General features: G+C 40.7%; 8 protein-coding genes across 22 annotated transcripts; 4 read left to right on the top strand and 4 right to left on the bottom strand.

Annotated features, from left to right (window-relative positions):
* Positions 1-10,902: 10,902 nt before the first annotated feature.
* On the bottom strand, positions 10,903-58,075 carry LOC122658108 (trimethylguanosine synthase-like). 6 transcript variants are annotated; one of them, XR_006332419.1, is made up of 7 exons: positions 57,988-58,075; positions 57,605-57,857; positions 56,761-56,896; positions 33,922-34,013; positions 15,112-15,235; positions 11,527-11,644; positions 10,903-11,052 (listed from the first exon to the last, which is right to left on the bottom strand). XR_006332419.1 is itself a non-coding variant. In XM_043853001.1 (7 exons), exons 1-6 carry the CDS (start codon positions 58,034-58,036, stop codon positions 11,544-11,546), a joined length of 741 nt encoding a protein of 246 aa, XP_043708936.1. In that variant the 5' UTR covers positions 58,037-58,075; the 3' UTR covers positions 10,903-11,052; positions 11,527-11,543. The 6 variants fall into 6 exon arrangements, 4 of the variants coding, with proteins under 4 accessions (XP_043708936.1, XP_043708935.1, XP_043708934.1 ...); XM_043853001.1 differs by having other exon boundaries at positions 11,527-11,630; XR_006332420.1 differs by lacking the exon at positions 10,903-11,052 and adding an exon at positions 11,332-11,350 and having other exon boundaries at positions 11,524-11,644.
* Positions 58,076-69,599: 11,524 nt separating this feature from the next.
* On the top strand, positions 69,600-179,389 carry LOC122658107 (lysine--tRNA ligase, chloroplastic/mitochondrial). 2 transcript variants are annotated; one of them, XM_043852997.1, is made up of 14 exons: positions 69,600-69,875; positions 70,096-70,311; positions 79,961-80,072; positions 87,911-87,956; positions 98,779-98,836; positions 114,238-114,306; positions 114,656-114,763; positions 138,531-138,623; positions 138,772-138,876; positions 140,565-140,771; positions 146,103-146,197; positions 176,223-176,313; positions 178,428-178,601; positions 178,760-179,389. In XM_043852997.1, the coding sequence occupies exons 1-14, from the start codon at positions 69,645-69,647 to the stop codon at positions 178,850-178,852; spliced, it is 1,698 nt and encodes a 565-aa protein (XP_043708932.1). In that variant the 5' UTR covers positions 69,600-69,644; the 3' UTR covers positions 178,853-179,389. The 2 variants fall into 2 exon arrangements, with proteins under 2 accessions (XP_043708932.1, XP_043708931.1); XM_043852996.1 differs by having other exon boundaries at positions 87,848-87,956.
* Positions 179,390-184,857: 5,468 nt separating this feature from the next.
* Positions 184,858-191,049, bottom strand: LOC122658109. Of its 2 annotated transcripts, XM_043853003.1 has the most exons (3): positions 191,033-191,049; positions 188,024-188,033; positions 184,858-185,210 (listed from the first exon to the last, which is right to left on the bottom strand). In XM_043853003.1, the coding sequence occupies exon 3, from the start codon at positions 185,177-185,179 to the stop codon at positions 184,883-184,885; it is 297 nt and encodes a 98-aa protein (XP_043708938.1). In that variant the 5' UTR covers positions 185,180-185,210; positions 188,024-188,033; positions 191,033-191,049; the 3' UTR covers positions 184,858-184,882. The 2 variants fall into 2 exon arrangements, with proteins under 2 accessions (XP_043708938.1, XP_043708939.1); XM_043853004.1 differs by lacking the exons at positions 188,024-188,033; positions 191,033-191,049 and adding an exon at positions 187,266-187,413.
* A 1,491-nt stretch (positions 191,050-192,540) lies between these two features.
* On the bottom strand, positions 192,541-193,527 carry LOC122659117. Its single transcript, XM_043854265.1, has one exon. The coding sequence runs from the start codon at positions 193,525-193,527 to the stop codon at positions 192,541-192,543; it is 987 nt and encodes a 328-aa protein (XP_043710200.1).
* Positions 193,528-195,166: 1,639 nt separating this feature from the next.
* Positions 195,167-197,707, bottom strand: LOC122659116. The gene is made up of 2 exons (XM_043854264.1): positions 197,351-197,707; positions 195,167-195,487 (listed from the first exon to the last, which is right to left on the bottom strand). Exons 1-2 carry the CDS (start codon positions 197,705-197,707, stop codon positions 195,167-195,169), a joined length of 678 nt encoding a protein of 225 aa, XP_043710199.1.
* Positions 197,708-200,377: 2,670 nt separating this feature from the next.
* Positions 200,378-207,086, top strand: LOC122660175 (zinc finger CCCH domain-containing protein 18). Of its 2 annotated transcripts, none has more exons than XM_043855367.1 (4): positions 200,378-200,567; positions 201,190-201,498; positions 205,379-205,439; positions 205,818-207,086. In XM_043855367.1, the coding sequence occupies exons 1-4, from the start codon at positions 200,442-200,444 to the stop codon at positions 206,807-206,809; spliced, it is 1,488 nt and encodes a 495-aa protein (XP_043711302.1). In that variant the 5' UTR covers positions 200,378-200,441; the 3' UTR covers positions 206,810-207,086. The 2 variants fall into 2 exon arrangements, with proteins under 2 accessions (XP_043711302.1, XP_043711303.1); XM_043855368.1 differs by having other exon boundaries at positions 200,414-200,567; positions 201,219-201,498.
* Positions 207,087-215,277: 8,191 nt separating this feature from the next.
* On the top strand, positions 215,278-277,253 carry LOC122660178 (dynamin-related protein 3A-like). Of its 5 annotated transcripts, XM_043855373.1 has the most exons (21): positions 215,279-215,733; positions 215,885-216,167; positions 216,329-216,357; positions 216,455-216,556; positions 221,909-221,977; positions 222,081-222,140; positions 257,457-257,570; positions 258,213-258,261; positions 259,480-259,589; positions 260,494-260,586; positions 260,704-260,796; positions 260,948-261,085; positions 264,607-264,723; positions 264,858-264,956; positions 266,306-266,348; positions 271,230-271,378; positions 271,479-271,625; positions 271,734-271,786; positions 272,026-272,125; positions 272,543-272,723; positions 277,244-277,253. In XM_043855373.1, exons 1-20 carry the CDS (start codon positions 215,350-215,352, stop codon positions 272,690-272,692), a joined length of 2,382 nt encoding a protein of 793 aa, XP_043711308.1. In that variant the 5' UTR covers positions 215,279-215,349; the 3' UTR covers positions 272,693-272,723; positions 277,244-277,253. The 5 variants fall into 5 exon arrangements, 4 of the variants coding, with proteins under 4 accessions (XP_043711308.1, XP_043711309.1, XP_043711307.1 ...); XR_006332642.1 differs by lacking the exons at positions 272,543-272,723; positions 277,244-277,253 and adding an exon at positions 272,243-272,529 and having other exon boundaries at positions 215,278-215,733; positions 272,026-272,210; XM_043855374.1 differs by lacking the exon at positions 277,244-277,253 and having other exon boundaries at positions 264,607-264,693; positions 272,543-272,920.
* Positions 275,492-281,323, top strand: LOC122660180 (serine incorporator 3-like). Of its 3 annotated transcripts, none has more exons than XM_043855379.1 (7): positions 275,492-275,577; positions 275,700-275,898; positions 277,612-277,851; positions 278,710-278,821; positions 278,915-279,089; positions 280,545-280,790; positions 280,891-281,323. In XM_043855379.1, the coding sequence occupies exons 2-7, from the start codon at positions 275,715-275,717 to the stop codon at positions 281,149-281,151; spliced, it is 1,218 nt and encodes a 405-aa protein (XP_043711314.1). In that variant the 5' UTR covers positions 275,492-275,577; positions 275,700-275,714; the 3' UTR covers positions 281,152-281,323. The 3 variants fall into 3 exon arrangements, with proteins under 3 accessions (XP_043711314.1, XP_043711313.1, XP_043711312.1); XM_043855378.1 differs by having other exon boundaries at positions 280,862-280,895; XM_043855377.1 differs by having other exon boundaries at positions 275,504-275,577; positions 275,689-275,898; positions 280,862-280,895.
* The last annotated feature ends 7,035 nt before the right edge of the window (positions 281,324-288,358 follow it).

The following is a 288,358-nucleotide window of genomic DNA, read 5'->3' as shown; positions in this document are numbered from 1 at the left end:
TGGTCATTGGTCTTACAAGCAATCGCCTCAATCCATTTGGACACATAGTCCACAAAGAAGTAATATGTACAGGTTACCAAAAGAGTTAGGGAAAGGCCCCATGAAATCAATACCCCATACATCAAACACCTCAACCACGAATTGGGTTGAGGGGTATCATATTTCTCTTAGTAAGACGCCTAAGGATTGGCATGAAGAACATGCCCGCAATAAGTAAAAGCGTCTTTAAACAGACTAGGCCAATAAAATCCACATGTAAAACTTTGGTCGCAGCTTATTAGGCCCAAAATGGCCTCCACAAGCCTGATCATGGCAAAAAGATAAGACAGATTGTTGCTCATGATCGGGACACATCTCCGGATTACTTAATCCGGCGGTCTTAAAAAGATAAGGATCATCCCAAAAGAAATACTTAACTTGTGAAAAGAAACGATTCTTATCTTGGGTGGACCAATGTGCGGTGTCACACCATAACAGATAATTAACAATGTCAAGAAACCAAGGTTCACTAGACACGCCATCGATACTCATCGGAAAATTCTCGTTGGAGAATCAACATCAAGGAATTAGGCGCCGGGATAGACGGTCGCAATCAAATTTTCACACCCTTTCTTATCCCTAATTTCAAGATCAAATTCTTGTAACAAAAGGACCCACCTAATGAGGCGAGCCTTGGCATCTTTCTCACGCACAAGATATTTGATAGCGCATAGTCAAGTATAAACAATCACATGTGATCCAACCAAGTAGGGCCTAAACTTCTCTAAAGCAAACACAACATAAAAATTCTTTCTCGGTGGTGGTATAATTAAGTTGTGCATCATTAAGAGTCCTACTTGCATAATAAATCACATGGGGCAATTTATTGATTCTTTGCCCAAGAACAGCCCCTATAGCAAAATCGGAGGCATCACACATAAGTTCAAATGAAACTGTCCAAATTGAAGCTTGAATAATGGGGGTGAAGTCAATGCTCTTTTCAATTGCTCAAAACTATCATGACACTCAAGAGAAATCAAATGGGCAGTCCTTTGCCAAAAGAGAGGTGAGAGGTCTAGCTATCCGGCTAAAGTCCTTGATGAATCTTCTATAAAAACCTCGCATGGCCAAGAAAAGATCGAATGTCCTTCACACTCTTGGGTGGTGGTAAATTGGCTATAAGGTCTACCTTAGATCTATCAACCTTGATCCCTTCTTTGGACACAATGTGACCAAGAACTATACCTTGTTTTACCATGAAGTGGCACTTCTCCCAATTCAGACCAAGTTCTTTTCTATGCATCTTTTAAGAACCAAAGAGAGATGATGCAAGCAATTAGAAAAAGTAGAGCCATGAATAGAAAAATCATCCATAAACACCTCTAGGAAGTGCTCTACCATATCGAAAAGATACTCATCATGCACCTTTGGAATGTAGAGGGGCATTGCAAAGCCCAAAAGGCATACGCCGTAAGCAAAGGTTCCATAAGGGCATGTGAAAGTGGTCTTGTGTTGGTCCTCTAGAGCAATAGGAATTTGGTTATAGCCTGCATAACCATCAAGAAAACAATAATATTCATGGCCACTAGTCTCTCTAACATCCGATCAATAAAAGGTAAGGGAAGTGGTCCTTCCAAGTTGCCGCATTCAATTTCCTATAGTCAATGCACACTCTCCATCCCGTGTGGATACGGGTTGGAATCAACTCATTATTAGCATTCTCAACTACAGTGACTCCTCCTTTCTTAGGCACAACCCGCACAGACTCACCCATTGGCTATCGAAATAGGATAAATGATGACATGATCCAAGCATTTTAGGATCTCTTTCTTGATTGCCTCTTTCATCACAGGATTAGCCCTCCTTTGGGGTTCCCTAGAAGGTGTGGAACTCTCCATCGATGTATATGATGTTGAACAATGGAGGAGCTAATACCTTTGATGTCGACATGGTCCAACCTATGGCTTCCTTATTATCCTTTAGAAGCTTAATCAACTCTTCTTCCCGAATAGAAGTCAAATCGGAAGCAATAATAACAGGAAGAGTATGATCATGTCCTAAGAAGACATACTTGAGGTTGGAGGGCAATTCCTTCAACTCTAATGTGGGGGGCTCAATAATAGAGGATTTGGGAATGAAAGTGGATAGGGGTCCAAGGGGCTCCAAAGGTTGTTGGATGCTCCAGACCTCAGATAAGGGAGTATCATCAACACCCTCCAATTCTTGCATACATTCTTGAAATCCCGAATCAAAATCAATCTCAAAGAACGTATCAATATCATCGGGAAATCCTTGAAGCATATGCACCTCTTCATCCATGTCGTCTGCTTGCCCAACCTAAACACATTGAAGTCAATGTAAGTATTGCCAAAAGATAATTTCATGAGACCATTCCTGCAATTGATTAAAGCATTACTGGTAGCTAGGAATGGTCTATCCAATATGATTGGGATTTGGTCCTTGAAGTTGGCAAGGGTTGGGTATCTAAAACAATAAAATCTACAGAAAAATAAATTCCCCAACCTTCAACAGACATCCTCAATCATTCCCTTAGGAACTTTAACCGACGATCTGCAAGTTGAAGAGTAATTTTGGTCGGTTTCAGTTCTCCCAATCCCAGTTGTTGGTAGACATGAAAGGGTAAGAGGTTCACACTTGCACCAAGGTCCAATAAGGCATGGTCAATAGTAGTATGGCCTATAGTGCAAGAGATGGTGGGGCTTCCCGGATCCTTATGCTTGGCTGCTACTGGTCGTGAGATTAGAGAACTAATGTTAGCAGCCAAGAATGCCTTTTGGGCACATTGGTGGTCCGCTTTTGGTGCATAAGTCTTTGAGGACTTTAGCATAAGCAGGGGATCCGGGCAATAGCATCCAACAAGGGGATATTCACTTGAACCTGTTTGAACACATCCAATATCTTCTCCACGTAGGAGACTTCTTGCTAACCAACCTATTTGGGAAAGGGGCGGTGGGGTATAAATTCTTTCAAGGTTGGTCTTTTTAACTTTCTCAACAGAATGCTCTTTGGTTTTCTCAACCAAATCATCTCGGTATATCTTTAGGTTCATCGACGAACCTGAAATAGTAGGCACTTCAATGGCCTCTTCGTAAGGGGAGAGTCAACAGAGTATGAGATGATAAAGACCGAGGTGCACTAGCCGTTGATACTCACGGCCACTCCTTAAAGCATAAACAACATTTACCTGTCTAGAGGGCCCTTGGTGCTGTTGGCCTTGTGCAACATTGGTTGGAGGAGCTTGGGTACCTTGTCGAATATGAACCTGATGCCTAGGATTTGGCTCAGTGGCTAGGTACATTCCCTGTTTCCCTCTCATGCGAGATTATGACAAGTCGGGTGAGTTGTTTTTCCATGTTATTGTGGCTTGTCATGAGAAGAGCTATCTTGTTGTCCATCTCATTCGCCTTGTTGCCTCTCCTATATTGGTAAACCCCGGGGGTTGCTGATAAGGTGCAAGGAGAGGAGGCCTAGCAGAATTAATAGAAGGTCCTAGATGAGGACGAGGGGAAAGGGGTTAGGAGACATTCCTTGGCTTTGTGGTGCATAGTTGGTCCTTTGGGCACCAACCTGGCCTTGATGGTTAAAGTTGGATGGGCCTGCTTGGTTCCCTTGATTCCATGAGAAATTGGGGTGATTTCTCCATCCTGGATTGTAAGTATTGCTATATGGGTTATTTTGGTAGAGAGCACTTACATTCTCGTCTTGGAATTGCCCACCAAGGTGTTGGGGCATTCCTCGAAAGGTGTCCAGGGGTTTGGCACCAATCGCATACCGACACATGGTTGACTGATTGACGGATTAACTGGTATAGACTCTTTAAGAACTATGGACTCCAACCATTTTATGAGGCTATCAAGTTTGGCCTCCTTGGCGGCATACCCTCAATGAGATACCCCTTAGTGGTCCTTTCACCTCTTGGGAAGATTCCCATTCCCTAGTCTTATCACCAAGTTGGTTAAGAATGTCCATGCATCATTCTCCTCGAAAAAAGAAGTAAAGCCTGCTTGGACACATAGACTCTACAAGTTGCTTGGTCTCGATAATCAATACCCTCATAAATAATTTGGCATAGCGCCATAAGTCAAAACCATGGTGAGGGCATTCTAAGAGGAGGTCCTTGAATCTTTCCATGAATTTAGAAAAGGACTCATGTGGTTTCTCGCCTGAACTGGAGGATGTCACTTTTAAGCTTATTGGTCTTGTGAAGAGGGAAGAATTTTCTCAAAAAGACAATGGTGAACTCATCCCATGTATTAATGGAGTTTGTTGGCATCCATAGAGCCACTTCTTGGCCTGGTCTTTCAGGGCAAAGGGTATAAACCTGAGCCTAACCGCATCATCACAAATTGACCTTAATTAGAACACAGACCTCCTCAAATTCCCTAAGGAAGAGATATGCATCCTCATTAGCCATCCCATGGAAATGGGGTAGCATGCTAATGAAGTTGGTCTTGAGTTCATAGTTATTCCCTGTAACAACAAAGCACTAATGCATGAGGGTCATGCAGCCACTGGTGGGGTAAAACCTATCCTTAAGAGTCTTGGGTTGTTGGTCACCCATGGTCAAAGGTGGTAGAGAAGGTGGTCTTCTAATAAGACGATTACTTGAATCACGAGTCCACACCTTAGCCACCGAAATAGATATGAGGTCTCCTTTAGAAAAATTAAAGAAAAATAACACTTAAAAAAAAAAAAAAAAAACTAGAAACAAGAGGGACCCCAAGGTAGATAGTGCATTTCTATCCTTAAAAATCGAAACAATGGTTCAAAAGTCGTAAGGATGCCATATAGGTTGACAGCAAGGGAACCCGTATAGTCTTCTATAGCCACCTACGTGCGACTCCAATATAGATTCTCGATGTAGAATGGAGGTCTACTATACGTTTATGTTTCCAACACTCTCACTATGTCGCTTCTATCAAGAGTGGTCACCTCCAAAGATAAGTCACATGTCAATCCACCCAACCAAGTCAAGATGTAGCGTCATAGGTAACTTAATCCTATGAGGGACACCAAAAGATGGAGGGTTGAAGCATATGAAGGACTTTAGATTGGGCGCACACTATTTGAAACAGAAGAGAAACAAGAAGAGGTTTTCAAAAACTATTTTTTTTTTTTTTCAAAAAAAAGAAGAGAAAATAATAAACTAAAACACTTCGAACTACTTAAAAATCAGATAAATAAAATGGACAATAATCTCCCGAAAACGGCGCAAAAACTTGTTTGAGTTAAAATAAAACCGCAAGCGTACGGGTCAATCGTAGCTACGGTCGAACACGAGGAGATATACGCCACTCTATTTAACTAACTTAAAAGTAATGCAAAATGAACCAAATTAAAGTGCTAAATTAAACTAATTAAACTAACGAAAATCAATGCATCCTAACTCATAAGCATCTAACAAAATTAAGGGATTAAATCGGCGTCCTAACACATGAGCATCTAACCTATCGAACTAAAGCGAATTGAAAGGAATAAAAATACAGCCACACATACTAACCACATAAAAAGAAATAAGGGAATAAAAATGCATCCATAAACCACAACCATATAAAATTAAAATAAAAGAAATAGAGGGGGAAGAAGAAGAAGATAGAGAGAGATAGAGGAGATGGAGAATGAGATTGAGAGTTTAGATAGTAAAACCTGGATGTGCTTGCATGAATGTAAATGAAAAGCTTGAATACTTGCATAAACTTACCATGGCCTCCTCTTCTAAATCTTCAAGTCTTGTCATCAACTTAAGAACTTAGACTAGAAGGCTTAAAACCTAAACTAGAATTAAGAAATTACAACCCAATTGAAGACTTAAATTGAAATTAAAGCATAAACTAAACCTATTATAAGCATTAACTAAAATTTATAAAAGCAAACTAGAACTTAGAAAAGCCAAAAATCACAAATTAGAAGGAGAAGAAGAGAAGAAATTTCACTAAGTGAATGAGCAAATTTTTACAAGAGAGGTAGGGGGTATTTATAGGTGGAAGAGAGGAGAAGAGAGAAGATGGAAGTGTAGGAGAAATATTCCCTAAGAAAAGAGAATATTCTCTTCTCTTTCCTCTTTACAATGCCTTGAATCCTAAGAAAAAGAAAAAAATAGAAAGAAGAAGAAGAGAAGATTGTTTACATAGAGCTTCTATTTCTAGAAAAATAAACTTCCAATTTTAACAAGTCTTCCTTTTCTTTGTAGATATCTTTTCCAAGCAATAAAATCAAAGCATCTTTGATTTTTCAACCTTCCATAGATGAGAAAATATAAATCTATCCCAAGTAGAATTTGAAGTGCCCTTGAGAAGTTGGAGGAGAGAGAGAGTAAGGGTGATGACTAGGATTCCTTCAAGAATAAATAAAATACCCATTCTGTCCTTCAAAAACGTGGAGCATGGGGTGCTTATATAGGTCTCACCATTGTGTTCCTTGCGAAAAATCACACAAAATAGACCTAAATTTCATCCAATTCGGAGTTGGGAGCCCAAGATATCTCAAGTTGAAGTTGGACTGTCCGAGCCTTCCAAATAGAATCTTTCGGGTACAGTAATGTAACTTCTGATAATTTCATTAAGGCCTCTAAAATCCGAACTTCCGTTTCACTTTGTCCCCATCCGACTGTCAATTATTATAAATAAACCCCTGCAGACCATTTTCACGCGTCGTTTAAAACGGCCATAACTTCTTCGTTTCAACTCGGAATTAAGTGCCGTTTGAACCATTGCGAAGCTGACTCGATGGGCTATGCATCCATTTACACTTCTAAAAAGCTTAAAAACATCTCCTTAGCATCATCTCCTTCATTTTCACAAGAATTCACCTAAACCCTGAAAAGCACAAGAAAGCACCGAGTAACTCTGTCCAATGTGGTAAAATGTATAATTTATGCCCTAAAATTTCACACATAAATGTGCTCATCAGCCATCACTAATCAAGAAGGTAGGAGCATAAGATTGCAAATTTGCATATTAAGTTGAAGTAGCCTGAAAATAATCCAAGCAGCCAGAGCTTTTACCTCCTAGTAGGCTCACCCTTAGCCAGGTTTTGTGGCATGAATAGAGCTTCATGCTAGATCTAACTAAATTTGAGAAATATATATTAGTGTTGTAGAGTGTAACATACTAGAACAAAACCAAACCAAAAAGCTTAGAACAATTTGTAACATGTGCAAGTTGCTCAATCCAAATCCTAGTTGGGTAATGTAGGCTTGGTTGCTTAATAAAAGTAATAAAAAAAAAAAAAGATTAGGCTTGATCAAACCTGACTTTGAAGCATAGTTTTCAAAATTGGATCAAATCGGTGGTCAAACTGGAAACAACCTCTTCTGTTCAGTCTAAAGTCCAAGTTTATAGCATGCATAAACTTGTTGAGTATGGTTGGTCTAAGAAAAATTTAGGAACTGAAAAAATAATGCTGCCCATGTACAATAGAAGAACAAATTTAAAAAACATTACTCCATTTGAAGATCCTTTAAAGGAAAAGTAAAGGTATCTTCTTCCTTTATTGTTTATATTAGTATCTAAATCACTCTGGCAAATTTGTGCAAAGGTGGAGCAAGGTGGGTGTAAGATAGTTATGGCATTTTATTTTAGTATTGGAGATTTCTTGCTTAAGTGAACATTAACATTGATCTTTCTTTGTTTTCTAACAAGACAATGTAGACATCCCCGTCAAACCCATATTTTCCATCATCTACAACAAGACCCATATATATAGCGCTTCATTTTGTGTGTGTGTGTGTGTCACTATGCCTAGTGAAATATAGCGCTTCATTATTTACCACTTGGTAGTACATGTGTTAGTCCATGTGATAAAGGATTCCATATACATCTCAATGGCCAAATTTTAGCCCAAAGTAAACAAGGAAAGTTGGTCAAACTTTGATTCTAATAAAATTACCAAAATGCCATCAAATGAAGATGAATATAAAATCCAAAAGGACATCTTTGTGATTTTGACTACTTAATCTACTCATTTTAACCTGAAACTGTACCAATAAAATGCTTGCTTGGTCCTCTACCACATGGACTAACCCATGTACTGCCATGTGGTAAATAGTGAAGTGTTATACTTCACTAGGCAAAGTGACTATGGGAGAGGGGTGACGTCGGAGGAAAAGGGAGGGGTTATTTAAGAATGGGAGGGGGATCGTTGCTAGGCTGCATAGCCCCTATGCCAACATGGGAGCCAATGAGAGTGCTCAAGGGGCATTTAACAGGGATTTTGATCCCATGGGTTTTTTTATGTAATACACTACTTTTATGGGCCTAAAATATGGGTAAATAGGTTACATACGAGATTATTTACTTAGTTTTATTTTTATGTAATTAGTGGTCATGTGACTACATAAGTGATTATGTGACTTGATTAAATGGTCATGTGACAACTTAAGTGGTCATGTGACTATTTAAGTTGGACTGGATTAGGATTCTATAAGTTCAACCATGTTTGAGTCTATTTTCTTTGATATTTCATTTCCTAGTCAGTTTAGCTTACCTAATAGCTTAAGGATTGGGTTAGGCCTTTCTTTTTTAGTGTATGAGTATATTTTTGAGTCTTTTATATAAGGTTCTAAGGGAGGCAAGTATTGAAGACGAATTTTAATATTAATGAAAAGTTTTTGCTGTTTTTCTTCTCCATTGAAGATTTTTGTCTTGTGTTTGACCAAGCCTAGTGGGATCAATGTTTGATCTGATTGATACCTTACGGTGGGAAGTCCGGGTGATTCGTTGGTGGGATTGGTGTTTGATCCAATCGACACCTTGCAGTGTGAAGCCCAGGTGGTTCTTTTGAAACTCTATATTCATGTTCTAGTTCAAGATTGAATTTTTATTCAAGAATCTCATTCAACCAAGCTGTTGTCCATGAAATTCTGCAACTATAGTAAGTTAAAATCATCCCCAACCCTTACCCTTCTTCTAACCATCCATACATCCAAACCCTAGATTTTCCCCTTTTGTTTTCACTATTCCCAAGACTTAAATTCTGTCCAGACCAAACCAACCAGCCAAATCACACCAAACTTTGATTGAATTCTCCTCTCATACTAGGGAAAACTCGATCCAGGTTGCTCCATCATCTGACCATCATAAACCCTAAAAATCAATCTTTTCCTATTTTTTACAACCCGAAATCCTAACCCTAACCGGCCTAGACTTGTTAAAACTTAACAAGACCTTCACTGATAGACTCCCCTACCTCAACTTGACATAACCACACATCAAACCCTAACCCTAATCTCAAATTTTCACCTATTTTAACCAAGCTGAATTGCCGAGTTCATAGCAAACACTGCTTACTAGCTTCTAGTTGGTCTCCTACCAATCTAGAACTACATTAATGGTACCTCGCAAACTCCGATTGAGAGGGGAGGAATGTCTCGGGGGCATCACACCCCAACCCAGAATTCTGCCCTTGGCTAGTGGCGTTGAAATAAAACAGGATATCAGTGCAGCTCAGGTAAAGGATTCTTCTACAGCAGGGGATTTACTTTGCAACGGATGATTGAAGTACAGGGACCAGATCAAAGTGATTTGAGGGCAATCAGGCCTACTCATGTCCTGACTGCTGCTGGCATTACCGGTAGGCCTAATGTAGATTGGTGCAAATCCACCGAGATAATCAGAGCCAATGTTGTTGGTACCTTAAAATACTCTAGCTGATGTGTGCAAGGCTCATTGCATTCTGCTCCTAAATTTTGCAAGTGGCTGCATATTTGAATATGACAAGATGCATCCAGAGGGAAGTGGAATTGGATTCAAAAAAGATGAAAAACACAATTTTACTGGCTCTTTCTATGTGAAAAACCAAATCCAGGTAATCCAGGTTGGAATCTCTTCTATTATCGTTCTACTACTTCTGTTCTATTAGTTTCAATTGAGCTCATTGATCAGTGCTCGCAATTTGTAAATATATTTCTCAACAGATTGAAGATCTACTGAGCACTTACAAGAATGTATGCACCGTACCTGTATGACAATTGTAAACATTCCGAATTGAGATGGCGAAGAAAAATCAGACCACAGAATATGGAATTTTACAAATTAGCCATAGTGAAATCCATCAGGAGCAGCAGGTATAGGTTAAAAAAAGGGGGTGTCAAGTTCTTCAAGTAGCTGAGAGGGGGATCCTTTGGTCACAGCTCTCTGTTTCTTTCTTCGACATTTTTTTTCTATAGACTTCTTTTCTCTCCTTGATTTTATTTAATAGTTAGTATAGAGGGTTGGTTTAGGAATAAAACAAAATTTTACATGACAAATGCCCAAATCTGCAGACATTGCCTCAGTTGAATGAAACATGCCCAAATGTGCCTGTTGCCAACCAATTAATAGCATCATTGTGCACATTATGAGACATTACCTCATCACAAAGCACGAAATCCCATTGAGAACCAAAATATAGAAGGCAAATACTGCAAAGAAATAGAGTTCAGAGAGAAATCTGACTATCAGATCTTAGGAAGTAGTAACTTATGGTAATATATTTTGCAAATTTGCATTCACACTCAGTTCCCCCCGAAAGGAGATATATCATATCAAAAAATTGGGTCCAAAAAGCAACTGCTATGGAAGAGCGCTCTATCTCACCATAAACTTTTCGGGTCAGCATTGCTTTTTCAAAAAAGAACAAATTCAAAGAACCAGCTCAATTTATCTGTACATGGGTGTGGTATCCGAGTACACCAGGTAGACACACATTGCAAACTCAATGTGGGTTTTACAAGACAGCGACAAAGATCGTCCCAGGAAAGGAGGAATGATCTGGACTGTTAAGCCAACCATACAGCTGACAGTACGGCAAGCTACTACAAACTATATGCAAGCGTGCACCAGAGGACTCTTGAATTCAGCCAATACTTTGTGGACTATTGTCCAGATCTTTCATACTAAGGCAGTAAATCAGATGGTTAATATCAGTTGACAACCCAAGCCTAAATTTTGCCCAGCTCTATCAGACACCTTAATGGCAAGTCAAAACACCATGAGATATATGAACTATGAAGAACCCATTGAAACAGCGGTTTTCATCATCTCACCCTGTTTTCAGGAAGCAACTCTTCCAACTCTGTCAGTTGACAAACTCAAAGTTTGGAGACGCACACAAACAATATTAGAGGAGCTTCCATGTCCTGCATATATACAATAACAGTTAAATAGCATATGTATCGATAGAAGATATGTGAGGCATGGACATCTCAGGGAATTTGTCCCTGCATAGCTGCATCTGTACATAAAGATACAGGAAAGCCACGAAGCAAAAGCAAGTTGCATTTCTGCACGGTTTAGACCTTTTTCCACAAGATGGGAGTTCCAATCATCTCCAAAGCTTAAGCCTTTCATCTCCGGAATAGGGTGGAAGATACCTTCAGAAATTCTTCTAATAAACTCCTTCAAACTACCAAAAAGACAGGAGAAGATAAGAAAAATATTACATGAGGACACATTTTCTGGTAAAAAGGGATGGGTACATTTGATTCGCATTTTTTTTTATGATTTTTAATTCAATTCACATATTTGGCAAACAATTAATACTTACAACGTTGAAACTCTACAAAATTAAGAAACATCAAGCTTCCCAAATGCAGTACCACCAAAGTAAGCAGTTGTCCCCTTTAAATTGCATTGTACATAATTCGCTTCAATCTGCATGTGTAAATCTGTAAGGATTAGAGCAGGCAGCTTATATTTAGACTCCATTTGATAACACTTTGTGGGAGTGATTCTACTGATTTTGTATTCTGGGATTAGTGGGTTGATTCTATTGTTAACCTGTTTGCTTTTTTCTGAGCATTTTCTGGTGTAAGAAACATTAAAAACTTTTGATAGATGTGTATCAACTTTTTTTTTTCTCGACATGTGTCACCATATCAAATCATTAACTTTTTTTTTCGGTGAATAAATATATTACCTACCCTAGGAGAGGGCAAGGAGAAAAAAGGGGGAGAACTATACAAGAGAAGAGAGGAAAAAGAGGGGGGGGGGGGGAACAAGAGCAAACAACCCAACCTATGCAGAGGTGGAAGTCTGTAAAAGTGACAAATCAAGATCCCAGGAGACAACAATATGCATGTTCCTTGGGGTATCCGAAAGGTGACAGCGGCGAGTGAAACTGAGCTTGGAAGAGACGTCAAAAGAGATGGTTTTCCAAATCAGATCAAAGGATCGAGAGTTGGAAGTCCATCTCCTGAGGTTCCGCTCCATCCAAGAATGATAAATAGCAGCACCAAAAACCAGTTTTCCAATAGTGTCACAGATAGAGGTCCCAAAAAAGGTCATGTCCAACCAGAGCCATTCTCGATCAAAGGCCAGGGGTCTCCTACGGCGGAGCCAGATTATGGAGAGGGCTTTTGTCCAGATGGTGGAGGTAAAAGGGCAAGCAAAGAAGAGGGGGGGAAATCAAATCATTAACTTAATATGACTCTTTGTTTTAGAAGCCATGGCTCACGGTTCTAACCCTGATATGGAGTCTCCAAAGTGGGCAAAGAATGAAGTAGATACTTTTGTAGTGTTAATGTTAGATGAGGTCAAGCAAGGGAACAAGACAACCACCACTTTCAATAAGGCGGGATGGAACATTAAAACCCAGCTTGAGGCCAAAACTGGTCGTACTTTTATAAATGTTACGGCTCCGTAACAAAATGAGGGCTGATTATAGCAGTTTCAAAAAGCTATTGGAAACGTCGGGCTTTGGTTGGAATGTTGGGATTAGGACTTGCACTGTTGAGGATGATGGTGTCTGGGATAGGCACATTAAGGTAATATTTACACTATTGAAGGTTAATGGTATCTTATTCTTTAATGTTGTAACTTTGGGAAAATCTAAAAATCTATTTCTAACATTAACCGCTTGATATATATTTTCAGGCAAACCCAAGCTGGTCAAAATTAGAAGAAATTGACTACCCCAGTGGCCAGAACTTCAAATGATATATGGCGATTCGAATGCATGTGGGGATCATGTAATTGGGAACATTGAGGATTTTCCCATCATGGATGAAGAGATTGAACAGGATGTTGAACAATCTCTTCCAAAAACTCCTTTTAATAGAGATTTGGCAGGATTTGATGGTGAGGAGGCAAAAGACAATACTTGACAGGACCCCAACTGCTATTAGAAAGAGGAGTAGGACCTCAGATATCGCAATGGACATCAAGGATATGGTTGATGTATTCCGAGCCAGATTGGACAGGTAAAATAGTACCTCTGCCACATCTCCATCCCCTCGATCCGTGAGTACAGAACAGAGCCTGACTTAGTGTATTAAAGTGTAGGATGAAATGCCAGAGGTCGGGAAAGAATTGTATATGAAGGCAGTCCAACGGATGATGGATAACCCTCAATGGGGAGAGGCCTTCATTGCTTCTCCCCCCCCCCCCTAAAAGGAAAATGTGGCTTCTGAAGACATTGGAGGGATTATGCGGTTGTTCCAGCTTTTATACTTTACATGCTAGTGAACTAATATGGATTTTATATTTAACTATGGATGGCTGTAGTTTTGGGTGTTTTGAAACCCTTATGGATGTTTATCATATGTTTTACTATTCATTATGGATGACTGTTGTAGTTGGATGTTTATAACAAGTAGATGTTTTGAACACTTATGGATGTTTCTCTTAGGTTTTACAATTCATTATGGATGACTGTACTAGTTGGACTTTTATAACACTTGTTGATGTTTATCTTGTTTTGAATATAGATGAATGTTAGAGTGATTATGCTTATAATATTAGGTTTTAGATGTGCAGCAGTAATGGCGAGTGATCATAGTATCCCATCTGAACAGTTGAATCAGAAAATAATGGACACATCTAGTGAGGATGAAGAAGATCAGTGGTCTTTACTACAACTTATAATCATACAATATATTTCTGAAACTATCCATACTAGAGAGCCATCTAGGGATGCAAGTCTGACAGGGCTGAATGGGTACATGAGATTTTGACTGGGCATGCAGACGGATGCTACAATGAATTTTGGATGAGCGACATGTTATCATAATATTATGTAATCTAATGAAACATCGTGAATGGTTGCAAGATAGTCATTATATTAGGGTAGAAGAAACAATAACAATGCCCATCTTTACAATTCGAGGGAAGGATGGAAATAGAGCAACTGTAGAAAGATTCCAGCACTCAAGGAAACTGTTAGTCGGTTTTTTGGAATAGTGTTGAAGGCTTTTTTGAAACTGGCGAAGGAAATTATCATAGCACCATCTTTCAATAGAACCCCAGATGAGATCACTACAAACCCCAAATATTTCCAATTATTTTAATTGAAATGTCATACAGTCGTACTTATTTCATATTCTATAAGTTGACACGTGGCCAACATTATTGGCGCATTGGTTCTTGTATGATGCAATGCAATCCACAACTGTTATTGGCATTGCTGTAATTCTAGTGTGTAGTGCCAATAATGATAATGGCATTTTTTTAATTTTTTGGTGTTAACCTGATATCAAAATGCCATCTTCATAGTTATTTGATATACAAGTTAAAACGTGGCCAGCATTGTTGGTCTACTAGTTCTTTTATGCTGCAATGGAAACCAGAAGTGATAATGGCATTTTCGTAATTATCTGGTGCAGTAACAGAAATGATTCCGTAAAGTGCCTTCCAAATGTTGATTCTGATCTTATTCTGTTTCAGAATCGCTTCCAACATCGGGTTATCAAACGCCAATTCTACTCCCACAGATCACACTCACGAATCAGGAAAAATCATTTCCACCTCAGGATCACTCTTGCAAAGCGGGATTGTTAACAAACGGAGCCTCAGTGAGATAGAATGTGACACAATGATCTGGACAGTCAGGAATTGAATAGAGAAATAATTTGATGTAGAACACAAACATATCGGTGAAAGGAAGAGACATGCCCCCACCAAAACACAAACACAGTAAGAAAAAATAAAACCAGAGGAAGTATATGCAATGTAATAAGGAAATTTATAATTATATATAAATGATTTATGGTGAACTGACCATCTTATAACACAATACCTGGAAGGGAAACAGTGAAAGCATTCTCCCCTCCCCCCCCCCCCCCGCCCAAATAAAAAAGAAAAGAAAAAAACAAACACCTTTTAACCATGTAGTGATCCATCAGGCAAAAGGTCATACCTCAATATTTAAAGGAGGGGAAGATAACCAAGAAAGTTCTTCAACTTGTTGCAAGTCAACATTTCGAGGCAAGAACATGATAATATTAGGTGTTATTTTTTGAGCTACTTGAAAGATTGAATACCTGGAAATACACTGTAATTAGTTTTTAGAAATAACAAAACACACACTAATCTCATGTCATACAATTTAAGAAAATCAATTTCAATTTTGCAATGAACTTTACATTAAGCGTACCCTGGTGTAACAGCACTCATTTTAGACATCATCTACACTATCCAAACTTGGCCTAGTGATGCAGCTCAAAATGAAAATGCAAAATAGGATAGAAAATGATGAAGAGCTTTATTCCGAAATGAGGAACAGGTACAGGAGAAGGTTCAGAGAGGACCATATAACTCTGGGTCTCTTAGGGACTCTCACACAAGTATGAGACTCACTCACCAGTGACATGGTTCGTAATCTCGGGATCAGATTGGTCAAATCGCCTGGATCAGATTGGTATCAACTGAGGCCGATCCCGAATATTGACAGATCCGATACTGATCCATTGGTACGACCCAAGGGTAAAAAAGGAATAAAAATCAATTTTTATTATAAAAAAAAAAGGGGACAATTGTGTCCGATTCGGACCGATTCAGTTTGATCTGGATCAGTATCGGCCGAGACCAATCCCAATCCGATTTCCGATACCTTAAACCATCATCCACTTACTTTTATTACTGTTGAAATATGTGTTTATAGGGGCAGATAAGTCTTTTTCCTTTATTTATTTTAGTCTTTCATTGTATCGATATATGTAGGGGCAGTTCTGTCCTTAAGAGTATTTTTCTTATTTTGTTATTAAAATCTCCTTGGCTGACCTGCAATAGAACATTCAGTTCTACCGCACGTCCCTTCTTCCATTGGGGTTTGCGTGGATTCCTTCTCTTCCTCTTCTCTTCTTTCTTCTTCTTCTACCACTGGTCTGATTAACTATTTTCTGATATTATAACATGGTATCAAAGCACTCTTAATCAGATTGGAGTTTCCCCTCGATTTTCTGCTGATCTCTTCTTCTCGATTTCCCCTTGTGGTGTGCAGCCGCCATAGCTGCTTCTACTATGGTTTAATTCCACTCCTATCAATAATTAATGGAGTGATTTTATTACTATCTACCTGCTACTAGTTGATGATTGGATGTCTACATCAACCACAATCAATGTTGCAAGAATCGATCTCCAGAGCAAACCCTGACACCTATCGATCTCATATGGGAAGCTGGTTGTTGAAGCTGTGTTCAGTTATGAAGTTCTGTGTTTTTTTGAACTATTTATGATGGTTGATTGCTACTGCAGTGTACTATTTTTGCTGCATATTTGAAAGCCCTACTTTTCTTCTCCAAAGCCCTGCCATCGAATTTTTCTTGTTGGCTGGCTGCCTCTGGTTGTGTGTTGCTGGTTAGTTACTGTTGGCTGACTGGCTTCTCTGCTGCTGACTGCACTTTTTTTTATTCTTTGAAGGTTGGTTTATTGCTGCTATTCCATTCTGTTTCTTCCAAGTCGATTGCTGCCCCATGGCTTAGCTTGTCCCCATTATCGATTCTTGAAGTGAGGGTTCTACTATGGCTGATTCGAAGACTCCCCATGATACTGTCAATGTTCAGATCACCTCCATCAAACTGAAGGGTAATTCCAACTATTTGCTTTGGGCACAAGCTGTCCGTGTCTACATTATAGCTGAGGACAAACTTAGCTACATCACTTCTGATCCTCCTCCAACAGATTCTAAGGATTACAGTACCTGGATGAAGGAGAATGCTATTGTCTTGATTTGGTTATGGAACAACATGGAGCCGGATATTACTGCCAATGTCATGTTCCACACCACTACCAAGGGAGTTAGGGATGACCTAAAGGAGACGTACTCTCAAGAGAAGAGTCTGACCCGTATCTTTGACCTTTATGAGAAGTTATTCCAATTTCAGCAATCCGAATAATCTCTTTAGGAGTATTACAGTACTTTTAAGGGCATGATGGAAGAACTAAATATGTTCCAGCCGCTTACTACTGATATTGAGAAGTTGAAGACCCAAAGAAATGAGTTTTCTGTATCCAAGTTCTTGGCTGGTTTGAATCCTAGTTTGAAGAATGTCAAAGGGCATTTACTTGCTGGTGAATCTGTCCCTACTTTGAATGACACCTACTCTAGGCTGCAGCGCATTGTTTCCCCTAGTTCCAAACCCGACACCACTCCCAAGGAAAATTCTGCTTTTACCACTACTAGAGGCTGTGGTTCAGAGGGAGGATGAGGATTTGGTGGTCGTGGTTCTGGTGGACAGCAAATTGACAAGGCTGCCCAACTGTGTTCTTATTGTGGGAAGACTAATCATACTGTTGATACTTGCTGGTCCAAACATGGGAAGCCTGAATGGGCTCAAAACTTGGCCAATCATGCGACTCCTGAAGATGGATCTGATTTTGTTACACCTAACGACACTAAATCTGGTTCAGCCGTGGGAGATTCATCCACTAACCTTCGTGATGAGATGCAGCAGCTGATGCACCGTATCAAGAGTCTTGAGACATCCACTTCCACTTCTGGTTCATCCACCTCTGTTGCTACATTGGCCCATGCAGGTACACCTGCTGCCTTCCTTTCCACTACTTCCACACCTTGGATCATAGATTCGGGGGCTTCCGCTCACATGACTGGTAAGTCTTCCATTTTTAGTTCTATTTCATCCAACTCTCACACTCCTCCTGTTACTGTGGCCAATGGTTCCTCCACGCCTATTACTGGGCATGGCACTATTTGTCTTAATTCTAACCTCCCTTTCCTCTGTGTTACATGTTTCTCAATTTCCATTAAGTCTTCTTTCCATTAGTCAACTTACTAAACACTTGAACTGCTCAGTAACTTTCTTCCCTTCTTACTGTATTTTTCAAGATCTTTACACGAGGAAGACGATTGGTGGAGGGTCTGAGAAAGATGGATCATATTATTTGAATGGTGCTGCTCCGTCTGCTTCAGCTGCCGCTGCTACTATTGGTGGAGAGTCCCCTTTTCGATGGCACTGTAGGCTAGGACATTTGTCTTTGTCTAGATTAAAGATTTTCTTTTTGCAGTTCAAGTCTTTAGATAGGTTAGAGTGTGAGGGTTGCGAGTTGGGTAAGCATCATCGTGCTACTTATCCATCTCGTTCTATGCCCCGTAGTCCGTCCTTATTTTCTTTAGTACATAGCAATGTGTGGGGTCCTTGTCATGCAAGTAATAGACATGGTTTTCGTTATTTTGTCACTTTTGTGGATGACCATTCCCGAACTACATGGTTGTATCTTTTGAAGGACCGGTCTGAATTTTTACATGTATTTCAAAGTTTTTGCAATGAAATACAGACCCCGTTTAATACTTCTATTAAGATTTTTCGGTCTGATAATGCGTCGGAATTTGTACAAACTGGGATATCTTCTTTTTGTGTTGCTAACGGAATGATTCATCAAACTAGTAGTTCCTACAATCCTCAACAAAATGGGGTAGTGGAATGGAAAAATAAGCATTTACTTGAGGTTGCCCGGGCACTCATGCTGCATATGCAAGTGCCCCAACATTTTTGGTATGATGCAGTTCTTACTGCTTGTTTTTTTATTAACCGTATGCCTTCGTCTATCCTTGCCGATAAATTTCCTTTTTCGATTTTCTTCTCTGGTGTTTCGATTTTCAGCCTGTCTCCTCGAGTTTTTGGGTGTGTCTGCTTTGTTCATAACCTTCATCTTCCTGGTGATAAATTGGACCCTCGGTCAACCAAGTACATATTTTTGGGTTATTCTCGGACTCAAAAGGGGTATAGGTATTATGACCCTCTGACTCGAAGGCAATTTGTTAGTGCGAATGTAACCTTCTTTGAAGGTACATCTTATTTTTCTGATCAACCTACCGTTCCTAGTGATCCGTTAGTGGTGTCTTGACCCGTCTCCCATTCCTACTGTTGTCCCCATATCCACTTCTCCACTACAGGTGTATCGGCGCAAGAGGCACATTGAACAAGTCCATACAGATAATACTGGTCCCTCTACATCGCTTCCTGTACCATCCTCAACCTTTGGTGGAGATCCCAGCTTACCTGCTCTTCTTGACATAACAGCTGATCCGGATCCTGATGACTTACCTATTGCTACTCGGAAAGGTAAACGCTCATGTACTCAAAAATCTTTAGTTGGCTATCCCATTGAGCATTTTGTTTCTGTATCTCATCTTCCATCCTGCCATCTTAGTCTTGCTACTTCTTTGTCCACTTATACCCTTCCTCGCACCCACACTGAGGCTCTTGCTATCCCTGCTTGGAAGCAAGCCATGGATGTGGAAATGGATGCCTTATTGCCTAGCCATACGTGGGAGTTGGTGGATTTACCTCCTAGTAAAGACCTGGTAAAGTGTCGGTGGGTGTACACTATTAAGTATCATTCTGATGGGTCTATTGAGCAGCTAAAAGCTCGCCTTGTTGCTAAGGGATACACCTAGACCTATGGTGTTGATTATTTTGAGACTTTCTCTCCTGTGGCTAGGCTGAATTCTGTTCGCCTCATTATTTCTTTGGCTGTAAATTTTGATTGACCTTTGTACCAGTTGGACATTAAAAATGCTTTTCTTTATGGTGACTTACTCGAAGAGATCTATATAGAGCAACCACCCGGGTATGTTGCTCAAGGGGAGAATAGTGAACGTGTGTGTAGACTGCACAAGGCCATTTATTGGCTGAAACATTCTCCCTGAGCGTGGTTCGAGAAGTTTAGTTCCATTGTAACTGGTTTTGGTTTTTCTTAGTGCTTCTCAGACCATTACATATTTGTTCACCGCCAAGGAGAGAAATTGGTTGTTCTTGTTGTTTATTTTGATGACATCATTGTGTCGGGAAATGATGAGAGAGGGATCAAGGAGGTGAAGAATTATTTGCAGCAGCCTTTTCAGACAAAAGATTTGGGCCAGCTTCACTACTTCCTTGGGATTAAGGTTATCAGAAGTAAAAAGGAATCAGCCTGTCCCAAAGAAAGTATGCATTAGATCTCTTGACTGAAACTGGTATGCTTGTTGCAAAACCAGTTGATATTCCTATGGATCCTAATCACAAGTTTGGCTCTGATGATGGTGAGGGTCTTAAGGACTTTCACTCCTACAGAAGCTTAGTTGGAAAGTTGTTATATTTGACTGTCACTAGACCAGACATAACTTATGTTGTTGGGGTCCTCAGCCAGTTCATGCAATCCCCTTGTAAGTCTCATTGGGATGCAGCCATTTGGGTTCTTCGGTACTTGAAGGGAGCCCCTGGGAAGGGGTTGATTGATCGCCCAAATAAACATAGGGAGCTTGTTGCCTACTCATATGCAGATTGGGCAGGTTCAACTAGTGACCGTCCATCTACTACAGGTTATTGTACATTTGTTGGAGGAAACCTGGCTAGGTGGCGAAGCAAGAAACAGATCACTGTTGCCAGATCCAGTGCTGAAGCAGAGTATAGAGCTATGGCCCATACCACTGCGGAGTTGATGTGGATTAGATCTCTCTCCTTCTTGAGATGGAGTTTCCAGTTCCAACCCCTATGAAGATGTTTTGTGACAACCAGGCAGCCATCTATATTGCTAGTTATCCGGTCCTTCATGAGAGGACCAAGCATATAGAGGTGGATTGTCACTTTGTTCGCAGCACCGTCTTGAAGAAATTGGTTGAGAAACCATTTGTCACTTCATCTGATCAAATTGCTAATGTGTTCACCAAATCCTTGTTTGCTCCTGGTTTTCATTCTTGTTGTAACAAGCTAAGCATGGGAGATATATATGCTCCAGCTTGAGGGGGAGTGTTGAAATACGTGTTTATAGGGGCAGATAAGACTTTTTCCTTTATTTATTTTAGTCTTTCATTGTATCGGTTTATGTAGGGGCAGTTCTGTCCAGTATTTTTCTTATTTTGCTATTAATATATCCTTGGCTGACCTGCAATAGAACATTCAATTCTACCGCAGGTCCCTTCCTCCATTGGGGCTTGCGTGGATTCCTTCTCTTCCTCTTCTCTTCTTTCTTCCTCTTCTACCTCTGGTCAGATTAACTATTTTTCTGATATTATAACAATTACAAATAAATAAGAAGAGGGAAAAGAGCCGTTGGAGGGAGAGAAAAGTGGAGTGCTGAGCAATACATGTTCATGGCATCATGCTGACTTCATCATTCTCCCCTACTTGGAAAAACGCGTCCTCAAGTTTGAAATGGTCATCATTTTCCTAAGCGCCAAAGCCGGTAATCCTTCCGCTGCACTTCGTCAAACACTAGAGGTTTACTCCAGTCTACCAAAGCAGCGAAATGATCCTTAACAACCTTCTCCGTTGTCAAGTTCGTTTCTTGAATTTTGGATTGATTCTGGAACCTGCTCACTACAAGAATCAGAATTTTCTCTTGTACCAAGTTGATGCAGCTCAAAATGAAAATGCAAAATAAGATATAAAACAAAGAAGAGTTTTATTGCAAAATTTGCAATCAAGGTCAAGATCAGGATCAAAGCGGACCACTTAACTCAAGCGTTAGAGAAGACCACATAACAGTATAACACTAGGTCTCTTGGGGACTCACTCACCACAAGAGGACCTCAAACTCACATGGGTTCACGGCAGGGGAAGGAAACGAGCCATTCGAAAAGAACCATTGGTATAGAGTCATTGGAAAAGAGAAGTTGGAATAGAGCCGTTGGAAAAGAACCATTGAAATAGAGTTGTTGGAGAGGGGGATAGAAAAGTGGAGTCATGAGCAATAAACGCTCATGACATCATGCTGACTTCATCACCTAGGCAAGGCAATCAACTCTGTCAAATCTGTAACTGCTTGGGGTTGATTATCTCTGCCTGGATACTGGCTCAGGCATGGAAATCGGCTAAATGTGGACCCAGACATAATCAAGGGGCTTGGGACAAAGCTCTGTCCACCTATTAGGCCTCTGGATGTAGAAATTAGTTGTTTTTAGGCCAATCACCATTAACTCTCTCTTTTATTATGCCTTCCATAAGTCTTGTCACATGGCAAATGGTCCTGGGTCACTGGGGTAAGCAAAAGGTGCTCCCTCTTACTTTCATAGTGCACATGTTATGTAGATCACATCCCTTGTAAGAAGAATATTCAGATTTGGGTTAGGTTCAGTTTTTTTCGTCAAGTTGAACCCGCTGTTCAATAAGTTAGGCCCAATTTTAAGTTCCCAATGGGTTATTTGGGTCATGGGCTAAGTATTTTTGAGTATTCTATTGTAACGGACCCATTCTATAAACCCAAATATTAGGGATTTAAGGCCTATACGGGAGAGTGTGGACCTCAACGCAACAGTAAGGTTGCTCCATTGAGACATAGACCCCGTAGTGGTGGCGGGAGTGATGCAAATAAGTTACCAAGAGGGTTTATTTTCTTGGAAATAAGCCTTGAGTTGGGTTATGTATATGTTGGGCCTTTGATCCCATGGGTTTTCAATGTAATAGGTAGCTTTTATGGACCTAAAATATGGGTAATTAGGTTGCATACGGGATTAGTCTTTATACTTAGTTTATTTTCATGTTTTAGTGTATTAAATTGAACCGGTCCAAAACTTGTTTGAAGTTTGAACCGATGGTTCAATTTAAGTGATTTTAATAGTTTTTCTTTCAAGTGTTTAGTTGGGCTGGATTAAGACTCTATTTTGAGTCTATTTTAGTTTCCTAGTCAGTTTAAGTTACACAATAGGTTAAGGATTGGGTTAGGCCTTTCCTTTTTAGTGTAGGAGTCTATTTTTGAGTCTTTTATATAAGGTTGTAAGGGGGGCAAGTATTGAACAGGAATTTTGATATTAATGAAAAGCTTTTACTGCTCTTCTTCTCCATTGAAGATTTTTGTCTTGTGTTTGATCAAGGCTGGTGGGATCGGTGTTTGATCTGATTGACACCTTGCGGTGGGAAGCCCGGGTGGTTCGTTGGTGGGATTGGCGTTTGATCCAATTGACACCTTGAGGTGTGAAGTCCAGGTGATTCTTTTGAAGCTCTCCGTCAAATTCTAGATAAAGATTCAATTTTTATTCAAGTTTCTCAATCAAACAAGCTGCTGCCAAGGGAATTCTGCAACAACAATGAGTTTGATTCATCCCAAATCTAACCTTCTTCTTCTAATCCTCTAAACCACCAAACCTAACATCCCCTCCATCTTTGAACATCATTCCAATAACACAAATTCTGCCAGACCAAACCAGCCATCAAAATACCCCCATATTTGAATCGAATTTCCCTCTCACCCTAAGGAGAACTCGATCCAAAACCTGCCCTAATTTCCCATTCTAAACCCTAGATTCCACCATTATTCCCTTTTCAAAAACCCAAAACACTAACCCTAAACTGCTGCAATTCCATTCCAGCTCACTTCCAACCATTAAACCTTAACAAGACCTTCACTGATAGACTCCCCTACATCAACTTGACCTAACCCTACCATCAAACCTAGGTCCCATCAAACTCTAACCCTAATTTCACAATTTTTACCTATTTTGACCAAGCCAAATTACCCAGTTCATAGCAGATTCTGGTTGATTGGCTCCTAGTTTGACTTTTCAAATCTAGGATTACATTAGGGATCCTCGTGCACTGTGTATGCCCTTTTTTTAAGACCTATACGGGATTAAGTAGTCAGTTTCTATTTTCTTAGTTTCAAATTCTATGTAATGGGATTTGGCAATTGTTCAATTGAATGTTTCTCTTCAGTGGCGATGCTGAGAGTAGCCTTTTGGTGAAGCAAATGCAAAACAAGGTGGTGAATCCTTGGTTTGGGACTGGTGGTGAAGCCTTTCCCACACACTTGGTGAAGCCTATGATCATATCCCCTTCTTCCCTTTTCTTTTCTTCTACTTCTTTATTGTTTTTGCAGAGTTTTCCAGCAAGCTTCCTCATCCAACTGAGACCTATTTTGGGTGAATTCTGATCTCTATTTTGTGTTTCACTGTTATATCTACCTTTACTTTTGTTCCTCACATAATATTCTGCAGGTTTTATCTAAGTTTACTGCCATATGATTTATGTTATGTCTGTTAGTAAACCAGAACTTTGTAATCAGATCAGAGCATGGAGAGAAAGAAGAAGAGAAGAAAGAAAAAGAGAAGAGAAAAGAGATGTCGCAAGTCTCAAGAGAAGAGAGAACCTGCGGAAAGAATTACTTAGTCTGCCGCAGGTCTGCTCCCTTATATAAATATAATAGAATGAAAAAGAATAGGAAAGGACAAGTATGCCCTTAAATAATAAAACCAACTAAGGACAGAAATAAACATAAACCAAAGACTGATTTGCCCCTATGATAACAAATCTCAACACTCCCCCTCAAGCTGGAGCATATAAATCACCCATGCTCAGCTTTTTACAACACGACCGAAACCCAAGAGCAAACAAGGACTTTGTGAACACATCAGCAACCTGATCAGATGAAGAGACAAAAAGAGTCTCAACAAGTTTCTTCAAGACGGCGCTCCGAACAAAGTGACAATCCACCTCTATATGTTTGGTCCTCTCATGAAAGACTGGATTACTAGCAATATAAATGGCTGCCTGGTTGTCACAAAACATCTTCATAGGGGTTGGAACAGGAAACCCCATCTCAAGAAGGAGAGACCTAATCCACATCAACTCGGCAGTATTATGAGCCATCGCCCTATACTCCGCTTCAGCACTGGACCTGGCAATAGTGGTTTGTTTCTTGCTTCGCCACTTAACCAGGTTCCCTCCAACAAAGGTATAATACTCTGTAGTAGACTGACGATCACTAGATGAACCTGCCCAATCTGCATCAGAATAGGCAACAAGCTCCATATGTCTATTTGGACAATAAATCAGTCCCTTCCTAGGGGCTCCCTTCAAGTACCGAAGAACCTGAACTTCTGCATCCCAATGAGACTTACATGGGGATTGCATAAACCGGCTGAGAACCCCAACAGCATAGGATATATCTGGCCTAGTGACTGTCAAATATAGCAACTTTCCAATCAGACTTCGGTAGGCATGTACATCCTCAGGACCGTCACCATCATCAGAGCCAAACTTGTGATTAGAATCCATAGGAATGTCCACCGGCTTTACGGCAAGTATACTAGTTTCGGTCAGGAGATCTAAAACATATTTCCTTTGGGACAGGCTGATTCCCTTTTTACTTTGGATAACCTCAATCCCAAGGAAGTAGTGAAGCTGACCCAAATCTTTGGTTTGAAAGTGCTGCTGTAGGTAACTTTTCACCTCCTTGATCCCACTCTCATCATTTCCTGACACAATTATATCATCAACATAAACCACCAACTTCTCTCCTTGGCGGTGAACAAACACAGAATGGTCTGAGAAGCACTAAGTAAAACCACAATCAGTCATAACATAGAACTAAACTTTTCGAACCATGCTCAGGGGGACTGTTTCAGCCCATAAATAGCCTTGTGTAACCTGCACACACGTCTACTATTCTCCCCCTGAGCAACATACCCCGGAGGTTGCTCCATATAAACCACTTCAAGCAAGTCACCATAAATGAAAGCACTTTTTATGTCCAGCTGGTATAAAGGCCAATCAAAATTCACAGCAAGTGAGATAATAAGACGAACAAAGTTCAGTCTAGCCACAGGAGAGAAGGTCTCAAAGTAGTCAGCACCATAGGTCTGGGTGTACCCCTCAGCAACCAGAAGGGCTTTAAGCTGCTTAACAAACCCATCAGAATGATACTTAATAGTGTACACCCACCGACACTTAACCAGATCTTTACCAGGAGGCAAATCCACCAACTCCCATGCATGTTGAGTCAGCAAGGCATCCATTTCCACATCCATGGCATTCTTCCAAGCAGGGATAGTAAGAGCCTCAATGTGAGTGCAAGGCACAGTATAAGAAGATAAGGCAGTAGCAAGGCTATGAGGACAAGATGGAAGATGGGACAAGGAGACAAACTTCTCAATTGGATAGGCAACTAAAGACTTTTGAGTACATGAACGTTTACCTTTCCGAGTGGCAATTGGTAGGTCATCAAGATCCAGATCAGCTGGAAGGGCAAAAGAAGTAGGTAAGGTTGGATCTCCACCAGAGGTTGAGGAAGGTACAGGAAGCGATGCAGAAGGGCCAGTCGGATCTGAATGGAGCTGCCCAAAGTGCCTCTTGTGCTAGTACACCTGTAGTGGAGTAGACAAAGGAATAATGGCGAGAATAGGAGGAGAGTCAGCCACAGCTAATGGGTCACTAGACACGGTAGGCTGATCCGAAAAATAGGATGTACCTTCAAAGAAGGTGACATCAGCACTGACAAATTGTTTCCTAGTAAGCGGGTCATAACACCTATATCCCTTATGGGTCCTAAAGTAACCCAAGAAGTTACACTTGGTTGACCGAGGGTCCAATTTATCACCATGGAGATGGTGATTATGAACAAAACAAACAGAGAAAGGTAACTTGTCACCAAGACCAAATAAAGGCATTTGGTTAATCAAAAAACAAGCAGTAAGAATTGCATCACACCAAAAATGTTTTGGCACTTGCATGTGCAACATGAGGGCCTGGGCAACTTCAAGTAAGTGCCTATTTTTTCTCTCCGCTACTCCATTTTGTTGAGGAGTATAGGAGCAACTAGTTTGATGAATTATTCCATTAGCAACACAAAAAGAGGATATCTCAGATTGAACAAATTTCAAAGCATTATCAGACCGAAAGACCTTGATAGAAGCATTAAACTGATTTTTTATTTCATTGCAAACATTCGGAAACACAGTAAAAAATTCTGATCTATCCTTTAAAAGGTACAGCCAAGTAGTTCTGGAATAATCATCCACAAAAGTCACAAAATAACGAAAACTATGTCTACTACTTGCCCGACAAGGACCCCATACATTTGAATGCACTAATGAAAATAAAGAAGTACTACGGGACAAAGGACGAGAGGGATAAGTAGCACGATGATGCTTACCCAACTCGCAGCCTCACACTCTAATTTATTCAAAGTCTTAAACGGAGGAAAAACAATCTTTAACCTAGATAAAGATAAATGGTCTAGCCTACAATTCCATCTAAAAGGGGACTCTCCACCAACAGTAGTAGCCGCAGCCGAAGCAGAAGGGGCAGCACCACTCAGATTACATAGCCCATCTCGTTCACACCCTCCACCAATCGTCTTCCTCGTGTGAAGATCCTGAAAAAACACAGTAAGAAGGGAAAAATGTCACAGAACAATTCAGATTCTTGGTAAGTTGACTCACAAAAAGAAGGCTTAAAGGAAATTAGGGAACATGTAAAATGGAGGAAAGGGAAATATTAGAATTAAGACAAACAGTACTATGACCGGTAACGGGTGTGGAAGAACCGTTGGCCACAATACTAGGAGGGGTATGGGAATCAGATGAAATACAACTAAAAATTAATGACTTACCAGTCATATGAGCGGAAGCCCCTGAATCAATGATCCAGGGTGTGGAAGTGGAAAAGAAAGCAGCAGGTGTACCTGTATGAGCCAGTGTGGCAGCGGTAGTGGATGCCCCAGTAGTGGAAGTGGATGACTCTAGACTCTTGATACGATGCATTAGGTGTTGCATCTCATCACGGAGGTTGACAGAAGACTCTCCCACGGTCTAACCAGCCTTAGCATCATTAGGAGTAACAAGATCAGTACCATCTTCTGGAGCTGCATGATTAGCCAAGTTTTGAGCCCATTCAGATTTCCCATGTTTGGACCAACAAGTATCAATAGTGTGATTTGTCTTCCCACAATAAGAGCATAACCGGGCTGCTTTATCACCATGCTGCCCACCAGAATTTCGACCACCAAAACCACATCCTCCCCCTAAACCACAGCTTCTACCATGGCCTCTAGTAGTAGTAGTAGTAAAAGCTGAATTCTCCTTAGGATTGGTTTCAGGCTTGGAACTAGGAGATACGATGCGTTGGAGTCGAGAGAAGGTGTCATTCAATGTGGGGACAGATTCACCAACAAGAAGATGTCCCTTTACGGCTTTGAGGCTAGGATTCAACCCAGCCAGAAATTTAAAGACAAAAAATTCATTTCCTTGGGCCTTCAACTTCTCAATATCGGTGGTAAGTGGCTGGAAAACATTGAGTTCTTCAACCATGCCCTTAAAGGCACTGTAATAATCCTGGAGGGATTTGTCTGACTGATGAAACTGAAATAACTTTTCATAGAGCTCGAAAATCCGGGCCATACTCTTCTCTTGAGAGTATGTTTCCTTGAGGTCATCCCACACCCCCTTAGCCGTGGCGTGGAACATGACATTGGCAGCACTATCTGGCTCCATGCTGTCCCATAACCAAATAAGAATAATAGCATTGTCCATATTCTAGTTGCTATAGTCCTTGGAATCAGGTTCTGGAGGAGGAGAGATAACGTAGCTAAGATGTAAACCCGGACAGCTTGTGCCCACAATAAGTATTTAGAATTCCCCTTCAACTTGATAGAGGTAATCTGAACATTGACATTGTCAGAAGTCTCCGAATCAGCCATAGTAAATATCCTTCACAAATCGATGAGAGCGGGCACCCAGGACAGCAACCGATTGTGAAGTAGAAGATAAGAATTCAGCAGCAACAACCAACACCAACCAACACCAGCTACTGATAGAAGGGAGATGTATACTCTTCAATAAGGGAAGTAGCACCAACCAGCAGCAAGTTCACACCAGAAAAACACCAGCCCAAAAATCGATTCCAAGGTTGTAGAAGAAATCAATCTCAGGTTTCCAGAGAGAAGGCCAAAAACTTTTAATGAGGTAGCAAAGGCAGCCAATCCAGAGTGCAAAGACCACACGAAGGAATAAAGTTGATGAGAAAGAAGGCCAGAATCGTAGAACTCCAAGAAAACAGCTTCCCAGTGAAAGTCGATATTTGTCAGGGTTTTGTCTCTGACATCGATTTCAGTAATCTTCAATAATGGTTGGTGTAAAACTCCAAATAGCCATGTACAGTAGATAAATAGAACAGAAAATCACTCCATTAATTGTTAAAAGGAGTAGATTTAATCCAGAGGTAGAACAGCTATAGGTTGCTGCACACCACAAGAAAAAATCGCAAAAGAGAGATCAGAAGAGAAACTTGGGCAATACTCTAATCTGATTAAAAGAGCTCTGATACCATGTTAGTAAACCAGAACTTTGTAATCAGATCAGAGCATGGAGAGAAAGAAGAAAAGAAGAAAGAAAAAGAGAAGAGAAAAGAGATGTCGCAAGTCTCAAGAGAAGAGAGAACCTGCAGACAGAATTAGTTAGTCTGCCGCAGGTCTGCTCCCTTATATAAATATAATAGAATGAGAAAAAATAGGAAAGGACAAGAATGTCCTTACATAATAAAACCAACTAAGGACAGAAATAAACATAAATCAAAGACTGATTTGCCCCTATGATAACAAATCTCAATAATGTCTATTCTGAGTTGCAGAACTTCAGACATGCAATGGTCCCAAATTTTAGCATGTTATCCCTCTTCCTTCTCTACATTCGATCCTAGTTTGGTGTTCATCCAAGCAACCGATTTTTTTCTGGTTTCTCATAGGTTTGTTACTGTTGGCTTTGTTTCAGCCTAGCTTACCTCATCATTTGGTATCAAAGTTATGGCCAGCAGTAAATTAAGTCCCTCTGAGATGGCCTACACACAAAATGTCCTTAATCAACTTCTTGGGAGTTGAGGCAACTGGATAAACGATTAGCTCAAATTCAGCAAAATTGGGGCATACCAAAATTACCCTCTACTTTACATACTGATCTCAACTTTATACCACCATAGGAAAATAGGAGAGCATCAATCAAAGAATAGGAACCTAAAGTCAAAGCTGAAGTTTGTTAATTATTGTAACACAATATAGGGGGTTTTCCTTTCTATCATGACTTGGTGTCTTGGAGTCCTAGTGAGTTTAGGAGTTGTTTCTAAGTTAGTCTTTTTGAGTTGTAACTAGTTTCTATTTCTGCTTCCTATTACAAATAGGAGTCTGTTGCTATATACTCTTTCCAAAAAAGGATAAAGGCTTTGGGGGGGGGGGGGGACTGCTAGTATCAACTATTTTTCTGTAGTCAAACCCCCCTTCTCTGCCATCTCATCTCTTCTCTTTTGTTTACTGATTTTACCATTCAGACACTGTTACAAAGTTGAAGTGAAATTCCAACACCTGGTGATGACAAGGAAGAGACAATGCTTGATGTTCCTAGTTCCTACTACGGAGGCCTACATTGAAGAAGTTGAAGCAAACAAGGTTAAGACAGTTGACGGTGAGGTCGTGACTAAGGAACTCGACAATACAGTTGAAATGGAGATTGACGAAGCTGTTCTAAAGACTCTTAGGAATGCACCCTTCACAACTGAGATTGATCCGGGGATAGAACATGTTGAGTTCGTGATTCCACCCAAGGTTTTCGAGGACAGGAACCCACGTCCCGAGGACTACATCCCTAAATACCATGAATGGCTGGAATACTTTTATGGACTGGAGCTGGACGTGCACCACATGCAATTGATCTCTGAACTTACCAAAACTCGAAGTCGAGTCTTTTCAAGCCAGGGGAGAGTTGATGCATATCACATACCTTGGAAGAAGAATTTTCGGAGTTGGGTTTGGTACAGTTTTTTGATCAAGTTGAACCCGCAGTTTAATAGTCAGGCCCAAATTTAAGTTCCCAATGGATTATATGGGTCATTGGCTAACTAATTTTGAGCTTTCTATTGTAACGGACCCATTCTATAAATCCAAATATTAGTGATTTAAGGTCTATATGGGATTAAGTACTTAGTTTCTAATTCCATGTAATGAGAATTTAGGCTATTGTTCAATTGAATGTTTCTCTTCAGTGGCAATGTTGAGAGTAGCCTTGTGGTGAAGCAAGTGCAAACCAAGGTGGTGAATCCTTGGTTTGGAACTGGTGGCGAAGCCTTTCCCGCAGTGGTGGTGAAGCCTATAATCATATCCCCTTCTTCCCTTCTTCTTTTTCCCTTTTCTTTTCTTCTTTACTGTTCTGCAGAGTTTTCCAGCAAGCCTTCCTCATCCAACCGATACCTATTTTGGATGACTTCTGATCTCTATTTTGTGTTTCATACTTTCACTGCTATATCTACCTTTGCTTTTGTTCCTCACATAATATTCTTCAGGTTTTATCTAAGTTTACTGGCATACGATTTCTGTTATGTCTATTCTGAGTTGCAGAACTTCAGACATTCAAATCTCTCTAACCAGAGGTTAAAAGGTCCCAAATTTTAGTATGTTATTCCTGTCTTCCTTATCTGCATTTGATCCAAGTTTGGTGTTCATCCAAGCAACCGATTTTTTCTGGTTCACTGCAATTCTGGTTTCTCATAGATTTGGTAGTGTTGGCTTTGTTTCAGCCTAGCTTACCTCATCAGCATGTGGTATCTATCTATTGATGTAGTTTAGATAACAAGAAAACCAGCAGCAAACCAGACCATCAAACTGGACCAAGAATGGACTAATATGTGTACTTTTGAGTGTCCAATTGATTGTATGGGCCATTGGCTTTATATTTTGGGTTTATTATTGTAATGGGCAGATTCTATAAGCTCAAATATTAGGGATTTAAGCCTTATACGGGATTAAGTAGTTAGCTTTAATTTTGTAATGTTGTAGAATAGGTTTCTATTTTGAAGAAGACTTAATTTGTAAAGGATTCACCCTACCATACATAGGGGGTTTCCTATTTTGCTTGTTTCCATGAAGTTATAAATGAAGGGTAGGGGATCAAACCCACTACCATTGATTTGAGAAAAAAGATTAGCCTTGAGCTTATGAGTTCTGTAAGCGATGGAGCATGATTTTGTGGAATTCAAAACTGCTATACTGTGGGATGCAGTAGAGAAACCTTAGTGGGATGCCAAGGTTGGAGTTGATGGGACTCCTTCTCCATTGTTAGGTGAGAGGCCTAACATACTGATGTAGATCGAAGCACAAAGAAGAAAATAGCACAAATAAAATTCAAGAGAAGTTACTGTTCACGAGAACAGTACCACGAGTTACTGTTCACATGAATAGTGATGCAAGCCCACCTTGACAGCTGGCTTAGAGGAGGATTGTTGAGATTCTTTTCACTCTTCTAATTTCTATTTTCAAATTTAGAAAGAATATTTCATTGCAATAGAGTCTTGGATAGTTTCTAATTTCAGATTTAGAAAGTAGGCTTAGCTTTTATTTAGAAGATCCAACTTAGTTTCTATTCTTATGCAATATTTAGTTTCTAAATATTAGTTTCTAATTATGTTAAGTTTCTATTTCTTTTGTTACATGAGGAGCAAGTTATTGCTGCCTATTTATATGTAAGGCTTTTAGAAGCCAAAGGAGACGATTTGAATAGTTGAATGAAAAAATATTGCTTTGAAGCAAAAGATTCTCTTGTCCAGTGGCTGTGACATGAAGGGCTGGGAGAGCCAAAATCCTAGGGCTAATAGGAGCCTGGTTGTGAGAGCCGAATCCTCTATACCCCTTTCTTCTCTTCTTCTTCTTTTCCCTTTTATGTTCTCCATATGTAACAGAAAAATAGCAATAAAAAAAAAAAGCTGAAGTTTTTAATTTGTCCTTTTCATTGTATCGATCCTGCTGCAATCGATCTCACGCTGGTTTCCCTGGTTCGAGGTCGACTTTGCATTACATATCTTTTATCTTCTTTCCCTTCTTCTATTAAAGACCTGGATTTCTACAGCCAATTATTATCAGCCCATTGTGTCACTGTTTTGTTGGCAGTTTACTGCCTGGTTTCGAGTGCTGTTACAACACTGATAACCGTCCCTACTTCTATTTTTACAGCAAGTTACTAATTCTGATTCCCTTAATATTTCAGTACTGCTTGGTTACTAAATCTGTTATGTGCTTCTGAATTGGTTCTCAATTGCCATTCCTTGATTTAGTTACTAACTTCCGGTAAAATCTCAGTTCCTTATTTTGAACCTTTTCCATTACATTCTAATTTCTGGTTCTAGTTTCTATTTTTGGTACTCTATTGCTTTCTACTTTTGTTACTTTTTAAATATCGTTTCTAATTTCAACAACTGCTAAATCTGAGTTACTATTTTGGGAGTTCCTATTTCTGGTAGTTGCTAAATTCTGGTTTCTACTTTGAGTGCCTAAGCTCAGCTATTCTGGATTGATATGAGGTTTTCTAATGCTTAAAGTATTCACTACCATTTAAATGATTGAAAATGACCCCAAACATAACAAAACATTTTTGTATCTTTATGTTTCCGTGTGTCAAAAAATGCAACATGAATATCTGAAGTCAGAAGAATTTACCAGAACCATTTTGGTACCACTTTAACCCCACATCTAAAATTCTACGAATAAATAATAGGTGAATAATTTTTTATAGACAGAAGAACACTAATTTTTTTAATATAAAAAAGCTACATTACAAAACCCAAGACATGAGAATATCTTAAGACTCAGAGAGCAAATAAAACAAACCTGAGGCAGACTCAAAACAATCACACATCTATTGGATGCCATATGAATGGGCAATTCATTTGGGAAGATTCGATATGAGGCCTCCTTATGCTATGAACAAACCTCATCCAAGATATAACAGTGGCTGAATCACCCTCCACTATTAAATTGTGAAAACCATCCTCAAAGCATATTTCAACCGCATTCTCAGATAATAAGACTCTTTCTTATCACCACAATTTTACTTCAGCAGACCGATGGTTAAATATTTAATCCATCAGTCCCAATGCAATAAATAATTCAATAGGAGGAAGTACATTTTTTTTGCTGCTGAGCAGAGGAAATGCTTTTTATTACAATCAAAGAGAATGAATAAATGCACACCATAACATACCCATCTTTTGGCTTGAGCAGATCAAGGGTAAAATTCTTAATGGTTCTGTAAGCTGGGCCTCCCCATGGTGGTGAGAGAAACACCACGTCTCCCTAATGAAATTCAAACAAATAAGATAAGAGAAAAAGTGGGCATTCTTTATGTTTCAAGGCTGCAGCATCATCCATCACATAGGCATAACTTAAAAATATGAACTCTCAAATCATCATTCAGTACAGCACAAATAAAGTTATCGTTTTAATCATCAAAAAATAAATAAAGTCATCATTTTTGCACCAAAAATATTTCAAAAGTACAAGACATAACTAAAAGTATCCTTCAGTTTTATACAATATATAGCTCCATTAACATCAACACTATAGACCATGGCCTATTTATGACACTAATGTAGTTAACCTGATAGCAGGACTTTGCCACAATTCTTTTTGCGGCATACCCAGAACCTATAACCCGTACTTGCAATAGAAGAGAGAGAGAGAGAGAGAGAAAAGAAAGAATGGAAGAAGAGAAGGATGAGGAAGTAGGAGATGAGACTGCAAGAGAGCAGAATTGTTACTCTAGCAGTCCTTGCTACCACTATTATATAATAACCAAAAGAGTTACATCTAAACATGGAAAGTGATTCCTTGTACAGCTAGCTAGAGAAAATAAAATAGAAGTCCAACTCTAACTAGGAAATAGATATCTAGCCTAACAACGAAATAAGACAAAATAAAGCTAAGAGACAATATCCAGCCACGATAGGGACACTCCCTCCATCGTGGTATACATCAAACACCCCACGACATATATCTTTAACACTCCCCCTCAAGCTGGAGTATACATATCAAAGGCTCCAGCTTGAAGAACAGATATTAAAAGCCGCATCAGTCTTGAGCATAAACAGTAGTGGTAGATGCCAGTGAGCACAGAGAGAACTTCATTCAGGTAGCAATATCCACTCAAGCATCAACAGCATCAGTAGATACCTGGGATCAATCGTAAATAAGGAGGGTGACATAGAAGACGATGTCGCCCAGAGGATTAAAGTAGGGTGGATGAAAGGGAGAAGTGTGTCCGGATTTTTGTGTGATCGGCGTATTCCTTTAAAACTTAGAAGGAAATTTTTGAAAAGACTGACATCAGACCAGCTATGATGTATAGTGCAGAATGCTGGACTGTGAAGAAGTGTCATATAAAAAAAACTTGGCATTGCAGCATAGTTGTCAAGGCTTCGCCTAGGCGTCCAGGCGGATTTCTAGGTGCCTAGACAGCTGCCACCTTATTGTAGGGCACCTTGCACTGGTTTAATTGGTATTGAACCAGGTTCTGGCACTTATTTATGCCAAATATCATTTAAGTAAATGTTTTTATTCATTTACTTAAGATATTATTCATAAATAAGCAAATACCCCCTATTTGAATCCAATAAAAATAGTTAAAAAATCAAATTCCAAAAGAATAAAATGTCAACCCCCTTAGTTCAAGAACAAAAACTCGATTTTTGGCAATAGGTGAAATTTTCAACTTTCTAATATTGGGGTTTATCTCAAATCTAAAAATTCATATATCTTAGCATGCTAAAACAATGCTAAAAACCAAAAGTGCGGTAAAATATCCATTTGTTTTGATATTTAAAAAAATATTTTCATTCAAAGCAATTTTGATAGCATTCGTGCACACCAAATAAAGTTTGACCGGAACAGAACTCCTTCAATATAAATCAGATTTAAACAATCTTAGATTTGTTGGAAAGCTGGCTTTATGCTCTACCTAATACGAAAAGTTTCATGTAAAAATAAATCATTTGATCAATCAAATTTCTTAGAGAACAAAAACATTTCTCTAAATCGAGAGCAGGTTAATTACTTATTGATAAAATTATATTATCTAAGAACAGTATAAACCAAATGTGAGACTAGGTATGCCAGAAAATGACCAATTCCAAGAACATATAAACAAAATATATGTTTTGATTGTTTCAAACTTCCAATAGCTTGCATCTTCAATTCTGTTGTCTTCTATTTCTATGTTGATTTTTTATAACTTGATGTGGCTTAATATTGATTTTTGATGACTTGCTGTGCCTTAATGTTGATTTTTGATGACTTGATGTGGCTTAATGTTGATTTTTGATGATATAAGGTACATATTGTAGCATACTAAACAATGCTAGAAAAGAGGGGAAATAAAAATATAACACTTGGTCACCTAAGCGCTTAAGCACCCCTCCACCGCCTTGGGTCACCTTGCCGCCTTGACAACTATGCGTTGCAGAGATGAAGATGTTGAGATGGATGTGTGGGAAAACTAGGAAGGTTAAAGTAAGGAATGACTATATTAGAGTTGGGCTGGGAGTAGCTCCAATCCATGATATACTTAGAAGGAGTCACTTGAGGTGGCATGGCCATGTTCAACAGAGGCCTTCGGATGCCCCGGTCCTAAGGAGCGACCTGATTCAGATTGCGGGAACCAAAAGAGCTAGTGGCAGGCCTAAGATAACCATAGGAAAAGTGATGAAGAAGGCATGGTTAGCTTAGACCTCGCTCCCTCTATGACTTCAAACAGAGCTGATTGGACAGCGAAGATCGATGTGGCCAACCCCTTTTAGTTGGTCTTTGTTGTTGGGACGTTGTTGTTGTATTACATGCCTCTCTCGAGGACAAGAGCGGAATGTGGAGCAGCTATGATGCGGTTTGTAGCTAAGTTAGGTCAATGCCCTAGAGTTTGTGTCTTTGTTGTGATCTCCTCCTTCTACTTCTTATTACTAATTTTTTGTTTCTACTGGGATCCATGTAGCCGACCCCATTTAGTTGGGATAAGGCTGAGTTGTTGTTGAGCAAAAATAAGCGGTAGTGCATATCAACCACAATCCACAATATCATAGCAGCAATAGCAATATCAAAGGCACTTCTCAAAGAAGAACAGTAATAGTAATCTTCTAAAAAATAGATAAAAAATGCAGTATCCAACAGCTACATCATAAGCCCTTCATAATGAAGGCAAATAGTAAGTACTAATCAACTCAAACAAAGACAGATAAAAGTGCAGCTCCAATGGCTACACATAAGCCCTTCTCAAGGAAAGCACTCCAACTAAGTAATTAACAGGGTAACAATGATGTGATTAGCAAAGATCACATAATTGAAGGTCTAATTAGTAATGATCAGATTCACTCATTGAGCCCCAAACAAAGGTCTCAAATAAAAAATTCCACTAATAAATAGGCAATATAGTTTAGTGCGAACCAAGTAGCAACATTAGGTTGTTAGGGATCAGATAGCATCAGGTTGAAGTAAACCAAATAAAAATGTATTGTTGTTGAATACCATCTTCACAGATAAAATTGTTGTTGAGGACACAAACAAATAAATAATAATAATCTTCAACTGATGACTTGAGCAGATAAGAATAACAATCTTCAATCTCCCCCTCACGTTAATGTAGCCTAGGTGAAATAAATCTCACGTAGGATCAGGTTCTGTCTTAGGGCTGGCCAAATGGACAGATTAGGGTTACTAGGGCAGAAGTTAGGGTTAGGAATGGGAGATTGAGTTAGGGTTTATTGGATAATGGTCTGCAGGTTTTTAGGAGTCTATTAGTATAGGATCTAACTAGGTTTAAATAAGAAATAGAAATTCAGAATATTAGGGTTAGGGTTTTGGGTTTTAGGACTAAAGAGGATAAAGGGATCTAGGGTTTCTAGAGGGAATCAGGCCAAGAGCTTCTGGCCGAGTGTCACAGAGGTAGGGAATAGGGCTCGGCTGAAGTATGGGATGATTTGGATGGCTGGTTAGGTCTAGGCAGGTTTAGGGTTGTTGGGGTGTAATGGAGAAGATAGGAAATTAGGGTTTAGTTGTTGAGATGAAGGCTGCAGGTTAGGTCGAGTGGAAGGTCTGCTGTGAGGGATCTGTGGTTAGAAGTTTAATGAAAACTGATGGTCAGATCTATAGTTACGAAGGAATCCTAGTTAAAATAGGAGTTGCAGATTTAATGGGGTTGAGGGTTATGGAAATTGATAGAGGATGTAGGGCTGGGTTAGGGAAGAAGAAGGAACTAATTAATTGCAGAATTCTGTAACAGCTTTACTTGTAATAGAAGAACTTCAATGGCAGCAACTTGAAGAGCTTGATTGAAGAAGAAGAAGAACCTCCCGATCTGCGAGATGCAAGGAGTCGCTGGATTTCTCCAACCCTAGCCCTTGATATAACTCACAAGGGGTCTTGATATGACACACAAGACAGAGAAGCAGCAGTAGTCATGGCGGCAGCAGCAAGAAGAAGCAAAATTTCAAACATAATAGGTGGGGGAGCCTCCCACGATTCTACTATTTATAATAATAAAGGGGGGCCAAAAGGCCTTACAAATAATCAATCTAAAGCAATCCTAATCAGATTAGGAGTAGGGATTCCTAATCTGAATCCTAATTATAAAACATAGACTAGACTTATACTCTAAATAGGAGTATAAGTGTAAACAACTAAAACAAATAAAATAAAATACTAATCCCTCTAAAATCGTGGAGGGGAACTAAGAAGATAAACCATGAAAAAGACTGTCTTAACCCTAGGCTAAAAGAACAAACAAATAAAAAGGCTCCAACGAAAAATCAAAGAACAGCCAAATTAATCATGGTGGATCTGTGGTTAGAAGTTTAATGAAAACTGATGGTCAGATCTGTAGTTACGAAGGAATCCTAGTTATAATAGGAGTTGCAGATTTAATGGGGTTGAGGGTTATGGAAATTGATAGAGGATGTAGGGCTGGGTTAGGGAATAAGAAGGAACTAATTAATTGCAGAATTTAGTAACAGCTTACTTGTAATAGAAGAACTTCAATGGCAGCAACTTGAAGAGCTTGATTGAAGAAGAAGAAGAACCTCCCGATCTGCGAGATGCAAGGAGTCGCTGGATTTCTCCAACCCTAGCCCTTGATATAACTCACAAGGGGTCTTGATATGACACACAAGACAAAGAAGCAAGCAGCACGTCATGGCGGCAAAGAAGAAGAAACAAAATTTCAAACATCATAGGTGGGGAGCCTCCCACGATTCTACTATTTATAATAATAAAGGGGGCCTAAAGGCCTTACAAATAATCAATCTAAAGCAATCCTAATCAGATTAGGAGTTGGGATTCCTAATCTGAATCCTAATTATAAAACATAGAATAGACTTATACTCTAAATAGGAGTATAAGTGTAAACAACTAAAACAAATAAAATAAAATACTAATCCCTCTAAAATTGTGGAGGGGAACTAAGAAGATAAACCATGAAAAAGACTGTTTTAACCGTAGGCTAAAAGAACAAACAAATAAAAAGGCTCCAACGAAAAATCAAAGAACAGCCAAATTAATCATGGTTTCGGCTTCTGCATCAACTCTCCCCGACTTAGAAACATTCATCTTCGATGAATGGGTGAAATCCATGCAACGCTCTGGCAACTTGGGGCTGAGCTTGTTGACTTCATGAATGGGAGTCCACGTACCATGCTTGTGTGAAGAAACTTGTCCACGAACCTTGTGATGAGGAGGAGGAAGTAACATGTGGGCAGCAGCTTCAACACTTCCCTGGCATAATTCTGTTGAAGTTATAACAGTGGGAATATGGTCTTCAAGTCGTGGGGCCTTCTCTTTGAAGAACCAAGGGGGCATCACAAAATCAATGTGTTCAACCTCCATAGGGTCTTCAATATTTATAACCTTCTCATTCAGCCCCACCTCTTCAAGAATAGCAACTTGTTTGATACTGTCTCCCTGTGAAATGTTCCCAATTACATTGTCACAATCAACCACATCATCCATGAGAACTGGAGCAATTGTATGGACACCTTGAGCACCACCATCTAGATCTTCAAGGTGACGGTCTAAGTCTTCATCACTATCAGGGGGTAGTGCATATATGCCATGCTCATCGTGCTCTTCAGAGGTTTCCTCTGCCTTGGCAGTCACATTAACATGTCTATGCTTTTGTGGGCAATCTTTGGCATAGTGCCCAAGTTCATTGCAATGGAAACACTTGTGGGGTTCATTGCTGTCCATGGGAGCTTTACCTTTATAATCAGCACGTGGAGGACGGGAAGAACTACTAGCGGAGTAGCCTGATCGAGTAGGACCAGCAATAGAATTTCCAGCTCGATTGTGACTAGTGGTAGTAGACTTGAATGCTGAAAAAGTTTTGACAGTACCCTCAGTGGAAGAATCAAATCCTCTATTCCCAACCAATAATTCTTCAGCCTTCAATGCCTTCTCAAAACAATCCTTGACGTCCAGAACATCCACAACGCCAATAGCCCTGAGGATGTCAGATCTCAATCCCAACCACAATCGGGACAACATCTGAGTACCACTTTCTATTGTGTCAGTGCGAGAGGAGAGAGAGTCAAACTTTTGTATGTACTCGGATACAGTCATGTTCCCTTGACAAAGGGAGTTGAATTGATCTTGCATCTGAGCGGTGTAGTGTCTTGGTAAGTACTTCTCTTTCAAATCATACTTCATATCCTCCCAGTTGGTAGGTGCTTTACCTTCATGTTCCATGTCCCGCTCTGCCTTGCGCCACCATTCTCGAGCAGAACCAATTAGTTTAGTGCACGCCAGTCTCATCTTTCGGTCTTTAGGCAAATCATACCAGTCAAAGTAGTCATCTAGGGCAGCAAGCCAGTCATAGAATTTTTGTGGATCACCATGCCCATCATACTCTTTCAATTCTAGCTTGACCTTCTGTGTATCGAACCGCCGGTTAGAAGCTTCATCTCCAGTGAAGTAGGACCTCAAATATTCCTCAAAGTTAGGTCTTCGAGGTGCTTCAGTAGTTCTGTCCCTGTCTTCTCTGTAGTCATCTCTGTCATACCTACGTCGATCCCTGTAGTCTCGGTCATGTCTAGACTGATCTCTGTGGTCCCTGTGACGTCTGGGATGACCTCTATGATATTCATCCCTTCCCAGAGTTCCATGTACTTCAGAATGAACTTGGAATCTGTTTTCCTCTACATATAGAGGGTTGCTTACAAGAGGCACAGCTTGCCTTTGTTCTATTGTTGTCATTCGATCACCAAGAGCTTGCTGGTCTGTGGAAATCTTCTGCAGCATAGTCATGATTGCAGCAAGGGAATCGGGTGGGGGTGGTTGTGTGGGGTCCACAGCAGGGTTGCCATGTTCTTCCATGGCCCTGATACCAATTTAATGTAGCCTAGGTGAAATAAATCTCACGTAGGACCAGGTTCTGTCTTAGGGCTGGCCGAATGGACAGATTAGGGTTACTAGGGCAGAAGTTAGGGTTAGGAATGGGAGATTGAGTTAGGGTTTAGGAGTCTATTAGTATAGGATCTAACTAGGTTTAAATAAGAAATAGAAATTCAGAATATTAGGGTTAGGGTTTTGGGTTTTAGGACTAAAGAGGATAAAGGGATCTAGGGTTTCTAGAGGGAATCAGGCCAAGAGCTTCTGGCCGAGTGTCACAGAGGTAGGGAATAGGGTTCGGCTGAAGTATGGGATGATTTGGATGGCTGGTTAGGTCTAGGCAGGTTTAGGGTTGTTGGGGTGTAATGGAGAAGAGAGGAAATTAGGGTTTAGTTGCTGAGATGAAGGCTGCAGGTTAGGTCGAGTGGAAGGTCTGCTGTGAGGGATCTGTGGTTAGAAGTTTAATGAAAACTGATGGTCAGATCTATAGTTACGAAGGAATCCTAGTTAAAATAGGAGTTGCAGATTTAATGGGGTTGAGGGTTATGGAAATTGATAGAGGATGTAGTGCTGGGTTAGGGAATAAGAAGGAACTAATTAATTGCAGAATTCTGTAACAGCTTTACTTGTAATAGAAGAACTTCAATGGCAGCAACTTGAAGAGCTTGATTGAAGAAGAAGAAGAACCTCCCGATCTGCGAGATGCAAGGAGTCGCTGGATTTCTCCAACCCTAGCCCTTGATATAACTCACAAGGGGTCTTGATATGACACACAAGACAGAGAAGCAGCAGCAGTCATGGCGGCAGCAGCAAGAAGAAACAAAATTTCAAACATACTAGGTGGGGGAGCCTCCCACGATTCTACTATTTATAATAATAAAGGGGGGCCAAAAGGCCTTACAAATAATCAATCTAAAGCAATCCTAATCAGATTAGGAGTTGGGATTCCTAATCAGAATCCTAATTATAAAACATAGAATAGACTTATACTCTAAATAGGAGTATAAGTGTAAACAACTAAAACAAATAAAATAAAATACTAATCCCTCTAAAATCGTGGAGGGGAACTAAGAAGATAAAACATGAAAAAGACTGTTTTAATCCTAGGCTAAAAGAACAAACAAATAAAAAAGCTCCAACGAAAAATCAAAGAACAGCCAAATTAATCATGGTGGATCTGTGGTTAGAAGTTTAATGAAAACTGATGATCAGATCTGTAGTTACGAAGGAATCCTAGTTAAAATAGGAGTTGCAGATTTAATGGGGTTGAGGGTTATGGAAATTGATAGAGGATGTAGGGCTGGGTTAGGGAATAAGAAGGAACTAATTAATTACAGAATTCTGTAACAGCTTACTTGTAATGGAAGAACTTCAATGGCAGCAACTTGAAGAGCTTGATTGAAGAAGAAGAAGAACCTCCCGATCTGCGAGATGCAAGGAGTCGCTGGATTTCTCCAACCCTAGCCCTTGATATAACTCACAAGGGGTCTTGATATGACACACAAGACAAAGAAGCAAGCAGAGTCATGGCGGCAAGAAGAAGAAGAAACAAAATTTCAAACATAATAGGTGGGGAGCCTCCCACGATTCTACTATTTATAATAATAAAGGCCAAAAGGCCTTACAAATAATCAATCTAAAGCAATCCTAATCAGATTAGGAGTTGGGATTCCTAATCTGAATCCTAATTATAAAACATAGAATAGACTTATACTCTAAATAGGAGTATAAGTGTAAACAACTAAAACAAATAAAATAAAATACTAATCCCTCAAAAATCGTGGAGGGGAACTAAGAAGATAAACCATGAAAAAGACTGTTTTAAGAGTCTAAAACGCCATGGTCGCCTTCTCGTCGGGTGTTACCCCTACCTTGTAAGTGTGTTTCTTCATCATGTCTGGGATCAGTGAATCGACAGAGGGTGTTTAGAGCCATGGCTCTGTTAAGAATAGGAGTTTAAGGGGTATTCTTGTACATAACCCCATGTGTTTTATGTTTCTTCTGTTATTTGTATAAGGCCAGGGGCCCCTGTGTAATTTATTATTCTTTTCAATATAAGCATGTTTGTCTCTAGTTTGAGACACAACAGATTAACACAAATCGAGATTACTCTTCTCCTCTCCTCTCTTCTTCTCCTTTTCCTTCCTCTCTAAAACTGAACATGGTATCAGAGCTTATTGTTCCTGGAGTTTGAAGAGGTTAGAAGGGAGTTTAGTAGGCTAAGAGTTGGGTTCTCCTCTTGGTTGCTGCTGGTGTTTGTACTCAAACCTAAGGTTCTTCACAGACCTGGTTCTCCCTTGTTTCTAACCCAAATGGAGAGCAATCAGGTGCTTTAGTTTCGTTTGGAGGCCTCATTTCTTCCCATTGTGTTATCTCAAGCCATCTGGAAGCATTCAAGGGACAGGAGTGAATCTCGGCCAGGGCTGTTCTGCCTGTTTTTCCGCCAGCCAGAGTTTGTGATTGGCCATTGCTCTTCAATAGAGCTTTGTTTGGCAGTTTTTTTGGTAAGGAAGGTTATTTCTTTTCACTTCGCTGCTGTTTGATGCTTGTGTGAAGTTCTACAAGTCATTTCAAGTGTTTTTGGCCTAGTTTTCCTCTGTTTTTTTCTGTTGCTTCTTGGGAACCAACTGTTCTTGCTTGAGGTGTTGTTGGTTGTTTCTCCCAAGTGTTTTTTCTGTTTGCTTTGAAGCCACCATGGGTGAAAAGACTGTTGAGACATCTGAACTCCCCACTGGTGCAGCAGCCTTGCCTATTACCCCTTCATATGAGAATCCAAATGTTCAGCTTCCCATTGTCAAGCTTAACAATAATAATTACTTGGATTGGTCACGGTCAATGAAACTCATTCTTCGGAGTAGGGGGAAGTTGGGATATATATCTGGGAGCTTTAAAGCCCCTTCCTCTGCTGATCCAGGTTACTCCAAATGGGAAACTGAGAACTCCCTTGTGATGACTTGGCTCATTTTTTCAATGAAGCCGGAGATTGGACGAAGGTTTATGAGCAAGGAGACAGCCAAAGATATTAAGGATAGTGTTGCTCGTATTTTTGATAGAGTGGGGGACTCTACAAAGGTTTATCAACTTCTCCAACAGATTGTTAGCCTGCGCCAGGGTGACAAAAGTATCTCTGAGTACTATAGCCTTGTTGTGGGACTTTGGGAGGAGTATAATCACTACAGAGATCTCCAGCTGTGTCCTGTTGATGAGTCTAAAGTGCATCAGTTGTTTGAGAAGGAGAGGGTCCTGTTCCTTCTTGGTGGTCTTAACTCTGAGTTCGAACCCATAAGGGTACAGATACTTGGTCAACCAAGTCTTCCCTCCCTGGAGGAGGTGTGTGGTTATTTACAGAGTGAGGAGACCCGTAGAAGTGCTATGGAGACCACTCCTACTGTTGAGCGTTCTGCTCTTGTTTCATCCACTCCACAGGACCGTCCTCCCTTCACTAAGGGGGCTGGTAAAGGCCAATTCTCCTGTGACTATTGTGGCAAGTCTGGGCATAAGAAGGAGTTTTGTTGGGATCTTCATGGGAAACCATCCTCTACTACATCTGGAGGACAGAAAGGACCGAAGAAGAATGGGCCTAAAGCCCATGTTGGGGTTCATGAGTCTGATTCATCCTCCCTCTCCAAAGAAGACATAGCAGCTTTTCGTCGGATTGTAGCACACTTGGATGGATCCTCCTCTACTGCTGCCACTACTTCCACTGCTCTACAGGCCTCTACCTCTTCTGCCCCCACTCCCTGGGTCATTGACTCGGGGTCCACAGATCACATGACTGGTAGGTCTCAGCTTTTTAATTCCTACTCTGTTTGTTCAGGAAAAGATAAGGTAAAAATTGTTGATGGTTCCCTTTCTTCCATCTCGGGTAAGGGAGATGTCCAAGTCACTCCACTTATCCCTTTGAAGTCTATCTTTCATTTTCCCCACTTTGCTACTAATCTTCTTTCTGTTAGCCAATTGACTAAATCTTTGAACTACTTTGTCACCTTTTTTCCTACCCATTGTCTGTTTCAGGATTTGGTGACGAAGAGGGTGATTGGCAATGGACGTGAGGCTGATGGATTATATGTTCTGGACACTTGTGCTTCCCCTGTGATGACAACTCAATCTTATGTGTGTGGGCAACATGGCGGACATGCATAGGAGGCTATTTTGCTTTGGCATCAGCGTTTGGGACATCCTTCTTTTTCTGTTATGCGAAAATGTTGCCACATTTATTTACCTCTTTTCCTGTCAATCATGTTTTTCATTGTGAACCTTGTCTTTTTACAAAAAGTTGTAAGACAGTTTATCCATCTTCTAGTAATAGATCTAATTCACCTTTTCACATTGTTCATACTGATGTTTGGGGTCCTTCCCCTGTTACTTCTTTACGTGGCTTCCGCTACTTTGTCTACTTTATTGATGACTTCTCTCGAGTTACTTGGGTTTATCTCTTGAAACAAAAGAGTGATGTCTATGCTGCGTTTCAAAACTTTTATGAGTTGGTGTATACTCAGTTTCAAACTCGTATTCAGATTGTCCGTTCTGATAAAGGTGGAGAGTATATGTATGGTTGTTTGGAGTCCTTTTTATCTGATCATGGTATTATCCACCAGGTGGCTTGTGTTGATACCCCTCAACAAAATGGGGTGGCTGAAACAAAAAACCGCCACCGGCTGGAAGTAGCCCGGTCTCTTTGGTTTACAATGCATGTTCCAAAAACCTTTTGGTCCGACGCCTTACTCACTGCGGTCTTTCTTATCAATCATATGCCCTCCAATGTCTTGAACTTCAGGGTACCTCTTGGGATCTTACCCTCACTTTCTTCTTCTTTCTCCCTTCCCCCACGGGTCTTTGGTTGCATATGCTATGTCCATATTAGCAAATCTGCCCGCACTAAATTGGATCCTAAGTCCTTGAAGTGCCTCTTTCTTGGGTATTCCTCTACCTCTAAAGGATACACCTGTTATCACCCTCCTACCCGTCGGTGGCTTATCTCCAAAGATGTTTCTTTTTTTGAAAACATTCCCTTTTTTCAGTCACCTCTTCAGGGGGAGTGTCATGGTAGTAAGGTTGAAGAGGCTCCTGAGTTTGTATCCTTTCCTTCCTCCTCTCTCGTTCCTATTTCCCCATTTCAGATTGACAAGGGAAAGAAAAGTTTTGAGGATACTATTGTTGTGGATACTGTTGTTGAGGGGGAGTCTCCGAGTGCACAGGTGAACAGAGAACAGGGGGAACTACTTGTGTATACAAAGGACAATAGAAATCCTCCATCATGGCTTCCTATAAAGAAGACCTGCCAAAATCCTCCTTCATCTTCTCATCCTGAGCCTCCATCCATTGAGACAGGTATACCTTCCTCTACCCCTCCATCCTCAAACTTAGATCTTCCTATTGCTCACCGCAAAGGAACTCGAGCTTGTACTAATCCCATTGCCAAGTTTGTCTCCTATGATTCTATCTCCCCTACAGGTGTTGCCTTCACAGTGGCTATCTCCTCCACCTCTATTCCTAAGAGTGTAGTAGAGGCCATGGCTGATCCAAAATGGAGAGAAGCAATGACTACCGAGATGGTGGCCCTTGAGAAGAACCACACTTGGGATCTTGTTGAACTCCCAAAGGGGAGAGTTCCGGTTGGATGCAGATGGGTATTCACAGTCAAGTTCAAGTCTGATGGTACTGTAGAGAGATATAAGGCAAGGCTGGTTGCTAAGGGCTATACCCAGGTGTATGGCATTGATTATCAGGAAACCTTTGCTCCAATGGCCAAGCATAACTCCATTCGGGTACTCCTCTCAATGGCTGCAAATCTTGATTGGCCATTATACCAGCTTGATGTAAAGAATGCTTTCTTACATGGTGACTTAGAAGAAGAAGTCTACATGCATTCTCCTCCTGGGTTCAAACATCCTAGTGGCAATGGAAAAGTATGTCATCTTAGGAAGGCTCTTTATGGCCTTAAACAATCTCTTAAGGCTTGGTTTGAGAGGTTTAGACAAGCTATCCTACAGAATGGATACACCCAAAGTCAAGGCGATCACACTTTGTTTATAAAAAGGAAGGGCAGCACTATCACAGCTCTTATTGTATATGTTGATGACATTGTGGTCACGGGAAACAGCGAGGCTGAAATCTCAAAGCTTAAACTTTACTTGGCTCGGCAATTTGAGATCAAGGATCTTGGTCCATTGAAGTATTTTCTGGGGATTGAAGTTTCAAGATCCAAGCAAGGGATCAATGTTTGTCAGAGAAAGTTTGTCCTTGATCTACTTACAGAGACATGGTACTTAGGGTGTAAGCCAGCCTCCTCCCCTATTGATCAGAATCACAAACTAGGAGAAGATTGTGGTGAATCTCTTGTAGATGCTGAAAAACATCAGAGATTAGAAGGCAAGCTAATCTATCTTTCCCTTACCCGACCTGACATAGCCTATGCTGACAGCGTGGTAAGTCAGTTTATACATGCACCAAAAATGGGACATCTTGATGCAATTTATAGAATCCTCAAATATTTAAAGTCATGCCCTGGAAAAGGTCTTCTCTTTTCTAGGAATGGTCACTTGAGGACTGAAGCATACACTGATGCTAATTGGGCTGGATCTATTTCTGATCGAAGATCCACTTCAGGATACTGTACTTTTGTTGGTGGAAATTTGGTTACTTGGCGAAATAAGAAGCAACCTGTGGTGGCTAGATCAAGCGCTGAGGCAGAATTTAGAGCCATGGCTCATGGAGTGTGTGAAATCTTGTGGCTGAAGAGACTTGTTCAAGAATTGGGATTTGAGACTGTTAAACCTATGAGTTTATATTGTGACAACAAGGCAGCCATAAGTATTGCCCACAACCCAGTGCAATATGACAGGACTAAGCATGTTGAGGTTGATAGACATTTTATTAAGGAAAAGATTGAGTCAAAGACCATCTGCACCCCTTTTGTGAAGACAAATGAACAAGTGGTCGACATCTTCACCAAAGGACTTAGCACTCATCATTTTGACTGTTTATTGAACAAGTTGGGTATGTATGACATATACCACCCAGCTTGAGGGGGAGTGTTAAGAATAGGAGTTTAAGGGGTATTCTTGTACATAATCCCATGTGTTTTATGTTTCTTCTGTTATTTGTATAAGGCCAGGGGCCCCTGTGTAATTTATTATTCTTTAAGCATGTTTGTCTCTAGTTTGAGACACAACAGATTAACACAAATCGAGATTACTCTTCTCCTCTCCTCTCTTCTTCTCCGTTTCCTTCCTCTCTAAAACTGAACAGGCTCATGGAGTATGTGAACTTCTATGGTTGAGAAGGCTAGTCCAAGAGTTGGGGTTTGATACCGAGGCACCCATACATCTCTATTGTGATAACAAGGCTACATTAGCATAGCTCATAATCCTGTGCACCATGACAGGACGAAACACATAGAGGTGGATAGAAATTTCATCAAGGGGAAGATTGACTCTGGCTACATATGCACCCATTTTGTAAGGACTGGTGATCAGTGGACAGTTATCTTCACAAAGGGGCTCATTCATCATCACTTTAGTACCCTGTTGTGCAAGCGGGGAATGTATAACATTTATTCTCCAGCTTTAGGGGGAGTGTTAGAGTTATGTATTAAAGGTACTTTGGGAACTAGTTTATTTACGTATTGTCTTAATTAATTGTATGTCTTTTTTTTACTTTTCACCTCCCTGGGGATTTGTATGTAATTCCATATATTATATTAGTGAAGTAATATAGGTTTGGTAGAGTCGTAGAGATCATTTCTCTAACACACAACATTCCATTATCATCTCCCTTCATCTTCTCTTCTCCTTCTTCTTCAACCTTCTACTCTCATCTCTCTCATTGTTCTCTTACAATCTCTAACTTCCAACTTGCATGATTTTCAAGACACAGATGGTAGTTTTTCTTGCTTTGTTTTTCAAGTGTTCCAAAGTTATCAACTGGTGGATTCATTTTGAAGGCCAAAGTGGGAGGGTAGAAAATTGACAATGTCATACCTACATGAAGCCAATCCAAATTTTAAGTCTTTTAAAGGTAAACCTTGACAATTGCTCATCAAGACACCTAATTTGAAGAAAATAGATAGCATAGTTGTCATAGAGTCAAGAATCTAGGCGGTGGCCAGGCGCCTAGGCAACTAAGGCGTGCAGCATATTCCAAATGGGCTTCAGATGTAAAATCTGATCATTTTTAAGATGTAAATTTGAGGGGGGTTTATATGCAAACCTGAAATTCTTATTTCTTTTACTTGTGAATATGAGGGGTAATGTATGAAAATAAAAAAATATCTTCATTAAAGCTATAATTTAACAAATGAAACCCATTTGATCTTCTTCCCCTTTAATGTTGACAGCGGAAGAGGTGGTAGGTGCAGCTGTTAGAGTTATTAAACTTTATGTCCTAGGGGTACTTTAGGAACTGGACCTTATCTAGTTCCCTTATTATGTAATTTCTTCTTTTTCTTCTTTTTACCTTTTACCTCCCTAGGGAGGTTGGATGTAATATGTTAAGAGTTGTTATTTGGGTAATATAGGTGTGGAAAGAATAATCTCTAACACAACAATTACAACCGAAATAGTTTCTTCTTTCTCCTTGTCTCCTTCTTCCTCTCCTCTCTTCCTCTTCCTCCTCCAACTTCTTCTCCTCTTCTTACCTACTTTCCTAACCTAAAATCTAACTTGGTATCAGAGCTTTAGGTTTGAGAGTTGCATCAATCCTCTTGCTTCTATTCTTTTCCCTCTCTTTGGAACCCTAGCACACAAGGGATTCCAAGGAAGGGGCTCTCATGTAAACAACTTGCTGGAATAGCATGAGATAGGTTATATACATCCTATTTAAGAGATGGAAGATATCTTTTGAGCTTTCTTGAAGCTCTAGTGAAAGTTTTGAAGCTCATCTAGCTGCAGCCAGATTTCCACCAGTTGCAGGTTGCAGTCCCAGTTTCATCTCCATTTCGGCATGGGTTTAGTTGTTGGAGCAGCTCACTACGACCGTACAAGGGTCCTACTTCAGCCTCTAGTGTTCTCTATTGATGGATGAGGCTCTTCTTTGAGCATAACTCAGTGTCGTGGTGTCTCTTTTCTGCCCACGTAAACCCGATAATGCTGCCCTTCTCTTGTTCTTGCATTTGGGGTACATTGGGCCTCTTTTTGACTGAGGGGTGAGTATGAATACCTGTATTTGACATCTTGGAGCTTGTGTAAGCTGTTTTTACTCCTTGGAGGAAGCTTTGTCTAGCTGGTACTTGTTTTCTTCCTTGCTGCAATTTCTGTTTTTGTGTTGGAATCCTCTATTTGGGTTGAGTGTGTACTCCCCACTTGCTGTTGGAAATCTGATTTATGGTTAAGTATTGTTTCCCATACAATATGGTTGATTCGGGTACATCTGGACTTGGTCCGGTTGATTCACAGCCCACTCTAGCTGCCCCTCAGTTGGTTTATAAGAGCACACATACACAGATTTCCTTTGTGAAGCTTGATGGCACTAACTACTTGGACTGGTCACACTCTGTGAAGCTTTCCCTTAGGAGCAAAGGGAAACTTGGGTACATTACTGGTACTATTAAAGCTCCAGAGCCTGGTTCACCTACCTATGACAAATGGGAGACCGAAAACTCTACAGTCATGACATGGTTAATTTTCTCCATGACATCCAAGATTGGGAGAAGGTTTATAAGAAAAGACACTGCCAAAGCAATCTGGGACAGTGTCTCCCAAACTTTTGATACAATGGGTGACTCTGCCAAGGTCTATCAGCTTCAACAAAAAATTAACTCAATGAGGCAGGGTGACAGGACCATTTCTGCATACTACAATGCTTTTCTTGGTCTTTTGGAGGAGTGCGACCACTACAGGGATCTTCACTTGACCAACCCAGAGGAGCGTGTATCAAACTCTTGAAAAGGAGCGTGTCTTCACTTTACTTGGTGGTCTGAACCCTGACTATGAGCCAATCAGGCTCCAGATTTTAGGTCGGTCTCCCCTTCCATCTCTTAGTGAGGTCTGTAGTTACTTACAGAGTGAGGAGACTCGGCATGTTGCTATGGAACCAACACCAGCATCATCTCTTGAGAGGTCAGCTCTCAATTCTAGTTCTTTCCGAGACACCCGTGGAGGTGGTAGAGGCCAAGGGCCTAACCGTGAGGAAGACAAAGCAGTGGAGAGAGTTGGTGCCAGTGGAGTTGGGAGAGACAGGTTTAAATGTGATCATTGTGGGAGAACTGGACACACCAAGGATAGGTGTTGGTCTCTTCATGGTCGTCCTCCTGGCACACGAGGTCATGGTAGCCGTAGAGGGGGAGCTAGAGCACACTTTGTGATGACTGAGGCAGATGCTACACAGGATGACTCCACTTTGGCAGATGTAGTGTTTCGCAGGGTTATGTCACAGCTGAGTACATCTCCTGCACCCACCGTGGCCAGCTCTTCTTCATCCTCAGCTTTGCAGGTCTCCACCGCCGCTTCCACTACAACCCAGTCTTGGGTCATTGACTCTGGTGCCACTGACCACATGACTGGTGCGTCCCATTATTATGATTCCTATACCATTTGCTCTGGTAAGGATAAGGTTAGTGTAGCTGATGGCTCCCTTTCCTCCATATCTGGTAAGGGTAGTATTCTTGTTACATCATCTATTTCCCTTACTTCCATTCTTCATGTCCCTAACCTTACACTTAATCTTTTATCTGTGAGTCACGTGACTAAATCTCTGAACTGTTGTGTAAAATTTTTTCCTTCTCACTATCTTTTTCAAGATTTGGTGACGAAGAGGATTATTGGTAGTGGACGTGAGCAGCAATGCCTTTACCTTTTTTACCCTTTTTTGCCCACAGCTCAGTCCTATATGTGTGGACGTAATGATAGTAGTTCTGTGGAGTCTATTATGTTATGGCATCGTCGTCTTGGCCATCCATCTTTTGTTGTAATGAGGAAACAGTTGCCTCACTTATTTTCTTCTATTACTTCTTCTCATGTTTTTCACTTTTTCAATGTGAACCATGTATGTTTGCCAAACACTATTGTTCTTCTCATCCATATCATGGTAATAGAATTGTTGCTCCTTTCCATATTGTGCATACTGATGTTTGGGGACCTTCCCCAACTATCTCTTTATTTGGATATTGTTACTTTGTGTCATTTGTTGATGATTTTTCTCGCGCTACTTGGACTGTTCTTATGAAACATAAAAGTGATGTTTGTGATGCATTTCAGAATTTTTATCAGATGATTCTTACTCAGTTTGATACTCGTATCAAAATTGTTCAGTCTGATAAAGGAGGAGAATACATGTTTGGTGGCCTCCAAGCCTTCTTCACTAATAATGGCATTATCCATCAGCTCGCGTGTGTTGACACACCCCAACAAAATGGGCTTGCTGAGAGGAAAAATCATCATTTATTAAAGGTCACCCGTAGTCTCTTGTTTGGCATGCATGTTCCCAAGACCTTCTGGTCTGAAGCTCTTCTCACTGCTTCCTTTCTCCTTAATCGCATGCCTACCAAACTTCTTGATTTCAAATCTCCCTTAGAAATCTTATCTCCACAGGTTTCTACTTTCTCTCTTCCTCCTAAAGTCTTTGGTTGTGTTTGTTACGTGCATGTTAACAAATCACATCGTACTAAACTTGATCCCAAAGCTCTGAAGTGTCTCTTTCTTGGGTACTCTTCTACTACCAAAGGTTACAAGTCCTATCACCCATCTTCTCGCAGGTACTTCACCTTCAAAGATGTGACTTTCCTTGAGTCTGTCCCTTTCTTTGCACCATCTCAGCATCCTCTTCAAGAGGAGAATTGTGGAAGTGAATAGGCTGCTGATTTCCTTCATTATCCTCTACCTATCTCTCCCTTTATGCTTGACATTGGAAAGCACAGGGCTGTGGATGTGAATACAGATTTGGTTGTTGACAGTGGTCCTGGTCTGGTAAGGAGAAGGATTACCACATTAAATACATGAAAGGTGAAAACTAACATAATGAAGGAAAGAAGACCTACCAAGAGTCCTCTTTGGATCCAGATCCACATCCTGAGATTCATTCTCCTCAATCAAGTGATATCCCTTCTCCTCCATCTGATTTAAACCTTCCTATTGCTGTTAAAAAGGGGAAAAAAGCTTATACTAATCCTATAGCCCAGTTTATCTCCTATGATGCTCTTTCTCCTACAGGTCTTGCCTTTATTGCTGCTCTCTCTATAGCTTCTATTCCCATGAATGTTACTGATGCTATGTCTGACCCAAAGTGGAGACAAGCTATGTCTAAGGAGATGGTGGCTCTAGAAAAGAATGGTACTTGGCATTTGATGGATCTTCCCAAGGGACGTGTCCCAGTTGCATGCAGATGGGTCTATACAATCAAGTATAAATCTGATGGTACTGTTGAGAGATACAAAGCAAGGTTGGTAGCCAAGGGGTACAGTCAAGTCTATGGGATTGACTATCAGGAGACATTTGCACCTGTGGCTAAGCACAACTCTATAAGAGTTCTTTTATCTTTGACTGCCAATAAAGATTGGCCATTATATCAGTTAGATGTAAAGAGTGCCTTTCTCCATGGTGCCTTAGAAGAGGAAGTGTACATGCAACCCCCACCAGGCTTCAAAATAGCTTTAGCTGAAGGGAAGGTGTGTCTCCTCAAGAAGGCACTATAAGGACTCAAACAGTCACCAAAGGCATGGTTTGAGCGCTTCCGACAGGCTATTCTGAGGAATGGATATTCCCAAAGTCAAGCTAACCACACTCTCTTTACCAAGCGAGGCAATGGTACCATCACAGCCCTCATTGTCTATGTTGATGATTTTGTAGTCACTGGAGATGATATGGCTGAAATAAATAAACTGAAAAACTACTTGGTTGAACAGTTTGAAATCAAAGATCTGGGTCCCTTGAAGTATTTCTTAGGTATTAAAGTATCAAGGACCAAGAGAGGAATCAACATATGTCAACGAAATCTTGTGCTTGATTTGCTGACAGAAACAGGGATATTAGGTTGCAAACCGGCAAATTCTCCTATTGAGCAAAATCACAAACTAGGAGAAGATTGTGGTCCTTCTCTTGTTGATGCGGGAAAGTACCAGAGGCTAGTTGGGAAGCTTATTTACTTTTCTATAACACGCCCATATATTTCCTATGCAGTGGGAGTAGTAAGCCAATTTGTTCATGCCCCCAAGAGTGGCCATTTAGATGTTGTGTATCGTATTCTTAGATATTTGAAGTCATACCCAGGGAAAGAACTGTTGTATGCCAGGCACAACCACCTGAGAGTGGAAGGTTTTACTAATGCTGATTGGGCTGGATCCATCATAGATAGGAGGTCTACCTCCGGCTATTGTACCTTTGTGGGAGGTAACTTGGTTACATGGAGAAGCAAAAAACAGCCGGTTGTAGCTAGATCCAATGCCGAGGCAGAATTTAGAGTTATGGCTCATGGAGTGTGTGAACTCATATGGTTAAAAGGAGTAGTTCAGGAACTGGGGTTTGACACTGAAGGCCCTATGAGACTCTACTGTGACAACAAGGCTGCCATCAGTATTGCCCACAATCCAGTACAACATGACAGAACCAAGCACATTGAAGTTGATCAACACTTCATCAAGGAGAAGGAGACTCTGGCTGCATTTGTACTCCTTTTGTAAAGACTAGTGATCAACTGGCAGACATCTTCACCAAGGCACTTGCCTCTCTTCAGTTTAGTACTCTCCTGTGCAAGCTGGGAATGCATGACATTTATTCTCCAGCTTGAGGGGGAGTGTTAGAGTTATTAGACTTTATGTCCTAGGGCTACTTTAGGAACTGGACCTTATCTAGTTCCCTTATTATGTAATTTCTTCTTTTTCTTCTTTTTACCTTTTACCTCCCTAGGGAGGTTGGATGTAATATGTTAAGAGTTGTTATTTGGGTAATATAGGTGTGGAGAGAATAATCGCTAACACAACAATTACAACCGAAATAGTTTCTCTTCTTTCTCCTTGTCTCCTTCTTCCTCTCCTCTCTTCCTCTTCCTCCTCCAACTTCTTCTTCTCTTCTTACCTACTTTCCTAACCTAAAATCTAACTGCAGCATCAGTTCCTGTTACGTACTGTAAATATCCATCCCAAAAGCTCAAACTATTGAGTGGAGGGACTCACAGGTATATGAGAGAACGAAAGGCATCAGGCCGAGGTGGGACTATTCTCCCAACACCTACCACCTCCTCCTATAGAGGACAGTGGTGGCAGTGGCTGCTGCTGACCTTTATGGCGGTAGTGGCAGCTGCTACTGCTTCTTCGCCCTACTTTTCTTCTTATTTCTCCATGAGTCCATTCTTTCTCTGGTTTTCTCCTCATCCCCCCTTCTTCTTGTTTCCCCCATTTCCTCCCCCTTATACTAATTTTTTTCTTTCTTTTTTTCCCCTTATTTTTCTGTCCAGGCGCCTTGAACAATATGGAGACCGGTCGCTAAATGTTCAAGAACCGCCTTGTCGCCTAAGCGACACCTTGACAACTATGATATTAGTAAGATGGCCAAAGTCTTAAAACCCCTCAGCATCAAATACTCAAACAAGATGGAGGTACTTAATCTTCTAAAATATCAAAGCATTTGAAGTACTTCAATGTCCTTTAGTGATTGTAAATACTAATATTTTAACAATAAACAGATGCTTTACTTATGTAACCAAGTGGGTTAAAAGCCTGTGCTTGCAAAGAAGAAAAGAAGAAACCTAAAGTTGATTAGGATTGTGAAAGCACACATGGAAATGGAATAGAATAGACTTGGGATATTAGCACTGATATTGATCTAAAGTATGAACGTCATTTACAAATTGCAGGTAAGGAAGTATTGTCCACAGCAGAAGGACCAACTAACTTCTACTATAATCTACTCTGATGCAATTTTCTTTACTTGGTACGTGGAATCAAGGTTTAAATAGACCCATTAAATGATAAAATATAATTCCATCAAGACTAAGTTTAGAAAACCAACACGGCAACACCACAACAATTCAACACTATGCTTTTACAACTAGATAACGCTACTCTGCAGGACAATAAGATGTCAAAGTCTCAAAAGATACCTATGTTACTATGCCCAAATATCTCCATCTGCTTTTTTGAAAAGTCTAAATATATTAAGGCCCCATTTGACATTAAGTGGGGTAAAGTAAAATGTTAAAACCTTTTCATTGATATACTGAAATGTAAAAGAAATAGAAAAGAAAATTTTAAATGGGGTGTTTGGTTGGAAGTAAAGTTGAGACGGTGATACAAACATGTGAGAACCAAAAAATAGAGACAGTAAGAGTAGAAATTTTTCAACTGTAATTCTGCATAAACTGAATAAAAATCATTTTAAGTAAACATTACCCACAAGGAAAAAAATATGTGAGGCCCACAAAATTTGCATTACAGCCAACACATGGAAATTGGTTTTCAATCTGAAATATATTGATTTTGTTCAACTTTTAGATATGAAGATTCACTCACTCTCATTTGTGTGTCTTTTTCTTGACAATGAAAATATTATAAACTTCACATCCATCCATGAGCCTAAATGAATAGAAATACAAACTAATTACTCCTAACCAAAGGAAAACTTAACCTAATCTACCCTTGTGGTACTTCATAGCTCCTAGTTTCAGTTTAAAACTTAGGAAGTAATTATCAGTTCAGAAGAAAAAAGTTCCACTAGAATACACGACAAAAAAGATAAGCAACTAAACATACCTTCAGAGATGTAGCAAGTTTGAAAAAATCTCCAACTATAAAATCAATGTAATCTTCAACTCCATAAACCTTTGCATTATTAGAAGCTAATTGAACCTTTCTAGGATCAATATCAATAGCAACAACATGGTAACCCCTGAAAGAACAAACATGAAAGTTAAGCAAGTTCTACAGCTTCAGGAATCTTCTTTACAGTTCGAGAAACCTAGGATGGAACAAAAATGCCATGATATCACAATCAAGGAAGCAGAGAAAACAAATAAGAGGGGGTAAAAAAAGACCATCCCCGTGCATGAGGCTGTCTCTACTGTAGGGGTCTGGGAGGGCCAAACATATACGCAGCCTTACCCCCAGGTTCGCAGGAGAGGCTGTTTCCGAGTTTTGAACCCATAACTAACAGGTTGTGATCGCGCAACTTAACCGTTGCGCCAAAGCTCGCCCACTAGAGAAGAAAATAAGAGAAATTACTTATTAATTAGTGAAAGCTGATTACCACTTCTTATCTGCTTTATCACACACATAGCACTTCACAAACAATAAAGTGCATACTATATAACTTAACCACCTATTTACCTTTTTCATCATCTTTTTATTACAGTTTACAAAAAATTCTAGGAAAAAAATGAATGAAATAACAAATCCCCTCAAGAAAATGATGATAAGGATCAGATGTATAAACTTTCTGTTTTTTCTAGAATCAAATTCATATTTTCTCTCATCATCGATGGGAAAGAATGCAAATCGAATGGTTCATCTTAAACCACTAATATGTTGACTTGGGATATGAACTGGCCTAAAATTTGAAACTAGCTCTTCTCTGATTCAAATTACTTGGTCAACTCACATTCTCGCAAATTGAATTGCATTGCCACCAACCCCTGTGAAACAGTCGATCACGACTCCGATCACGACTCCTCCACCACACCTCTGAGCATGACTGATTGCAATCTTCTCCGGAGTCACCGAAAACCACCCTTCTTCGTCCATTTTAATGCCCTCGTCGTACCTCGAGAAGAGACTATACCGTTGAAGCCAATACTTCCTAACAAGTGGACTAATTGGTTCTTCTTTGAAGGGCTCTTCTGGGATAGCTTTAATTGAAACATGCAGATAATTAAATAGTAAGATACAAAAATTGTTGAATCAAACGAGACGAATCACTGGCTCTGCCTCTGAACATAGCTCTTGTATGATTCGTCTTAAACCCATTTAGGAGTTCGTTCATACCTCTCTGCTTGCTGCGCTTCCGTTTCTTAGAACGAGCACTCCGAGCCATTGCGATCAAGGAATCAAAATCCACCACATACACATTCTCTCTCTCTCTCTCTCTCTCTCTCTCTCTCTCTCTCTCTCTTTCTTTCTTCAACCTGTGCGTAGCTGTAAACTCTGAAATGAGAAATCTGGAAAATGAAAATACTGAGTTTCCCGCGGGTTTGTGATGGGGTCTGGTTGGATAACTACACATCAGACTGGTTTCTACTGGCCTTTTATATCTGCCACTTGGCAGTTTGAAACTTGCACGGGCACGTGCAGTGCGCTGCCCCGGCAGCCAGGCACTAGGGTGAGCGAAATGACCACTGCACTCCTGGGAATTTCTGCCTTTCCATGGAGGCACGGCAGTCATTTCACTCGCCCCTGTGCCTAGGCGCAAGGCAGCGCACCGCATGCACCTAGATAGCGTTCTTTCTCCCAAAAATATATTACCAAAACCCCAAAAAAATGTTGGGGGGAGAATATACAAGGGGGAAAGGAGGGGAGGGGGAACCAAAACAGAGTCGAGCCCTACAAGGGAGGGTCAGGGGACTGAAGCAAGGTAGCTAGTATTTTCCATGAAACAACAATACGTCTGTTCCTTGGGGTGTCGCAAACTAAATGATGAGATAATTAGTGGAACTTAGAGTTGACAACTAAGTAGATGGTTTTTCAAACCATGTCAAAAGAACGAGAGTTGGAGGTCTATCTACGGAGATTTTGTTCCATCTACAGGTGGGAGATGGTGGCTCCGAAAACAGGCTTCCCTGCAATATCACATATGGTGTCTCCCGAGAAGGTCATGTCTAACCAAAGCCATTCCCTAAAAGGAGAGAGGTCTTCTGGGACAAGGCCAACAACTGGCTAAAGCTTTTTTCTAGATAAAGGCGAAGAAGGGGCAGGAGAAGAAAATGTGGTCAATGTCCTCCAAACCATTCCAACAAATAACACAGGCATGGGGAATATGGATCTATCTATAGATGAGAAAGGACTGAGTGAGGATGCAATGGGATAGGGCTCTCCAGACCCTGAAGCTATGGCGGGGAATGTGACCCTTGAACCAGACAAACTTGTGCCAAAAGGGTGGGGTGGTCTCGAATTCGGATTAGGTCCCAAGCGGAGGAGGAGTAAAGAGGCCATTAAGGGAGGGGAGCTAAGTCACACAGCCAGAGGGAGGGAGAGGGAGGCCCAAATTGAGGTGAGGGCAGGATGGCTAAGGAGGGCAGTTCCACGAACCATGAGAGACGATGGAGGCAATAGTGGAGTATTTATCAATGCCAGAGGAGTAGACCTCTTGAGCACCAACCACAGAGATGAGAACACCCAGAGGGTGTCACTGATCAATTTTTATGTAGAGCTCTCTCTCTCTCTCTCTTCCAATCAAGATAGGTTGTGTCCAAGTTCACCTATTTGTAAAGTTTCTGCCCAAGGCACGACAGAGTTTTGAAAGTCTATCAACTAAGGCTTTGTTTGGTTGCAACGAAAAAAACAATCCATTAACAAGTCAAGAGAGAGATAGAGAGAGGAGGGTATGTAAAGTGGTTTATGTCAACCGGGTTTCAAGTAGGTTCTATTGGAGTGGGAGAGGGAGAAAGAAAGAGAGATGGTTTCCAGTTGTTTAATGGTTCAAAAGCTCAAGTCAAATGCAGAATAGTGGATCTACAACCTCCAAGAAGATTCTAAAGATGATCCCAAGCTCTCTCCCGCCAAATTCCATCACTCTATGGTATTGGGTATCATTGGCGAGGGGAGATGGTCTGGGTACTATCTGCTATCTCTTAGTTAGGTCAAAGGCAATCATAAATTTTCATCTCAATGTCATTCCATGGAAAATAGGGAAACATAAAAATTAATTAAGGTTTGTTTGATTACAAATTAACAAACCCATATCTTTGACATCCCATGATAAAAGGAAACCATCCCACACCATAATGCGCAACGGAAAGAGATCAATTATGGTTTTCTTTCGCATGTTATGAATATTAAAAATAATTATAAAATTAATCACAAAAGATTGAATGGATTTGAAAGCCTGAAGAGCCTCGAGTGTTGCTCTTCCTCCAGATAGTGGTTCTTCCTCCAACGAGCATACCATGTAAGATGTTCTTGAACCTTCTTTGGTGTAGCCAATGTTCTCCAAGACAATCCAAAGTAAATTGGGCCAAGGGGAAGAGCCAGACTAAATTCGCCAGGCTTGCTCTCCTTGAATGAATAAATATATATATATATAATGCCCAACTTTAGTCCTAGTGAAAGTCTCTCTCTCTCTCTCTCTCTCTCTCTCAAATTGACTTGAAACGCAAATGTCCAATCCTAGTGTGTTTCGAATTGGTTAAGAAGCAGAATCTTAAAGCGGTAAATAACTAATCATTTAATTTGAATGGATAATTAAATAGTTGCACCATATCTATTAAATTAAAACAATCAATTATTAATTAGCAAATTCAAAGAATACCCTTTCATAATAACACTTAATTATGTACCAACCCTCCACTAATCAACATTGTCATTATGGAATCTAGGTCATGTAATTAAATATTGTCAAACCCCATTCCATATTATATGTCCATATTTGAGTGTTTGTGTATGTGATTGGAATCCGCAATACACGATCAAACATCTTTTTAATCAAAACATACATATATTCTATTATTTTATGTGAATAAAGTTTTGCAAACCATTTCTAAAATGACACTGGATCCAGATTCTCATCTGACCATCTACAGACAATCTCACTTTGTTGTTACCCAATTGGACATCGGAGACCTTGTTGAGTGATTCTTTCACTCACAAAATGTTCGCACATTCCAAAACATCGGCTTTGGTTCTCTAAACCCCGGTCATTGACGAACCAAAGAATGCATCCACATTCTACAATGACAAGATCCTCTTAGGTATTGGATCTCAGTGACACATGTCTGTCTATCCCTTACTGACATTTTTTTTAACCCGAAAATTATCTGAGACCCGGGCTAGCCCCTAAGATTTTATTAATACTCAAATCATTTAGCTAAACAAATACAAGGGGGGGGGGGGGAGGGGGACATACCCACCTTACCCCAACCTGAAAGAACAAAGTCAATCTCTCACTCTCAACAGAGCACCTTACAACCCTACAAAGCCCCATAAGCAAAACAAAACTATCTTCGCACAACTGGCAGACCACCCACATCCTCTCTGGTGATTTGTCTAAGACGACTAGGAAGGCCGATAGGAGAATTGAAAAAGAAATTAGAAGCCGATTCACATGCATAGTTCGCCAACCAATCCGCCGCCCTATTGCCTTCTCTGAAGGTAAAAGATATTATTGGGTGGAGAGCTTCAACAAGGAGAATAATTTCTTGGAACCAATACCACCCCTTCCAAATATTGTTTTTATGATAGTGCATAGCACCACAAAGGCAGAATATGAATTCACATGAAAATTCGAAAGACCCATTGCCACGCAAAGCTTTCAGCCATCCCTCAAAGCTCTAAACTCCACAATGGAATTAGTATACTCGCCGTAGAAGTTGACGAAGGCAGCCAAGACATGACCATTAACGTCACAAATAATTCCTCCTCCTCCCCCTAAATCGGGATTCCCTTTACATGCCCATCAACGTTAAGTTTTACAGCATTGAACAGAGGGAACCAATAAACTGCAATGGGAGGTTTGCTACTGATTGGAGGATGCAGGACATTAAGAACCTGAATAAGAAGAGCTTCTTTAGCCGAAGTGAGTTTTTGAAAGAGCCATAGTATGGAATTTCCCTCACCCATTTTTTGATCACCTCTACTATAAAGCTAGCGGACCGGGCTCGCTCCCCATGCATCTTGTTATTCCTCTCCTTACATAGCTCCTAAATAATAAGCCAATGATCACTCCACACAGGTCCTTCCTCCTTGCATGATCTTGCCAGAAAGAAATCCTACTTCTTACCTCTTTTGCAGGGACCATCTCCACCTCAAAAAGTCTTGAAAAGTAATCCTACACCTTAGAAGCCATTGTACCTGCCACTAAACAATGAGAAGTAGTTTTGTTACCAAAAAAAGACAATGAGAAGTAATTTCACAAGCAGGTCTAGCACAACAATGGCATTTCAACACTAGAGGGATGCCCAAAGCCCTCAGAGCCTCATCAGTAGGGATGCCACCATTCATAATCTGTCAGGAGAAAAAGACAATCTTCGAGGGAAACGTCCTATTCCAAAACCATCTCGCATAGGGTCTGAGTACCCCCCGAGGGCGGATCTCATTCCAAATCAACTTAGTTGAAAAGCGCCCATCGCTGGCCGGAGTCCACACTAGCTTATCCTCCTTGTCAGATAGGCAAAAATAGGAGTCATCAATACTTTCCCGAATTTCTTGAGAATCAATTTGCATCAAGATTTCTTGATTCCAAGACCCTTCCCCATCCAAAACATCTCTAAGATCCATATCAAGATTTAGAGCTCCATCAAAATGATCTATAAGAGGACCCCACCCTGATCAATTATCCAACCAGAATTTTATCTCCCCCGCTCCTAAAAGCCATCGAAAATTAGAAAGCAAAACCTCCTTATACTTTAAGGCACTTCTCCAAGTTGCCGACCCAATGTTTCTCATCTCCGCCAATGCAATATGCTCAATTCTTAGAAATTTAGCTTTAAAAAATGAGCACCATATCAACTTTTCATTCATTGTGCGTCATAGGCCCTTAAGTCTTATTGCTTTGCTGAAATCCTCTAACCGTCGAATGCCAAGATCCCCTTCAAAAATCGGTTGCAAAATCTTATTCCACCCCACCCAATGGTGGCGCTTGTTCCATTCCGACTATCCCTAAGAAGTCTGAACATATTTCATTAAATTTCCTCGTCACCTTCTTGGGAGGGCTCAGGGTGGAAATAACAGGGATTGGCATCGAGCTAAAAACATGGTTCAATAAAGTCACCCTCCCACCAACGGACAATAAATTTCCCTTCCAGCCAGCTACTTTCTTGCACATTTTGGCCAAGAAATCCTAAAAAAAATTGATGCGAAGACGCCCTGAATAATAGGAGCACCTACGTAAGTAAAAGGAAGAGTTTTCCTAGAAAATCCTGTAGCCATCTTTATCATACGACATTTGTTCTCATTGGCTCTATTCCCCTTGATGAAACAAGTTTTTTGCTTATTAACTAGCTGCCCTGAGAAGCCCTCATACCTAAAGATGAAACCAATAATTTGCTTCAAAGAATTTTTCAAGTCCTTGGTAAAAAATAATAGTATCGTCCGCAAAAAGAGTATGCGAAATTCTTGGACATCCCTGAGGCAGTTGAAAAACTTTTGCTCTCCCTTCTACTAACAGAGTTCTAAAGCCTTTGCTAAGAATTTTCTTAGCAATAATAAAAAGAGATGGAGAAAGAGGGTCTCCTCAGCGCACTCCCCTTGTGGACTTAAACAAACCAGTAGGGCCTCCGTTCAAAACAATAGAAAACCAATAATTTTCCACTGTTTTTTTTAATAAAGTTTATCCAACTTTTGGCAAAGCCAAACCGTTGCAACACCTTATACAAAAAATCCCACTCCAACCTATCATATGCTTTGGCCATGTCCAATTTAAGAACCACATTTCCCCCACGAGATTTCCTGGACCAAAGCTATGTTATCATGGATGCATTGGCCTTGAACAAAGCTACCTTGCTCCTTATAATAATAGTGGGAAGGATAGGAGCCAGTCTAGAAGCAATAACCTTAGTAATAACTTTATAAGAAAAATTGCAAAAGGTTAATAGGGCGAAAATCATACATTGCCACAGGCTTTTTTGTTTTAGGAATGAGCACCAACTGGATAGTAGTGTAACTCTTGGGCAATAAGCCACCTGCAAAAAAATCCTTGACCGCCTCCCACACATCGCCACCCACAATCTCCCAACATGAAGTGAAAAAGTAACCAGAGAAGCCATCAGGGCCCGGGGCACTGTCCAGAGAAAGATCAAAGACCGCCTTTTTAACCTCTTCCAGCAATAGCGTAGCCAAAAGAAGAGAATTATCATTCCCAATGATTAACTGGGGAATGTGAAGCAACAAGTTCTAATCTCTCTGGGAGCCCTAAGATGTAAAAATGTCTGAAAAATATCGAATGGCTTCATTGACATCCCTTTCTTCACCTGAAACCCAAACTCCATTGTTGTTTTTAATTTTTTGCACACCTCTTTTTTCTCCTTCTCATATTGACCATAGCATGAAAGAATTTTGTGTTTCTTTCACCCTCTTTAAGCCACCTTACTCTTGATTTATGTTTCCAAAAAATTTCCTCCTGTAGCAGCACATCATGCAGTCTTTCTTGCTAGCGTCAGCCCCTCTTCAATGACTTCACATAGGTTTTGATCAAAGATTATCTCCGCACTACTTACTTTGTCATATGCATCCCGAACATTCTGGTGAATGTTTCCAAAAATAGATTTATTCCAAGATCATAACTTAGCACGCAGTTGTTTCAATTCCAAAAAAAAAAAACGAATATAAAGAGGAGAGCCAACAACCGGTATAGACCAACACTGTCTGGCCAAGTTCATGAAGCTCGGATGAGAGATCCACATTTGCTAGAATTTAAAGGAAGAAGATCTTGGGGTACCTTGCAAAGCGCATTCTAGTTGTATCGGAGAATGATCCAAACAAGCTCTATTTAAATGGGTCACCCAACTCAAGTTGAAAAAAATTGCCCAATTTGCATTAGGCAATAAATGGTCCAAGCGAGCCAGTACCTTCCCGTTTCCTTCCTCATTGTTTGACCAAGTAAACTTACTCCCTTTAAAGCCTCCATAAAAAAAAACCGGCAGCATTAACAAAATTGCCGAAATCCTCCAAGGAGGCCGAGCAGGCCGGTCATCCCCTAACCTTTTTATCAGGCTCCATAATGGCATTGAAGTCTCCCCCAATATCCCAAGGAATACTCGGATCAACTGCATCCTCTAACAAATTCGCCCACAACAATCTACGATCACCTGTCGTGCATAAAGCATGAATGAAAGTAATCATTATTTTAGTAGAAGCATGTGTGGTACATTCAAGAAAGATATATTGTCTGTGATCCTTGAACACTGATACTTGGAAATCGCTTTTCCAGAAAATCCAAATTCTATCACCATTCTCCTCTCCGTTAGAGCAAACCGCATCCATTCCTAGCTTTCTCATGATACTTGGGGCATTAGAAAAAAGAATTTTTGGCTCTGCAATCGTTACCATGTCAAAGTTTAAAAGATAAAATAAGATCTTTCAAACGCCTTAAGGAATGCTTATTTTCCAAACCTCTAATGTTTCAAAAAAGAATAATCATTAAAACATTAGAGAGAAAGCAATTACTGGTCCCATGGACCTAGTTACCCTACCTAGATTCGCCAATGAATGATCACCAATATATGTATTCTTTCCCCTACCATTGCTCCCATTGCTAAAGGCTCATGATATTGCATTTGTTGTTGTTCTTTCTCAATTGTAAAGCGCGCTATGAAAGCCTTAAAACCTTTGTTCACCATAGTACAAGATTGGCGCAATTCCTCTAGAGTAGACTTCCATTCCATATTCTTCCCCCTCGACTTCACAAACGAGTCTTCCCTAGTGAATAGACCTCTGCTGCACTGCTTTCCCCCACTTTTTTTTGGAACAAAGTTCCTACCAAAATCCATGAACTCCCCCAAGTCGTGAAAGTCCTGCGTCCCTTCTGACTAAGAATCGTCCCCCACAGAGTTTACATCCAAGACCTCGTCCATATGCACATTAATCCTCCTTCCAGTAGGTCTCCATGCAAGTTTCATTCTCCCCTGCATAACACCATTCGTTGGTAACACTACTAGAGATTCCACAATATGGTCCCCCAAAGAAGACGAACCTTTTCTCAAGTTTTTTTTTTCTATCCGATCGCCATCAACCTCTTCCATAAACTCCACGTTTGAATTCCCCACTTTGCCCTCCTCGATAATCTGCTTCCCTTTGTTCATCACCTCCTCTGTGCCCATCACCTTATCACCCACAAGTTCCATTGCCATTGCCTCTTGCAAGAGATTATCTAAAGGCTTTGTGGAATTAATCTTAGATTGGACAAAACCTTCTTCCAGATTTCTTTTTTTTTTTCTCCTATAGTTCTCAATCTAATGCCCTAGTTTGGAGCAACCCATGCAAAAGCTAGGTTTACGTTCATATTCGACTCTTTGAAGAAAAAAAAACCTGTTGCACCACACCCAATCTAAACCTGATCTGGATGGATGGCTCGAAGGTCCAGTTCCACGCATGCCCTAGCAGCAACTGTTCTAGAACAACCTACAGTAGCGCCATCCACTCTCAAAACTTTCCCGACTGTCCCTGCCACAGAGAGAAAGAAGTTACCCTGATAGAGGTTCACCCTTAAATTGGGGAAGGAGATCCAAACAGGAACAATTGGCGATTCCACTCCAGATTTGAAGAAGCGCATCATGGGAAACCTTGAATAAGAACGTACTCTTTCACCAAATCCTTATGAAGTCCGATTTGTTCATGAACCAAAGTAGGAGATGTTGAGCATCAAGGGATGATATTTGGACGTCCGCCAAAAGGTGAAAGTAAGATTGCAAAATTTTTTTAACATTAAATAATTCCGGTCACCCATAAGCGGATTTTGCAACCAACGCCAATTGGAAGGGCTCTTTTAATTTGGCTATCTCCTCCGCCGAGAAGAAAACTACAGAAGAACCCATATGAGATGATGGGGTTTTCACTGCAATCTACACTGCTGCGATCACAAAGGATTGAGACACCACCGATGCAAATGATCAGGGGGCAATGGAGACAACATTGGAATCAAAACCAATCTCCCGCTTGTCATCAGTCGCTGACTGTGCTGAATTTGGGGGCCAATCCTCCATCGTACCGGCCATGAAACCCTAATCCTCGAGAGTGCTAACTTGCACCTGTAGAGCTCTCACTTTCCTTACCTACATATGGCAGTAACATATGAGATAATAGACACAAATAGATTTTTCGCCAATACACATCAATATGTGTACTCGCATTCGTATCTTAACATCAAGATGCCTAGGTGTACCCAATGCGATGATTATATGATAAGGATGTTTGGCTCAAAGCCTAGTAGTGACTACCATTTTAAGTTAAACTTAAGGATACATAATGCTCAAAAAGTTTATGTCGCATGTCATAATATTAAACCAAAACATATAAATGGTTCAATACAAACTAAACTAATCCGGGTTTGATGGACACCTAAATCCAACAAAAGGAATGGGCAAACAAGAAGGGATAAGTCGAGGAGAGGGGACGACATCAATGGGGGAGAGAGAGAGAGACGAGGAAGAAGAATGGAATTTTTCCAAAAAATAAAAATCCTATTAAGATCGAAGATGTAATCCAAACAAAATCCTGTTAAGGTTGAAGATACAAGCTTAGATTTGTTCAGATAGAATGCATGACTTTAAAAGAGAGGGAGAGGGAGAGAGAGAGAGTTATGCTTAGGTTTCTCTTACCATAAACTCTTTCTAATGCTCTACCTCCGTCCACACCTAGTCTTTAGCTTCAGTAGATACCCATCTCCCAAGTCTTCGGCTGTATTAGGAACGTGAAGCGACACCATTGACGATCATCCACACCTTTCAGTGCCTCTGTCTGTCCCTCCTGAAAGAAAATTTCTCAGCATAACCCTCGTTTTCTCGCCGACTTGGCGAGATTTGCATATTGATAGCATAAGAAAATTACAATATTTTTTAAACGAATTCAAAGTTTTAATTAGATAATCTTCCTTCAATAGCAATCGTTCCAAATGGTCGGAAAAATGGGTATAGGAATCTGTACGTTTTCTTTTCTTTTTCTTCCCTCGTTTTTTTTAATAGCAAATTTTATTATCTAAACCAACGAGGAAAAAGAAAAAATAAAGCATTACAAAGAAAGGAAGGAGGAGAAACATCCCATAAGTGATTACATTGTTACTTTGAAGCGTGAGACGTGAGGCAGTCAACCGAGAAATTCCCTTCCCTGAGTGTGTGCTTGAATTCCACTAGGTGAAAGAAAGGCCAAAGGCTTAAACACTCTTCAATGATGAGTTTAATACGCCAAGGGATGTTATGAGCCATGACATTTAAGATAGAGATGACCAATAAGCTATCACTCTCAGTACAGGTTCGATCGAGAGTCATTGTTTGAGCAAGAACAAGAGCCTGCCTCACCGCCAATGCCTTAGCAACACATGCATGGTTAAAACCAATACCTTTAGAAAAGGCGAATAAGAATTTTCTAGAAGAGTCACGACCCACACCACCAATTTCACTCACCCCAAGGTTGCCACAACTAGGCCCATCAATGTTAATCTTAACAACACCAAGAGGAGGACGACCCAACGCAACTAAATTTTTTGTAGGTGGATGCTGAGTGGGACTGGGTTTAAATAGAACTCCTGCACAAGTTTCCTTGCTTTATGCATTATCATTGCTAGCGTCTGTTGACTTTGACGGAACGTGAATGCAAGAAAACTAGTCCAAATTTGCCATAGAATACCAAATTTGTCATTAGTTGAAGAGATCGACTGAATAGCATTGATCAGACCTAGTTGAACATCCGACCACAAACCCACAGTTAATGATTGATCTAGGGCCCAAATAGTCTGTGAAACAAGGCAAGAAATAAACAAGTGAGTTGGATTGATGTTGGGATCCAAACACCAATGACAGTATGTTGGCAGATTAACATGTCTTCGATTAAGGAGATCCACCGTAGGAAGTCTTCCATGCAAAAGTTTCCAAAGGAAGAAATGAATTTTCAGTGTACTATGCACATGCCATATCTTAAGCCAAATCCGAAATGGAGGAAGCAAAGAGTCACTGATGGCTAGTTTATAAGTCGATGCCATAGTGAACACACCACTAGCAGTTGGTGACCATACATAACGATCAAGGGTAGGTAAAAGAAGTATTGGAATAGCCAAAATATGTATGGCAATCTCAAAAGGCCACCATCTAAAAATGAAGTCTGCTTTCCATCGCCGCAGAGTATGATCAATAAGTTGAAAGACTGAAGTAGGAGCATCATGAGATAATGGAAATGGTGCAGCACCAGGTCTGCAATTAAGAATCCAAAAATCTGACCAAGGATTAATACACCTACCATCTCTAAACTGGATGAACAAACCCTGCAATAGTAAAGAACGGACATTTAAGATAGACTTCCAGCCCCATGATGCTGACGCCAAATAAGGAGCATGGAGGAAATTTGAAGATGGAAAGTATTTAGACTTCATTTGATGAGGGGCTGAAATTACAAAAAAGTTTTTACTTCTTTGTAAAATCAGCCCGTTTTCTTCTTGGATTCTTATCCTCTGTTGCCGCCTGCCCTTGCGGCTGGCGTGCAGCCTAGCTCACATAGACAGGGGCGAAATGACCGTCCTACCCATTGCTTGAGCGCCCTGCCCGTGTGGGGTCCACGTCCTGCCTGTGTGAGGCTGCAAATAGGGGCTGAAATTACAAAAAAGTTTTACTTAAAGAAAAAGGAAGAGCTATAATCAAGGGTAAAAAAGGAAAGAAAAAAAATTGGTTACAAGTGATTGTTGTAACCACCTTAGTTACAAACAGATTATCCGTATGAATAATTCCTGAATCCTAATTTATCAGCTATGTCTCAGACAGGGCAACAGGGGGTGGACACAGATTGATACGATGGAGTCGCTGAAAGTTTGGACTTTATCTTCCCACTCCATCAAGCACTTCATCAATATCACTTCTGTAACGACACGAAGAACCAGACCACCGGTGATGGTCATCAGGTGTTGCTCTTCCACCTCTTCCTCCTCTGTTCGGAACAGGAGAAGGTCCTCCTCTTCTTTTTCTTCTTCTTCTTCGTCGTCCACTTCTGACAGAGACTCCATTCGCGCCATGCGCATTAAGAGGGTAAACCCTAACTTCATTTTTTTCCAGTGTATCATTTCTGATCAAAATTTTAACAAAGACATCAACATTCTTCAATCTGGTATAAGGACTTGATGCTCTTTTGTTTTTCTTTACCATCTTTTCTCATGGTGGATACGTCTTCGCAATCATGAATGTGTAGTTTTGGGCATTCGCAGGTTTATGAAAGAATTTTGTTTAGTAATCTGAACATGATTGTCAGGTCGAAGAATTGAGGAGCAAGGGTTATGAGCCTTATGCATATAGGTGGGAGCGGACACATACTGCGAATGAGCTGCAAGCTAAATATAAAGATCTGGAGAATGGTGAAGCGTCAAACAGTGATGATTTAGAGTCAGTAGCTGGAAGAATTGTAGCTCGGAGAGCATTTGGAAAACTTGCTTTCTTGACTCTAAGAGATGATTCAGGGACTATTCAGGTTTGCTTCTTTTCAATTGTTACTTTCACCTTTTCGACGTTCCTAAATTCAGATAGGTTGCTCTTTTTCTAGGAAAATTCATCTACTTTTGTAAGATATGAAAAACATATACTTGTATATATTTGCTATTATTAGATTTGGAATAATCTGTAAATTCTTCCTTTTTTGGGATAAATAGGAAATCAAAAAGGCCACTTGATGGCCCTATTATGATAAGTTTATCCTGATGGTCCACGTCTTTTGGGCCATGTGGAGGATTCATTGGTCAAGTTGGATTAGAGACATGTCAACTTTTGAGTTCCATTTTCTCTGCATGCCCATCATGTTTGGGCTTTTATCCTTGTATGTTCAACAGTTGAACTGAAGTTGTAGGTTGTTCTGTAGACCAAACAGAACACAGTAACTGCAGTTAAGATCAAATTGTAGATCCACAAATAGCTTGGAAAATAGGCATCTCAGGACAGGGGAAGAGGATGTATTGACCTGATGTAACGCCCCAAAACCCGAACAGTCGGATTTCAAGCTGTTAACTCATATCAAACAGGTTAACCATCATTGTAACACGTTAGTCTTCTAAAATAAAATCCCTTCATAAAAGTTATTGAATTAAAACCAAAATAAATATTATTGTCTTCAAAAGAGAGTAACATAACTAATGGTCCAAACCATCTAAACTGAAATAGAAAAATAGTTCAACATGAACTTTCCAACTAAAGAAAACTAAAAGTATTAACAGGAGATAGACTAAATAAAATGATAATGCCCTTGGGAAGGTTCTTCACGATCACACGCGCTCAAGACTACACGTTCCCGAAATCCCTGACTAGACCTACATTCTCATTTGCAAAACATCACATCTTGCCTGAGTTTTGGAAATTCAATAGGCTACCTTAAAAAGTAATGCTTGTAAAGACATGATAACAATGGTTCATGGTTTAATGGAGAAACGAAGTATAGTATAGATAAGTGTGAAATTCCATGTCCAATAAATTAACCATAGTTCAAATGCTCATGTAACACAAACCAAAATCCAAATTAAATTTCGATATAACAACTATACTAAATATCGTATAGCTTGTCTATCAAAGGCAATAGCCATCAAAATATAACTTGGCAAAATAGGAAAAACCCTATTTCAAAACAAGAGCAGTTGCATGTAAATTTTTCTTTTATACTTATAGAGACGGGCAACGATCATACAAATAACTAGTGGTACAAGTATAGCCCACTAGGCTACAATACTAAGACGGCATGAATACTAATGTCGGTCTATTCCCGTTCCTTACCCGTCATAAGGTGGTATAGGACTTGCAAAGAAAATTAGAATCAAAGACAAAGGGCTTTCACCTCCCATACCGTCGCACGGGGTTTCTAGTGAGAAGCAACAAAAGAGACTTTACCGGTAGGACTATAATCTATCTTTCAAGGCAGCCACTCCCAAGGACTAGTAAACCACCCCCATTTTCGGCTCCAAAAGTATTCTCAAACATAATAGAGTAAAGCAATAAAGAGTCATCAAAATAGTCACATAGGAATAGACTCCAAAAGAGTTTAAAAAAACACCATGTCAGTGTATTAAACAGTTACATGAAATAAAGCCAAAATAGAATTTTAAAAGAAACATAACAGTATATTGATTGGTTACTTGAAAATGAAGCTAAAACAGAAATTAAAACAATATAACAGTGTATTAAATGGATACATGAGATGTAGCCCAAAATAGAATTTTAAACACAGCATAACGATGCATTAAATAGTAACATGAGATAGAGCCAAAACAGAATTTAAAATACAGCATAACAGTGTATTAAATGAACACATGAGACGTAGTCAAAAACAGAATTTTAAAACAGCATACTAGATATAAAACCATTCCATAAGAATAGGTTCCAAAAAGAGTTAATAAACAGCATTTTAGATATAAAACCATTTCATAAGAATGGGTTCCAAAAAGAGTTTAAAAACATCATTTTAGATATAAAACCATTTCATAAGAATGGGTTCCAAAAAGAGTTTAAAAAACAGCATTTTAGATATAAAACCATTTCATAAGAAGGGGTTCCAAAAAGAGTTAAAAAAACAGCATTTTAGATATAAAACCATTCCATAAGAATGGTTCCAAAAAGAGTTTAATAACAGCATTTTAGATATAAAACCATTCCATAAGAATGGGTTCCAAAAAGAGTTTAAAAACAGCATTTTAGATATAAAACCATTTCATAAGAATGGGTTCCAAAAAGAGTTTAAAAAAAACAGCATTTTAGATATAAAACCATTCCATAATAATGGGTTCCAAAAAGAGTTTAAAAACAGCATTTTATACATAAACCCATTTCATAAGAATGGGTTCCAAAAAGAGTTTAAAAAACAGCATTTCAGATATAAAACCATTCCATAAGAATGGGTTCCAAAAAGAGTTTAAAAAAACAGCATTTTAGATATAAAATCATTTCATAAGAATGGGTTCCAAAAAGAGTTTAAAAAACAGCATTTTAGATAGAAAACCATTTCATAAGAATGGGTTCCAAAAAGAGTTTTAAAAAACAGCATTTTAGATATAAAACCATTCCATAAGAATGGGTTCCAAAAAGAGAATTTAAATAGTATATCAGCTCTTAAAATAATTACGAATAGGAATGAGCCCATAACAGGAATTTTTTTTTTTGGGTAAATGAATATATTACCGAACCCCAAGGGGGGGGCAGGGAAAAAGAGAACCAATATACAGGAGGGAAAAGAAAAGGAAAAAAAGGGGGGGAGAGGAGAGCGGGAGGGGGAAGGGCGGCCAACTAGCCTATGCAGAGGAGGTGTGCCGCAAAAGGGCAACGTCAAGGCCCCAAAAGTTCACAATGTGTCTGTTCTTAAGGTTGTCCTTGGAGTGCCTCTGACGGATACAACTGAGCTTGGAAGAAACATCGAAGGAGATGGCTTTCCAAATCACATCGAAAGATCTAGAGTTGGAAGTCCATCTCCTGAGGTTTCTTTCCAACCAGATATGGTGAATCGTAGCGCTGAAAACTAGCTTCCCGACAGTGTCACAAATGGAGTTCCCTGGAAAAGTTTTGAGCAGCTAAAGCCATTCACGATCAAAACTCAAGGCCCTTCTACTTCGTGGTCAGATGGAAGACATGGCCTTGTTCCAGATGGAGGATGTGAAGGGACAGTCAAAGAAGGGTCAGGGGTATCTTCTCGGCCAATTCAGCAGAGGTTGCAAGAGGGGGGGCGGGGATGGTGCGGTGGATGAGGAAGGCTTGGGTAGGCAGGCAAAGTCTAAGGGCTCTCCAAACAGTGAGGCTATGACGAGGGATGTGGCTAGTGAACCAAACTAATTTGTGCCAGGGGACAGAAGGGCTAGGATCTCGAGAAAGGTTCCATATAACTCTAACTTGTTACAGATCTATAGACCATAAACGTTAAACCAAGACAACTAGAACAAACTGTTCCAGAGTACCAAGAACTATAACCTACCCAAATCTGAATTTCCTTTCAGACAAATCCAAAACATCAAACCAACATAAAAGAAAGATAAGGAGCCTACCTCAAGCAAAGCCAACGTCCTCTTTCTTCTTCTCCTCGGCAGGGTTCCTCTTAGCCTTTCTCCGATCCTTTTCCAATCTCCTTAGCCCTCTCTTATTCTTGAAACTTTCTGGCTAAGACGGAATGATTTCCAAAGGCCTGATTTCCTCCGATTCAAATACCCCATATCATAGTCAAAACAGGGAAAAAGTGTTGAAATATGTAATCCTGAATACCGTGGGGGTATTCTGGTCCTTTTGGGGTTAGTTTATTTATTATGTTATTAGGTACAGTTGGCTATGTGGGTTTTAGTCCCACATCGCCTAGTTTAGTCTATTTGTAATTTCCCCTCTATTATAAATAGAGGGGCTTACCTATCAATTAATTAATTCAAGTATTTACAACGTCCATCTTCTCTTCTCTCTTTTCTTCTCTCTAGAGTTACTGGTTACAGGTCCAAGGTTTTCTACATGGCATTAGAGCTAGTCTGATCTAGGCTAGAAAAAGAGGAAAAAACCCTACTCCTCTCCAATCGACTTCTTCCTTCTTTTCTCTTTCTCTGCTTCTCCTCCTTCTGGTTTTCTTCTTCTCATCCTTGTAAGGGGGCAGCACTAATGAGGTAAAATCCTTAACCAATGATTTAGTTGCTGCCCTCCTCCATTCAATCTCTTTTTCCTATTAAAATTCTGCTGGAACCATCTTTGCGAATTGGAGCTTTCCAGAATTTTTTGGGGATCAACTTCCTATCACTATTGAAGGCTGACCTTCCACCATTGGAGCTCCCTTTGCTCTCTTTTCCAGCACCTTCCTACCCTATTCGATTGACCTCCTTTCCTTTTTTCTATTTCTCCATCTTTCATTAACCTTTCCAGCCCCTACCCTAATCGATCTCAACTTGTTAGGGTTTTTGAAAACCATGACTCCAATCGATTTTAGGGTTTCCCTTTTCAAATGCAGCTAATTTTTTTGGGGTGATTCCCTACTACTACAAGCCATACTCGACCTAAGTTTGGACCCTTTCTGATGGCTGGATTTGTTTCTACAACAAAACTTTCTTAACCTGCTAATTTGGTTACCTGCTAAAACCCTAACTCCAATCGAAATTAGGGTTACAGGTTTTAGCTTTTGCTGATTTTTGGAGGGCTGATTACTTCATCTACAAGGACCACTCGACCTCAATATTGGCCTCTTTCCAAGTGTTTGAAGACCCCTAACCCCAATCGATCCTTATTTTCAGGGTTTTACAAAATCATGACACAAATTGATTTTTTGGGTTAGGGTTATTTGCTGCTGCTGAAGTTTTTTGGAGGTGTTTCTACCATCAAGAGACGCAACCTACTTCCACTGTTCATGGCTTGAAGAAGTTCTATTTCGTGTGATAGCTGCTGCCCTATTTTTCTGCATTTTTCTGGTGTTTCTCCCTCTTGAAGATCAAGTCTCAATCACAAAAAGATGTTGGTTATTCGTGTTAGAGATCCATTCAAGCAGCTCTGGACAGCATCTATTACACACTATCAACAATCTTTGACAAGTCATCATCCCTTTTATGAAGCCCCCTTTCCCTACAATCGATCTCAACTTTCAGGTTTTTTACAAAACCCTGACTATAATCGATCTAAGGGTTAAGGCACTCCTCTCTTGCTGATTTTTTGAGGAGAGTTTTGTAACCATCAGAGGAGTACTCGACCCAAGTTTCAGCATCATTCATGGATCTATTTTGAAAAAAAAACTCAGGTTCACACTATGGCTCGATTTCATCATTTATCATCCTATTCTTTTACTTATTCCTATGTGGCTGGCTGCTTCAACTACCTAAGGATCTGTTGGGTTAAGTAATTTATACTTGCTGGTTCTATCAAGCTTTACTACATACCTTGCTCTATTGATTGGCTTCTGTAAGCATGACTGGTTGACATGTTACTGCTGCCTTTATGAGGACTACTGCTGCCCTATTATTGAGTCTGAATATCCTACTATTGGAGTTCGAATTTCTTTCATTGTTGAAGACTCGAATTTACTACCTTGAAGATCAGCTTATTTGGGATTACAACAGCATTGTTCCATGGTTATTGGTTGCAACTACGAACCTATTCAGTTGTGTGAAGCTCTTCTACTGCTTCATATCCAGCTTACTTTGGAGCTTGTTCCTAGCAGTGTTTACTAATTCAGATCTTATCCAAGTTTTTTGTTGAAGTTTATTACATCAATTCTGTCCAGATATCTTCGTCAGTTCTATTTAGCATGAGGGAGTTTATAAATTGGAGTTTTGCACACTTGTTCTTCCTTGTTTGAAGATTGGAGCTTTTCCTTACTTCAAATCAGATCTGTATACTTATCAGATGTGAATATTGGAGTTCGGTGTTTGTCCCCTGCAGGAGTTTCCGTCTAAGGAGTTTGTTTGGTCGTTTGAAGATGGTGGACAATTTCTATGTTGCATTATTTTTCCCCATAATTCATTATCCCACAACTTTTGTTTTCACTTCACCATCTCCCCTAGGCCCTAACATACCTTTGGCATATACCCATAACAACTTTGGACGATAATGGTATTCTTTAACTTGCCATTTCTTCCTTTTCCATTCCCTTAGCACCTTTTGGAAAATTCTGGAATATTATATTTTTGCCTTATCTCTTACATTATCTCTGTTATGTCCACGTGTACTACTACACGTGAGGGAGAGATTATGTACAGTACACCTACAGACATTGTAGAAGCAGAACTTGCAGGAATATTTGGTGCAAAACATAGAAGATCAGTGTTTCCACCATTACTATTGGGAATCCTTCTTTATTGGGTTGAATTTGCCGTAAGGGGGAGATGAAGAGTATTGAAGATGTTTGGTTATTGCCTGCCTGTATGAGGTTCTACAGTTGGGTTGATCTTTTCCGCTACCTGATTCATTTGTTTCCACTGCTTGCTGCCCTAGTTGCTTGTCTTCAAGATTATCAGTCAAAGATCGTCACTGGATAGCTATAGAAGATTGGTGAAAGCTGCCTTTTTTTGCTGATCAAGTCTGCCCAGTTTTTTGAAGATCTATATTTAAAGTTCTTGAAGGTTTATTTGGGAGCTGCATTCATCTCTGTCAAGCTGGATTCTGCTGCAACTTAGTTTCTTCCTATTTTGTTCAAGTTGAGCATTAGTACCTTGTATGCACCAACTTGAGGGGGAGTGTTAGCATTATTATGGAGTTATTTTTTTCTTTTTAGTTCAAGCTGGTTTTTCTTTCTTCTCTTATTTGTACAATCCAGCTTGAGGGGAAGTGTTGGAATATGTAATCCAGAATACCGTGGGGGTATTCTAGTCCTTTTGGGGTTAGTTTATTTATTATGTTATTAGGTACAGTCGGCTATGTGGGTTTTAGTCCCACATCGCCTAGTTTAGTCTATTTGTAATTTTCCCTCTATTTATAATAGAGGGGCTTACCTATCAATTAATTAATTCACGTATTTACAACTTCCATCTTCTCTTCTCTCTAGAGTTACTGGTTACAGGTCCAAGGTTTTCTACAAAAAGAATCAAGCTAAACCTCACTTTCCTTCCCCATTCCCTGAAATCTTCTCCTTTTCCTTTCTCAACCTTCGTTTCCTTTTTTTTTTTTTGAAACATCTGGACCCTTAAACGGGTCTACCCAGCGACCCAAAAGGCTTTTGGGTCAGGCCCAAAGTTTAGGGTCACTACACCTGAACTTTTAAATGGCTGAAATAGGGCTAGAATAGAAAGAAACAAAAGCAACAACAAGAAGTCAAAAACAAAGATCTACCAGGCCATGACCTTGGGAATTTACCACACAAGAAGCTTCATCCCAAGCTCCAATGAATTGCTATCCTGCTGTCCACCAAATTCTAAAAGGGTATACCCAGTGCACGAGGCTCCCACCATTGTGGGGTCGGGGGAAGGTCATGATGTACAGAGTCCACTAAATTCTAATTCTTTCAATTAAAAAACACTTGCATTACATGGCACATTAGATCACTAACATATAGGCTAATGACTCCCTAACTTTCTATTTCTAACGATAAAAATATTCTAGAACTTTCCTAAATTCCCTAGATTTGATGATTAAGAAAACAGAAAAATAGAAACTCCTAAAAACTACTTGGACTGAAAAGTGGAAACTAAATGTTAACCCAAATCTTCCAAAAACTCAAAATAGAAACTATAGATGACACTTAAATAGTTAAATCCCATGTACAAGTCAAACCCCCCATATTAGGGCTTTTAAAGTTGGCCCATAAGCCCATTTAGTGCACAAACCCATTATTCAAAAGTCCAACTACACATACTCCAAATTAAGCCTATTTATGCTCAATCAAGTTGGGCTTCCTGCGTCAATAAATGTTAGATATTTGTTCAAACTAGTTAAGGGAGCATGCATATGGCACTTGCAGGGCAAGATACATTAAGTTCTTATGTGGTTGGTGATGATACAAGGGGCATCAATGTGTGGCGGCCAAAGACATTTTGTAACAAAAAGTATGGAAACTTAGAAATTGTAGAAGGCTATTTTGGCCATCTTTAGTTTTTTAACAAAACTATAAACATGAAGCCAGCAACATTAATAGGTCCCTTGAGATTTTCCCTAAAACTAGCCAAACCTAAACTTACTAAAAATAGTAAGATCCGGAATTTTTAACTGTAATTTCCTATTGTTAAAATAGTAAAGCCATGGCGTACAGTTCTTAATAGTAATCCACAATTTACTATAAATAGTGAATATCATATTAATTTAATTGATCAAAAATAGAGAACCCCAGATTTAGTCATTAATACCAAAATTACAACATGAATGCCATAAAAATGAATAGATGAATACAATTATCCCTATGTTTTTACTATAAATAGTGAATATCATATTAATTTAATTTATCAAACATAGAGAACTCCAGATTTAGAGGGTGGGCCTTGGTGCAATGGTAAAGGTTGCTACATTGTGACCAAGTGGTCACGGGTTCGAGCCTGGAAACAACCTCTTTGCGAAAGCAGGGGAAGGCTGCGTACATTATGACCCTCCCCAGACCCCTCAGTGGCGGGATCCTCATGCACTGGGTACACCCTTTTTTAGAGAACTCCAGATTTAGTCATCAATACCAAAATTACAGTATGAATGCCATAAAAATGAATAGATGAACACAATTATCCCTATGTTTTGGCGAATGTAAACAGTCAACTAACCTCATATGTACAGAACTAAGGTTTGCTTGGTTCCAATCGTTGCTTTTATAGTGGGGGATGGATGTATGCCAAATCTACATTGTTCGGATATGATTACGAGTAATACTTACAAACTCCTCTTTGATTAGAAATTTCTTCACAAGTACAGATCTATACTGTAATACTCAACCTGTTCACCTCGAGTGATGACTGGTGAGCATCAGAGGTTAGGTTAGGTGTTTGGTCAGTTGTGTTGGTTTTGCTTGGCTCCAATCACAATTATTATTGGCTAGAGTTGCACACGATGGTTCAAGGATTCTTCAAATTCCTGTGTGCTATATAACTGAAACTAATTGCCTTACACTTTAAAGAGGTTCTGTGAAACTAGAAGAAAAGATTTTCTATACCTTCCGGGAAGCAAGAAACATGCACTTTACACTTCTACGATATATTTAATGATGATAATTGTCCATCATGTTAGCAGGGGATTTGTAAGGTCTAACATTATATGCTTGGAATGACCATTGTGGCTTTTCGCTGCATGTTTTTTCTATTTGTTATTAGATTCTGATTGTCTAACAATCTGAATTTGGCCCAAAATTTTTGAAATTATAAAAAGATGAGATGGTGTATAACAATTGTCCCCATCTTGCATAAAATCTATTAATCATTCTTATATGGATTGAGTTAGTGAACCCAATGGTGTGTCAGTGCCTAGTTATTAGATTTCTTACTATATCATTTCTTTGTTCTACATGATGCAAAATACTTGATGAATCAAGCGAGTAGTTTTATGTTTTTTATATAATTTTGCCTTGATTTCTTTCTTTTGATAGTTGAAGTCCTGCTATTTGCCTTTGCACCAGCGTTATTATAGATCTGTTCAAACCTTAAATAAATGTTACTTTTCTTATGTTATGCTTTTCAAATATAAAATATTGACGAAGGCGTTTTGCTAAAGCTGTAAACTCCTTGTGCTAGCTTTACTGCGAGAAGGAAAAGCTTCTAAATGATCAGTTTGACCAGTTGAAAACATCTGTTGATATTGGCGATATTTTGGGTGCGAGTGGCTCAATGAAGAGAACAGAGAAAGGTGATTTTTGCTATAATCCGCTTTGTATTTTGTTATCAATCAAATTTTTTTTTGAATCCTGTTAACTTTAATCTGAAATTCTATTGATCGACAAGATTTCCTTGACAATGATCTGCTTCTTTCTTGCTGTTCTTCATCATAGAATAGAAATGTACAGATCATTGGTTATACTTTTATGTTCTCTCGAGATGTGTTTGAATGTGCACCTGACTGCAGATCAAGCATTTCAGTAATTAAATGGCTTGTTGAAATAGGCTGCTTACACGATTGGGGTAAGCAGTCCTAGTTTGATTAGGATTAGTCCTACTAGTTCTAGCTGATTAGGAATAGTCCTAGTCATGTTAGGAGTAGTGCTAGTCAGATTAGATTCTTTTCTTTTATTTTATTTTTATTGTTTTACCCTCAGCCGAGTCCTATTTTGGCATTCCTAGTTGTATTAGGAATTCCTAGTAGGACTAGGACTGAGGTGTTATTATTCCTATTTGTACTTTGATCAGATTTACTTCAAGTTATTATAAATAAAGGGGCTTGGGTGATCGATTCTAATCACTCAAGCATTCATATCAAAGCTGTTTACATGGTATCAGAGCCATCTCTGATCTGAAGAGCAGGCTCCCCCTCGATTTTTTCTGGTTTTCTTCTCCAACTCTCTCGGCTATTGGTGTCCTTCTTCTCCAACTCTCTCGGACTCTCTATTTCATTCAGGGCAGCATCTTTGAGGTGATTCAATGAAGAATTAGCTGCTGCCCTCAATGACACCTCACTGAAGATTATACAAACACTGGTGTGATCTGAAACTGCTGCAGGTTTCCTCCAACCCTTTGAGATCAAGCTGGATTTCTGTTTTTTTTGTGGAGATTGATCCCTGCACTTGCTGATCTACACTTTACATATTTCAGATTGCAGATCTGAATCCAATCCACATCTGATTCGAACCTGCAATTACCTACATTCAGATATACCTAATTTTTTTTTAAAAATTTAGGGCTTTTTATTGGCTCATCCAAAGGGGCCAATTTTTTGAGGGAATCTTCTCCACGACAAGGGAGATACTTGATCCTTGTTTCAGCCTGTTCTGACGGTTGAAACTCATACAGTTTCAAAACCCAGGGTTTCACTCGATACCGTAACCAGCCCTATTAGGGTTTCTTATTGCATCATCAGAATTTTCTGATTTTTGCGAGGCTTATTCACCACCACTTGCAGGCATTCGATCCAAGTTTCAGCCTATTCTCGACGCGCAATTGCTGCCACTTCAAAACCCATACTTGGGATCGATTCAGTTTTTGAAGATTTATTTTTTTCTTCAAATTTGTGGATCGGTTTCTACCTCGAACTATGGGAGATTCAGAGACAACTACGCTACTTACGGAGGGGATGGTCGGACTAGGAATGACTTCCTTCCTATCTTCTGCCATCAAGCTTGATGGTACGAATTATTTAATCAGGCTAGATCACTATCCTCGACCGTGGTGGTAGGGGATTCATCGGCCATCTTCGGCGCACCACCAAACAACCAACAAGAAGGTGCTGCCCGTACTAAATGGGCTGCGAACGATGTTATGGTGATGTCATTTGTTTTAAATTCTATGATCACGATCTATCCAATCAATATCTCCTCCTTGACACGCTACTCGAGATATGGATCTGTCGAGGGAACTTATGGTTGATCGGAAGTGGTGCTCGGTTTATGAAATCGGAAGATACTCCAAACCACTATTCAGAAGGAGATGTCTTTACTAAATACTATGCTGCCCTCAGTGTTTATGGCGCAATTGGATCATTATGCTCGATTCCGGCCTACTACTACTGCTGATATTACTGCCTACCACACCTATGTAGACCAATTCCGTGTCTATGATTTTTTGGCTGGCCTCAATGATGACTATGACCCTATTCGGGTGCAAGTCCTTGGACGGGTTCCTTTCCCCACTTTAGAGGAGACTTTTTCTTATGTTCACAGTGAAGAGACACGAAGGGCTGCCATGATGATGACTCCTAAAGTTGAGAGATCAGCCTTACAGACTGCTGGTCCCACTCCTGTTGCTTCTTCTGATAGTGTTGCTGCTTCCACTACTACTACTAAAGAGCCTGTTGAGTGTGAGCATTGTCACAAACCATATCACACTAAGGCTCAGTGTTGGAAATTACTTGGGAAGCCAATTGATTTTGAGGCCAAACGTGGTCGTGCTAAGTCTAAAAGCAAAGCTAATCATACTGAAAGTGTAGCTCCAACTCCCACTGTTGACATTGGTTTCTCCCAGGAAGAACTCTAGGCTTTGCGTCGTATGTTGAACACATCGACTGCCTTTACTACGTCTGCTGCCAATTCAGGTTCCTTCTTTGCCCGTACAAGTATTTCTTTTGCTGGTCATCGTGCATCAGTAGTATCCACTCCATGGATCACAGACTCCGGTGCTACTGATCACATGACAGGTGCTTCTAACCTTTTTAATACATATTCTCCTGCCTCTGGTAAAGATAAAGTCAAAATTGCTGATGGGTCCCTCTCCTCCATCTCAGGGAAAGGATTCATTGGTTGTTCTCCTTCCCTTACACTGTCATCTGTGTTGCATATTCCCAAATTTACAACTAACCTTCTTTCCATTAGCAGTATTACTAAATCCCTGAATTGTAAAGTGACCTTTTTTCCCACTCACTGTGTTTTTCAGGAACTGGACTCGGGGAAGACGATTGGATCGGGTAAAGTGCATGGCGGATTGTACCTGCTTGATGGCGATCCTACTCAGGCTTTACGTTCGGCATCTTTCTCTTCTGATTTACATAAATGGCACTCTAGACTAGGCCATCCCCCCTTAGGTACTTTATCAAATTTATTTCCAACATTAGTTAAAGATTGTAATAAGGAAGAATTTTTTTGTGAGCCTTGTGTCTTGGCTAAACAGACGCGTTCAACTTATCCTATTTCTAATAAAAGATGTTCTTCCTTATTTCATATTGTTCATACTGATGTGTGGGGACCTAGTAGGAAAGCTTCCCTGACTGGCCATCGGTGGTATGTCACTTTCATTGACTGCTATTCTAGGTTCACTTGGGTATACCTTATGCACACAAAGAATGAAGTTTTTTTATGTTTTCAACACTTTCATCAACTGATTAAGACCCAGTTTAATGCCACTCTTCAAATTTTGAGGAGTGACAATGGGAAAGAGTATATGGAAGCTCAGTTCCAAAAATACCTTGCTACACATGGAATCCTCCATCAGACCAGCTGTGTCGACACTCCAACCCAAAATGGTGTGGCTGAGAGAAAAAACCGCCACCTCCTGGAGGTGGCTAGGGCTCTTATGTTTGCTCGCAATGTCCCTTCCCTTTATTAGGGGGATGCTGTCCTTACTGCAGCCTATTTAATTAATAGGTTGCCCAGTCGGGTTCTTCTTTCAAAAGCCCCTATTGAGCTATTACTTGGCTCTTTTTCCTTTATAGTCCCACCAAAGGTGTTTGGCTGCGTTTGTTATGCTAGGGATACAAGGTCCCCTGGTAAACTTGACCCACATAGCCTCCGCTGCATTTTCTTGGGTTACTCTGCTACCCAAAAGGGGTACAAATGTTACTACCCTCCATCCCGCATGACTTTTGTCAGCATGGATGTTGTCTTTCATGAAAATGTTCCATATTATGTGTCCCCACCTCCTCAGGGGGAGAGTGTTAGTGAAGATGTGCTGACTATTGACTCTCCACCTCCACTTCAAATCTGCTTACCATGAGTCCGAACCAGTCATTTCTAGTATTCCCCCGAGTCCGGGGGAGAGGTTCCTATACAGGGGAGACCATTTCTATTCAGGGGAGCAATCTACCCGGTCCGACTCCTATCCGGAGGACTATTAGTGAATTTCGAGAGGAGGATTGATGCCGGTGTGAAGACCTATGCATGGAAACATAAGGGTTCAATCAACTGTTGCTCCAGTACCAATCCAATTGCCGAACCCGGATCCAAAACCTGCCTCTCCACCTGGTAATGATCCTGACTTACCTATTGCTCTTCGCAAGTGTCAGAACTTGCACTCAGCATCCCATATCTCATGTTGTTTCTTATGATTCCCTTTCCCCATCCTTTCGTGCCTTTGTTTCCTCTCTTTCTTCTGTTCGTATTCCTAACAATTGGCAGGAAGCTTTATCAGACGGAAAGTGGAAGGCAGCTATGATGGAAGAAATGGACGCCTTGAAGAAAATAACACATGGGAGCTTGTGGTTCTTCCACCTGGGAAGAAAACCGTTGGATGTAAATGGGTGTTTGTGGTGAAACAGAAGGTGGATGGCACTGTGGATAGGTATAAGGTACGACTCGTGGCCAAGGGGTTCACTCAGACATACGGCATTGATTACCGGGAAACTTTTGCACCTGTTGCAAAGTTAAATACTGTTCGTGTGTTATCTTGTGCATTCAACCTTAGATGGGATTTGCAGCAGCTAAATGTAAAAAATGCCTTCCTAAATGGAACACTGGATGAGGAGATGTCTATGGACATTCCACCAGGGTTCTCTTGTGACAGAAACCAAGGAAAAGTATGTAGACTGAAGCATGCACTTTATGGTCTGAAGCAATCACCTCGAGCATGGTTTGGCCGGTTCCACAAGGTCATGATTTCTGTGGGCTATAAGCAGAGTAATGCTGATCACACACTCTTTATAAAGAGGGTTGGTGAAAAACTCACTGTTCTTATAGTCTACGTTGATGATATAGTGGTTACTGGCAATGATGGTGATGTGATCAGACGGTTGAAGACCTTCCTTGGACAAGAATTTGAGATTAAAGATCTAGGAAAACTACGATACTTTCTTGGGATTGAAGTAGCCAGATCTTCTAAAGGCATTTTTCTCTCCCAAAGGAAGTATGTCCTAGACTTATTGGCTGAGACCGGGTTGCTAGGCTGTGATCCTTCAGATACTCCTATGGACCCTACTGTTTGACTCAAGGAAAAAGATGGTGAGCCTGTTGATAAAGGCCGATACCAAAGACTTGTAGGGAAGCTGATTTATCTTTCACACACACGTCCTGACATTGCTGTCGCCGTGAGTACTGTGAGCCAGTTTATGCATGATCCCTACTCTTCTCATATGGAGGCTGTTCTTCGTATCTTGCATTATTTGAAGTCAGCTCCTGGAAAAGGAATTCTTTTGTCTACTCATGGTCATCTACGGATAGAAGCATACAATGATGCTGATTGGGCTGGTTCTACAGATCGGAAGTGTATTTCTGGGTATTGCTCCTTTGTAGGTGGAAATCTTGTCACATGGCGTAGTAAGAAGCAAAATGTGGTTGCTCGTTCTAGTGCCGAAGCTGAGTTTCGAGCTATGACACAAGGTATTTGTGAGTTACTATGGCTTAAAGGTTTGCTACAAGATCTTGGTGTTTCTATTCGTCTTCCTATGATGCTGTACTGCGACAACAAGGCTGCCATCAACATAACACACAACCCAGTACAACATGATCGTACCAAGCATGTTGAGGTGGATAGGCATTTCATCAAAGAGAAGTTAGAAGCTAGGCTGATTTGTACTCCCTTTGTGACATCTGCGGATCATCTTGTTGATATCTTCACCAAGGGATTGTCTGGAAAATTGTTTCATCCCAATCTAGTCAAGTTAGGCATGATCGACATCTTTGCTCCAACTTGAGGGGGAGTGTTGAAATAGGCTGCTTACACGATTAGGGTAAGCAGTCCTAGTTTGATTAGGATTAGTCCTACTAGTCCTAGCTGATTAGGATTAGTCCTAGTCATGTTAGGAGTAGTACTAATCAGATTAGATTCTTTTATTTTATTTTATTTTTATTGTTTTACCCTCAGCCGAGTCCTATTTTGGCATTCCTAGTTGTATTAGGAATTCCTAGTAGGACTAGGACTGAGGTGTTATTATTCCTATTTGCATGGTTTAAAGTATCAACCGATATGATATGATACGATACGATACGATACGGACTGATACACGTATCGGTATCGATTGCTACCGATACGATACATACCGATATGTCTCCGTTTTTTTTTTAATGAATTGTCTCGAAATGTATCGACCGATACATGCCGATATGATACGATACGACCGATACGTATCGATACCATCGATACGTCCAATAAAGGGTTCTGTGGATGGTTTAATACGTATCGATAAGTATCGGCCGATATGGCTCAATACATACCGATACATCACTGATACGTACTGATACATACCGATACATACCGATGCATTCCGATACGTATCGATACCATCGATACATTTCATAAAAAAGCCATTTTCACTCACAGACTTGATACAATTCCTAATCTAACGGAAAAAATGAAGGAAAACTCTCAACCAATAGTCTAAAATCTTGCATTTAATCTTGGTTTTTCACACTTTTAAACTAAAAAACGAATCAAGGAGTGCTACAACATCATCCTTTGCATCATCCAATACTCTTCAGGACTATAAACGATTACAACATGTGAGAAACTTCATCTTTTATAACAATTTCAATTTAATGCACTTGTTTGGTTATACATTATTCACCATTTTTGGTTTTATGCATGACACTTATTATATATTGCTTATTTTTATTGGTTTTTTGTTCCAAAAGTGTATTTCCATGTGTATCTTGACCATTTCTATGCGTATTTGTATTGTTCGAGACGTATCTCCGAAACGAAGCGATATGATACGATACGTCTCTTAAAATCACCCGACCGATACGATACCCAATACCGATACTTTAAACCTTGCCTATTTGTACTTTGATTAGATTTACTTCAAGTTATTATAAATAAAGGGGCTTGGGTGATCGATTCTAATCACTCAAGCATTCATATCAAAGCTGTTTACATGGCTGTTGCATCTTATTACTGTCAATTGCTTTCTGCCTTAATCATTTTTTTTTCTGTTAAAAAGGTTTTCTGGTTTGGTAAATTCATTGACTCCTAGCATATCAAATATTGTAGCTAATGACATAGATATTGACATAAAGCTGTTCTGGAATTTCACATTTTCTTTGATATCAGCAACCTCTGCTTGTTTGATGGCTTATCAAAATCTTGGTGAATTAGAGATTCTGGTGCTCAAGATAACCACTACTGCTAAAAGGCTAAAACTACTATAGCTGCCGGTTTTAATATACAACAACTACAAACTCAGCTTTATCCCAACTTAATGGGGTCGGCTACATGGATCCAAACAAAACAAACTATTATTATGTTTGTTTTTGGTGGCACTAAGTACTATGGTATGTACTTACAAGTGTGTTATGCATTATAACTTTTAAGTTGCTTTACCTTGTTTTAAGGTTTAAATGATGAGCAGTCTACTAAATCTGTTTTTCTTTATCACACAGAGAGGTGTCCCAAACCCTAGCTCGTGAAAGATTTGGTCTTTGAATTAGCTGATTATTAAGTGGGTGCTTATTGCTTACTAAACATGATTTTTAGTTATTTTTGCTTGGTTTAAGGTTTAACAGAATATCGATATCAATATCTTTTATTTGGCCTACACAAGCATAATGTAAAAACTCTCGTTCGTGGATGATTTGGTTTTTGAATTGTTTACTTACTAAGTGAATTCCAAATTTTTATATCCTATTTCATGTCTTATGGTAAGCCTCCAAAAGTTTTCACTTTTCATTCAGGTTCTTTCTTTTTTTTTTTCTGCTTCACTTTCTTTTCTTGTTATTTTTTCCGCAGTAATTTAAATTTAACTGCTATGAGTCTGTGACCTTGAGTGTCATTGGGTCATACTTTTTGATACACTGCTTTTGGCTTAATTATTTATGAATTTTTTTTCATCAGGGGAGCTTTCTGTTCATGTCAGTTCGTTTGCAATTCTTACAAAATCTCTGCTCCCATTACCAGATAAATATCACGGTCTCACTGACGTGGATACACGTTATCGTCAACGGTAAGCTCAGTGTTCTTGGGCTGTGACATGATGATCAACAGGATGATTAAGGTTTCATCCTCCTTAGGTCTTCTTAAACATGTGCACTCAAGGGACTTCTGTTGCGTACATCCATTTTATGTTCAATGTTTTAAACTCAGTTTTTTTAAAAAAAAAATTGGACTGTTCATCCAGTTTCCTAAACAATTGCCATTGCGTATGTGGATGTCTAGTCAGTCATGATAAAGTTCGCTCCTTTATTTGAATTTACAGAATTTATCTGGACATTTAGAGGAATTCTACAAGGTTAGAGTGCGAGTATAGGATCAACAACATGAGTCGTTTGATCATTAATGCAAATTATTAGGTCAAGTAAAACTGTATGCTGTAAATTCTGATAAATTCGGTATATTATATCTTCCTTGTAGTAGAAAATGTGTCTTTGCTACAAGCTTGCATTAGAAGTGTGCTAAGGTGGAAGGTTTAATCATTAAAAATATTTTGAGTTTTGGAATAAATGTATTACCAGAAAACAACAGAATTGAAAGAAATTTAGTAGATGCTCCTTCAGTCTTTTTTGAAATAAATGTTGGGTAATTTGTACTAGCTTGGAAGTGTGATGTCTGGTAAGCTCCTCTAAATCATGTGGCCTTTGGGATAGCAGCAAGAAGCACCATATTGGAAGACTCTGCACAGGTTAAGAAATGTTGATATTGATACGATAGCAGTATCTTGGAGAACTGATCTATCGTTCAGCCCCTAAGGTTTATTTATATGAGTAAAAAACAGAATTACAAAGACAATAGGAAACTTACAAACGAGCTAAGCATAAAGCATAAACACAATAAGAAAACTTAGTAGCCTAAATGTAAACTACTTAACAAGGAAATATAACCCCACGGTATCGAGGTCTATGAACATCCATGGACCCCAACCAATACACATGTATTCTAAAAGTCCCCCTCAGGCTGGATATATATATATATTCCATACCTAGTTTGGAATAACTTTAAAAAAATGCAGGTTGAAACAAGCGCCATGGTAAACACATCACCAAGTTGACTGCTGATGTTGACAAACGAATTGGAGATGATCTTCTGCATAACAAGTTAACAACATTCCTCACAAAGTGACAATCGACTTCAATATGCTTGGTCCTTCCATGAAAAACAGGATTGCTAGTAATGTAAATTGCAGCTTGATTGTCACAAAACATCTCCATTGGTTTAGAAGCTACGGATTCCAACTCTCATAGGAGAGACTTTAACCACAGTGTTTGAGTTAAAATAATACCGCAAGCGTACGGGTCAATCGTAGCTACGGGTCGAACACGAGGAGATATACGCCACTCTATTTAATTAACTTAAAAGTAATGCAAAGTGAACCAAATCAAAGTGTTAAATTAAACTAATGAAACTAATGAAAATTAATGCATCCTAACTCATAAGCATCTAACAAAATTAAGGGATTAAGTTGGCGTCTTAACACATGAGCATCTAACCTATCAAACTATCGTAAATTGGAAGGAATAACAAAAACGCAGCCACACTTCATAATCACAAAAAAAAAAAAAAAGGGAATAAAAGTGCATCCACATACCACAATCATATAAAAAAAATAAAAGAAATAGAAGGAGAAAAAGAAGAAGATAGAGAGAGATCGAGGAGAGGGAGAATGAGATTAAGAGTTTAGATAGTAAAACCTAGATGTGCTTGCATGAATGTAATTGAAAAGCTTGAATACTTGCATAAACTTACCATGGCCTCCTCTTCTAAATCTTCAAGTCTTGTCATCAACTTAAGAACTTAGACTAGAAGGCTTAAAACCTAAATTAGAATTAAGAAATTACAACCCAATTGAAGACTTAAATTGAAATTAAAGCATAAACTAAACCTATTACAACCATTAAATGAAAATAAAAAAGCAAACTAGAACTTATAAAAGCCAAAAATCACAACTTAGAAGGAGAAGAAGAAAAGAAATTTTACTAAGTGAATGAACTAAAAATTACACTAAAAACTGAATTAAAATTGAACTAGAAACTAACTAAAAACTGAACTAAAAAACTAACTTCTTACAACCCAAAGGGCAAGAGGTATTTATAGGGGGAAGAGAAGAGAAGAGAAGAGAGAAGAGGGAAGTGTAGGAGAAATATTCCCTAAGAAAAGAGAATATTCTCTTCTGCTTCCTCTTTTACAATGCCTTGAATCCTAAGAAAAAAAGGAAAAAAATAGAAAGAAGAAGAAGAGAAAATTGTTTACATAGAACTTCTATTTCTAGAAAAGTAAACTTCCAATTATAACAAGTGCTTCCTTTTCTTTGTAGATATCTTTTCCAAGCAATAAAATCAAAGATGCTCTGACTTTTCAACTTTCCATAGGTGAGAGAATATCTTTCAAAATAAATCTATTCCAAGTAGAATTTCAGAAGTGCCCTTGAGAAGTTGGAGGAGAGAGAGAGAGTAAGGGTGATGACTAGGATTCCTTCAAGAATAAATAAAATACCCATTCTGTCCTTTAGGAAACGTGGAGCATGGGGTGTTTATATAGGCCTCACCCTTGTGTTCCTTGCGAAAAATCACCCAAAATAGACTCAAATTTCGTCCAATTTGGAGTTCGGGAGCCCAAGATATCTCAAGTTGAAGTTGGACTGTCCAGAGCCCTCCAAATGGAATCTTTCGGGTACAGGAAATATAACTTCTGCTTATTGCGTTAAGGCCCCTAGAATCCGAACTTCTGCTTCATTTTGTCCTCGGCCGACTGTCAATAATTACAAATAAACCCTTATAGACCATTTTCGCGCGTTACGAAACGGCAAGAATTTCTTCGCTTCAACTCGAATCAAGTGCCGTTTGAACCGTTAAGAAGCTGACTCGATGGGCTACACATCCATGTTATTAACACCTCTAAAGAGCTTAAAAACATTTTTTTAGCATAATCTCCTCCATTTTCACAAGAATTCATCTAAAACCTGAAAAGCACAAGAAAGCACCGAGTAACTCTGTCCAATGTGGTAAAATGTATGTTTTATGCCCTAAGATTTCACACATAAATGTGCTCATCACACAGCAACTCAGCTACAGTATGAGCCCTAGCTCTATACTCAGCCTCTGCTGTTTTTTACTTTTATAAATTGGTTATGGACCTCCATACCGTATAGTTTAGTTTTAGGCTACTAATTTTTCCTATTGTGTTTATGCTTTATGCTTTGCTTGGTTGTAACTTTCCTATTCTGTTTGTAATTCTGTTTTTTACATTTATAAACAAAGCTTAGGGGCTGGACGATAGATCATATTGTCTATCGTCTAGTTCTCTTCCACCATCGGTTCCTCTTCTCTCCATCACACACACTCTCGCTTTCTCTCCTGGTTCTCCAAGATACTGATATCGTTTCAAATATTACATGGTTATTTATCCTATCTTGCAGTGTAGACATTTGAGATTCTGCAGTGTAGGAACCCTATTTCACTGTCACATTAGGCACAACGTCATTTTATGACTCAATTATTATCCTATATATGTATATATTACGAATTTTTAATTGGTAAGTTGGAGCAGCCCTTAATATAGAATTTGGCCAAGCGTGGTCATCCTAGAGTTGAAGTCTTTCCTTGCTTGGGGTGATGGAGGAAGCCTTACCATTTGATAGACTCTTAGTTAGTGAATAAACATGTTTTGTTTGAAAAGAAGCATGAGACAGCAAAGCAATTTACTTACGTTTTGCAGGAGTAAAACAATTGCCTGGAATCTTCACCTTCAAGTTTTTGGCTTGCAATGGGATTTCACAAAAATGCATGATCTCTTCATTAACAAGGATCCAAATTTTGGTTTCGATCCTAGTCGAAACCAAAATATATTGTTGAAATCTGCGGGATGGGCTCGAAATTTGGTCCATTTTGCAGGTCAAACTCAAAATGGTCATTTCAGTGGCCAATTGATGAACTTTTGCCCTGAAACTTCTTACAGTGCGTGTTTACAGTTGTTTGAACCATTGGATTGGAAAAAAAAACCCTAAAGTAATAGTTTGGCTTTGGACCCTAGATTGCAGTGTACACCATAGCCTACTGTATTCTTTCCTTTATATAGTCTATTCTACACACAATTTAGTCCTATAACATACAAGATACAACATTTAATTAAAAAAATGAAATATACAATAGGAATGAAGAACCATAAAATTGGAAAGCATTACACAATTTGACCATTTCGAGAGAAAATTTGACCATTTCAAGCAAAATTTCGACCATTTCAGTCAGTTTTTTCCCAAAATATCAGCTGAAACCTTGTAAACCTGTCAAGTTGTTGGTGGTTTTGTTTTGACCAGGGTTGAAACTGAGATAAAGCGTTGAAATTTCGGCATTTCAACCAAAATTTTCTGGATCTGTTCATTAAAAGCAACATGATCCCTTTTCCCAGTGTTGAAATCCTTGAATATGGGCTTGAGTCAGAGTGACTACAACCATCCTTTATTTACAATCTGAGAAAGAATGTTCTGGAACAGGTACAAGGACAATATTACCACTATGACAATTTTACCCTTGGATCCATATTACAACACTCCCCCTCAAGTTGGTGCATACATATCAAACATGTCCAACTTGCTAACAATAGAACAAAACAATTTACTACTAATTCCCTTAGTGAGAACATCAACTAGTTGATCACTCGACTGAACAAACGGAACACCAATGACTCCTTGCTCCAACTTCTCCTTGATAAAGTGTCGATCAATCTCAACATGTTTGGTATGATCATGTTGGATTGCGTTATGGGCAATGCTGATTGCAGACTTGCTGTACAGTAAAGTCGCATAGGAAGATCAACAACCATTCCTAGATCTTGAAGAAGTCCCTTGAGCCAGAGAAGTTCATAGATACCTTGTGCCATTGCCCTAAATTCAGCTTCAGCATTGGACCGAGCAACCACTGCCTGTTTCTTGCTCCTCCAAGTAGTTAAATTCCCTCCAACAAAGGTACAATATCCAAATGTCGATCTTCTATCATCATGGCTGCCTGCCCAATCTGCATCAGTATAGGCTTCTACCTGAAGATGACTGTGCGGAGAATATAGAATTCCTTTTCCAGGAGAAGACTACAGGTACCTTAGAATTCTGTACGCTGCCTCCAAGTGAGAAGAGTGAGGGTCATGCATAAATTGACTAACAACACTTCATGCAAATGCAATATCAGGTCAGGTATGGGATAAGTATATCAATCGACCAACCAATCTCTGATAACTACCCTTATCCATAGGGTCACCTTCCTTACTCTTCAAGTGTGTGTTAGGCTCCAGAGGTGTATCGGCAGGTTTACACCTAAGCATCCCAGTATCACTCAACAGATCAAGAGTATACTTTCTCTGGGAAAGAGATATACCCTTAGCTGAATAGGCAACCTCTATTCCCAAGAAATACCGCAATCGTCCCAAGTCTTTGGCTTCAAACTCTGTGCTCAGATAAGTCTTCAACTTCTGAATTTCGTGTAGATCACTTCCAGTGATCACTATGTCATCTACATAGACGAACAGAATTGTGATATGCTGTCCCACTCTTTTAACAAACAATGTGCGGTCATCAGTACTTTGCTTATATCCATTAGCAATCATGGCTTTATGGAAGTGACCGAACTAGGCCCGGGGTGATTGTTTTAGGCCATATAAGGCCTTCTTCAACTTGCACACCTTTCCCTGAGTATCTGAGGAAGTCAAACCTGGAGGTATCTCCGTGTAGACATCTTCTTCCAACTCTCCATGTAAGAAGGCTTTCTTGACATCGAGTTGTTGGAGATTCCAGCCTTGATTTACAACACAAGAAATAATCACTCTTACCAAGTTCATCTTTGCTACAGGAACAAAGGTCTCTTGGTAATCGATTCCATGGGTTTGGGTAAACCCTTTGGCGACCAAACTTGCTTTGTATTTGTCCATAGACCCATCTGACTTGTGCTTCACTACAAAGACCCATTTGCAACCGACGGGTTTCTTTCCTTGTGGAAGGACCTCCAAGTCCCATGTATTATTTTTCTCCAGGGCATGCATTTCTTCATCCCTTGCCTCCTTCCATTTCTGTTCGGCTATTGCTTCCTGGCAGTTGTTAGGAATAGAAACGGAAGATAAAGAAGTAACAAAGGCACGAAGTGAAGGAGTTAGGGAGTTATAAGAAATGAAATTGGAAATTGGATGTTGAGTACCACTCCGCTTAGGTTTTTTGATTGCAATAGGTAAATCAAGACTGGGATCAGAAATAGGCTTACCAGATAGATGACTAAGACTTAGAGCAGGAAAATAGCCGATGCAGCCAAAGAAGGAGGTCCAAATGAAGAAGATGTATCCAACTGTGTCATCATATTCCGGAGATTCTGAATTTCTTCCACAACCTGGGAAAGAGAATGATCAGGGGGCTGCTCATCAGTAGATGCTTGATTTGCCCGGGCATTATTGGAATGATTGGAAGTTTGGAACCACCTCTCCCATGCCCACGGGTATCTGTAGGGCGACCATGAAGCTTCCAGCATTGGTCCTTGGTATGCCACTCCTTCCCATAGTGATCACATTTAATAGGAGGACGATCACCAGACACACGATCACCACCAGTAGGGCGGGAAGAATTCCCACGGGAAGGAGTCGAAGACCCAGAAATAAGAGCCAAGCGCTCGTGAGTGACAAGAGTAACCATGGCAGTCCGACGACAATCTTCAGCTGCAAGAATTGCATCTGCTTGCTCAAGTGTAGGTAGAGGATCACGATTCAAAATATTTGCCCGAATCGGATCAAATTCAATATTAAAACTTGCCGGAAAATATAAAACCTGTAATCCATCTTCCCACTTCCGGAAGGCAGTTGCATCAACATCATAGGTTGCAATGAAGGTCCCCAAGAAATCAAGTTGTTGCCACATCGTGCACATCTTATTATAAAATTGAGAGAGGGACAACTCCAACTGCTTTGTCGAATGGATTTTCTGACAAAGTTCATAACACTGGGCTGCATTGCCAACTTGAGAGTAGGTGTCGTGGGTTGTCTTCCAGATCTTAGTAGCCGAATCAAGAAGATAATGTCCGGCAATCTCTTGGTCCATGGAATTAACCAGATATGACATAACCAAGAAATTAAAATTCATCCACCTATCTTGGGCAGGACCAACATCAGTAGGCCTGACCGAGGTTCCGGTGATGTAGCCAGAGAGACCACAGGAACCGATAGCAAACAAACAAGAACGAGACCACAACAGGTAATTGGCCCCATTTAATTTATAGGGCTGGCTGGAAACAAAACAAAATCACGCTGTGACGTGCCGTCGAGGCCAGAAGAGGCTGATGTGGTCTCAAAATGGTCAGGCATGGTGGCTGGTCAAAGAGAAATTCTCAAGAACAGAGAAAAAAAAATTTCAGAAAAAAATTACTGCATAGGCAGAAATATTACTGCAGAGAAAGAGCCCTTGGTGGGAGTCAACTCACCATCAAGGGGGAAAAAAATAGGGTGGCAAGGCTATAGAAGGCTCCCGCGAGAAGGAGGAAAGGTGAGAGAAGTCGCGGGAGGTTGGCAGAAGGCTGGGAGGGATGGTAGAGGCCTGCGGAAAGCTGGCGGTGGTGTGGGAGACTGGCGGAGGTGGTGGCTGCTGGCGGAAGTTGAATGGTGGAGGGCGGTGGTGCTGCTAGGACGAGATCACAACAGAGAGAGAAAGAGAAAAAAAGAAAAAAAAAATTATGTCCCATATTCTCGGATTATTTTTGGCTTTGATGCCATGTTGAAATCCTTGAATACTGGCTTGAGTTAGAGTGACTACAGCCATCCTTTATTTATAATATGAGAAAGAATGTTCTGGAACAAGTACAAGGACAATATTACCCCTATGACAATTTTACCCTTGAACCCATATTACAACACCCAGGAAGGTTAATGAGTTTTGGAGTAATCTTATGCTCTGTGCTGGAGTTGATGGATGGCAACAACAACTCATATGCCCCATTTGAAGCTTTTGTTTTGATTTCAGCTACCTGATTTAAGGTCAGGCTCTTGCTTCAAATAAAGTTTTGCTTGTTGAAAGGACTTAACTACAATTGAATTTTGAGGGGACTGAATGGTTTCTCTGTGTTGAGGCGCTATTACTTGAGGACCAGGGCATAGAATGGGTTTGACTTGGATCAGATCCAATAGAACCGAATCTAGAATCACTACTCTGTCCATATCTGAGTTGGATATATGATGTGGATCCAAACCTGATCCAATACCATATTGATGCCTTATATGGATCAGATTTGTGGTGGGTCTGAATATTTAGACCATTGTAGTCAAGGTGTCGCCTAGGTGTTCAGGCACCTTGACAACTATGGTCACCTTGATTGCCTAGGCGGGTGACTTGGTCGTCTTGTTGGTTTTGCCTTGCATCCAGACGCTCTCCAGTGCCTTGGGTTGCCTAGACTCTTCGGCAACTATGATTTAGATTTATTGTATATAAAGTATGAGAAAAGGCTGGGCATGCGCCAGGGTGCTCAGCCTGAGTCTCTCTCTCTCTCCTCCCTGGAAAAGATCCCCCTGCCCCTCCCCGTCCAGCCCTCCCATTGATGCATGCCGCTAGTGTGCAGCATGCAGGCGGCGTGCCCAACTCTCACCCATAAGGTATATATAGACCTGGTCCGGACCCAAATTCTATCAGACAAACGTCCAAGATACTTAACCTGAATCTAATCATTTCTGTAAATGGATATAATCTCAGATCCAGTTTGATTTATATTTTAAATTGATAGGGATTGGAACATTTATTGGATCATACTTGTTCCATTTTATGCCCTATTGGGGACTCAGCATGGAACAAGAACTCGATGAGATCTCGCTAATAACTCGGTTTTTTGAAATGGCAAGACGAGATGGCTGGCGAAATGCATGGTTTACAATATCTTGGCCGAGATCTTGAGCCCAATCGAGATCTCACCTAACGCCATATAAATATGTACAGAAATCGACCAAGACAATCGAGATCTTGTCTCGATCGTCTCGGTGCCTACTGCCTCTGTTGTGCCAAATTGAGTCAAACTTCATCTTTCTTCGCAATTTTTGACGGAAAATCACCGCATAACTCATCAAACGCTTGGAAACATTGATCTACATCAAGAATCTTGTGATTTGAACATTCCAAGTCCAAGGTGAAGCATTTTTCCCAAAATCTATTTTTTTTTTCTTCCAAAAAATGTGTTCAAATCGTGGTGGTTGGGTGTCAAATTAATATATGTTACACATCTATAGCCGATCTATGACATCATGGAGTCCAAATTTTTTTTTCTGTTATTATTATTATTTTTTAAATTTTGTGGGAAAAAAAAAATTTCCCTTGTTAAAAAATAGGGTCAATAGTGATTGGTTGGAAGTGATTTTAATGTATGTTGGACACCTTTGGATGCTCTACGGCCTCACAGAGTCACTCTTTTATTTTTTCGCCCATAAATTATTTTATTTTATTTTTCAGAAAATATAAAATATGATAAAAAAATTCAAAAAATATCAAATATTAAGCAGCACTATGACATGGGAATCTTGTGTCGTACATGCAGAGGAATACTTGATTCGGCAATATGTCTTGGAGGGATGATAGATGTATATGTTGAGATTGATGTATTTTACACTTTTACATTTGTAATGCTTAATATAAGTTGTTTTATATTAATTGTATGCTTTGATTGCTTTCAATTACTAAATTATGTGTAGAATAGGGCCTATTAGTACATCATAGCCTACCAAACTAGGGTCTGAAATCGAACTCCTACTTGGACTTTGATTTCGGACAATCTGATAATGCCGTTGTGTTAAAATGGCCCAAAATTGGCTGTATACCAATTTTCATGACTAAACTTGGTAAAAAACCCACTGAAACCAGATATCGAGTTCAAAAAAAAAAAAAACCCAACTCGCCTAGATCTTGGCCCAACTCGATTTTCTGGCTGGGCGAAACCAGTACCGAAACAGAGTTCTCAAACCATGGGACTCAGTTAATGATGATAGTTTCTCATTTGCTATAGTTTCTGTTTGTTTTCAGGTAAAATCCATGTAAGAGGAAAATTTACTGGTAATCAGTGTTAAAAAACAAGATTTATTTGAAAATTTTCTTTCTTCATGGTTGTTACCTGGAAACAAGCAGTATAAAGAAGAGTATGCCTAAAATAAGGAATATGTCTTTCCAAGAAGCTTTTAGATTGTACAAATGGATGGAAGCTTAGAGCCTTTGATAAACATGGCCATATTTCAGGTGAAGTCCAATAGATGTCAAAGTTTTTAGAGAGAGCATTTGCTGTTGTCAATGAGGGTTCCCTTCCCTCTTATATGTTTTGGATAGATTTTGCACGTGTTATTGATTATTATTTGCCTCGAGTAGCATTAAGCACCCTCTATATGCTGTTTTTCATTTTGTTTTCTTTGTAATTCAAGAATCAATCTCATTATATTTAGAGCATACTGGGACTTTGTAATCTAAAGAAGGAAAATGGACTTTACCCCCCTAAACAATGTTTATCCTGTATGGGTCTGCTTGGTGACCATTCTTTTGCCTTTTGAATGTATTTTTGGCCTTTTCTTTTCCTTTTTTTTGAAGTTTTGGGATCTATTGTCCCCTCGTATCTTTTTTCTTTAATAAATAAATATATCTACTTGAAAGAGAAGCATTACTAGCTCTATATTATAATGATCAATCACCTTCATTTTTATTTGCAACTTTTAAAATGTTGGTATCCTCAGATTTTCCTTTTAAATTTCATGAGGTAGATTCTTAGCTTAGATTTCCTAGAAATATGGGTGCTTGTAGAGGTTGGCTTGTTCTTACTCTTTAACCTGATCTAAACTAGCATTTTTATGTTTAGGTATGTAGATATGATCGCGAATCCAGAGGTAGCTACTGTATTCCGCATGAGAGCTAAGGTGGGTCTTGTCCTCAATTGTTTAATGATCCATGAAAAAAAGAAGAAGCTCAATTAGTATATATATCCAAAAAAAAAAAAATTTGCAAATTTGCCTTCAACATATAATTTTTTCTTCATAGTTCATCTTTGTGCATTTCTGAGTTTGCTTCTCATAGATGACTTAGATCTAAGAATGTAATGCGAAAATTATGGACCATAACTGCTGCAGTTAAAGACTGTCTTTGACTTTGCTTTGCTTTGCTTTGTTTTGTTTTGTTTTTTTTTTTTGTTGTTGGGGGGGGGGGGGAGGATTGGGCAAGGTTGGAACTTGGGTTTCACTTCGGCCTGACCTGAAACCAAGACAACTCGGAGATTTTGAACAGTTTCAACCGAGATTTAGTTCCACGACCTTGATCCATGATTACTCTCACAGCTCTTAACCTTTGTGCCATCTCTCCCTTTCTCCCAGCATCAGTAGTGTTGTGTTTGAAGAAATTGATGATATGTTTTTCTAGGACAGTCTCAATGATGGCAAGAAATACCATCATGCCAATTGAGTTTTATATTTGTCCCAAAAGATGTGGCTGCCTTAAAAGTGATCCATGGGGAAGTTCTTGTCAAATAGCCAAATGGGCCAATGGGGGTGGCAAGGGGAGGGGTGATAGCGGGTATCCACTCTGCCCCACACTAATGACAGGTATGGAGTGGCCATTTTTGGGTTAGGGTTGGGTATGTTATTTGAAAAACCCAGGGTATCTGCCCTTCCCCATCTTAGCGCAGGGTTATCCACCTCAATTTCCTTGTAAAATTAGGGAGCGCCATGAATGTCTTGCAGGGTGCTGCCATTCCTATAACCAAATAGTAATGTGAGAGAATTTAAACTTCCGAGTGATGATTTTCATTTCTCAATTCTCAACTACAATTGGGAAATTGGTTGATCACCTGTTCATCCTTTGTCCTTTCTCTTTGGGTATTTGGGTGCAAATCACTTATTTGTTCGCTTGGAATCTTAATCCCAGTCAGAGAATTCTTGACTTCATGGGGTTTGGCAGTCAGCTTCCCTCAGAGAAGAGGAAAGCTTATGTGGCTCTATGTTTTTCTTGCTGCAGTCTGGAGCATTTGGGCCATTTGGGAAGAAGGGAACAACATCCTGTTCAGGGATTGGTTGAGATCCTACAAGAGCTGATTGAAATTGTGATGTTGAGGACATTCTAGATGGGGATCTGTGTCATATGCTGTTAAACCGTGTGAGATTGGGATTTGTTGTAGGTTACCATGATAGGGAGAGTCCTATCGTGGATCTCTTGTGAGGTGTCCCACACGGTAGTATCGTTGAAGGTTTAGTTTTCTTTGCTTTTGTTAACAAAACAGATTTTGGGGAACGGCTAGAATGATCGATGTGATCACTCAGCCTCTCAATTTATAACTTTCATTAAAAGGATGAATTACATTAATAACCCTATATAGCGGACTATGATAACTATAGGGAAATAAAAGGAGAAAAATACCAGAAATACCCTTATATTATCGAGTTACATAACTCAACACTCCCCCTCAAGTTGGGGCCTAGATATCACACATACCCAACTTGACTAGACTAGGATGAAACAACTTCCCACTTAACTCTTTGGTGAAGACATCAGCAAGTTGATCTCCGGACTTCACAAAAGGTATACAAATCTGCCCACTCTCTAACTTCTCCTTGATGAAGTGTCTGTCAATCTCCACATGCTTGGTACAGTCATGCTGCACTAGATTGTGGGCAATGCTGATTGCCGCTTTGTTGTCACAGTACAACATTATTGGAAGATGAACTGAACCACTAATATCTTGGAGTAAACTTTGAAGCCACAATAACTCAAATATGCCCTGAAACATAGCACCGAATTTAGCTTCAGCACTGGATCTTGCCACAACATTTCAAGATTTCCTCCAACAAAAGTACAATAGCCAGAAGTGGACTTCTTGTCAAGATTACCACCCCAGTCAGCATCTGTGTAAGCCTCAATGCGAAGATGATCATGAGGAGACAAAAGGATCCCTTTTCCTGGAGCTGACTTCAAGTAGTTAAGAATACGAAGGACAACAACCATGTGAGTAGAATAGGGATCATGCATGAACTGGCTAACTAAGCTTACTGCAACAACAATATCTGGTCTGGTGTGGGATAGATAAATCAATTTTCCCACCAATCATTGATATCTACCCTTATCAACCGGATCACCATCCTTCTCTTGTAGACGAATAGTAGCTTCCAAAGGAGTGTCATAAGGATGACAACCTAACAAGCCAGCCTCTGAAAGTAAGTCTAGAACATACTTCCTTTGGGAGAGAAATATGCCTTTGGGAGAACGGGCAACTTCAATCCCAAGAAAGTACCTGAGCTGTCCTAGATTTTTTATGTCAAATTCTCGTCCCAAGAAAGTCTTCAGGTCAGAAACTTCATCTGCATCATTACCAGTCACAACTATGTCATCGACATAGACTATAAATAGAGTGACCTTTTCTCCATTTCGCTTAATGAACAATGTGTGATCAGCATTACTTTGTTTGTATCCAACAGAGACCATGGCTTTATGAAACCTACCAAATCAAGCCCGAGGAGATTGCTTTAGCCCATATAGTGCCCGCTTCAGCCTGCAAACTTTCCCATGAGTCCTGTCAGACGAAAAACCTGGAGGAACATCCATATAAACCTCCTCTTCTAGCTCCCCATGAAGGAATGCATTTTTTACATCCAATTGCTGCAAGTCCCAGCTAAGGTTGACAACACAAGACAGTAAAACCCGAACTATTTTTAACTTTGCAACTGGGGCAAATTTCTCCTGGTAGTCGATCCCATAGGTTTGAGTAAAGCCCTTGGCCACGAGCCTGGCCTTATATCTATCCACTGTTCCATCTGGGTTCTGCTTGACAACAAACACCCATTTATACCCGACTGGTTTCTTGCTTGAAGGAAGAACTACCAGCTGCCATGTCTCACTTTTGGATAAGGCCGTCATTTCTTCCATCATGGCTGCTTTCCACTTTGGATATGCAATCGCCTCCTGCCATTTCTAAGGAAAAGAAATAGAGGAAAGAGTGGATACAAATGCACGATAGGAAGGAGATAAAGCATCATAGGAAACAAAATTGGAGATGGGGTGTTGGGTACAAGACCTAACGCCTTTACGAACAATGATAGGTAAGTCAAGAGAAGAATCCTTACCAGGTGATGTAGCAGGGTCTGGATTTGGATCAAGTGCAGACGCTTGTAGAAGTGGTAGAATGGTGGTGGTAGTCTCAACTTGTTCTTTATGCTTCCGGGTATAGGTTTGATCAACAAGGATCTGACTCACTGGACTACGCTCCCCCTGATTAGGAACCTTTGTAGGGACTGAAGTTGGAGGCTCTGGAGAAGAGGGCTCCCCCTGAATAGGAGCTGAAAGGATAGTAGACACATCTTCAAAACCTGGATCCTGCTCTCCCTGAAGAGGTGGCTGAGAATAATATGCCAAGGACTCATGGAAGACAATATCCATGGGAACAAAAGTACGTCGAGTAGGCAGATGATAACACTTGTATCCTTTTTGGGTCGCAGAGTAGCCCAAAAAAATGCACCGAATGCTCCGTGGATCAAGTTTGTCATGATGATGATGGTTGCGAGCATAACAGACACAACCAAAAATTTTTGGGGGGACCACAAAAGAGGAGCCTTGGAGGAGCTCAACGGGGGAATGACCATCAAGTACACGTGTAGACACTTGGTTGATGAGATAGGCAGCGGTAAGAATGGCATCACTCCAGTACTGAGAGGGAACATGCCTTGCAAACATGATGGCTCAGGCCACTTCGAGGAGATGTCAATTTTTTCTTTCAGCAACCCCATTCTGAGCCGGGGTGTCAACACAACTGGTCTGATGAACAATACCATTTTTAGCCAAATAACTTTGGAACTGACCCCTCCATGTAATCTCTGCCATCATCCCTCTGCAAAATTGTCAAGGTGGCATTGAATTAAGTCTGAACCATACGATGAGAGAGCCGAAAACAGTGGAAAACCTCACTTTTGTGCTGAATCATGTACACCCAGGTTGTACGAGTATGACAATCAATAAAGGAGACAAACCATTTATGACCAGAAATAGAAGTACAACGGGCAGGGCCCCACACATCAGAATGAATCAAGGCAAATGGAGAAACACTTCTTTTATTTAATGAAGAATAACTGGAACGAGTTTGTTTGGCCAGAACACAGGCCTCACAGAATATCTCATCCCTTTTACAATCCTTGACCAAGTTGGGAAACAAAAAGGCTAAAGTGCTAAGGGAGGGGTGACCAAGCCGACAATGCCAGAGATGAAGATCAGGTGAAGTGGCTGAATGTAACTGATGAGCCGAAGGTGAAGCTGAATGCAATGGAGAAGGTTGACCCGTGTCAAGTAAGTAGAGACCACCATGCACTTTACCACCCCCAATCGTGTGTCCTTTCTCCAGATCTTGTATGACACAATGAGAAGGGAAAAATGTTATTTTGCAGTTCAAATCTTTAGTAAGACTACTAATAGAAAGAAAGTTAGTAGAAAAGGAGGGAACGTGCAAAACATAATTTAAGGTAAGGGTAGGAGAGCAGCGTATGGAACCCTTTCCATTAATAGGAGAAAGGAAACCATTAGCCACTCGAACACTATCTTTGCCAGAAGAAGGGGAATAATGGTAAAACACATGGTGGGAACCCGTCATATGGTCAGTGGCACCGGAGTCTATAATCCAAGGGCTGGAGACAACTGATGCACAATGACTACCGACTGGAATACTTGAGGCAAAGTAGCTGGAAGTAGCTTGTAAGGTGGAGCGATCAACAGTAGAGGAATGCAACATAGCAGCCCGACGAGTTTCCTCAGTATGAACCAAAACAAAGAACTGCTCTAGTGTGGGAAAAGGAGAGTGGCTAAGCACCTGCACTCGAATAGGGTCATACTCCACATTCAGTCTGGCCAAAAAATCATAGACATGTATTTTGTCAACGTGTTTGCGGTAGGCAGCAAGATCAACAACAGTAGAGGGCTGATAGTTGGAGTAATGATCCAATTGTTGCCACAAGCTTTTGAGGGCAGCATATTATTTGGAGACGGACAGCTCCTTTTGAGTAGTCTCATGAGCCTTCTTACGAATCTCATATACCTGTGCATCATTCCCAATGCGTCCATAAGTCTCTTTGGCACCAGTCCATCTATTATGGGCTATGTCCAGAAGTAAAAAGTTGTCCGAGATATCTGGTTGCATAGAATGGATCAAGTAGGACATCACCATAGCATCATTAGACATCCACTTTTCTTGTAGAGAACCAGAATCAGCCGGCATTGTTGTAGTCCCAACTCCCAAGAATATGACCAGTAAGGCCACGGCCAGCTATGGTTAAATAGGTAGACCGAGACCACTTAAGGTAGTTTGTGCCATCAAGTTTGATAGGAGCAGCAAGGGGAAGAAATTCTGTCCGGGGCTGTCCATCAAGCCCAGAGGAAGCTGAAGAAGAATCTGAGCCAGTCATTGTAGCAATCAATCAATGTGTTGAATAAATAAGTAAGAGATGCAACCAGCCAAGAAGCCCCACAAAATCTGGAATCGAAATTGGGAGAAATCGACCCCAAGAGAAGAAGGGCTGAACTGTATCACAAATCTCAGAGATGAGGGCTGGTAATGCAGTCGAGTGGAGCCCTTGATGGTAGAAAGGCTTCCAAAAAAGTGGAGCAGCAACAAGCAGCCCTAACCCAGAGATCGATGTGTGTCAGGCTTTTGGAAAACCTTGAGAAGAGAGATCGATGAGGGTTAGGGGTCTTCAAAAAACTGGAGAAGGGGATAGGTGCTAAGAATAGTTGTAGAGGAAGCTCCAACAATGGAAGAACAGCCGACAATATGTAGAGAGGCCTGATCTTCAAAAAAATTGGAGATCTTCAAATCGCAGAGACGATCCCAGCAGCTATCGATCTGTATTTTTGGACATTAAAAGGAGGTAGGGTGGAGGGCAGCAGCTAGATCATTATGATCACCTCATTAGTGCTGACCTTAAGTGAGGATGAGAACCAAGGAGAAAGAAGAGAAGAAACTTGAGGGAAAGAAGAGAAAAAAAATCGATGGGTGGGTGGTGGGTTTTGAAAACCTAGATCAGAGAAGAGTTTGCCTCTGATGCCATGTTAACAAAACAGATTTTGGGGAATGGCTAGAATGATCGATGTGATCACTCAGCCCCTCAATTTATAACTTTCATTAAAAGGATGAATTACATTAATAACCCTTTATAGCCGACTATGATAGCTATAGGGAAATGAAAGGAGAAAAATACCAGAAATACCCTTATATTATTGGGTTACATAACTCAACAGCTTTTTTCTGTCTTTTCCTATTCAGTCTAGGACTCTATTACTGGTTATTTTCCTATTGCTACTAGGAAGACTTGTAATCTGTTCCTATATATTGATATGAAGGGGGAAGGCTGCAACCATCGGTTGCTAGTCTCTTTGGCAATCTCTTTGTTCTTCTTTCTCTTGGTAGTTGCTGGTTTCTAAGTCTGATATTGTTTCATGGTATCAGAGCAATATTAACCAGTTGTTACCATTCTTCTTTCACTGGTTTGATAGTTCTCAAGCACAAGTTCTGGTTTCTGGCTGCAGCTGCCTATTGATCATATCTAGCCCTAGTTGAGATGATATAAATACAAACTAGGGATCTTCTGTATCATCTATTTACCTGCGATGGAGTTCCTGGCCTTTAGTGATCGATATATGTGCAGATTTATTATGCTATTGATTCTGAATTCTCTGTTTTACCACCATCATCAAGCTTCTACATATCTTATTTGATCTTCATATGGGATTCCTCCTTTGAGGACTATTTTATAATGCTAGAGGGCCTTCTTCGATCAAGGGTTTTAGTTTGAATCAATCTTCTGGATTGTTGCTACAAGTCCTTCCATACACTGCTGGCGGTACTCTGTTTTTGAAGCTCTTTTCATTATCTCGATTTCTGGAGGTGTGTTACATTTCACCAGCTGATCAATCCCTACTTTGGGATTTTATTTCACTCATAAAGGGGCTCCTTCAACCTGAATTTTAGGTCAATCAGACCTACTGATCTGTATTTTCTTCACATTCACCCAAATCTGGGTTTGTGGTATCAATCTGTTTTTATTTGGTCCATACTGCCGGCTACTACTATTACTGCTGATTCACTTCAATACAAGTACTGCTCGTAATTCTTGGTGCTGTTGATGATTCGTTTGATTCCCTTATTACCTTCCTGCATGATGGCTGATCCAAAGGCTCCAATGGACACTGTTCACATTCAGATCACTAATATCAAATTAAATAGTGTATCAAATTACATGTTATGGTCTCAATCTGTCCTTGTTTACATTCATGCTAAAGGTAAGATGAAATACCTAACTAATGATCATCTTGATCCTCCTACAGTTGATTCTAAAGATCCTGCTTCTCTCACAACATATGAGGATTGGATGCGTGAGAATTCCACACTCAAGATTTGGTTGTGGAACAGTATTGACCCTTCTATTGCTGCTAATGTCATGTTTCATACTACTGCGAAAGGGGTTTGGAATGATTTGAAAGAAAGTTTCTCTCAGGAGAAAAATATTTCTCGTACTTGAGAGTTGTATGAGAAATTATTCAATTGTAAACAGGGACGAGTCCTTGAATGAATATTTTAGTAGTTACAAGAGCATCATTGAAGAACTTCCGGTGCACCAACCAATTATTTGTGATCTGGAGCAGCTAAAGCTCCAGCATGCTGAATTTCATGTTGCCAAGTTCCTGGTTGGTTTGCATCCTGATTATTAATCTGTCAAAAGTCAGCTCCTGGCCTGTGAGAAAGTGCCTTCAGTGAATAAAACATTTTCTCGTCTTCAACGCACATTTACTGCTTCCAAAATTGAACCTTCACCACCTCTAAGGGAAGGTTCAGCCTTTGTTGCTGGTAGAGGTCATGGTTCATCCTTCTCTGGACAAGGCTGTGGCCGTGGGATTGGTGGTCGTGGCATAGGTGGACAGCCATTTGAAAAAACCTCTCGACATTGCTCCTATTGTGGTAAGCAAAATCATGCTGTTGATACCTGTTGGGCTAAGCATGGCCGACTTGAATGGGCCAATCAATTGGTCAAGACTGCTATAATTGATAACTCCATTGAGCGCGCACCTACTGGAGACACTTTATCTGCATCTTGAGCTTTTTCCACTGTGTCTATTTCTTGAGATGATTATAATCAGATTCTCAAATGTCTACAACAACTTGAGGCAGCTACTATTACTTCCACAGCCACCCCAGCTCACATAGGTAACTCTGCTCTATTTAATACTACTACTATTCCCTGAATCATTGATTCCGGCGCCTCCTCTCATATGGTTGGTAAGGCTAATTTATTCTCCTTTATTGCTGAACTTCACCAATCTCCTCCAGTCATTCTTGTTGATGGCTCCTCTACACAGGTGACTGGTCATGGTACCGTTTCTCCCACTGCTTCCATCACACTGTCATTTGTACTTCATGTTCCTCGTTTACCATTAGGTCTCTTGTCTATTAGCCAACTTACTAAAGTACTTAACTGTTTTGGTACTTTTTATCCTTTTTACTTTGTTTTTTAGGACCTTCTGACAGCAACAAAACAACAACAACAAACTCAGCCTTATCCCAACTTAATAGGGTCGGCTACATGGATCCCCAAAAAAAGAAAAAAAAAAAGAAAAAGAAAAGAAAAGAAAAGGACGCTAACAAATGAAAGCTAGCAAATGCAAAGAAAAAGAAAGATAGAAGTAAGAGGGACTATACACAGCCCAACAAGTCAGGCGAATCTTAGTTAAATGGGGTCTGCTACATGGATTCTTGCCCTCCAATAGGCTCGACGTCATACTTGGCACAAGACCTAGACTATGCATGTCCTTCCTCATAACTTCTCCTATGGTCATTTTAGGCTTGCCCCTACCTCTTTTAGCTCCTTCGATCATGATCATATCACTCTTCCCTACTAGGGCGTCCCTTGGCCTCCGTAGAACATGACCATACCACCTCAAATGACTCTCTCGAAGCTTATCATCGATCGGGGCAACTCCTAAGTCCGCTCTAATACGTTCATTCCTTATTTTACCCTTCCTAGTTTTTCCCCACATCCATCTTAACATCCTCATCTCTGCTACACGTAACTTCTCAATATGACATTTCTTAATTGCCTAACATTCTGCCCCATACATCATAGCCGGTCGTACAACAGTCCTATAGAACTTTCCTTTAGGACCTTCAGACAAGGACGAGAATTGGTGGCATGGTTGAGCAGACTGATTGTTACTATCTACACGGCATGAGACCTCTATTGTGGCTGCTACACTTACTGGTGGTTCATCTCCTCTTCAGTGGCATCATCGTCTGGTCCATCTATCTTTATCCAAATTACAGCTCATGGTTCCCAGTTGCAAGTCCATTACCCGTCTCGAGTGTGAAGCCTATGAATTGGGAAAACATCACAAATCATCTTTTCCCTCTAGGAGTGTGTCTAGGAGTCCGTCTTTATTTTATTTTTATCATTCGGATATTTGGGGACCGTGTCGTGTTTTGAACAGATGTGGTTTTTACTACTTCGTTACTTTTGTGGATGATTACTCTCGATCAACTTGGGTTTACTTGTTAAGAGATCGGTTTGAATTTATTACTGTCTTTAAGAATTTTTACCATGAAATACAAACTCATTTTGATGTTTCTATCAAAATTTTCAAATCTGATAAAGCTCTTGAATATGTCCAAACTGAGATTTCTCAATTTTGTTTAGCCAATGGTATGATTCATCAGACTAGCTGTTCCTATACACTTCAACAAAACGGGGTGGCTGAACATAAGAATCGGCATTTATTAGAAGTTGCCCAATCTCTTACGATTCACATGCAGGTTCCCGAACAATTTTAGTCTGATGCTGTTCTTGTTGCTTGCTTTCTCATCAATAGAGTGCCTCTTTTGTTTTAGATAACCAATCCATTCGACGATAGGTGAAATTTTCAACTTTCTAATGCTGGGTTTTTTTCTCAAATTTATAAATTCCATAGATCTTAATATGGTAAAACATTGCTAAAAAGCAAAAGTGCAGTAAAATATTCATTTGTTTTGATATCTAAAAAAATATTTTCATTCAGAGCCATTTTGACAGCATTCGCGGACACCAAATTAACTTTGACCAGAATATAACTCCTTCAATATAAATCAGATTTAACCAATCTTGGATTTGTTAGAAAGCTTTGATTTTGTAACTATTTTTATTGGATTCAAATAGGGGGTATTTGCTTATTTATGAATAATATCTTAACTTCTTAAGTAAATGAAATAATAAATGTAAAAACATTTACCTAAATGATATTAGGGCATAAATAAGTGTCTGTACTGGTTTCGAGCCAGGTTTCCCCAAGTTTAGATGGGCATAAGTGTCGAAACTTGCAAAATTACCAACATCTCTGTGAAACTGGTCGAAACCAGCCGAAACCATGCATTTTTTCAAGCACCTGGCCAACTCGTCTCGGAAGTTGGCGAAACTGAGTGGTTTCGACTGAGATTTTTTTCCATGATTGTTAATGTGGTTTTTCCCAGTATTATTCTGACCATTCTGTCTTGGGGAATAATGTATCAGGAGTTGCAGTAGTAAAGTCATATCTACTTCAGCACTTTCAGATGAAGGACCTAGGTCCTCTAAGATACTTCCTTGGAATTGAGGTCCTACGCAGTAAGAAAGGGACCGATTGTCACAGGGAAAGTATGTATTAGACCTCTTATCCGAAACAGGTATGCTTGCATCCAAGCCTATTGATACTCCTATCGATGCACACCAGAAATTTGGGTCAGATGATGGCATAGATAGTGAGGATAAACACCAGTACAGAAGACTGGTTGGCAAGCTCTTTTATTTGACTTACTAGACCAAACATATGATTTGCAGTTGGTGTCATCAGTCACTTTATGTTATTACCCAAGAAGGCTTATTGGGAGGTAGCTTGTCTAATCCTAAAGTATCTGAAAGGCGCTCCAGTGAAGGGGCTTATTTATAAATCTCATCATTGAGTTGATCTAGTAGGGTTCTCTGATGCTGATTGGGCTGGTGCTGTTGGTGACAAAAGATGTATTACGGGATATTGTACATTTGTTGGAGGTAACCTAGTCACTTGGTGTAGTAAGAAGCAAATCACTGTGGCTAGGTCTAGTGCCGATGCAAAAGAAACTCTTCGAAAGACTTCCGCACAATGTGTTGTTTACAAGGCTTTCGGTCATCCCACCCAAGCTTGCAATCCCAAGACCCCTACTACTGTTGGGTGTGATGTAGACTCTTCTCATAAGTACCGTGAAACTGCTGTGAGTTTAGCCGACCCTAGCTGGGTGCGAAAAAGTTACCTTGTCGTGGTCGGAGAAGTTCTCACAAGTACCCTAGCTGCGGTGAATGGCCCTAGCTCCTCTATCCACCCCGCCTCCTTTTTTGGCAGCCTCCGGCCCTATGCTCTTCATGACCCTAGTCGTGGTCGGAGAAGAAGCCATCAACATAGATCTCGCCGTAAGGACCTCTCGGCATCAGACTCTCAATGTTGTCATCCTCCCTCTGTACCATTGGTCCCCCTTCTAGCTACCGCTGGTCCAAATAGGTTCGCAATCCTCCAGTCTGCCGACCTCTGTGCCTGTTGATCTGTCGCCCTCCCCCTATGCCTGTCGATCTATTATTCTCTCCCTCTGTGCCTATCGATCTGTTGCTCTCTCCCCCTGTGCTGACCTCTCCAAAGCCTCTCTCCTCGAACCTGGGGATCACTTCCTTTCTAAAAAATCAGGCTAAGTTGTTTTTGTCCCCACGACCCTCACTAACCCCAACTTTACCTACTTCTGCTGTGGGCCCCCCTATGGCTCCTTTGTCCATTCCCTCTATGACCTGGGCCTCTACCCTCCCCTCTTTGGCTGACCCAGCTGGGTCTAATGGGCCAGTTCCCTCTTGCCTCTCGGCTCATTGCTCTAACTCTTCCGGCCTTACCCTCCCTGGTTTGGGTCTTAACTCCAATTTTGGGTTGATCCCCTCCTGCGTATCAGTCTACTGCCCCCTGCCTCTTCATGTTTTTCGACATCGTAATCCCAGCTTCCCTCCTTTCCCTAAGAAACGTCCCTACATTACCTACTCCTTGCCTGGCCCGGAGATGAATTCGCCTCTCAACTTGGAAATAAGAGATCACGCTCTCTATCGCGAGACTAGAGACCCAAGATAGAGGGTCTCCGTTGTGCCTGGCTTGGTCGTCTTTGGAAAGCCAAGTGTTTTTTTTTTCCCTTTAGTGCGCTGTTTTTGTAAAGGCTTTTGCCCCCTTGGTCTTGTCCTTGCCTTTTGGTAAGGCTTTGTGTTGGCTCGTGCTTGTATGATCCCTCCCCCCCTTTCTTCCTTTGATATTGAATTATTTATTCATCCAAAAAAAAAAAAAATGTGGTTGAAGTTGCTACTTCAAGAATTGGGGTTTCCAGTCACCTCTCCAATGAAGATGTTTTGTGATAATCAAGCTGCTACCTACATTGCTAGTAATCTGGTGTTCCATAAGCGAACCAAGGACATTGAAGTTGATTGTCACTTTGTAAGGGATGCTGTCATGAAGAAAGTAATTATGTTCGTCTCATCTGTTGATCAGCGTGGTGATTTGTTGACCAAACCTTTGCTTGATCCGGCGTTCTGGAAAGGTTGTTTCAAGCTGGGCATGGGTGACCTGTATGCTCCAGCTTGAGGGGGAGTGTTAAAATGTGTAAGATTGGGACTTGTTTTAGGTTACCACAATAGGGGGAGTCCTCCTATCGTGGATCTCTTATGAGGTGTCCCACACGATAGTATTGTTGAGGGTTTAGTTTCCTTTGCTTTCTTCTTCATTTCCTATTGAGTCTAGGAGACTATTTTTGCTTGCTGGTTATTTTCCTATTCCTACTAGGAATACTTGTAATCTGTTCCTATATAATGATATGAAGGGGGAAGGCTGCAACCATTGGTTGCTAATCTCTTTGGCAATCTCTTTGTTCTTTTTTCTCTTGGTAGTTGCTAGTTTTTAAGTCTGATATTGTTACATATGCGTTTAGTAGAATTTCACTATATTACTTCCATAGGATCGTAAACTTGATCAAAACCTATCGAAACTGTCGAGTTGTCTTTGTTTCGATAGGTTCCGAGACGAGTTGGAGTGGAACATTTAAAAATCCCGTAACTCGATCTGGTTTTGATCGTTTCGGACGGTTTTGGTCGAAACCAAGTCAAAATGTTCGAAACCAGGGCCAATTGATATGCATTTTCCTTGGTTTAAACGATCGTAACATATTATACTTTTTCTTGAGGATTTTGTAATAAAACTGGTTTTGCATTTAATGATTGATCCCAAATTCAAGCAACAAAATGTGATTCTTCGATTTATTATCTGCTGAGTTTCTTTTTCCAAATGTTTCTACTTGATGCTTTAAGAGGATAGATATGACAAAAAATGGGTTCACTAAAGAACCTTTATAGTTTCTTCATTGCAATGGCAACAACTCTATACTCCATGTTTCTATCTGGTGGTCATATGTTCTTACTTGATTGAAAAGGAAAAACTTGCTGAATTAGGGAAAAAACACTGGGTGTTAATCATGACCTAAACAAATTATTGAAGTGGTTCATAAATTACACTTAGTTATCATTTGGGAAGAAGAGTCAATAAATCTCTGTGATAATTTATCAAAAAACAAAAAGAATCTGATTTCTAGACTGTTAAAACGTAATCGCACAAGATGGCCAATCTATGGGATTGAAGAAAGCAACAAGCAAGACAATCGCAAACATGTCATTGGCAGTAATGAACTATCAGACCAAGTTGATGATGGGGCTTATCTTTGGGCAGTAATGGACTATCAGACCAATTGGTCCCATAACATGTCATGGGATACGTATGTTGTGCATTCGGAGGAACGGCTTTGCAATCTTCAGTGGTATGCTGCTCGTGGATTAGACCCACCAAGAAACTCTGCATGGAATTGAAGAGGGGCATCTTAATGTTTTTATTTGGATTCAATGTATTATTCCGGGTTCAAGTACTTTATAATTATGTGAACTAACTATAAATTTATAATACCACTTTAGTGTTTGTATCGTATCTGACTATTAGCGCGTACGTTAGTAAACTTGGGTCAATAACCACAAGTACCATTTTCAGTGATTTTTTGGTGAATGTAATTCATGGATTGTATTTAAAATGTGAAAAATAGGCAACCTGCAAAAAACCAGACCTAAAAAACCTTGTTTTGGGGTCGAAACCTTGGTTTCCCCATCAATGGGAAAAAATCCCAGGTTTCGACCAAAGTATGGTCGAAACCTAGACGAACTCGATTTCCGGCTGGTCGAAATCCGAGTTTTAGAACCTTGTTCCATAGACATTGCAATTTTGTCGTTTCTTTGAGGATGGTCGCCATGGATGTTCCTGATGATAGGGTTCCCCCCCCCCCTAGCATTATCAATTAAACGTCGATGGTAGTTCATTTGGTAATCCGGGTCCGATGGGTTGAGGGGAAAATTTTCTGGTTTTTTGGGGTTCCATTGGCATTTCTGAGTTACAGCGGAACTCCAAGGAAATTATTGAAGGTTTTGATACTTCCTTTGTTAATGAGTTGTTGGATCATAGTTGTCACGGTGCCAAGGCTAACCGAGGTGGGCAGAAATTAAGGCGACACCCAGCAAGGTGCCCAGGCCACCAAGGCGCCAATCCAGACAAAGCCACCTGGACGACTTGACAACTATGAGTTGGATATGATAATTGAAGGAGATTTAGGGTTGGTGATTGGTTGGCTGCAAGACAATTCCTTGGAGATATGCACACTTGATCAAGAGAGCCAGATTCCTTGCAGCTCGGGGGAGGTTCTTGTGTTGGAGACTGAGATCAGCCAATGTTCTGGCGGATGATTTAGCCAGGGAAGGGTTGGACAGACATGTTTTGTACTTGGGCCCCTATCCCCTGGCTAGCCCCTCTACTTTGTTCGTTGTCTTTGGCTTAGGCCTGAGTTCTGTTGTATTGTAGCTTCTTTGTATTTCTGTTGTTTGTCTTCTTGTTGTATGTTGATCCACTTTTAAGCAACAAAAGTTCCTCTGTTATCTATCAAAAAAAAAAAGGTAGTCGTGTATGTCACTGTCTCACTGGGTGTACCAAGTAATATCCACGCATATTCAACCAGGTAAAATGACCAAGCACATGGTAGTATCTCTTATATTTAAAAATTCCACTGACTTGTTCATTTGATCTTGCTGGATACACCCACTGGAGTAGAAGTACAAACCGTGAGAAGCAATATGACCTTTTAACTGATTCTCTATTGTAAAACAATTTAAATGTAATGTTTATAAGATGTTATGATAATCTTGGTGCATTTTCTTAGATAGTTTCAGAGATACGCAAAACAGTGGAGTCTTCGGGTTTTATTGAAGTTGAAACTCCAGTTCTACAGGTTCGTGAGTGTCCTCAATATATGAGTAGTATTTCCTTTTTATATTTGATTGAGTATCTAATACCTTCCATTTAATGCAACTCTAATCTTGTGGTATCCTAGAAAGAAACCTCTATTTAATTGCTGCATTGAATCCTAATGTACGACTGAATTTTTTACCCCCCCTTTTGATAAGATGTATGACCTAATCTTGAAAATTCAATAGAAAGATTTTGTAAATCTTGTTTTCTATTTTTTGACTCAATCTAGCTAATATGGAGGATTTTGGATTAACCGTTATTCATACTTCTTGTTATGCATTTTCTAAGACTTCTTCTCATCTCAGTTTTTAACTTGTTTTATCAACTAGGGAGCAGCTGGTGGTGCAGAAGCTAGGCCATTTGTTACGTACCATAATTCACTTGGAAGGGATCTTTATTTGAGAATTGCAACTGAGCTTCATCTTAAGAGAATGCTGGTGATGTTTCACATTTGGCCTTCCAAATTTATATATGTTGAAGTTCTCACTCAATAGTAATGCAAAAGTCAACCTCGAACTAGGGAAACCAACAGGAGATCGATTGCAGCCAGGATCAACACAATAAGGATGAACAAATTGAATAACTGAAACTTTTATTGTATTTTTTTTTTTTTCTGTTTATATATGAAGAAAATAAAAAAAAAAGGATAAGAAGAAGGGGATATAGATAGATGAATGCGGGTAGGGAATAGGAGGGGGTAGGCTATCTCAGCCTTGGGTCTCTCACCCACAGCTATCTTAGCTGTTGAACACAAGTCTTCTCAGACCAAACACTTGCAAGCAAGCAATAGAAATTCCATTAATCAAGTCTGAATTTGAGTACAACTGATGGGGCCTATTTATGGCTTGGCCTAAGCTTTACAAAATAAAAAGTCTCAAAAATAGAAACCAAACGAAAATAGAAACTTAATTAAACTAAAAGGAAACAAAGGACTGAAATAGAAACTTAAGAAAATAGGGACTTCTAAATAAAAGCTAAGCCTACTTTCTAAATCTGAGATTAGAAACTAGTACCAACTTGCTAAAACTGAATTTGGAAACTATCTAATCTCCTATTACAACCAAATTGGAAAATAGAAACAAGGTAAACTAACATAGCTAAACAAAAATAGGAACAAAACTGTCCTTATGTGCTCCCAAATCATTGTTCATAACTTCTTTTTTTTCTGTCTTGGTCTCTTATCTTCTTCATGCTTCTCTCTGGGCTGGGGCTGGGGCTGGGGCTGGGGCTGCCTTAAGTGATGCTCCATCGAATCAACAAAAGCTTACCATATCATCAGATTAGGCTGGCTCTCACAGCAGTTGAATCCCACAACTTTGCTGGGCTGGTTTTGGGGCTTGTTCCTGCGGATACATATGGACTTGTGATCTGTTAACAAAACAGGAATTAGGAGAATGCTTGAATGATCAAACTGATCAACCAAGCCATATATTTATAATATGGAAGATTACATCATAGAGACAAAAATACCCCTAGCTATAGCCAACTTAACTAGGCAGCACAAACACTAAAAAATAAAGCAGTAAAAAGACCAGAATACCCCCACGGTATTCTGGTGTACATTTTTCAACACTCCCCCTCAAGTTGGAGCAAATATGTCAATCATGCCCAACTTGAGTAAATTAGGATGAAATAGCTTTCCAGATAATCCCTTGGTGAAAATATCAGCAAGCTGATCAGTAGACTTCACAAAAGGAACACAAATCAGCCCTTCTTCCAATTTCTCCTTGATGAAATGCCTATCCACTTCAATATGCTTAGTGCAATCATGCTGTACTGGGTTATATGCAATGCTGATTGTAGCCTTGTCATAGTACATCATAGGAAGACGAATAGGAACACCAAGGTCTTGTAGCAAGCCTTTGAGCCAAAGTAACTCACAAATGCCTTGTGCCATAGCACGAAATTTTGCTTCGGCACTAGAGTGAGCAACCACATTCTGCTTGTTGCTACGCCAAGTGACAAAATTGCCACCTACAAAAGAACAATACCCAGAGATAGACTTGCAATCTGCAGAACCAGCCCAATCAACAGCAGTGTATGCCTCTATCCGTCGGTGACCATTAGAAGACAAGAGAATGCCCTTTCCAGGAGCTGACTTCAGGTAGTGAAGGATACGAAGAACAACCTCCGTATGAGAAGAGTAGGGATTATGCATAAACTTATTCACAATACTCATAGCAACAACAATATCAGGACATGCGTATGAGAGATAAATCAATTTCCCCACTAGTCTTTGGTACCGGCCTTTATCAACAGGTTCACCCTTTTTTTCCTTGAGACGAAAGTAGCATCCATAGGAGTATCCGAAGGGTGACATCCTAACAAACTAGTTTCAGCCAATAAATCGAGAACATACTTCCTTTGGGGGAGAAAAATGCCTATAGAAGATCTGGCAACCTCAATCCCAAGAAAGTACCGTAGCTTTCCTAGATCTTTAATCTTAAACTCCTGCCCAAGAAAGGATTTCAACCGGCTGATCTCATCACTATCATTGCCAGTGACCACTATGTCATCAATGTAGACTATAAGAACAGTGAGTTTTCCACCAACCTTCTTTATAAAGAGTGTGATCAGCATTACTATGTTTATAGCCCACAGAAATCATGGCCTTGTGAAACTGGCCAAACCATGCTCGAGGTGACTACTTCAGCCCATAAAGTGCACGCTTCAATTTACACACCTTACCTTGTTTTTTTTCACAAGAGAACCCTGGTGGAATATCCATACACACCTCCTCATCCAGTTCTCCATTGAGGAAAGCTTTCTTCACATCCAACTACTGCAATTCCCACCCAAGATTGACTGCACAGGATAGCAAAACCCGAACAGTATTCAGCTTTGCAACAGGGGCAAAGGTCTCCTGGTAATCAATGCCGTATGTCTGGGTGAACCCCTTTGCCACGAGTCGTGCCTTATACCTATCCACAGTGCCATCCACCTTCTGTTTCACTATAAACACCCACTTGCATCCAACAGTTCTCTTCCCAGGTGGAAGAACCACAAGCTCCCATGTGCTATTTTTTTTTCAGGGCTTCCATTTCTTCCATCATTGCTGCCTTCCACTTTCCATCTGATAGAGCTTCCTGCCAATTGTTAGGAATACGAACAGAAGAAAGAGAAGAAACAAAAGCACGAAAAGATGGAGAAAGGGAGTCATAAGAAACAACATGGGATATAGGATGCTGAGTGCAAGCCCTGACACCCTTGCGAATAGCAATAGGTAAATCAGGAGAAGAAGTATTACCAGGTGAAGTGGTAGGTTCTGGAACCAGGTTTGGCAATTGAATGGGTATTGGTGCTATAGTTGGTTGAAGCTGTTTTTGTTTCCTTGTATAAGTTTGCACATTAGATTCCTTAATCATCCTCTAAAATTCACTAATGGTTTTTTGGACTGGAGTCTGAATTGGAGTTTGCTCCCCTTGATTAGGAATGTCAACAACATCATCTGGGATGGTCTCCTCCTGTATAGGAACCTCTTCCCCTGAGGCAGAGGGAGGTCTAGGAGTAGGAGAAACAGGAACAGACTCATTGTAAACAGACTATAGGGGAGGTTCTATGGTCAACACATCCTCACTAACACTCTCCTCTTGAAGAGGTGGGGACAAATAATATGACATAGTCTCATGAAAAACAATATCCATACTGACCAATGTACTTCTGGCAGGAGGATAATAGCACTTGTACCCCTTATGGGTGGCAGAGTACCCTAAAAAAATGTAGCGGAGACTACGGGGTTCAAGTTTACCAGGGGACCTAGTATCTCTGGCATAGCAAACGCAGCCAAACACCCTAGGGGGAACAATAAAAGAAGAAGAGCCAAGTAATAGCTCGATAGGGGACTTGGAGTCAAGAACCTGACTGGGCAGCCTAATAATCAAATAGGCCGCAGTGAGGACATCTCCTCAATAAAAAGAAGGAACATGTCAAGCAAACATAAATGCTCTAGCCACCTCCAAGAGATGGCTGTTTTTCCTTTTAGCCACACCATTCTGGGCAGGAGTATCAACACAGCTGTCTGATGTAAAATCCCATGGGCAGCAAGGTATCTTTGGAACTAACCTTCCATATACTCTGCCCCATTGTCACTTCTCAAGACTTTGAGAGTGGCATTAAATTGGGTCTGGACCATCTTGTGAAAATGCTGAAAACAGGAAAAAGTTTCATTTTTTGTGTGCATCAGGTAGACCCAAGTGAATCGGGAATAGCAATTTATAAAAGTGACATACCACCTATGACCAGACAGAGAAGCTTTTCGACTAGGACCCCATACATCAGTATAAACCAATTGAAATAAGGAAGATGACCTTTTATTAGAAATAGGATAGTTTCAACGTGTCTATTTGGCCAAGACACAAGGCTCACAAAAAAAATCTTCCTTATTACAATGTTTTATTAATGCAGGAAATAAATGTGATAAAGTTCCTAAGGGGGGATGTCCTAGTCTAGAATGCCATTGGTGTACTTCAGAGGAGAAGGATGCAGGCTGACGTAGCTGAGAAGGTAAAGCCTGTGTAATAAGAGGGTCACCATCAAGCAGGTACAATCCACCATGCACTTTACCCAATCCAATTGTCTTCCTCGAGTCCAGATCCTGAAAGACACTATGAGATGGAAAAAAGGTCACTTTACAATTCAGATTTTTTGTAATACTACTAATAGATAGAAGATTAGTAGTGAAATTGGGAATATGCAACACAGAAGACAAGGTAAGAGAAGGGGAACAACTAATGGATCCTTTCCCGGAAATAGATGAGAGGGACCCATCAGCTATTTTAACCTTATCCTTGCCAGAAGTAGGGGAATAGATATGAAAAAGGCTAGAAGAACTTGTCATGTGATCAGTGGCACCGGAGTCGATGATCCATGGAGTGAAGACAACCGATGCACAGTGACCAGCAAAGGAAATACCTGAACGGGCAAAATGAGAACCTGATGGTGTGGAATAACTGGCAGTAGATGTAGTAAAGGCAGCGGAAGTCTGTAACATACGCCTGAGAGCCTGAAATTCTTCCTGGGAGAAAACTAGTTCAGCAGTGGGGGCTGTAGTTACACTTTCAGTGTGATTAGCCTTGCCTCTAGGTTTACCACGATCACGTTTGGTCTCAAAATCAGCGGGCTTCCATGTAATTTCCAGCGCTGAGCCTTAGTGTGATATGGTTTGTTGCAATGGTCACACTTGATTGGCTCTCTTGTAGGAGCAGCAACAGCAGAAGCAATACTCTTAGAAGTAGTAGAAGAGTTGAAACTAGCAGCTTGTAGGACTGATCTCTCAACTGTAGGAGTCAACATCATAGCGGCCCGACGTGTCTCTTCAGTGTGAACATAAGAAAAAGGCCTGCTCCAATGTTGGGAAAGGAATCCTACGAAGAACTTGCACTCGAATTGGATCATATTCAGCATTAAGACCAGCCAAAAAATCATAAACTCGAAATTGGTTCACATACTTGGAATAGACAGTAATGTTGTCAGGTGTAGAGGGCTGAAATCGAGCATAGTGACCCAATTATTGCCATAAGGTCTTGAGGAGAGCATAGTATTTGGTAACTGACAACTCCTTTTGAGTAGTGGTATGGAGTGTCTTTCAGATGTCATAAACTTGTGCATCATTCCCCAATTGTCCATAAGTTCCCTTAGCAGCAGCCCATATCTATGCAGCTGTTTCAAGGAGAAGGTACTGGCTGGAGAGTTCTTGAGGCATGGAGTTCAGAACAAAGGACATAACCATAGCATCATTGGCATTCCATCGAGCTTGAGAGGGGCCCTCTTCAGTGGGTTGTTTAGAGGTGCCATTAAGATGGTCACTGAGTCCTCTTCCAGCCACAGTCAAAGAGAGAGATCTGGCCCACATTAGATAATTGGTGCCATCAAGTTTAGTGGAAGCAGCATAAGGGAGGAATTCAGTCCTAGACTGACCATCTCCTCCAGAAGTAGCCGTGGTCACATCAGAGTCTGGCATGATGAAGATAATCCTTGGCAGAAAATCAGAAGTAAAAAGCCTTGAAAATAAGGTCAACTGATCCTCTTGGCAGCAAAAAAACCTTGAAAGTAATAGCAGCAACAAGCAGCCCTAAGCCTGAAAAATCGATAAGGATCAGGGTTTTGAAAAACCCTGAAAGAGGAGATCGATTGGGGTTAGGGCTCTTCAAAAAAACCCGAAAGGGGCTGATAGTAATGCCGAGTCCTCCTTGAAGTAGTGTGAATGAGATCTCCAAAGATCAGCCCAAGCAAAGAACACGATAAGAGTCGGGGTTTTTCAAAACCCTGAATTGAGATCAATAATGGGTATAAGCTGCAAATAGATTGAAATTTCTGTAATATTTGCTGTCCAATACTGCTATGATCGATCTCCAATAAGGAAAAAAAACTGCTTCCAAGGCAAAAGAGAAGCTGATCTTCAAGAAGGGGAAATCTCCAAAAAATCGCAGGGACAAGGGCATCAGCTATCGAACTTGATATGTGATTAAACCATCTATTGGAGAGGTTGGATTGAGGGCAGCATCTAGATCGTATGATCACCTCATTAGATCTGCCCTAGTGAGAGAAGAAAACCAAAAAAAAGGAAGGAAAGGAGAAAGAGAAGTTCGAGTTGGAGAAGGTGCAAGAGAGGAATAATGGAAGGTGGTGGGTTTTGAAAACCTAGATCAGAGAAAGTGGCTCTGATGCCATGTTAACAAAACAGGAATTAGGAGAATGCTTGAATGATCAAAATGATCAACCAAGCCATATATTTATAATATGGAAGATTACATCATAGAGACAAAAATACCCCTAGCTATAGCCGACTTAACTAGGCAGCACAAACACTAAAAAATAAAGCAGTAAAAAAACCAGAATATCCCCACAGTATTCTGGTGTACATTATTCAACATGATCTACATCAAATATAATATTTACTTTGCTAGAGTTCATAGTTGTCATGGCGTCGCCATGGCGCTGCCATGGCGTCCTGGCGCTGGAGAAGCATGCATGGCGACCTACGCCATGGCGCCCCTCTTCTATTTCTTCTTCCTGTCTCTCTTTCCCTCTTCAATTTCTTCTTCCTGTCTTCGATTTCTTCTTCCCTCTTCGATTTCTTCTTCGATTTCTTTTTCCTGTCTTCTTTCCCTCTTCGATTTCTGAATTTTCTTCTTAAAACTTGAGAAACAATAGAGAAAAAATAAATTATGGCTTGAGTATACATCTATTAAAACATTAAAAATAGAGAAAATAAAAAATAAAACATGGTCGACGTGCTCACCATGGCAACGCCATGGGCGACATGTCGATATATCGACGTGACACCCCTCCACCGACTTGGATTGCCGTGACGCCGTGACAACTATGCTAGAGTTAAGATAATTGATTAATTAATGCAAATTGTTGGTCAGTATTGCAGCCTATGGCAGCTAATAACTGTGCAACTTTTAACTACACATGAAACTAGAAGAAATTGGCATCATTGAAACAGAAGAAATTTAGGGAACAGGCTAAGTTTCATTTACATGGTCACTGGACTGCTGTAGCACAGTCCTGAATTGAAGCCATGTCATATCCTTTACCAGGTTGTCAAAGCCAAACTAGTTCTAAATTAACTATATACTAAAATAGGAACTGGTTACCTACAGCTTAATCTTTTTTATTTTTTATTTTTTTTTTATATTAGGGGGGTGGGGGGGTGGAAGTGTAATAATTTATTGATAAAAAAGGAGAAACACAAGCTACTTTACAGCAAAAATAGACCTTCAGCTTACTCTTGTATAAAGACTAGATGTTCTTAATTCATCTCTGGTTATTGTGTGATCTCCTCTTATGCTTTCTTTTTAACTTTTAACTAGAAATACTAAAGTGGGTTCCAGGAATCTGATGCAGATCGCAGCCAGAAAGAAAAGGAAGAAAGGGGTCATTTGCGGTTTGGCCTGGTTCATCATTGTACCAACTTTTTTACCCAAACCATCCCTTGTGGAGATCTTTGGATTCCTTAAAATCAGGACTTGTGAGACCCAGTTTGAAAGAGTTTATAGGCTTACGGTTTCTAGAATTCCTGGAAATGAGGAATTTTATCTCCAAGACACTTGTGTTTCTAGAGTTCTTAAATTCTAGGAACCTTATCTTCAGTCTGATTTTGGGTTTCTAATTTGGAGTCTTAGTTTCTTTTTTATTTACTATTCTGTTGTTTAGTCAAGCTGGGTCTCCTCTTATAAGTCTCCAGCCTTGTTTTAGTTTTTGTTGAATGTTCACGGATTACCCGTTGATCTGTGACCCGGAGTCGGATACATTAAAGTGTCCAGGTTCATTATGCACATGTTGCACATGTGATTTGACTAGGATTTTATTTCCTTTATTGTAATGATCTCTGATTATAGATAAAGAGGCTGTGGGCACATTGTTCACAAGCCATTATTCAAGGATTTCAACATGGTATCAGAGCCAATCTGAGAATATGGGATCTAAAAATTTCTTTCCTTTTTTTGTTTTTTTCTCTCTTTTCTCCATCGTGAAGTCACCCTGGCAGCAGCACCACTGCCAACAGCACCTCCGCCAATCTTCCGCCAGCATTCCACACCGTCGCCAGCCTTCCGCCCGCCCCTCACACCACCGCCAGCCCTCCGGCAGCCTTTCCCCACCTTTTTTTCACACCACCGCCTCCCTCCCACGACTCTCTCTTTTTTTTTTTTTTTTTTTCTCGCGAGAGGACTTCCCGCCTCCTTGCGATCCTTTTAGACCCTCCCTTGGTGATGAGTTGTCTCCCACCAAGGGCTCTATTTTCCCCTAAAATTTTCCCCCTATGCAGTAAACAAATCTGCGATTTTTTCCATTATTATTATTTTTCTAACCAGTCACCATGCCTGACAACTCTGACGTTATGTCTGCTTCCTCTGGCCCTGACTGCACATCGCAGCGTGACTTTGTTCCTTTTCCAGCCAGTCCTATAAGTTAAATGGGGCCAATTACCTCCTGTGGTCTCGTTCATGCTTGTTTGCAATCGGTTCCCGTGGTCTCTCTGGCTACATCACTGGAACCTCTGTCAGGCCTGCTGAAATTGGTTCTGCCCAAGATCGGTGGGAGAATTTTAATTTTCTGGTTATGTCCTATTTGGTGAGTTCCATAGAGCAAGAGATCGCCGGACGTTATCTTCTTCTCGATTCGGCGGCCAAGTTATGGAAAACAGCTAAGGACACGTATTCTCAAGTTGGGAATGCCGCTTAGTCCTATGAACTTCGTCAAAAGATTCACTCTATCAAACAGTTAGAGTTGTCCCTTTCACAATATTATAACACCATGTATACTCTGTGGCAACAGCTGGATTTTTTGGGCACCTTTACTGCAACTAGTGCTGCTGATGCAACGGCTTACAGAAAATGGGAAGACGGTCTTCGTGTTTTTGATCTTTTGGCCAGGCTCAATATTGCATTTGATCCGATCCGGTGTAATATTATGAATTGTGATCCTCTACCTACTCTTGAGTAGGCATATGCATTTCTTTCTGCCGAGGACAGTCGACGTATAGCCATGGTTAATCCTGTCCCTCAGGAACGATCGGCTCTTATTTCTGGTTCACAGTCTTCTGCCCGTGGCAATACTTCCCGTTCTGTTCCTAGTGATCGGCCATCTGGGGGTCGTCCTCCTATTAAATGTGATCATTGTGGAAAGGAGTGGCACACAAAGGATCGTTGTTGGAAGCGACATGGTCGCCCTGCAGATATTCGGGGGCGGGGTAGGGGTGGTTCCAATCGGTCTACTGGCACACGTGCAAATCAGGCATCCTTTGAAGAACAACCTGTACAGTCTCTATCTCAAGTTATGGCTGAACTCAATCATCTCAGGTATATGGTGACTTGTTTGGACATGTCTTCTTCGGCATCTACATCCTCTTCATTGGCTGCCTCTGCTGTTTCTGTGCCTTCTTCTACTCCTACCACTCCTTCTCCAGGTATTTCATCTGGTGGGAACTGCTCCTCTGTCATTCCCGATTCTTGGGTGATTGGCTCTGGAGCAACGGACCATATGGTAGGTTCTTCATCTCTTTTTTTCAAGTATTCTCCTTTTTCTGGTCATACTAAAGCCCGTGTTGCTTACGGATCTCTTTCTTCTATCTCGGGAAAGGGATCTGTACAGTGCACATCTTCTCTTTGCCTTTCCTCTGTCTTGCATGTTCCAAAATTCTCTACTAATTTACTTTCAATTAGTAGTATAACCAGAAATTTAAATTGCAAAGTGATTTTTTTTCCCAACCATTGCTTGTTTCAGGACTTGGAGCCGGGTCGTATGATTGCATGTGGTAAAGTGGTTGGTGGTCTTTATGTACTTGATGGTGCGCCGACAGCCTTGACATCTTAGTCTTCCTCTACTGAATGTGATTCGTCAATTTTGGAGTTGAATAATTGGCATAAACGTTTGGGCCATCCCCCTATAGGGGTTTTATCTGATCTTTTTCCCAGTTTGGTTAAACGATGTAATAAATTTAATATTTCTTGTGATGCTTGCATTTTAGCCAAGCAAACTTGGACGGTTTATCCTATTTCTGATAGTAGAAGTTTATCACCTTTTAATTTGATTCATTCTGACGTTTGGGGCCTTGCCCGGTGTGTTTCTACTTTTGGCTTTCGGTGGTTTGTCACTTTCATTGATTGTGTTAGTCGGACCATTTGGGTCTACTTGATGCACAATAAGAGTGATGTTTTCTGTTGTTTTACCCTATTTCATAAGATGGTTCAGACCCAGTTCGATGCTAAGGTAAGAATTCTTCGGTCGGACAATGGCAAAGAATACATGGATGGTGCCTTTCAGTCATACTTGGAAACTCATAGGATTAGCCATCAGACCTCTTGTATGGATACATTTGCTCCGAATGGGGTTGCTGAACGCAATAACAGGCATTTACTTGAGATGGCTCGATCTCTGATGTTTCATATGGCTGTTCCCCCTCGTTTCTGGGGTGATGCGGTCCTCACAGTCACTTATCTTATTAATTGGCTTCCCTCAAGAGTCTTAGGAGGACGTTGCCCATTGGATGTTTTATTGGGCTCCTTAACTTTTGTTGTACCACAAAATATTTTTGGTTGTGTGGTGTTTGCCCAAAACCACCATGTTCATGGCAAGTTCGACCCAAAGGGACTTCGGTGCATTTTTCTTGGCTACTCGGCTACTCAGAAGGGCTACAAATGCTACCATCCTCCAACCAGAAAAATATTTGTTACCATGGATGTTGTGTTTCGTGAATTTGAGGCCTACTTTTCATCACCGGAACCTCTGCAGGGGGAGATCATAAGTGTAGATTCGGAGGTCCCACTGATTGTTCCTCTGGATGTTCATGTACCTGTTATAGAGGATTCTTCTGTGGAATTGGAGGATGGGATTACAAGTCAAGAGCAAGAAATGGGACAGATTGAGCAGCAACCAGTTCAGGGGGAGAAAGATTTGAAGAATTATTCTCAGGGGACGTTTTTTCCTCCTCATGGACCATTGTACAAAGAGACCACTACCACACTACCACACTACCTACTCAATTAGCACCTATTCCGAGTTTTCCCACTCATTCTTCTGGTAAGCCTCCTTATGATCCCAGTTTGGATTTACCTATTGCTGTTCGGAAGCCAAAGCGGAGTTGTACTCAACATCAAATTTCTAATTTTGTATCTTACAACTCCCTTACTCCTTCTTTCTATGCCTTTGTGTCTTCATTATCCTCTGTTATTATTCCTAACAATTGGCAAGAAGCAATAGTAGAGCAAAAATGGAAGGATGCGATGCATGAAGAAATGCGTGCCTTAGAGAAAAATCAGACCTGGGATTTGGTAATTCCTCCATCAGGAAAGAGATCTGTTGGCTGTAAATGGGTATTTGTTGTGAAGCATAAATCTGACGGTTCAGTTGAAAGGTATAAAGCAAGGTTGGTTTCCAAAGGGCTCACTCACACCCAAGGAATCGACTATCAAGAAACCTTTGCTCCTGTGGCAAAGATGAATACAGTGAGAGTCATCATTTCCTATGCTGTGATTCTGTGAATCAAGGTTGGGATCTTCAACAACTTGATGTGAAAAATGCCTTCTTACATAGAGAGTTGGAAGAAGATGTCTACATGGAGATACCTCCGGGTTTTGCCTCACCAAACACTCAGGGAAAGGTGTGCAAATTGAAGAAAGCCTTGTATGGCTTAAAACAGTCTCCCCGGGCCTGGTTCGATCATTTCCATAGAGCTATGGTTGCTAATGGATATCAACAAAGCAATGCTGACCACACTCTATTTTTTAAAAGGGTTAAAACAGTCTCACTATTTTGATTGTCTATGTAGATGATATAGTGATCACCGGAAGTGATAAACAAGAAATTCAGCGGTTGAAGACCTATTTGGGTACCGAGTTTGAGGTCAAGGACCTGGGCAGGTTGCGGTATTTCTTGGGAATAGAGGTTGCCTACTCTGCTAAAGGTATATCTCTTTCTCAGAGAAAGTATACTCTTGATTTATTGAAGGACACTGGGATGCTTGGGTGTAAACTTGCCGTTACACGTCTGGAGCCTAACACACACTTGAAGAGTAAGGATGGTGACCCTATTGAAAAGGGCAGTTATCAGAGGTTGGTTGGGAGATTGATATACTTGTCTCATACCTGACCAGATATTGCATTTGCAGTAAATGTAGTCAGCCAGTTTATGCATGATCCTCACTCTTCTCACTTGGAGGCAGCATACCGAATCCTAAGGTACCTAAAGTCCTCTCCTGGTCAAGGAGTCCTATTTTCCTCACATAGTCATCTCCGGGTAGAAGCTTATACTGATGCGGATTGGGCAGGCAGCCCTGGTGATAGAAGGTCCACCTCTGGATATTGCACCCATGTTGGAGGAAATTTGACTACTTGGAGAAGCAAGAAGCAGGCAGTGGTTGCTCGGTTAAGTGCTGAAGCTGAGTTTAGAGCCATGGCACAAGGCATTTGCGAACTTCTTTGGCTCAAAGGACTTCTCCAAGATCTTGGATTGTCAGTTGACCTTCCAATGAGACTCTATTGCGACAGCAAGTCCGCAATCAGCATTGCCCATAATCCAGTCCAACATGATCGCACCAAACATGTTGAGATTGATCGGCACTTTATCAAGGAAAAGCTGGAGCAAGGGGTCATCTGTGTTCCATTTGTTCAGTCTAGTGATCAAGTGGCTGATATTCTTACTAAGGGAATTGGTAGTAAATTATTTTGCTCTATTGTTAGCAAGTTGGGCATGTTTGACATGTATGCACCAAGTTGAGGGGCAGTGTTGAATGTTCATGGATTACCCGTTGATCCGTGACCAGGACCCGGATACATTAAAGTGTCCAGGTTCATTATGCACATGTTGCACATGTGATTTGACTAGGATTTTATTTCCTTTATTGTAATGATCTCTGATTATAAATAAAGAGGCTGTGGGCACATTGTTCACAAGCCATTATTCAAGGATTTCAACAGTTTCCTTCATTTGAGCCCTAGGCTGTTAAGGATCCTGTCTTTCTAGGCTGCGTATGGGGAGTTTCCTATTTTATTTCTGTTTTCTTCATTTTCCTGATTTGATCATAATTGGACTTGGGCTATCCTAAACAGGTTGTGATCAGATCTTAGCCTTTTCTATAATTAAATTGGTAAGGCTCTTTACAGGGCACGGTTTTTGATTAATGAATAAGAAGCTATCAGCTTTTGTCTCTGTGGATTTGAGGTTTTACTTCGGTGGATTTCTCAAGTTGCTCAGTGGATTCTGAGCATCTTCTCTGCTGTGGGCTTAGTGGACATTTTAGTGGATTCCAGAATAATTAGGTAAAATCCTGATTTCCATTCCTGCAGTTGGATCCTATCAGCTAAACAGGTTATTCTATCTTTCTATTTTATCCTGCGCATCATAGTTGTCATGGAATCTAGGCGAGCCAAGGTGTTGGAGGGAGCCTGGACGTGAAAGCGACACCAACAAGGCAGGTGACGGTGCCTTGGCGACCAAGGGTTCCCTTCCAGCAAAGGACGCAAGGATGCCTATGCAATGCCTTGAAAGCTATGTTGCGCATTACTGTTTTATCTTATTTCTGGATCTAATTTGGTTGTCTGGATTAATCCTTTCGATTCTAATTTCTGATCTCAGGTATGGATCTATGGATTCTGTTTATTGTTTAATCATAATATCAGTCCGTGTACTGATTCCAGTTTGAACCTTCAAATAACCCGCCATCGATTTCCTCTGTTAGTTGGGATTTCCAAGAATTCAATTGTCAGTATGATTCTTTGTTGTAAAATGGGTTCAAAGGTATTTTTGTCCTCGGGGTATTTCTGTCATTGTGCCTATTCTACAATATTCTCTCATCTATTGTAAATAAAGAGGGGCTGTGATCATAAAGTCACGAACCATTATTCTCAAATCTCCACATGGTATCAGAGCGGGGATCCACTTTGGGATCTGAACCCTAATGGTTCTAATCTCGAAACCCTAGGCTCTCTCCATCGTCTCTCTCTCTTTCTCTTTCTCGGTTTCTGCACTTCAAGCACCAACAACTGCCTCCATCGTCTCTCTCTCTCTCTCCCTTCTCTTCTCGGGTTTTAGGTACTGCTACCTACACAAACTACCATTTCCGGTACCACTTCTGCCTCCCACCACCCTCACCTCCTTCTCGGTTCACCCTTGGTGGTGATTTTTTCTCCCATCAAGGGATTTTTTGACAACTCAATGGTCTGATTTTTTGTTCGACTCCAAGGATTATTGGATGTTATATTTTCGATCCACGTCATATTGATGTATTTGTGAGTCTTCTCTAACCAGCAACCATGGGTGATTCTGAGATCTCCTCCGCATCTGCTGGACAGGAAGGAGCCATTCAAAGAGATCTTCCATTCTCTGCTAGCTCCATTAAATTAAATGTGAGTGCTTATTTGATGTGGTTGCAGTCTTGCTACCTTGCCGTTGGTTCTCGTGGTCTTTCAGGCTATCTACAGGAGATACTGTTATGCCTACCACTATTGGTTCTTCCCAAGACAAATGGATGACATCTTATTTTCTTGTGATGTCCTATCTCATCAACTCCATGGATCCTACCATCGCTAGGGGTTACCTACTTCTCGACACTGCTGCTAAGATTTGGAAGACAACCAGTGACACGTATTCTCAGGTTCATAGTTAAGGCGATAGGTGAATTAAGGCGGCCGAGGGGTGAAAAAACTTAAGGCGACACCAACCAATGCACCCCACAACAAACTGCCTGGACACCTTGACAACCTTACTCAGGTTGGTAGTTCTGCCCAGTGTTATGAACTTAGCCAGAAAATCCATGCTACCAAACAAGGGGAGTTATCTCTTTCCCAATATTATTCCACTCTCCGTAGCATATGGCAACGAGTGGATTTTTATGGGTCATTTGCCGCTATTTGTGATACTGATGCTATTCCCTTCAAAAAATGGGAAGTTTTCTTCGTGTCTTCGATTTTCTCACAGGGCTCAACATTGAGTTTGATCAGATTCGAGCTCATGTCCTGAATAAGGATCCCTTTCCCACACTTGAGTAGGCGTATGCCATGGTGCAATCAGAGGACAATCGTCGCAATGCCATGGTCCACCCAGTTTCTTAGGAACGATCAACAGTCTCCAATAGTTCTTGGAATCCATCCCGTGGTGGGCTCTCTCGTGGCACTGGTGATCATCTTACTCTAGACCGGCCTTCAGTGAAGTGTGATTATTGTGGCAAGGAACACCATCCATGAGACAAGTGTTGAAAATTACATGGGTTCCCTATTGATACTCGGGGTCGTGGGCAGAGTCGTCCTTCTAGAGCACATCACACAGGACCAGTGTTGGAAAATTACACGGGCTCCCTACTGATACTCAGGGTCGTGGGCAGAGTCGTCCTTCTTCTTCCAGAGAACATCACACTTCATCTGAGGACATTGCTACTGATCAATCTCTTTCTCAGGAGGAACTCCATACTCTTCGTCGTCTGATGACTCGGCTGGACTCATCTTCTTCAGCTCTATCTGTTGCTTCAGCTTCCTCCCTGCCAGGGCACTCTGAACCGCGGCCTTTTTTTTTTTTGGCGAATACAAATATATTACCAAAACGGGGGAAGAGAAAAAGGGGGGGGGGGAAACTATACAAAGACTCCAGCCCTATAAACCCTGAAGGGGTGGGCTAGGAGGCTGAAAAAAAACATCAAGACTCCAAAAAGTAACAATGTGCTTGTTCCTAGGAGAATCCACGAGAGAACCATGGCGAAGCAAGTGAAGCTTGGAACTGACATCAAAGAAGATGGCTTTCCAAATCTTGTTGGAGGTCCATCTTCTAAAATTTCTCTGTGTCCAGATAAGAGAGATAACCGCCCCAAACACAAGTTTACCTGCAGAGTCACATATAGAATTGCCTGAAAAAGTCATATCCAACCAAAGCCACTCTCGGGCGAAGGGTAAAGGTCTTCTACTACGGGGCCAGATGGAAAGAAGGGCTTTTTTTCCAGATGGTGGAGGTGAAAGGACAAGAGAAAAAGTCATGGTTAACGTCCTCAATACCGTCCCAGCAAAGGATATAAGTGGGGGAGACAGGAATATGCCGGTGAAGGAGGTAGGCTTAAGTGGGAAGGCAGTTGTTCAGAGTTCTCCAGATATTGAAGCTGTGGTGGGCGATGTGACCATTGAACCAAATTAGTTTATGCCATAGGATGGAGGGGGCGTGGGTCCTAACAAAATCCCAAACAGATCTGAAACTAAAGAGGCCATTGGGAGAGGGAGTCCAAATGATCTTGTCCGAGAGGGAGGAAGGGAGGGGGGAGGGGGGAGAGACCACTGGCCATTTGGTATAAGAGAAGACAGAGGGGAATGCTTGGGATGCCAGAGGAGTAGATAGAGCAGAGCGGGCTCCTAAATGATTGAAAAGGACACCAAAAGGGTCCCAGGGATCAAGCTAAAGGGAAATGGATGAACCACTAGCGATCTTGAAGGAGGTAGCTGAGGGCTAAAGGACGAAGAAAAGGATTTTTCGCCAAACCCAAGAGGTATCCGTAAGGAGGGCCGACCAGATGGAGTTATTTTTTAGGAGGTAGGAGTAGAATCAATTGACCCAGATGGAGTCATGCTTGGAGGATATTTTCCAGATAAGCTTGAGGATGCCCGCGGTGTTGAAATCGCGGATCCTACGGATACCTAGACCTCCTTCAGATTTGGGGAGACAGATAGAAGCCCAACTAACATGGGTGGATGAATTTGGAGCAATCTTTACCTTTTTAAAGGAAGGCACAAAAGAAGGATTTCATTACTTTAATTGTGGATTTGGGGAGCCCATAGATACTGCACCTATGGATGTAGGAAGATTGAAGGATTGATCTAATTAACTCAACCCTACCAGTGAAGGAGAGGAGTCTACCCTTCCAAAGTTGGAGCCGTCTATGGATGAGGTCAAGCATAGGGGAACAGTGATGACCCGTCAGTCTGGCAGGAATAAGAGGAAGGCCGGGGTATTTGACTAGAAGGGAACCAAGAGATAATCCCGTTAGGCGAAGGAGGTGCTCCGTATCGGAATCTGAATCGCCTGAGAGGAAGACGTGGGACTTAAGTGATTGATCCTAAGACCAGAAAGGCTTTCAAAGGGATGAAGGGAGGACATAATGAATGAGATGGAAGTTGGGTCAGCCTTGGAAAAGATCACGAGGTCATCCGCAAAGGTAAGATGAGAGAGATTTAGAGCCTTACATTTAGGAATGGGGGAGATGAGGAGCTGGTCAGTTTTGGATTGAGTACTCCTAGAAAGGATCACTAGAGCAACGGAGAAGAGAAGAGGGAATAGCAGGCATCTTTGACGAATTCCCACTTTGGAGGGGAAGAACCCAACCGGGGAACCATTAATGATGACCGAGAAGAAGGGGGAGGAGATGCAAAAGTGGATCCAACGAACAAAGGCAGTGGGAAGGACATCTGAGACATGACATCGTAGATAAAATCTCAACTAATGGAAACAAAGGCTTTGTGAATATCGATTTTCATGAGGGCAATGGGAGAATGAGATTTGCAATCAAAGCCTCTAACAATTTCCGAGCGAAGGAGGATGTTATCAGCTATGCTTCTCCTAGAAATGAAGGCCCATTGATTAGGGCTGACTACAGAGGGGACCACCTATTGAAGACGATTAGCAATAATTTTGGCTATGAATTTATAAAGGGGATTACAGAGGGAGATGGGTCTGAAGTCAGACAAGGACGAGGCCCCCACTTTTATTGATCCGGGGGAGTTGACTAGAATTGAAGAAGAAACTACTGATGGCTTTGATAAGGTCATCTTTAATGATATCCTAGCTAGCTAGGAAGAACCCCATACTAAAACCGTCAGGACCAGGGGCCTAATTAGACTTGTGAGAGAGGATCGCTTTGAGGATCTCATCATCTGAAGGGGTAGATTGGAGGGAGTTGAAGAGAGAGGGGGGGGGGACAAATTTATTGATTAAGAAGCTTTGCCGGAACATGATTTTGAGTGATGCCCAACGACTTTGCAGTAGATGAAGGGAGGGGGCATCCATTCATAACGAACTGGCAGCTCAAAGTTGAAGCCATCCTCATCCACGATGGAGACTGATGAGGGGGGAGGATAATCTGCCGAGATGTTGACACAAATACGGGCATAGGTGAGGCGGTCCGTCCTTTTAGTTTGAGCTTCGGAGTAGAGAGGGAAGCCAATAACAGAACCAATGATACTGAGGCACTGAGGGCTCCAGAAGTGGAATGGAAGGCCAGGAAGTGTAATCCAAAGGGGAATAGAGCTGAGGTCAACCCTTTGGGAGCTATAGCAGGGGGTCCCATTGCTTGAGGAAGATGGGGGTGGAACCGATCAACCAGGGAGCACTATCAAGAGCTCGTGCAAAGGTATCATCAGAGAAGAATTTGAAGATGAAAACACCATTTTTTAGGAGGTAAGTATCCAAAACACCATGAGCTTTCCATTGTTTGGTAAATGAAGATTTTACTATGTTGAATGACGGTCTAGAGCCTAGGAAATGGCCGACTAGACAAGACTTCCATTTAGCAATCTTAGGGGAGAGGAGTTCTTGGGGGAAAGGGCAACCTTGGAAGAGCCCTCGATGGATGGCTTAACCAAATGGAGGGAAAAGCCAGAGCGAGATGGTAAGGAGGATGAAGGAGTGAATAGAGAGGACCATGGTTTGGAGGTGGTGGGGAGGGGGTTTGGTGGAGGTCAGAGAGGAAGGGGGAAGAGGGAGGGGGGGGAGCTCATCTCATCCTGCCTTCTTCTTCATCTGACCATCTTGGTACTTTTTTTGTGGACATAGTTCCTCAGCTATATCCATTCCTTAAATAATTGACTCAGGGACTACTAACCATATGACCGGTTCTCCCAATCAATTTTCTTAATACTCTCCTTTGTCAGGTAATTCCAAAGTTCGAGTGGCTGATGGTTCCCTCTCTTCTGTTTCTGGGAAGGGTATCACCAAATGCACTCCATCCTTGTCTTTTTCTTTTGTTTTGTATGTTCCCAAATTTTCTACTAATTTATTTTCTATTAGTAGTCTTACTTGAGACTTGAATTACAAAGTAACTTTTTTCCCTGATCATTTTCTTTTTCAGGACTTGGTAATGGGTCATACGATTGGGAGGGGTAAGGTGGCTGGTTGTCTTTACTTGCTGGATAGTTCCCCATCAACATTGGTGTCCCAGGCTGCTCTCCCTGATTTGTCCGCATCTGCATTGGTTGAGTTACATCGGTGGCATCGTCGTTTGGGCCACCTTCCTTTAGGCATTTTATTTGTTTTATTTCCCAGTTTAGTAAAGATTTGTAACCCTAAAAACTTTCTTTGTGATGCTTTCACTTTTGTAAGGCAAACATGAGCTACTTATCCTATTTCTGATAATCGAAGTTTGGTTCCTTTTAGTTTAATCCATTTTGATGTATGGGGCCCTACCCGTTGTGTCTCTACTTCTGGTTATCGGTGGTTTGTAACTTTTATTGATTGTTTTAGTCGTACCATTTTGGTGTATCTTATGCACTAGAAGAGGTGGCGAAACTCCAACGACCAGGTATATAATATGTCTTTTCTTGTTTTCAATTGTTCCACAAAATGGTCCAAACCCAATTTGATACCAAGGTTAAGATACTCCGGTCTGACAATGGGAAAGAGTATATTGATGGTTTTTTTCAGGCATATCTGTCCACTCATGGTATTATACACCAGACAAGTTGCTTAGATACTTCGGTTCAGAATGGTGTCGCAGAAAGGAAGAATCGACATCTCTTGGAAGTGGCCAGACCTCTCATGTTTCCCATGACTATTCCACCTCAGTATTGGGGCGATTCTGTACTGCTGACAGCATACCTTATCAATCGGCTGCCCTCTAGAGTGTTGGCATCTCGTTGCCCTATTGAGGTGTTATTGGGCTCATCGGTTTTTGTGGTGCCTCCCAAAGGATTTGGGTGTGTGGTTTTTGCTCGCAATCACCATGTTGATGGTAAATAGGGTTGCGTTGCAGTTTTCTGGGTTATTCTGTTACCCAGAAAGGATACAAGTGCTATCATCCTCCCTCAAGAAAATTGATTGTTACCAGGGATGTTGTTTTTCAGGAGATTGAGGCATTTTTTCCATCTCATGGCCCTCTTCAGGGACTAGGGGAGTCTATCAATGAAGAGGTGCCTTTGATTACTTCTCTGGATGTGCCTACTGTAGAAGACACATTGGGTGAACTCGAGGATGGTATAACGGGGCAAGAACAGGAGCAATCTCAAGTCCAGGGGGGTGTCTGGGAAATCCGACACCTTGAAAGTATTTACTCGAGGAACATGGTATAAAAAGCAAGTTGATAATACCAGCACCACTGCGCTTACCCAGTTGTTGCTCCTTGATCGAAGTGCTTCACCTAATCCTCCTGGTAAGTCTCCTTTGGATCCTAATCTGGATTTACCAATTGCCATTCGTAAACCCAGTAAAACTTGTGCTCAACATCCCATTTCTAATGTTGTTTCTTATGACTCTCTTTCCCCATCTTTCCATGCTTTTGTTTCCTCTTTGTCTTCTGTTTCCATCCCTAACACCTGGTAGGAAGCAATGGTCAATTCAAAATGGAAAGAAGCAATGAATGAAGAAATGAGGGCACTGGGTAAAAATGACACTTGGGACTTAGTGAGTCTCCCTCCTAGAAAGAAATCGGTTGGCTGCAAGTGGGTCTTCATAGTCAAACATAAGGCAAATGGAACAGTGGATATAAGGTAAGACTAGTTGCTAGAGGATTTACTCAGACACAGGGGATCGACTATCAAGAAACCTTTGCTCCAGAAGCGAAGATGAATACTGTCAGAGTCATCATCTCTTGTGTAGCTAACCAAGGCTGGGATCTTCAACAACTGGATGTGAAGAATGCCTTTCTTCATGGGGGAGCTTGATGAGGAGGTATACTTGGACATTCTTCCTGGTTTGCTGCTAGAGAACCTCATGGCAAGGTATGTCACCTTAAGAAGGCTTTATATGGAGTAAAACAGTCTCCAAGAGCTTGATTTGGGCGTTTCCATAGAGCCATGGTGTCGATTGGCTACAGTAAAGTAATGCTGATCACACCTTCTTTATCAAGAAGAGAGGTCCGCATATCACAATATTGATCGTTTTATGTTGATGAGATTGTAATCACTGGAATTGATGTTGATTACACAGGTACATTGAAGACCTATTTTGGGACAGAATTTAGGATCAAGGATCTAGGAAAACTCAGATATTTTCTTGGGATCGAGATAGCACATTCAGCTCAAGGTATCTTCCTCTTACAACTGAAGTATACCCTTGACTTGTTATCAGAAATAGGAATGTTGGGATGCAAGCCTGCAGATACCCCTTTGGAGCCAAATACTCACCTAAAAGGTAAAGATGGAGATCTCGTGGATAGAGGCAGCTATCAAAGACCGGTTGGACGTTTGATATACTTATCCCACACACGGCCTGATATAGCATTCACAATTAGTGTTGTGGAGCCAGTATACTCATGATCCTCATTCCACTCATCTAGAGGCATCACACGTGATTGTTAGATATTTAAAGCCTGCTCCTGTGAAAGGTATCCTCTTTTCTGCTTAGGGTCACTTACGAGTTGAGGCCTACACTGATGCAAATTGGGCAGGAGGTCTACCTCGGGCTATTGTACCTTTGTTAGTGGGAATTTAGTGACTTAGCAAAAGCAAGAAGCAAGAAATAGTTGCTCGATCCAGTGCAGAAGCGGAATTTCGGGCTATGCCCCATGCTATTTGTGAGCTCCTTTCGCTGCAAGGACTCTTTCATGATTTGTGTGTGCCTGTTGAGCTGCCTATGCATGCGTCTATACTGTGACAGTAAATCAGCAATAAGTATTGCTCACAACCTAGTCCAACACGATCGTACTAAGCATATTGAGATCGATCATCATTTCATCAAGGAGAGCTTGGAGCAAGGAGCAATGTACATTCATTCCATTTGGTCGGTTTGGTGATCAACTGGCCGATATCTTTACTAAGACTATTAATAGTAAAAGTTTTGTATATATTATTAGCAAGTTGGGCATATTTGATATTTATGCACCAACTTGAGGGGGAGTATTGTCCTTGTACCTATTCTAGAATGTTCTCTCATCTATTATAAATAAAGAGGGGCTGTGATCATAAAGTCACAAACCATTATTCTCAAATCTCCACATTCTTCAATATCTTTACATCTGTCCATCAGATTGAAGGCAAACTTTGAAGGACTATTATAGCTAGATCTGACTTGTCTTCTTGATGATACTTGTTATCTCAAGTTCTGGGTTGGCAATTTTGTTTTGAGTTTCCTACTTTCCTAACCAAGTGGGATTTTCTCAAGCATGGTTCGAGATTTCAATTTCGACTTGGGTTTCAACCCAGGTCAAAACCAAAATATTTTGTATTTTTCGGTTGAAATTTGAACGAAATCTGGTACATTTTGGTGTACATTTCAGTGGTCAAATAGCCATCTTTGGCCCGAAGCTTTAGGGGAACCTTAATTAAGCATCTCTAAACATATTTGAATCTTTAGATTGTAAAAAAACACTCCTAAAATGGTAGTTAAGTTTCAGACCCTTGAAGAATCTCTCAAAGTCCATCACAAGTCACAACAGCTGTATTAGTGGAAAATTTTAAATTTGAAGAAATTTGGTCAAATGGTGGATGCTTTACAGTTTACCACCAAGTCTTGATTTATTAACAAAATGAAGGACTTCACCCAAAAATTGAGGTTTTCTAATAGTTTTGGAGTTACCGGGCGATATGGGGTGAAGTCTCAGAATTTTGCCAAAAGGAGTGGAAATGACCAAATTTTGGTCGAAATATTGATGCCTATGGAGTCAACTTCTATTTCGTTTTGCAAAGGGATAATAGAAAATAAAAAAAATCTTCAATGTTTTGGTTTTTACAATGGAAAAACATTTTGGGACAGTGAAAAACCTCAAACTAGACCATCTTTGTGGGATGGAGGGAGTAATAGATTCGATTTCATATAAAATGACAATGAAATAGCACATGGAAAAAAGGATTCATACAAGTTTTTAGAATTTTTTGCCATGTGGACAAGATTATTTGGCATTCTGGCAATGGGTTGGACAAGCAATCCTGTGGATAGGCCACATGTGAAATTTGGTGGCCCTTTTCATGCATATGGCCCACCATTTATGGGGCTTTTTCCTTTATTTTTCAATGGTCTATGTTGTTCAATCTGTCTCGCTTCTTCAAACAATTTCCAAAGCATTATACTGACATTTGGAGAAGTCAAATTCTTATAGTATTTTACACATGACTAGGAGATGATGTGGACATGTCTACTGAATTGGGTGTTATTCTATTTAGTAGCTCCACATGGCAGTTATAGTGGGTTTTGGAAACGTTTCCCATAATGAGCATCATGTAGGGACTCTGTTCCATGATATCTTACACTAATATGACTTTCTTTTTCTTTCCCCTTAAGGGGCCTTATTTTCGACGTTGATTTGTGGTAACTGAGCCTGTGTTGGTCATCTTTCAATCAAGAAATTTAAAACAAGTGACAAGTCAATGTTGGTATAAGGATATTACCTCCCATAAATTGACTCAGGAGATTGTTTGGTAGTTTGAAGTGCGCAGAATATGTCAGTCTTATTATGCAAATATTCATTCCCTCGTCTAGTTCCTAAGCATTTAATATCCATAGTCGTCAAGGCGTTGCCTTGGTCGCCTAGATGCCGTGACAACTATATTAATACCAATGTCTGATCTTTTCTGCAAATGATAGGTTGGGGGTTTTGAAAAAGTTTATGAGATCGGTCGTATATTCAGAAATGAAGGAACTTCAACTCGCCATAATCCTGAGTTTACCACTATTGAGGTAACATCTCTCATTCTTTTTCCTTCAATTATATCAACTATACAAATTTTTTTTTTGTTTTCCTTTGTACAAATGCTGATGGTAGCGAATAATTTTTGATTTCCATAAAAAATACATTGACTGGTATTTAGTCTGAATATGATATTAGATGTATGAAGCATATTCCGACTATCAAAGCATGATGGACATGGCAGAAAAAATTATTGTTCAATGTGCCCTTGCAGTTCATGGGAAGCTTACCATTGATTATCAGGTAAAATTGTTAAAATATTTTGCTTCCATTATTCAATTGTGTCAGTACTTAATCACATTCTGGTGCTCACCGTATATCATTTATCATTTATTACAACAAGACCATTTACTTTTCACCTAAGTATTTGGTGCTGGAAGAGTTGTAAGCGACAGTTTTTCTCTCGTGCCCCATTAACTGCGTTATGCTTTACTGAATTTTGATGCAGTCTTATCCTATTTCATGCTGAAGATCGTTAAAATGTCCAAGCCAAAAGCTTAAGCTGTTAGGTGAAGAGGCCCAACTGGTATGTTAAGGCATCCAAGGTCCAAGAGCTGCCCCTTCACATGTTGTCCCTCTTTTGAGTGGCAGTACACGTGGCATGTGTGGCTCTTCTTTAGGGTGACCATACACAGATTGGTGACAATACACGTGGTATGTGTGGCCCCACTATTGGGTGAAGTACACGTGTTATTAACATAGTGAGTTGTGATGGCTCTAACACCATGTTGAATTATCCAACACAAATGCTTAAGCTGTTAGGTGGAGAGGCCCAACTGGTATATGGAAGCATCCAAGGTCCCAGAGATTTCCAATGTGGATTATTCCCAACAAAGTTATGTCAGACAAAATCTTTTTCTTTTCTCTTTATACGTTTTTAGTAGGCTTGGAACTTCAGAATCTGTTCTATGTTTTCTGCATCTATCTGGTTGAAAGAAGATAACTAGTCAGCATAAGCACTGCATTTTGGTTTGCTGTCTAACCATCTGCTGACTTCCTTTTCCTCCTTTGTCTAAATCAGTGTTTCAATTGATGTAGAAAATCAATAAATATAATTAAGGTTTAAAGTATCGGTATCGGAAAGGTGATTTTAAGAGACGTATCGTATCGGAGATACGTATCGAACACTACAGATGTGCATGAAATGGTCAAGACATACATGGAAATACACTTTTGGAGCAAAAAACAATATAAATAAGCAATATATAACATGTATCATGTATAAACACTAAAATGGGGAACAATGTATAGCGAGACAAGAGACTTTCATCGATTTGAGTACAAATTCTTGCAAATGATCAAGTTTGATGCATCAACGAACTTAGTTTTACCTAAATCTATTGATTTATAACAAGAAAAGGGATTAAAACCCATGATTTAAAAGCACAAATCAAGTTTTTCTAAATCCTAACTTTTTCTGTGAAATCTCCTTCAATCTCTGATCTCAAAAACAAAATCGTAGTGATAGTCACATGGGCCTTTAATTGCCGTATCGACGTGTATCGGTTGGTGTAGACTGTATTGGTATGTATTGAGCTGTATTGGTTGATACATACCGATACGTATTGATACTTTCATAGAACCTTTTAACTTATGTCTCGGAAGTATCGGTCCCTATCGTATTGTATCGGGCCATATCGCAGATACAATACGATACCAATCGAAACATACTATTTTCTAAAAAAAAGATACGTCTCGTTATGTATCGTATCGGTACCTATCAAGACCAATACATAACGACCGATACGATACGATACGGACCGATATATTGAACCATGAATATAATTGTTTATCATTTCGTCGAAGTTGTGAAAGTAAGCGTATGAGGAGTTGTGGCTGATGTACTTGGTTTTTTTTTTTGGTAAATGAATATATTACCGAACTCCAAGGGGGGGGGGCAGGGAAACTGATGTACTTGTTTCAAATTGCAGGGAACGGAAATATGTCTGCAACAGCCATGGAGGAGGGAAACCATGCATAATCTTGTCAAAGAAGCTACTGGAATTGATTTTAATGACGTGAGGGGGGATATTGAAATTGCTAAAGAAGTTGCTTTGAAGGCTCTTGGAGTTGGCCATGATAGCAAAGAGAAATCTTCAATCAAAGCATGCCCATCTGTGGGCCATGTCCTTAATGAGGTTCTGGTTCATCTGCATGTTTTCCAATTTTCTCTTTGAATAACATATTTGGAACTTTTTATTTTTTTGGCATTTGTTTCGTTAATGATTTGTTTGAATCTGGTCCATTTTTTTGTGCACTGAAGGTTTGGATTTGTTCTCTGCCCAGTGTTGTCTAGGAGTTTCTCTTTTCCACATTGATATATATCTTAATTATTCTGCAAATACTATGTAAATTTTTATGGCACTGTCAGAATACTACTATAATCCTAAATTATTTGCCACAGAACTCACCTATATTCTTGCTCTTTTCACCTACTCATGCCATTTCTGTCAAGTTACCACCAGTGACCTCATTCATATGCTGGTTAGTATCGTCTACAACTTCATTTCCTATCTTGAATATTCTCTGCTATTGGGAACTCCTGCTTCTGTCCATTGTCAGTTATAACCCCTCTTTACCTTGGGACTGTGGTCTGACCCTTCTCTGCATTTGGTATTTGGTAAATTAGAGCAGCCTTTAGGCTTAGGCCCATTTCTTCTCACAAACGCTCTTAGTATGGGTTTCTAGTCCTCATCTCAGTTTCAGCATCAATCTCATTCAAAATTTGAAATGTTTCAGATATCTGCAATCTTTTGGACTTGACTCCTGTGTGATATTTCTAAATCCCAGCTGTACTGTTCCGGATTTCATCTTCTATTCCCCCCCCCCCCCCGTAAATTAAATACTTCCCTGAGATCTAAGATAGTTATATTCTCAATCTGACCTTGTGGGCCCTGTCTCTTTCACACGTCTCTCTGCATCCCTAGACGAGAATTGTCTTTATTATGTGGAGGTTCTTTCAACTTTTGGTTTTTCCGCAACTTTCGTTCTCTTTGAGTTGAGATCAAAGAAAAATATCCAAAAAAAAATGGTTCTGTTACCCATGTCAGGGATTTAGCATATGTGGTATTTTATGGTGAATGAAATACTTCCTGCAATTATTTGAAAATTGAATCAACAATGAGGTGTCTGGTCATTTTTTTGGACTCTTTCATGAAGTATTGGTTTGAGGTGGTATCTTCCGCAATCATGAGCCCTGCTATCCAGCACTCTTGGAGCTTTCCTCTGAAAATCCTAAAACTAAACATGGATGTAAGTTTGTTGAGAAATCCTGGATTGGCGGGGATCGATGGCTGTGTTAGAAAGTTAAAGGCCATGTTCTGCTGAAATATTCTGGGCCTACTGGTATTTGGTAGCTTTTACTCTTCTATTGCAGAGCTTAAGACTGCCATACAAGGCCTTAGGCTTGCCATCTCTAAGGGCTGGTTTGGTGTCATCCTTGGGGGGGACTCCAAAATATGATTTCAGGGTAGCCCTTGGAAGTATGTACATCTCGTCAGAAAAGCTTGGGCCTTGCTCGCACAAGTAAGATTTTCCCTTTCAAGGAGACTTAGATTGGCAAATTCTTTTGCTTACCAGCTAGCTAAGGAAGGGATCGATAGGGACAGTCTATTTGTGGGATTACAAGCCATTATGTAATCTTCCTTTTTTATTTTCTCTTTTCCTACCTGGGCATCCCCCTTTTGTCTGTTTGGGAGCCCTGGTTTGTTGTTGTATCATAATTTGTTTTCTTTTATTAATAAAATTCCCTTTATTGCCTGTTAAAAAAAAACAGAGGTGTGTGGTCATCTTTGGGTATGATTTGTAGCACACAACTCTCGAGAGGATCCAGTTATGACGTGGGCATGTACTTTGACATAGCTAGATCTAGACTGCTCCTTGTTTGAAAAAGTGTGGAGAGAAAGAGATGGTGATGCAAATAGATTTGGCTCAAGTACAGCCGCAAGAAGGGAACTGGGCCCTAAACTAGGCCTACTGTTCCCCTGTTTGGGACTTTTGGTCCAACATAACTTAGTTCTGGCCAGACCCATCAGTCTGGGTGTTACTGGTTCACTCAAAACCAGCATGGGGATTCTATTTTGCTAAGTAATATCTTTTAGTTTATCTATTGTAATTAGGTAGGGCTCTTTCTGTAAAGTCCACCTACTACTTTAGTAGTTTCTAATTCCTTAGTTCCCTATTGAATTTGAAAATCCCTAGGCTGCGCATGGAGTTTTCCACTTTAGTTTCTGATTTCTGTTTTGTTACATGGAGAAGCAAGAAACAGATTATTGTTGCTCATTCCAGTGCTGAAGCAGATGTAGAGCTATGGCTCACACTTCTGCTGAGTTGATGTGGCTTCGGTCCTTTGTTAAAGAGCTTGGTTATTCTATTGATAAGCCGATGGAGATGTTCTGTGATAACCAAGCGGCCATTTACATTACTAATAATCGTGTTTTCCATGAGCGGATGAAGCATATTGGAATAGATTGTCACTTTGTTCGGGATGCTGTAATGAATAAGTTAATCTCCACTCTGGTTGTCAGATCTCATCTTCAACTTGGGGATTTATTTACCAAAGCCTTGTTTTGGGCTGTTTTTCTACAGGGATGCTCCAAGCTAGGCATGTTGGTGTCTATGCTCCAGCTTGAGAGGGAGTTTTAAGTGTGTCGGTTTATTTTTGTAAGCATAGTTAATGTGGAAGGGTATTTTAGGTACTGTTAATTACTTATGTTAAGTCGGTTCTATTATGTGCTGAAGTTAATTATAAGTAAGGTTAAGGCCCATGGTTTTTGTTAAGCTGCTCATAACACAACCGTGGGCAGATTACTCCAGTTCTCTTGATCTTCTTCTTCTTTCTTTCCTCCATTAGTGCTGGTTGATTAGTGCTCTGGTTCTCACACATACAATATCAAGTAAGTACCTGAAGTTTATTTTAGTTTACCCACTACTATTCTGAAGGTTATTTGAAGGCTTTCCTTGCTGTGCATCACCCCATACCAAATCTGAGATCACTGCTGGTTTACTGCAGTTAGAACAGACCTGCGGCTCACCGGCTCCCCTGTTTTGACGTCTTTCTCTGCAACTTTCAAAGGATTGTAACTCTACATCTTACCCTTGATTGCATGAGATATTCTGAGGTCCTTACCTAGTGACCAGACCCTTCCATCGATTGATACTTGGGTTGATCAGATCTGTCGATTGGTAATTAATGGTAGTTGCTAAATCTTGAATTCCTAGTTTCTATTTTTGAGTCACTTGGTAATATCAGCCGATCCAACCATTGGATCATTGTCAAACTTTGAGGGTTTGGAGTCCTAGGGAATACTTAGATTTTATTTTAGTTTGGCTCTTATCGGAACCCTATATTGGGAGATATCAAAGGTCTCCATACCACTGGTTTGAGCCCTGCAATTCTGCTTGTGGGTGGGATTAAGAAACCTATTTATTCATTGTTGGGTTTAATCCATTAGATGGCCAATGGAAAAAACATTTGGACAGTGCTTGGTGGGGGATTGGTAAGCTGAACACTAGGGTTCAGATTTCACACAGCTCTAACAGGATTTCAAGAAAAATCTAAACCAGAAATTAGGCTGGGTAACAAAGTCAAAGTCAACCTTTATGGATGGAACTCAAATTCTGGTCAATGATGATAGACCATCAGGATAAATAAAACGCAGAATACAAAATTTTTCTGACGGTCGAATTGAGAACAACATTCAAATATTCAAATCTGGAATTAAAATAAGTCAGACTGAGGAGATTTCAGATATCTCCAGATAATCAAGGGATCAGATCAGCTCAAAGGCTGGTCGGAGGACCATTTTAGAAGGCCCTTTAATATCCCAAAATGTGGGAGGAATATGATGGACAGATTCCTCTGTGGAATCTCGATTTCCGCAAAGTAGGGCCCAAAATAGGGTTGCCGCCAGCTTTATGTTGGTGGTTCTTTGCTGTGATTTAAATCCCAATACCAACAGCATATGAACAGAAGTAACAGTTGATGATCATCCATTCCAATCTCAAGTTAAATCAAACTTCAACAATCACAAATAACAGTAGATGAAATAACACTTCGTGAGAAGGAAAACAGAATGTAGGGGATATAACCTTTGATTTCCCACCACAAGCCTAGATCAGAATCTCTCCAATCACAAGAGTCTCTCTCACTCTTCACTGAATTTCACAGCAGCTCAGAAAAAGAGGCAAAGCCATACATTCATCAAATCATTGGATGGCAAATAGCCTACAATCAGTTTATTTAAAATAAAAGACTTCCTGCGCTAATTAAGAAACTTGACTAACCAAACTTACATAGCCAATATTTAACTTTAAATAAAAAGGAAACTTAAAAGTAAACCCTTTACGCAAGGTGAAGGAATTAGACTGAAATAAAACAACTTAAACTAACCTATTAAAGTAAATCACATATAGTTACCTCCTACCCCTAATTTAGGCCCATTAAGGTTGTATATTATAAAGAAAACCCAGTGTACTAAAAGCCAACATGTATAGAACCTAACCTAAGACTTATTTCCACAAAAATAAGCCTACTTTTTCTGATTTATCTGCATCACAGTTCCTTATTTAGGATAGAACCCTGGGAGAAGAGAATTTGGGAGGGAGCCCTAGTGCTGGTTAAGGGTGAAGAGCAGTTGCCTATTATGTCACAAAGGAAGCTGCTGCCACATTTGAGTTAATTCAGTTGAATAGACATGAAGAATCCCCAATTGTAGGGCACTTTCTCATATGAGCCTTAGCATGTGATTTATGGGGTTTTTTTTTCTGGGCATTTTCTTTTGGGTAAGGTAAAGAAAAGTGCAAGTTCCAAAGGGATGACTTTTTTTTTTTCTTTATTCTCCCCATGCTGCTGCCATAGTGTTTCATTGTTTTGCCTACCTATCTGTGTTTCTATAATAGGTATTTACCATCTTAAATTATTTAATTTTTCTAGATTATATCCCTTGTGGAAAAGGGCACCTTATTTTTTTTTTTTGTTTATTTGACATTTTAAATGACTAAAATATTCTCATACATAACTCTTTGTACAATTGTACTACAACAAATTAATGCAAAGGAAATCTGTGCTGCTATGCAACATGGACCTTCTGTTTGAGCTCCTCTTTCTGTTTACACCTGATGACATTGGAAAGCACCGTAGGGATAAATTTTGTGATATGCCAATCCCAAAGATGATCTATCCTGCTCTGTTAAGGCATTAACACAGTGTGGAGTGTGGACATGGAGGCGAGCATAGCAGAGGACCCAAATTGGTCATTGTCTAAATTTCCTGTATCAAATGCTTTTTCCATGTCCACAATCATATATCTCTGGAAAGTACTTAACTTGACAATAACTCTTGTTCTGCTTTTGATCATTAAGTTGCAGGTTCTTTCCCTTTGTATTCTAAAATATTTCATATATATATATATATATATATATATATATATATATTCTAACAAGTGTTAAGTTCTGTGTTATTGATTCAGGTTTTTGAGTGTGTTGTTGAACCAACACTTCTGCAGCCGACATTTGTTTTGGACTATCCCATTGAGATATCTCCCCTGGCTAAACCACACAGAAGGTAACAAGCTCTAGAAAAATGTTCTGGACATCTTAATAAATTCAGATGTTATTATATGTCGTGTAGTGGGGTGTTTTTCAGAATTAACTTTTCTTTTTATGGAATATATCTGGTAGGAACTATTGAAATTCCTTTGTTAGTCTCCTTGCTGCCTTTTCTGCTGCTTCTTGGTAACATGTGAAAATATTCCTGATTATCGCCAAACTCTCTTATTATAGTGTAATAAGACATACCATGTACTTATACATGACAGCAAGTAACCAGTTGTTTTCTGGCTCTAGAGGAACTTGTTGCAAATCAGAATTAAACTAATCACATAAGGGGTGAAGGAAGAAAGATGAAAGAAGAAGAAGAAAGAGAGGGAGAAGAAGTTGCCGCAAGAGAGGAGAGCAGCCTGCGATAGGTAAATTAGAATGCCTTCACGCAGACAGCCTTTCAATATATAATTAATTTAGACAAAATAGAAAGTAAGGTAGTTAGCATAGTTCGAGAACTCGCGAGATCTCGGCGAGTTTCTCGATTTTTTGAGAAACCGAGATGAGTTGGCATACGAGTTGCAAAAGAGCAACAACTTGACCGAGATCTCGCCGAGTTCTCGAGATCTCGAGAATCTCGACCCAAACTCCTTTATATGAGTGCCAGATCTCGAGATCTTGGTGGAAAATCTTGGTATACAGACACCTATCTATGCAAACCTTGGTATACAGACACTTATTTAGGCCAGGAACTAAGACAGACACTTATTTTTGCCTAATATAATTTAGGACATTATTCATAAATAAGCAAATACCCCCCTATTTGAATCCAATAAAAATAGTTAAAAAATCAAATTCTAAAAGGAAAAAAAGTCAACCTCCCAGTTCAAGAACAAAAACTGGATTTCCGGCGGTAGGTGCAATTTTCAACTTTCTAATGCTGGGGTTTTTCTCAAATCTAAAAATTCCATAAATCTGAATATGGTAAAACATTGCTAAAAACCAAAAGTGCGGTAAAATATTCATTTGTTTTGATGTCCAAGAAAATATTTTCATTCAGAGCGATTTTGACAGCATTCGTGCACACCAAATTAAGTTTGACCGGTACATAACTCCTATTTGGACTTTGTTTTTGCAAAATCTGATAGTGCCATTGTGTTTAAATGGCCTAAAATAGGCTGAATACCAAGTTTCAGACCCAAACTAGGTCTAAAACCCACCGAGTTGAGGCTTCGAGTCGGGGAAAAAAAAATGCACCAACTTGGCTAGATCTTGACTCGACTCGGTTTTTCAAGGGACCGAGTTGGTACCAAGTTCCGAGTTTTAGTCCCTTGGTAGTTAGGGATATATGAAATTACCCCTAACCCCTTACTTATTACAACCTTACAAACTAAGGACAAAATTGATGTAAAATAACAGAAAACCCTAAAAACCCAAAATATAAGACTAAAATACCCCTAGTTTTCAACACTCCCCCTCAAGCTGGAGCATAGAGGTCTCCCATGCTCAGCTTGTTACAGTAGGTGCGAAAACTAGGAGCAAAAAGTGACTTGGTGAACATATCTGCTAGCTGATTCGAGAATGAAACAAATGGGGTCTCAACAAGTTCTTTTAACACAGCATCTCGAACAAAGTGATAGTCCACTTAAATATGTTTGGTCTGTTCATGATAGACCGGATTGCTCGCAATGTATATGGCTGCCTAGTTATCACAATACATCATCATAGGCACCGACACAGATAAACCCATCTCAAGAAGAAGAGACCTGAGCCACATCAATTCTTTAATAGTATGAGCCATAACTCTGTATTCCGCTTCAGCACTCGACCTGACAATTGTAGTCTATTTCTTACTACAACGTAACCAGACTACCCCCAACAAAAGTACAATACCCTGTAGTCGAGCGACGATCACTGGCCGAACCAGCCTAGTCAGCATCTGAAAAAGCAACAAGATCCATATGCCTATGAGGGCGATAAATCAACCCTTTACCAGGAGCACCCTTCAAATAGCGAAGAACACGAACAACATCCCAATGAGCCTTCCAAGGAGACTGCATAAACTGACTAAGGACACCCACTGCAAAGGAAATGTCTGGTCTGGTAACTGTAAGATAGATTAGCTTCCCAACCAAACTTCTGTACTGGTGCACGTCTTTAAGGAGATCACCATCATCTACCCCAAACTTCTGATGAGGATCCATAGGAACATCCACTGGCTTTGAAGCAAGCATGCCAGTGTCAGACAGAAGGTCCAATACATATTTCCTTTGAGATAAACTGACACCTTTCCTACTTCTCACAACTTCGATGCCAAGAAAATAGTGAAGATTACCTAGATCCTTGGTCTGAAAATGCTGCTGTAAATATGCTTTTACCTCTGCAATACCAGCCTCATCATCATCATCAATAATAATATCGTCTACATACACGACCAAGACAACCACCTTACCATCTCGGTGGCGGACAAACACCGAGTGGTTGGAATAACGCTGTGAAAAGCCACAAGACATCACCGTAGCACTGAATTTCTCAAAGCACGCTCTGGACGACTATTTGAGACCATAGATAGCCTTCCGTTACTTACAAACCCGTGTTCGATCCTCCCCCTGAGCAACATACCCCGGAGGTTGCTCCATATAAATTTCCTCTTGCAAGTCACCATACAAAAAGGCATTTTTAATGTCAAGCTAAGATAATGGCCAATCAAAATTCACCGCCAAGGAAATAAGTAAGCACACCGAATTCAGCCGGGCCATAGGAGAGAACATCTCAAAATAATCAACTCCATAAGTCTGGGTATATCCCTTGGCAACCAGACGGGCTTTGAGCCGCTCAACAGAACCATCAAGAAGATACTTAATAGTGTAAACCCAGCGACACTTGACAAGATCCTTACCAGGTGGCAAATCAACAAGAGTCCAAGTGTTACGGGTTAACAGGGCATCCATTTCAGCATCCATGGCATCGTTCCAGCCAGGAAGACGAAGGGCCTCAGTGTGACTTTTAGGCACAGTAGAAGCGGATAATGACAAGGCAAAATTATGGACCAAAGACGGCAGATGAGATAAGGAAACAAACTTGTCAATGGGGTACACAACATTAGACTTATGTGTACAGGAACGTGTACCTTTCCGCAAGGCAACTGGTAAGTTATCAGATGAGGAAGTAACCAGAGCTTCACCAGAAGAAGACGCAAGTGGAGGGGGTGAAACCACTAGAATAGTAGGAATCTCACACGGGGCTGCTGTCTTGTCCCGAAGCTGATACACCTACAAAGGAGGGGAAAACGGTACTAAGGTAGGAATAGGAGGTGGCACAGCAGGATGCCACTCGTCCTCAGAGGACAACGAAGACTGAGAAAAGTAAGAACTCCCCTCAAAGATGGTGACATCAGCACTCACAAAATATCTGGAAGAGACAAGGTCATAACACTTGTACCCTTTTCGGGTACGAGAATAACCTAGGAAAATACACTTGGTAGACCTAGGTGCAAACTTGTTAGTGGAGACATGTAAGTTATGCACAAAGGACACACATCCAAAAACATGAGGGGGTAAAGCGAAAGCGGGAATGCCCGAAAAAACAATGGAAAAAGGGGACCTATCGGCAAGAATAGAAGAAGGCATGCAATTAATCAAATAACAAGTAGTTAACACACTCTCACACCAAAAAAGCTTTGGGACATGCATATGGAACATGATAGCACGAGCTACCTCAAGAAGATGCCTATTTTTGCGTTCAACCACTCCATTTTGTTGTGGAGTGTAGGAACAACTAGTCTGATGAATCATGCCATGGGCAATACAAAAATCAGAAATTTTATTTTGTACATATTCCAATGCATTATCAGAACGAAAAACTTTAATAGACACACCAAACTGAGTTTTTATTTCATTATAAAATTCTTGGAATACAGATAAAAGCTCGGAACGATCCTTCAGGAGATACAACCAGGTAAGACAGGAATGATCGTCCACAAAAGTGACAAAATACATAAAACCACGTTTATTCTTGACACGACAGGGACCCCAGATGTCCGAATGGACTAAAGCAAATAAAGACGAACTACGAGCCACAGATCGAGAAGGGAAAGACACGGTGGTGTTTCCCCAACTCGCAGGCTTCACACTCTATCCTAGACACAGACGTAAAAGACGGAAATAATTACTGTAACCTAGCTAAAGATAAATGACCCAAACGACAATGCCATTGGAAGGGAGTCACCCCACCAACAGACGCAGCAGTAATGGAGGAAGTAGCAACACCACAGGTAAGATAGTACAACCCATCCTTTTCATGCCCTCCACCAATCGTCTTCCTCGTGTGAAGATCCTAAAAAACACAACGAGTAGGAAAAAATGTCACAGAACAGTGTAAAGTTTCAGTAAGCTGACTAACAGAAAGAAGACTCAATGGAAACTGAGGAACATGCAACACAAAGGAAAGACTAATGGAAGAAGTGGGAGTGACTATACCAGATCCAGTAACAGGAGCAGCAGATCCATTTGCTAATATGACAGATGAAGAATCCAAATTATTCGAAAAGGACGTAAACAAGGTAGACTCATCAGTCATATGAGCAGAAGCTCCAGAGTCAATAATCCAGGGATAAGTAGTGGAGAAGAAGGCAGATGTACCTGCATGAGCAAGGGTAGCAGCGGAAGAGGAAGGTATGGAGGATGCGCTACTGGATGCCTCAAGAGTTTGTAACCTCCGTAATATCTGAGAAAGCTCGTCACGATGAGTAGTGCTAGACGAACTGCCACCTGTAGTGGAACCTGATCAAGAATCACCAGTGGTCACAATATCAGCATTCCCATCAGATACTGCATGATTGGCTGATTGGGTTGCCCAATTTGGTTTGCCATGCTTATCCCAACAATAGTCAACAGTATGACCAGATTTACCACAATGAGTGCACTGTCGATTAGAGCGATCACCTGACGGACCACCAGTATTACGACCACCACCACCACGACCTCCCCTTGTACCACGGCCTCTTCCACGACCATGACCAGCAGTAAAAGCAGAGTTATCCTTGGGGGAGGAATCAGCCTTAGTAGGAGCAGCAATACGCTGGAGACGAGAGAAGGTATCAGCCAGTGTAGGGACTGTCTCACCAGCCAATAAATGGCTCTTCACAGCCTTTAGATCAGAATTTAACCTAGCAAGAAATTTGGAGACAAAGAACTCATTACGCTGGGCTTTTAACTTGTCAATATCAGTAGTAAGAGGCTGAAATACATTCAACTCCTCAACCAGGCCCTTAAAAGAACAATAGTACTCTTGAAGAGACTTAGAAGATTGCTGGAGCTGGGACAGTTTTTCATACAAATCGTATACACGGTTCATACTTTTCTCCTGAGAATAAGTATCTTGCAGATTATCCCAAACACCTTTGGCTGTAGTGTGAAACATAACGTTGGCGGCTATATCTGGTTCCATGCTATTCCATAGCCAGATGAGAGTGATGGCATTCTCCTTTTTCCATTCACTATAATTGCTGTCACTGGAGGAAGGGGGATCAGATGTAACATATTGAAGCTAAGATAGGATGAAACAGCTTGCTACTCAATCCCTTAGTAAACACATTAGCTAGCTGATCAGAAGACTTCACAAAGGGAACACAAACAATGCCAGCTTCAAGCTTCTCCTTGATGAAATGTCGGTCAACCTCCACATGTTTCGTGCGATCATGCTGGACAGGGTTATGAGCAATACTAATGGCCGCTTTATTGTGATAATAAATCATCATTGGAAGATGGACAGCAACACCAATATCCTGCAATTACCCTCTAAGCCATAGAAGTTCACAAATTCCTTGTGCCATTGTGCGGAATTCAGCTTCAGCACTAGACTTTGCCACAACATTCTGCTTTTTGCTCCGCCATGTGACAAGGTTTCCACCCACAAAGGAACAGTAGCCAGAGATAGACTTCCTGTCAGGAGAACCGGCCCAATCGGCATCAGTATAGGCTTCAACCTTCAAGTGACCATTGGTAGATAGAAGAATTCCCTTTTCTGGAGTAGACTTCAAGTACCTCAAAATACGACGGACCGTATCCATATGAGAGGAATATGGATCATGCATGAACTGACTCACCAAGCTCATAGCAACTGCAATGTCAGGGCGTGTGTGGGAAAGGTAGATTAGTTTGCCAACTAACCGCTGATAGGCACGCTTGTCAACCGGCTCACCCTCTTTCTCCCTAAGTTTTGTAGTAGCTTCCATTGGAGTATCTGAAGGATGACAGCCAAGTAGCCCTGTCTCAGTCAATAGATCAAGGACAAATTTTCTTTGAGAAAGAAAGATGCCCTTTGAAGATCGAACAACTTCTATCCCTAGAAAATATTTTAGGGAACCAAAATCTTTGACCTCAAACTCACGGCCAAGAAGAATTTTCAAATCCCTGATTGCAGCATCATCATTACCAGTGATCACAATATCATCCACATAGACTACAAAAAGAGTAACCTTGTCACCAAGTCGTCTGATAAACAAAGTGTGATCAGCATTGCTCTGCTTGTAACCTGCTGAAATCATAGCCTTATGAAATCTGCCAAACCAGGCCCTAGGTGACTGCTTCAAGCCATAAAGAGCACGCTTTAATTTACAAACCTTGCCCTTAGTCCTGTCATCAGAGAAACCAGGTGGAATGTCCATATATACCTCCTCCTCAAGCTCCCCATGGAGAAAGGCATTTTTGACATCTAACTGCTAAAGATCCCACCCAAGATTTGCAAAGACAAGATAATAACACCGACAAGTGTTGAGCTTTGCATCGTGCAAGGTCTCCCGATAGTCAACTCCATAAGTCTGAGTGAACCCCTTTGCAACCAAACGTGCCTTGTACCTGTCCACCGAACCATCAGCCGTCTGTTTAACTACGAAGACCCATCTACAGCCCACTGGTTTTTTCCCTGGAGGAAGAGCCACAAGATCCCACGTATTATTTTTGTGTAGTGCTCTCATTTCTTCCAACATTGCTATCTTCCACTTTCCATCTGTAGATGCTTCCTGCCAATTTCTAGGAACCGAAACAGAGGAGAGAGAAGGTACAAATGCACGAAAAGAGGGAGAAAGAGAGTTATACGAAATAAAATGAGATATGGGATGTAAAGTGCAAGTCCTAGTACCTTTCAAGTGCAATAGGTAGGTCGGAAGGAGATGGATTACCGGAGATGTAGGATCTCGTGTCTGGAGCCGGCAATTGGATGGGTACTAGTGCTATAGTGGGATGCAACTCGCCCTCTTGTGGACCTTCCCTTGTATAGGTGATCATGTTGGAGTTGTCAATTCTCTTCTCGAAATTCACCAATAGTTCTCTCGAACGAGTCTCGCTCCCCCGAGTAGGAATATTAACAACACTATTTTCTATGGTCTCCCCCTGTAAAGGATTCCCATTAGGTGAGGGAGGAACAGCCAGAGGTTGTTGGGAGGTCTCCAAAGTAGGATGGGCAGCATCCAAGGGTGGATGGGAAGCATCCAAAAGGGGCTGGACAGCAGCCGTGGGTGGTAAAGAGGGTTGGGCAGCCAGAGGCTCCTCAGGTAGAGGAATCTCGAAAGCCACATCTTCACCAGCACTCTCCCCCTGAAGAGGTGGCGAAGAATAATAAGAAAGGGACTCATGGAAAACAACATCCATGCTAACCATGGTACGGCGGGAAAGGGGATGGTAACATTTATAGCTTTTCTGGGTTGGAGAATAACCCAAGAAAATACAACGGAGTCCTCGAGGTTCAAGTTTGCTGGGAGATTTAGTATCTCGAGCATAACACACACAACCAAACACCTTGGGAGGCACAAAAAACGAGGAATTACCAATTAAAACATCTGAGGGGCTACGGGAGTGAAGTACCCGAGATGGCAGCCTATTGATGAGATAGGCTGCCGTGATAACCGCATCCCCCTAATATTGAGACGGGACATTCCTCGCAAACATTAATGCTCTGGTCATTTCTAACAAGTGACGGTTTTTCCTTTCTGCCACACCATTCTGGGCAGGGGTATCAACACAACTAGTCTGATGAATGATTCCATGGTCAGCTAAATATTTTTGAAATTGTGATTCTTTATACTCTGTTCCATTATCACTTCTCAATATTTTGAGAGTAGCCTGGAACTGAGTTTGGACCATTTTATGAAAGTGTTGACAGCATGAAAAAACTTGATTTTTGGTGTGCAAGAGATAGACCCATGTGTTCCTAGAATGACAATCAATGAAAGATACAAACCACCGATGGCCAGAAATAGAGGGTTTACGATTAGGGCCCCAAACATCAGAATGCACTAACTCAAAACAAGAAGAACTTCTTTTATTTGAAATAGGATAATTTGAACGTGTCTGTTTGGCCAGAACACACGCCTCACAAAAAAAGTCATCCTTAGTATGTAGGGTGACCAAACTAGGAAATAAATGTGCTAAAATTCCTAAAGGGGGGTGACCTAACCTAGAGTGCCACTGGTAGAGTTCAGAACAAACCACGGAGTTCTGGTGTAGTGGAGAAGGTAATGGTGGTGGAGAGAAGCGACCATCATCAAGCAGGTACAGCCCACCGTGCACTTTACCCAATCCAATCGTCTTCCCAGAGGCCAGATCCTAAAACACACAATGAGAAGGAAAGAAAGTAACTTTGCAGTTAAGATCACGAGCAATACTACTAATGGAAAGAAGGTTAGTAGTAAAATTAGGAATGTGCAAAACAGAAGTTAATGGAAGGGAGGAAGTGTAGTTGATGATTCCCTTTCCAGAGATAGATGAAAGAGAACCATCAGCTACCTTGACCTTTCCTTCCTAGAAGTAGGAGAGTATCGATGAAACAAACTAGAGGAACCGGTCATATGATCTGTAGCCCCAGAATCTATGATCCAAGGGTGGGAGGCTACAGAAGCACAATAACCGCCAAAAGGAATACCTGACCGGGCAAAGTGTGAACCTGAATGAGCGGAAGAATTGGCAGTAGCTGATGTAGTAGAGGCAGCAGCAGCGGAAGACCTCAGCATATGTCGAAATGCCTGTAGCTCATCCTGGGATAGACCAGGGTCAGTAGTAGGGTCTGTAGTAACAGTCTCAGTCTAATGGGCCTTGGGCTTTGTCTTGTTCTTGGTCTTGGCAGCCCTTTTTGCTTCAAAGTCAGCTGGTTTCCTATAAAGTTTCCAGCACTTCTCCTTGTTGTGATATGGTTTGTGACAGTGCTCACAAACAACAGTCCCTGTAGTAGAATCACCAAGAGAAGCAGTGCCAATAGGTGTAGGAGTGATGGGGGCAGCAGCCTTGAGAGCAGATCTATTAGTAATAGGTGGATGTAACATGGCAGCCCTACGGTTCTCCTCAGAAGAAACCAATGCATAAGATTGTTCAAGTGTGGGAAAAGGTCTATGGCCCAACACTTGAACACGAATGGGATCATACTCCATATTCAAACCAGCTAAAAAATCATAGACTCTGATCTTGTCCACATGTTTCTTATAAGAGGCAATATCAGCAACTGTAGAGGGGTGAAAATCAGAGTAATGATCCAACTGTTGCCATAGGCTGCAGAGAGAAGCATAGTAGTCCAAAACAGACAGGTCTCCCTGAGTAGTGTGAAGGACCTTCTTTCGAATTTCATAAACCTGGGCATCATTGCCAAGCTGTCCGTAGGTCTCCTTACAAGCAGCCCAAATCTGGTCGGTAGTATCCAGAAGAAGAAAATTATGCTGTAAAGGTGAAGTCATAGAGCCTATGAGGTAGGACATGAGAACACCATTACTGTCCAGCCACTTAGTCTGATCAGGGCCTTTATCACTAGGCTTAACAATAGTGCCATCAATATGGTCAGTGAGGCCACAGCCAGCAATGGCAAAGGAGGCTGATCTGGACCACAGAAGATAATTTGAGCCATCCAGTTTGATGGGGTTGGGTGGAAAGCTATGATAATCTGTCTTGTGATTGCCATCATGAACAGAAGTAGCAGTAGAGTTGGTAGAGTCACCCATACCGGCAGCAGAGAAGGCCAAACAACTTCAAGTACAGGCCCAAACAAATAGAACCAGCAGCCAAAAAGGAACCTTGATCGATTATAGTTTTTAGGGTTTTGTTCAAAACCCTGAAGTGATGGAATTGATGGATGAGCCTAGGCTGCAATAAATAATATCAAAGTGGCTGAAAAACTGAAGTAGAGAAGTCCTTAATAAGAGAAACACATCTGCAGAAAAATCAGATCCAAAAAACAGGTACAACAGCCCAATATCGATAGAATTAGGGTTTAAAAAACCCTGTAATGATGAGTTCGATCTCAAGGTCTTCACACACCAAAAAAACAGATCTGTAGAAGCTGATATAGTTGTCGAAGGAGCCCTTATAAGTGAAGAAAACACCTGCAAAAAAATCAGCAACAGTGGGCAGCAATAACCCTAAGATCGATAGATGTCAGGGTTTTGAAAAAAACCCTGATAATGGAGGAATCAATCTCAAGGAAGTCTTCACTCTTGAGGAATAATTTCTGAACCAATAAAACAACAATTCTGCAGCAGCTTCTGGTCTTCTAAGAGAGGAGAGGAGCCCTTGTATCTGATGTAGAAGCAATCTCCAAGAAGGAACTGAAGAACCAATATCGCAGCAGTGTTGATTGGAGTCTATCGAACAGAATTATAAGTCATAAATGAGGTAATGGGGGCAGCAACTGGATCGCATGATGACCTCATCAGTGCTGCCCTATATGGGAATGAAGAACAAGGGAGAAGAAGGAGGGAACTAGAAGAGAAGAAGAACAATAACCGAGAAAAAATGGTGTCCCTAGTTCTAAATCTGCTCTGATACCATGTTGGAACAGATTTGAATTAGGTTAATGCTTGGATGATTAGTTCATCCTAAGCACATTGTATTTATAACTATAATGAAATAGTAAAAATAATTACATAAACAATGTGGGATTAAACCACATAAGAAACTAACAAATAATAAAGGAAAAAAGTCCAGAATACCCCCACGGTATTCTGGCCCAATATAACTAACACTTGTCCTTCGCCATGATATACACTTTCAGAGCCTGTGCCCATAACAAATAATTCGAGCTCCCCTTGAGCTTGATGGAGTTAATTGTCACATTCACATTATCAGAAGAAGGTGGAACAGCAGAGGTAGTAGTAGTAGACTTAGAGTCACCCATAACAAACAAATAAGATGGACAGACGCCTGGCTGAGAGAGCCTAATCCATCTATCCCTCAACCTTCTATCTCCATCTTCTCTGCCTCTCCATCGATCCCCGATTTCTGCTGTGTTGTTGTGACTACTCCAACCATTGAGAAGACCATCCGAGTGCTACTTCTGCTACTCCAGATCTACTGCTGCTGCTGTTCTTCAATTAAGGTTCGAGCCATCTTGTTGCTGCCCAGTTTTCTTCCAGATCTGGTGCTGGGTTTGTGAAGTTTATTTCTCTGCAACAACCATCAGTTTTAGTTGATCTTTGGAGCATACAAACTTCACACTATCACCTCCATTCGATCCTCACTTCCACCCCCACTCCAGGCCTGAAATTTTCATAATCTCCATACTTTCTATTTTCATCCCCAGCCTTCCATCTCCATATTCCATCATTAGAACTAACCCAAATCTGCAGATCAAACTCCCCATACAAAGTCTCACACTCTGTTACTGCAGAGAGCACCAACAACCTGTTGTGGAAGGTTTTCTCCTAACCTTCTATTTTGGCGAATCCTTGATAATTTCACATTAAACCATTAGAAGTGAACCGAATTTTGAAGGCAGCCTCTCCCTATCATTCTCTACCCTTGATCTAAGAGGGGTATCCATGAAAAATAAGGTTACCTGAAAAAGGGAAAAGTGAAGGCACAGATTAACACAAATTCATATTGAATGAGTAGCCGGAAGAGATGACTCCGCCCCCTCCGGCAGCCCTGCTTGCTGCCTACCCCGACGCTGCAATCGCTACCCCAACCCCCTCTCTTGCTACATCCTCGTCCCCTTCTTCCAACCCTGCACTCGCTATCCATAAACCACCTAACATTGCTACCTCCCCCTCTGCTTCACCCCCCGCATCACCCACACACCATGCATTAACCTCTCCTCCCCCACACCCTGCATTAACCTCTCCTCCCAGCCCTGTACGCCCCCATTGCATCCCCCCTCCCAACACTTGGAGTTCCCTCTTCTCCGGCAGTCCCTCTGTCACCTCAGACAGACACTCCCTGCACTTTGTCCCTCCCACCATCGTTGATGATTCCAGGGTAGGCTTCTGCCCCAAGGGCCTGCTAGATGATGAGATTTCCAAATGGCACTGCTGCCTCGTGGGACATTTTCTTAGAGCCTGTCCACCCTTCCACGTTGTCAAATCCTCACTGCAGAAGCAATGGCGCGCGGCAGGGGCTGTCTTCACCTACCTTTTATCCAACGGCATCTTCATTTTCAGATTCTCCGACGACTCCAACAAGTCTCGAGCCTTAGAGGGTGGTCCATGGCTGGTTGGCAAGAAACTGATCTTCCTCCGGCAATGGGACCATCGCTCCTCCCTCAGCAAAATTGACCTCAAATCCATCCCTGTCTGGGTCGATCTGCCTGGTCTCCCACTTCACTATTGGTGTGCCTCTGGACTCAGTCTCGTCGGATCGACCATCGGCAACCCTCTATTCTCCGACGAGCGCACCAAGAAAATGGATCGCCTATCCTTCGCATGCATCTGCATGGAAATTTCGGCAGATGACCGTCCCCCTGACTTTGTCATCATCTAGGAAGAAGGTGGCCATTCTTTCTCTCAAAGGGTGACCTACGAGTGGCTTCCCCACTACTGCTCCATCTGCAAACCTTCGGTCATCCCTCGAAGCAGTGTCTTTCAGCAGTGGATGCCGCTATGGATGTCTCTACTGCTCAGCCATCTCCTTTGATCAGTACTATAGTTCCTTTGGATGTAGTTGAGAGCACTTTTGATGACACCGAAACAGCACTTCTTACTGTGGAGGAGGTTGAAGCCCTTGTGGAAGATAAAGCTGCTGCTACGATCGATAACTTGGTTGAAGATGACGCTCATGGCCAGGCGATTACTGCTTCGATGGAAGGCAATTCTCATCTGCCCAAAGATCCCTTGAAACCTTCGCGTGGCCGGAAAAAATAACAGAACCGTCATTGGAAAAGCTTGCGTGGCTCCGATGAGGTTCCCTGCCTTGGCGGCCCTCCCGATGCCCACCTACCACTCGGATCCTTTGACGCTGACCACAACAGATTCGTGGTGCTTCAGTCTCTCGATCCTGGCGATGACAGTGATGTAGCACCCTCGAACGATACTCTCGAGAACAGCCTCATCTGCGACGACGATCTGCAGGCCCCCTCTGCCTTTACCTCTGCGACGACGATCTGCAGACCCCTTTTGCCTTCGTCCGCTCCTCTTCCACTTTTGGAAATCCAAAACACAGCTTAACCCCTTTTAACCAAACCACACCTTTCTTGAGGCCTTCCTCTCCCTTTTCAAAGCATCTCCTCCCTTCACGTGTCTCACCTAACTACTCACCCCCCTTTATCCCATCTTATGCCAACACTTTGACTGACCTGACCCACCAACCCGCCCTCTTAACCCACCAAACCCACCCAACCCATCTAACAAATGACTTAACCCCTTTCCCCCCTTGGCCGAACCACTCCAAACCAGCCCCTGACCCACCACCCGGTTCCACTTTGGCCCACTACCCTTCATCTTTGTTCCCTCCCTCCCCCTCTTCCCCCTGGTTCGCTTTCCCCCCTTGAGAGAGTATCGTCTTAGGCCCCAAAGTGTCCCCCCGGGGTCTAGAGTCAGCCCCACCGAAGGTTGGTTGCCCCCTCCCCCCCTTTGACCATGATCCCTTGGACCATTTGGAATGTCCGTGGCCTCAATGCCCCGGCCAAACAAGCTGAGATTCGTGACCATATCAAATCCTCCAAATCCTCCCTTTGCTGCCTCCTTGAAACAAAAGTTCTTGAGCCCAACTCTTCCCGCATCGCTCACTCTCTTGCTCCCTCTTGGTCTTTCCTCTCCAACTACACCCACTCTCCAATTGGCCGCATCTGGGTCCTCTGGGATCCTTCAAAATTCCATATCTCGGTCTCCTCCGCCTCCCCCCAATTCCTTCATCTTAGCATCTCTAATCACCTTCACAATCACCTCCTCTTCTTCACCATGGTCTATGCTTTTAATCGCCATCTGGATCGGCTCCCTCTTTGGGATGATATCCGCTCCATTGCTCTGTCTATTGGTTCCGCCCCTTGGGGCATGGGTGGTGACTTCAATCCACTATAGCCCCCATTGGCCACCAAGCTATTGATGCCTTCAATTCTTGTCTCGAGGATACGGGGCTAAACGACCTTAGATGGTCGGGTGCTAAGCTCTCTTGGCACAATAAGCGCTATGGCCCTGACAAAGTAGCCTGTAAGCTTGACCGAGTCCTCGTAAATGACACCTGGCTCTCATCCCTTCCTTCTTCTTATGCCGTCTTCGACCTTACCGGCCTCTCTGACCACACCCCCCCATCTCTCTCTTTGTCCTCCCGTACTTATCCTTTGGTCCCAAACCCTTTAAGTTTTTTGACATGTGGTCCTCCCACTCTGGTTTTCTCCCCACTGTCCAAGCAGCTTGGGACACTCCGGTTTAGTCCTTCTCCTCCCCTCTCCTTGCCTTCTCTTTAAAGCTCAAAATTGTCAAATCTGCCCTCAAGTCCTGGAATTCTACCACCTTTGGAAACATCTCCTCCTGTGTCTCCTCTTGCGCGACACCCTCTCCTCCATCCAGTCCGACCCCCTCAACTCCACCCTTACTGCAGAAGAGATCCTTGCTGCCTCTGAGCTGTCCTCCTCTCTTTCCCTTGAGGAAAGTTTCCTCAAACAGAAATCCAGGATTAAATGGCTCGAGCTTGGCGACTCGAACACAGCTTTCTTCCACCGTTCTCTCAAAGCCAGGTCCAACTCCAACTCCATTCTCTCCCTCACTTCCTCCGATGGCTCGGCCCTCTCCTCTGTTGATGAAATTAAATCTGAAGTTGTGTCCTACTTCACTCGCATCTTCTGCCCCCCCCCCCCTCCACCACTCAAGCCCCCATCCCGGCCGACCTTATCAACAAATTCGTTCCTCCTCACCTCTTCAACTCTCTCTGCTCTATTCCCTCTGACTCTGAGATTATCACTGTTGTTCGCTCTCACAAGGCTAGTAAAGCTCCCGGCCCTGATGGTTTCAGTATGGGGTTCTTCTCCACTTGTTGGGACATAATCGGTGCTGACCTTATTAAAGCCATCAAGAGCTTTTTCTTCAACCCCCATCAGATCCAAAGCATAAATCACACTTTTCTCTGTCTCATCCCAAAATCCCAAGGAGCCTCTTCCATGCCTGATTTCAGACCCATCTCCCTCTGTAATCTCCTCTACAAGTTCATTGCTAAAATTCTAGCCAACAGGCACCACCTTGTCATTGATTCCCTTGTCAGCTCCAAGTAGTCCGCCTTCATCTCCGGGAGAAGCATCACGGACAACATTATCCTTTGCCAGGAAATTGTTTTAGGCTTTCTCCGTAAATCCATCTCTCCCTCAGCCCTCCTGAAGATAGACATCCACAAAGCTTTTGACTCCATCCGCTAGGACTTCATCTCCCAAGCCCTTCTTAAGATGTCCTTCCCTCCAACCTTTGTCTACTAGATCCATTTTTGCATCTCCACCCCTCGCTTCTCCGTTCTCCTCAAGGGCAGTCTTGCGGGCTACTTTAACTCCTCTGTTGGTATTCGTCAGGGCTGCCCCCTCTCCCCCTTCCTTTTTTGCCTTTCCCTTGAGGTTCTCTCTCGTAGCCTCCAATCCAAAACTGATCTCCATCTCATCTCCCCCATTCCCAAATGTAAGCCCACCAATCTGACCCACCTTGCCTTCGCTGATGACCTCATGATTTTCTCCAAGGCTGAACCTCTCTCCCTAGAGTCCATCATGTCTTCCCTCCACCTCTTCCAGGCGCTTTCCGGTCTTTGCATTAACCTCCTTAAATCCCAAATCTTACTCGCTGGGGTCCCCGATACCACCAAAGTCACCCTCACTGCCCTTGGCACCCTACCCGTCCGCTACCTTGGCCTTCCCCTCATCCCTGCCAGACTTTCAGCCCACCATTGCAATCCTATCCTTGATCTCCTCCGCAAGAGGCTGCAGCTTTGGAAGACCAAACTTTTATCCTATGCAGGTCGTCTCGAGCTCATCAGGTCGGTTCTTCAGCCGTGCTACATCTATTGGTGCGGAGTCTTCGGCCTTCCCAAGGCTACCATCAAGGCTGCCAAATCTATTATGTGTGCTTTCCTTTGGAAAGGTGTGGATTCAGCTAGGTTCCTCCATCCCAAAAGATGGTCCTCCATCTACTGCCCCAAATCTGAAGGCGGTCTTGGTCTCAGAAGGATTAAAGACATTAACTTTGCTGGTTCTCTTAAGCTGATTTGGAAGCTCCTCACCAACAAAACCAGCATTTGGACCTCCTGGGTACATGCTGGGCTTCTCCGAAGAGACTCCATTTGGACTGTTAGCTCTACTCCAGACTCCTCCTGGACCTGGCGTAGAATCCTCCAAGTGAGACACATAGCCATGGGAGCTATATCCTGCAGGATTGATGATGGGTTACACACCTACCTTTGGCTTGACAAATGGCATCCCTCAGGTGTCCTGGCTTCTATTGTCAGCCCCCGTATCATTTTTGCTTCCGGTATAGACAAATCTACCCTTGTGGCTTCCATCATCACTAGAGGCTCTTGGTCCCCCCCCCCTCCCATCCTCCCTTGGCAGATCTCTGGAGCTCCCTTCCCCCTATCCCCCCCAGTCATCGTGGTAGAGGTGACACCATCTTGTGGCTTCACTCCCCCTCTGGCAGTTTCAGCTCCCACTCCGCTTGGGACATGGTTAGACATAGAGGGACCCCTTGTCCTTGGCATAAAGTGGTTTGGTTTAGAGGGCACATCCCTCGTCAGAGCTTTACCGCTTGGCGTGCTTTTTCAAATTGTCTCCCAACCCAAGACTTCCTCTTGCATTGCAATATGCAAGTCTCCTCCAGCTGCTGCCTCTGTTGGAATGGGCACAAAGATGCAGACCACCTGTTCTTCTCTTGCCCCTTCGCTGCCTCCATCTAGAACCGTGTCCTTCGCCACTGTTGGCCAGCCTGGAGATCGCCACTGCCTCTCTCCAGAGAATGGGTTTGATTGATATGACTTTTGGTGGCAACTCGATATGTGATTCGATTGGGAAGCTTGTTTTTTGTGCTGCTATCTCCCACATTTGGATGGAGCGAAACCTTAGAAGATGGACGTCCAACTCCCGCACTTTCGACAAGATTTGGAAAGCCATCTTCTTTGATGTTTCATCTAAAGCTGGCTCCCTCCCCCTCGCTGGTGTTAAGGATACCCCAAGGAACAGGCTTATTGTTGTCTCATGGGGTCTTCCTACCTCCATTTTGCACACTAGCTAGTCTCAAGCTTCTTTGTTGTTGGCCCTAGGGTTTGTATATTCCTCTTCTTTCTTCGTAATTAAATTTTTATTCATCCAAAAAAAAGATGGACAGAAGCAGTAACCAGCAGCAACAATAACAAATCAGGTGCAAAAATAAAATGCAGGAATGATGATCCAGCAGTAGGTGAGCACCGACCACACAAATGATATGGACAGCAGCAACTTATACCAATTCAGGAGCAATGAAGGTTGCAGCAGCAGTCACAATAACCACACAGAGCAAGCCAGCAAGTGCAGTAAATAACTAAACAGAGTTGGGGAAGAACATCACCAAGATAACAAATCAGTTTATCCTCGAAGAATAACAGAAGGAGATCACTAGATCAGAAGAGTGGCAACCACAGTAGAAGAATCCTCCAGTCACACAGCCAGCAGCAACCATCGATTCTCACCAAAAAAGAAACCAAAATTGATATGGAGAGCAAAACATCAGTTGAGATCGATTCTCCAATATGAAGAACAGAGAGAGAAGTTGATAAAATCTTCAAACCAGCATGAAAACCACCTTAAAGAAGATCATAAAGAACCAGATTGGCATAGGAACCACATGCCATTAGCACCCAGTGATAAGAGGAACCATCACCATCGAGAGAAAAAAAAATATTCAGCAGGAACAATTTCTGATCGATTCTTCAAGGTTGTCTTCCCATCAGCAACCAAACTCCATCGGAAGAGATCAAAAACATCCCTCCATTCATTAATAAGGAGCCTTTAATCCATAGCAAAACCAGAGCAGCAATCGGTGGCTGCACAACCAAAACTGGAAACTGAAGGAGAAAACCAGAAGAAAGGGATTGAAGAACCCTTGAATGATTAGTATAGCTCTGATACCATGTTGCAAATCAGAATTAAACTAATCACATCAGGGGTGAAGGAAGAAAGATGAAACAAGAAGAAGAAAGAGAGGGAGAAGAAGTTGCCGCAAGAGAGGAGAGCAGCCTGCGATAGGTAAATTAGAATACCTTCACGTAGGCAGCCTCTCAATATATAATTAATGTAGACAAAATAGAAAGTAAGGTAGTTAGGGATATATGAAATTACCCCTAACCCCTTACTTATTACAACCTTACAAACTAAGGATAGAACTGATGTAAAATAACAGAAAACCCCAAAAACCCAAAATATAAGATTAAAATACCCCTAGTTTTCAACAGAACTATTGTAGACTCAGTTCTAATCAAACAGATTAATTGATGAACATTTCTGCAGACCACTAATGTTAGCATCACAAAATTTTTTTGCTAATACTATTTTAAAATTTTGGGGGAGGGTTCCCTCCTAGGCCAGTGTGCAGTTTCATGCCTTGGAGGAGGGGTATTATGGGAAAACATTAAAACAGGGAGGGTATATGAGACATTTTACAGGGGGTGGTGTTACAGTAATCAGAGTCTTATGAGAGGTGCCCACATGCAATTTTGAAATTAAGCTGGCGTTGTGCAAATCTTTTACCCTATAAATTTATAATCCTATTTTATTTTAAACATCAGTTGGTAACCTTTATAACCTAAATGTAATTCATCCAGTAATCTAACAAAATCTCCAGAGAAGTGTTATTATTGATAAAAAAATACTCGATTATATTGATATTATGGCCATGTTGAATGTGAATTTTTTAGAATATTATGTTTATTTAAAATTTTAGTTAAGGTTGTTGGAAGAATGTGCGGTGAGAAAGCGGAATGGGGTTAGAAGGTTAGTGTTGCATGGTTCAGGTCTAGTCTACCATGCTAGACGAGGAGGTTATGGCCCCCAATTCAGGGAGAGTATACATCTGATGCTGAAAAAAGGGAAACAGTGGTTCAACCCACTCAAGAGTTGATCACCTATACTCGAAATAGATCTAAGAAAAAGGATCCCATTGAGGACCAACCTTATCCCACCGTGGCGCCTTCACCAGATTCGCCACCATCATCGGGTAACATCTCTCCTATATCTGATAGTGTCACTGATAATGCTAACCCTGTGCATGATGACCGTCCCATTGCTAATTAGATAAGAAGTTCGCTCCTGTACACACCATCCCATTTCCCATTTTGTCTCTTATAACTCTTTATCACCTTCCTACCGAGCTTTTGTTTCCACATTGTCCTCTATGTCTATCATAGTTGTCAAGGCGCCTAGGCGAATCAAGGCGGGCGAAGGGATTGAAAAACAAGGCGACAAGGCGTCGCCTAGGCAACCAAGGCGACACCAAAATTCAAGGCGAGGGCAAGGTGCCTAGACGCCAAGCCGTCACCTAGGCGACGCCTTGACAACTATGATGTCTATCCCACAAGATTGGAAAGAATGGTAGAGGAAATGCAGGCATTAGACAAGAATGATACCTGGGAACTTATTCTTCGCCTTGCAGGAAAAAAATTAGTTGGATGAAAATGGGTGTTTACGGTCAAGCAAAGGGTAGATGGGACAATTGAGAGATACAAGACAAGCTTGGTAGCCAAGGGCTTCTCCCAAATCTATGGGATCGATTATCAGGAAACTTTTGCGCTTGTACCAAAGATGAACTTTGTCAGGGCATTACTATTATGTGTGGCCAATCTTGGTTGGAACCTTGAACAATTGGATGTTAAGAATGCATTTCTTAATGGAGATCTTGAAGCACAAGCCTATATGGATGTAACCCCTAGTTTCACATCCCCATCTACTTTTGGATGTGTTTGCAAACTGCGAAAGTTGTCGTATGGTCTCAAACAGTCTCCTAGAGTGTGGTTTGGTTGTTTCCAGAAAGCTATGCAGAAGTTTGGGTATCGACAGAGTCAAACAAATCACACCGTGTTCATGAAAAGCACTGATATTCAGATTACAACAATTATTGTGTACGTAGATGTTATAGTGATTACTAGGACTAGTGATGATGAAATTTCCAACCTAAATTCACTACTAGCGAAGGAGTTTGAAACCAAAGATCTAGGTCCTCCTCGGTATTTTCTTGGGATTAAAGTTGCAAGGTCTAACAAGGGAATTTTTATTTCCCAACGGGAGTATGTCTTAGATCTTCTTAGTGAGACTGGTATGCTAGGGTGTAAACCTATAGACTCCCTTGTTGAGGTTAATCACCAACTTTGCACTGCCATGGGTGATCTTGTTGACAAGGAGCAATACCAGAGACTCGTTGGTCGTTTGATCTACTTGTCCCACACTAGACCTGATATCACATATGCTGTCGACATTGTTAGTCGGTTTCTCCATGATCCCAAGACGTCTCACCTTGATGCAGTGCACCGTATATTGAGGTATCTAAAATCTGCCCCTGGGAAAGGTATTCTCTTCTGTAACAATGGGAACCTAAGACTGGAAGTATTTATTGATGCCGATTAGGCTGGATTGATGACCGGAGATCTACTTCTGGATATTGTTCCTTCCTTGGGGATAACCTTGTCACATGGCGAAGCAAGAAACAATCAGTGCACCCCTCAAGTTGGTGCAAATATATCATACCTGCCCAGACCAATGGATGAAACACCTTACAATTCAAACCCTTTGTAAAGACCACAAGCTGATTAACAGAACTAACAAAAGGTATATAGATAATTCCTTGCTCCAGCTTCTCCTTGATCTTGTCTATCGGTCTCAATGTATTTTGTCCTATTATGCTGGACTGGATTATGAGCAACACAATGGCAGCCTTGTTGTCACAATAGAGGCACATAGGATCTTCAGAAGTAACTCCCAGATCACTCAATAATCCCTTAAGCCATATGAGTTCACAAATCCCTTGGGCCATGGCACGGTATTCTGCTTCCGCACTCGACCGTGATACCATTGATTGTTTCTTGCTTTGCCACGTGACAAGATTACCTCCAAGGAAAGAACAATAACCAAAAGTAGATATCCGATCATCAATAGACTCAGCGCAATCGGCATCAGTAAATGCTTCCAATCTTAGGTTTCCATTGTTAGAGGAGAGAATACCTTTCCTAGGGGAAGATTTTAGATACCTCAATATACCATGCACTGCATCAAGGTGAGACGTCATGGGATCATGGAGAAACCGACTAGCGATGCCCACAACATAGGAAATGTCAGGTCTAGTACAAGACAAGTAAATTAGTCGACCAAAGAGTTTGGTATTGTTCTCTGTCAAAGGATCACCTATGGCACTACACAAATGGTGATTAACCTCAATAGAAGAGTCAACAGGCTTGCATCCAAGCATTCTTGTTTCTTCGAGAAGGTCTAAGACGTACTTCGGTTGGGAAATAAAAATGCCCTTGTTTGATCTTGCAACTTCAATCCTAAGGAAGTACCGAAGAGGTCCTAGATCCTTAGTTTCAAACTCTTTTGCTAACAGAGATTGTTGTTCACAATAATTACTATATCATCTACATACACTACAAGGGCTGTAATTTAGGAACCACTTCTTTTTACAAACAGAGTATGATCAGCTTGCTTTGTTGATATTGAAACTTCTACATGGCTTTTAGGAAGCAACCAAACCACGCCCTAGGAGATTGTATTGAGTCCATAAAGGGACTTCTGTAGTCTGCATACACGACCAGTAGTAGATGGAGAAGTAAAACCTGGAGGTAAGGCCATGTAGACTTCTTCAAGATCTCCATTCAAGAAGGCATTCTTGACATCCAATTGTTGAAGGTTCCATCCCAAATTGGCAGCACATGATAGAAATGCCCTAACAGAATTCATCTTTGCCACAAGCGCAAAGGTTTCTTGATAATCTATCCCATAGGTTTGGGTGAAGCCCTTGGCAACCAGACCTGCCTTGTATCTTTCAAAGGTGCCATCTGCCCTTTGCTTGACTGTAAATACCCATTTGCATCCAACTAACTTTTTTCCTTCAGGACGAGGGACAAGTTCCCAGGATCATTTTATCCAATGCCTACATCTCTTCTATCATTTGATGGCTTCTTTCCAATCTTGTGGAATAGACACTGAAGATAAAGTGGAAACAAAGGCCCGATAGGAGGGTGATAAAGATTTATAAGAAACAAAGTGGGAAATGGGATGTTGAGTGTAGGAACGAACACCTTTTCTAATCATAGTACTATATCTCGCGATATATCGGTATCTCGGGCCTACCGAGATATCGCGAAATATGACCGAAATATTGCATTTTTTCTGCAATATTTCGTGGGTCCATCTCGGGGGGTATTTGGCCATATCTAGGCCTGAAACTTCATGGACAGCCTTATTTAAGCTTAATAAACACATTTAAACCATAAAATTGTAAAAATGTGAATTCAAATTGGTGTTTTGGGCTTGCACCCTCGATTGACATACGGTCGCTGACCCTAATGTATAAATAGTTAAATACACATAGATTAGGCAGTTAATATTTAATAATAGTATTTAACTTCATCACATATCAAGTTAAAGCCAATACACATTGATGAGTGCCATGATTCTCATAAACTCCATAATATTCAATAACTCGCTTAAAGCCTTAAAGGCAATACACTAAGTGTCAAAGTTAGTAAGTCACAAGACTCGCAACTCGCAAGTCACAACTCACAAGTTCATAGATCAATGAAATCACAACTTAAGTTACAAATTACAAGTGCTAAACTGCTAATAGTAGTTGATGTGCCTCCCTAGATCAATCCCACTCATGCCTCGCTGGAGTCGATGTCCATTGCTCTCTGTTTGAAGGACATATATGGACCACGGTATAGAATCGGAGAAGAAACGAGTGTAGTCATCCACAAGTGTCACGTAAATGGAATCATCAACATACTGTAGGTAACCTATCCTAGGATATAAACTAGGGTTACCAATCGATCCATCCGTGAAGAAGATGATCCACTGTGATATGATGTTGGCGCAGCGCAAGAGGCGATGGCATTGGCTGCATGTATGGCTGGTGAGGTTGGTAGCTAGGTCCGCTAGGGTATGCAAAGATGTTATCTACAAAAGATGATCCAGTATGTCCCTGGGACTAGGACTGGTAGTCATAGTCCCCTACCCCACTAAACTGCCCATATGATGATGATCCATATCCATATCCACCGTAAGGTTGTGATGCACCATAATCCGATGCCAATGGAGTGGTATGTGCGAAAATTAAAATAATTATTTAAGAGCAGAAAAATAAATCCGATACCGTGAAGCCGTAGATCGGCCATTGGTGTCTAACATATATTTAATTCATTACCATCTAAGTCATATTACCCCTAATTATTTCCCATTTTAATTGTAGGAAAATGAATTTTTAAAACCAGAAAATTAAAAAAAAATAATACATATGGAAAAAAAATTTCGACACCGTGAGGCTATAGATCGGCCTCCGGTGTCTAACATATATTAATATCATCACCATCCAACAAAATTTGTACATAGTCTTTTCAAAAAAATAGTTTTAGAGGAATAGAATTTACCTTAAATAGTGGAAAAAGGCTTGGATGATGAGCTTAGATGACCCTCCGATGAGTTTACCGGCGAAAATCCGACAACAATGTGCTTGACCAATGGCTAGAATGTTGGATGAGAGCTTGGAAGAGTGGAAGAATAGGCAAAAGACTGAAATTCCTTAGCAAATGCAGCTCTCGATCGAAATATGGACCGAAATCTGCGAAATATTGTATTAAAGCCCCCCTTCACGTGACACTTTAAGCCAAAATACCATATTTCGTGATATCGTCGAAATATGGTATTTTTTCATTTCGACCTGATTTCGCATCTCGGTAAGCTCGAGATATACGAAATTAAGCGATATTTCGGCGAAATTAAGCGATATTTCGGCGAAATATCGCGAGATTTTGAACCATGTTTCTAATAGCAATGGGACGGTCATCATGCATAGGGTTAGAAGGATCAAGCACATTATTAGAAGTAGGAGGGATACTACCTGATTGTGAAGGCGAATCTGGTGGAGGCGTCACAGTGGGTAATGGTTGGTCGTCCATGGTACCTCCCTTCTTGAATCTATTCCGACTGTAGGTTATCATTTCTGGATTAGGAACAGAGTGAACCAACATCTCTCCCTCACCACTGCTACTGGCAATCGTGGGCTCCCTTTGATCTGGAAGCTCCCCCTGAACCGGAACAGGAAGACTTTCAATCTCCAAACCATGGGAACTACTAGTAACGGCAACTCTTTCTCAAGACTCTCCCCTTGAAGAGGTATCGTGTAATATGGTTCAGACTCATAGAAGGTAACATCCATGATGACATAGAGACGGCGAGAAGGGGGGTGATACCACTTGTAACCCTTTTGAGATGCCGAATAACTAAGGAAGATACACCGAAAAGCTTGGGGATCCAGTTTAGACCGAGAAGGGGAGGAATTATGAGCAAAGTAGACACACCTAAATTTTTCGTGAGGAAGGGAGGAAGCAATGGTAGTGTCCGAGAGAAAAGAGGTGGCTTAAAATTCAGGACACTTGAGGGAACCCTATTGATAAGGTAGGTAGCAGTAAGGACGACATCTCCCCAATAGGTCTTAGGGACTCCAATAGTAAACATAAAGGCACGGGTCACATTTAAGAGATGACGATTTCCCTCTCAGGAATGCCATTCTGCTCTGGTATCCTAACACAAGAAGTGTGTGATTCCATACCATTATCACTACGAAGAACCCTAATAGTAGAGCATTAAATTGAGTTCGAAGCATGGCATGTAAAGATTAAAAGCAAGAAAAAGCATCAAATTTATTATGTAGAAGGTAAACGCAAGTGAGACGTGTGCAATTGTCAATAAATGTAATGAACCGACGAAAACCATTACAATCAACAGTCCTAGAGGGACCCCATATATCAGAATGAATAGGAAAAGGGAACACCACTTTTAACATCACTAATAGGGTAAGAGTTTCTAATGTGTGTAGTAAATTTATGGACATCACAATGAAGTTCCAAACCACAAATTGTAACTAAAACGGGAAACATAGAACGTAAAACGGCAGTGCCAGTGATGAAGCTTTGTAAAAGCACTATCAGAACAGAGTGTGTGAGCTGAAGATGGGAGTGCTACTATTGGTGTAGATTCCAAGGAATAGAGACCATCATGAACCCGACCATACCCAATCGGTGTGTCTGTCACCAAATCCTGAAACACTTAATGAGTAGAAAAAAAGTGGACAAAACAATTCAACTCACTAGTTAAGCGGTAAATGGATAACAAGTTGATACATAATCTGGGAACATGTACAACAGAGGAAAGAGAAAGATTTAAATTGGAAACTGAACCCTAACCTGAAATGGAGGACATTGATCCATCGACAGTGCATACCATATTCCGGCTAGAGCAAGGAGAATAGATACAGAAGACATCTGAGTTACTAGTCATGTGATCAGTAGCACCAGAGTCAAATCAACCATATGGGATGTAACGACCCCAACCTCGGACAAGGTATAAGGTACTGCCCTCACGGGCATTGGTCAGAAACCACCATTCACATTTGTATAATAATCCAACTTCCATACGTCACATACATACATAGCGGAAGACTTAACAACATTTGGAGCTGGGTTTAAGGTTTACACATTGTAGATACATCTACTGGTGGCAAATACTAAAGTTCAGCATAGTTATCAAAAGTTATATTACATCAAAAGATCGTATTATCGCATTGTTTATCCAAACGTCATAAGTTCTCATGACCTGTCTCTAAGGTTAGTGCAGCACGTGTACTCACAGCCTATGGAGTCTGGAGCTATGCACACCTCTCCTCTGAACTTATCATCTGAAAAAGAAGATTGTGAGAGGAAAATATATTATAATACAATTAAGTGCTCATGTGCTTCGTTAACAATGTATAGATATGTATACAACATTTTACTGTTATGTCAGGTCTTAGCCAATATTGTGGAATACCGATTGTGCACATACAGTTGAGTTAGCATGACCTCGTATCATCTATTCAACTCTTTATCCCAGTACTACAGCCCGGGAGAGGAATGACATGGCTCGTACTCGTACTCGTGTTCTCGTAATCCCAAAGGATAGCTCGTATTCTCATGGTTCCAAAGGATGGCTCGTAATCCTGAAGGATAGCTCGTAGCCCTGAAGGACAACTCGTAATCCCGAAGAATAACTCGTAGTTCCAAAGGATAACTGGTAAGAAACCTCATCCAGTACATAACCCCCTACTGGAAAGGGACGGTATTCACAGGGTCATGTTCTCATAGCACTACTATTGTCAATCTCATTACTTGATTGACATATCTCGTACACTTGTTCACATAACTTGTACTCTTGTTCACATATCTCATACACATATTTACATTTCTCATTTACATGTTCACATTTCTTGTACACAAACATATACTCATACAACTTGTCATATAACATCTTAACTTGTACTTAACATCATATCATTCATCTCATATTCATATCATTTTAAATGTGTCATGTCAAATATTTCAATACATCTCATATAGCAACACATATACAATTCTCTCACATTCATTAATCATGCATACAAGCCATAAAACAATCCATATCATGTTGTTACACTAGATTACACAACATAAAACACATGACCATGCTCATACATTTCAATATACATCATATAGAAATACTAGTAGTTTCCCTCACCTTGTTTTTTGCTTAACAGTTACACTTTCACATTCCCTAGCACTTGAGACAATAGATTTTCCTATAAGTATAATAACTAACATCAAAATAATAAAATAATCACGCAGGCATTAATATAAACAAGTAATCCAAATAAATATTCATGACCTGCTTGCGGGGTGTTACATGGGACTCGTAGAAGAGACGTGAAAATTACTTGACTGGGCAAGGTTGGAGACAGGAGAAGAACTAGTAGTCAGTTGTGTCACCAATTTTTGGATAGTAGCCATCTGATCCGGAGATAAAGGTGCCATAGTAGAGGGAGCAGGGCAATTGTCAGGTGCTTCAGAGAAATGAGCCTGAGAATGAGTATTGTCCTATTTAGGATTGCGCCCACCCTTGGGACGCCCATGTAGCTTCCAACAAGTATCCCGTGTATGATGAGGACGGCCACAATTATCACATTTTACGGGTTCCCGTGGAGGAGCCTTGGAAGTATCTGCAGTGAGAGGTGCAGGTGGTGTAGTGAGCAAGGCAGACTGTACTGGAATAGCTAGAGGCATAATAACTGTCCGTCGATGTTCTTCGGACTGAACCAAATTATATGCCTGAAGAAGAGTAGAGAATGTATATCTCCCTAGTATTTGTACCCGAACTTGATCATATCCAAGGTTCAAGCCGGTCAAAAAAATCATACACACGTTCCATCTCCCTCTCCTTTTGAAATGTACCACCATCATCAGGGTGTACCATGGGAACAAGATGATAGAATTCTAATTGCTGCCAACCTGGCGTCGTATCTCATAAGTTTGAGCATAATTCCCTGCTATGAGTAAGTTTGTCGAAATGCATCCCATAGTTCCTCGGCAGAATTAAAGAGAACAAAGCTGTGACTAACAGATGGCTCCATAGAGTTTAGCTGGAAAAACATAACCAATGCACCATTAGACGACCATGTGGTAGCTGCAGTAGGATTCGTTGGCTTGGGAGTGTCTCCTGTAATGAAGCCAGAATAACTGTCCTCGGAGAGTGAGAAGACATGCATGGACCAAGTGAGATAGTTTTGACCATTGAGCTTGATGGGACCAGGTTGGAGAGTATGATGCCTAGAGTTGCTGGAACGACCAAGTGGGTGCGCCTCAGTTGTGCCAGTGGAGGTAGCACTAGCACTCTAGCAGTTTCATCAACCATGGAAACTGTAAAGTGGTAGTATCACTCTTCAACCAGAGAAGCAAAAGAAGCAGGCCATGAGAGGCGCGACAAATTTGTAGGTCGCGGCGAATAGTGGCAGAGGCAAGGGAGGTTGGGAAGAGGAGCTGACGAAAGGGGCACGGCGACAGATGGTCGCAGCAACAGTAAGCACGGAAGCACTGACGATAGGGACCAGCGGACTGAGGCGCGACGACTTGGGTCGTGGATGATAAATGACGCGGTGATTGGAGGTTGCGGCAACACTGGTGATAGGGGCGGGTGGATAGAGGTGCGGCAACATGGGTCACAGCGGACAAGGTCGTGGCGGCAGCACCGAGAGTCGATTGGGGGGGTGTTGCTACTCATGGTTGGAAGGACGCAGCGATCGAGAAGGGATCGCAGCGGAGAGAGGCGCAACGAACAAGGCGGCGTGGGGAGAGGTGACAAAAAACATGGTCTCAGTGGTGGGTGGACGCGCATTGAGGGAGGCGCAATGAAGAGTGAAAACTAGAGGTGCATGGTTCAGGCGTCGTCTACCATGGTAAACGAGGAACCGATAGCCTCCAATGGGCGGTGGTGGTAGTGGAGACGAGAAGCGCGAAGAACAAGAAGACTTACTAGGGTTTTGGGCTCTGATACCAAGTTTGGAATCACAGATTGAGGAATGATGTGACTTGTCATTAAAGATAGAGGTCCACTTTATTTATAATGTAGTTACAACCCTAAAGGGGTATAAAGGTAAAAGAGAAAAATAAAGTGACCCTAATGCAAAGTGCTAATTTCGAATCTCACGCTTCTATGAGGTCGAGTTTGGAATTCTGTTTACTCACTTGAAATTGAGTATCTGTTTCCCTACTTTTCCTCTTAGGATTGGAAATCCTGTATTTTACATATCCATATGATTGAGTCCTTAGGTTTTCGAGATAGTATAAAAAGAAGTGCTTCGAATCATTGCTATTTGACTCGGTTCTGTTCTAAAAAAGTCTAGGTATTCAAATAGAGATTTTTTCTTTTGACCATATTTTAATTGTTAATACGATATAGAAGGACCATTACTACAAGCAGTACTACACCTTTGATCGTGAAATATCGATTGCTTGTTAAACCCTGTGAATCGCGTGAAAGTAGGATACCCCAAATTCAGGAGTCAAAGAGTTTCATAAAATGTTCTTGGTGGAAAAAAATGTGAGTGAAAGATCCCACACTTTATTTATAATGTAGTTACAACACTAAAGGGATAAAAAGGTGAAAGAGAAAAATAAGTAACCCTAATGTAAATCGCTTATTTTGAATCCCAAGGTTCTCAACAGGTTGTAATCACATTATAAATAAAGAGGACCTTTGTCATTAATGACAAGTTACATCATTCCGTCAACTCTGATTCTGAACTATTATTTTTTTTTGGGTGAATAAAAAATTCATTTCCAAAAGGAGAGAAAAAACAGGAAACCCCCCAAATTTCAGGGGAGTGATACTAGACAAAACAGATAGAAATAAAATACAAAACTCACACCTTAAGAGGGGGGGGGGTGCAGTGGGATGGAGCAGGGAGGGAGGGAGACCCCATGAGACAACAATATGCCTGTTCCTTTGGGAGCAACTTTACTTTTGACATAAAAAACTATGGAGTGCCAGATCTGAAGGAAGGTTCTAGAATTAGTGGACCATTTCCTGATGTTGCGTTCTATCCAAATATGGGAGATGGATGCTCCAAAAGCTAGCTTTGCCACCACATCACATATAGACTTGCCACTCCAAAAGTTAGTGTTATCTTACTTTGAAGCAGATATTTATCATGACTTTCCTAGGCGAATTCTCTCATCTCATATTCTCATGGACACATTAAAAGTGTTTTCAGCAGCATGGTTTTAATTTTCTTTCTTTGAATCTTTTCAATTTAGGCATGCAGGCTTGACTGAGAGATTTGAACTATTCATCTGTGGTCGGGAGCTGGCCAATGCATTTTCTGAATTAACAGATCCTATGGATCAGGTATCTAGCAGCTCATAGTTTGGAAATAGCTATTCATTATGTTTATTGCTTTATAAATATTGCTCAAATGGGTCGCTTTCTGTTGTCTTCAATAGCCTGCTATTTTATGTTTCATTGTACAAGGTTGTTTATATTCTTATTTGTTTTTAACTTTATTATTAGTCCCTATGTTAACACATTCCTAGAAAAATGCCAAATGAATGGAAGAGAAGCATTGTGGTTTTTGTTTTATATGAATAAAGGTGATATTCAAATCTGTAATAACTATAGAAGCATAAAACTTCTGAGTCATACTATGAAATTATAGGAGAGAGTAATTGAAACTCGCCTGAGACAAGAAACTAAAATTATAGATAACCAATTTGGATGGAGCGTAATTTGAGAAAATGGACTTCCATCTCTCGGCCTTTCCAAAAGATTTGGGATTCCATTTCCTTTGAAATTAAAGCAAAGCTATCTTTACTTCCCCCCTCTACATGTAAAGACACCCATAGGAACAGGACCATTGTTCAGTCCTGGGGTCTCTCAAATGTCTCCTTGGTTGCTCCGGCAAATGCTTAGGCTGGCTGGTTGGGCTCTTCCTCTTTAGGGCCTTTTTGTAATTTCTTCTCTTCTTCTTTTGGTATTGAAATTCTTATTCACCCAAAAAAAAAGAAGAATCTTCATTTGGTCTTTATTAACCTAGAAAAAACTCATGATAGAGTCCCTAGTGAATTAATTTTGCAAGTATTAGATAAGTGTTTTAAGTAAATATGTGGACATAGTTAAAAATATGTATAATGGTAAGGTGACTAGTGTAAGAACTTGGGGGGGGAGGGTAGTGAATTCCCAATTACAAGTGGGTTACATCAAGGATCAGCTTTAAGCCCGTATTTATTTGCGCTAATCATAAATGAATTGACTAAAGACATTTAATTTCAAATCTCTTGGTGTATGCTTTTTGCTGATGATATTGTTTTGGTGGATGAAACAAAAGTAAGGATAAATGCCAAGTTGGAATTATGGAGATCAACCTTGGAATAAAAAAATTTTAAAATAAGTAGAACAAAAACAGAGTATACGGTGTGTAACTTTAGTAACAATAGGACTGATAATGAGGTAGTGAAAATTGATGGTAGGGAGATACCACAAAGTGAGTATTTTAGGTACCAAGGCTCCATCATAAACAAAGAAGGAGAAATAGTGGATGATTATGCACAAAGAATTAAAATTGGATGGATGAAGTGAAGAGGTGCGTCCGGAGTGTTGTAATCAACACATGCCTTTAAAACTAAAGGAAAAATTTATAAGACTTGTACAACCAGTAATGATGAATGAAGCTGAATGTTAGGCAGTAAAGAAACAACATATAAATAAACTTAGTGTAGCTGAGATGATGATGTTGAGATAGATGAGTGTTAAAACTACAAATGATAAAATAAGGAATGACCAAATTAGAGCTAATTTAGGAATAGCTTTGATACATGATAACCTGCGAGAAAGTTGTTTGAGGTGGCATGGACATGTGCAATGAAGGCTTTTAGATGCTCCATTATGGAGGAGTGATTTGATTCAGATTGAAGGAGCTAAAAGAGTCTGGGATAGGCCTAATATGACTCTAGGAGAAGTGGTGAGGACAAACATGCATAGCTTAGGCCTTGTAACAAGTATGGCTTTGAATAGAGCTGATCGGAGGGAAAGGATCCATGTAGCCAACCCCATTTAGTTGGGATAAAGCTTAGTTGAGTTGAGTTGTATGTTATCTCATTCCTCTTTTGTGTCCTTGTGTTCTTCATTTGCTCTTTTTGTTGCTGAATGATTTCCTCTAATTCGTAACCAAGATGAAGTCTTGTTGTAGGACTTCATTACTTCAGGAATATGACAAACAAATGGGAACCATGGTTTCCAACCCATAAATGATTCTGGTTAACTGTCTTGTTGCAGTTAATGTTTCTCTTTTTCTGTATGACCTTTCTCATAAAATACTAATGTACATCTTTCTAGTGGCGTAGCTTTTTCCCTTTATAGTCTAGATTTCTCACTTTTCAGTTGCAAGTGTTTATCTGCTTTGGGCTATTGCCCATAGCAAAGGATTTGATCATGTTCTTAATTTCATTGGTTTGCTTAAACGCTAGAGAGAACGTCTTGAAGAGCAAATAAGACAGCACAATTGTAAGAGAGCAGCAATTTCACAAGCACACTCTGTGGAAGAGAGAAGAAAAAGAAATGATGACGACTCGTATGACGTGACTCTAGATGAAGACTTCCTAACAGCTTTGGAATATGGAATGCCACCAGCTTCAGGAATGGTATGATCATCTGATTCTTTATCTTTACTTCGTCATCCTTGGCTGGGACTAAGTGTTAGTGGTGTTGATTTAAATGGCCTTTTTATGTACTAAAGGTTAATCTGTAATTGCCAAAATGTTCTTCCCAGATAGACTCTAATGTAACCAAAAATTTCCAGGGACTAGGCATTGACAGGTTGGTTATGCTTCTTACAAACTCTGCCAGCATTCGGGATGTCATTGCATTCCCTGTCCTCAAGCTTCAGCAGTGACACTTTATTGGGAATCAAACTGCATCCCTAAAGGTTATAGCAACAGGCCTATGTAGAGCTAATCACATTTTTGGTGGGTTCCATCTAACTCATCATAGGTTTGAAGAAGATGCCACATATGTGGAACTTCAGCTGTAAAATGCTAAAATCAATTTTTCCTTGCTGTAATTGATTCTTTAATGGAATCATGGACGGGTTTATAACAAGATCCCATACATTCAGACCATGAGTCGAAGAAGTTCAGTATTCCAGTATTCAATTCTCCAATTTTTTCGGTTATTCCTTAGGCTCGACACCTTTATGAGCAGAATAGAAATCAGAAAGTTTTGAGGTTTTTTCTTTGTTCCTCTCATTTTCTTGTTCTTAAGTTAGATTAGAAGTCTCTGTTGGTAAAACTGAAGTCCTTACTTTATATTTTTGGAGTCAAAGAATGTAAAGTTGCCGGACCTCATATTAGTGGGGCCTGACTAATGTAATTGAGCAGTTAGATATTGACTGTCGTATTTCTCTCAAAGATCTTGCTTTCTTGTGTGGTTCTTGTTGGGGTTAACACACGAACAGAAGTGTATGGATATATTGATTCGATTATAACGAGATACATCTCCAGAATCTAATGAAAAGAAAAATGATAGAAAAATGACAAAGAAAAACTACATGTAAGATTTACGTGGTTAGACAAAAACCTACCTACATCCATGGAGAGATACTCTGTTCTTCACTAAGAGAAAGAAAACAATACAAGAATGGTTTAAATTTAATCCCCAAAACCCAAACCCAAATCCCTTGTACACCCTCTCTGAAAAAATCCAAGAACAATCCACTCTCTCACAACTACACCCACTTGCAAGTCTTACATTTAACCCACTTATTAGCACATATATATAGAACAAAGAGTACTAGAAGTGCAAGATTTCTTTTTTTGCACCCCACTCCTCTTAGCTTGACTTTCAAACTATCCATGTGACAAAAAGAGTCCCAATACAAATAAAAAAACTAACAAATCATGTGAGTCTCAATGTAATAAATGCAAGCAAAAACCCAACAGTTCTTTCCATATATTTCTTTTCTTGATATTCCTATTGAGACCCTTTGGTTCAACAATTGGTGAAACTAACTGATACTTTTTATTTGCCCGGATTTCCTTCTCTCTCATCGTGCTCTTTGTTTAATCTGAATTTTGCATATTTAAATTTTAATGCTAAGTTGTTAAGATCTTGTTTCTTTTTTTTCCTTTTTTTTCTTTTTTTGGGATTAAGAGCTTGTATAATATTGGGGGGGTGGGGTGGGGGGTGGGGTGGGGGGGGTAGGGGATGGGGATAGGCCCCAAGGTGGTTTGAACTCATGACCTTTTATTTGAGGAGTTGGTCTTTTGCCAACTGAGCTGACCCCTTGGGGTTAAGTTCTTGTTTCTTGAATTCTAGTTCCTAGTCATTTTCGTAAAGACCATCCACATTTCCTTTATGAGAACTGCCTTACCATAACAACAATTTCTATTCAGCCTTATCCCAATTGAAAGGGGTTGGCTATATGGATCCTTACACTCCAATCAGTTCTGTTTGAGATCATATTTCATACAAAGCCTAAGCTATGCATGTATTTTCTCACCGGTTCTATTAGAGTCATTTTGGGTCTGACTTTGGCTCTTTTAGCTCATTCAATATGAATCAAATCACTCCTTTGTACTGGAGCATCCCAAGGTCTCCATTGAACATGGTCATGCCACTTCAAACGATTTTCTCGTAGCTTATTATGCATCGGGCCTATTTCCAAATCAGTTCTTATATGATCATTCATTACTTTTTCCTTCCTAGTTTTGACACACGTTCATCTCAACATCTTCGACTTAGCTGCATTGAGTTTATCTTTATGATGTTTCTTATCTACCCAATTTTTTTCGTACCATACATCATAGTTAGTCGTACGATTATCCTATAAAATTTTCTTTTAAGCTTTAAATAAATACTTCAATCACAACACTCAAGACTCCCTATTTTAATTTTCAATGAAATAAAATCCTCTGTATCGCCTTCTTTATTTATGATAGATTTTGATTTTCTAAAATAATCACTTTGTGAAATCTTCATAATCCGTGCTTTATCTTTCAATGCATCTCCCTTGGTAGTGAAAACCCAATCTCCTAATAAGTAGTCAGCTAAGATGTCCTTCAGCTGTTGATAATGTTAAATCTAAAGAACTCCCCAATTGGTTAAGAAACCTTTTTTTTTTTTTGGGTTGAATTGGTTGGTTAAGAAACCACTCAAACAAAAAGTGAACCTTGGCTATTCAGCATGGCTACATGGGTTATAACGTGACTAGGGTCATGGGTCTGAACCCCACCACCCCCACGGGCCCCAATCTCAACCCCAACCCCAATTGAAAATCCCGATAGTGGACTTGGGCTCATTCACCTTGCTGCTCCACTAATTTCCATAGCTTAACCACAGCGATGCATTGTGGCTTGCCCGAGGGAGGTTAAGTCGTCATTTTGCACTCCATATGAGGGCTGTTTGGGTAGCGAACAGGCGAGGATAAAAATTCATGACAAGAGGGAGAGAGGAGTAGAATGAAACATATGAAATAGTATCAGTATTGCAACTCACCGTTCTTGATATGGATCTTTATCCCCTCAATTTACCTGCCCCTCAATTTCCTCAATTCCATCTAGTAGGGGGAAGAAATGACCACCCTACCCCCTACCCGAACACACTGCCCGAGTGGGGTCCACCTCCATCAATTAGAGGGAATTGAGGAAATTAACAGGCAGGCAAATTAAGGTGATATTTTCCCAATACCGTCGATACCGTATCAATGAAACGATACGGATAAGGTGTAAAACAATAATTTACACCATCTAAAAACACTTGTAAAACAATAACCAAAAAAAAAATGTTTTTTAAAAGAAAATCAGGGTAAAGTTGTCCGATATGGTTGATCTATGCCAATACCATATCAATACTGTGTACTAAAATCATGGGTCTAGACAATAGATTTTTTGTCCTGATTACCTGGAAGACGATAAAATCCTTTTCCTAATAAAAACATCAGCACAATGCAGCTCTCCAAGGGTTTTTTTTCTTTCTTTCTTTCTTTTTTTGTGTAACATAAGGCCACAATTTTTAGTAGGGGGAGCCTTGGCGTTCGCAACGGTTAAGTTGTGCTATTGCAACATGTTAGTTGCATGTTCAAAACTTAGAAACTGCCTCACCTGCAAAGCATCTCCCAGCATGGTTTTAGGTATCGAATCGGATCGGCCGATTTTGGTCGGATTGGATTGGTATCGGCCGAGACCAATCCGGATACCGATCCGATCCAGCTGTACGGACAGGAGTAAAAATATTTTTAAAAAAATTAGTTTTTTTTATAAGAAAACAGGGACAAAAGTGTCATATTTGCCCGAATTTGAATGATCCCAATCCGTATTGGCCAATCCGATCCCGATCTGATCCGATCCAGCCAATACCGAGATCACGAACCATGCCTCGCAGACACTCAAACAATCATAAGGCCACCATTTTTGGGTGTGAGCGGGGGGATCCAAGATTTTCTCGTTTGACCCTTTCCTGTGTCAATGCATGTTTTACTCTACAACACTTCCTTACAACCAAGCAATAAACAACCAATCAAACCAAAAGGACAAAGAGACATCCAAGAAACATGAATTGTAAATTCTAAAATTTTCCATCTCAATCAAATCCCTCAACTACCTCAAAGAGAGTCTTAAGACCCTCTCTAATTATCATAAATCTTCCTCTCCTCTCTTCTCTTTTCAATATATATCATATCCTCTGGTGGGTTTGGGTTTGGGTTCGTGTTGTGTTGCATTGAAGATGGCTTGCAATAAGGCCGCAGTTGCAATTCTCCTCCTAATGTGTTTGTGTACTATTACTACTCTTGTCTCTGCTCAAGAAGTGACTTTCTCACAATGCATGGAACTTGACTGTATGCCTAAATGCATGGCCAGGCCATTCAATTCGGAAGAACATTGCCGAGGGGTTTGCGAGCCGGTGTGCTATGATTCTGTTAACGCTAGAACAATGCACACAAGACAAGTAATACCTGAGGACTCCATAAGAAGAGATGATGCAGAGGGGCCGGGAACTAACGCAGAGGGGCCGGCCGGGAACTAATTAGAGAAAAACCTTTTTCTTCAAGTCCCAAAAATCTCATTCCATTTTTACAAACACTTTGCACCAGGGAACATGAAATCCTTAAGATCTACAGAGTCAAAAGTTATGGCTTGTTTCTTTTATCTCTCTCCTATATGATTTTATTTTATTTCTCTTGAATATTACATGTTTATGATGAATTAAGTTCATAATAACGTCGCTTGTTATGACTCATGGGAGTGCTGGTGTAGGCCACACTCTCAGACAAAGATCTTTTTTCCTTATTTTTATAATATAGAAGGAATTTTTTTATTTTATAGTCTTTTGCTTTTACAAGGCAACCAATACTAATTTAGTTGATGTTAAACAAGAAAAAGTTAACAATGGGGGGCGGGGGGTTATATATTACCACTGGCCACTACAATCAAAAGGGATGCTATTGCGGGCATAGGTAAACTTGTTTTTTGTAGCACCATCTCTCATATTTAGATGGAGAGAAATTTTTTTATCATTCATAACAAAACTAGAATGCGTTCAACCTTCATCAGGACCATTCGAGCATGTGTGGAGGATCGGTTCAAGGTGGGACACCCCCCCTAAGGGGCCTAGAAGTCCTACGAATTAATTCCTTGTCCAGAAGTGGGAAATCACCCATATTCGATCCACCAATTGAGTTCTTTATAGTGAAGGTTTTGTGCATCATGTTAGCTATTTTAAAATTTGATGGATTAGTTTTGCAGTGGCTACTGGGTCCTTTGCTCTTATGGTGCTTCAAATCCGTGGGAAATAAGGAAATCTTACCCTTTTTTAGTGGGGAATAGATTAAGGAAAGATTTCATTCAATGTAAACATTGATTTTGGCCCCATATTTGAAGATTTCATTGCATAAGGTGATTAGGGTTTTAAACCCAGATTTACAATTTGGAAATTTGAGAGCCTCAAATCTGAGATATAATAAGGGGAATCAATTAAAGGAAGATTTAATTCCATGAAAACATAAGCTAAATAGAGAAATAGGGATAAGGTGGCTTTAATGGTGGTAGTGGTTGTGGACCTGTGGTTGAGTAGTCAAGATAAGCTAAAAAGAAATAAGGATTAGGGATTAAGTTGGCGATAATAGTGGTAGTGGACAAGGTTAATCTCGCAAGCCCTGTGATTACCATTTTTCAGATTTTTCTGACCGATACTAACCGATTCCAAAACTTATCCAACAAAACCAAGATTTTTTCCACTTCAGACCGATCCAGAATAATTTTGACCAATCCGTATCTGTATCGGATCGGTTTCAATGTTGACCGATCCCAAGACCAATCCCGGGATTAAGAAGCTTGTCATGGAGAGACATATCATTGAGTTTGACTTTAAAATTAAGGAGGTTAATAATCCAAATGATCTTCTAACACTGAAATACAGTCGGCACCTGAAGCTTAACTGTACCTGCACAATAAGCCCCACATCATAAAGGAATATCATCTCCATCAGTCTTTGTTGGAGCACCCCTTTTTTGGCTAAATCATCTGCTTACCCCATTTGCCGTTCTTGGTCTCCATTCAAGCATAGCACTTTCATATCATATTATTAGAATAAACTTAATCTTTTCATGCAACAACTCAGGCAAAAAAAATTTAAAGATAGATTTGAATACACATACTCAACCTATCCAGGTAAAATTTACCATCAGCATCAGAAGGGTGATCATCAAGTTGGGAAACAAGTTCCATCAAAACTACAGTTTTATAATGAAGATAATCATAAAAAGTTACAATATGTCAATCCAACTTCCATAATACAACAAAAACAGAATACCATAAAATCCCCAGTATACTTGATACAAGAATGATATCAACTAGCAAATCTAAAATAATCCCCCCCAACAATCAGCCATTCGATTTTTTATTTTAAAAAAAAAAAAGTCAAAAAATTCTCAGAAATGTTTCAGTTTTCCTCTGGATACAGATGTTTTTGCTGCCTCCAATCGACACAATGCCTTTTGCGCTCCTGTCAACCCCGAGCAAGATTCAGTGGCTCCCAGAGTGATAGCAAAGTAGAGATAAATACAGCACAGGAAAGCTAGAAGAACAAGCGCAGTTAGAAGAAAACGGTGCCGTTGAACAAGGGTTGACAAGCTTCCAAACTCTTCACGGGTAGGGAACTGTTTCTTAAATGAGGACAGTGGGCTTTGGGTCCTCCGATGTGGAGAAGATAAGCTGTCAAGAACCATGGTTTATCACAACTCTCTGCCTCAGCCGAACCTGGAATCATTGGCACATAAAATCTCAGTGTAATAGGTCTTAGTGATTCAATTACAAAAGTCAATGAAATAATACATTTTAAAAAAAAAAGGAGGAATATGTTTCTTTCTTATAGAACTCTTAAGACAATTTCAGTAAGAATATACAAACATTTTGCAATAATTTGGTCAACAGACAAATGAGTCAGTCATATTGGCATGAATGGTTAGTTGAAGTATAAACTGCCTTACATCACATCAACCAAAATTAGAAATGTGTCTCTCTACACCCCAAATAAATCAAAAACCAGAGCTAGAGACAAACATTTTAGAATAAGTTACGTTTCCACAGAGGCTGGACGCATAAAATCAATCTATGACTGAGTACAGAAGGACATCCACAGACTGTCACATATTCTACAAAAGCACCAAAACAAATAGACATGTCGGACACATACTACATATATGATAAAGGATCTATCAAGGAAGAGTTTGGAAGAAAGTCCATTAAACACAATTACATAGAGTGAGAAGCTACAAAGGAAGCTTAAAATGAAGAGGTTATGCTACATGCTCTTCCAACTCTCCAAGCAGGCAATCACACAGAAGTTGGGACTCATTCAGGGAACCCTGTAATACGATAGAGCCAACATAAAGATGACTTACTATCACTGTGATGAAGGCAATGTGCATATTAAATTAAAATTGTAACACGGTATTCTTATTCTCTTTCCCGAATTTTACTTCTTCAATACATTTTCCAAGTGAGGAAATATTTTGATTTATCACTAATAATCCCGTCTCTAACAGACTAAATGGCACTAAACACATTGCATCATCTGTCATGCTAACAAGAATATATTGCAAACAGCTATCCTAGGCAACATAGATAATATACAAATATGCCTCCTTTAACAGAATGAATGGGCCCCACCCCCTTGAAGAGATCCACAAAGTCAGTCTGAAGAACCAATTTCCAAGATCCACCAGATGCATTACGTGTTAGGAGTCAGAACCACATGATAAATTGGCAATAGAGCCCAAATCCTTGGAACTCGTAAAGAAATCAAAACTAAGAGAGATAACAATGCTGTATGATACACTGAATGCAAAACCAAGGGCAGAAAAATGCATTCTTAGCATGGAAAACTCCATACCACACAGTTTTAATTGTTCAAGATGAACGAGTGTCCAAGCATGGACCTCAATAGAAAACATTACCCAACAAGGCAGATCAGAGACAAATACATACCATTTCCATGGATTTCCCTTAATAGCATCATGCTGGAATTCTCTTTTCTCCCTTGCAGAAAATCATAAGTCTACCATGGGACACAATCTTCTATTACACAAGTAGTTAATTTCAGGAGAAGGTGTAAACAGAGGATTGCAAGAATAAAGAACAATATTTTCAGATTGATGGGCAATGAATTTTCAGCTTCCCCCCCCCCCCCCCAATTCTCCAACTATCATTCTGTTAGAAAATACAGTCCTCTATGATACTGGGTCACGTGAATTTGCTGGGCAATGAATTTCCAGCTTCCCCCCCCCCCCCCCCCAATTCTCCAACTATCATTCTGTTAGAAAACACAGTCCTCTATGATACTGGGTCACGTAAATTCCAGCAAATTCTTAGGCCTGAACATAACTTCATGGGACCTTTGTTAATGCCCAGAAGTTGTACAAGAATGTGCTACTCAGTCCTCACACAGATTACTTAATCAGCTATATGTACTCAACAATGGTTCTAAGACAATACTCCATTTCCAACTACTTGTCTGAAGTTCTTGCCAACAAGATTACCCCAGTACACCATCCAAAAGAGACTAAAACAACAAAAACTTTAGATATATCCTTCAAACTCTTAAGTCATGAAGATCCTCTTCAGCTTGACAAAGTGTGACAATTCAATTCATTTTGATTGAAGTGGAGAAGCCATTCAAAACACCCATTTACTACTCAACACCAATAGAAAAAAAGACTAAGTACCCTGTAAAAGTGGATGCTAGTCATAAGGGAATGGAAGCTACCTAACTTGTGAATAATGATGAAGGAAATCTTAAATTTAAGACCCTAAAAGCATTCAATCTTCAACATGATGCACTTATTCAGAATATCTGCAGACCAGTTGACACCATATCTCAATGTAATTCCCAGTTCACCATATTATTGTGAAGTTGATAGGAAAATAGCATAGTCTGTCCACTAAAACAAAGCCACCTAACCACCAATTGTCTGGCATTCTAAACTCTGCATCTCTAATAAGCCTATATCGATTGTGGTTCTTCTAGCTTCATCCAGAACTTCTTTTTCAATGCTTTTTCTAACACCATGATTAAATTTTTTCTTTCACCACATCTCTTTCCAACTATTGTTCATCAAACGATGGCTCACTAAATAATTTGTCTCAATATTTATGATAATGCCCCTAATATTGTCCAGATAAAGCATAAAATATGGGTCTTTACTCCCGTTTTTGGATGATTATAGGGATAATTCTCTCTAGTAACACAATTCCATCCATTTGCAATAGATGCCCTATGAAGATTATACTAATGACTGGAAAAGGAGATGTCTTTCAGATCCAAAAAACCGGTTCAATCAAAATCCACCAAATACCAAACGTGAACTTAAGCGCAAGGTAAGTCTCAAAGGGAATCAACACACTCAATTCAACAAAGAATCAATTTCAAATCATTTTCCATGGAAACCCATCTTTCACATCAGCAGAAACTTGAAGGAAAAAAAAAACTATTTTTAGAGGGGGTAGTGCAAAATCAAGAAAAACCCAACCATCAATTTCCAGCAGAAACTGAAAGGGAGAAAAGAAAAAGGTAGCCCAAAATATAACAGCTCAGATCCTCTGCAAATCTTGAATCAAAGAAAAAAAAGAAGGGGAAGAAGTGAAACTTACAAGAAGAAGAATAAGAACAAACTGAGAACAGAGGTTGCGGCAACAAAAACAAACTCAACGGGAGACCAGGGTTCTTAAGTATCGTTTGGTATTTGCTTGTGTTCTCTCTACTTTTCTGTGAAACGTTCCCGTGCGTCTCGGTTTGATGTATTGGACTGGACAATCGAGATCCAGACAGAGAAATAAAGAGAGACAGAATGTCTGTATAGACTGTGAATTGAATGTATGAGTTGGGTACTCGAGATGTAAACCGTGAGAATTTGAGATGGGTTTTGTAACTTTAGTTGGTCCTTAAGAGGTTTAAGGGTTGGATTTTAATGGAGAAAGCTTTATTCTGATTCTATTAAGATGCCCCACACATGAGAATGCAGTTTTCTACCGTCTGATTAATAGTTTCTTAAAATCTTTAATCGGATGACAAGGAGAGCATCTCATAACAGAGGAGCCCATTATTTAAGCAAAGTTGGATATGAATCATAGACACACATCACTTAAAGCAATGACAAAAGTTATTTGGTCACTTCTTTGGTATCTGTCTAAGAATCTTCAAATCTAGACCATTGAACATTTAGCCCATGTGAATCATACAGTAAATCTTTTATCTGAACATATAGGACAGCCAATGTATTTGGAAGACATACGCGTTCGTGTACTGTGGTTCTATTTCAATACGTGTTTATTGTTTCTCTTCACTACTTCATCTCCTGAGTATAGTCATTCGGATCCCTATGTAATCACACTTTGGAGTGCAACCTTTGCGATTAGAGTATTTGTAAAATGAAAGAATGAGAATGGAAGACATTTCATTCACTTGAATAATGAGGTTGTGAAAAAATGAAGAAGCTGAAGAGAAAAATCTTTATTGAAGAACTATCGTATTGAAAATACCATTGAGGTTACATGAAGAATATATTTATATACACAAAAGGCTTCATCTCTCACATGCGAGAATAAGAAAAACAATCCAAATAGGAATAGGAAACTGTATCGCATGGGAGAGATTGAAAGCAAGAGATAGAAACCAATTAGGAAACAAATAAAACAAATAATGCTGAGGTGGAAGGCATGAATTGGGCGTAGGATCTCCTCCATTAGATCTGATCCGCTATGACTCCCCCTCAAGTTGGAGCATGTAGTTTTCGAATGCCCAACTTGGAGATGAGGAAGAGAAACTGATCGCGACCAAGGGCCTTGGTGAGAACGTCCGCGAGTTGCATTCCCGAAGATACCTTGGAAGTAGCTAGGCAACCGGTTTGAATACGTTCGCGAACCACATGACAATCAATTTCGATGTGTTTGGTCCGTTCATGAAACACGGGATTGGCGCCAATATGGAGAGCCGCTTGATTGTCACAATGCAGATGCATGGGACCAGGGTGGGAAACATTGAAGTCGCAAAGCAAACTGCGTAACCAAATAAGCTCACAAGTAGCAGAGGCCATAAACCGGTACTCAGCCTCGGCAGAGGACTGTGAAACGGTCTGCTGCTTCTTAGATTTCCAAGACAAGGGGCTGTCGCCAAGAAAAGTGATGTACCCAGTGACAGAACGACGAGTGGAAGGGCAGGCTGCCCAATCAAAATCGAAAAAGCTAGAGAGATGGAGGAAGCTGGTCGCCGAGAAGAAAATCCCTGTACCGGGGGAGGATTTCAAATATCGCAGTAGGCGAAGTGTAGCATCCCAATGAGGCTGTCGGGGCTGATGCATGAACTGGCTCAATGTGTTGACAGCGTAGGTGATATTCGACCATGTAATGGTCAAGTATATGAGACGACCGATGAGACGTTGATAAGGAGATGGATCATCGAGGATTGTGCCAATGTCAACGGCCAGATGAAGATGTTGTGCCATAGGGAAAGAGACGGGCTTGCTAGCCAGTAATCCAGCTTCAGTCAAAATATCAAGGGTATACTTGCGTTTATTAATGAATATGCCAGCCTGGCTATGAGCGATTTCAATGCCAAGGAAGTACTTCAACACACCAATCCTTGAGATGAAAACGAACCTAGAGGAAGGAAATTAAGGCTTGAATGCTGGCAAGGTCATCCCCTGCAACAATAATGTCGTCCACATAAACAAGTACGGCAGTGTATGTCGACCGTGTAGACTTGACAAACAGAGAATAGTCGGCTAGAGATTGCCTGAAACCCGCAGCTAACAAGGCATGGGTCAAGGTAGCAAACCAATTTCGAGAGGCCTATTTAAGGCCATAAATTGATTTAAGGAGCTTGCAAAATCGAGTCTCCCCCTGTTTGCCATAACTAGGAGGGAGACGCATGTAGACGTCTTCATGGAGTGCCCCATGAAGGACTGCATTGTTGACGTCCAGTTGGCGAAGATGCCATCCATGAATTGCAGCAATAGCAAGAAGAGTGCGGATAGTGACGAGCTTAGTGACAGGAGCAAAAGTGTTTGTGTAGTCCAACCCTTCTTGTTGAGTATAACCTTTGGCAACAAGATGCGCTTTGTAGCGCTCAACCGAACCATCAGCATTGTGCTTAACTTTGTAGACCCACTTGCAACCGATGGGGGATTTACCTACAGGGAGAGGCTGCAAAGACCAAGTGTTATTCTGTTCAAGGGCCGAAAGTTCCACCTCCATAGCTTGTTTCCAATGGGGATATTTTATGGCATCTGAATAGGAGGTGGGTTCATGAGAGGAAAATAATGCACTAAGAAAAGCAAAATGCTGCGAAGAAAATTGAGAATATGATAAGGTATCATGAATTGGGTAGGGAACATTACCGGTCACCGAAGGCATGAGTGGGAGGGAACCCTGTGAGGAGCCTGAAGCAGAACAAACATAGTCAGATAAACAGGAGGGGCGTGTGTGCACTCTAGCCGAATGCCGAGGGAGGGGAGGGGGGGAAGGGGAGGGGGAGGAGGGATGGGAGAGGGAGTCGTGGTAGGGGGAAGCTCGGGGGTAGGAGGAGAAGGAGAAGAAGGAGGAGGGGAGGGTGAAGCACCCGAGGGTGGGTGGAAAGGGGAAGGATAATCAGGTGCAGATAGTGGGAGGATGGAGACCACGTCGAGGGAGGGGGGACGGTTGGTAGGGAAATATGGACTCATAAAAAACCACTTCACGAGATACAAAGTGGGTTTGGGTGGCAATATCAAACACACGATAGCCCTTTTGACCATAGGGATACCCCACAAAAATGCACCGGATGGCACGAGGATCAAATTTGGTCCTGCCAGGGGAGTGATTGTGGGAGTAACAGAGACAGCCAAAAACGCGAAGAAGGTCATAACTGGGTAGGGAACCAAAAAGGAGTTCATGAGGAGATTTATTATTAAGACGGGGGGTGGGGGTGCGATTAATGTGATATGCAGCGGTAAGTAAATAGTCCCCCCAAAAACGCAGCGGCAAGTGGGCCTGGAAATGTAAAGCGCGGGCGACCTCTAGGAGGTGGTGATGTTTACGTTCGGCAACCCCATTTTGTTGGGGGGTGCCAACGCAGGAACGTTGGTGAATAATACCATGACTAGAGAGAAAATCTCTGAGGGGTTGAAAGAGGAACTCCATACCGTTATCAGGTCGGACATGTTTGATGGTGACATTAAATTGAGTTTTTACCATATGAAAGAAATGAGTGAGAAGAGAATAGGTTTCAGGTTTATGGCACATTAAAAAAGTCCAAACACAACGCGAAAAATCATCTACAATGGTTAAGAAGTAATGGGCACCGGTATGGGAAGTCGTTTGGTAACCACCCCATATGTCACAATGTATAAGGTCAAAAGCATTAGCACACCATGTGGTACTTAAAGGAAAGGAAAGTCGCTTTTGTTTAGCTAAGTGACAAATATGGCAATTCTTTGGAGAATGTAAAACATGCGAAGAATGATAAATAAAAGGAGATAATAATGAAAGATGGTCTGAGGAAGGGTATCCCCTGCGAGCATGCCAGAGCGAAACATCCAGAGAATGAGAGGCGAGCGGTGATGGAGAAGATGATGGTAATGCGTTGAAGTAATACAGCCCGTTACACAGAGTTTCCACCCCAATCATCCGCGTCGTTGACAGGTCCTGCAGTACATAAAAGGGACATACAAGACATCATGCAAAATAATGGAGGGGTTGAGATGGAGGCTGCCCCGATGAGTAACGGGGAACGTGGTTCCATTGGGAAGTCGGACCGGAATGGGAGATGAGAGAGGAGTGGGATTAGTGAGGTAAGAGAGGTGACATACCATATGGTCAGATGCCCCACTAGCTAACAACCAAGAAGGGGAATTCATGATTGAAGCAGAAAAACAAAGGTCCATACCTACAAGATTGGCAGTGGCTGATGATGAATCGATTGCAAGTAGATATAGGAGCTGTTGTATCTAAACCGGTGTAAGGCCAGGGAGTGTGGCTGCACTGTTGGGACTGTTGGTGTTGGCACTTGAAGATGTATTGGACCCGATTGTAGTAGCAGTGGTGGCTTGATTGATCAGCTTGGTATGGCCACGAAAATTATTAGTCCCACCAGAGTTGGAGTAACCAGTGTTGGAGCGACGATGCTTGGGATGACCAGGAGGATATCCATGGAGAGGTCAACATGTCTCTCATTTGTGGTCGTGGACGTTGCAGTGATCGTAAAAAGGACGATTGCGATTGGGATCAGTGGTGGAAGAACTATTCTTGAATTTACGAGTGTCTGTGAAGCTTGAAAGGAACGGTTTACAGCCATGGCTGCAGTGTCTAGTTGAGTGGATGGTAGAGAAAGGGATCGTTGTAGTTCTTCTTGAAGAATAATATGATATGCACGGTTCACTTCTGGCAGAGGGTCCGTAGAGAGGATCTGAGACCGAATGGAAGCATAAGAGTCCAAAAGTCCCATAAGAAATTGGTATATGCGTTCTTGTTGGACGAGGGAATGTAAAGAACCAGGTATGCCGCATGCACAAGAAGGTGCTGAGATGCAGGATGCTAATTCATCCCATAAAACCTTGAGACGAGTAAAGTACGATGCAAGGGAATCGGTTCCCTGCTGGATTGTGGCAATCAATCGTTTTAGTTGAAAGATGCATGGAGCATTGCTCCGTGAATATCGTTCTTCCAGGTCTGTCCAAATTGATGATGCCATTTTGGCATAAATTACACTGTCAGCTATTGTTGGATTGACAACGTTTAAGAGCCACGAAAGTACCATGAAATTGCATCGATCCCATTGTTGGGTGTTGGACGACGGCGAAGCTGGTCGTGGGAATGACCCATCAACAAACATCATCTTGTTCTTAGCAAATAATGCCATGTGCATTGCTCTCCACCAAGTAGGATAATTGTCTCCGTTCAATGGAGTCGAAACCAGAACTGTACCCGGATTGTCCGAGTGATGGAGGTGATATGGACTAGAGGCATTGCCTCCATTATGAGAATTTTGTATTGGTTGCATGATGGGTGTGTTGCTGGAGTTGAGATCAGAATCAGTACCCATTGAAATGATGCAGGAGATAATGGAGAAAGCAAAATGATGAAGAAGATGATGAAGAACACAACTTGATAAATCAGAATACGCTCTAAATACGCTCTAATACCATGTGAAAATATGAAGAAACTGAAGAGAAAAATCTTTATTGAAGAACTATCGTATTGAAGATACCATTGAGGTTACATGAAAAACATATTTATATACACAGAAGGCTTCATCTCTCACATGCGAGAATAAGAAAAACAATCCAAATAGGAATAGGAAACTGTATCGCATGGGAGAGATTGGCAGCAAGAGGTAGAAACCAATTAAGAAACAAATAAAACAAATAATGCTGAGGTGGAAGGCATGAATTGGGCACAGGATCTCCTCCAGTAGATCTGATCCGTTATTAGAGGTTACAAAGATGGCTTACTATAGCCACAAGAGATACATAGTTATAGAAGAGTTCTAATGAGAGTACATTTCGAGTACGAGAAGGAAAGAAGATAAAAACTAATACATAGAATAAGGAAGGCATAGTTAGCGTGAATTAGCCAGCTGGACTTCTTCCCGTAAGTCCGGTAATACTCCCCCTCCTTCAAGGTGGAGCATGAAGATCGTGAATGCCCAACTTGGATTTGAGAAATAAAAATGGATCTTGCCCAAGAGCCTTAGTGAAGATGTCTGCGAGTTGTAGACGAGAGGTAACATGAGACGTGGTGATGCAGCCAGATTGGATACACTCGCGGATGAGATGGCAATCGATTTCAATATGTTTGGTCCGTTCATGGAACATAGGATTCGCAGTGACATGAAGGGTTACCTGGTTATCATAAAATAAATGCATGGGAGCTAAATGAGAAACACCAAGATCGTGTAATAGAGTACACAACCAAAGAAGTTCACAAGTTGCGGCAGCCATGGAGCGGTACTCGACTTCGGCTGAAAAGCGTGAAACTGTTGGTTGCTTCTTAGATTTCCAAGAGAGGGGGCTGTCCCTAAGGAATGTGATGTAGCCTGTGATGAAACGGCGAGTGGAGGGGCAAGCAGCCCAATATGGGTCACAAAAAGCCGAGAGAGCAAGGGTGACAGTTGAAGAGAAGAAAAGACCACTGCCCGGAGAAGACTTGAGGTACAGGAGGACACGAATGGCGGAATCCCAATGCGGTTGACGTGGCTGGTGCATGAACTGGCTTAAGGTGTTCACTGCATATGTGAGATCAGGGCAAGTGATGGTGAGATATATAAGGCGTCCAACCAAATGTCAATAAGAAGAGGGATCCGAAATGGGGTTGCCAATATCAATGCTTAAATGATGATTTTGTTCCATGGGAAGAAGAACCGATTTGGCGGCAAGAAGGCCAGCTTCAGAGAGAATCTAAAGAGCATATTTTCACTGATTAATGAATATACCAGAGGATGTGCGAGCAACTTCTATGCTGAGAAAAAACTTCAAAATACCCAAATCTTTGAGGTGAAACCGACACTAAAGAAAGGAAATGAGTGTCTGAATGGAAGTCAGAGCATCCCCAGTGACAATGATGTCGTTGACATAGACGAAAACGGCGGTGTAACTGGTTGAGGTGCTTTTGACGAAGAGAGAATAATCATCCTGAGATTGGTGAAAATTGACAGTCAAGAGAGACCGTGTGAGGGTGACAAACTAGCTGCGAGAGGCCTGTTTGAGACCGTAAAGAGACTTGTGGAGCTTGCAAAAATGCGACTCCCCCTGTTGGCCATAACCCGAGGGGAGACGCATATAAACATCCTCTTCAAGAGTGCCTTGTAAGAAGGCATTATTGACATCGAGCTGGCACAGAAGCCAACCCCGAATGGCAACGACGGCCAGAAAATTGTGCACAGTAACAAGTTTCACGACTGGAGTGAATGTGTCGATATAATCAAGGCCCTCTTGTTGTGTGTAACCCATGGTAACTAAATGTGCTTTATAGCGCTCAATGGTGCCATCGGCGCTGCGCTTGACCTTATAAACCCATTTGCATCAGATTGGACGTTTACCTGCAGGGTGAGGCTACAGAGACCAAGTATTATTCTATTCCAGGGCTGAAGGCTCAGTGTTCATGGCTTGTTTCCAGTGGGAAACCTTAATAGCCTTAAAATAAGAGGTGGGTTCATGATCCGATGAAACGGCAGAAAAAAAAAGCGCAATGGGGAGGGGAGAAATTAGAATATGATAAAGAGGCATGGAGAGGGTAAAGAGGGGTACCTGAACGAGTCAGCATCATAGAGAGGGAACCTGTTGATGGGGCAGCCAGAGAACATACGCAGTCCTGGAAATGAGAGGGAAGAGTATGGATACGGGAAGGATAGCGGGGCGGGGGCGGGGGAGGAGGGTTGGGAGAGGATGCAGGGGGTGGGGGAATTAGGGGAAGGGGATTCAAGGGCATCGTTCAATGGAATGGAGGGAATAAGAGAGGAGGGGGTAAGAGGAACATCGGGAATGGGAATGGGAACCACCGAATGAAGATTGGAGTTGGGGGCTGATTGATAGGGAAAGATATCCTCATGGAATGCTACGTCACGAGAAACAAAATAAGTGTGATTAGAAATATCAAATACACGGTACCCTTTCTGACCAAAAGGGTAACCAACAAAGACACATCGGATAGCCCGTGGGTCAAATTTTGTACGACTAGGTGAATGGTTGTGTGCGTAACATAGTGAACCAAAAACGCGAATGTGATCATAACATGGGGGGGGGGAACCAAATAATAATTCATGAGGGATTTTACCATCAAGATTACGGGTGGGGAGGCGATTAATGAGATAAGCAACGGTTAAAATACAATCCCCCTAGAAGGGAAGGGGTAAAGAAGCTTGGAAACGTAAAGCACGAGCCACCTTGAGAAGATGGCGATGCTTCCGTTTAGCCACCCCGTTTTGTTAGGGAGTACCAATGCAAGAATGGTGATGGATAATGCCATTGGTAACAAAATAAGATTGTAAGGGGTGGGAAAAAAATTCCAACCCATTGTCAGTACGAATGCATTTAACGGTGATGTCAAATTGATTTTTAACCATTGCAAAAAAAGAAATAAGAAGAGGGCAAGTTTCTGATTTGTGACGCATTAAGTAAACCCAAACAAAATGTGAAAAATCATCTACTATTGTTAAAAAATAATGTGTGCCAGTGTGCGAAGCGGTGTGGTAACCGCCCCAAATGTCACAATGAATTTGTTGAAAAGGAGAAGTGAAACGTTTAGAATGCAAGGGAAAAGGTAGACGGGCCTGTTTGGCCATGTGGCATACATCACAATGTTTGGGGGTATGCAAAACACTAGAATGTGAAATAAAACTAGATAAAAGAGATAGTCGGTCAAAAGAGGGGTGACCCAACCGGGCATGCCAAAGAGATGCAGAGAGGGCCATGGGGCCTGAAGGAGGCAATGGGGCAGAGTCCTTAAAGTAGTAGAGCCCATCATAAAGAATTCCCACTCCAATCAGCGTCGTCGTTTGTAGGTCCTGGAGAATACAAAAGTAAAAAAAGAAAATAATAGTGCATTTAAGATATTTGGTAAGTTTGCTTATTGAAATTAAATTGAAAGTAAAAGAGGGAACGTAAAGGACATCTTGGAGGGTGATAGAGATGCTAAGGTGATGTGCAGCACGGTGAGTGACAAGGAGGTTGGTTCCATTAGATAAACGAACAGGTTTATGAGAGGGAAGTGTAATGTAAGATGCAAGTTCATCCCATAGGCCTTTGAGGCGAGTGAAGTTAAGCAGCCAGATTATCAGTTCCTTGTTGGATGGTGGCTATTGAACGTTTGAGATGGAAAATCCAAGAGGCATTGTGCCGTGAGAATTGTTTTTTGAGATCGGTCCAAACCTCAGCGGCCGCTTCAGCATAGATGAAGCTGTCAGCAAGGGAGCGAGTGAGAACATTGAGTAACCAAGAGAGCACCATGAAGTTGCAGCGATCCCAAAGCTGGATTTGAGATTCGGGTGCAAGCAAACAAGGAAGAGATCCATCGACGAACATCATTTTATTTTTGGCATAAAGAGGCATATGCATCGCATGACGCCATGTGGGGTAGTTGTCGCCATTGAGCGGGGTGGAGACGAGAAGTGTTCCAGGATTATCCAAGTGATGGAGATGATTGGGTGATGAAGGATTAATACCGGTAGAAGCGACAATGGAGGAGATGCCGTTTGAAGAAGACGAGTTGGGATCCTGCACAACCATTGTGATGAGAAGCCGAGAACGATGAGAAGAAATCCAAGGTGAGAAACCATGTGATGTAGAACAGTAGCAGAAAACGAAGTTAGAACCCGTAGAGACGAGAGAGACCAAGATCGATCCTCAAAAAATTGATACCATGTGAAACGACAGAGAATGAGAATGGAAGAGATTTCATTAACTTGAATAATGAGGTTACAAAGATGGCTTAATATAGCCACAAGAGATACATAGTTATAGAAGAGTTCTAACGAGAGTACAATTTGAGTAAGAAAAGGAAAGAAGATAAAATCTAATACATAAAATAAAGAAGGCATACTTAGTGTGAATTAGCCAGCTGAACTTCTTCCCATAAGTCCAATAATAGTATTGTTTTATCTTGAAGGTATAAACATAGGTTAACCATGTCTGCAAAAGGGAGCATCTAAAAACCTTAAGGAGAAAACCATTCTGATACGACGCAACACTACAATCTACTACACTCTGATTCAACAACTTGATGCTGCCCTATTGTCTGTTGGATACTATCTCAACAACTTGGTGCTACACTTTGTTTCGACTACAACAATTTTTAGGATTGTGCTTTGTCTACAACAGATAAGTCTTATATTGCCATTACTACTTTGCTTCAACAATCTTATGGTTTTTAAATATATATATAAGACTATGGCTACTGATTTGGACACATCGGTTGGGACTACAAATGTGACTGCATCATCTGCCCTCCATGTTGCTACCAATGGAGCAAGTTCCATTCAATTAGGAATGGAAGAGTTAAGGATATACACTGAGTTTGATAAGATCACTCAATTCGATGGAGGAAATTTCAAGATATGGAAACTAATTATTTTGTTTGCACTCTCTCAATATTGGGAGTCTCCTTTGCATTGATTGAACCCAAACCAAGTTAGAGCGATAATCTTGCACTTGATGCAAAAAGGATAGCATGGATTGAATCCAATTTTCAATGAAAATATTGGATTTTGAATGCTCTCTCCATTAATCTTTACAGTTGGTATAATTCCTTTGAATATGCATAGATAATCTGGGATGCATTGTGAACCAAATATACCCTTGATGATGCGAGGTGTAAGAAATATGTGGTGGCAATGTTTTTTGAATTTTGAAATGGAAGATGGAAAAAGCATTTCATCCAAAATTGATAAGTTCCAAATATTATTTTGAAATTTTGTCTTTAAAGAGAATATAATACTATCAGATGCCTTTGTGATCGATGCTCTTCTTGAGAAGCTTCCTACCTCTTAGAATACATTCTTTTTTTGTTCGGTAATATCTTAAAATACATTCAAACTAAATATGAAACACAAGAGGAATGAATAGACTTTCGATCAAGTGGTGGTCAGAATAAAAATTGAAGAGAGGAACCATTCCGAGAACAAGGGAGAAAATCCAGTTAGAAATTCTAGACTTGACAAATTTTGTTAAAACAAGGACAATTCAAGAAAGGCCTTAAAGTTAATAAGGATAAGTTGTAGCAAGACAATCCAGTGAAGATAGATGATGAAGGTACTAGATGCAGTAGCTTGATTCCTCTCCCAAGTTCCAACTACTCAAAACATGCAGACATTAAAGATTGTGTCGTGCTTGAGTTCTTCCCACAAATGATGCATTCCCCATTGCTCCCTTTCACAAGTATTAGAAGTATTCAAATTCCTATATGGCAATAGCAAAAAATATATATATATGGAATAAAGTTCTGTGCAATGGGGGTGTAGGGTGCACCTAGACACATGGGGGTGGGCGAAATGACCGGCTCACCCCTGAATGAACCAAACCCAAATGCCGCCTCATGTGTCTGGGTGCAGCCTACGCCTAGATGCTATCCCAGGCAGAGAATGTTGCCCCAAAGAATATACACAGAAACAAAGGAAAAAGCATCAAGAGTGTAACTAAATCACTATAAAGCACTAATAGCCATCAAAACAAAAGGAAAATTATCAAGGAGTTAGGTAAGTGATTTTTTTTTTTTTAATTTTTATTGGTCTAGATATTCATATTTTGAACATAGCTGGAAAACGAGGTTTTCTGACTCGACTCGTCTTACAGAAAAACCTGGTGACTCGGTCTTGTCAAATCCGATCAAAACGAGTCACATTTTTTTAATGCAATAAATATGTATAAATTAGCAAAAAAATCAGAAAAATACAAAAATATGGGAAAACCATTAAAAAAAAAAAAGAAAAAAGAATCACATATAAATGCATTTTGAATTTATTCCATTGAACAAGAGAAAGGAGTCTAGGAGTTGAGGGTTTCTTACTGTTTTAGAATACGGAAATGTACTATTTTACTCAACTTAGTTTCTAAGTGAATCGGCTTTATTGTTTTTAAAAAACAACTAAACTCGAAAAGTTTGTCATGACTCGGTATAAAATACCAAGTCTTAACGATTTATGACTGAGTCTCATCTTTTCTACCTTGACCTAGTACTCTTGATCAGGTTTTCCAAAATTTTGACTAGACTCTGGGACTCACCCCAGTCAAAACCCGATTTTCCAACTATAATTTTTAAAGAATAATGGGCTAATGGGGCCAAGGCCCAGATCAGCTGCCAACCTTGTCTATCCCCAGTTCCCCCACAGCAGAGATAGTCTTCGGGACGGTTCTCAAACGGACATTACATTACAGATTACCTCTTCCAAACAAGCGTCTTCGCAACCCCGGTGTTGTTTTCTTCTTCAATCTGATTCCTGTCCGACCTTTTCTACGAATCCTTCTAATGGCGGACGAAGAAGAAAGAGCTCTGGAGCAGCAGATGGAGCTTCAATTAGAAGAACAGAGGGAGTCACTGACTGCTATAAATGATGCCCTAGTCTCAGATCCATCGAATGCAGAGCTTCTTGCGGTAAGTCGCCTGAAACCTCGTCACCAGCCTAGGGTTTTCTTCTTGGGTTACCTCATTTGTGTATCTTTCATCTCAAGCCTGAAGGTCTATTTTTGAGTTGTTTGTTCTATAAAAAAACTCGTTGTTATCATAGTTTGAAGCTGAAATTTTTGACATACAAAGCTGCTGCTATTTCGCTTCATGTAATTATATTATGTTGGGTTACAGTGTTCATGTTTGATTGACCCGTAGGATAAGTGTGAGATTACTCATGCCCAGAAACTCAGAAAGACGTGAATTACTAGTTTGGATGTCCAAGTTTTATCTTGGGGAATGGTAGCAACTTCGCAAAGGTTTTAGTCATCTACTGGGATGAATTCAAGTTATAAACGAGCTAGAGAGCTACAGTTTCTCTGAGACAATTTACAATGGATAAGTTGGGAGAACCAAATAACCCTTCTTTTCTTGTAGAAAACAATATAAATTCAGTGAAGAGCTTGATTAGTCTCATTAGTCTTATTTTTATGTTCTGTTATTGATGATGTTTTGGTACTTAGTCTTAATTTGAGTATAATAGAAAGTACTCTTTATTTGGCCTGAAATGTTTTCCTCTAGTAAATGTTGACAAGTTTATTGTCAAAAGGTTCATGAGGAGCTTGTTATGGCAATCAGGGATGCGGAAGAAGGGCTTCTAAACCTGAAACGTTCACGGTTATTGCAAGAGATTGACTCAATACAAAGATCCGAAGCGACTATTGAAGATGTTGAGGTGGAGCCCCTTGATCCAACAAATGTTGAGGCAGAACCATTGGAAGCAAACGATTATAGTATTGGCTCAAAATGTAGATTCCGTCACTCTGATGGTCGCTGGTATAATGGCCTCATAGTGGGGTTAGAAAGCTCTAATTCGGCAAGGATTTCTTTTCTTACACCCACATCTGAAAGCATGTTGGTGCGTACAGTATTCCATTCTCCTTTTTTTATTATTTTTATTTTAATTTGTATTATTACTATAAATAATTGTTGATTGTTATCCCGTCATTAGACTGCACTTCGAAATTCTTATATATACTGTTACAATCTTGACTGGCATAACTGTGAGCTTTCTTTCTTTGAATGCTATTATAATTATAATTTTATGTTGTGATAAATCACCAATATACTTGATACATCTTCTTCATTAGTTCTTCCTTGAGAGTTTGTCTTCGGTAATCTTACCTTCTCTGCTCTTCAGTATTTATCAACCCTTGGAAAAGAACAGTCAATTTTTTTGCAAACCTCAATTCTGTGATCACTATCTCCCCCAACACTCAAGATTGAGCTCTGGTCTTCTCTTTCTTTGATTCTTTCATCAGTTTAGTTGAGATTTGATTTTCCAGTTAGAGCTCTGGTTTCTGATTAATGAGGCTTCATTCTTTAATCTTGTTAGAGTGTCCGTCTCGGTTGGAGGTCCATGGTTGTCCATGGACCTCTATATCTTGGGATTATGTTTTTATCTAAGCAGTGAAGGTTCTTACTGTTTCTTTCCTTTTTTATTGTAAGTAGACTTTTGTTTCCTATTCTGATTAAACTTTAGGCTTAGCTAACTAAAGAGTTCTATTTCCATTATGTAATCAGTTCTGTTTAATATAAATACATTGGCTGGTATTATAGATCCACTTACTGTATCGCGCAGCCTTCCTCCATCATCTCGATTTCCCATCTTCTTCTCTCTTTTCTCTTTCTCTGGTTCTAATCTCTGGTTTGTTTTAATTCTGTTATACTTTCAAATCTATTAATGTCAGCCTGGAGTACCTTCCCCTACAAGTAGAATTCAGGACTTCCAACGAATTCTTGACATCTACCATCTAAACCAGCATGGTGTGTACTCCCATTTTATGTGGGCAAGTGGGCATTGTGTCACAACCTGGCCCAACCACCACAAAAGATGCACCTATTTGGGGAAGGAAACCTTCCCACTTATAAGCTCAAGACCCTCTCCAAAGTTGGCCGGTGTGGGTTTGTGGGGTGGGGAGTTTGAGTCCTTGACAGTCTCCCCCACTCAATCCTTGATGCCCTCACCAGGGGGACCCGCACTGCAGTGCCCTCAACACATCCCCAATTTCTTTGGGTCCGGCTCTGATACCACGTGTCACGGTCCGGCCCAACCACCCCAAAAAATGCACATATTGGGGGGAGGAAGCCGTCCCTCATGTATGCCCATGACCCTCCCCAAAGCTGGCCAATGTGGGATTGGGGAGGGAAGAGTTTGAGTCCGTGACAATTGCCTAAGATTTCACCTGTCGTCAAATGAGGGGTTTTGGCACAAACTTGAACCGGATTCTGTGAGGATTTGAATTATTGCTAGTTTTTTTCTTGCTGGTGTTTCACATTTAACTTGGTTTTTTTTAGTGCCCATTCCTGTCTTCTTGATTCAATTGGTGATGCATTTACTCCATTAGGGGCAAATTGGAGCTTTTGGGGTTAATTTTTAAATTTTTTTAGATAACGGTGGTAGTAGTTGATTTGAAAGTCATTTGTAGAGTTTGGGTTATAGTTTGTTTCAGTTTTAGAGTCTACTTAGGAGTCTTTTAGTATTCTCTTTAAATTCAAGCATCTAATCAGCCCAAGAAAGATTGGAATGAATGTGCTTAGTTTTTAAACTTCTGTTAAGCATACGTGGTTGGTTAGTTCTGGCTTGGCTGATCATCTCCCTCCTCTACTTCTTCTCTTAATCCTCTGTGCTCTGTTCTCCTTACCAGGTGTATCCTCTCCATACTCGTCCTCCCATATTCTTCTTCTCTCTTACTTCTCATCTTTTCTTTTCTTATTATAGGCATTGCATCTGTTTTCTTAACTAGTTTTAGCTTGCCTTAATATGATATCTCACCCAATATTATTTGGTTTGATCTGATATTTTATGGTTAACTTCCTACTCGCATTCTCTCTTGAATGCTGTTTATAGGTTACTACGACTGTACCTCTATCCACAGATCTGATCTGCATGCCCTGTTTCTGGTTTTTTTCCCTGCAAATGGCCATCACGCCATCTAAACCTTGCTTAAAATATAGTTTTCTGCCCTGGACCTTGTGAAAAGGACTGGGTGATTCTTTCTTACGGCTCATTTTCTTGATAATGTTTACCGCTGGTTCCTGTTTTACGTAAGGAAGAAGATCAGTTCTTTATTAGTGAGTAAGGCTGAATTCTTGTTAATTATCCACTAATTATATCAACTTCCAGAATTACCCTTTTCTTTTAGAATTAATTCTAGATTGGGTCCCAAATCCTGTTTTCTTGACCTGTTTTGCTTCAGAAATTATGGATTTTCCATTGAACCCTTAATTTGAATTATCTATTATTCTTGTGGGCTCATAACGATCCAATTTGAGGGTTTCAGGACCCGGGATCGCATCAACTTGCTTCCACCTCTCTTTGGCCTGTGGCTATGATCCTGTATGGAAGTCTGTCTGAGCTTTTCTTGAGTAAGAGATGCCTTGCCATGAGTCCTGGAGTTCTATTTTGAATCTTTTGATAACTCTGGTGTATTTTGTCCCTAGAACTTGCCACTTCTACTCACTGCACTGATTTTTTTTTTTTGGTTCTCCTTGCTGATGACATTAAACACAAGTTCCAACTCTTGTAAAGTAAGTTTACCTACTACTTCATAGCTTTGCCTATTATCTTCTATTTCATAGCCTTGCCTTGATGTGCTAAGCCTGTGTTGAATTGTGAGGCTGCAACAATACTTCTGTCACATAATTTGCTTACTCCTGTACCATTGTCCCTACTGGCCCAGTTTGGGCTGAAGGTAAGGTATTCTTGCTTCTCAGCCAGCTGTCAGGTCTAAATTCGGTGCCTCTGGATCCCCTCTAACCTGCATTTGGTTTGATTCTTGTGTATGATTTATGAGGCTTGACTCAGATTTTCTGTGTACATTCTTATTTTGGTCATTTGATTCATGTTGGATGGGATTCCGTTTGTCATTCTCAGAATCACTGAAGAATCCAGAAATGCTGCTTGCTCGATCCCCATATCACAGTGATTCTCAAGTTAGATTCCAGAATCAGGTTGCTAGGATCCATCCCAACTTGATTCTATTTTGACTCAAAATCTAGAGTCAGATCCGTTATAAACACGGCCTTGGTTTGCATTGTGCAAATAAAAATGTCCTGGCATGTATTATTGTTTTTTTTTTCCAGGACAAAGCAAAGAGTTTAAATTGATTGCCTTTTTTTTGGGGGGTTTTTACTTAAACTGGATTACGAAGCAATATGCCATTCCAATTCATTGTTGGCATCTAATTGGGTGTCCCAGTTGTTGTAGCTAACAGAGGCTATGCTTTTTTAACATATATGTGACTGAATACCTAAATTCGGGTTGTAATCAACCTAGTGGAGCTTCTTCTTTCTTCCTTTTTTTTTTTTTTTTGTCTTTTTTTATCGGTGGTTTTAATGAACTATTAGCCTGAGATTATAATGAGAGGAAGCCCTATTCTTCTTCTCTGGAGTCCTGAGATAAAATGGATGAGAGACGTAGCCTTCCAACCCATTACTTATTGTATTCTTTCGGAAGGTTACTTGAAGGGACTTATCAAGAAAAAAGAGGGAGGGGGGGGGGGGAAGAAGGATACTAGAAGGGGCTAATGGTCCAAGAAAAAGTTTGGTTAATTGGTGATGCATTTGTTGAACTGGATCTGGTTTCTTAACATATGTGACTTGAAGTTGCATGGTCTGGTTGGCATAGTTAAGCAGATTTAAATGGAGTTCTCTATTACCAAAAGTCTGCTGAAAAAATTAGAAACCTCTGTTCTTGGTCATATCAACTAACTCATGTCACCGGACCCAAAGTGCAGATGTGCAAGTTCTTCCTACAGCAGCGGTGTCGATTTGGTAGCAACTGCCGTTTATCGCATGGTATGTTGCCATTGTCTCCAGTCGGGGCTTAATACATGGGCTCTCCTATTGTATTTTTGTTTTTTCCAATGACCCATCTCTTCTTCTGTGATTCTCATTTCCTTGGATCCTTTTTCTTACTTGTATCATGAGGCCTTATTAAATCATTCAGAGTACTCTGTTGTTATGGCTCTACTTTATCCTAATGGTGTATTTATACCAAGAATATGGCTCTCCCATCCCCACCCCCCTGCCCCCAATGTATTAAGCCTATGGGGATCATTGAGATATGATGCTCAAAAGGCATCACACACTATATTGTGTTTTTAATTGGTTGATTTTTCTGGGGTGCTCATCTATTAGCATTCAACTTGTCATTAACGATGGCTTATTTTCCAGGAGTTGATGTTTCCCTATCTTCTCTCAGAAGTTATATCCCAACAACATGGCAAGAGTCATTAGTAGGATCCAGCATCTGGGCAGTCTCAGAAAACAAGGCTGGGATCTGGAGGGAAGCTGAGCTTGAGTCATGGGATGACAAACTTGGAATTGGTCAGGTTGTCTTTCGGGATGATGGAAGCTCTGTAATGCGTAGGGGTGATGCACTTTCGTTGTCTGAATATGCTCAAATGAGTGAAGAGGAGGAAGAAGATGATTCGGGTGCAGAACAATCTGATTCAAGTGCCTATGACGAAGAAAGCCCTCAAGGTCTAGGGTTTTTGGAAGCAACCACACAACAGCGAGGCATCCAAACTGACACAGCTGTGTTTGCAACATGGGAGCATCATACCCGGGGTATAGCTTCCAAAATGATGGCCAACATGGGTTACCGTGAAGGGATGGGTTTAGGTGTCTCCGGTCAGGGTATGGTTAACCCAATTTCTGTGAAAGTCCTTCCGCCTAAGCAGTCAATTGATTATGCATTAAAGTCTTCCACAAATGAAGACAATAAAGAAAATCAGGGGAAGAAACGCAGCAGAGGTGGGAAAAGGAAGCGTGATAAGAAGTATGCCGCAGCTGTACGGGCAGCAAGAGATGAGGAGGACTTGGAACCAGATGTCTTTAGTTTCATCAATAGCCAGCTCAGCATGCAAAGTGGAGCGCAGAATGAGTCGGCCAAGAAACAACAAACTAAAGGTGTAGGGGAGGCAAAGAAAGAAGACAGACGGTCTTTGGTAGCTTATGACGATGAAGTGAGAGAGTTGAAGGTCCGGGTTGAGAAGCTGGAAGAAATGGCGAAGCGGAACCAGAAAGAGAAAGTGGTCTACGAAGCTGCTTTGAGAAAATTGAATGAGACCCGCAATGCTTTGGCTAATGCTGAGGCAAATCATGCAGCTGCACTAAAGACGGTTGTCAGCAAGGAGAAAGAAAAGAGATGGATGAAATTTTGAGCTAGTAACTACTCACTGTCCCTGCATCAAGTCATACTCTTTTTGTTTTTCTTGTTCAGAATGCCGAGTCCATTTGTTACTTAATTCCAAACTCCCACCATCCCACCATATAGTTGTTTCCTTTCCTTAATCGTTATTTCCTTTTCTGGTCCACATCGGACTTTTCTATTTGGTGTACATTTGCACTTTGAAGTGATGTATACAGAACTATAGTGAATTTTACCTTCTGTGTTAAAGCTAAGTTTATGCTACAAAAGAGGTCTCTAATGTTTTCCTTTCAATATCCTAAATGAATTACCACAACTATATTGAGAAGACGACGAGCACAGCTAAAACATAGGCATAGATATGTAGTATAACTCATCAAATGTGTGTACACATGAATAAGCATACAGTGTCCCTAACGACATGTAACGCCTTTAAAGTCTGCACCTGGTTTTGACGTCTCGGATTCTCAACTTCTTTTTCCCCCACTTTTCGCTTTCCGAAATTTCCCAATCTTCCATATCTCTCCTTGAGCCTGATGTTTGACGATTGAGATGTTTGGCTTACCTTCTTGTCCAGCAGATCGTCTCTTTGTCTTCAACCTTCTTTTTCTTTTGTATCTCCTAACCCTCTTCTTGCTCTTCTGGGTGATATCTTCTTCTTTTTTTGTTTTTATTACAGCTGCCTTGGGGTTCTCTTACCCTTGATCGTTGCTCTGTATCTGGTGTTATCTCAAGCTGAAGCTTCGTCTTCTTCATGGTGGTGGCTAGTACATGTAACACTGAGGTGTTTTTCCAGCTAGAGTTTGCAAAGCTCAAAGCTGTTGCTCCAGTCCACCTGTGTGTCAAGGCATGCATAGTCCCTCTCCTTTGGCTTCTGGAAAGGGAAAATCTTAATCACCTATCTATAGTCTGCTGCCTATGGAAGATGGACTTTGGGTGCTGCTCCAAGTCATGTTGAAGTGGATTCATCTTGGCCTTGTCATTGGATGTTGAAATCCAGGGTTAAAAATCGGTATACTAAGTTAAATAGAAATAATGCAACCAATTAATTGACTATAAAAGGGTAACAACATTTCATTTCTGACTTGCTGATGTTAATAACATGGTGCAATGACCTGTTAATGCTAATAATATGATGCCAACTTTGGAATGTTGATGTGTATACTTGAAGTACAGGGACAACTACTCTAAAGATCTACTCCTATGTGCTACTCTAAAGTCTAAAGACCTACTCCTATATCTTTTGAAAGATGGGCCTAAAGACAAGTGTTGGAAAGTAACTCTGTCAAGTACAGAGACAATTTACATCTAAAAAGTAAAAGATAAAAGATAAAATGTAATGTAATGACCGTTGTGTTGATCCGAGGATCCCTTCTTTTGTTGCTGAACTGGTTTTCTATAGGCATTCTTGACAGTTTTGGTGGTTTCTGGTAGTTATCATGTAGTTACACAACTACCCATTTCCTTGAGGGTTGGTTATTACTGTCCTGCGGACTGTCGGTCGGTCACTGTCAGTCTTGACTGAAATAGGTTCAGTCTATTGACAGAAATAAACTATAGTCACTTGAGTCAATCCAATAGCATAAGTAACGAAGGTATGTAGTAAGGGTAGCAGGTACATCAGTTGATGATCCGAATCTAGGGGATGAAGCAGAGGATTCGACTGATGATCCACTTGATCAAGTCATAGGTTTGCAAATTTATCAAGCTCTTGATCATGTTTTTTTACTAAGCAGAAGTCTCTTGAATAAGAGGATGTTGCATCACTAACAACATAAGTAGATAGAGGTCCAGGTGAAGCAGTCAATTATGTAGATCATTAGTAGTAGATTAAGAGGTCGATATTGCAGTAAGGCCCAGTCGCTCACCCAATATTATATTTTATGCCCATCAACATACTTCAAAAAGGTTGAACAGCTCTGGTGCAGACATATGTAGGGGCTTCAAAGGCGTAGGTATAGACATGACAAGTAAACAAATAGTGGACTTAGCATAATGAGCAAACAAGTGTTGACCTTCAATGGACATAAATCCTACGACAATGTCCCTTATATGGCCTACTTAAAATAAATTTATTCTTACAACCCATCATTTTTAGCCATGTGGCAACCTGGTATATGCAAAACAACCATTAAATGAAGGATTTAAGTAGCCTCACAGTAACGATTCCAAGGCCACCTCACTATCATATTGAAATGTCATTTTGGTTCCAACCAAGGTGTTATGTATCGGTATCAATATTCGTATTGGACTTGATATATCGGTTTCGGTTGATATCGACATCGATATGGATCAGTTTAATTAGATTGAACAATTTTCTCTCTCAAAATACCAACATCTTGGTTTTTTTTTTTAGACCATTTTATTTTCCCTTGTACTAGTATCATCGAACAACACATCATCACCCAATATTGAACAACTTTCAATGCCCTTCTACCTAAATTTGGATACGAAAAGACACATGTCTACTCATCTCAGAAGGAAGCTTTAGCAGTTCATCACGTTTTGGAGGATGGGGCTTTTTAATTATCCACAACCATGAACTATATGCCTCTTCTATGAATTGTGGGTTTGCAGGTCAGCACAGGAAAGCCGAGCTTAGAGGACTCCAAGAAGGAATTCAAAGGGCACTTTCACTGGAATGCAGACAATTGACTATTTGGATCGACTCACAAGAACTGAAGAACTGGCTGATTTCACCAGAAAAATTCCAATGGCCTTGGGAACTTTTTAGTTGGTTATTTGATATTAGCTCTTTTCTTACTTTATTTAAGTTTGTACTTATTTAAAAACAACCTAGACTTTACCTCCATCTTGTTGATAACTTGGCTAATTATGCCAGACTCAACCGATCTAAATCGGATTGTATGGACTCTAATGCACCTATTATGTTCAGTTATTAATAGTAAGATTTTTTTCACCAAAAAAAAAAAAAAGAAGATTTTTTTAGGAAGATAAAATAAACAAAATTTATAGTATGTGATTGGTCTGTTTCACTCAAGTCATTGCTAGATTAACATTTTTGTTAAATTAGTGGTGAGTGGTATACCCTTTTGGATTGGGGGTATGAAATTCGCAATAAATTTAAACTTTTTGGAACTTGTGTGATTTCAGGTTCTAGCTTTGAGTCTATAGTGGCATCAATGCTATGGGCTGCATCTATCGAGGCTGTAGGTCATTCCTCGACACCCCTATGGAGGATTCCAGGGAATCTTCCTCTCAGCTTGCTCTTCTGGAGGCAGAGGACCCCTGTGGAACCCCACACCGGAGTTACCTGTGTCGGATTTGCTACCTGGAGGCTATGCAAAACCTCTCCCTTAATCAAACTCGATGTAAGTATAATTTAAATGTATTTTTATAGCATTATGTACGACCAATTAGAGTTATAAGGGTAGTTTGGTCAATTTACCTCTATGGGACCCACGTCCCCAGTGGAAAATCCTATTCCTAACATTTACCCGTATTCGGATTATCCCTGATGTCATATGACATCATTATATAATTAGAACAAGATTATAGGTACGAAATTCTAATTAAGATCTATTTTAAAAATCTATTTTAGAATCTGATTTTTAACTTAACTAAACAATCAGCCCTTAAATAGTCCACTATATATATAAAACTTATTCCTAAAAATCACTATTCACAACTATAAAGACTTAGAGAGAAAACGATTCAGCTTGGGAACCTTGGAGAAGAAGAAAAGATAAGGAAAAGAAGGAAGAAAGGAGCTTTATACTTGGGGCTTGGTTTGGTAATTGAAATTGAAGCATGGGAATCTCTATAGGAGACTTTATTTGCACAAGACTTGGGCTGTCTTCATCTTTGCTCACTGCTATACTAAGGTAAGCCATGAATCTATGCTCTTTCCACCTTCTCTTCCTCTAATCGTCAAGCCTAATCATGCCGAAATGGATTTCTGCCATTAAAGCTTTTAATCCAAGCTTAAACAATGGAAGTTCCACCTAATTTCTTACTGTTTTAGTGTTGTTTGGGTTCAACCATACTTGAATCTTCATGGCTGAATTCCCATGAAGATTACCTACTCCATGGATCAATTGGCTAAACTTTATGTGGACAACATTATCAGACTACATGGAGTGCCAGTGAATATTGTGTCTGACAGAGATCCCAGGTTTACTTCAAGATTCTGGAAAAGTCTGCAAAGGGCTATGGGTACTGAGTTGAGCCATAGTTCAGCACATCATCCTAAGATGGATGAACAGTCAGAGAGGACAATCCAGACTTTGAAAGACATGCTCAGAGCATGTGTGCTTGAGATGACTGGCAGTTGGGATGAACATCTATCCCTAATTGAGTTTGCTTATAATAACAGCTACCACGCATCTATTGAGATGACTCCATTCAAGGCTCTGTATAGTAAGACATGTCGTACTCCGTTGTCCTGGGATGAAGTTGGAGAGCGACGTATTTTGGATCCTGAATTGATCCAGAAGACCTATGAGAAGGTGGACCTGATAAGAGAAAAGATCAAGGCTGCACAGTCCAGGCAGAAGAGCTATGCAGATAGAAGAAGGCAGCACATACAATTCAAGGTTGGAGAAAAAGCATTCTTGAAGGTGTCTCCAATTAAAGGTGTTGTCAGATTTGGGAAGAGAAAAAAGTTGAATCCCAGATACATCGGTCCGTTCGAGATCCTAGCTAGAGTTGTTACAGTGGCCTATCAGCTTGCACTGCCCCCATCACTTGCCGGTGTACATGATGTATTCCATGTCTCTATGTTGAGACAATACATCCCCGATTCATCACATCTGCTGCCTCAGCAGCCAGCTGAACTTATAGTTGATCTGACTTATGAAGAGGTGCCTGAAGAGATTATTGATAGAAAAGAACACAACCTGAGGAATCGAACTATCTCTTTTATTAAAGTCAGGTGGAATAACCACTCTGAAAATGAGGCATCTTGGGAAAGAGAAGATTTGATGAAGGAGAGATACCCCTACCTCTTCGATCTCCCAGGTACATCAATTTCGAGGACGAAATTCTAATAAGGGGGGTGGAGTGTGAAATCCGCAATAAATTTAAACTTTTTGGAACTTGTGTGATTTCAGGTTCCAGCTCTGAGTCTATGGTGGCATCGATGCTATGGGCTGCATCTGTCGAGGCTATAGGTCATTCCCTCGACACCCCTATGGAGGATTCTAGGGAATCTTCCTCTCAGCTTGATCTTCTGGAGTCAGAGGACCCCTATGGAACCCCGTACCGAAGTTACCTGTGTCGGATTTGCTGCCTAGAGGCTATGCAAAACCTCTCCCTTAATTAAACTCGATGTAAATATAATTTAAATGTATTTTTATAGTGTTATGTACGACCAATTAGAGTTATTAGGGTAGTTTGATCAATTTACCTCTGTGGGACCCACGTCCCCAATGGGGAATCCTATTCCTAACATTTACCCATATTCGGATTATCCCTGATGTCATATGACATCATTATATAATTAGAACAAGATTATAGGTACGAAATTCTAATTAAGATCTATTTTAAAAATCTATTTTAGAATCTGATTTTTAACTTAACTAAACAAACAACCCTTAAATAGTCCACTATATATATAAAACTTATTCCTAAAAATCACTATTCACAACTCTAAAGGCTTAGAGAGAAAACGATTCAGGTTGGGAACCTTAGAGAAGAAGAAAAGAGAAGGAAAAGAAGGAAGAAAGGAGCTTTATACTTGGGGCTTGGTTTGGTAATTGAAATTGAAGCTTGGGAATCTCTATAGGAGACTTTATTTGCACAAGACTTGGGCTGTCTTCATCTTTGCTCACTGTTGTACCGAGGTAAGCCATGAATCTATGCTCTTTCCACCTTCTCTTCCTTTAATCTTCAAGCCTAATCATGCCTAAAGGGATTTCTGCCATTAAAGCTTTTAATCCAAGCTTAAACAATGGAAGTTCCACCTAATTTCTTACTGTTTTAGTGTTGTTTGGGTTCAGTCATACCTGAATCTTCATGGCTGTCCCTCTATTGAACACAATTGCTAATTCTAATGGCCAATTCATAAACCCTAAATATGAAATTGGGTTTGATTGATAAAATCCCAAAATTTGAGTTGATTTTTTTAAAAATTAATTAATAAGGTTAGTTGGTCTCACCTTAATATTGACTTGGATCATGCAATTTAGGGCATGCATGTTAAGATCTGACCATTAGGAGCATAACCCCCAATTCGGCCTCAGGGCTGGATGCAGTTGCAGACCTAGGGCCGGACGTCCGGCCCTATATCCCTCTGAATCCGGCTGCTCCTTTTTGTGCCCCTGCTGCCCTAGTATCTTGGGGTTTGCCTTTAGCTTCTATTTGAACCTAATGGATGTTATTTGCATGTGATTTAGGGCTATAATTCCTGTATTTTCTCTATCTTGACTGGATCTTTTGGAAAGTATTTAGCTAGGACTAGTCTACTGTACATGTAAGGAAATTTGATTTAATTTTGGTGTGTTTATGACCTTAATTTACTGTTGTTCTGATTGCCATGTCATGCATCATCAAAACTACTCAGATGCATATAGTTTCTTAACTTGTATTTATTGCACTAGAATCTGCATATGAATTAGGCTGCGTTGGCATCTTGCATTGCATTGATATTTATTGTTATTGTGAATTTATTGATGGTGAAGTATTGTACTTTTATAATTCAGCTAACCATACATTGCCATCATGAATAGATTGCACTGGGCTAGGTTGTATATCATCACCCAGTACTACATCCCTTACTAACAGGGGAAGAGGTGTTGGACAACCCGTGGTATAGCCGAAGGGTATGCCGAGGTATCATTCACTGTCACATGTTAGCGTGTGTACTCCGTTGTGGGAATAAACAATAGGGTTGGTCTTTGGGGGTCTGCTGTTTGGGCTGCCTGGTGTCATGCCTGAACTGGCGGGTCCTCACCGTGGTAGAATGGTTTCGCTCGGGTGACCAACGTCTGGTTATGTGTTTTCGGGACCGAGGTTAGCATCTATCATAGTAGTACTTATACCTTATGAGGCTTAGTATCCATGTTAGGAGCATGCTAGATTAGAACATGCATCATGAATTATTGTGCTTGTTTGCATGCATTCCCTTGCTGGGATCAATGGAGAGCTCACTCTCGTGGATATCCTTATTTTTCTTACAGATGAAGCTACTCTCGCCGTTGCTAGTGTTTCTGTGGGGATTCCTCCTACTCAGGACTCTCCTGCTGCTCATGGAGTTGATACTCCTCTCCTGGTTGAGCACGATGCTTCGTGTTCCTGCGATGACAGTGCGTTCTCTTGATCCTCCAGAATGATCAGGCTCTTTCTTCCTCTTTTGTTATTATACTTTTGTAGTAATTATTGTATATAGTTTTTTTAGACTTTGGAGTTACTCCTTTTGCGAATCACCAATGTAACTCTCTTGTACATAAATATTCATATAAATATAACTGGTATCACTAGTTCTTCTTTATTACTGTCTTATTGCCTTATTTAATTGCTTCCGCTGCATTTAAATTCTGATTATTATGAATGAAATTACGAATAGAGTACTGCACTTGCGATCCTGGTGGGTTGGTTGAATGTCTGAGACATCCAGTCACACTTGACCCTTATAAACCGGGCCGAGGTGTGACAGGGGGCATTCTATTTTCAGTTTTTCACACAACCAATTTTCTAAAATTAATTGCTTACGAGAGAAATAGATGATAATAAGGAATACATGTTTGTAGAATTTGATCTCGAAATAAATGTTAACATGAACAACATATTGTTTTGAAGAAAATCCTAGTCTATAATCAAAAGATTGGACATTCATTGTATTTAGATCCAATAAAAAATCCAACTCTCTATCACTATAGTTTTGTCATGGAAAAAGGTTTTTTGAACTGGTGGGGTAGGGTACATCAGCATCTTTGAGTCTCTCTTCCACACATGTAATAAACTTTTCTATCCTACCCTCCAATATAGGATACTATTTGACCGCACTTCATTGGTGCAGTCCTTTGTGCCGTTTGCTCAAGAATCCTCTTCTTTTTATTTTTTTAAAGAATTGGGAGCTTTTATATATAATTTACTCTTTTTGGGGGGGGGGGATAGGGAGAAGAAAAGTACTACTCAGGAGACTTGAACTCGAGACCTCCCGGTGAGCATGGGCATGAACCCTCTCCCTTTCATTGCATTGCACCTAAGATTTGAATCCAATGATTTTGAGTTTTGACCGAAGAAATATTCTAAAAATCCCAGATCCCTTTGGATTTCCAAACCTTTGTCTTTTCCTCCAAAAGAAGAAAAATTTTTTTTTTTTTTTGGCTCCAAGAAAGGAGAAGAAAAAAGCCGAGAGCTTTCTCTTGTGGTTCACCGCTGCTTATAGGTCACGAATGGGTCTCATGTGGGTCCTACTCCCATGAGCTCCAAAGTTCCAGGCTCTGCTTCCGTCTTCGGTGCTCCCACGTTTCCGATGTCACATTGGAATCGAAACTCTCTCAAACCTCTCTTTTAGTTGCTTCTAATTTGTAAGTAACAGTTGAACCCAATATATAAACCCTAACTCTTTGATTTTCTGGGTTTAATTTGATGGAAGACCCATTTAATCCGATGGAAGAAGCTCCTTCTTCTCCAACCAGTTCGGATATGGAATCCATCGGTTCTTCTGTGATTCCAATAATTAACAGATTACAAGATATCTTTGCACCGTTTGGGGGATTGTCGAAGATCAAATTGCCGCAGGTTGCTGTTGTTGGAAGCCAAAGTAGTGGGAAATCGAGTGTGCTTGAGGCTCTTGTTGGAAGGGATTTTCTTCCACGTGGTTCAGACATCTGCACTCGGAGGCCACTGGTTTTGCAGCTGGAGCATCGGCCAATTCGATCAGAGAATGATGATAAGAGGGAGTGGGGAGAGTTTCTGCATTTGCCCAGGAAGCGATTCTATGATTTCTCTGCCATTCGCCGCGAAATTCAGGTCAAGTTAGTAACTCTCTTAGTTTTGCTATCAACAGACCCCCCCTCCCTCCCTTGAGTTTCTGAATTATATTCTATACCTGACCCTTCACTTGGAAACATATGTGTCTTATCTGAGAAGTTATTTGAAAGTTAGTTGTTGAATAGTGCAGGCTGAAACTGAAAGGGAAGCAGGAGTGAACAGGGGTGTCTCAGATAAGCAGATTCGTCTCAAGATATCCTCTCCTAATGTCCTTAACGTAACACTGGTTGATTTACCTGGAATTACTAAGGTCCCAGTTGGTGATCAGCCTAGTGATATTGAAGCAAGGATTAGGACAATGATAATGTCTTATATCAAGCATGAAACCTGTATAATATTGGCTGTTTCTCCTGCCAATTCTGATTTGGCAACCTCAGATGCGCTACAGATGGCGAGAACTGCTGATCCCGCTGGTAGGTTTCACAATGAAGTGTTTTGTTGCTTTGGATTAACTTTAGGTCCTACTATCTACATGTTCTGACTTGCATCTATTTGAGTCATTAGATGGAATATATGCTTCATGTTATCTTGGTCCACTTGCCACTATACACCACTGACATGAAAATTATGCCAGGTATGCGAACAATAGGTGTTATCACAAAGGTGTGATTTCATTTGCTTTACAAGAAGATGCAATTTTTTCTTTCCCCTTTTTTGTGCATGAGGATCACAGAGAAGTATCATTTTTATTTGGCTCCAGCTCGATATTATGGATAGAGGTACTGATGCTCGCAAGTTTTTGCTCGGGAAAGTGGTTCCACTTCGCCTTGGTTACATTGGTGTTGTGAATCGCAGTCAGGAGGTAAACCATTATAAAAGTATTTTAAGTTCTTTTTTTTTTTTCCCTTTTTTGTGCAGCTGTTTTCCTTGGGTCATTGGCAAATGGATATTTATTAGAAGTATATGGTACTCTGTACTCTGTACATCTTAACTATGTTCCAGTAATACGAAAATGTGAAATTTAGAAAGCATTTCAACTCTTATATAAACTCAACCTTCCAAAGTCATAGACCCGTAATAATCCTCAAAATTCAGTTGATCCACATCTTTGAACTCCACTGTCATAAATCTATCTAAATTGATTGGAAAGTGTAACTATTGGGGGTGGCCCAAAGATGAGACCTGTATGTGGAGGGGGTTAGGGTTGCAATCATGGGAATGGTGCTAGTGAAATAGAAGATGAAAGAAATGAAAGGAAAAAGTAAGTTCTTTTTTTTATTTTTTTTTTGGTTTGGGGGGGGGGGGGTAGCAATCTTAAAGTATACTTACAACTTAATTGATTGGTCATTGTGGAGTTTCACCACCGTATAGAGTCTTACCATCCATGAAGAGTCAAACTTACGAGGCAAACACTGTTGCAGAGCAAAATTCTCATTCTTTCCTTTTCTTGTAGGAGGGTAAATTAAATCTCATTATTTCATCAATTTGAAAATGAATGGCCATGGGCCCTTTTTTTTTTATTTTTATAGGACAAGGTTCTCTAGGTCAAAACTCTCGTTTACAACATGAGAAAGTTAAATGGGATATTACAAAATAAATAAATAAAAAAAACATTGAGAGAATGTTTGTTGGGGATGGACTTGGAGGAATGTACCCTCTTCATTGAATACCGCCTGTACATGGGCTTGTAAGGGATTCCTGAGGTCCATGCATTAACCTAGTAACCTAAGGGGCTTGTATCTAGCCACGCTGCGTTATCGAGGAAACCAATTCTTTAGTACTGTATATTTGAAAATCATTTGATTCCTCATCCACCTATTAACAACAATAAAGCTTCATTATTTATCAAAGAAGAAAAAATTCTCTCCTTTGGTATGCCTCAAATAGTTGTGACCATTTACATGTACAGTACATAACCAAAACATGAAGACCTTCCATTGAATTTCTGGGAAAGCCATTCTCCCTCAAGTAATGTGGTTAAGAAGCCTCAAAATTCTGTTTCCACATCAAATGAATTAATAGATGGTGAAAACTTTCCTTGATTTTGGACCCTCTCCAACGCCTTGGGTCGCCTAGACACCGCGACAAATATGTTTTGCACATAATGCATCTTTTGCCATCAGGAAACCATGCTCCATTAATTAATCTGTACTCAAGGCTTTATAAGAAGCCAACAACCTACATGAAGCTCCACGGTTGGGAGAAAAAGCTTCCCGAAACCTCCTTCCTTGGAGAATATTCGTCCTCATTCCTTGTCATAGAGTCATATAAGGTCTTAATTTAGAGAAGGCCTTTGTGAAAATATATCTGAGGTCAGCTGTAAAAAAAACTGGGCTCAGTAGAAGCAAATAATAAGCAATATATGCTTCGGTCAGTCTCCACTGGAGCAGTCTCCATATGCTATAGTTTGGTTTTGTTTTGAGGGAGTGAAATTTTTGAGAAGAAATTCCCCCCCCCCCCCACACACACACACACTCTAGGAGGTCGTTGAAATGAAGATGAAGTGGGAAAATTTTTCCTTGCTGGTGTCCTGTTTCCTTTTTTATGTGCAATGCAGTACAACATTCTTAGATCAAGATTTAATATGCCATGTGGGTGGGTCTGCATAAGTTTTGGCCATAAGCTGACAACTAATAATTACAATATGCTGCATGTTTTTGGTGTCATGTTTTCGTCTAGCTGTAGTAATTTTTTTGATGAATGGGTGAGCTCCGACTGCAAGAGAATAATATCCTTAGTTTTTCATTTTTTTTTTTTGCTTTTCTATTCAATTCTCCTTTTTATTATTATTAGAAAAGTCCAACTTCTCAATTTGTAAACAAAAAAGAATACTAGATGAACTATGTAATTTTGTTTGCATCGGTGTGTTTAGGTCCTCCGCATGGTGCTTTTAACTCTTTTGGCTGGTAAATGACACATCAAATTTTCATATTTGGGGATTAATGAAAAAGTAAGTTGATCCATTGATGTAGGGTTTTGAAGCTAGATATTGGAGTGATTAATGATATAATTTTCTATCAAAAAACTGTGGTTGGTATGCTTGAGGCGCACTTCATTCTTGTCAGCGGGAACCTTTGCAACATATTGCAAATTTGGGTGGTAGACCCAGAGTCCATCAACCATGAGTCAGTAGGTTCTACTGATAAACTTGATTTAAAAAGGTAAGAGAATCAAAATTATTTTTTCTTTATCTTCTGGCTTCTTCTTCAGAGATGCCAAATAAGAGTGGCAGTTCCGCTTCCAGTGTCCGTCCTTCCCGCAATTGAAACAATTTCCTTTTTCGGGGGGGTTCTTTTTCTTTTCCACTGCCCCACTTTTAACCTTGAGGGTCTTACCCTTCTTCTTCCTTTTGCTTTCTGGCTTAGAAGAGGAGAGCCTAAGCTTTGTAGCCATGACCACTTCCTTCTGCTTTAATAGCGTCTCTGCTTCTTGCAACATATTGCCTAACTCAGTTAACTCAAAACCAACTTGTTCATATTGAAATTAGATAAGAATGAGCTGAAGAAGGAGAGCAGGGAATTAAGGATGACATCGATCTTGTACTCAAGATCATAAGAAGTTCCAAGGAATTACAGTTGTTGAAAGAGATTTCTTGTCTTCATCACATGATCAATCACTGGATTTCCTTGGGACATTTTTGTTCTATGAAGAAATCCGGTGAGTTGAATAATAGTTGTCACGGCGTCTTGGCGACCCAAGGCGTTGGAGGGGGTCCAAATTCAAGGCGACACCAATTAGGTGGCCAAGGCGTCCAAGGCGCCCAAGTCGGCCAAGGCGGCTGGACGCCTAGGCATCGGCGACGCCTTGACAACTATGGAGCTGATAGCGAGTGTGTCTATTTTGCTTGCCAAAAAGCTCCTTCAGTTTATCCATTATGTCATTAGCAGTTGGTAGATCCTTACAAGAATCGGCCATGGACTTATCGAGAGAGCTGTGAATATAAAAGCCTTAGACTCCGTCTGATGGAAAGACTGAGGCTTGACTGTGGGCTTGCATAATAATTTATTTTATGTGTACCTACAGGTTCTAAACCTGCAGACACCATAACACCCACAGGCAGGGGAAGGGGCATGCCGTGGGCACAGGAGAAGGCAGGCCAGGCGGGCTGGCCCATAGTTAGTAAATACGTGTATAATACACGTATTATACTCCTAGCCAAATGTATGAACGGAAAATATGCCGTATTGCGTATAATACTTAAGAGTCAGATAAATACACGACTGTTAAGGGTTGACGTATTATACACGAATAATACGCGTGTCATACACGAATAATACATTTGCTTATATATATATAATATATATATAAAACTAAAATCTATCTTAACTGTTAAACCTATCTAATACTAACCGTTAGATTAAAATTAAACTAAAATCTACCACTAACCAAACGTCCAAACCCTCGTCTCTTCTCCAGCGGCTGGTTCCCCTTTTCCATTCCTCTGTCTCTTCTTCCTCTTCTTGCGTTCTTCAGGCCGGCGATTGCAGCGGTGCTTCCTGCGTTCTTCAAGCCGGCGATTGCAGCGGTACTTCTAGCGTTCAAGCCGGCAATTGCAGTGGTGCTTCTTGCATTCTTCAGGCCGGTGATTGCAGCGGTGCACTTGCAGCAGCAATTCGTTAAGGTATTTTCCCCTCCATTCTTCTCCATCTCTGAGTTTCAAGTTGAGGAGTGCTTTTGGGTTTTAAAACACTGGATCGCATGTAATTTATTTCCTCTTTTCCTTCCACTGGGTTCATCTTGTTTTCGTCAAATCCAAAAAACACCAGGGGAAAGAATAAGAAACCAAAGATAGAGGGAATGGGGTTTAGGTTTCCTAGTTCCTTTCTACTCCATTCTGATTTGTTTAATTTTTTATTTTCTGATTAGACAATTAGCAGAGGCCTATAAGATTTAGCTAAGCAGCTACTTGCTGCAAGTCAAACATTCCCCCTTAAAAAATTTGCTACCTTGATCAAGGACAGATTTGGTCTGTAAACTGGTTTTGCATAGTGAATATATGCCCGTATTTTTGCTCCCGGATTTTTACAGTGCAACCGTATTAAACACGTATCATATTATTGCCGTACCGTTTTATTACGCCGGATTTTTTGAAAAGTATATTGCTGTACAGTCCGTTTAACTGCCGTACGTATCCGTTCCCGTATTATTGCCATTCCCGAACTTACTAACTATGGGCTGGCCTGCACTTGCGGGCGAATTGGCATGCCTGCTTGCGCAGGTGAGCTGGTAGGTTGGCCTGCAAAAATCGTTAGGTGCTCCCCCCTTCTCTTTTATAATCTGGGTTGCCCACTTAGAATGAGCTTCCCAGTTAGTGTGCTTTTGGGATTCTTAATCCCAATGGCAAGTGGTCTTGTCAAGCCCTAGTGTCCTTGTATGCTACAAAAGTGGGAAGAGGTAGGATCCCATTGGGTATCTTACCTAATCCAAACATCTTATAATATTTATTAGTCTCATTAACAATATTATAAAGATTTTAATTGTTAAGTTAATACCATTAACTCCCCAATGAATTAGAAATACACAATTTAATCAAATTAATTGCACATCAGTCCCTCCACTAAACAATTTCACATAAGGGATTATAGGCATCTAAAATAATTACTGCCATACTCCAGAGATTGTGTCAGTGATTGGATGAGAACATTTTTTAGAACATGCAAGACTCTCATATGATCCTGTACTATGCACACACCGTATGCACTCACACCCATGTGGCTATGTCTTGGAATCCCCAAATTCCGAAGGACACGTGGTGTGACGATCATATGAACAAGAAGTCCAGCCCTATCCCTAGTCGAGTACAATTTTAGGTGAAAACCTAAAGACAACCATAGCCTGTTAATGATTATGCAAATTAAATGAATATAATAATATTAATTAAAAATTGTGGGTTTGATGGACACCTTGCAACACTTAGTTGATTAGAAGTCCAATTATCTAAATCTCCAATTTTGACTATTCCATTGACTAAATCAACAGGTTTGATTGAAAAGTGAGTTCTAAGATCAATCCTTGGCCTACCGGTTTGACTAGCTGGGCAATGGAACACAAACTAAAATAGTTGCTTTGTTGATTTTATATTCATAATATTATCTGCAATTCACTTTGGTGTTTTCATTCAATACTAAAGGAAAATTAGATACATTGTAGATTAGATATATGGTCTTTTTTATCCAGTTAATTTGGTATACTTAACTTTCATTTGCTGTCATAGGACATTAACCAAAACCAGAGCATTGCGGAAGCACTTGCATATGAAGAGAACTTCTTTTGGAATCGTCCTGTAACTATCTCTTTACCAAATGATCACCTTGATCTTGTTACTTGTTGAGTAGTTTTGAATTGCAACTAACATAACACTGTTGAATGCTATCCATCCATAACAGGTATATCATGGTCTTTCTGATCGCTGTGGCATTCCTCAGTTGGCAAAAAAGTTGAATCAGGTTGGTTTTACTTTTGATGTTTGCTTTGTATAATTCTTAGGATTGCGTTTAATTCGTATTGTTATATGGTTCTGCTTTGTAAAAAATTCAAACCTCCATAATAGTGTCATTTTTTTTCTCTCTTAATACTGATTAAGAAAAAAGCTAAAAGGAAAAACTGGCATTTATGTCAGTGAAGACTCTCTTTCAATGTCCAATGTTAGTTTTGGATACAGCACAATTCATTTAGTCCTTATGTAGCGTCCCTATTCCATTGTTCACTGCCTATTAGGGATTCCATGCATGGGGAAACTACTGGCAACTTGTTTCCTCTTTTCATGGAATAACCAAATCCTTGATCTAATTGCAGCAAGAATAACTAAATGGAAGTCAAAGAAAGGTGCAAAACAAAAAGAGAAGAAAATAGACATAGGCAATCAAACCTAGGGTTCCTAAGCTATATAACTAAGGAATTTAGAAAACATACTCAGAAGTTGATCAAAGTAGAAAAACATTATCTAAAGCAGCGGAAAAATATACCATTTGCCATCAGAAATTGAAGTACAATTTGTATAGAGTCTGGACTTCTAACCAATTTATGATTCTGAAAAAACAAATGTGCAGTTTGACACCTTTTCAGTGTTGTGGGCCTGTGGCTATAACTCTTACATGAATCAACTTAGATTGACAAGATCTTGATCTTGTTGGAAAGAAATTGAATGACCTTTCAGATGACATCAACATCATGCAAAATAGCCAGGTTTGGTACCCTTGAAAAGATTGGCCAAAATAAAGTGATGGGGGATTTATATGTAAATGACTTCTAAGTTCTAAAAGATAAAATAGAACAGCTCAAAGTTAAATTTGGTGATTTTAATGGGCAAAATTTTATGCAGAATAATAATATAATTCACTAGACCCACATCAAATCCTGAGTCTTGACACAATTTTCAACTCAGAACACCAAAAATATTTTGCTGCCCAAAATGAAGAAACTAAAAAATTCTTTGCTTCACAGAATAGTAATATAATTTATCCATTATGATTTTATTTTCAGATATCCTAATGTTATTAGGTCATAGTGTTAGAGTTTATGTAACAAGGGTACTTTGGGCACTGGTTTATTACCTTGTCTTGTATTGTACTTTTACGTTTTACCTTTTACCTCCCTAGGGAGATTTATGTAATTCCTAATAGAACATGTTAGTAAATGAATTTAGGGGAGAGAAATCTATTCTCTCCCTCATTCAGTTACACACTTCTTTCTCCCTCACAAATTCTCCACTTCTCTTTTAAGCTCTTACCTTCTCCTTTCTTCTTTCTTCTTTCTTCTCTTCTCTTAAATTGACCCTTGCAATATTTCCAACTTGGTATCAGAGCTTGGTTTGAGAGTCAACCAAGCTTGCACATCCTTTGTACCTCTCTTTGGAACCCTAGAAGAGTAGAGAGTTCCAATAGAGGTTATAACATGTAAGAAGAACACACTTAGAAGGTCTAATGGAGTTCTCCTATCAACTAGAAGACCTAATGGAAGAAGATTGGAGGTTGTGAAGGCCATTTGAAGAATAAGGATTAAGGAAGCCTATACACTGTTTGAGAGTCAACCAAGCTTGCACATCCTTTGTACCTCTCTTTGGAACCCTAGAAGAGTAGAGGGTTCCAATAGAGGTTATAACATGTAAGAAGAACACACTTAGAAGGTCTAATGGAGTTCTCCTATCAACTAGAAGACCTAATGGAAGAAGATTGGAGGTTGTGAAGGCCATTTGAAGAATAAGGATTAAGGAAGCCTATACACTGTTACCGCCAGCTTCTCATTGGAGTTCTTGTTTCTCTCTCATCAAGCAACATTTGGGAGTGGGGCTGGGCTTGCTAGAATTGCCCAGGGGTAGCTTTCAACTCCCCATAGTCTTGGTTACTGAAGTTATGTGCTGTTGGAGGCTTGAAGAACAACTCATCCTATCAAAATCTACTGGGTACCGCCAATTTGGGTTTTTGATCTTTGTTTTGTCTGAAATGCTTGGTGTTGTGATGTTTGGTTGCTATTGGTTGGTGAGTTACATCATTTGAGACTTTGTTGTTATGGGATGAAGATACACTGTGAAAGGTGTATGTGATTTGATTTTCTTCAAGTTTCCAAGGTTTGCTTTCTTGCTGAATTTCTTTTAGTACTGGGCAGAAGAATTTGGGTAGAGTGTACTCCCCATTTGGTTTGGATATCAAACCGACTTTCTAAGTGTGTTCGTATATTATGTTGGAGGTCAGTGGACCAATGGAAGCTTCGACTGGTGGTTCAATTGGTACCAACCCCAGTCTGATTACCTTAGAGAACCCCAATACCCTGATATCCATTGTGAAGCTGGACAACACCAACTGTTTATATTGGGCTCACTCAATAAAGTTGTCTCTAGACTCTCTACGAAGTCGGGGGGAAGCTAGGGTACATTACTGGTACCATTAAGGCTCTTGATTCAAGTGATCCAATGTATCTAAATGGGAGACTGTGAACTCAATCGTTATGACTTGGTTGATTTTCTCCATGAAACCTGAGATTGCTAGGAGGTTTATGAGAAAGGAGACTGCCAAGGATATTTGGGATAGTGTCTCTAATACGTTTAACCGAGTGGGTGACTCGGCTAAGGTCCACCAACTCCTTCAGAAGGTCATCACAATGAAGTAAGGTGACAGGGCTAGACTATTTCTGAATATTATAACTTAGTTATTGGCCTTTGGGAGGAGTACGATCACTATAGGGACCTCTAACTGTCCAACCCCGAGGATAAAGCAAAGGTACATAGAAGGTGCAATTGCTATGGGGCGTCAGATTCAGTGAAAAAAAATAGTGATTGGAACAGTGCTGTTATCATCGACTATAATTATCTAACAGTTTGAGTACAGTTGATATAATTGAGGCGCAATCCAAATATGGTTTTGGAGGGTGGAATTTGTGGCCGCAACCCATAGGAGCACACTTGAGGAACGTATTCTGATTCTACTTGGTGGGTTGAACCTGGAGTATGAGTCAATCTGGGTACAAATTTTGGGCCGGTTATCCCTTCCATCTTTAGATGAAGTGTGTAGCTATTGGCAAAGTGAGGAGACTTGAAGAGTGGCCATGGACATTGTACTCTAGAAGATCTGCACTTTCCTCTAGCTCCCCATAAAGATTGGCATGTTGGGGGAAGAGGCCAAGGGCTACATTATGGAGATGACAGAGATAAATTCAGATGTGACCACTAGGGGAAACTTGAGCACACCAAAAAGAGCTGTTGGGTGCTCCATGGCCGTCCTTCTAGACTTGCATGTACTAGTATGCGTGGAGAGGGGGGAGCCAGAGCACACACAATGATGACTAAAACTGAACATATTGAGTACACATTTGGACTACAGGCAGACCACGACTCTCTCACAAGGGAAGACCTTGTAACTTTTTGACGGGTTATATCACAGTTGAGCAGCTCCTCTTCCTCCTCCACAGTGCTAGATCCTTCTACTTCAACCTTGCAAGTCTCTACAACAGCTGCTTCCACTGCTTACTCTTGGGTCATTGTCTCTAAAGTCACTAATCACATGATTGGTATGTCCCATTGTTATGGTACATATTTTGTCTGCTCTGGTAGGAATAAGGTTAGAGTTGTCGATGGTTCCCTTTCCTCTATTTCTGGTAAGGGTAGTGTTCATGTTACCTCTTCCATTTCCCTTGATTTTGTTCTTCATGTTCCTAACTTTGCCACTAACCTATTATCTGTCCGTCACTTGACCAAAACCTTGAATTATTGTGGCACCTTCTTTTCTTTTGATTCACCTCTTCAGGATTTGGTGACAAAGAGGATTATTAGCAGTAGACGTGAGGAGAAAGGGCTCTACTTTCTTGAACCCTGGACATCCTTTTTGACTACAGCTCAGTCTTATGTGTGTATGCTTAGTGACAACAACATTGGTGATTTTGTGATGCTTTGGCATCAACACATAGGCCATCCCTCTTTTGTTGTTATGAAAAACAATTGTCTTATTTGTTTTTTTCTATTTCGACTTCCCATGTATTTCAGTGTGAATATTGTTTGTTTGCTAAATATATCGTTCTTCTTATCCTTACCATGGTAATAGATCAACTGTTCCTTTTTATATTGTGCATATTGATGTTTGGGGACCTGCTCCCTCTACCTCTTTATTTGGCTATCATTATTTTGTATCATTTGTTGATGATTGTTCCTGGACTACATGGACCTTTTTGATGTCATAAAACTGAGGTTTATGATGCTTTCAAAAACTTCTATCAAATGATCTGCACTCAATTTGACACTATAATTAAAATTGTTCCCTCTGATAAAGAGGGGGGGGTATATGTATGGTGGATTCCAAAACTTTTTTGGGAAAATTACAAGATTAGCCAAGATTGTGTTTCAGTTAACCAAATTAGCCACACAATCTTTTGTTTAACTAAATTACCCAAATTAAGAATGGGTATTACAAAACTAGCCAAAACAGTATCTTATTCTATGGATGCCTACCTTTTTACATTTTTGCCCCCGTTCTCCTTCTCTACCTCGTCTCCCTCCACGGCTCCACAGCCTCAGTTTTTGATTTGTGCATCACCTTTGGTGATTTCCATGATTTGCCTAGTATCCTCACGGGCCTTTCTTTCTTTGCTTCGGATTCATCCAAGGACAGAGGAAGGCCTGATTGGGTTCAATCTTCCTCCTGCCCATCATCACCATATCCGAGACCATCATCGTCAATGATGAATTGCGAACTTCTTTGCCGCGTTTGGCACGAAGGTGGTGTGGATCCACCATTTTGATCTGAAACCCACCTCTTGTCGAATGTGCCATTCATGATTCATATTCTGGTTGAAGCCTCGGATCGGTGAAATGAAAGTTCTCTGTTTAAACAGTTCGGCAACTCTGTTTCAACGCTTCTGCCTGGAACACTGTTGGTTACTCTCTCTCTCTCTCTCAGTCTAGATTCTGAAAGTGAAGAAATTTTACATTCAAGAACAGCCCAATACTACCGTTCCACTTAAAACACTTATACAGTTAGGAGCAAAGTTGGGTTTCTTGGGACTTTGCGTGAACAATTGCAGACCCATTGTGAGCTGAATGACGGAGAAGAATCCACAGTTCCACACACTCAAGGACCCTGTTTCAAAATAGTCTTCACCAATTTCAAACAAACTGAAAGATCTTGCAAGCTTCAATAATCCACATCATAAAGCAGCGGAAAGAACAATTACTGTCACTTCATAGATTAAACTTAACTGTAAATTAAGAACCCAAAGGTGTGTACAGAGGGTAAGGAATTCCAATCAGTAATCGAATTTGATTCATTACCGACAAGAATCCAGAAATTTTCCTTTGAAGTTTCTTTTCCGTTGGGACAAAACCGTGTACTAAACGAGATCCCCATCTCAGGTATGTTTTTAGGGGTTGTCTCTCCAGCTCGTGCTGACGGCTTGAGCATGTCCACATAAAGACAGAGAGAGAGAGAGAGAGAGATGTAGAAACCCTAAGGAGATAGCTCTAAGCCGTAAAGATCTTGAAGAACAAGAACATGCCTGCTGGAAGCCTGGAACGAAGGGAGAAATTATAGATACTGAAAGACGAACTTTCCGACGGTATGGAGGGATGGATTTGAGTTCTCTTTGATGGCTCTCAAGCTTCCTGTTGGCAAATGCAAGATGTTCATGCCAAAGGAGGCAGTGGTGGTAAGGCGCAGGAGGAGGTGGTGGTGATCCATGAGTAGCAGGGTAGAGAGAAGGGGTAATAACATAAAAAAAAAACGTGTGTGGTTGAAGGAGAAGCACTATTGTGGTTAGTTTTGTAATATTAATCTTGATTTTGGTTAATTTAGTTAAATAAAAGATTGGGTGGATAATTTTGTAAATTGAAACCTAATGTTAGCTAATCGTGTAATTTTCCCAACTTTTTTTTTTCACCGATAATGGCATTATCCATCAGCTCTCTTGTGCAGAATGGGGTAGCTGAGAGGAAAAATTGCCATTTATTGGAAGTCACTAGGAGTTTGTTATTTGGCATGCATGTCCCTACTACTTTTTTGTACCCTAAAATAATGTGGTGCTGTGGTGGAGACTAAAAGGGGAGTCCCTAAGGATATTTACTGATAATGTGGTCAAACAAGGAAAGTAGTACTTTGAGGGAGACACCAATGCGATATAGAATGAGATGATGACTTGTATTAAGAGGGTTGCCAAAGATGTGCTAGGGGAAGTGAAGGGTAGTTGTCAGACCCCTAGGGAGACTTGGTGGTGGAACGATATGGGGTCCAAGCAGCCATTAAAACCAAGAAAGATTGTTTTAAGACATGGTACAGGACTAAATAAACAGAGGATAAAAAGAGGTATAATGATGCCAGAACCGAATATGGGAAGAAGGGAATGAACTGGTAAATTCATTATTTCAGTAGGTTATGCATAGGAACTAATTGAATTGGCATAGGAAATGTCAAGTTCATATTTGATGCATATATCAGAGAGTTCAAAACAATAGAAGAGAACAAGATGAGAAGAAAGGAGATGAGGACAAAAGAGAAAAAGTTTGCATAAGAACACCCTTGGGGAGGAATCGATATCACTCCCCTATATTTACTAACTTGAGAAAAGAAATGTCAAGATTACACAAGATCGACATCGGCAAACCCCTCTTCTCCGACGAGCGCACCAAGAGAATGGACCATCTTTCCTTTGCTCGAATCTATCTCGAACTCAGTGTTGATGACCCTCCTCCTGATTTCGTCACCATCCAAGAAGAAGATGGCCACTGCTTCACTCAGCCAGTTCTTTATGAGGGCCTGCCTCATCACTGCTCCGACTGCAAACTTTTCGGCCACACCTTGAAGCACTGCGCTCCTGGTCCTCTCACCTCCAAGACCACCTCGACCCCCTCCCTTCCTGCTCCTGAGTCTTCGGTCGAGGTTGGGGCCTTAGTTGATGATCTCCGTGCTGCTTCGCCTTCTGATGAAGTACTTGAAGCTGATGCTGCCGAAACAGGGTCTCCCGGCCTGCCCCGACTTCTGTTATAACTGCAACAGGGGATACCTCGCTTGGCTCTGATTTCGATGCAGCTGCGGAACAGCCAAGGAAGTCTCCCATAGCCCTGGAAGCAAGTGGCTCTCCTATCCCCTCTCGTGGCCGGAAAAAACAGAGAAACCGCCGCCGGAGAAGACTCCGGGGCCTAGACGAGGCTTCCTCCCACGGCAAGTTGCCCGATGCACACCTACCACACTGTTCTCTTGACGCTGGACACAACAGATTTGCTGCTCTCCTGAGTCTCAATCCTGACGCCGATGGTGATGTCGCTGTCTCACCTACTCTCCTTGAGCCTTAGAAGACCTGCAACGATGATCCGAAGTCTCCTATTGCAGATCCCTCTGCAAAACCCCTTTTGCCTCTGCTTCGTACCCCTTCCCCTTTCGTTATCAGAAACCTCAGCCCTACCACTGCTAACCACCACTGCCCCCCCATTCCCAGCTCTTACCTACCCCCTTTGCTGCCCCCAACGACCCCTTCTCCCAAAAAAACCTTTTTGACCTTTCCACGTGTCCCAACAGAACCCTATCCCTCTCCCCTTGTCCCATTTCACTTAAACCCGACTTCAGATGACCCGAACTATCACCCCATCACTTTAGCCCACTTAACCCCCTCATCTCCTTTGAACCAAACCGGCTTAAGCCTGTTGACCCAGTCACTGTTCCCCTTACCGGTTCCACTCGGTTCAGCCCCTCCCTGGTTTGCTTTCCCCCTTTGAAAGATTACCGTTTCAGGCCCCGTAGTGTTCCACCGGGGTCCAGAGTTAGTTCCTCCTCTGGTTGGCTGCAACCTCCCCCTCACCTCTTATGATCCCTTGGACTATTTGGAATGTTCGTGGGCTAAATGCTCCGGCCAAACAAGCTGAGATCCGTGCTCAACTCAAACCCTCCAAATCCCCCCTTTGCTGCCTCCTTGAAACCAAGGTGCTTGAACCCAATTCGTCCCGGATTGCCTACTTACTTGCCCCCTCTTGGTCCTTCCTAACGAACTATGACCATTCTCCTTGCGGTTGAATATGGATTCTTTGGGATCCCTCCAAACTTCATATCTCGGTCTCATCCTCCACCTCCCAATTACTCCATCTCAGCATTTTTGACCACCTTCACAGCCACCTCTTCTTCACCACGGTCTACGCCCTCAACCGCTACCCGGATAGGATTCCTCTCTGGGATGACATCCGATCCATTTCTTTGTCTGTTGGTTCCTCTCCCTGGGGCATTGGAGTAGACTTCAATGTTGTCCGCTTTAGTCATGAAAAGTTGGGTGGCTCTCCTATCGACCTCCAAGCCGTTACAACTTTTAACTCTTGTCTTGAAGACTCTAGTCTTAACGACCTCAGATGGTCGGGTGCTGATCTCACCTGGCACAACAAGCGCTCTGGCATCGACAGAGTTGCCTGCAAGCTTGACAGAGTCCTCGTCAATGATCCTTGGCTCTCCTCCCTTCCTTCCTCTTATGCCTTCTTTGACCTTCCTGGTCTTTCTGACCATTCCCCCATATCTCTTTTTGTCCTACCATTCTTATCCTTTAGCCCTAAACCCTTCAAGTTCTTTTACATGTGGTCCTCCCACCCTGGCTTCCTCCCTGCTGTCCAAGCCGCTTGGAACATCCCTGTCCACTCCTTCTCCTCCCCTCTCCTCACCTTCTCTAAAAAGCTCAAAAATGTCAAGATGGCTCTCAAATCTTGGAATTCTTCCACCTTTGGCAACAAATCTTCTCGTGTCTCCTCTTGTCGGGACACCCTCTCCTCCATCCAACTCCGCCTCCAGTCTGATCCCCTCAACTCTTCCCTCGCTGAGGACGAAATCCTTGCTACCTTTGAGCTGTCCTCCTCGTTCTCCCAAGAAGAAAGTTTCCTTAAGCAAAAATCCAGAATCAAATGGCTTGAGCTCGGCGATTCGAACACCGCCTTCTTCCACCGATCCCGTAAAGCCCACTCCAACTCCAATTCCATCCTTTCTCTTACCTCCTCTGATGGCTTGGTCCTCTCCTCTGTTGATGCCATCAAATCTGAAGCTGTGAACTATTTCATTGGTATTTTTTGCCCCCTGCCTCCACCCTATCCTCCCTTCCTGTTGACTTGCTCAACAAATTCATCCCCCCCCACCTCCTCAGCTCCCTCAGCTCCATCCCCTCCGACTCTGAATCACCTCTGCTGTTCGCTCCCACAAGGCTAGCAAAGCTCCCGGCCCTGATGGGTTCAGCATGGGGTTCTTCTCCACTTGCTGGGACATCATCGGTGTCGAGCTTTTCACTGCCATTAAGAGCTTCTTCTTCAACCCTCATCAGATCCAAAGCATCAATCATACCTTTCTCTGCCTCATCCCCAAGTCCTCTGGAGCCTCGTCAATGTCTGACTTTAGACCCATCTCCCTCTGTAATCTCCTTTACAAGTTCATTGCTAAAATTCTCGCCAACTGGCTCAGCCTTGTCATTGACTCCCTTGTCAGTTCCAACCAATCTGCCTTCATTGCTGGGCGAAGCATCTCGGATAATATCATCCTTTGCCAGGAAATTGTTCGAGGGTTCAACCGCAAATCCCACTCTCTGTCTGCCCTTTTGAAAATTGACATCCATAAGGCTTTTGACTCCATCCGTTGGGATTTCATCTCCCAAGTCCTCCTCAAGATGTCCTTCCCTACCATCTTTGTTAACTGGATCCACTCCTGCATCTCCACCCCTCGCTTCTCTGTTCTTCTGAATGGCAGCCCGGCTGGTTTTTTCCCCTCCTCTGTTGGTATTCGCCAAGGTTGTCCCCTCTCTCCTTTTCTCTTTTGCCTTTCCCTGGAGGTTCTCTCCCGCAGCATCCAATCCAAAACCGACCTTCACCTCATTTCCCCCATCCCTAAATGTAAGCCTACCAACCTGACTCACCTTGCCTTCGCTGATGATCTTATGATCTTCTCCAAGGCTGACCCCCTCTCCATTGAGTCCATCATGTCCTCCCTTAACCTTTTTCAGGGCCTTTCTGGGCTCGGCATCAACCTTCTAAAGTCCCAAATCTTCCTTGCCGGAGTCGATGATACCACCAAAGCTTCCCTCTCCTCCCTCACTGGCTTTACCATTGGCACCTTACCAGTCCGCTACCTTGGCCTTCCCCTCATCCCCTGCCAGACTTTGAGCCCACCCCTGCTCCCCCATCTTGGATCTCCTTCGCAAGAGGTTGCAGCTTTGGAAAGCCAAGCTCTTATCCTATGCAGGTCACCTCAAGCTCATTCGATCGGTGCTCCAGTCTTGCTACATCTATTGGAGTGGTGTTTTTGGCCTCCCAAAGGCTACCATCAAGGCGGCTGAATCTATTATGTGTGCTTTCCTCTGGAAGGGTGTGGACTCAGCTAGGTTCCTTCATCCCATGAGTTGGGCTTTCCTTTGTGTCCCCAAATCTGAAGGAGGCCTCGGGCTCAAGAGAATTAATGATGTCAACATTGCTGGTTCCAGCAAGCTTATTTGGAAGCTCCTCACCAACAAAACCAGCATCTGGACTTCTTGGGTTTATGCAGGGCCCCTCCGTAGAGACTCCATTTGGTCTGTTAGCCCAAGGGCTGACTCCTCCTGGGCTTGGCGCAGAATTCTCCAGGTGAGGCATTTAGCCAGGGACACCATTTCTTGCAGGATTGATGATGGTTCGACCACCTTGCTTTGGCTGGACAAATGGCACCCTTCTGGTGTCCTCTATTCCATTGTGAGCCCCCGGGATATCTACTCCTCCGGTTTGGACAGATCTGCCCCTGTTGCCTCTATCATCACCAGTGGCTCTTGGTCCCCCCCTCTCCCTTCCCCACCTCGCCGACCTGTGGAGCTCCCTCCCCGCCATCCCCCCGGGCACCGCGGTAGAGGTGACACCATCTTGTGGCTCCCCTCCCCCTCCGGCAGATTCACCTCTCACTCCGCTTGGGACTTGGTTAGACATAGAGGGACCCCTTGTCCTTGGCACAGAGTTGTTTGGTTTAGAGGCCACATCCCCCGCCATAGCCTCACCGCTTGGCGCGCCCTTGCAAATTGCCTCCCCACACAAGCCTTCCTCATTTATCGGCATATTCAGGTCCCCCCCAGGTGCTGTCTCTGCTGGAATGGGGCTGAAGATGCAGATCACCTGTTTTTCACCTGCCCCTTTGCTTCTTCCATCTGGTCCTGTGTTCTTTGCCATTGTTGGCCAGGTCGGCGCTCCCCCCTTCCCCTCAGCAGGGAATGGATTTGGATTGACATGACGTTCGGTGGTAAGTCGATTTGTGATTCGGTTGGCAAGATTGCCTTTTGTGCCACTATCTCCCACATTTGGATGGAACACAACCTTAGAAGATGGACGTCCAACTCCCGCTCTTTCGACACGATTTGGAAGGCCATCTTTTTTGATGTTTCGTCTAAGATCAGGTCCCTCCCCCCGTCGGATGTGAAGGATTCCCCAAAGAACAGGCTCATTGTTGTATCCTGGGGTCTCCCTCTATCCATTTTGCGCCCTAGCTAGTTCCTAGCTTCGGCTTTGTTTGCCCTTGGGCTTGTATATTCCTTCTTTTTTCTTCGTATTTAAATTTTTATTCATCAAAAAAAAAACATAAGGATACTTAAGGAGGTCAAATACATACTTATTTTACCAAAGTACCCTTTCTACCCTCACAACATGTACTGTAACACTCCCCCTCAAGCTGGTGGATAAATATCATACGTGCCTAGCTTGCAAGATGATATTTAATTGAAGAGAATTGATCCCTTTAGTGAAAACATCAGCCAATTGGTTACCTGTCTTCACAAATGGTGTGCTGATGTAACCAAAGTCAATTTTTCCTTAATGAAATGATGATCAACCTTAATGTGCTTTGTACGGTTGTGTCGTACAGGGTTATGAGCTATGCTTGTAGCAGCCTTGTTGTCACAATACAGTTGTATGGAGCCCTCGGTCTCAAACCCCAATTCTTGAACTAATTTTTTGAACCATAGGAGCTTGCATATTCAATGCGCCATGGCTCTAAACTCGGCCTTTGCATTTGATCTATCCACAACAGACTGTTTTTGTACTGTAAACTGGTTCCCACCTACAAATGTTTAATATCCTGATGTAAACCTTTTTTGAGAAACATAACCTGCCCAATCTGCATCAGTATTACCTTCAATCGTCAAAGATGTCTAGTGTACAACAGTCCTTTTACTAACTAGAATTCAAATACTTGAGGACGCGATAGCGATACTCAGCATCTAAATACCCACTACTAGGAGCATGCATAAACTGACTCACCAACTTAACAACATAAACAATACAAGGGTGAGTCAGAGCGAGATAGATCAACTTTCCCACTAATATTTGATACTTCCTTGCATCGATTAGAGACTGCCCACAGTCTTTACCTAGCTTATGTTTTTGCTTAATAGGTGACTAGCTGGTTTACATCCCAGTGTCCCCGTCTCCTTCAACAGGTCCAACATAAACTTCCTCTGACAGATATTTATACTCTTCTGTGACCTTGGCACTTCAATTCCCAAAAAATATTTCAAGAGTCCAAAGTCCTTAATCTCAAAGTGTTGAGCTAAGTAGGATTTAAGTCTCTTCATTTCTTTCTTGTAGTTTTTTGTTAACATAATGTCATCCACATAGACGATTACAATTGTGATGTTACCACTACCTTGTCGGGTAAATAGCGTAAGGTCAGCTTGACTATGAGTGTATCCATTCTTCAGTATAGCTTGTCTAACCTCTCAAACAAAGCATATGGGGACTATTTGAGACCATATAGATCGTTCTTAAGATGACACACATGCCTTCAATTGTGGGAAACTTGAAGTCCGAAGGGATCTGCATATACACTTCCTCTTTCAGGTCTCCATGGAGGAATGTATTCTTCACATCCAACTAATATAGTGGCCAGTCTCGATTAGGTGCCATTGATAAAAGAACCCTTATCAGTTGTTAATAGTCAAATTTTATTCCATATGCTTAACTGTATATTTTGGCTACCTATCTTATGATATGTCTTTTAATTGTGCCATCTGATTGGGGTTTGATTGAATAAACCCATCTATATCCTACCGGGACTCTCCCCTCTAGAAGATAAATAAGCTCCCAGGTACAATTCTTCACTCATATCTTCCTCAGTGACATTCTTGGGAATAGGAGTTTAGTAAAGAACAGTTGAGAGAGTGTTCTACGATAGAAAACAGTCTTGGATATAGGATTAGTATAAGCTCTTGTTCCTTTCCGAGCAACAATGGGAAGTTCTAACTCATAAGGAAGGGACGGAATGTTACCTAAGTCAGGAAGTAGGGGCTCCGAATGAGGATCCGAAGAGGATTCTTGGCAGGTCTGCCTCTCCCTTTTTTTGTACACAAGTAACTCCTCCTTGTCATCTGCTCAATGTTAGGTTTCTCTTCTATATCAACTCCCTTGGATCTATTACATCATCTACACCCACTGTTCGTTCCCATATTGACATGGAAAGGAAGAATAGGCAATGGTTGGAAAAGGGTAGTGGACAACAGCCACCGCTTCACTTCCACTCTTCCCCTGAACAGATGGCATATGGGGAGAAAAGACGAGCACAGACTCAAAGAAGGTAACATCTTTAGAGATAAACTGCTTCCTAGAAGATGGATGGTAGCACTTATAGCCTTTAATAACAAGAGAGCATAGTACAAAAACTCGTTAAAACTCAATCGAGATTTCGAGAATCTCGAGTATCTCGGTCTGACCGAAACGAAACACCACTTTGAAATGAAAAAATACAATAACTCGGTGGAGATTTCGGTCATTTCACGAAATTTCAGTACTTTGTAACATCTTGCCGAAATATCGGCAAGATGTTACAAACCCAAGTTATAAAATGTCAAAATCTCGTGAGTCTCGGTCGAAATTTCAACCAAGAGCTCACAAGGCTTGCTTTTTTCATTTTCTTCCACCCATTTCTACCTCCTTCACTTCTCTTTGGTGATTTTTGAACCGGCCTTCGAATCTTCGCCACATCTAGGGACGTAGTGGATCGTCTTTTATGGGTGACATCTTCTCCTACCCAACCCACCAGCCATACCCGTACATGCTCCTAGAGCCGTCATATCACAGTGGATCAGTGGGTAGTCATGGTTCTTCACACTTTGGTGACCCCTATCCTAGGATACGTTACCTTCAACATGTTTATGATGCTATTTACATGTTAATTGTGGATGACTACACGTTTCTTCTCCCAGACTATGACGTGGCATTCATATGTCCTACAGTCGGAGAACAATGCACGTTGGCTCCATTGGACTATAAGTGGGGTCGATTCTGGATGGCAGAGTAATTTTTATTTGTAGACATTTGAGTCACTTGATGACTACTTGACTTGTATTGGGAATTTGGAATATCGATGTTATTGACTTATTGTACTTGATATTATGACTTATGAGTCATTGAATTTATGTTTCCAAGTGAATTTACTTGTTTAAATTGCTTATTAGTTATTATGTCCTCTAGTACTTAAAGTCTTAAACAATGTGTATGTATAATGTATGTGTAATTATATTAATTATACATTAGGATTCGACCGTATACTGCCAATCAATGGTGCAAATCTACACCACTTTAGGTGATTATTTTTGTAATTTGAACATTTACATGTGTTTATAAAGCCTAAAATAGGGTTTCCATGAAGTTTCGAGCCTTAACTTGGCCTAAAACCCACCGAAATGACCTACTGAAACCTTGCAGAAAAAATACAATATTTTGACCGAAATACCGAAACGAAATGCGATTTTAAACATTGAAAGAGAGTAGCCAACAAAAGTGCATTTGAGAGCTTTAGAATCAAGTTTAGTACATGCAAATTTATTAACATGAACATAGCATAGGCACCCAAACAATTTGGGGGGAAGAGAGAAAGCAGAAGCATGGGGAGAAATGACTTCTAAAGGAGACTTAAGACCAAGGATACTGGATGACATACGATTCATTAAGGTGGCAGCAAGGATAACACCAAACCAAAAAGTTTTAGGGGCATGCATACCAAACATAAAGCTTCTGGTGATTTCCAATAAATGATGATTTTTACGCACAGCCACCCCATTATGTTGGGGTGTGTCCACACATGCAAGCTTATGGGCAGTACCATTATCGGAAGAAAAAAATTTGGAGCCCTCATACATAAACTCTTCTCTATCAAAGTGAACAATCTTGAGTCTAATACAACATTGGGTGCAAACCATCTGGTAGAAGTTTTTGAAAGCATCAACAACGTTGTTTTGTGTTTTAACAAGAAGACGTAAGTAGGTATTTTGTGTTTCAACAAAATAACCATAACCAAATAAAGAAGTGTGGGGAGCAGCCGAGCAGGCCCCCAAACATTAGAGTGCGCAATATGAAAAGGAGCAGCTGTACAATTACCATGGTAGGGATATTGAGATTTGCAATGCTTAGTGCAAAAACATGGCTCCCATTGAAACACATGGGAACTAGATGTAGAAGAGAACAAGTGAGGTAATTTTTTATCATAACATAAATAGAGGGATGTCCCAAACGCTAATGCCAAATCATGAAGCATCACAAAATCAATTGTACTACTTCCACTATGCCCGCAAAAAATGACTGAGCTTCTTTAAAAAAAATGGCTTGGGGTCAAGAAGATAGAGCCCTTTCTCCTCACACCCATTTCCAATAATCCTCTTCGTAACCAAATCTTGAAAAAGACAATAAGAAGGAAAAATGTGACAACAATTTAAGTATTCGGTTAAGTGACTCACTGAGAGGAGGTTGTAGAAAGCGCTTCCTCTAAAAGGCCGACCTTGTAGGAAAGGGAGGAAACAATATGTATTTCATACAAGAGCTCTAACACGGCGAACTATCCAAAGGGGGACACGGGTAGATAAATAATTTAACACCTGCCCGCTACCAGGGGGACTCGATACCGTGACCCCTACCTGCTCTGACCATGTTGGAACCGCTTCCTCTAAAAGACCGACCTTGTAGGAAAGGGAGGAAACAATATGTATATCATACAGGAGCTCTAACACGGCAGACTATCCAAAGGGGGACATGGGTGAATTAATAATTTTTTAACACCTGCCCGCTCCCAGGGGGACTCGATACCGTGACCCCTCCCTGATCTGATACCATGTTGGAACTGCTCCCTGGGAGCGGGCAGATGTTGAATTATTTATCCGCCGTGTTAGAGCTCCTGTATGATATACATATTGTTTCCTCCCTTTCGTACAAGGTCGGCCTTTTGGAGGAAGCGGTTCCAACATGGTATCAGAGCAGGTTTGATCTAGCTTAGAAAAAGAGGGGAAAAAAAAACCCTTCTTGTCTTCAATCACGTTCTCCCACCTTTCTCTCTCTCTCGGCTTCTCCTTCTTTTGTTTTTTTTTTCTTCTTCTCATCCTTTTAAGGGGGCAGTACTAATGAGGTAATCAATCCATCCAATGATTTAGTTGCTGCCCTCCTCCCATACTACCTTTTTTTATTTAAAATTCTGTTCGAAATCTGCTGGAACCATACCTGCGATATTGGAGTTTTCCAGAATTTTTCGGAGATCTGATTTCTATCACTAAAGATGGTTGATCCTCCATTGTTGGAGACTCCTATGCACCCTTTTCCAGCCCCTTTCTACCCTATTCCATTGTCCTACTTCCCTTTTTTCTTTTTTTCCATCATTCATTAACCTTTCCAGCCCCTACCCTAATCGATCTCAACTTGTCAGGGTTTTTCAAAACCCAGACTCCAATCGATTTTAGGGTTTCCCTTTTCAGATGCAGCTGATTTTTTGGGGGTGATTCCCTACTACTACAAATCCTACTCGACCTAAGTTTGGACCCTTTCTGATGGCTGTATTTGTTTCTACAGCAAAAACTTTCTTATCCTGCTAAAAACCATGACAATACCCTGACTCCAATCGAAATTAGGGTTTCAGATTTTGCTGATTTTTGGAGGGCTGATTACTTCCATTACTAGGACCACTCGACCTCAATCTTGCACCTATCCAAGTTTTCTAGAAGACCCCTCCCCAATCGATCTCTATTTTTCAGGGTTTTCCGAAACCCTGACATTAATCGATTTTTTGGGTTTGGGTTACCTACTGCTTCTGGAGTTTTTGGAGGTGTTTCTACCATCAAGAGAGACAATCTACTTTAATTATTCATGGTTTAAAGAAGTATTTTAACTAAGATAGCTGCTGCCCTATTTTTTCTGCACTTTTTGGTGTTTCTGCCACTTGAAGATCAAGTCTCAAATCCTACAAGAGATTGGGTGTTCGTATTGGAGATCCATTCCAGCAACTGTGGACAGCATCATTCTTGGAGTTTTTTTTGGAAAAAATTCAGGTTCACACTTATGACTCGATTTCTTGAATTATCAACCTATTTTTTATTGGTTCCTATGTGGCTGGTTGCTTCAACTACTTATGGATCTGTCAGATTATTTATCTTAAATTTGTTGGTTCTATTGAGCTTTACTACATACCTTGCTGGTTCTATTGATTAGCTTCTGTAAGCATGATTGGTTGACATGTTTCTGCTACCTTTATGTGGACTACTGTTGCTTTATTATTGAGACTGAGTATCCTATTATTGGAGATCGAATTTCTTTCATTATTGAAGACTCAAATCTACTACCCTGGAGATCAGCTTATTTGGGATTACAACAGTGTGTTCCAAGATTATTGGTTGCAACTACGAACCTATTCAGTTATGTGAAGCTTTTCTGGTTCATATCCGGCTTACTTTGGAGCTTGATCCTATCATTGTTCACTAATTCAGATCTGATCCAAGTTTTTTGTTGAAGCTTCTTACATCAATTGCTGTCCAGATATCTTCGTCAGTCCTATTTCACATGTGGGAGTTTATACATTGGAGTTTTTGCACACTTGTTCTTCCCTGTTTCAAGATTGATCAAGCCTTGAAGATTGGAGCTTTTCCTTACTTCAAATCAGATCTATATACTTATCAGATTTGAATATTGGAGTTAGGAGTTTCTCCCCTGCAGGAGTTTCCATCAAAAGTGTTTGTTTTATCGTTTGCAGATGGTTGAAAATTTATATGTTGCATTGTTTTACTTTGTAATTCATTATCCCACTGCTCTTTTCACTTCACCACCTCCCAAAACATACCTTTGGCATATACCCATAACCACTTTGGACGATAATGGTATTCTCTAATATGTCATTTCTTCCTTTTCCATTACCCTTAGCATCTTTTTTGGAAAATTCTGGAATATTATGCTGTTGCCCTATGACTTACATCATCTCTGTTATGTCCACGTGTACTACTACATGTGAGGGTGAGATTATGTACAGTACACCTACAGACATTGTAGAAGCAGAACTTGCAGGAACACTTGGTGCAAAACATAGAAGATCAGAGTTTCCACCATTGCCATTGGGTATCTCCTTTGTTATTGGGTTGAGTTTGCCGTAAGGGGGAGATTGAAGTATTAAAGTATTGAAGATGTTTGGTTATTGCCTGCCTTTATGAGGTTCTACAGTTGGGATGATCATTTCTGTTGCCTGATTTATTTGTTTCCACTGCTTGCTGCCCTAGTTACTTATCTTCAAGATTATCAGTCAGAGATTCATCACTGGACAGCTGTTGAAAATTGGTAAAAGTTTGCTGATCAAGTATGCCCAGGTTTTGAAGACCTATTATTCAAGTTCTTGAAGGTTTATTTGGGAGCTGCATTCATCTGTCAAGCTGGATTTTACTGCAACTTAGTTTCTTCCCATTTTGTTCAAGTTGGGCATTAGTACCTTGTATGCACCAACTTGAGGGGAAGTGTTTGCATAATTATGGAGTTCTTTTTTTCTTTTTAGTTTAAGCTGGATCTTTTTTCTTTACTTATTTATATAATCCAGCTTGAGGGGGAGTGTTGAAATATGTAATCCAGAATACCGTGGGGGTATTCTGGTCCTTTTGGGGTAATTTTATTCTTATGCTATTAAGTTTAAATCGGCTAAGTGGGTTTTAGTCCCACATCGCCTATTTCAGTCCTTTTGTAACTTTCCCCTTTATTATAAATAGAGGGGTTTACCTATCAATGAAACTAAATCATTCCATTCTCTCATTCTCTCTTTCTAACCCACAATTCTGCCAACAGAGGTTAGTGGTAAAGTTTGGAATATGGAGAATAGAGTCAAGATATATAGAAGAGGTAACATGTACACTAGCCTTACCAAAGATAGAGGAAAGATAACCATCAAGAAGCCTTGTCCCTACCTGAGCTGATAGAATTTGAGTCATAACACTGGGACATACCATTGATGTGATCAGTAGCACTGAAATCAATGACCCAAGATGAGGAAGTCGTAGAGGTAGAAGCCTGAAGAGCTTAGGTTGAGTTACCTGACAAGGTTGCTATAGGAGTGGAGCTACCCAATTGTGTCATGAGTACTCATGACCTGTCGAAAAGCTGCAAGATCTTCTCCTGTGAGAGAATAGCTGTCCGCTTGTGGTCCAGAAGTATGCCTTATGGCCTCAGTTTCAGCCATCACAGTGTTAGCTCTAGCTCCCCCTCGACTACCACCGCGTGTACCAACAAGTGCAAATCCAGAAGGACCCCCGTGAAGGTCCCGGCAGATTTCTTTGGAGTGCTTTGGGGTTGCCACAATGTTCACATATGTGTCTATCTCTGTCATCCACTCGGCTTAGACCTTGGCCTCTTCGTCCACCACACCAACTCCTCTGTGAGCTAGAGGCATGAGCTGGTCTCTCAAGGGATGGTGCAGTTTTGGGCACCCTCCTTGTATCTTTACTTTGTAAATAGCCACACACATTATCCAAAGATGGAAGAGATGTTTTACCCAAAATTTGCACTCGGATTGGTTCATATTCTGGGTTCAGCCCACCAAGGTGAATCAAGACACCCTCCTTTCAACCTCCTCAAATCCAAAGTTGGGATTCGCCAAGGCTGCCCCCTTTCTCCCTTCCTCTTCTTTCTGGCTTTGGAAGTCCTCTCCAGGAGTATTCAATCCAAATCGGACCTCCACCTCATCTCCCCTATCCCCAAGTGCAAGCAACTCAACCTCACCCACCTCGCCTTTGCTGATGATCTTATGATTTTCTCAAAAGCTTTCCCCTCCTCCATCTCAACCATCATGTCCTCCCTCCACCTTTTCGAAAGTCTCTCTGGCCTCCGCATCAACCTCCTCAAATCCAAACTCTTTCTCTCCGGTGTTCTTGTCTCTGACAGAGACACCCTTCTCCGCCTCACGGGCTTTTCACTAGGCTCCCTCCCTGTGAAATACCTTGGTCTCCCCCTCATCCCTATTAGGCTCTCTAGCCATCACTGCACCCCCATGCTCGACATCATTCGCAAGAGGCTTCAGCTTTGGAAAGGCAAACTTCTTTCCTATGCGGTCTCCAATCTTCCTATATCTACTGGTCTGGCATCTTTGGCCTCCCCAAAGCTACCATTAAGGCTATGGAAACCCTCTTCTGCGCCTTCCTTTGGAAAGGAAAAAAACCTCCAAATTCCTTCACCCCATCAGCTGGAAATCTATCTGCCTTCCCAAGTCTGAAGGCGGGCTTGGCATCCGCTGTATCCGCGACTCCAATACCGCGGGTATTCTCAAACTCATTTGGAAGATCTCTTCCAAACAGGACTCCATTTGGGTTCAATGGGTTTACTCCCATCTTTTCAAATCTGACTCCTTCTGGACTGCCCCCACCCCCTTGGACTGTTCTTGGGTCTGGCGCAAGCCGGCCCTTAGCCCTCAGCGCCACTTCTTCCTCCATCACTGATGGCTCTTCCATTTCCCTTTAGCTTGACCCCTGGCACCCCATGGGAGTCCTCTATAATTCCTTTGGGGCTCGTTCTATCTACTCCTCTGGTATCCCCAAGTCTGCCCCCCTCTCTTCCATCATCTCTCTTGGTTCTTGGTCTCCTCCCTCTCCCGTCCCCCTAATCCTCAACCAGATTTGGCATTCCCTTCCCCCCCTTCCCTCCCCTTCGCCCCTTGCAGACAAGGTCATTTGGCTCCCCTCCTCGAATGGCCTTTTTAGCTTTAAATCTGCCTGGAACTTTGTTAGGCTTCACGCCCCTACTGCCATCTGGCATCAGCTTGTCTGGTTCAAAGGCCACATCCCTCGCCATAGCTTCCTAGCCTGGAGAGCCCTGAACCTTTGCCTCCCAACCCAAGCTTTTCTCCTGCACCGAAGAATCCATGTCCCTACCTCTTGCATCCTTTGTTGGAATGGGGCTGAAGACATTGACCACCTTTTCTTTGATTGCCCCTTCACCTCTACCATCTGGAAAAAGGCCCTCTCTTCCATCTGGCCTCGCAGTAGAACCCCCCTCCCCTTTGCCAGAGAGTGGCTCTGGCTGGTCATGACCTTCTCCAGAAGCTCTATCTGTGACATTATAGGTAAACTGGTGTTTGGTGCTGCCCTTTATCACATCTGGATGGAGAGGAATTTCAGGAGATGGACCTTCAAATCTAGATCCTTTGACCTGATTTGGAAAGCCATCTCTTCGGATGTCTCCTCTAAAATCCAGCTTCTCCTTCACAAGAGGTTTTTGGACACCCCATGGAACAAGCATATTGTAAATTCCTGGGGTTTAGATAGTGCTCTTTTGCTGCCCCCTTCCCCCCCCCCCTAGCTGGGTTCGGGCTTTTTCTCTTCCCCCTCCCCCCTCGGGCTTTGGTAATTGTTAATGTGCTTTGGGTACTGTGCACGTGAACAGTGTCGTGAATAGTACTATATACTATTCATGTGAACAGTAACTAGAAGATGAGAGTAGTTTTTTTTTTTTTGGGTGAATAAAAATTTCATTACCAAAAGAGAGAAGAAAGGAGAAATACAAAGGGCCCCACAACAGGAGGGCCAAACCAGCCAGCCTAAGCATTTGCCGGAGCAACCAAGGAAATATTGGAGAGACCCTAGGACTGAACAATGGTCTTGTTCCTAGGGGAGTCTATACAAGAAGAGGGGGGAAGAAGAGATAACTTTGCTTTAATTTCAAAGGAGATGGAGTCCCAAATCTTCTGGTAAGTCCGAGAGTTGGAAGTCCATTTTCTCAAATTTCGCTCCATCTAGATATGGTTGAGGGTAGCACAAAAGGCCAACTTCCCGACCGCGTCACAAGTGGTGGATCTAGTAAAAGTCATATCAATCCAAATCCATTCTCTGGAGAAGGGAAGGATGCGTCTTCGGGTAGGCCAGCATTTGAAAAGGACTCCCTTCCAGATTGCAGTAGCAGTTGGGCATTCAAAGAAGAGGTGGTTCAGGTCTTCATCATTGTTCCAGCAGAGGCAGCAGGCACGAGAGACTAAGATCTGGCGGCTGCGAAGAAAAGCTTGAGTAGGGAGACAGTTGTTGAAGACTCTTCAGGCTGTGAAGCAGTGCCTAGGAATGTGATGCTTGAACCAAAGAAGTCTATGCCAAGAAACCAAAGGGCCTTTCAGACGAATAAGATCCCAGGCAGCCTTTGAAGAGAAGGAGCAAGAGCTGTTAGAGGACCAAGTAACACAATCTCCTCTAGAAGCAGCCCTTCGAGTAACCGAGTGAAGCTCATTCCAGAAAGGGGTGAGGATGGGGCCAGATGTTGGAGGAGCCCAACCATTGTGATGTAGAATATCGGCCACCAAAGAAAGTCTATGAAGGCCTGAGGAGTAAATGGATCTTGGAGTAACCCGGTGAAGGAGAATTCCCATAGGATGCCAGTTGTCAAGCCAGAGGTAAGTAGATTGACCATCACCAATGCTGGAGCAAGATGAGAGTTGTTAGTCAAGGGCAGTTTGGGAATTTCTCTTGTGTGTTAGCTCTACCCAATTATTAATAATATTTGTGAAGAGGGGAGAACAATTTTTCATTCGATAGTTCTCCCCAAAGGATTACAGCCACTTCTCTTCTTCTTCATCTTCTTCCTGTCCATCTTCTCCATTAAATCTGGTTTTATTTACATGGTATCAAAGCTAGGATCTTAGGAGTCAATTCTACATCCTAGGACCTACTCGATTACTCTCAAATTGATCAAGACAGTGTTGTTGTTTTGAAGGCTTCACGTTTGAAGGTTTTCGTGACCACAGTTTGAAGGGGCTGCAGCACCCTATGCTGCGTTTTGGTGGAGTTTGCTGAGGCTGGTTCATGATTATATAAAGGAACCTAGTCTCGATTTTGTGGTGATTGCTTGATATTGATTCAGGGTTTTGGGAGGTGATTATTTTTTTTCGATTTCGTTTCTTCTTTTTTGTGGTTTGAAGGTTCTTTGTAAGGTTTTCCCTGAATCGATCCTTGCTGGATATTGAGATTGCACCGATTTTTTGTTCTAAAATCGATCTCTGAATTTTTTGTTGGCTGTTGGCGACCGTGTTTGCTTGCTGGTTCATTACTTTTGCTCAGTTTTTATTATTTGTTGGTAAATTTCTGCATCGGTTTGCTTGATTGAGATGGGTGACCCAACTGAAGATTCTAAAGGTGTTATCTCTGAGGTTGTTTCGGGCTCTTCCAAATCTATTACAGAGAAGAGATTGGAAGGGGTAAGTAATGTTGAGATAGACTACTTTACCCGATAGGGGTAATTTAGTCCTTATTAGTTTAGTTATTTTATGCTTTAATTCTTCCTTTTTTCTATTTTTTATCCCTTTTATCCGATCTCTGTTTGGGAGTCCTAGTTGTACTAGGAATTCCTAATAGGAATAGGATTGGGGATTCATACTTTGATTGTAACTTGATATTATTATAAATAAGGGGCTGGGTGATCGATCTAAGACACTCAAGCATTCATATTCAAAGCTGCTTACATGGTATCAGAGCCTCATCTGATCTGAAGAGCAGCCCCCCCCCCCCCCCCATGATTTTTTTTTGGTTTTCTTCTCAACTCTCTCAGCTACTGGTTTTCTTCTTCTCCAACTCTCTCGGACTCTCTATCTCGTTCAGGGCAGCAACTTTGAGGTGATCCAATGAAGATTTAGCTGCTGCCCTCAATGACACCTCACTGAAGCTTCTACAAATTGGTGTGATCAGAATCTGCCGTAGGTTTCTTCCAAACCTTAGAGATCGAGTTCCTGTCTTTTACAAGCTGGATTTCTGTGTTTTTTTTTGGAGATTGATCCCTGCCCTTATTGATCGACACCTTACTCACTTTCAAGACTGCAGATTTGAATCCAAACTACATCAGATTCAAACTTGCAATTCCTTTGCATTCAACCGTTCCTAAATTTCTTCAAATTTAGGGCTTCTTATTGGCTCATCAGAAGGGGTCAATTTTTGGAGGGTACCTTCTCCATTACAAGGGAACTATTCGATCAGTTGCAGCCTGTTACATTGCTGAAACTCATACGAAAACCAGGTTCTACTCGATTGTGTAACCAGCCCTATTAGGGTTTCTTATTCCATCATCAGAATTTTCTGATTTTTTGAAGGCTTATTCCCCACCACCTGCAGGGAATTCGATCCCAGTTTCAGCCTATTCTGACGGCTGAAATTGCTGCAATTTCAAAACCCATACTTTAGATCTGATTCAGTTTTTGTAGATTTTTTTTTTTTTCAAATTTGAGGATCGGTTTCTACCTGAACTATGGGTGATTCAGAGACAACTACTGCTACTTCTGGAGGGGATGGTCAGACTAGGAATGACTTCCTTTCCTATGCTGCTGCCATTAAGCTTGATGGTACGAATTACTTAATTTGGGCCAGATCATTATCCTTGACTGTGGCTGGTAGGGGACTCACTAGCCATCTTACCGGCACCACCAAACAGCCTGCTGAAGAAAGTGTTGCTCGTACTAAATGGGCTGCCAACGATGCTATGGTGATGTCATTTGTTCTAAATTCTATGACCACTGACCTTTCCAGTCAATATCTCCTCCTTGACATTGCTACTCAGATATGGACTGCTGTCAAGGGAACTTATGGTCGATCAGGAAGTGGTGCTCAAGTTTATGAAATCAGGAAGACACTCCAAAACACTACTCAGAAGGAGATGTCTATCACTAAATTCTATGCTGTCCTCAAGTGTTTATGGCAGCAATTGGATCATTATGCTAGGTTTCAACCTACTACTACTACTGACATTACTGCCTATCATTCTTATGTTGATCAGTTTCGGGTCTATGATTTCCTGGCTGGACTCAATGATGATTATGACCCTATCCAGATACAAGTCCTTGGTCGGGTTCTTTTCCCCACTTTAGAGGAGACCTTTTCTTATGTTCACAGTGAAGAGACACGAAGGGCTGCCATGATGCTTACTCCCAAAGTTGAGAGATCAGCCTTACAGACTGCTGGCTTCACTCCTGTTACTTCTTCTGACAGTGTTGCTACTATTACTACCACCAAAGAGCCTGTGAAGTGTGAGCATTGTCACAAACCATATCACACTAAGGCTCAGTGTTGGAAATTACATGGGAAGCCTGCAGATTTTGAGGCCAAACGTGGTCGTGCTAAATCTAAAAACAAAGCCAATCACACTGAAAGTGTAGCTCCAACTCCCACTACTGATATCGGTTTCTCCCAGGAAGAACTCCAGGCTCTACGTCGAATGTTGAACACATCCGCTACCTCTACTACAAGTCTACATCTGCTGCCAATTCAGGTTCCTTCTTTGCCCGTTCAGGTATTTCCTTTGCTGGACATTGTGCATCAGTAGTTTCCACTCCATGGATCATAGACTCCGGTGCTACTGATCACATGACAGGTTCTTCCAGCCTTTTTAATACATATTCTCCTGCTTCTGGTAAGGATAAAGTCAAAATTGGTGATGGGTCCCTCTCCTCCATCTCAGGGAAGGGATCTATTGGTTGTTCTCCTTCCCTTGCCCTGTCATCTGTGTTGCATATTCCCAAATTTACAACTAACCTTCTTTCCATTAGCAGTATCACTAAATCCCTGAATTGTAAAGTGACATTTTTTCCCACTTACTGTGTTTTTTAGGAACTGGACTCGGGGAAGACGATTGGATAGGGTAAAGTGCATAGCGGATTGTACCTGCTTGATGGCGATCCTACAACTACCCAGGCTTTACCTTCGGCATCTTTCTCTTCTGAATTACATAAATGGCACTCTAGGCTAGGCCATCCTCCTTTAGGTACTTTATCAAATTTATTTCCAGCATTAGTTAAAGACTGTAATAAGGAAGACTTTTTTTGTGAGCCTTGTGTCTTGGCTGAACAGACACGTTTAACTTATCTTGTTTCTAATAAAAGATCCTCTTCCTTAGTTCATGTTGTTCATACTGATGTGTGGGGTCCTAGTAGGAAAGCTTCCCTGTCTGGCCATCGGTGGTATGTCACTTTTATTAACTGCTATTCTAGGTTCACTTGGGTATACCTTATGCACACAAAAAATGAAGTTTTTACATGTTTTCAGCACTTTCATCAGTTGGTTAAGACCCAATTTAATGCCACTCTTCAAATTTTGAGGAGTAACAATGGGAAAGAGTATATGGAAGGTCAGTTCCAAAAATACCTTGCTGTCCATGGAATCCTCCATCCGACCAGCTGTGTCGACACTCTAGCCCAAAATGGTGTGGCTGAGAGGAAAAACCGCCACCTCTTGGAGGTGGCTAGGGCTCTTATGTTTGCTCGCAATTTCCCTTCCCTTTATTGGGGGGATGCTGTCCTTACTGCGGCCTATTTAATTAATAGGCTGCCCAGTCGGGTTCTTCTTTCCAAAGCCCCTATTGAGCTATTACTTGGCTCTTCTTCCTTTATAGTCCCACCTAAGGTGTTTGGCTGCGTTTGTTATGCCAGGGATACACGGTCCCCTGGTAAACTTGACCCACGTAGTCTCCGCTGCATTTTCTTGGGTTACTCTGCTACACAGAAGGGGTACAAATGTTATTACCCTCCCTCCCGCAGGACTTTTGTGAGCAGCGATGTTGTCTTTCATGAAAGTGTTTCATATTATATAACCCCACCTCTTCAGGGGGAGAATGTTAGTGAAGATGTGTTGACTCTTGACTCTCCACCTCCACTTCAATCTGTTTACCACGAGTCTGAACCAGTTCGGCCTACCCCTAATACTCCCCCTGAGTCAGGGAGAGAGGTTCCTATACAGGGGGAGACTATTTCTATTCACGAGGAGCAATCTATCCCTGTTCAGACTCCTATCCAGAGGATTATTAGTGAATTTCAGGGGAGGATTGATGATAGTACTGTGAAGACCTATGCAAGGAAACATAAGCAAGTTCAATCAACTATTGCTCCAGTACCCATCCAACTGTCGACCTCAGATCCAGAACCTGCCTCTCCACCTGGTAATGTTCCTTCTCCTGAATTACCTATTGCTCTTCGCAAAGGTGTCATAACCTACACTCAGCATCCCATATCTCATGTTGTTTCTTATGATTCCCTTTCCCCATCCTTTCGTGCTTCTGTTTTCTCTCTTTCTTCTGTTCGTATTCCTAACACTTGGCAGGAAGCTCTATCAGATGGAAAGTGGAAGGCAGCTATGATGGAAGAAATGGAAGCCTTGAAGAAAAATACCACATGGGAGCTTGTGGTTCTTCCACCTGGGAAGAAAACCGTTGGATGTAAATGGGTGTTTGTGGTGAAACAGAAGGTGGATGGCACTGTGGATAGGTATAGGGCATGACTCGTTACCAAGGGGTTCACTCAGACATACGGCATTGATTATCAGGAAACTTTTGCACCTGTTGCAAAGTTGAATACTGTTCGTGTGTTATTATCTTGTGCAGTCAACCTTGGATGGGACTTACAGCTACTAGATGTAAAAAATGCCTTCCTAAATGGAGCACTGGATGAGGAGGTGTATATGGACATTCCACCAGGGTTCTCTTGTGACAGAAACCAAGGAAAAGTGTGTAGGCTGAAGCGTGCACTTTATGGGCTGAAACAGTCACCTCGAGCATGGTTTGGCTGGTTCCACAAGGCCATGATTTCTGTGGGCAATAAGCAGAGTAATGCTGATCACACACTCTTTATAAAGAGGGCTGGTGAAAAACTCACTGTTCTTATAGTCTACGTTGATGATATAGTGGTTACTGGCAATGATGGTGACGAGATCAGACGATTGAAGACCTTCCTTGGACAAGAATTTGAGATTAAAGATCTAGGGAAACTACGATACTTTCTGGGATTGAAGTGGCCAGATCTTCTAAAGGCATTTTTCTCTCCCAGAGGAAGTATGTCTTAGACTTGTTGGCTGAAACCGGGTTACTAGGTTGCCATCCTTCAGATACTCCTATGGATCCTACTGTTCGACTCAAGGAGAAAGAGGGTGAACCTGTTGATAAAGGCCGGTACCAAAGACTTGTAGGGAAGCTGATTTATCTCTCACACACTCGTCCTGACATTGCTGTCGCCGTGAGTACTGTGAGCCTATTTATGCATGATCCCTACTCTTCTCATATGGAGGTTGTTCTTTGTATCTTGCACTATTTGAAGTCAGCTCCTGGGAAAGGAATTCTTCTGTCTATGCATGGTCATCTACGGATAGAAGCATACACTGATGCTGATTGGGCTGGTTCTGCAGATCGCAAATCTATTTCTGGGTATTGCTCCTTTGTAGGTGGAAATCTTGTCACATGGCGTAGCAAGAAGTAAAATGTGGTTGCTCGTTCTAGTGCCGAAGTTGAGTTTTGAGCTATGGCACAAGGTATTTGTGAGTTACTCTGGCTTAAAGGTTTGCTACAAGATCTTGGTGTTCCTATTCGTCTTCCTATGATGTTGTACTGCGACAAGAAGGTTGCAATCAGCATAGCACACAACCCAGTACAGCATGATCGTACCAAGCATGTTGAGGTGAATAAGCATTTCATCAAAGAGAAGTTAGAAGATGGGCTGATTTGTATTCCCTTTGTGACATCTACGGATCAACTTGTTGATATCTTCACCAAGGGATTGTCTGGGAAATTGATTCATCCCAATCTAGTCAAGTTGGGTATGATCGACATCTTTACTCTAACTTGAGGGGGAGTGTTGAGATTGACTACTTTACCCGATAGGGGTAATTTAATCCTTATTAGTTTAGTTATTTTATGCTTTAATTCTTCCTTTTTTCTATTTTTTATCCCTTCTATCCGATCTCTGTTTGGGAGTCCTAGTTGTACTAGGAATTCCTAATAGGAATAGGATTGGGGATTCATACTTTGATTGTAACTTGATATTATTATAAATAAGGGGCTGGGTGATCGATCTAAGACAGTCAAGCATTCATATTCAAAGTTGCTTACAAGTAATTTCCAGCAATGGAAGAAAATTGTGTGGGTTGTTTTGACTGGTCGCGGTCAACAGAAACATCTTACAAAGGCCAAACCTGAGGATGATGAAGCGTGGGAAATTGTAGATGCACGCATTCTGGGACAGATGCTAAATAGTATGGATTCACAGATTGTTGACTTAGTGACTCACATAGATACTGTGAAGGAGTTATGGGATTGCTTATATGTTTTGTATTCTGGACAGAATAATCTATCCCGTATATATGAGCTGTCAAAGGAGTTCTATCGTGCTGATAGGAAGGGACGTCCGTTGACCCAATATTTTGCCGATTATAAACGAATGTTCGAAGAGTTAAATGCATTGTTGCCCATTAGTTCGGATGTGAAACAGATGCAAGATCAATGTGAACAACTTGCGGTCATGGGATTTTTGGGAGGACTGGGCCAAGAATATGATTCATTATGCTCCACTATTCTTGGAGGAGATAAAATTGCCTCAGTTGCAGAAACTTTTTCTCGCGTTCTTCGTGTTTCTCGTGATAGTTCCCATAAACCAGCAGCTGTTCCTGGTGAGAGCTCTGCCCTTGTTGCTTCTAGTCAAGGGAGAGGTAATGGTGGACGTAATGGGGGCCATGGTGGTGGTATAGCTGGCCGTGGAGGTGGAAGAGGCAGTGGTAGTGGTAATGGTGGTGAAAATTCTGGTTTTGTGAAGACTTGTAATTACTATGGTTGACCAGGACACATCCAACACTTTTGTTGGAAACTTCATGGGAAGCCACCGCAATAGTAGTATGCTAATTCAGCAGCTAGTACCGAGTCTCCTGCTACACCTTCTGAGGGTAAGTTGGTAAGGTTATCTGATGAGGATTATGCTCAGTTCACACAGTTTCAGATTTCTCGGCCTTCTACATCTTCCTCCACGGCTACTTTTGCCCAGACAGGTAATGCCACTGCGTGTTTCTCCACTTCTCGTCCCTGGATCATTGATTCAGGTGCTTCTGATTATATGTCTGGTGTGTCAGGTAATTTTTCTTCCTTTCGGTCTTCAGAGTCTAGTGTTACATTGGCTGATGGTTCCCTTGCCAAAGTCACTGGCACGGGTACTGTCAACCCAACTAAGTCCTTGTCTTTGTCTTTGTCTTTGTCTTTGTCTTCTGTTCTCCATTTACCTGACTTCCTTTGTAACCTGCTTTCTGTTAGTAAAATTACTAAAGCCTACAATTGTTCAGTGACCTTTTATCCTAATTCCTGTGTTTTTCAGGATCTTATGACGAAGAAGATGCTTGGTAGGGGATGTGAGCAAGGGGGGTTGTATCATCTTGAAGACTCTCCTTCAGTTGCTTATTCTAGTGTTTTGTCTCCACACCAAGTTCATTGTCGGCTGGGCCATCCGTCTTTGCAGAGTTTACAGAAGTTGGATCCTCGTTTTAGTTCCCTTTCTAGGTTCGAGTGTGAGTCATGTCAGTTTGGAAAGCTCCACCGTGTGAGTTATCCCCCCAGAGTCAATAAACGGTCTACGTACCCTTATCTTTAATGCATTCTGATGTATGGGGGCCTTGCCCTGTTACTTCTAAGATGGGATTTAAATATTTTGTTACTTTTGTCGATGACTATTCTCGAGTCACCTGGATTTATTTAATGAAAAGTTGTTCTGAGCTGTTTGCCATTTTTCGTGCATTTGTTACTGAAATTCAGACTCAGTTTAATAAGAATATTTGTGTTTTACGTAGTGATAATGCCCTTTAATATTTTTCTACTCCATTTAATTCTTTTATGGCTGACCGTGGCATGTTGTACCAGTCTTCTTGTTCAGATACACCCCAACAAAATGGTATAGCTGAACGGAAGAATAGACATTTAATGGAAGTGACCCGTTCAATTCTTTTTTAGATGAAAGTACCAAAAATCTTTTGGGTTGATGCTGTCTTGACTGCCTGTTTCCTTATAAATCGTATGCCATCTTCTGTGTTACAGGGTGGGATTCCTCATTCTCTTTTATTTCCTACTGAACCTCTCTTTGTTTTACCACCTAGAATTTTTGGGTGTGTTTGCTTTATCCGTGACCATCGTCCAGGTCTGTCCAAATTAGATCCCCGGGCTGTTAAATGTATTTTCTTGGGTTATTCACGCACTCAAAAAGGTTATCGGTGTTATTCACGAGTTCTTCGAAAGTACTTTGTCTCTGTTGATGTTAACTTTTTTGAGTCCACTGCTTATGATGAGACATCTTTTGTTTCCTCGGAGTTGGATGAGGATCTTCCTTTATATGTGGTGCAACGTACTATTTCCCATGGTCAACCGGCTGCTGCTCTGTCTCCGCCACCTCCGCCTCCGCCTCCTCCTGTTCGGCCTGCCCGTCCTCCTGTTCGGTTTACATTTGTTCGGCGTCCTCGAGATGATATAGCACCCCCGGTCTCTACTGATCCTCCAACTTCAACTTCGCCTGCGGATCCTACTCCTCAATTAAGTATTCCTTCTTCTGATCTTGATATTCCCATTGCTCTTCGTAAGGGTGTTCGTAGTTGTACTCAACATCTTTTGTCTCATTTTGTTTCTTATCTAGGCTTATCTGCTAACTTTACTGCTCGTCTCTCTACTGTTGAGTCTTATCCTACCCCTAAGTCTGTTTTAGAGGCATTGTCCAACTCTGGCTAGAGGACAGCTATAGAGGAGGAATTGGCTGCCTTGGCTGAAAATCACACTTGGGACTTGGTACCGTTACCTGCTGGCAAGAAGGCTGTTGGTTGTCGGTGGGTATATGTGGTTAAAGTGAACCCTGATGGTTCTTTGGCTCGTTTGAAGGCACGCTTAGTTGCCAAAGGTTATACATAGGTTTATGGAGTTGATTATCTTGATACCTTTTCCCCTGTTGCCAAGCTTGCATCTGTTCGTCTTTTGATCTCTCTTGCCGCATCCCATCATTGGCCTCTTTTTCAGTTGGACGTGAAGAATGCTTTTCTTTATGGTGATCTCCATGAGGAGGTTTATATGGAGCAACCTCCTGGGTTTATTGCTCAGGGGGAGTCTGGTTTAGTGCGCAAACTTAAGAAGTCGTCGTATGGTTTGAAACAATCTCCCAGGGCCTGGTTTGGGAGATTTTCAGATGTTGTTCTGGAATTTGGGATGACTCGGTGTGGCAGTAATCATTCGGTGTTCTACCGGCATAGCAAGGCTGGCAGGATTTTTTTGGTGGTATATGTAGATGATATAGTCATCACTGGTGATGATGTTGAAGGCATTAAGCAGCTTAAGTTACATTTGCAGTGTAAATTTCAGACCAAGGATCTTAGTAAGTTGAAGTACTTTCTTGGAGTTGAGGTAGCTCAGTCTAGTAAAGGTATTTCTCTCTCCCAGAGGAAATATGTTCTTGACTTGCTTTCCGAAACAGGTATGCTTGGGTCTAAACCTTTGGATACTCCAATGGACCCAAATTTGAAGTTGACAGCTGATAATGGTGATGCTATTGATGATTCGAAAAAATATAGGAGACTTGTTGGAAAATTAAATTATCTCACTGTAACTCGACCGGATATTGCCTTTCCGGTTAGTGTAGTAAGTCAATTTCTATCCTCTCCTAGGACGTCACATTGGGATGCTGTGATTCGAATTCTGAGATACCTCAAGAAAGCTCCAGGTCGTGGTCTACTCTACACTGATCATGGTCATGGACGTGTTGAGGGATTTTGTGATGCTGATTGGGCTGGTTCTCCTGTGGATAGGAGGTCTACCACTGGGTATTGTGTCTTTGTGGGGGGAAATTTGGTGTCTTGGAAGAGCAAGAAACAGCCAGTAGTAGCAAGATCTAGTGCAGAGGCAAAGTATCGGGCTATGGCACAGGTTACTTGCGAGCTGATGTGGATGAAGCAGTTGTTGACTGAGTTGAAATTTACGAAGGAGTTACCTATATAGCTGTGGTGTGATAATCAAGCTGCTATCCATATAGCTTCCAATCCTGTGTTTCATGAGAGGACGAAGCATATAGAGGTTGATTGCCATTTTGTTCGAGAGAAACTACAAGAAGGTTATTGCTCCACAACATGTTCGTACAGGGGAACAACTTGCTGATATTTTTACTAAGTCCTTGGGAAGTGTGAGAATTGATTATACTTGTAACAGGCTGGGCATGATTAACATCTATGCTCCAGCTTGAGGGGGAGTGTTAATGTGCTTTGGGTATTGTTCACGTGAACAGTATCATACACTATTCACGTGAATAATATCGTGAACAGTACCGTATACTGTTCATGTGAACAGTACCGTGCACTGTTCACGTGAACAGTAACTAGAAGATGAGAGTTGTTAGTCAAGGGCAATTTGGGAATTTCTCTTGTGTGTTAGCTCTACCCTATTATTAATAATATTGGTGAAGAGGGGAGAACAATTTTTCATTTGATAGTTCTCCCCAAAGGATTACAGCCACTTCTCTTCTTCATCTTCTTCCTCTCCATCTTCTCCATTAAATCTGGTTTTATTTACAGTAATATATTTTTTAATTCACCAAAAAAAAAAAAGACACCCTCCTTCTCAAAGGTTCTATAAACCTTGCCCTCATCTTCAGGATTGGACAACTGTTAGGTCTTTATAGTGATTATTCTCCTCCCATAGACCAATAGCTGTGTTATAGTATTCAGAGATAGTCCTATCTCCTTGCTTTGTTGTGATAATCTTTTGTACAAGTTGATAGACCTTAGCTGAGTCGCCCACTCGGTCAGCCACACTATCTAAAATGGCTTTGGATGTCTCCTTCTGCATAAACCTTCTACCAATCTCAAACTTCATAGGGAAATTAACTAGGTCATAACAATTGAGTTCTCCGTCTCCCATTTCTGAGATGCTGGATCACTTGAACGAGGAGTCTGAATGTAACCAGTGATGTAACCCAACTTCCCACGACTTTTCAGGGGTAGTTTAACAGTGTGAGTCCAATTCAGATAGTTGGTGTTGTCCAACTTAACAGTGGATATCTCGGCATTGGATTCTCCAGAGCGCTCGAACTGGGGTTAACACTACTTGGACCACCAGCCGAGGCTCCCATGGGAACATTAACCTCCAACATTATATGTGGACACACATGGGAAGCTAGTTGGATACCCACCCCAGATGGGGAGAGTACCACACTCTACCCAGAAGTTCCTTCTCAACATCCAAACAATGATTCCAGCTGCAAGAAGATCACAAAACTTAAAGAATCTTCTCAAATGTGCATTTCAAGGTAGGAGTTCATCCTATTACAACTTACAAGCTTCAAATAGCATAGCTCACCAACAAATAACAGTGGATTGCCTCAAATATAGCATTCAAAGTGAGAGAGCAGCCAGTAAACCAGAAGCTGGTGGTAGTACAGGTGAGCAGAAAATCGTGTTGCAGACAAACATGGCACCACCTTCGCAGCAGGGGTTTTGAGAGCTTCAAAGGGAGCCCTAGGGAGATTTCAATGAGCCAGGACCCACCTCCAACGGATGCCTGATGTGAAAGAAAGAGGTGCTAAACTACAGGGCTGTCGGTACACTTGTTTTTCCTTCTTTCTTATCAATTTTTCTTCATAGCTTTAAGTCTTCATTATGAAGTCTTCTAGTTGATGGCTGGACAACTTAATCCATTCTTCTTTGTTGGACCCTCTATTCTTCTAGGGTTCCAAATCTAGAGGCATAGTAGAGAGACAAGTTGATGGTCGACTCTCAAACCAGCTCGGATACCAATTCAAAACAATAAAGAAAATAAGATGAGAAGAAAGGAGATGAGGAGAAAAGAAGAAGATGTTTGCATAAGAACAACCTTGCGGAGGAATCAATATCACTCCACTATATTTACTAACTTGAGAAAAGAAATGCAAGATTATATAAATACCCCATACTAACATGAGAATGCCCAGGGAAGTCAAATACATGCTTATTTACCAATGTACCCATTCTATTCTCACAACATGTACTAATACAGAGATATCCTTAATATGCTGAGAATTATAACCAAATATTTTCTAATGTTCACCAAGGTCCAGTTTTCTGATGAGATTGCTCTGGCAAGCCAGCAAGGTATGCTGCTGTGATATGAGTGTGACCTGTTGCAGCTGAGATTGTAAGCTGAAAATGGGTCCATTTCTTAATACAGCTTAAAGGGAAAAAGAGGGTGAACTTTTGGGGCATAGGGCAATACTGCAATACATGTGGTCTTTGGGAATGATATTGTACATGTGGCTGACCCTGGTGATGATTTTCTTTTTCAGATTCTAGAGCAGCATATTAGAGCAGCCCTTCCTGAATTAAAGGCTGAGCTGAAATCACAAATGGTTTCTGTTGTAAAGGAATTACGTACTTGTGGAGAAGTCAATGAATCAAAAGTAAGTTCTATCTGGATCGGACAAGATGAATACTGTGATATGTTCATCGTTTCTATTTCTTGTGCTTGTGATGCGATTTGATATTTTGGCAGACTTTACTTTTGACTGTACTAAGAATGCCATATTGCCTTTGCATGAGCACATAGCTCTTTTATGATTGAGATCAATGAATTTGAACCTAATGAGTTCTGCAATTTTTCTACCATAATACTTTCTTTTGCCGTTCTCCTTGTTGCTTTAAACTTAAAAGAGTATGTATCTGGAAGGATCAACGTCTTTTTTATGACTTGTTAAATTTTCTTTGCTTGTCAACTAAAGAGAAGGCCACAGTCATGAGTGATGTTCATTACAGGTGTTGGAGTCCATGAGGCAGATATCTTAAAATCTGTGCATAATGAATCTCTATTTTGTCCCATGGAATCTCCATATCATGTTTCCAACCAGAATGAGTGATGGCTGATAGGACTAGACCTTGTACAAAATGTCTATTCCTGTTGCCTGAGTGTTTTTCATTAGAAATGTAGAAATACATGCGTAAAAGCATAAAAACACATGGACGCACACACACACACATTCAGGAATGTCTGTTCTTTCAGGTTTCTGAGTTCTTTTGTTTCCCTTTTTTAATGTCATCAATGTTAGGCAGAGCAAGAAGCGGTTCTGTTGAATATTCTGACAAAATATTGTGAAGGTGAGTTCCATTTTTATTTTGTCTAAATTATCTACTCTTTTGTATTGTCTCTCTCTTTTTCCAGTTTCTAATTTTCCTGTGTTCGGCTTATTCTTCTTTGAAAATCATGGCTTGTCCTATGGGAATCTGGATGAATTTGGACGAATCTGGACTCAATTGTCTTTGCTTTCTTTTGGGGGATTCTCAATTGAGTTGCTTCACTCTTATAACAGAGTTAGAGCTAGGTTTTATGGTAATCCTTAACATTGACCTGGGTATATGAACTGTAAGAGTTGACTCAAATGTCAAAACTTGCCACATGACATACATGGGTAGATATGAGTGGATCCATGTGACAGAGGACACTCTACCCATTCACTGGTAAGGTTTCAGCCCCAAATGAGCTAGGTAAGGGGCTCAAAACTCAAAAGTCGGATAAATTTTCAAAATTGCCATTTTCTATAATGATAATCTTTGTCAGTTTTGCACTTATTTATGAGGCACTTTCCTAGCTTGTTTGGGACTGAAGTTTTGAGGCACTTTCCTAGCTTTCTTTTTCTTCTTTATTATTATTAATTGAAAAGAAGGAATTCTGTTGTTCAATTACTCCCTACCAATTTTTATGTACTTCATTGTTAATCAAATCCATATTCTGCTTTTTTTTTCCTTATAAAATTTATTCTGTTTGTTAATTAATAAAGAAAAGGACATTGAAGTTGAGTTGACTACTTATGCTGCGTAGGAAAAATCTGATGGCCAGTTATGGTGATTAATGTCTCTTTGGTGCCTAAGTTTTCAGCTCACTAGTTTATACTGTTTGTTATCTGTGGTTTTTGCCAGGATTAGTTGCAGGAAAACTTCTTATTGTTCTTGTTTCATTGTGCACTACTTTGTAATGATTAAACAAAAGGATTTGGAGCTGATATGACTTGCAACCCATTTTTTCTTTCAAAATATATTATATTTTATTTAATCGTTAAACAAAAAGTACTTCAGAGATGAGTTGACTCCTACAAATAATGACATTTTATGGATGATTGGGAATAACAGAGCTCTAGTTCCTGGTTTTTGTCAACAGCTAGTGCTGACTCCAATGTCCCCTAATAGTTTCAGCTTTTCTTGCTTACTCTCTTTCCAAAATTTTCTTTTCATGGAACTTTTTAGACCCTTCTAACTTGTTCTTCTTTTTGCCTAATGTCATACTTCTGTCCCCCTTTTCTTTTTTACTTTTAATTGTAGCATTTTCTTCCTGGGTGGATGGAAAGAATCAGGACATGTCAACTACAGAATTGTCTGGGGGAGCCAGAATCCACTACATATTTCAGTCTCTTTTTGTAAAGAGCTTGGAGGTATGTAATGGGTCTTACCAATCTTGTCCTTGCGGTTAAATTTTTAGTTACATATCTTTGCTGAACCATGTAATGCTGAACCAAATCCACTAGATGTAGATCCATGTGATTGTTCTTAATTATAGTTCCCCTGTATCTCTCTGTAGTCAGCGTTTGTCTGGCTTGTGGGTGGGAGGTGGGAGCAAGGTTCTAAATCTCGGTTTCGAGGCTGGTTTCGACCCTGGACGAAACCGAGATTTCCCAGGTTTCAACTGAGACCTTGTATTTTCTGGGCCAAACTCGAAATGTCATGGGCTGGTTGAAACTACCGAAATCTGGTACGAACCAGTTTCGACCCATGGTTTCGTACTGGTATTTGTCGAAACCGAGACGAAGAACCATGGATGGGAGTAGAGAGGTGTCTCTGTATATTGTGCTGCCTGATCAGGGAGGTGGACATTGTCCTGAATCTTGATTATCTCTACTGGTGGTAGGGCAGTGTTTTTCCTTTTTTTTTCTCCTTCTCTTGGGCCTGCTGCATTAGCCTTTCTTGTTCCATTTGGGCCTTCATCTCTGTGTGCTCCTTTTTCCTTAAAAAAGAATGTGTAATTCACGTTTTACTGTTTTACTTTTTTTTATTGATAAATAATATTGAACCATATTTTCTGCTGCTATCATGGTTTGAGGAATCGGTATTGGATTGGCCGATTCGTATCGGTATCGGTGGATCGGTATGGACAAGGGTATAAATGTAAAAAAATAAAGATTTTTGAAGAAAACATGAGCGATACGAACCGATCCAGATCGGTATGGGTCTCTGCCGATACCGATACTGATTACTAAAACGCTGGCTCCTATTCGTAAAAATAGCATAGTTGGTGCTAGGCATTGTATCAAAAAGTTGTTGCTGTTATTTTTCTTGCAGGAAGTGGATCCTTGTGATGATCTGACTGATGAAGACATCAGAACAGCTATCCAAAATGCCACTGGTCCTAGAAGTGCATTATTTGTGCCGGAGGTGAGCAGCATGATCATTTATAATGCCCCCCTTCCCCAGTACCTTGAAAAGGCTTCTGCAAGTGCATTATTCAAATGTCTCTCTCTGTGTTGATCAGTTCTGGCACTTTTGTACCAGGTCCCATTTGAAGTTTTGATTAGAAGACAAATTGCTCGGTTATTAGAACCCAGCCTTCAATGCTTACGTTTTGTCTATGATGAACTGATAAAGGTGAAGAAAATGGGGTGTGATTGTGGCGCTATTGCTCCCCACACCCCAATTTCCAAAGAAGTCATTTTGCAGTTTTATTTGGCATTCACTTCCCTTTTGTTCAGGTATAATATTTTTAGCAACTGATGAGTAGATCCTGTTTTTCTTGCAGATTGGTCGTGGCTGTGAGTCAATTGAAATGCAGCGGTTCCCAGTTCTGCGAAAGCGTGTGGACGAAGTATTGGGAAAGTTTTTGCGTGATGGTGTAAAACCTGCTGAGAGAATGATAGGGAACATTATTGAGATGGAGGTAACTAGCTGTGTTTTATGGAAGCTATTTTCAGAAAAGAAAGGGTTTATAGCTCACATTTGGAAGTCTCAAAACAATAAATATATTCATGAGCAATTTGATGATAGTCCAAGCTAGTTAACACTCTGCCTTGAAAAACATATGAACACTGATATCCCCTGGATGATTCCCAGATGTGTGGACAACCTCATTTGGCACAAATACAGGAACTGAAAATAGTTTTATGATTCACTGTATTGTCCAGGTCATGGTGTCAGACTTTTAGTTTCATCAAATAAAATGAAGAAACTTGGAAGAAAATCTTAGAAAAGTTATATAAGTACACTGATTTCTGACAAACTGACTTACTGATTTTTGTCTTGATGCTCATGCTTGATCCATGCATCAGGCCCTCGGCTCTTGATTTGGTTCTGCACTTACAGGCACCATACCATGTGCTTACATGACCAGAAGTGCTTCTCAAACCTCATTTTTAGAAATGGTTTTGAATTAGTTTCAGTTCCATTGTAAGCTGTGTCGTGGATATTCCACGAGCCAAAAAATGGAAGTTGCTTCTGGAAGATGACAATTAGGTATAGATCTTACCCAGATCAGAGAAAATGCTTGAAGGGATTTAAAGGGGTTTTTGACCTCCTAACAGAATAGAGTTGTTAGAAAACCATAAATTAGGATTGAAGGAAAAAGGAACTAGAATCAGATTTTGAAAACTTTAATAACTTGAAGCCTTGAACAAGACAGATCTGATGGGCTTGAAAGTTGAAACTGTGATCGAAGGGTTACTCAACAGGTAGAGAAGGTTTGCGAAGTTGGGTCCAGTTCTGATGGTTGGATCTTATGTTATGAAGTAAACCTACTCCAACTAGGAAAGCCCAAAACTGCAAAATTTATGGGAGTTCTTAGAGAATTTAAGATAGAACTCAGTTAAGGATTGAATTCAGAATATAGCAGCAAACTGAGATCAGATTCAGCAAGGTAAATCAGTAATTGAAAATAAATAGAATTTGACTTGAACTAGGAAACCAGAATTCAATTAGAAATATAGACCTATAGGGTTTTGAAACAGAAGTATGAATCTGAGAATAGAAATGCAAATCGAAATCAGAATGTGATAGAATAACTAGTAACCAAATCAACAACTAGAATTGAAATATTGAGCTTGAAAGCAAACCTGAAACTGAGAATTCTAGTAGAACAGTATAGACACGGGGTGTTGAGCTAAGAATTCTGACCTTGAATTGCTTGAATGATGTAGAAGAGATAAAAGATATTCGATAAACAGGCTAGGAATACCACCTAAGCCCCATTTGAAATCCACCAAGTATATCATTGAATCCAAAGCAGCAAAATTTTAAAAAAATTGAAACATATATTTCATAAATTTTTGTGCCTGAATGATTTGGTAATATATATACACACTCACACTCCTAGCATAACTAGAAATAGCCTATGCGAACTAGTAATCAAACTAGCTACTGAATTGCCAATAAAAGACTTAAAGCAATTCCCATTCTAACTAAGACCTGACTTAAACTAAATAATAAAGTAAATCCTGTATTCCTAGACCCTACCCTTATTTTAGGCCCATTAAAGCACTTTATTACAATGAAACCCATTGGACCAAAGGCCCATCATGTATGGTCCAACCAAGGCTTTTAATGTAGTCCTAGAATGTTAATCCCACTAGGAACCAAGTAGAACCAAGCTTAGGTAAGCCTGCTGTTTAGGGCTGATTAGGGGCTGTTTTAGGGCAAAATTAGGGTTTAGGATGGGAATTTGGGAATGGGGTTTATAGGGTTTTAAATCTGCAGGTTTAGAGGGTCATTATGATATAAAAATATCTGGATTGGTTAGGTTTCAAAATTCTGCAGATTTAGGGTTAGGGTTTGGTTTTAAATTAAGAAAATAGGCCAACAAGCAAAAGCTTTTTTCATTAATCAAATTCGTGTTCTAGGCTTTGCCCCCTACAACCTTATATAAAAGACTCAAAAATAGACTTCTACTCTAAAAGGAAAGGCCTAACCCAATCCCTAACCTATTAGATAACTTAAACTGATTAGGAAACTAAAATAGACTCAAAATAGAGTCCTAATGACTTAAAAACAACTTAAACTACTTAAAATAAAGAAGATTCCCTACTAGCCAATAGGATATAAGAACCTCTTAGCCAATAGGATCACTTCACTTAAATTAGACCAATTGAACCAATTGGATGCAACCAATTCTAAACCGGTTCAATCTAAAAATAGGAAAATAAACTAAGTATTGGGCTAATCCGTATGCAACCTATATGCCCCTAGTTTAGGCTCATTAAACTGGCCTAATACATAAAAACCCTTGGGAACAAAGGCCCAACATGTATATAACCCAACCCTAGGCCTATTTCTAAAGAAATAAGCCCTGTTTGGTGATCATTCGCATCACTTTTCTACTAAAATAAGCCCACACTCTGTTTATCTGCATCGGGATTAAGCTCATAGATTTATTGCGTTCCTTGCTGGGATTGTGAAGTTGTGGCCCACATCTCCTTGTGGGTTCTAGAGAACCTGGTGATGCAACTTTAGGTTGCAGATTGAATAAAAGCTTGTGTGCCGACGGAGTAAATGACAATAGTCCTAGTATCATCACCCAAAGGATATAGGTGGTTGAGTTCAGCACAATGTTACTTGTGAAACAAATCTGGCATTTTCACTCTACTAGTTATAATCAGTACCTTGATGACCTGTCCTGCTGCATTGAACTCCCTTGTCTTTGTTTTGGTCTTCTAAAGTTATGGGTTGCAAATGTAGTCAGGGAAGCAGACCCTTATTTTAGCAAATCAACACTTGGATCTTAAACATATTACTAATGGTAGTAGATGATGGTTGTTCTTGAGCAAATATATGTCCTTTCTGTTTCAAGGTAGTATTTTCCTCATCATAGTCATCTTCTCTCATAAAATCTGAGATTAGAAGATCAAGAGATCTATTGGTCCAGAATCCTAAGTAGAATGCATTACTAATACATAGATCTATTGGTCTGGAATCCTAGGTAGCGATTACTACAATTTGTTAATTTTTAATTAAACATGCATATACCAGCATATTGGTACGTCACATGTTTTTGGTGTAGTGCTGAAGAAAGCACATTTAATATTATTAGAACTTTACCTGCTTTACTCTTTATGCTTCTCCCATTCATAGTTCCAATGGAAAATCTTCAAGTTCATTGATTCTCAGGATCTATCTCTGAGATGAATTATTTAAATCTTTGTAATTTTCCAAAGTTCTTTGGTTATGTTCTGGATTGGATACTACTCTTTTGTTACTCTAAATCAACTTACTTTATTAAAAAAAAAATGTTTGAGCTCAGTCTTAGTGGTAATCTTTATTTTTTCCCCTTTGTTTTGGGTCAAGATTGTTGCTGGAACTTTGTATTAATTACTACTACATCAATAATAAGAAGATATTTGTTGGAACATTTTGATTTTTATGCAAGCATTGTTTATACATAGCACTAATCAATCAACTTCATTTATCATTCAGATGGACTATATGAACACATCACATCCAAATTTTATTGGTGGAAGCAAAGCTGTGGAGCTTGCAATACAGCAGCTGAGATCATCAAAGGTATCTGTAACCCCTTCAGTAAAGACAAAGGTACAAGGATGGTTTTGAATGACGATCACTAGTATTTATGTGATAGCTGAAATTACACTGAATTTTCAAGGAGGGTTTTTCATCTCTTTCACTGAAAGGATTTTCCATCCCCCTTCCCTTTTGACATGATTTAGGATGGTATGGATATGGAAAAGTCAACTGGGTCAGTGAAGGGCCAGAAATCTCGAGCAATTTTTGCTAAATCTGTTACAAATGGAGTTTCTGCAGAACAGGCATATTTTCAAACCCTCTTTTATCTTATGTGGTTCTGCGTTTTACCTAAAACTTAAGGTCCTTTTAAATAATTTTGACAAATCGGAGATTCTTGTACTTTCTATTTTTCTGTTTGTTTTGTTGGCAAGGTGAACATATAAATATGTGTGTGGTCCGAAACAAAAGGAAACTTTGTTAAAAGGAATAAGAAAATAGAATCAATAAGCAAGGAAGAAAACATAGATGTGCAAAAAGTAAAACAAAGCCAAACCTAAACCAAATCACCACCCCTATAATCTACAATGAGAGAGCTCATAAAGACCATAGGATAGCATGCACTACTCAATGTCTTGGATGATGGGATACCAGATATGCCTTTATAAACATGAACAATAGATGTCCTAGTAAGCCCTTGTTTGGATGATGGGATAAATCCACTCTCAAGATTTTGAAGACTACAAAGTTTAATTATTGTTGAATGGAAAAGGAAGCAAACAAGTAAACTACTCCATTTGCTTTTCTTCTGACAATCTTCAGAGCCTGGAACTCCTAAGCTCGTTTTAAACCTTATAATGTGAAATGCGCAATTTCCAAAGGATTCTAGATTCATGGTAAGCTTCTGGGTGGCTCTAGAATCCAGGTTCTCAGGCTTATGCAGGTTCAAAAGCACGCGTCCAACAAAATTAGTTCGTTTGGAATCTTTACCACGGAAGTCTGAGAAGGTTGAGAAAACACACCCCCTGGCTCCTTGGTTTCTGGTGCTTCTGGTGGTAAATACTCTAAATGAAATAATCTTGCTGGGGTTTCTTGTGCTTCAGGCGGTAAATATTCCAAATGGAATGATTTCGTTGGATCCATCTTTTTAAATTCCATAAGCTGGCTTCTGGGCTTCCAAAAGCAGAAGCCCCAAAAGCTTACCCCAACATGTCCTAGGTCTGTAGTAATTTGATGCTTGAAAGAGGATATTGCCTGAGTTTACTGTTATTAGTTTGGTTTCTTCATCTGGGGTTAATGTTTCCCAAAGTGCTGGTACTCCCCCCCCTCCCCCAAAGAAATAAAAAAAAAAAGAAAGAAAGGAAAAGAGTAACAAAGGCAAAGATCAATGTTGCGGATACCTAGTGGTATCTTAATGATCTCACTTCTTTTTCCTTGATTGTTAATTGGTAGAAGTTTAGCCATATGTTGAATTAACATGCTTGGAAAACAGCTTGATGTACCGGGGACGTGGGGGAGCACAGAAAGGCTTGAGTGCATCTGTTTGCATTTAGTAGTCCTTCAATTTCATTGTACTTTGAATTTGCTCTAGTATTATTTTCTTCTGAAACCTAAGCTATGCTTCTTACAATTGCTTATTGTTGGCCTGTGACAGGGAATTCGACCTCAATTAAATAATGACAAACCAATATCAGCTGGTGAGTTTTTGTTCTCTCATCTGCTCTGATTTGTTCGGTTATTCCTTGTATGTCGATTTCAAGCAACTTATCAGAAATGGTCCTTAATATCAATTAGTCATATTAATATATTATATGATTGGAACCATAGTTGTCACGTCGTCACGGCGATCCAAGTTGGTGGAGGGGTGTCATGTCGATATATCGACATGTCGCCCGCAATCATATCGACCATGTTTTATTTTTTATTTTATCTATTTTTAATGTCATTTAGTATGCTATAATATATACCCTATAACATAAAAAATTAACATGAAAGTGTACTACTAATCTACTATGGTTTAATTCATGAAAGTGTAATATCCATTAGTGTATGAAATCATCGATTATCAAATAATTGATACCAATAGTCTTGCTGATAATAAAGTTGAAAAATCATGAGAGTTGAGATATGATTCATATGAAAGTGACTACAAAAGTAACAAAACAAAAAAACAATTACAAGAACGTAATTTATATTGAGTGAATAAAGCTAATAAACAACCCATCTAAATAAAAAAAAAATTTGCTGATGTGAATATGTGATTGTGTATTAGTCAATAGTGTATTAGTGTTTTCTGTTTGATGTTTTTTTTACTTTTTTTATGTTTAAGGAAAAAGCATTAAAATAAAAAATGGTTAAAAAAAATTATTGTTAAAAAATTAAGTTTTATAATTTGAAACAACCATGTCGCCCGATATGGCCATATGTCGTGGTATGGCGTCCATGGCGGCGCCATGGCGACGACATGGAGGCCATATCGGTCGATATTCTTACATCATCCATATCGGTGGTCGATATGCCCACTTCTCCAGTGATATGACGCCAGGGCGTCGATATGGCGACGCCATGACAACTATGATTGGAACTGGGTAATTGGAGTAGATCATGCATGGAAATTTTTCCCCAAGGAGCTATTGGTCAAAGAACTAACTGTTATACTTAGTATCATGTAGTTGTCTAGATAAGTTGCTCTAAAATAGTGTGGCAAGGTTGAAAAAGAATGTGGTTCAAAGTGCTGAGAAATGAAATGGAGTATGTTCAGATAGGATATGACTCTAGGAAGTGATGGGAGGGGGAAGGCATTTTGGAGCTGTCCTAGATGACTGAAACATGTCGATTCTGATGATGTAGCTGATTACTATCAGAGTTGTATCTTCTAGAACCCTTGCCTTGTTGGTCAACTTCAATTCTTACAAGTTTTTCAGCATATAGACTTTGAATTATATTGCTTCTCTGGCTTTTCATGCCACTTCTGGACCTTTGTATCCTTGATACAGTTGCCTTAGCCTGGCTGGACCGGAATGACCCTCTTTGGAGACCTAAGCCCAGACGCACCCGACCCAACCCGGTGGTCCAAATACATAAGATGAAATCTTTCAGTTTATTTTATTTTATTTGGATGGGTACGTACGAATTTTTCGATAGTTTCTTTATTTGGGATATTGCCTAGTTTTGTTAGTTTCTTATTTTGGGTTAGTTTCCATTACTATGTTAAGCCTTTCTTTGTATTGACAATGTAATATGATGGAAGACTAATGTAAGGCTAATTTACAAAGTAAACTAACCCCAATAATACCCACAATACAATGAAATTCAAGCAACAACTAATTCCCAAACTGCAGACCCAGTCAAGGCTAAAACTCAGAATTAGAAGGTGTAGCAGAACCTCGATGTTCAGTCAAGTGATGGACCTTAAACTCAGGTCAAGTGTGGGTCTAAACAAGGCAGAATACCCCTCCAAATTGGATCTAATCCTGATAGCCCGATTAGAAGATAAGGGCTGAGTACAGAATTAGAAGGTCAAGACTGAAAATGGAAAGAAGTCTGCAACTTACAAACCAGCAGCAGGAATGGTTCCCAATTTGAGACGAGTGGAGAGGATGCTGAGGTGGTTTTGTGCCCCCAAAATCAGTCAACTCTCATGGTTGGTTGTGGAGTTATCGTAGCCTGAAGTTGCAGCAGAACTTGGGACAGAGAACTTGAACCACGGGAGCAACAGTTTTCTATCGGCAGTGTGAAGCAGCAGTAAGTCTCAAGAGTTGATTCAGGTCTCCTAGATGTAGTGGCATTGCAGTCTCACAATAGCACCAATACTAGAGATCGATTGGAAGAAGAAGATAGAAAATAGAAATAGAAAGGGGGATAGGGTCGGCTCTCTCAGCCTCTCATCTTCTCACCAGGACTCTAGTCGCATAAAAGCAATTTTCATTCATCAACACAAATTGTGGGGAGGCTCCTAAGAGCTCTTACATATATAGGCAGCAATGTCTTGGCCCTCAAGTAAACATAAAATAGAAAGTAACTAGGAATTAGGAACTAGTACAAAAAGGAAACTAAGTCATGTCTTCAGTCTTTTAGGGTCTTCAAGAGTACTAGCTGAGCTATATGACTTGTGGACCCCACTCTTTAAACATCTCCATCAGCCAGCTAGAAAACATGAAGATGAAAGACAAAATTGCCTCCACAATTTGGGTTTGAGAGACCCAAAACTCCCAGCCCATGTGGGCTGGCCCAGCTAGGTTGGTTGGCCCTATGGCCCCTGGGGTTGGTCCACCAATTGATGAAGTGAACCGGCCCTCTTTTTGAAGCTTGCGGCTAGTATATTGCTTGCCAAAGGTTCTGTCTGCATCAAAGACAGAATAGAATGAATACAAATTTGAGCATAGTGGAGGGTTGCGTGGCGTGTTGGCTGGTTGTGTGTTCTTCATTTTCTCTACTCCCTGATGCAGATCTGAAGGTGTATTCAAGAAAGAAGAAGAAGGAGGTTGCTGCCTAGCAGCCACGATTTTGTCTTGGGTTGTTTGGGTTGTCTTATACCAAGTGGTCACGGGTTCGAGTCTCTGGAAACAGCCTCTCTGTGAAGTGGGGCTAAGGCTGCGTACATTATGACCCTCCCCAGACTTCGTTGTGGCGGGAGCCTCATTGTGCACTGGGTACACCCTTTTTTTATGTCCTATGGACCGGTTGGTTCAATTTAAGTAGTGGTCTAGTCCAGTAAGTCTATCTGATATTAGTTACTTTTACTTTTTACTTTATTGTTAGTAATTGTCAACAGTTAGTTCTCAGTTTAGAAACTGATTGTGCCTTGTACTCCAAGCAAAGGGGGATCAATTGGAAACTTCCTATTTTAGGAACCTTCTAATTTTGGACCCCAGCTGCTCCTTTTATTATTCTATAATGCAACCCAAGGGGGCACAAGAGAGCCCACGATATCTGCTTTAACATATTGCTGCTGTTTGCATGCTTGCTTGCTCCCCATGGAGTTTCCTTAGTGTTTGATCTAAGGTGCAAGAGGCTGGTGTTCGATCCAGTCGACTCCTTGCGGTGGGAAGCCTGGGAGACTGATATCTATTGTGTTCTTCATCCCTACACCACTCTAAAGCTGTTAGAAGGTTGTTTTCAACATTCGATCCTCTGTGTCGCAAGTTCAGACCTCAACCCTGGTAAGTTTCTAATTTTGTCCCTTACTTTCTTATTTCATCACCTCAACCCCCAGCCAAATCCCATCATCAACTTCCTTCCATCTCCTAATCGAGTTTCAGTCCCTGGGAGAAGGCCACTCGATCCAAGTCTCAGGTCCATTGGACCAGTGGATCTGCTGATATTACCTTTCCCCCAACCTGCCCTGAAATCGATTTGTTCTGCAAGTTTTTCCCCCTGTTTATGAAATCGGTAAGAGTGTTCTAACCTGCTGATTACATATAAACCTCTGTTATTAATCTTTACCTTATTTCAGACCTATATCCTTATTCCCCTGTTCTGTCCAAACCCTTAAGTTGCTAATATTCTGGTCTTCTCTTATTCTGTTTCATACCCATAATCCCACAGCCTTATTACAACCTGAGTATCCCATAAGTGTGACCTATTATCCCTGGTTTAAGATCCTGTTCTGGGATTATTTTGAGTCTTTAAAATCTGTCCTACATTACTCCCTCTCCCTTCCTATTCCCAGGTACGACATCTTTTCTTTCTTTGTTTCTTCCTTCTTCTCTGTTATCTCCTGTTACTCTCTTCACTTACTGGTAGCCCTTTTATTTTTGGGTACGCTTGTTGTACGAGAGTGAACCTATCTTCTGCTACTTTTATTCTCCTCCCTTTCCTTCTGTTAGTCTCTTTCAGGCCCCCTTTATGTATATAACTATATTTATTCCGTGTTTATCATTTCCTGGTTTACTCTGTTCTATGGTGAAAACAGTCCCAATTTTCTGACTCCCAAGTTTTATAGAACTTAATTGATTTGGAATTTTGGACTGAGATTTGGGGGCTTGTGTCCTTACCCTAGGACCCCCTGTCTGCACTAAGAACCAAATCTGTAACCTTTTCTGAGCTTTACTCTTCTACCCGATCCAATTTAAGCATCTTTTTATTAGTTGTTAGGCTGCCGAATCCATTGGTTGCTTGTTGGAGTTCATAGGGCTAGGGATTATCATTGTTGATCTTAAGTTTCTCCTTGGGAGAAGCCCATACGAGGGAGATTCTTCACTTGAAATGAGATCAGTATATATATATATATACACTCTACATTGAAACCAAGGAGGAAAAAACACAGTGATTATGGTTTTCTTTTTGTGTGTGTTTATGTTTCAAAATTCCAAATTTTGAAAACAAATTGGAATTTTCTATAAGGTCTTGGTAGGACTGTACAAAGTTCATTAGATGTGTATCACATACTTCCCTCCACCCTATGTCTTGACACTAGTATTTTCTATTATAGAACTCAGAAGATATAGTAGTGAATGTCTTCATTAATGCCTTGTCAGCTTGTCAAGTTCTTAATGAATTTCCTGATGAGTGATGTTTGAAAAGAGAAATATTTTGGAGCTTTATTCATAACTACTAGTTACTTCACATTTTAACAGGCAATACGAGTGGAAGGGCTTGGGGCATTTCTTCAATAATTGGAGGCACCATATCTAGAATGCCTTCTGGAGAAAGTGTAGCAAGCAAACCTTTTAGTGAATCCTTTCATGATGTTGAACATGTACCTACTATGATCCAATTGAGAGAGGTAATAATGTTGTCTATTGACCTTGTTTACGTCTTATTGTACCTGTGGTCTTCTTTGCTATCACAGACACAAGGCTATTCCTTTGCTACTATCATTTCAGCCACCAGCCATCTTAAGACCCTTAGAAACTCAGTCAGAAGAAGAAGCAGTTGAAATAGTGGTTACTAAATTGCTTTTGAGGTCATACTATGACATCGTCAGGAAGAACATTGAAGACTATGTTCCAAAAGCAATAATGCATTTTCTGGTAACCTTCTCCCCCCCCCCCCCCCCAAAAAAAAAAAAGAAAGAATAGTACTACATTTTTATTACTAGAGGCACTAATGTCCATTTTTGGGATTTTTATGTTCCTTAGGTCAACAATACAAAGAGGGGCCTTCTTTGTACTTTCATACAAAAACTCTATAGGTATGTCATATATATGGCTTCATTCCCATTATGTTCATTTTGTTAGTTTGTATGATTTTGGGGTTCACTCCAATGGGCTTCTGACCAATTAAATGGCTGGACTGCATGTGTAGTACGAACACAGATTGCATAGGGTGAGAAAAACAAAAAATATTTACACTCTCTGTATGACAGACAATGTCTACTGAAACAGAGCCTCACATCTTGACCATATTTTATGTATTTTTTTATGCATGCAGAGAGAACCTCTTCGAAGAGATGCTTCGGGAACATGAAGAAGTTGTAGTTAAAAGAAAACGCACTCGAGAAATATTCCAGGTTCTGCAACAAGCTCTTCAGGTTAGTACATAAAATAATTTTAGAAAATCATCAATAAGTCCATAGAGATGGTCCATCATGTCATAATGGTGAACTGTATAACCCAATTCTTACCAAAAAAAAACTGTATAACCCAATGAGGGGTCCTTCCACGACTTCTTATGCCATGATTTCAAATGAATGAATGGTCCCACCCGTCAAATCTACAAAATTCTTTTGGGCGATCAGAGAAGACAATGATCATGGTCAACTAGATTGGATCGATTTTGGCCAAGATGCTGGTGGTGTCCTTGAATGATGTGTTAAATGTTGTCATGCAGTTGGGCTGCCCAAGTAGATTTCATAATATAATGATCATTTTGAGCTACTACCGCCATGTTCTTTACTACATCGCTCTCAATACTTTCATAAAGTGATTTTTCATGTTGACTGTTCCAGATGCTGGAAGAAGTTGAATCTGATGTGGCATCTCGAAGTTCAAATTCGAGCCCAGGCACTGATATTGCCACCGGTTTGCCAAAGATTCCAGGGCTTTCCTCCTCTTTCCACTCTACATCCAATGGTGATGTCAATTTTTCTTACACGTGATATTTCAAGGATATCAAATCTTGCAAGGTCAGTGTTTTTTGGGGGAACAGTCATTGTTTCATGACCCGAACAGTGGATACCACCATTTGAGTTGTGGGGTTGGAAGTTGGATATCCTACAGATAAACAGAGGAGCATTTAGGCCATAAGACTGCCTGATGCCAGGTTGTATATTAGTGCATTGTTCTATACATCTTTCATCTATACAGGTTTTTTCTTCTGATTTTTATATTCTTTTCCAATAAGCCACATTAGTTTTTTGGTTACTCATTTAAGCTAGTAATGGTGGCATTCACCAAAACAAGAAAAAAGCAATACAACTGTAACTCTGTAAGATTTGAAGTCTAGTGTTGAAAGTAGCAGATTCGGGCTTGTTAGTTGCTGACATCTTCAGGCCATAAAAATGATGATCATACCTACAGTATTTTTTGCATTTGTCAGGCATGTGTCCATTCAAGAAATGGAATTCCTCTTCACTATTAGTGTGGTCCATGTTGTTGGATGACATGGCTTAATGTAAAATTCCAATATACTTTGAGATTCTTCTTTTTTAATTTTTTTGGTAAACTAGTTTGAGGTTCTCCTTATTCTTACCTTCTTGGAAGCATGAATTTGGGAAGAAATTTTGACCCAACAATCACTAAGTGGAGTAATTGAAACACTTGATTTGGTGTAATCTTTTTCCTTTTCTTTTAATTTTTTAATGAAAAGTCTTGGTGTAAAATGATATTCAATACAAATCTATTCAACTAATGCTTAGCCCAACTGGGGTTGGCTACACAAATCCTGTTTTTGTCTACCTTTTTCCTTTTATCTCCTCTACCATGAACAATATGACTCTTCCACCATCTAGTGCATTCAGATACAGGGCCCTTTGCTGTATGTGTCTAAGCCAGCGTGTTCATTGGAATATTTATTGGGATAATAATTTTCAAATACAAAATAAAAAAATAAATAAATAAAAGGCCTTGTTTTTGGTTGTAAGAGAAGTGAAATCAAATCAATGCAAAAATGGCAATTTTATTACTCTTTACTTCACATTAAGGTGTAACTAACTTAAAAAATACCAAATTTGGTTATTAAATTTTACTTCACTTGCAATTAAATTCTTTGGATGTGAAAAGTAAAATAAATTTAGGTGAATTATTATTGTCACAAGGAACTTATTTTTTCAAATATCACAAGGCATTTATTCCATCACGTGGGCAAATGACATGTTCATTCTGACCATTGGATAGAAAGGACAGGGTCTAGATTAGCCACATGTCCAATTCAGAGTCTAATTCAATCAAATTACCCCTTTTGCATTGATACACATCCCATGTATGGCCATCCATGTGCACTAGTACTTTACTTTAGATATTACTATAAACTCTACCAACTTTGCTCATGAAGAATGGTTTAGATTAAAAAAAGAAAATTCATAAAAATGGATGAATCATATATTTATCTTACGATTTTTGGAAACATCACCTTCCATTGCTGCTACATTGATAACTGACCTATAAATTTAATATCTGAAATATATGTTTATCAAATACGATAAAGAAGCAAAAAAGAAAAAGGGAACATTACATGATTAGCTATTTTTTGGTTTTCATTTACAAAACTGTCCACTCTATGTTTGAGTTAACAAAAATAGACAAAAACAAGTTAAGGTTTACAAAACTGGACAAAATAGTGCCTCTCCCTCCCAAAATTACTTTTTTAGACATTTTTACCCCTGCCATTGTCTTCTCGTCTAGGCATCTTCCGTTCCCTGCAACCCACCCCTATCCCTGCCACCGCCATTCTCTGCTATCCAAACCCACCCCTCCCTTCCCTTCCCTGTGATTACCCAGGATGCCTGGGCAAGAAGGCAATGGCAGGGGTAAAAATATCTAAAAAAATAAGTGAGAGAGGGAGAGACATTAGTTTGTCCAATTTTGTAAACCTTAACTTGTTTTTGTCTATTTTTGTTAACTCAAACATAGAGTGGACAGTTTTGTAAATAAAAACCCAAAAATAGCTAATCATGTAATTTTCCCAAAGAAAAATGGATACTGCAAAAATTCCCGAATAATAAGATTGGATTACAGTATTTTTCTCATCTATGAACAATATCACCTATTGTATAAATTTCATAAAACATGGATATGCACAATAGCTCCCTTCAAGTGGGTCCTACAAGCCAAAGATGATATATCATGGGAATAATACAGTCCGAGTTGCCCTCACTACCATGTGGTGTGGTTATAACAAAAAAAAAAAAAAAAAAAAAAAAAAAAAAACCCTTCAATAAAATTTTTTTAAAAAACAGTTGGGTCGAAGGAGGTCGCGGCCATGGTTGAAACCATGGCTGCAACATCTATGCGCGACAAACGAATCGCCATACAGAAGTTGGGACCTCGGGTTTATGATTGCCGGATCCTGGTGAGCCTTCCTCGTGTTTTTCCGAGGTTCCAAACCTCCATTTGATTCCCCTATTTTAGTGAGGACAATTTAGTCATTCTATCCTATCTAGGGGAGAATGGAAAATACGAGATTTTTTAACAAACATCCCAGACTGGTAGAATGGATTAAAGTGTTACATAGTTTGAAATATAGGGATGCATTTGAAATTAGTGAAAGTTCGGGTGCATTTCTACGTTTGGACAAACGAGGCATTTGAAGAAAACCCTATTTTCATTACTCCGCATCTTCTGACCAAAAACAGGAATTTTCTTTTAACCAAAAGGAATCAAGTCAACAGTGCTGGCTATGCAAAGGAGGACACGAAATACGAAGCCCATACGAAGCCCATCCTTATTCCCATTATATGTAGAAGGCTTGAGACTTCACCAGCGATTCTTTTCTGGAACACACGTCTTGACCTTTTCTTCCTTCTGTTCGTTCTCTGATCGCAAGGTAGTAATCTTCATTCCCCCTCCCCTTTGTATTATGGAGAATGGAATTATGGTTTTTGGGGTTTTGAGTTCTGTTTCTGTTAATGAGGTTTTTCTTGTATTGTGGTTTGGGTTTATGAGCAGTGAGTGATTGAGAAGATGTGGGCAGCTTCTTGCCTTGCTTCGTGCTGCGCAGCATGTGCTTGCGAGGCATGCCGATCAGTCGTGTCTGGGATTAGCCGACGCTCCGCTCGGCTTGCTTATTGTGGTCTCTTCGCTTTTTCCCTGATTGTCTCGTGGATTCTTAGAGAGGTTGCCGCCCCGCTCATGGAGAAGATTCCTTGTGAGTCTCTAAAAATTTGCTTTTTTCTGTTCACTTGTTCTTGAACTGTAATTCCTTCATAGACAACTTACCACAGGGACTAGCTTACTGTGTTTGAGAATAGCCAGAAAAGAAAAAGAAAATAAGGGTTTTAGGGGGTGGGTTATAAGTTGAAACGAAATTCCGTTAAATTGTTAAGTTATTTGTTCTTTCGTGGGTTGACAATCTTTCCAGGGCCAGAAGCTTTTCCCTTCTAGCGAAAAGGTTCTGTTAACCATGCTAATTGAATGGAAGAAGATTATTACCATTGAGTATGTGAACATCAGCCACGGAAATTAATTCAGGTGCTTGGAGCCTTCCAAACATTATATGGTAAATTTGGCTGGTACCATGTATTAGTGCGAGCATCTGTGGCCTCATTAGCAGTTACCAAAATGAATACTTATCAAACAGGACAATTGTTAGTTGTAAATTACCGGGACTGGAACCGAGCTTCATGCTATAAACCATTTCAGGGTTTCACAAGTTAACAAGTTTTCTATGGTCTGATCTTCCTTTGAGGCTTTCTGTTCTTTTTCCTCCCTAGGCCTTTCTGTAAAAATATTCAAAGGGAATAGTGATCAATAGCAAAAGCAGTGTGTATTTTTGGTTGAGATTTAAAGTGCACTGTGGGGTATGATGAGTAGGAGCTTTTTAATGGAACTCTTAGTAATTGGCTCTTTGAATTAAATTTCTCGCTGTTGAAAATCAACTGCCAAAAGAAGTTGCTGCAGTTGGGGGTTGGGGAAGAGAGATTTTATCTTTTCACGTTCAATTGGGGAAAAAATGCGAAAATTACAGATTGTAAGGAATGTTCTAATTGTTCTTCTATACAGGCAGTTCCGGGGACTTACAAAAGTTTAGCGAATTTTATCCTTACACTAATTTCAAATTTTCTTCATTTTGGGCCATAAGTGTTTCAGAAAGTCCAATGATAGTGTTTACAGTGGGTTTCGGTGCACTTTGGTCACTAGAAGACTTGTTTTAGCTGAATACTCAAGACCATTTTCCTAGACCTAAGTTTTCATACTCTTTTCTTGCACACAAGAAGATGTACACCAAGTTCTTTTTGTACTCTTAGCCCAAGAGAAACTTTGGATTCTTCCTTGATTAGGAGACATTGGCTTGGATGGTGATCAAAGTTTCAATTTCGTATTGACATTCTATCTTCTTCTTCCTTGACAGAAGGTTGTAATTTCGTTGCATCACATCTGTTATCATTTTCCCACTTATCCATTGACCATTATCATTCACAAGTTTTGTTACCAGTATGGTGTGCATCATTTCTTTTGATGGGCAAATTACCTCTATCTGTTTCAAAGTGGAGATTTTGGGGATAAAAAAAATGTGCATAATCCATGTGTTCAGCAAAGGTTCAATATGTATTGTTCGGAGTTTTGAGTCTTCTAGATGTTTATACAGTTCTATGCCAAATCTGCATCTCAGTGTAGATTTGTCTGTAGTTAAAAGGTTTCACTTTTTGGAATTTCCTCCTTCCCGTTATTCTGCCACTTAAATATCTGTACTTGGTTAAATGTTATGCACATATTATCAGTATGTGCACAATTGGGTAGGGCATTGTACTATCCCATTTCCCAGGCCCAAACCTAGTTAAACAACTAGAAATTATCCTGAATATCCAAGTTAATAATTCATGAAACTAATCTTATAATGATTGTCTGTGACTCTGTGCAGGGATTAATCATTTCCACCAAACTCCTGATAGGGAGTGGTTTGAAACAGATGCGGTGTTGCGTGTGAGCTTGGGAAGCTTCCTATTTTTCACCATCTTTGCCATTATAATGATTGGAGTCAAGAATCAGAAGGATCCTCGGGACCAATTGCATCACGGCGGATGGATGGTGAAGATCGTTAGCTGGTGTTTGTTGGTTATTTTAATGTTTTTCCTTCCAAATGGGATCGTCAGCTTCTATGGTAAGAAGTTTACTTTTTAAGGTTTGAGATTAATGGATAATTATTGACATAGTTTTGGAATCCAGGCCAACTGGGCAAATGAGATTCAGGCGGAACCAGCCTCCTTTCAGTTCAGTTGAAATGCCCAAAACCCGAGAAAAAGGGAACTGAGTCCGTTTTCCTTCAGTTTCTTATCTATGATTAATAAGTATCTATGTACAGGAATTGTATTTGGGTTGACCTGACAAGGAAGCTTTTCTCCTTGACATTTGTCCCAACTGAACCACATGAAGGGAGGATATGGCTGATTTGACTGTTGTATCCTTTGGATTGGTGGCAATATGTCAAATTCCCTGTCCCACCTGAGCTTTATTGCCACCATATATTTCACAAAACCCCTAGGCCGTTGTGTTTTTCATCCACTAGACGATTTGTCCAAATGTTATCTTCTAAACCAATTCTCAATGCTTTATACTTCCATATGAAAAAATGCTATCTGCCTGAAATTTACCACAAGGTTATATGGATGTGTCTTGGGAATTTGAATGCTAACTAAACTGTGTACCATTTTTCCCTCGAACTTATCCTTTTAACCTGTTCAAATGCTCTGTATGGCCATAGGATAAAATGTGTTGGTAGAAAATTAATATGTGATAGGTGGAGCCGCGGAGTTAGGGGGGGGGGGGGGTTGCTCTGCTCATGTGTCTGGGTCACAGTCCTCTAAAAACGAAAAAGTATGTTACACAGACATCGGAAGGGAGGCACATGTCAAAAAACATAGAATAAGCCTTGAACCTTCTTTTTTTTTGTGTAGAATTCTTTTTCCCCCTTAATGTGGTTCTTTATGCTTGATCTGACAGTTAAAATAATAAAATGCAGAGACAATATCAAAATTTGGCTCAGGATTGTTTCTTCTTGTTCAAGTTGTTCTCTTATTGGATTTTGTTCATGGATGGAATGACAAATGGGTTAGAAAGGATGAGCAGTTCTGGTATGTATTCTCTACTTCATTTTTTTTTTTTAACATCTCGTCTTTACCTTTTGATTCTTTCTTGATTTTGATCCTCATACATAATGGATGCAGGTACATCGCATTGTTTGTTGTTTCACTTGCATGTTATGTGGCAACATTCTCCTTCTCAGGGCTGCTCTTTCATTGGTTCACTCCATCTGGACATGACTGTGAACTCAACACTTTCTTTATAGTTTTGACACTGATTTTCGTGTTTGTCTTTGCTATTGTCGCACTGCATCCTGCGGTAAGTGGTTTTATGTTGTTTGGATTGGTGTCAACCTTTTTTCAAGCTCATAGCCTGCATTCTGATGACTACATGAATAAATGATTAGAGCCTCATATTTGATTCATTTATCTTATATACTTGTATGGGTACTTCTTGATGTCGATGCAGCATGCATAGAAAACATAGTTCTATGAGCTACCTAGCGAAAAATGAAACTGTCCATAATGTATTCTATGATGGTGACCTAGATCACCTGATGAATTCACTTTTATCAGTTGTTATAAATGTTTGAAATAATGTTTTGATGCAATTTAACATTTTGACTTAATTATAATACTACAATATGTACCAACAACGAGTGTTCTTTGTTATATTGTTCGATTTATTGATCGAGGAAAATGTTGTTTACATATTACTTTGGGAGAGGGATGGGCATGCAGCCTTGGCATCATATATGCCAAAGAGGGAGAAAAGAGCCAATGGGTGTCGGTTTATCAATAGGGGGCCCACATCATTAATGAAGAGGGAGGAGGGAGAAACTGTGAGGGGCCGTATATTGCGTCGTATATTGCGTGGGCACATGCCCACCTTTTTCCCTATTGCTTTTTACCTCTGCCCCTTTTTATCTTTAATTATGTGGAACAATGAGTAATAACGTGTGATAAACAAAAATAAACAAAAATGGGTAAAATTTCTGAGAACTTGAGGGAAAATAATTTCTTATATGTTAAGTATCTCTCCTTTGTATACCTTTGCAAGATCAGAAGAAAGTTTTAAGCAATGACTTAATTCTGTTATAGTGGTTCTTTGTGCCATTATGGAATGATACTTGTAAATCTTTGTAATGACATTGTGAAACTTAGTAATGACTTCACTATTTGAAAAGAGAGAGATTTCATTTGGAGCTCTGGTGAATGATATTTGTGGATCTAGAAGGGGGGGGGTGTTGTGGCGTTTAGTACAAAGTAATGGATTTATTAAGAGGGATTGCAAAGAGAGGCATCAAATGATGCTTTCTCCTTTTGTCTTGCTGCCATATTGAGATCTTTTAATCAGAAAATACTTGAAGAAGCCACACGGTTGCTTTAGGTAATTCCAAAATTCCTATTGGCACCAGTCAAAACATGATTTTCCAAAAAAGGTCAGTTAAAACTTAATTAATTCACCTAGACCTGGATGTTAACTTTCTCCATCCAATGTCCAGTCAAATTAACCTTTTTTCGTTGGAGAGGGAAGCCATGCAGCATCTTACAGAATATAGTGTTTCAATTACAGAAATGCTTTAAGTTGAATACCTGACAATCCATTTGCTAGTAGTCACATCATTAATTAGAAGTATTGAGTTATGTGGACACTTGGACTTGGCACGTAATGCATTTGTATCCTGGCTGATGCATGTTTTCATGTGGCTGAATCATAATAGGTTACCTCTATGCTTTCCTGTCTCAAATGTTTCATTGATATTGTTGATAGGTTGGTGGCAGCATATTACCTGCTTCAGTTATATCTCTGTATTGCACATACCTTTGCTATAGCGCACTATCCAGTGAACCGAGGGACTATGAGTGCAATGGGCTTCACAAACATTCCAAAGCTGTCTCAACAGGGACACTTTCCTTGGGACTTCTCACTACAGTTCTTTCTGTCGTCTACTCTGCTGTTCGTGCTGGATCTTCTACAACTCTCCTTTCAGAATCAGGTCAAAGTTCTCAATTGATTGTTAAAAAGCCTTAGTTATATTTTTTTCCTCCTGTACCCTTGCCTCACATCCTGGTCTCCTTGTGAATGAGCAGACAAGCCTTTGCTTCCATTGAACGAGACTGACAAAAGGGATGAGAAGGAGAATGAAGCTAAGCCAGTCACATACTCTTATGCCTTCTTCCATATCATTTTCTCTCTCGCAAGCATGTATTCAGCAATGCTTCTAACAGGTTGGTCGACCTCAGTTGGGGAAAGTGGAAAGCTTGTTGATGTGGGGTGGCCATCCGTGTGGGTCCGGATTGTTACAGGGTGGGCTACTGCAGTTCTGTACATCTGGTCTCTAGTTGCTCCTCTTCTGTTCCCAGAGAGGGAGTTCTAAATGACTTTTGTTAAACATTATCTTTAGGGGTTTTATGTTATGTTTTCTTTATAAGTTGGGTTAAATTGTAATTATGTTTAGTTGTCTTTGTTATTAGTTGCGCTTTAGTTTAATGCCCTATATTGTAATTTCACTCTCTTTAAGTTATAAATAAAGTGGGCCAACCCATTCACGGTAGTGTGTGCTACTCGTACCGTGAAAAGCTAAGTAGTTTCTATCCCAATCTTTCTTCTTTCTCCCTTCCTTTTTGGTATTGGTTTACTAGTTTTTCTGTTGTCAAATGGTATCAAAGCTTCTCTAAATCAGTACCAGTCATTCTTACTGATAGTCTCAATGTGTCACTAAGAAGAGAGAGAGAGAGAGAGAGAGAGAGAGGGGGGGGGGGTTGTGAATCAGTGACCCTAAAAAACTCTCTTGCTATGGCCCTTCATTCAATTTGTAGTCGAATAGATTGGTTGGTGCTGACCTTTTTATCAATCACAAGCACACTGGCGATGGAACAAACAAGCACAACCACAAAACAAAGTTTTTACTTAGTTCAGCAACAGTGCCTACATCCATGGAGCAATGTTCAAATCGAGGCTTCATATAATGCTCAATACATTACCATTATTTTAGTTGCTAGTATGTTGTAGGAACACTGACCCCTATTACGACTGTTCTTGCACCCACAAAAAACCCTTAGGGCTACAATCCAACAAACTTTCAAACACCCACTTGTTAGTGATTACAAGTATAATAAAAAATAACAAATCCAATCCTCATTACGTCAGTAAACTAAGAATTTCAACAATCAACAATTCTAGAACAATATACAATTGGGTTTGGGAGATGTTGTGTTATCTTTGTTGAAGAAACCACAATTGAGAAGAACGTATAGACGTATTCCCCTCAACTATTCATTGTTGTGCAGCAATAGACAGTGAAATCCAATTCTTACTGAACTTCTTTGAGAGACGCATATATCAAATGATCATCAAATAACTTAAAACCTCTGTCTAATCTCTTCTCTCCAAGAGGCAACTCTCACCTCTTTTTTTTTTTCTTTTTTTTTTTTTTTTCCTTTCTTGTGCAATGAGAAATTAGGGACTCAAGCACTAAAAACTCCTCAAATAGGCGAACAATAAGCCCTAATCGCGTCCTTGGTCCAACCACTTGATTCAAACAAATTGTATGCACATCGTTGCCAAAAACTTTGATGTCTTTCTCTACCAGGGTCTGATTGACACGCAACTTGAGCTGTTGGAAAAAAAGTACTCATAATACTACAACCTTCATGCTTGGACCTTCCTCTGATTTTGCTTGATGCATGCTCAAAAATCAACTCAAAGAAGTCCAAACAAAATCGTAATATGGCATAGATACTGACAGCGTATAGAAGTCTGACGGCGTCCGTTGGCCATGCGACAACATTAGACGAGCTTGTCTTGGCATCACAAACCGGACAAAGAGTAATTCATGTCGATGTTTGTCAGTTTGCGAGAGCATTACATGTGCACCATCTATACTGCATTGATCACAAACGACGTTCATAAGGGGGTAACAAGCAATCGAGCCATAGTATATGGGGTGTACAAGTAATTTTCCCTATATATATAAAACATAGATGGATTACATTTCTAACATTATAAACATAAATATGTACATATAATATATTTTTCTCAGAATTTTCTTGTAATTTTTTATTTTTAAGCATGGAAAGACTTAAATTCCCTTAGAGGGGAAAATGGTAAATATGGTAAAAATAGTTTACCTGATTTTTTAAAACATTTGTTCTTGGATGAAAACACTAAACAGTGGCTTGAAACATGATATTTTACACTAACACAAATAATATGAATTTTTTCTCATTTTTTTTTGCCTTTTAAAGATAAAATGACAAAAGTGCCCCTAAGGGCAAAAGTATCCTGAAAAAAATGCATGATGGCCCCAATAAAATCAGAATACATCATATGCATTGTGCTTCATATCCTCCTAATTTATAGGAATTTTTTAAAAAAGCATGAGAGCTATGTTTAGATTTTTTTTTAAGAAAAAAACATACTTGAACCTTTAACACATGTAACAAAGAAAATGTGAAATAAAATATGGTCAAACGTTCTCTGTGTTGGGGCGCAGGCTGCGCCCAGACACATGGGGGTGGGTGAACAAAAAAAAAACCTTTTGTACGAGAAAGGGTTCCAACTTAGCAAAGACATGTTCGGTTTGCCAGATTCCGCTACCGAGGCTACTAAATGCATTTTTGTGGCAAAGCTCAAGGTGAAAAGATGGGTGGAATTTTGCTAAGCTCTAAAAGGGGCTAAAGGGGGAATGCATCAGGTGGAACTTGGAAGAGGAGCATGAGGGCTGCTTCCAGGAAAAAAACAAACAGAGAAGAAGCCTCTAAGGTCTTTATTCAACTATGGGGTTAAATAGAGGTGTAAAGGGGTTAAAACCCAATTTTGGGGCCAAAATTGGACTGGCCAAACGACGCGGGGAACAAGGGTTGGGCTCGCTAGGGTCGTAAGGGGCAAGCTGGCCCGCCCGCATGTAGGGTATGGCTAGCCCTCGCCATGCATAGTGATCAAATTCAAATTTTGCTGGGATGTGGCAAAAAATGTTTGACAAATATGTGATGGAGGTTCAAATGATATGAATGGAGACCAAACGTTATCGAGTTCAAAGGGAAATTTAACACAAGCTCAAAAATAGCTAAATAAGGTCATTTTAAGAGTTTTGGCTCTATTTGGTAAGGTTTGGTCATTGAAATTGTACCAAGGGTAAAATGGTTATTTTGCAAATAGTTGGGTTCGGGTGAAACTTTGCATTCAGGTTTGGAATGGCTAAATAAGGTTATCCTAGGACTTTTGGCTCTATTTGGGAAGGTTTGGACATCGAAAGTGTATCAAGGGTAAAACAGTCATTTTCACCGTACGATTGCCACATGAGTCAAGTAGGCCCTGATCATCATCGTTGGAAGGTCCCCCAAGATGTCAAAATGAAGTGTCTGTTTTTTGGTAACAAAAATGAAGTGTCTATAGGATCCAAAAATAGTACTTGACAACTAAAATACATTTGGTCACAAAAGTAGGTAAGAAAAATGATGTTGCTACTAGATAAATCATGTGACTCGCAATGTCAAGTCTTAAAAGAATTTTCCATTGGATTCTATATCTAGCAAAAACAACTTCCTTTTTTTTGTAAAGATAATTTTATTATCGAAAACCATGAGGGTACAGGATATCACACTGATCAAAGAAGAGCCAAGGAGAAATGAAGTCTGGGTTAAGACCTTCCCAAAGATGACCTGATTGGCTTTGAGCTCCAAATCCTGCGAGGGCATTAGCTACAAAGTTTACTTCACGAAGGGTATATTGGAAGTGCACTCTTCGTAGTCTTTCAGTCATATGTCTAAAATCATTGATCAAGTGAGAAATGCGCCATGGCGTGGTGTTATAGATGCCCAGTAATATGTTGATGACCATCAAATTATCGCTTTCAACAATGATGTCTTTCATTCCTAGAGCAATTTGTAAGGCTTTTCTAATCGTGTAAGTTTTCGCCATATAGGCATAAGCATGACCAATTCCAAATGCAAAGCAGAAGAGGATCAAACCATATCCAAAGCAGAAACAAGAGCAATTTGCTGGTTTTCTTAAAAATCTTTCTACGTCTTCTAACCCTTTGGATGCCAATTTTATTGAATGTTTTTTTCCACCTATCTTCCCTGACGGGCAGTTGGATTATCTGGTGTCGTTGCCAACAGTGGAGGAGGTAAGAAATGTGGTTTTCTCTATTGGACCTTTTAAAGCACCTGGTATTGATGGGTTTAATGCCGGTGTTTTTCAAAAATTCTGGTCTGTGGTTGAGATTGACTTGTGTCAATTAGTTGTGGATTTTTTCAAAACTGGTTCCCTTCCTCCTGGCTTGAATCATACTCTGATTTGCTTTATTCCCAAATTGGAAAATGCTTCGTATGTTTTTCATTTTAGGCCCATCAGTCTATGTAATGTTTCTTTTAAAATCATTGCTAATTAAGCTTTTAGCCACTAGATTTAAGGGTACCCTTCATTCCTTTATTTCCCCTTTTCAGGCCGCTTTTATTCCTAGGCGTCAAATTACCAACAATGTTATTATCGTTCAAGAAAATTTTCACTTCCTTAACCATTCTAAGGGCAAACAGGGTTTTGTTGCAATTAAAATTGATATGTCTATGGCCTACGATAGAATTGAATGGGATCCTATCACTTCTGTTTTGAAGTTTTTGGGTTTTGGGGATAAATGGATTAGTTTGATTTTTGCACTAATTTCCTCGACCTCCTTCTCCATTAAGATTGATGGAAGTCCGTTTGAGAGTTTCTCCGCTTCCAGGGGCATCTGACAAGGCTGCCCTCTCAACCCTTACGTTTTCTTGGTGGCTATGGAGGCATTTTCTCGTCTCTTAACTGTTTATCGTGAGCTGGAAATGTTTAGAGGGATTAAGATTTCTAGATCTGCACCTGAAATCTCTCATCTACTTTTTGCCGACGACATTTTTATTTTTTGTCGTGCTACCCCTGATGATCTTTTGACTATTAAGGCTGTTTTAGATCTTTTCTCTGATCTTTCCGATCAACAAATCAATCTTTCTAAAACTAGTATTCATTTTAGTAAAAATGTTTCCCTGGAGACTAGACGATCCTTGTGCTCGCTGATTGGGGTAAAAGAAATGCCTAAAGATTCCATTTATTTGGGTACTAATCTGTTTCATGCCAGGTCCAAAGTTAAAGAGTTGGAGAGTGTGATTGCTCGGATGCAAAGAAAGCTCGCTTGGAAAATTTCTCACCTTTCCTATGCAGGACGCAGTGTTCTTATTATATCTGTGCTTGCCTCAACCCCATCCTATCTTATGAGTTGTTTCAAATTTCCTATTAAGACTTGTCAGAAAATTGACTCTATCTGTCTTAATTTCTGGTTGGGAAACTATGGTGGTGGGCATGGAAAAAAAACCTCTTTTATCTCTTGGGATAGAATGTGTGTACCCAAATCTAAGGGGGGACTGGGGTTTCGTAAGACTGAAATCCACAACAATGCTCTGTTGTTAAAACTCAACTGGAGACTGATCTCTGAACTCGAGTCTTTATGGAGCCGTGTTCTTAAAGCCAAATACTTTCCAAACCTCTCTTTCTTTGATCCTTCTACTAGGAACATGAAAGGCTCGTGGACTTGGAATACCATCTCAAAGGTCATTCCAGCCCTGGAACAATTGGTTATTAAAAAGATTGGTAATGGTAATTCAACTTTTTTCTGGTTTGATAAGTGGATTTCTCCCTCATCAGGTAACCTTTCTACTACTACTCATACATCCACTTTTACTCTTTCTGATAGAACAAAATTGGTTAGCTCCTTTTTACAAGGGCGTAATTGGAATTCTGATCTTATACATACCTGCATCCCTCCTTTAATAGCAGCCCATGTAATGGTATCCTCACCACTAAAATTGTTGCGCGTTATCTTTGCTCTAATACTACTAATTGTTCTTCAATTGAGCTTGATTGGTGGAAATTCTTTTGGAAAATTCCAATTCACCCTAAATTTAAGATTTTCTTTTGCGTGTACTAAATGCAGGAATCCCTACAAAAGCTACTCTATCGAAATGGATCCAGATTGACTCCTCATGTGCTCTATGTGGAAATGGTGTTGAATTTACACGACACCTTTTCATTTCTTGTGATTGGGTCAAACGCATTTGGGCTGCTGGACCTTTGGGATTAAGAACTGATTCTTTTGGGTTTGATTGTCTTAAGGCTTTTTCTTTGTTTTTTTATTCTCTTCTCCAGCTGGATAAACATTTGGTTTCATGGGTATTTAGTGTGATTTCAATTACCTGTTATTTTATTTGGACAACTCGGAATTGTTGTATCTACGAGGCTCATCCACCTAACCCCTTTTGGGTGCTCCAATGCACTCACAAATGGATCTCCGACCTTAACTTACACCCCCACCCTCTTTCTTCCCCGGTTGTAATGGACGAATTTGGATCTAGCTCCCTTACCACCTATGATTTTACTGTACCTATGCTCAATTTCCCTGTTCTGATCTGTGCAGGATATTGTCTAACGGAGCTAAGCCTAGCAGGATGGTCCTATTTCTTTTTGATAGATGGCAGACTTACGTTTTTTGATACAAGAATCTTGCAAGTTGCTGACGAATTAACATTGATCCTTTTTGCGATCCGTAGAGGCATCAACCACACCGCCAGCATTGGGTTGAAGATTAGAACAGTTTGGAGTGACAACCTGTTTGTTGCTGATACGCTCCCATCTCCTACCAAATGCTTATGGCCGTGGACCTTATTTACAGACTGTTTATATATATATGACCACACTCAGGATGTGAAGTTTGTTAAGGATGGTAACCGGCTTTGTATGTATCTAGCTAAGAATATGGCTAAGAATGTGGTGTATGGCTGAACTGGAATTTTGTAGTTTTTTTCTTGTTTTTCTCCTTATCAAAAAAAATAAAAATAAAAATAGTATCACTAGGATATATAACATGGTTCATGAATGTGCCATTTCAAAGTCACAACCTCTAAATGAATAAGATGAGAGAGAGTGACCACATTTCTAAGCGCAAACTCATCAATAAAAAAAAAAGGGTAAATTACACGTCATCCCCTGATTTTCAAACGATACTCAGATCACCCTTGGTTTCTGAAAAAACTCAAATCACCCCCTGGTTTAGACCCCGATATGACAAATTAGTCTCTACCGTTAGTATTATGTTGTTAAGTGATGATGTCAGCCAGTTAAATAAATTTAAATTCCTAAACTACCCTTGACCAATGTTGAAGATGAAGGAACAGTAGTATTGTAAATTTAATTCCAATATTTTAGTACAAGGGTAAGAAAGTCCTTTCACACTAATAACTAATAGCAAACTAACACCATTATTGTAGAGGGGGTGATCTAAGTTTCGTTTGAAAACCAGGGGTGACATGTAATTTGCCCAAAAAAAAAATCATTTATCATATAAGTTTGGATAAGAGACTCAACAAGAAGAAAAACGCATAATAGAAAATATATTTTGAGAAACAACAAAAGAAAGATAGGAACAAACAAGCAAACTAGACATATATCAATGTAAAATACTAAGAAACGCCAAGGGATCTGATCTTGAATATCTCTTGTCAGTTCGTTCATGATTAATGCAAATAAATATGGACTTAAGGCTGAAAATTGTGTATATT

This window comes from Telopea speciosissima, chromosome 4 (assembly GCF_018873765.1).
Source record: "Telopea speciosissima isolate NSW1024214 ecotype Mountain lineage chromosome 4, Tspe_v1, whole genome shotgun sequence".
NCBI classification, from domain to species: Eukaryota; Viridiplantae; Streptophyta; class Magnoliopsida; order Proteales; family Proteaceae; genus Telopea; species Telopea speciosissima.
Note: the sequence above shows the minus strand (reverse complement) of the source record. Positions and strands in the feature narration are given on the sequence as shown.

What these genes read in the sequence shown, in the direction of transcription:
- LOC122658108 (XM_043853001.1), bottom strand. Translation starts at nt 58,036, where the DNA reads ATGGCTCGGAGTGCTCGTTCTAAGAAACGGAAGCGCAGCAAGCAGAGA. An exon ending in AACTTGCTACATCTCTGAAG is followed by an intron (nt 34,014 to 56,760) that starts GTATGTTTAGTT and finishes GAATTTCATTAG; the next exon opens with GGAGACGTGGTGTTTCTCTC. An exon ending in CCCCTCCTTTAAATATTGAG is followed by an intron (nt 11,631 to 15,111) that starts GTATGACCTTTT and finishes TTACACATGCAG; the next exon opens with ATTGAAGCGAATTATGTACA.
- LOC122658107 (XM_043852996.1), top strand. Translation starts at nt 69,645, where the DNA reads ATGGAGTCGCTGAAAGTTTGGACTTTATCTTCCCACTCCATCAAGCAC. An exon ending in GCGCCATGCGCATTAAGAGG is followed by an intron (nt 69,876 to 70,095) that starts GTAAACCCTAAC and finishes CATGATTGTCAG; the next exon opens with GTCGAAGAATTGAGGAGCAA. An exon ending in ATGATTCAGGGACTATTCAG is followed by an intron (nt 70,312 to 79,960) that starts GTTTGCTTCTTT and finishes TCCTTGTGCTAG; the next exon opens with CTTTACTGCGAGAAGGAAAA.
- LOC122658109 (XM_043853003.1), bottom strand. Translation starts at nt 185,179, where the DNA reads ATGGTTCTTGACAGCTTATCTTCTCCACATCGGAGGACCCAAAGCCCA.
- LOC122659117 (XM_043854265.1), bottom strand. Translation starts at nt 193,527, where the DNA reads ATGGGTACTGATTCTGATCTCAACTCCAGCAACACACCCATCATGCAA.
- LOC122659116 (XM_043854264.1), bottom strand. Translation starts at nt 197,707, where the DNA reads ATGGTTGTGCAGGATCCCAACTCGTCTTCTTCAAACGGCATCTCCTCC. An exon ending in ATGCTGAAGCGGCCGCTGAG is followed by an intron (nt 195,488 to 197,350) that starts GTTTGGACCGAT and finishes TGGGTTTATAAG; the next exon opens with GTCAAGCGCAGCGCCGATGG.
- LOC122660175 (XM_043855367.1), top strand. Translation starts at nt 200,442, where the DNA reads ATGGCGGACGAAGAAGAAAGAGCTCTGGAGCAGCAGATGGAGCTTCAA. An exon ending in CGAATGCAGAGCTTCTTGCG is followed by an intron (nt 200,568 to 201,189) that starts GTAAGTCGCCTG and finishes TATTGTCAAAAG; the next exon opens with GTTCATGAGGAGCTTGTTAT. An exon ending in CCACATCTGAAAGCATGTTG is followed by an intron (nt 201,499 to 205,378) that starts GTGCGTACAGTA and finishes CCCAAAGTGCAG; the next exon opens with ATGTGCAAGTTCTTCCTACA.
- LOC122660178 (XM_043855373.1), top strand. Translation starts at nt 215,350, where the DNA reads ATGGAAGACCCATTTAATCCGATGGAAGAAGCTCCTTCTTCTCCAACC. An exon ending in GAGAAGTCAATGAATCAAAA is followed by an intron (nt 257,571 to 258,212) that starts GTAAGTTCTATC and finishes CATCAATGTTAG; the next exon opens with GCAGAGCAAGAAGCGGTTCT. An exon ending in AAGCAATAATGCATTTTCTG is followed by an intron (nt 271,626 to 271,733) that starts GTAACCTTCTCC and finishes TATGTTCCTTAG; the next exon opens with GTCAACAATACAAAGAGGGG.
- LOC122660180 (XM_043855379.1), top strand. Translation starts at nt 275,715, where the DNA reads ATGTGGGCAGCTTCTTGCCTTGCTTCGTGCTGCGCAGCATGTGCTTGC. An exon ending in AGAAAGGATGAGCAGTTCTG is followed by an intron (nt 278,822 to 278,914) that starts GTATGTATTCTC and finishes TAATGGATGCAG; the next exon opens with GTACATCGCATTGTTTGTTG. An exon ending in GTCAAAGTTCTCAATTGATT is followed by an intron (nt 280,791 to 280,890) that starts GTTAAAAAGCCT and finishes CCATTGAACGAG; the next exon opens with ACTGACAAAAGGGATGAGAA.